The sequence below is a fragment of the Cricetulus griseus genome (genome assembly GCF_003668045.3).
Source record: "Cricetulus griseus strain 17A/GY chromosome 1 unlocalized genomic scaffold, alternate assembly CriGri-PICRH-1.0 chr1_0, whole genome shotgun sequence".
NCBI classification, from domain to species: Eukaryota; Metazoa; Chordata; class Mammalia; order Rodentia; family Cricetidae; genus Cricetulus; species Cricetulus griseus.
Window position 1 is genome coordinate 70,093,789 of NW_023276806.1, and position 262,832 is coordinate 70,356,620.

Below are 262,832 nucleotides of genomic sequence, written 5' to 3' on the forward strand. Positions count from 1 at the left end.
TTCTTGAGGAATCGCCATACTGATTTCCAAAGTGGCAATACAAGTTTGCACTCCCACCGGCAATGAAGAAGCGTTCTCCTTTCTCCACTTTCTCTCTAGCATAAACTGTCGGTGTTTTTGATTTTAGCCATTTTGACAGGTGTAAGATGTTATCTCAGAATTGTTGTTTTGATTTGCATTTCCCTGATGGCTAAGGATGTTGAGCAATTTCTTCAGTGTCTTTCAGCCATTTTAGATTCCTCTATTGAGAATTCTCTGTTTAGTTCTGTACCCCACTTTTTAATTGAATTATTTGGTGTTTTGGTGACTAGCTTCTTGAGTTCTTTGTATATTTTGGAAATCAGCCCTCTGTCAGATGTGGGGTTGGTGAATATCTTTTCCCATTCTGTGGGCTGCCATTTTGTTTTGTTGACTGTGTCATTTGCCTTACTGAAGCTTCTCAGTTTCAGGAGGTCCCAGTTATTAATTGTCAATCTCAGTGTCTGTGCTACTGGGATTATGTTCAGGAAGTGGTCTCCTGTGCCAATTCATTCTAGGGTTCCTCCCACTTTCTCTTCTAAGAGGTTCAGTGCGGCTAGATTTATGTTGAGGTCTTTGGTCCATTTGGACTTAAGTTTTGTGTATGGCAATAGATATGGATCTATCTGCAATCTTCTACATGTCCACATCCAGTTATGCCAGCACCATTTGTTGAAGATGCTTTCTTTTTTCAATTGTATAGTTTTAGCTTCTTTGTCAAAACTCAGGTGTTCATAGGTGTGTGGGTTAATATCAGGATCTTCAATTCAATTCCATTGGTCTACTTGTCTGTTTTTGTGCCAATACCAAGTTGTTTTCATTACTAAAGCTATATAGAGCTTGAAGTCAGGGATGGTGATGACTCCAGAAGTTCCTTTATTGTTCAGGGTTGTCTTGGCTATCCTGGGTCTTTTGCTTTTCCATATGAAGTTGAGTATTGTCCTTTCAAGGTCTGTGAAGAATTGTGCTGGGATTTTGATGGGGATTGCATTGAATCTTTAGATTGCTTTTGGTAAGACTGCCATTTTTACTATGTTGATCCTACCTATCCAAGAGCATGGGAGATCTTTCCATTTTCTGGTATCTTCTTTAATTTCCTTTTTTTAATGCCTCAAAGTTCTTGTCTTACAGGTCTTTTACCTGTTTGATTAGAGTTACCCCAAGATATTTTATGTTGTTTGTGGATATTGTAAAGGGTGATGTTTCTTTGATTTCTTTCTCAGCCCCTTTATTGTCTATATATAGTAAGGCTACTGATTTTTTAGTTAATCTTGTATCCTGCCACTTTGCTGAAGGTGTTTATCAGCTGTAGGAGTTCCCTGGTAGAATTCTTCCAGTCACTTATATAAGCTATTATATCATCTGAAAACAGTGAAAGTTTTACTTCTTCATTTCCAATTTGTATCCCCTTGATTTCCTTTTGTTGTCTTATTGCTCCAGCAAGAACTTCAAGTAAAATATTGAAGAGATATGGAGAGAGTGGACAACCTTGTCTTGTTCCTGATTTTAGAGGAATCACATTGAGTTTCTCTCCATTCAGTTTGATGTTGGCTGTTGGTTTGCTGTATATTACCTTTATTATGTTTAGGTATGTTCCTGTTATCCCTAATCTCTCCAAGACCTTTATTATGAAGGGATGTTGAATTTTGTCAGCATCTAGTGAGACGATTATGTGGTTTTTCTCTTTCAGTTTGTTTGTGTGGTGGATTACGTTGATGGATTTTCGTATGTTGAGCCATCCCTGCATCTCTGGGATGAAGCCTACTTGATCATGGTGGATGATTTTTTCTGATGTGTTCTTGGATTTGATTTGCCAGTATTTTATTGAGTATTTTTGCATCGATGTTCATGAGGGAGATTGGTCTGTAGTTCTCTATCTTAGCTGTGTCTTTGTGTGGTTTGGATACCAAGGTAATTGTAGCCTTCCTTGTAAAAAGAGTTTGGCAATGACCCTTCTGCTTCTATTGTGTGGAACAATTTGAGAAGAATTGGTATTTGCTCTTCTTTGAATTTCTGTTAGAATTCTGCACTAACACCATCTAGCCCTGGGCCTTTTTTGGTTGGGAGATTTTTGATGACTGCTTCTATTTGTTGTCTTAAGTAGCCAAAACTGCCAAATTACAGATTAAAACAAATGAACAAAATTAAGGAGGGTCTGGTAACTTGAGTCTTTCTAAATTGAATTCTACTTAGTATGTCCTAGGAGAGCTGTATAGCATTGTAAACCATTTCAACAGAGGAGCGAGAAGGAGAAACCTGGGATGCTTTCCTCCACAGTGTCACTGATTTTGAAAGGAGTTTTTTTCTCCAGGATAGATTCAATAGCATGGGAGAGATTAATGTCAAAATTTTTCAGTCCTAACCAGATGTAGCACTGTCACTACGGAAGACGGGCAGGAGAAATCATGAGCTCCAGTCTAGCCCAGGCTACATAGGAAGTTTGAGGTCAGTCTGAGATACCTGATGCAGACACTGTCTTAAAATCAATCACAGCTGTATCAAAAAATTCAGAGGGTGGGGAGTGAGTAAGCAAGGGTGGGGTTGTTGTTCTTTAGTCTGAGTTACTGGGTGGAGATGGACAGATGCTAGGTGGGAAAATGAAAATGACAATGAGACCTCAAATAAGCCATCCTACCAGGCTGTTCTCTTGCTGAAGCAGCTGGGATGTTCCTGAGGGAAGAGGCTGCTCAAGTTACCTGGGCCAGGCACTGAGTCACTGCACTGTGGGATAAGCCACCATCAATTCTAGCCGTAAGCCTCTGCAGATCAGGTATGGACTGAAAGGAAGAAGAGCCCTTAGGCTGGCATTTTTGTGCCCTGAGAACAGCTCTGGGTTTACTCTGTCTGGGCATTCGCAGTCTTCATCTGCATAGATACCTAGTCCTGCTGGTGGCTGAACTTATCTAAAGTGACAGCTGCTCAGTGCCTCAAGGACTTTAAGAAAAGCCACTGGTGGTGGAAGCTCTCCTTTCTCTCTTGCTTTATGCAGGGTGAGCTAAATACCTATTTCTTCCATATACTCATAAGTGCCATCCTGGGATGTAGTTTGAGCAATGAAGTGTGAAGTTTGCCACAAAGGGTCTTGGGCGAACACTAAAAGTATCTTTCACTCAAAGCCAACACTCAGCATGGAAGAACAAGGGGACAGGTGGAAGGACTTGGCTGGGAACGTGTGGGTTCTGATGGGAGAAGACAGTTTGAATGTGCAAAGAACTTTCCCAGCGCTATAGTTTCTGCTTCCCTCCTCTGTGCAGCCCCAGAGATGAGGAGGGGACACTCAGGGCATCAGTTCAGTTATTGAAGGAGCTTTGCATGGCACCCACTTGGATGGGGAAAAGGTAATGGGATGGATTCCTGGGTGATTTCAACAGAAGTGTAAGGAGAACATGGGAAGCTCTCTCAGAACACAGACTGCCGTCAGATCCAGCTCTGTCACACTGAGACTGGGTGACCTCTTGCCTCTCAGAGCTCCAGTCTCATCTTTCCAACGGAATTGCAAGTTCCTGCACTGCCTGAAGATGGAGTGAGGCAATGTATACCATAGTGCTGGTATACATAGAATAAGTATACATAGAATAAGTGCTCACAGCCCACACAGCATGTTCACTATGGTCATTTGAGACGCATCACATGCTGGGGTAGAGGGACCACTCACTTCCACTCATGAATGATGCTGGGTTTGTGTCAAAACCACTAGCTGAGCCGGGTGTTGGTGGTGGTGGCGGCGGCGGCGGCTGCGGCGCACGTCTTTAATTCCAGCACTCGGGAGGCAGAGGCAGGTGGATCTCTATGAGTTAGAAACCAGCCTGGTCTACAAGAGCTAGTTCCAGGACAGCCTCCAAAGCCACAAGGGAAACCCTGTCTTGAAACACCTCCCCCCCAAAAAATGTGATGAAATGTGCCTGAATGTGGGATTTGTCCTCGAGCCACTGGTGTGTAGGGTTTGAATATGAACTGTTCCCCCACAGGCTCCTTTGTTTGAACATTTGGTCCTCAGCTGGTGGCACTGTTTCAGGATTTTGTGGAATTTTTAGGAAATGGAGCCTAGGGCAGTCACAGGATCTTGAGGTGGGGCTAAGGGTGTTAAGCCCAGCCCTGGTTCCTGGTCAGCATCTCCCTTCTCTACTCTGCCTTATATGGAATTGGCCTTATCCTTGGGTTCCATCAAGCAGCCCCGATGCTTGCAGCCCAGGAGCTAGGATCTTCATGCATGACTAATAGAGGTGCAATTCTAGAACCTGCATCCCTATACACATTACTTAGGGTAGAAGCCTTGGTCTTGCTAGCACTGGCTGCTGTGAGATAAATAGGCTTGTTTTTCCCAAAGCCCCAGCATGTATCTCTTGGCTGCTGTCCTGATTTGATTAGTGCCAGTGTTTAAAGGATACTGTGGGAGTGACAGTTAGTTTAAAACTGTTAAGACCTCCTCTTGGGACTTGGGATAAATTCAATCCCACCCAAGTCAAATTGCCTCTGAAAACATCAGGTCTCATTGCTAGGAGGGTATAGATATAGGATTACAAACATCAGTCACATGTTGAAGTGGTCACCAGATGGCCCGGGGTTATATCCCAGTGACTGAGCATTTGCCAAGGATGCACACAGCTTTGGATTTTAAGCCCCAGTCTTGCTAAGATATTTTTAATAACAAATAAATGGTTTGTGGCTACGGATTTGTGTGCTGGACATGATAGGCAGAGAAATAACTTTCTCTCCTGTGATTTTTTTTCCCTTTTTTTTCCTGCTAAGTGATCATAATAAATGGGAAAGAGAGATCTGAGCACTTGCTCCTGACCTAGAAGGGGAATAGGTGTGGTGTTTGTAGATAAATAACTAAAAGCCAAGTTCAAATAAATGGTGAGTCTAATTAGTTTCTTGGGAGAAAAATGTCCAATGCCTTTGACCTCATGCCTCTCTGAATCCACCCACAGCCTGCCCCTCGGCATTCTTTGGCTTTAACATCCAGCCTGATCCCAAAGGGCTTTGCCCCTGATACTCACACTTTGTTTTTCCTCTACGTAGCACTGGCTGTCCTGGAAACTTGCTCTGTAGACCAGACTGGCCTCAAACTCACAGAGATCGGCCTACCTCTGCCTCCCAAGTGCTGGGATTAAAGGTGTGAGCCACCACTGCCTGGACACTCACACTCTTAAAATGGTTAATAAAGTCATGTATGCTTTAAAAGGACTACCTTGGATTTCAAGGATCAAGGATTACCCTGAATGGAGCAGTGTCCCGAGTCTGCAGGGCCACAGGAGATTAGAAATGGAAGGAAATGGGCCAGCCAGCAAGCAGCTCACAGCCCCAGCCCCAGCTTCCCTGTCTCCTCTTATTTGGTGGCCTTCTGAGTAATTACATTTGGGTAATAGAGAAGGCAAGGGAATTTCACGCTGTAAAGAGCCCATTGGCTGAATCATCTTATTTATGGCTCTTAAGTATGTTAATATTCAACATTTTTCAGATTTCTTTTTAATGACAAATATAGGAGAATTCCAAGGACTGGCTGATTCTTCACTATGTTGAGCATCTAGCTACTCCTTTATCAGCTGATCTAGTGCCTGTAATTTTTCTGATGTCAAAGGCCATTGTTCCACCCACACAGGTTTGTCAGTTAACCATTTTAAAGGTAGGGCTGTTGGTACCCTAGAAATACCACCAGCTGTTGTACCCTGCTTGTGTACAACTTGAATTGTCTGCGAATGTTCTTGATAATACCTTTTAATATTTCTCTCAAAAGCATTCTTTATTTTATGGTTTGTTTCTGAGATTGGGGGAATGTTAATCTGTGTTTTCCATTGCTGCAACCAATCACACCCCCATGAATTCATTGCTATGTTAGTCACATATGTTTATAATTTTCCTATCTGTCCTTCTGGCCCTATATACTTGAACCATCCTGTACTTTGTTTTACCTGAGATAAAGTTCCAATCCTTAGAAACTGAATATTTGCTTCCTGAAGAGGCTAATCTGGATGCCAAGATTTTGGTGAAATTATTTTTACATCTGTACCTATGCCTAACCAACCCTCAATTTTAATGCCATTTATAGGTATTTTTAACTTTGGCTTCTGATCACATATAGCAGTTTGCCAAAATACTTATTTTCTGGGCTCTACTGAATCTTCTGTTGTATGTATAGAAGTTGTTCTGTCCTTGGTCACACCCAGAGCAGTGTGGTTTTTAACAACAGGTATTGTCTTAAAAAACAAAAGCAAACAAAACAAAACAAAACAAACAAAAAAGCAAAAAAAACAACTTTTTTAAAAAAAGATTTATTTATTTATTATGCATAGTGGTCTGTCTGCATTAACCCTGACTGACAGAAGAGGGCACCAGATCTCATTATAGATGGTTGTGAGCCACCATGTGGTTGCTGGGAATTGAACTCAGCACCTCTGGAAGAGCAGCCAGTGCTCTTAACCTCTGACCCATCTCTCCAGCCCTAGGTATTGTCTTTTAATTGCTCTATAGATGAGTTTCTTCAATGCTGCTGACAGGAAATGACTGACTCAAATTTGATATTGGGGCCTGAGGGAGGCCCCTCAGGGTATTTTCTAATGGCAAAGTGTTTCCTTGCCTGTCCTGTGTTGATCTTCATTAATTAGTCTAGTGCTGGCCTTTCTGTATATTCCAGAAGGCCGAGGCCTTCTGTTTGGATTGTCTCTAGAATAAAACATTGTTTCTAGGAACATCTTGCCTACAATCCCTTTTCAAATGACCTTGTTTACCACAATTATAGCATCTGACATTTTGATTTTTTTTAATTTCTAGAAATTACTTCTATCAAAGTACCATCATAAGCATGAGATCCAATATCAGATGTATTTCTGATCCATTCATCTATCGGCACTGATCTTACCTTTAAAGGCTTAATCACCCCTTTGTATTCTGAATTAACATTTTCAAAAACCAAATAATACTTGCCTAACTTCCGAATCTGATATAATTTTATTTACAGCTAAAGTTAGCCTTTGTAAAAAAAAAAAATCATTGAAGGCTTCTTTTGGGCCTTGTATAATTTTGGTAAATGACTCAGTCCTCTTTCCTGATTCTTCAACCCTGTCCCAAGTGTTCAAAGTTGCTATATGACCTAGCACCAAGCTGTGCTCATCAAATCTAAACTGCCTTTGCAAAGAAACATACTGGCCTTCACTGAGAAGCTGGTCTTGGGAAATTTCCATACCTTTAGCCCCACCCCATCGTTCTATGGCCCTGGCTTCTTCTTTCCACTATGTTTTCCATTGTAACTGAGAGACCGCTTCCAATATTTCTGTAGCTAAATCTTTTCAATCTTGTAGGATAATTCGGTTCTGAGTTGCCCATGAATTTAACAACTGTTTCACATAGGGCGAGTGCATACCACATGAAATGACTGTTTCTTTAAATCTCTTCAAATCTAAAACATCTACAGGATTCCAGTCTTTGGAATGGGATGCGTGTCATCTGGTGGTTGTTCTTGTTTGGTAACTGGATAAACTTGTTGGTTTTCTTTTCTTTTCTTTTCTTTTTTTTTCCAAGACAGGGTTTCTCTGTAGCTTTGGAGCCTGTCCTGGAACTCACTCCATAGACCAGGCTGGCCTCAAACTCATAGAGATCCTCCTGCCTCTGCCTCCCGAGTACTGGGATTAAAGGCGGCGCCACCACTGCCCAGAAAATTTGGTTTTCTAATACACTTTGGATGTTCTTCTTCACTTTCATAATGCAATGGTGCAGTAGGTTCTGTTCTAAATTCCTCTGTGTCTGAGTATTTTTCTTATTTTCATTAGTAAGTCTTTCTAAAGCTTGTACCTTATCAATCACATTTTTATAGTTGACACAATTATCAAACCACTTCTTTTAAAGGTAAAATATGAATTACCAAAACTGATAGTAACTACAATTAGTATTATGTCAATCTCAGTTAAGTGGTTTATCCCCTCATTTATTTTTTCCGTTTGCAAGTCATCCATAGTAGCACCAAACAGGTCCTAACTCCCCGCATTGTGATATTTCCAATTCTAAACATTGGAAAGATCCCCTCCACCCCCTGCTTTTTTTTTTTAAACCTAATTTGCCTTTTAAGAATGTCCATGTATCTCACCATATCTGCTAATGATGACAGCAAAGGTAGAGTTGTGTGAGGGTAGCCAGCTATGTCAGTGGTGCTTGGCTGAGCAGGTGGGGCCTGGCCAGCTGTTGCTGCTCAGCATGGCTGGGCAGAGAACACAGGTGGTCTCTGCAGTTTGTGGTGGTATCAGCAGCAGCAAAAGCCCATGCCAGAGCAAGTGAGAGTGGGTGTCAAGGTGGCCAAGCTGGCCTGGGTTGGTAGCCCAGGGGGGAGTCCAAGGAAAGCCTTCATGGCAGGAAGTGAGGGCATGCGTCTGCAGTGGGCAACTAACCCATTCAGGGCTGGGGACAGCAGCTATAGAAAGACTGCAATGGAAAAACCTTGGACTCTCACAGAGGGCCTGTGGGGAAGGAGACAAAGGTGGCCCCACAGAGAGTTGGTGAGTTTACTACTTCTTTGGCATGTTTTAATAATGCCACTTGTTGGATGCCAGATGTAACGATTATCTAAATTATTCTATTATTAATAAAAACTTGGGAGTCAGATATACGTTTAAAACCTGAGTGATCAGAGAAATGGCAGAAAAGCAACCAGTGACCTCCTCTTTCTCCCCTTCCTTGATTCAAAGGCCTGCCAATCTTTCTAGCCCCTCTCTCTTACTTCCTGTGTCTCCCTACACGTCCTGGGTCCTCCAAAACCTCTATAGTCAATTTTGGTCAGCTAGTAGCTAGCTAAGCCCTCTGATTCAAGGTAAACATCATTTCCAGTCTTGGGAGTGTCTGAGTATGATCAAAATATTCCACAACAATTGTAGTTTAGAAAAGATTCTGAGAATGGAATTGAAGGTGACCACAGATAAGCTGGAGAGAAGATACAGGTCATATTTCCAGGATCCATGATTGCTTTGGGGTAGGTCTTGTTTATTCAGCAAATATTTATCAGGGCTGAATACATTCCCAGCCCTGAAATACAGCCATAATCACAGGCATGCATGGTGTATTGGTGAGGATGTGGCTTGAGGTGTTTAGAACAGAGGGGCTAGGCAGTTACCAAATGGCCACGTTAAGACCATTAAACATGCAGGCAGGACCTGGAGGTGCAACACAGTGCATAGCACTTGTCTAGCATTTGCTAGGCCCTAGCTTCCATCCAATAGCAGAGACATTTATTGAGAACTAGAAAGTAGGCGGTAGGAGAGAGGGAAGGAGGGAGAGAGGGAGGGAGGGAGAAAAGGACATACAGATAAATGTAGAAGCAGTTAGGGAAGTCTTAGCTGGTGCTACAATTGTAGCTGAGCAGCAGAGTTCCTGTCCACCATGTCTGGATTCTATATTTAGCTTGGGGTGGGCAGGAAAGGGAGTAAGAAAGACAGATTAATTTTGTGGATTGTGTGTGGAGAGAAACTCCTGCTATATGAATATAACAACTTAAATTGATGGATAAAGTATACAAAAAATTCATTGTGTCTATTTTGTTGAGATATGCTATGGGCTGAAGTTCCCCACTGTCTTAATAGCTTTTCTATTACTGTGATAAGACAACACAACCAAAGTAACCTATAGAAGAAAAGATTTATTGGGGGCTTACAGTTTCAGAGTGTTAAAGTCCATGCCCATCATGGTAGGAAGCATGAGAGCAGGCAAGAAGGCATGGTGCTAGAGTGGTAGCTGAGAGCTTATATCTTGATGCACAAACAGGAGGCAGAGAGAGCTAACTGGGAATGGCATGGACATTTGGAACCTCAAAGCCTGCCCCAGTGGAACACACCTCCTCCAACAAGGCCACACCCCCTAATCCTTCCCAAAGACTTCCACCAACTGAGGACCAAGTATTCAAATATATGAGCCTATGGGGGATATTCTCATTCAAACCAGCATAGCCACCAAAACAGCTGTAGAAATTCATGAGATGGTAATAGGCAGGACCTTGAAAGGGGTGATGAGGTCATGCCAGCAGACCTTCAGTTCATGGGTTAATGGATTAGTAAGGAAATGATTGTCTCAACCTTGGGTTAGTTACAAAGTTACTCTGACTCTGTCTCTCAATATGCCCCTCTCACAGTAGACTACCCTCCATCACCTTCCAAATCATCAAGAAACGTCTCATCAGATATATCCCTTCAATTTTGGTCTTTTCAGCCTTTGGAACCATAAGCTAAATAAACTTGCATTTTATATAGATTACCCTCTGATGGGGGAAGTACTTCTGTGTATGTTTATCTTATTGATTGTTGAATAAAGTTCTGTTTGGCCAATGAAACAGCAAGTTAGACAGGACTAGGAGTCAAAGAGGATTCTGGGATATGTAGTAGAGAAATGATGTTCCAGGCAGGAAGTAACATAGCAAGGAGACTCATATTTAAGAGAGGAGAAACAGAAAGTGTCCTTTTCCCCTTCCTCCTCCAGCGATGCCATATGAGCCACTGGCAAGAGAGGGTGCCAGCGAAAGGCATCCTCTATAAGATAAGTCTTATAAAAATATATAGATTTATGATAATTGAGATTGAGCTAACAGATGAGAAATCCTAGTCATTGGCCAAGCAGCTTTGAACCTAACATAAGTTTCTGTGTATTAATTTGGGCCCTAACTTGGGTGAGCAGCTGGCGTAAAGCGCACACGTGGCAGTGAGGCTTGGTGGCTTTTGGCGGGAAGATTTATCATAACAATCCTCTCTTTGGTATTTGGTCATAGCAACAGAAAATGGTCCAAGACTATTATGCTACATACAATGAAATTGATTGATTTTGACCATATAGTCAGGGAAGCATCTGCAATGTTCAGAAACATGTAACTGACACCACAACCCACACATACAGCATGCTTTCCCCTCTCTACCTCCTCCAGCCATCAGAAGCCTCTTGCCCTTTCTAAAGTTTCTTAGTCATTAAAGCACACATCCCATATATAGCCTTCCGTGTCAGGGTCCAGGCACTAGATACAATGCCTAGTGTCTCTCCATGTTTTGTGTATGTCAGGAACAAGGCTCTCTTTGTTGCTGAGTGTATTTGCACTTATGCCATGATGTGTTTGTTCATCACTGATGGGCATCTGAGCTCCCACTGGCTTTTAGTGATTGTGAACAAAGTTGATGTAAGTAACCGCCAACAAATCTTTGAGCTGATATGTATACCATTTTATTCACTCAGGATATCTAGAAGCAGAATGGCTGAGTCATGTGGTATGAGAAGCAGAATTCTGAGGATGCCTTTTTTAAAAGAGTCTTTTATTTTATGTACCTAGGTGTTTTGTCTGCATGTTTGTTTGTATGAGGCCATCAAATCCCCTGAAACAGGAGTTACAGACAGCTGAGCTGCCATGTGGTTGCTGGGAATTGAACATGGGTCCTTTGGAAGAGCAGCCAATGCTCTTAACCACTGAGCCATTTCTCCAGCCCATGAGAATGACACTTAAAGACCCCAGCTTTCGACTTACTCCTTCCCTTCATAGTGAGGGCAAACATGATGAGACACCCACCCCTTCCACAGTCATAATATCTCACAAGGCAAACGGAAAATGGTCTGAGTGGTTCTAAGCTTGTGGTGCCTTAAACACAAAAAGAAGCATGGGGTGTATTGATGTGTTTTCTGTTGCTCTATCAATATATTTGAGGCTGAGTGCTTTATAAGCGGAGACGTTTACTTGGCATAATTCATGTGGCATGTAGCTGTAGCCTCCCCAGTGTATAGACAATCATTATTGGACTACCTGACCCATGTTACATAAAGAAAGTCAATAAATAATCCCCTTTGTAATATAAACGCCCACTAATGTAATGGCTGCTTTCTGTCAGTACTTGGAAAATATTCTCCTGGCTCCTGCTTCACTGTTGTATGGATTAGGCACTTAACAAAAAACCAAAAAAGCCAGCTGTCACCCAGTTTTCTCATCTTTCTAGATGTCTAATCTGTGGTCTTTGAATGTTTTATTTCACATTATTCTTTATTGCACTGAATTACTTTAAGCAGAACACTGCAAACACTCACCTGCTCTTCTGCACGGGTCATTCCAGTACTCACAGTTTTTGTACCCTTAGCCCAAGGAAGTTGCTGCCCAGTTGACTCTTCCTTGTGCTGTCTTACTTCCTTAACATAAGTGCCTATTTGTCTGTTGATGAGTTGAAGCTTCTTACCCAAATCTCAAGATGGTAAATGCACATTCAGGTTTGTAACAAATTATCGTAAGCTTTTCTAGGCCCTAGCTTTCTCAAACAATGAGTAAAAATTTGTAGTCATTTGCTCATCACAGCCAGAGTTCTTGAATGTCTGCCCATGACATCATCCATAGTTAACTATTACCCCAGGAGGGATTCCCTCTGTTTCCATCATACTTAGGGGCTTTTACTTATTCCTGACTGGGACCAGTTCGTGCTGGGAAATCCCTTTTAAGCATCTTAAGCAGAATGAAGGAAATACACTAAAAGAGCTATGGAATTTGTTTTACAGTCAAGTGCAAACTTACTTGCTAAAGAGGGGTGGAGTGACAGTGTCCCAGTCTGTGATACCCATCGACTCTACCCACGCTCTTGAGGCTCAGCCTGCATCCCCCTAGTAGCGCTGTTTTCTTATCCCTGCCCTACCAAGCAGTCCCTAGCACAGCCCTGAATCCGTATTTAAAGCAGCATCCATTGACATTCTTCCTGGCACACACAGAGCTGGGTCGCTGTTGTCAGGGCAACAGCGTGTCTGCAGGGAGCACTAGCTCTCCAGGGTTTCCAAGGCAACCACCCTGCAGAGTGGAAGCAGGTGCGGTGCCCTGAGTAGAGCCCTGGGGGCGGAGCCAGCTGGGGTGAGGACCCTTGGGGAACTGAGAGGTGTGGCCGCTAGGCTGTGGTGTGCTCTGATCGGCCTTGTACTTGCTCTAAAATATTACCTTCGGTGGAGCATTCGGCTTTGATGGTGCACTTGCAAAACCGAACCGCTGATTCCTCCCGGCTTGGTGTATTCAGCTTGTCTCCAGGAGCCGCTTGCGCATTGGAAATGGTCCAAGTGGATGAACTGCAGCGGAGCGTCACCACACAGTAAGGTCCTGTTGAACAGAGTCCTAGAAACAGACAAGGGAGTTGATGTGCGCCACTAAAACGTGAGGCTCAGTTGCAGGGCTTGTTGCGCATCGCGTGGTGCCCAGGACAACCCATCACGGCCCAGAAGTCAAGTAGGAACCGGGCTGGAGGAAGCCGTGTAAGGTCCTTTTCATTTGAGATGCAGGTTAGCTCACCTGCACAGTACTCGCCTCTGGTTTGTTTATTCGCCATGTTTCCTGAAAGAAATGCTGCCAAGTGAATAGGAAAGAATCAAGGTTTCTGAAGGATTCTTTGGCATTTAACCTTGGCATGGTGGGTCCCTGTGCAATCTTTCCTATGGCTGAGGCTGGGAAACTGCGGTGCAAGACGCCAACTTGGTCCCCACCGCCTGTCATCTGCTGCTCGTGGGGAGTGTGGGTGGGGGAGGGGCGGGCTGTCTGACACAGTTATTAAACCTGGCAGCTGCTTTGGCGGCACTGAGGAGGAGCATTTTGGGGGAGCTCGCGGAAAAATAAGGGGCTGCCAGCTGGCGGTCTGCTGTCCCTTCTCGCTGCCTGAAAGGCAGAGCTTCCTCGCGGTTCCGCTGGGTGACCAGAGTTCAAGTCCTTTGGCAAACACTTGAAACGTGAGTATCTGCCCCCTCGGAGGTGGCAGGAGACTTGCTCGGAATACTTCTGGCTTCGCGATGCAGCCACAGGAGAGGGGGCCGGCTCGGCTCGGAGGGTGGGTGGGGTGGGGGTTACTCCCTATGCGTCCGCCAGGCCTCGTCTGGAGGTGGCGCGAGCTGACTGCAGTCCTGACAGCTCCTGGGAGGGACTTGAGTGCAGTGTTGGTAGCTCATTCCGTGAGGACCGCTCTTATGTGTGAACCCAACACAAAAGAAACTTGGGCCTAGGCAGCTGAGGTGCACAGTCCTGGCCAGCCACTTGGGAAAGGCGAGAAGCCACACTCACACTCACAGCAATGAGACATAGCTTATGCTTTCCCGTCCGTGGGGACCTTTGTGCACTGCGCAGAGACTGCCACGATTCTTCCCGAAGCCACCCACCTGGGCGGCAAGCTTACTGCCCCTGGGTCTGGGTAGGATTTCAGAGTTCTGAGACTTCAGGTCTCTGTCAGGCTCCAAGCTGGCTTCTTCCCTTCCCTGTACATGGTGTTTGTTCTTACCGGGCAGGCATTTTTTGGAGATTAGAGACGAACGAAAAGACCCTAGTCCCCTCCGTTCTCCTCAAACTATGAATGTTGTAAAAAGGGTTCGATGGGTTTTGTTTGATGTTGCCATTACGTGTTCGAGGAAATCTTGGCGTTCGGTTTGGTTTTTATATTTAATTGGGGGCAAGATTTTCAACTTCACAGTCTGTGTATGTCTTGAGGAATCTGGTTTTCCCCGTTATGAAAAGTGCCTCCTGAATGCCATGTCCAGAGACTGGGCTGCCCTTTTTGATGTCTGTCTGGCTTAGGAAGCCGCTCTCTTGTCTGGTCCAGTCTCCTGCTGTCTCCTGAAGTCTCTGTGCAAGGCTTGCTTGCTTCTCTGTGATTTCTTGAGTCCGGCTTTCAGCATCCCTGGCTGTGGGCCGTGGAAGACATGGCCTTCCCTAGAAGGTGCCACAGATCCGACTAGTACAGGTTGGGAATGCCAGCCATGAACAAGGGCTGAACTTTCCAGGTTTACATTCTCCTTAAGCATAATCAGGGCACAGAAAACAATTTCCAGCTCAACTTAAAATATAGGCTATGGTTTGGGCTGATCTTCCGATTCTATTTCCCCACTGAGCAGCTTTTGTCAGCCTGACCTTTAAGGATTGGTTTAATAAGTACAAGCAGGACAGGAGAGGAAAGCAAACAAAATGGGGGTGGGGTGGGGTGGGGGTGAGAGGGGTGGGGGTGAGTGGGGTGGTGGTGATTAACACTCAGAAAAACAGCCACCAAATATAGCTTAGAAACTCAACTGATTAGAAATTAGTCCATATTTATAAGGAACTAAAACTATTATGGACATACATGTGGGCCCTTTCATTTTACAAGTGGGATTATGGCTCTGACCCCAAAGTCAGAATTGGTATTTGGTACTTGAATTTGCACCAAATCTTGGTTTTCATCCTACAGTGTTGTTTCAGTTCCTTGTTAAGAAAAATCAGTAAAGAGGGAAATTAAAGTAAAATTAGTAAAGAGGGACTAAGTCCAAGTGTTACGAAAAACAACTGATGTAGTTCTGAGATTTTAGGTATGACATAGACTTCTGCAGTAGAAAAAAAAATGGTGCTATTCCCAGTGTCCCCTGATCTTTAAAGGAAATGTGGAAAAATTAGTGGAGTATGGAGAATGGGACAGTCAAAACCGTGAGGCAGAGAGCCCCAAGCCAACAAACCAAACAAACAAACAAAAAAACAAGGCTGTTTTAGGGAGAGAGAAAGAAAAGCAACTTAACTATAGTCGAATGGGATTAGGGAGAAGGGAATGAGGAAAACTGGATTTTGGTTAAATTTAACAAAGAGATTCTAAAATTCTGTTCACTGCCTAGGATCATCTAGATAAAAATTAGTTATCACCCACTTTTCATGGCCTAGCCATTCTTAGCCCTTTCAGGCCTAGCCACTCTTAGCCCTGGCTTCAGACCTTACACCTTTATGACTCTTCCAAAGCCCAGGTTATTTCCCAGACTCAGATTTTAATTCATCTGTCCTGAGCCTAGGGATCAATCTGTTCCCTGAGCTCTCTGGGCTTTAAAAAAAAGATGGATTGCAAGATGCCTGTCTATGCCTCAGATGGCCAGGTTTGATGCTACAGGGGCAAGCAGGGAGCAGAAGTGCTGAGAGAAGCCATGACCTGATGGGGTTAACTGTAGAGGACAGCGGAAGGCTACAGTTCAGGCTTGCCAGCTCTGCCAGAGCGAGCCAGGAGTCTAGCTTTCAATTTGTTAATATGAAACCACCAGATCTTTAAAGGTTGGCAACTAATTAAAACATCTAAAGTGCATTGTGCTTGCCAAACAAACACCCCTGATAGATTTGGGCAGATTGGGCAGCCTCACCAGACCTTGCCTTTCCAGAAAAAGGCGGCTGGGGCACTGGGATAGAGTGGGGTGGGTTAGCTGTTGTTCCGGGACCTCTAGCTTCAGTCCTTGAAGTTTATGCTTTGCTTTCTTTCTGTTTTTGAAACAAGGAATAAACTTTGAAACAAGAGACATAGGGCCTGACACATTCTGTCCTTGTTCTTTTTGAAGGCCCACAGTTTTCTAGCCTGTGATCTCTGGATTATTGAAATGAAGAAACATATCTCTAGTTTCTCAGAGGCTTCTCTGCATAAACTGACCACAGCTGTCTACTCTCAGACTTCCCTGGAAGCCTCCTGTGGAGGTAGAAATGGTCAGTGGGGACTGAGAAAACGAAGGGACAGTCTCAGCGCTGTCATCTGTGCTACCAACAGGGCACATGGGAAGGGGGTAAGAAAATATAGGTTGTCTTGTGTATAAGCAGTCCTGACAGTGACATAAGATCTATTCTCAGTTCACATGGTTCTTAACTTTCCCTTCGAGAAGCCTCAGAAGCAGTGAAAAGTGTGCCTTCATTAGTTAAGAGGGAGATCTGGTGTCGCTCTTCACAGGCTGAAATGTTTTTGTTGGGTACAGAAATAATTCAGGAGACCTATAAGATTGTCTCGTTTGCATTCTCCCTCCCTCTTCCTTGGGCCAAGGCTCTTGCATTTTGACTTGGTTCTGTATTGTTTTATTTCAGGTTGTTTTGACATACATTAACCATACATATTTATGGGAGTATAATTTAATGTTTTATACATATTTATCTTGTGTAATGATCTAGTCGGGGTAATTAGCATATTATAGTTTCAAGCACTAGTAATTTCTCTGTGGCAAGATCATTTGAAACCCTCTCTCCTAGTTATCTTAAAATGCAATACATCTTGTTAACTGTAGTCATCCTGCTGTGTGAACACCAGGATTTATTCCCCTCATCTACATGCAATTTTATGCCAGTGACAAAGCTTGTCCTATTCCCATCCCCCCTCCTTTGCCAGCCTCCGGTAACCAAAGCTTGCTCTCTACCTCTGTGACATCGGGTCTTAGGCTCCACATATGAGTGAGGTCATCCAGTGCTTTTTTCTGTGTTCCACTTATTTCCTCAGGGCAATGTCTTCCAGGTTCAATGTGCTGCAGATGGCAGGGTTTCATTCTTTTCATTGTACTCAAGTAGCACATTTTCTTTGTCCATCCATTCATTTGTGGACAAGCACTAGAGTTGATTCCATATTTTGGTGACTGCAAAGTTCTGTCATGAGCCTGGGGCACAGGCATCCTGGCCATGTCCATGTTGACTTCATTCTCTTTCACTATCTACTGGTGGTAAAACTTCTAGATCAAATGTAGTTTTGTTTTCAGTGTGTTGGGGAGCCCTGAACTATTTGCCATCATAGCTACACTCATTTATATTCCCACCAACCAGGTCCTCAGGTTTCTCATAGCCTCACCAGTGTTACGGCTTCTTGACTTTTTGATGTCAGACATGTGAGCTGGGGAGGGCTGTTATCTTCTAGTGGTTTGATTTAGATTCCCTGATGGTCAATGCGTCTGAGAAATTTTTTCCCATTACTCCTTGGCTACTTGTATGTCTCAGTGACCCAGCTTTAACTGGCTAGCCATCTTGGTTGTCATTACCATTCTGCCTGCCAGGTGGCCTTGGCACACATTCTAAACCTTGTAAGAAAAGCAAAGTCATCACAGTAAGTAGTCAACTAAGTGCTTTAGGCAATGCCTAGACTAGGTTTTTTGTTTTGTTTTTTACCAATGTTGATCATGCTGATTTTTTTTTTTTTAAGAAACCCATCTAGATCCAGCTACTCTGTCTAGTTTAGTGTAACAGACCGCCCCGCCCCCAACCCCACACACCTCAGGATCCCAGGACCTCCTCCTCTTGATGTACCTTAGACAACTCTGGGCAGTACCCACTCCTTTCTCACACTTCTTGGTGTTGTCTGCGAAGCTGGGTCTTATGCCGGAAATGTATGTCTTCTTCTGAGAAGTGATTTGTCTGGTCAGATTATTTGGTCCATTTTATTTTATTTTTTATTTATTTATTTTTCGAGACAGGGTTTCTCTGTATAGCTTTGGAGCCTATCCTGGCACTCGCTCTGGAGACCAGACTGGCCTCGAACTCACAGAGATCCGCCTGCCTCTGCCTCCCGAGTGCTGGGATTAAAGGCGTGCGCCACCAACACCCATCTATTTTGGTCCATTTTAAAAACAGATTCTTTGTTTCTTGTTGTTAAGATGTTGGAGTTTCGTCCATTTTTGGTGGCACATGCTGGTAGGATTTGCTGAAAGAGGCAGAAGCAGGAGGATCAAGAGTTCAAGGCCAGCCTGGGCTACACATTTTTTAAAAAGAAAAAAAAGATGTTAGAGTTTCCTTATACATTCTGGATTCTAACCCTGTGTAAGATGGAGAGTTGATAAATATTTTCTTCTCCTCTGCAGTTGGTATCATCACACTGGTGATACCTACAGATAATGTAGAGCCTTTTAGTTTGATGTAAACCCATTTGGTCTGTTTTTACTTTTGTTTCCTATGAGTGCTTCTGAGGTCTTATCCAAAAAGAATCCTCACCCTGGCCAATCACCTGAAGTGCATCTCTATTTTGTTCTAGTACCTTTACAGTTTTATGCATAACCATTAAGTCTAAAAAGACTAGTGGGTTTGTTCTTTTTATTCTGTGTTATGGATCAAATCCAGGGCTTTTGCATACTAGGCAAGTGTTTACCATTAAATGCCTCTTTCAGTCCCTTTTAAATCACTCTAAGTTGTTTTTTGTAACTTGTAAGATATGGGGAAAGTTCATTTCACTCACTCTTCTATACATAGATATTGAGTTTTCTCAGCACCATTGTCTTAGTTACTGTTCTATTTTGTAAAGAGACCATGACCAAGGCAACTTTTATAAAAGAAAGTATTTAATTGGAGGCTTGCTTACAGTTTCAGAGGCTTAGTTCATTATTATTATGCTGGGGAGCATGGTAGCACACAGGTATGTTGCTGGAGAAATAGCTGAGAGTTTAATTTACATCCTTATCTGCAGGCAGGTGGGGGGGGGGGAGTGCTAGGCCTGGTGTGAGCTTTTGAAATCTCAAAGCCCACATCCAATGACACACCAGCTGCAGCAAAGCCACACCTCCTAATCCATCCCAGACAATTCTGCTTCCTGGTGACTAAGCATTCAAATATATGACTCTCTGGGGGCCATTCTTATTCAAACCACCACAACAGTGTGCTAAAGAGACAGGCCTTTCCTCGTATGTTGGCACCTTTGGCGCAAGGGCTGTTGGATGTTGGGTGTCCGATGCTGAGCATGGTTTTGTTGATGGATAGCAGAACACGTGCTTCCCTCTAGTGATTGTCCCCACTGTGGTGCCAAGATAGGTCGTACTCCACTTCCTCCCCAGTGCTGATACCTTGAGAGACATCTGGGATGACCCTGGGACACATCTGTCATGATCCTCTGAGCTCATCAAAATAAAAAAATCAAGGCTGGCCACCCAGTGATTTCACTGTTGTTGGAGCAGGAGGGAGTTCTGGAGCTAGAAGCTGGAAACATCCCACAGAGAAGGGAAAGAAATTTCTTTTTGAGGAAACTCAGAAGCTTGTCTGGGAAGGACAGATTCCACAGCAGCCCTGACACAGAGCTACCAAAGTAGCAGCCATGGCCAGGATGCCCTGACCTGGCATGCCCATCCTCTCTTGTTGACTGCATCAAAAAATGCTCAACTCTTTTCCTGGAATTGTAGATTATCACATTCCACCCTGCCAGCCTCTGCCAACTTGGACCAGCTCCCAAGGATGAAGGATGTTTGCTGGAGTGCTGGCACTTGTTTGATGTCTGCCAGTGCCCACTTTTAACCACCAAGCAGCCGCAGGCTCTACCCAGAATTCCTTTCTTTATGTGTTCCTATCAAACATAAGACCATCCTACAGAGTACATGTGGGGACCAGCCTTTCCTGGCACCTGCCTTTCTTCCTTTGATGACCTAAGCTGCCTGTTAAGCACCACTAACTGCCCTGTCCCAGGTCCCAAGGCATCAGTTTCTGTTCTTCTCTGGCTTGACAAGTTTCCTGTCGAGAATCTATTTATATAATCACTATGTAATTTTCCTAAAGGCAGTCTATCTGGTTGTGATTCTATTCTAGACCATTCCTGTTGGCTCTTGTTGTATTAACATATTTGATACTACACAAAAGGTTTATGTGATGATGGGAGAGAGAGAGAGAGAGAGAGAGAGAGAGAGAGAGAGAGAGAGAGAGGGAAAGAAATAAAAGGAGGAGGAAATAATTAAAAGGAAATTTGACACTACTGTGTGATATGCAACTGTGCATCCATGATTAATATGGGTGGGGCCAGTATTATGAGCTATAATTGTTTTTTTAATGGTAAGCCCATCAGAATGTTATTTTATTAATTATTATAATTAGTAATTACATTATTTATTTATTTGCTGCTCTGGAGATAAAACCCAGGGCCTAGCAAGTACTAGGTAAGGGATCTCCCACTGAGCTACATTCCAGCACCATTTTTTTTTCTTTTGGAGACAGGGTTTCATTGTGTAGCCTTGGTTGGCCTAGAGTTTGCTATGTAGACCAGGCTGGTCTTGAACTCAGAGAGATCTGCTGCCTCAGTCTCCTGAGTGTTAGGCTTAAATGCCCAGACCCACTTTATTGTAAAGTGAATTATTCTCATTATTATATAGTGACAAGCTAGAAATGAAATTGCCTGTTAATATATAAATATATATAACAGTCAACAAGACTACAGAAAAGAATCTATTAAGTAATTACTCTGTTTCTCCTACAAGGAATTTTTTTTAAAGGAAGCATTTTGCAATTTTTAAAAATTAACTCTTACCATCATGTTGAATGGCTCATTCATAAAAGCCAGACATAGAATAAAACAAAGACTGTGCTATGAGTACTGCTAGGCTGCTAGTCAGGTGCCATGGATGGGAAACAAGGCATGGTACCTGCCCATACAGTCAAGTTACTGATTGGTGGTGTTTGGGCTCCAGGGACTTGTCTACAACCAGAGAGGGAAGCAGAGACAGTACACAGCTGTGGTCGTGGTGGTGGTGGGGTCAGGAGGCTGAAGGAGCTGGAGTTTGGACATTCAGAAAACAGGGAAGAATGTAGGTTGGGTTCTGAGTCAGGTGATGACGGGTTGTGGCAGGTGGATGGAGAGCAATTTTCTGAAGACTCTGAGCCTCTGTGTCATTCCGAAAATGAAGCTGTCACTGTAGGCTGTTTCAAGAACTAAGACAGTTGCTGTAAAGGGTTGGCTCACAGCTTGGCTCACAGGACACAGATGACTAAGCCATAATGAGTATTGTCATCAGAACAAAGACAAATGAGACTCTGCCAGATTTCAACACAGAAAACGAGGACTTGGAACTTTTTGTCACGATGGTGGGACACCAAGGGCCACCTGTGCTCGGTTGGAAGCCAGACTTTCTTACTTTCAAAGCACTCTGAATTTGACAAATTCCCATTAAGACCCTTTGAGTTCTGCCTGGGCTCATTTCCTCTCTCATCTCTAGAATTCAAATTTCAGTAATCTAGAAAGTTCATTAAAATGCAAAATCATTATAAAATGTTTTCTTCTGTAGAAATAAATGATAAAAGTTGGAGGAAATAAGCATGTTTAGCTTGATTTAAGTACTACATGCTTTATATACACATATCACAGCCTCGTGTAGTACCTCATTAATGTGCTTGATTGTGTGATTTTATGCACACAATTTAACTTTTAAAATAAGCTAGGGTTCCTTCCTTCTAATGTCGTCTGTTATTTAATTGCCTGTCTGTCAGCATTCTGCAGCCCACCTCCTGTTCTCCACATTTAAAGAACCCTCCACACCCCACCTTTTGTTCTTTTTGCTGGTGCACTGGCACATATGTTGAAGAATCCATCGTTATTGTAATACAGCTTGGGGATAGAGAAGCGAAGTTTAAGTTTTGAGTCAGAACCTGCTCTCGTGCTGCTGTTTGCTCTTTAGTTTTTGTGATGTCATAAGGCAATGGTTCTAACCCTTCCTAATGTTGCAACCCTTTAATACAGTTCCTCATGTTGTGGGGACCCCAGCTAAAAAATTATTTTCGTTGATACTTTATAACTGTAATTTTGCTACTGTCATGAATCTGTGTTTCCGGGGTTGGGGATTTAGCTCAGGGGTACAGTGCTTGCCTAGCAAGCACAAGGCCCAGGGTTCGGTCCTCAGCCCTGGAAAAAAAAGAAAAAGACAAAATAACAAAAAAGACCAAGAAAAAAAAAAACCAAGGTAACTGAATCTGTGTTTCCTATAGTCTTAGACAATCCCTGTAAAAGGGTCTGTCAACTTCCCCAAAGGGGTCTTAACCCACAGGATGAGAACCACTGTCATAAGGGACCCAAGAGCCTTTGCACATGCCAGGAAGCAATCTACCATTGACAAACACCCTAGTTATGCTTTCTGAATCATGACAAGTATTTGGGCCTGGGAGCTGGTTCTTCAGTAAAGTGCTTGGTTTGCAAACTCGAGGAACTAAATTCAGTCCCCAGAATGCAAATGAAAAAGCCAAGTATGGTGATGCTGGCTGGTAGTCCCTGGAGGAGGAAGTGGCAATCCTAGAGACTCACTGGCCAGCCAGCCAGGCCTGCTTGGCAAAGTCCAAGCCAGTAAGAGATGTAGTCTAAAAATAAAGGCAGACAGTGTTTCTGAAGATTATATCCAAGGTTGTTCTATTGTCTAGTCTCTGAACACACACACACACACACACACACACACACACACACACACACACACACAGAGCCATATGCACACCTGTATACATATGTGTATCTGGACACACATGTAACAAATATCCATTCAAAATGTTTGTCTCTATAAATCAGAGTCCATCAGAGGAGGGAGATTAGTTTGAAAGCATTTCTTTAAACCCATGGGACTGGCTCCCAAGACAGCTTGTGTGTGTCTATGGTTCACATCCCATTTCCATTTCTGGAAAGCTAATGGTGCTGTCAAGAGGAGAGACCTGATGCTGTCCACAAAGGGTCACATCTGTAGCTATTATTATGAGAGGTGCATTTTGTGAAAATTCAGAGCTTGAACCCAGAGGAGCATCTGTTTTCCTTGACTTTATTATTATTCCTGCATGTGTTCCCATATGCCACTGTTTTAGATATTTGGAGTAAGAAATACACTCTCACTGCACCTTTGGTGGCGCATTGTTTCTGTCCTCGCTCCCCTTTTCATACCTTCCCAGCACGGCCCAGCGATTCTTAAATGTGAGTGGGTCGCAGTCACTGCATGTGTGTGTGTGTGTGAGAGAGAGAGAGAGAGAGAGAGAGAGAGAGAGAGAGAGAGAGAGAGAGAGAGAGAAGAAAGAGAGAGAGAGAAGAAAGAGAGAGAGAGAAAAAGAGAGAGAAAGAAAGAAAGAAAGAGAGAGAGAGACCCTTTTAAGTATTTTTCTGAACAATTTTCCCCAGCTCTTTCCCTCACCTCTTCTATTCTTTGAGTTGGTGTTGATTGACATAAGGGAGTAAGCTGCGTCTGTATTATGATAGTTCATGGGGATTTGCCCCAATTTCACTGTTTATTTATTAACCATTTTGGCCATTTGGATCTTTTCAATATGCAAACACACTTTTCTGAACATTCGTGGGGAAACGTTCGTGGGGAAATACCCAGCTTCACACTGCATTCCCCTGTCCCCTCTACTGGAACTCTGGCCCCGAAAATCCCCTGGGTCCCTTCTGTGCTATGCCACAAGGTCGTTTGTTTTCGAGTTTTAATTTCTAAGGTGCTCTCCCTGAGAATACTGGGCCTCTGTTTCACAAATGCAATAGCTTTATGCTGTGGAGACTGCAGAGTGGCTTCAGTCTTTCCTTTTGCCCCCTGTATTGTTTCTGTGTCTCTGATTTTTCTCCATGTTTTGTTTCATTTAGACTCAGCCTTTTTCTTTTCTCAGTGACTGGAGATCTACACTGGCAGACTTTGGAGGGTGACCTGGAAATCCACCAGGTTTTCTGTTAGTGACCCCAAAAGGCCGTGTGGAAAGGATATTTCTTTACCGAGACCATTTGGTTTCTTCTAAGTGTAAAAAGGAACTTGATGCTGGAATGTGATTCTGTGGTGGAGGATTGCCCAGCAGCTGGAGGCCCTGGGTCCCTCCTTCTCACTTCAGGACAGGAACGGGTGCACCTGAGGAGCCTTCTAGTTCAGGTAAATACAACTGATTTTGGTCTTGTTCATTTGTTTATGGAGACAGGGTTTCTCTGTGTAGCCCTGGCTGTCCTGGAACTCCCTTTGTAGACTAGACTGGCCTCAAACTCACAAGGATCCGACTGCCTCTGCCTCCCAAGTGCTGGAATTAAAGCCCTATGCCATCATGCCTGGCTTGATTTAGGCCTTTAATCCTAGCACTTGGGAGGCAGAAGTAGACAGACGTCTATGAGTTTGAGGACAGCCTGGTCTATAGAGTTATTTCTAGGACAGCCAAGGTTACCCAAAGAAACCCTGTTTTAAGAAAACAAAAACAAACAGAACACAAAAGGGAACAGGTTCAGACACACACAGTGTGACCTTAATTTAAACCCAAGGCTTCCGGAGTGAAACTGTGCTGAGAACCTGTAGATTAAATTCTTCTTCTAAAGTGAAAACTGTTCATTTTCCTATTTTTTTTTCTGTTTGTACTCGGGTATTATGCATGTCTGCATTTGTGTGTGTGTGTGTGTGTGTGTGTGTGTGTGTGTGTGTGTGTGTGTGTGTGTGTGTCTGTATTTGTGTGGGCACGTGTGTATGTATTTGTGTGTGCACACATTTGCATGCATGTGCATGCAGGTGAATGCCCGTGAAGCTCAAAGCTGATGTCAGGAATCATTCTCGATGGCTCTTCCATTCCACCTTATCCATTGAGTCAGGGTCTCACAGTCAAATCCAGAGCTCACCTGTGTGGCTAGTCTGTCTGACTAGCTTGCTCTGGAGATCCCGTCTCTGCTTTTTGAGTTACAGCATTTACATCTGTTCTGAGGATCTGAGCTCCAGTCTTGACACTTCTATGGCAAGTGCTTTAACCACTGAGAAATCTCCAGCCTCATCTTTCATTGCACACACACACACACACACACACACACAGAGGGAGAGACAGACAGAGAGAGAGAGAGAGAGAGAGAGAGAGAGAGAGAGAGAGAGATACATATACACTAGATTGCTTTATTGTAGGTAATAATGATTGCTTTATTGTAGGCAATAATGTGGTGAAATTAAGCTATATAATGATATCAGGAACATAGACACTGAAGCAGAAGGTTTGGGTTCAAATCTTAGGTCTATTCATTACTACCCCTAAGATCTCTGTCAATTCCCTTTTAAAGTCCTGTGTTCGTGACTCAAGGAAAGCACTGTGTCTAGGAAGATGAAGAGTGTAACTGGAGCCTCCCACTTTTTATTCTGTGTTTTAAGAATATGTTCTTTTACCACATACAACCAGGCCAATGAAAGCACAAAGGCATACATACACATGACTGGCCTGCTGAAGAAATTCGTTGTTCTTGGACTTGGCAATCAGAAAGGAAAGGGCTCTCAACAAACAACTCATTGAGGAATATGTGGGGACTTAGCATGATGCAATGACAAACTGTGACATGGAAAAAAGTCCTGAATGAAAGTTTTCTGTCACAAAAAGATCAAAAGCTATCTATTCCAAAAGAAAAGAAATATTTTGTTAGAAGTCTTGCTTGCTTGGACAGTTGACTTTGCAGTGGGGTCTTTCCCAAGAGATGTACTTTCAGTTCAGTGTGGATTCTTAGAGTGAGCTGGGTACCGCTTGGCATTTCTTGCTTTTAGGCTGAGTACAGCCTGAATTCAATGGAAACTAGGAGAGAATCTAGGAGGGAGATCTTCAGAAAAAAACACTGAGGAAAAAGCAATGGAGAGAGAGGACAGACTTTGGCCAAACCTACACCAACAGTGATTCAGACAGTGAGAAACAGTCACTTGTGGGTTCCACCCCTCAAAGGGGCCAATCTGGCAAAGGCCACTGGAACAGATCTTTTGTTGTCTCTGTTGTTTCTTGAGACAGAACCTCACTATGTCATCTTGAATTTTATCAGTCCTCCTGCCTCTGTTCCCTGAATGTAGGGTTTGCAGGTGTGGGTCACCATGCACTTAAATCCTGCTATCTATAGTTGCTCTTCTGTGGACATTCCATCTCAGAAGCACAGACAATGACAGAAGATGTTAATGTTGGAACAATGTGGAGTATTGTGGACAAGTTTCATTTGCCATTTGTCTTGCCACTTAGTCATTTCTTCGTCTATATATAGTGGTTTATAGAATATGGTTACCTGTACATATATAAACATTTTATTTTTAATATTTTATTTATTTATTATGTATACAACATTCTGCTTCCACGTATATCTGCACACCAGAAGAGGGCACCAAATCTCATAACGGATGGTTGTGAGCCACATGTGGTTGCTGGGGATTGAACTCAGGACCTCTGGAAGAGCAGTCAGTTCTCTTAACCTCTGAACCAACTCTCCAGCCCCTATATAAACATTTTAAAAGGGAGAACATTGTGGATGTGTAGGTACTGGAAGTGTGTGTGTGTGTGTGTGTGTGTGTGTGTGTGTGTGTGTGTGTGTGTGCATGTTAATGAGATAGACCCAGGACTTCAACAATCCTAGGTGAATATCCTTCCACTGAGTTACACCACAGCTCTGTGCAAGGATTTTTTGCTAGCATTTATTTTTAATATTGACTTACCTGCATTTGCCTACATTCAGGGAACTAGCTAAATGAATTATACTATATTCACAAAAGAGCAGCTATGCAGCCATACAGATTGAAAATATAGTACCAAATATTTTCATAAGAGAAATTATCTACAATATGCTATTTATAAGGAGTCAAGACAAATCATCAATTGTGTGTATTATTTTATCTCAACAGAGACTGTTTCACAATGTATTTATCAAGAAAATGGCTGGTATGATAGTAATTTGCTATTATTTCTATGTAATGGCATGATAGATGATAATTTAATTTTTTCAAAGAGTGTTTGTTTCTTTCCAATTAAAAATGCATAAATGGCTATACATTAGTCTTAATAAAATACACATTAGGTAATCGTGATGTTTGCTTGCTTGTGACAGGGTCTCATTATGCAGTCTAGGCTGACCTTGAACTCCAGATCTTCTTTCTCAGTCTCCCCAGTGCTGAGATTACAGGCATGTGCCAACATTTCCATCTCAATATTCATAATTTATTGAGATTGTGCTATAGACTTTGAAATAACTGTGTTAATTCTTCCATTTTTTTCCGCAGCCAGTTTGAATGCACTGAAAAGTGCAAAATAGTCTTCTTTAGGACCTCTATATAATGATATATAACAGCTGATTGAACTGCATTATTACACTGTTTTTAAGGACTGGAGGGTTAGGGAGTTGGCTCAGCAGTTTAAAAGTACTTGCTGTGCAATCATGAGAACTGGAGTTTGCATGCCAGCATCCACGTAACAAGCTGAGTGTTCCACACATGCCTGGAACCCCAACTTTAAGTCAGGAAAAACAGAAGGGTTTCTGGGGCTTGCTGGCTTCCAGGCTAGCTAGTAAAATGTGTCCCTAAAGAGACCCTGCCTCAAAGGAATAAGGGGAGAGTGATAGAGAACATTTGATGCCCTCTCTGGTCTCCTTATACATGCACAGGTATGTACACTCATGCACACACATGCATATTTTCTTAAAGCATTGCTTTTTTCAGCTCAAATCTAGAACTAATTAAAAATACTTTAAGAGAGTTTCACTGATGCAAATCCTGCAGCCATGCAGACACCTCATTCTCCTTACAAAATAAATACTTATTGAAAAGAGGTTGTTATTGGACACAGTTCAGGCTGCTATGACCATGTTGGCTTCTTGAGAGAAATCAATCCCAGTGACCACCTGCCTCGAAGATGCACACTTGCACACCACACTTTAATGCACACCTAGCATATATGCTGTTGTGTATCTAATGAGCCTTGGAGACCACAGGATGTATTAGCAGGTTTTCCAATGAAAATTTACATTAGGTTCTGCTTACCATGATTGACCTGGCAAGTGAAGTTTGATTAAATTCCATGTGTCTATTTTTTTTTATGCAAACAGCAAGAGGCTTTATTGTAGTTGTTTAACGAGCTAACCCCATGTTAGCTTGGGCCACTCATCCATCCACCATGGCGGATGGCTAGAAAAGACACCAAGAAGCCAGTGCATAGAGATCTTATAGGGCAGCGTAAGGGGAGTGTCTAGGGGTACTCACAGGCTTAGGATTGGTGTGCCTCCAGGTTTGCCCTGTGTTGATTGGTCAATTGGTTGCTATGGCCCATAGGCCCTCCCAAGACGGTTGCTATGCTCTGCACATCATTGCTGTGCACTTGTCTGTAAAGCAAACCCAGAGCCATAAAGCATAGCACCACCAGCTAACTCCTGATTGGTTCCTTGCCACGAGACAGGCATCTGACCCCTAGTGACCAAGGCAAGGTCAGGCAAGCATGTGCTAGGCTGTTATGGCTGCTGAAATGGGAAGCTGGTCCCTTCATTCCCCCATTTTCTTTTTTGGAGATTACAATCATGGAATTGCCCATGTGCCTATTTCAGGTAGAATTTTGTTGATTGTCATTTGAGACTGCTCTTGTTTCCTGCCTCCACTTCCTAGTGTTAGCAATTTTTCAACCTATTATTTTCATTGTGTGATTTAAGTTTTATACAGCATAAGGTTATATTTCTCTGTGAATAATGTATATGTGAGTATATATGGATTTATGTGATGCTTTGTGTGATTTCTAGACCACAACATTTATTAAGATTTTTTTTTGTTTTGTTTTGCTTTGTTTTTCGAGACAGGGTTTCTCTGTGGCTTTGGAGGCTGTCCTGGAACTAGCTCTTGTAGACCAAGCTGGTCTCGAACTCACAGAGCTCCACCTGCCTCTGCCTCCCGAGTAATGGGATTAAAGGCGTGTGCCACCAACTCCTGGCCATTTATTAAGATTTTAAAAATGTATTCAGGTCCGTGTGTGTGTGTGTGTGTGTGTGTGTGTGTGTGTGTGTGTGTGTGTGTGATAAAGATTTTAATGTTGAGGAAAATCGGAAATCCCCTGTGATTCTTGATTGTCATTCTGTCCAGAACATCAATTTTGGAAGGTGTTTCTCCAGTTTCCAAATAGCTGTGCTCCTTATTTGCATTTTCAGTGATGTTCAAATATCTCTGCATGACACCCATCCTTGCCTGGATACAATAGTGTGAGCTGTGCACATTACACCCATCCATGCCTAGATACAGTGATTGAGCTGTGAGCATGACACCCATCCATGCCTGGATACAGTAGTGTGAGCTGTGCACATTTCCCACTATTGTACAGCACTTGCTGTGTACTAACCCCGTGGCCCTCCAGGATGGCCATCCACACAATCAAGGCCACCCTGACTTCATCTACATCTGCAGATCACAAGTGTGCTGTGAGGCTGTCCATCGAGGGACCAACAGTAGCTGCAGCTGACGAGTAGATGGCACACTTCCAGGCCCCAAGTAACAAAGTGAATGGCTTAATTGTTGGAGATAACAATGCTAGGTTTCTAACTGAAGAAGCAAAATGAGAAAGGGGATGGGGGTAAGGGAGGAGGAGGAGAAAGGTTGAAGAAGAGGATGGAAAGGAAGACAAAATAGGACAGGCTTAGCCCAGTGAGAAAGTAACTCATTCCTAGCGGAATAAACCATTTAAAACATATTTATGGAGAAATAAAAATACATTAGGAAAACCAGTAGGGTGATCCGGCCTTCTTTGAGCACTGTGCTGGATAGTTTAATGCCAACTCGACACAAGGTAAAGTCATCTGAGAGGAGGATACCTCAATTAAGAAAATGCCTCCTGGAGCCAGGCAGAGGGGCACACTTCTTTAATCCCAGCACTCAGGAGGCAGAGGCAGGCAGATCTCGGAGTTCGAGCCAGCCTGGTCTACAAAGAGGGTTCCAGGACAGCCAGGACTACAATGAGAAACTTTGTCTCAAGGCCACCCCCTACCCCAACCCAAAAAGAGCTTCCATAAGATTGGGTTGTAGACAAGCCTGTAAGGCATTTTCTTAATTAGTGATTGATGGGGGAGGGTCCAGGCTGTTGTTGGTGGCCTGGGTTCTGAAAAAAAAAAAACAAAGCAGGCTGAGCAAGCCATCAGGAGCAAGTCAGTAAGCAGCACTCCTCCATGGCCTCTGCATCAGCTCCTGCTTCTAGGTTCCTGCCCTGTTTGAGTTCCTGTCCTGATTTCCTTTGATGATGAACTGTGATGTAGAGGTATAAGCCAAATAAACCCTTTCCTCTCCAACTTGCTATTGGTCATGGGGTTCATCACAGTCATAAAAACCCTAACTAAGACAAGCACTAAATGATACAAATAAACAGGTCCCTCACGGTGAACCCCAGGCTGATGGAGGAACCACATGGGTCACAGGCTGTGTGAGGAGGAACTACTTCCAAGCATCTGCCACCCTGGTGCAGGTTTCTCATCCCACTAAACACAGGCTGGCAGGCACCAAGCAACTGCCTTTTGACAACTGAGCACATCTATCTACAGAGTAAACTTCCAGCAAGTTATGAGGCATTTTTTTCTCCTAGGAAATTTGGCTGGAACCAGGGAAGGCCTATGAACCCTATGTAGGGTCTGCACATGGTTGCACAGATTGACCCCACACAGGAGAATCTAGCCCAAGTCGCAGGGACATCTGTCCCTTATCTGTCCCTTGTTTCTGTTCAGAGTGATGAAACAAGAACACTTTTCTTTCTCTTTTAATTCCTCTCTCTCTCTCTCTCTCTCTCTCTCTCTCTCTCTCTCTCTCTCTGTGTGTGTGTGTGTGTGTGTGTGTGTGTGTGTGTGTGTTGTGTGAAGAGCAGAGGTCAGCAATGGGTGTCTTGTTCAATTGCTCTCCACATGATTTCTTGAAGACGGGGTCTCTCACTGACCCTGGAGATCATTGATTCTGCTAGACTAGCTGGCCAGGAAACCCTAGCTATCTTCCTGTCTCCTCCTTCCAGCTCTGGGATTAGAGGCACACACCTGTGTGCTGAGTGCTGGGGATCTGAACTCAGGCTCTCATGCTTGCATGGAAAGCACTCTACTAACTTTGGCATCTCCCAGCACCTTTATCTTTTGAGGTCCTGGGGACAACCTTGCACATGTCCAGAGCATGTTTACCGCTGAGTTAGATCACCAGTTGGGAACATCTTTCTCTAATGACACAAAGGGCTGCTGGTGAGCTGTCCAAATATGAGTGGCAATGTCAGCTATACTTATTGACTATCAGTAGCTAGGCAGGACTACATTAGGCCTATTTTGTCTTTTCTTTTGTATGTAACATTCATTATTTGCCTACAAAGTGAGTACCACTGCTGTGGCTTGAATAAGCATCTCCCTAAGTCCCTTGTGTTGGAAGCTTGGTCTTCAGCCCATGGCACTGCTGCAATATCCAGAAGCCCATGAGGAGGGTAACTTTGTTCTATCACGTGTTTCCTGCCACGGGGTGCTGCCTTACCATGGGCCAAAACATTCAGAGCTAAGAAACCATGGACTGAACCATCTCATCCTCTCCACCTTTCTCAGCAGGGGTGATTTCCTTGTGGTCCTGGGGGTTGAACCCAGAGCTTTGTGCATGCCTGGCACAGATGCATATGGAATCCTAGTCTGTGCTGGGAGACCCAAATGACTCTCAGAGTCCTGTCTGTAAGGGGGTGATGACCAGCCTTGAGATGGTGAGGGAGACTAGATGGATGGTGTTCTTTAGGTGGAGCAGTGAGGAAGAAGTTACAGTTAACATTCCAGATCTGGGTGATGAAGATCAGGAGAGAAGGGAGCCTGGGAGAGGGACAGTGAAGGTGCAGTGTAGAGACAGGGCATGCTGGTAGCCTAGAGCCAGAGGGGCCCAGCCATTGTACCATACCAAGGAATGAGGTCCGAGGGCTTGTGGGTTTGATATCCACAGGAGTGGGAGGAGGGTGGATTTTAACCTTGGGCACAGTGGTTACTGTCGTGCTGTGACCCTGTTGTAACCAGTGCTTGAAAGCACCATACCAGTTTGCCCCTCATCTCCCTCCCTGCTCTGTGCTGGTAGATAAGCAAGCCTTAGAGGTGCTGGAAGGATGAGGAAGGTGGGCCACTGAGGATTTTAATTCTCAGTACAAATTCAACGGAGAGAAACGCAGAGGGCTGGCACTCCACCACACCTATCCTCTGGCTTCTGGCCTGAGCAAACTGGAATGGAAGCTGGCTTCCATTCTGAGAGTCCCAGCAGTTTTTGGCCTAAGCCACCCAACTCTGCCTGAGCCCACCTGAGCCTCCCAACCTCCTGTTGCTCCCCAGCCACTCTCTGACTCCAGGTCTCAGAGAAAACCTGGAGCTGCTTGTAGTTTCCTTTCTCCCCTTATCCTTTTGGTGGCTAGTCCTGACCCTGGGTGTGAAGATGAAACATTTCACATAGAGGAAGAATGGCCAGTGCTCATCACTTACAAAGGAAACCTTGACCCTTCCCCTTGTTCTTTCCAGCTGATGTTGATGCCCAGAGGTGGGTCTTTAGGCTAAGGTGAACAGAGAGAGAAGGGTTGGATGTTACACATCTCCCAGATAGATGGGGGCTAGGCACAGACCACCCGTGTGTGAGAAGGAGCTGGTTTTGTTGGCTGTGGACCAGGAAGGTGGCTCTGACTATCCAGCCAACTCCAGGATTCCTCCAGAGCTGCTTACAGATGGCAGTTACTTTAGCAACAAACTCATGATGCCTCCCAATTTCATTAATTTAAAAAAGTCCATGTCTTTGCAGTACAGGGTGTGAGGAACTGCCTCTGCCTGTGGACTGAGCTCAGTGAGGCTGCACCTAAGGAGTAAGGTCAGTAAGGCTACAGGCACCATCAGCAGGCTGACTCCTGTGTAACCACGGAAAAGACAGATTCTCAAGAACAAATAAATCTTGTGTCCTAAGTCACCTTTATCAAGTGCATAGCAAGAAATGAATCACCACTGTGTCAGAACAAAGCACAAATAGCTGTTTGTGTTTAAGAAGCTTGCAAGGTGCAAGCCTCCAGCTTTCAGTCAATGGCTAGTGCATCTGCCCCCCCTCCCATTATATTGAGGAATTCGTTATAAGTGACAATGCCAAATGCAGTAGTGTCCACCAGCATTGTAGTCACAATGGCCTCCAAGTGCTTGGAATGGGGTACATGCTTGGAAGCAGACTTGGGGAGTTGCAGAAAAAGGGGCGTTTCAGGGAAGCCAGAAGGTGCTGAGCCGAAGAAGCCTCCATAGCCAGCGGCCTAGGATTGACTTGATAGCAGGAGAAAGATGGACTTAGAAGTGAGGAATACATTCAAACCATAAAGAAAGAAAGGTTAAGGTGATACACCTGCTAATCACTCCATGCTGATCACACCCAATGTAGACAAGAGTCAAAATGTCACAATGTATCTCGTAAGAAGGAAGAAATACACGGCAGTCAAAATACCTTTTAATTAAGAGTCATGGAGGTAGGAGTGACAAAGGCTACATGTGCAAATGAAGTATGTCTTTCAAAGTTTGGTTTCTTTCTTTCTCATTGAAGTTGAGAGTGTAACTCAATAATAGAACACTTGCCTAGCATGCATGAGGCCCTGGGTTCCAAGTGAACATAGCTATATTTGAGACATGATAAATACACGTATGGTCTGGATTAGATTCTGGATTGGCAAAGGCATTAATGGGGCAATTGGACTGTGAATTGTAGATTAGGTAACAGATTGTGCCATAAAATTCCAGGGCTCAATAACCAGTGTGTGGGAACTCTTATCCTTATTCTTAGAAAATGTACTCTAAAGGGATGTAGTATAGGAAGTTCCCTGTAAAATAGAGAGAGAGAGAGAGAGAGAGAGAGAGAGAGAGAGAGAGAGAGAGAGAGAGAGAGAGAGAGAAAAGGAGAAACTGTTGACAGAACCTAAAGGTGCTACACCTGACTACAAACAGCACAGTATTCTCTGGTTTTTGTTGTTGTTGTTTTGCTGTAATTTTAAACTTATTTATGCTCTCAGTTATATTAGTCGAGACTCAATGAAGCTGGGACAGAAAGTTTTCACTGGTTGCTTAGTCAGGAGTGAGATTTGTTTCCCTCCCAGACAAAAGGAATCCAAAGGTGGATGGGGAGTCTGCTCTGTCTCTTCAGCCACTGGCTTCCACCTTTCAGTCTACTGTGCTGCTTAGCACAGAACAACAGGAAAGGGAGGCCTGCAGAAAAGGGGTGGGGTGGAGCAAAATGGCTCCTGATGTTAGAAGATCTGTTTTCTCAAAATTGTCACTGTATAATTTCTCTAACACTTCTTGAGCCAAAATAGCCTCAGAGCCGAAGGTAGCTGCAAGGGAATGAGGAAATTGTGTCTTTGTTTTGCAGTCCTGACTGACATACTTGAACCTCAGCAGCTCCACAGTGCTGAGTGGGAAAAAAAGACCCTGGCTTCAAACCCCAGTGCCACAAAAAAGGAAAGGGGTTCTAGAAGAAGGGCACCAGTGGGAAGTTAGCAGTGTCTACCAGCCAAGCCCCACAGGAAGACAGCTTTTACCTGGCAGCCTCAATGAGGCCTGTGACCCAAGTGCTCTACTGGGCATCAGACTCACCCAACCTTGATCATGCTGTTCCATTATTGCCATGGGTGATGGGCACCCGAGGGGTGTGTTCTACAGCTCTGCCATTTCTACACTCCCACCCCACAGACCAGGCCAAACTCCATGGACCAGGCACTTCATTTGTTAAAGATTAATCTATTACCTGGCATTTATCCAAGAGGACGGGCTATTTTTAAAACCTGGGGTGAATATCTTGAGAAAAAAAAAAAAGGGCTCCAGGCCCTTCTGGCAGCTTCCAGGGAAGAGGAGAAGCAGTCTTTGTACAGTTGATAGTGGGCACAGAGGCCTATTTTGTAGAAAGATAGATATGCTAATAGACGTCTCTAGTCCCTTGAGATGCTAACTTCCAGGCAGGCAGTAATCTTTTTATTGAAAGGGTATCATTTCTGGAGCAGTGAAAAGAAAAGAAAAGATTCTTGGTCAAAGAAACTTGAGACTCTGGCACCATACAAACCCCTTTCTTGGCCGGTCCTGATACAAAGACATGTTAAAGGCCCTGAGAAGTCCTGCTGGAAAGAATTCTTTTTAGTTTCCCAGATTTATTCCACAACTCTTTCCTCTGTATTTGCTTCTGACCAAAGAGCTAACCTTGGGAAATCCATGTCTTAGAGCCCACACGGCAGTGCCTTCACTTGCATCCTCAAGCAATGATTCTGGCCTCTTCTCACTTTGAGTTTTATGGAAAATGGAGCTTAAGTCTCTTGTAGCACAGTGAAAACACTGGTTTCAGTCTCAATGAGAAAGGGTTTGACACTTGGGAAGTGGCTTTTGTTTTGTTTTGTTTTGTTTTTAAGATTTATTTTATGTGCTTGGGTGTTTTGCCTCCGTGTATGTAAGTGTAAGTACTCCACATTCATGCATGATGCCCTAGGTCCTCTACAAGAGCAGCCAGTGTTTTTAGCCATTGAGCCATCTCTCCAGCCTCCACCTGAGAGTTTTTAAAGGGATATTTACTTATGGCAGGACTTGGCAGCATTATCTTGACTCTTAGGTCACTGAAGCTCTCTGCAGCACTCAGAATGGGGACCTTGACCAAGCCACCCAGCAGTGCTGGGCCAGGGATGCTTCTTTAGGTCAATCTACTTGTGAGGTTTTTGTTGCTGGTTCCCTGTGGCTAACTGGGAGAGGACTGGAGCTCCTCTAACCCATGAGCAATTCTAAGGAAATCCCACAGTTGCTTGTAAGTGGGTAAGGAGATGACGATACCTTCAATTTCCATCTGAACCCATCTCTGAATAAGATGGATCTGCTCTGTCTTCAGAGAGCTACAAGATGACAGGGCAACCTGGCCTCTGTGGAGCTGCTTTAACAACTGCCATGATTTGTTCCCAAGAAATTAAGAGTCTCATTAACTCCAGCCATTTGGGGCACATTTTTAATAATTTTGCTTTAGGGTGGTGTGGGGTCTTTCATGCAGCACACGGCACAGTTCACATACTGCCTCATTAACTTTTACCTTCCCTAGGATAAGGGTTGTTATTCCCGTCAGGACCCGAGGCTCTAGGCAGCCTGGGGCTAGCAGTTAATTGGCACATAGCCAGGGGCACAGCCCAACTCCCTGATCCTGTATCTTAGTTGCCTGGGCTTAGAGCCTTCAAAAGCAAATTTTTGAAATTGTGGTCTCACCCAGAGATATTATAGAAGTGCCCCTTGGGAACCCCAAACTCCACCCCCCTGCCAGCAAGGTCTTACCCACTGAACCATCTCCCTAGCCCCTGAGTTATACTCTTAATGAAAGCACTGCCATGTAGTCCTTTTTGACTAATGTATCACTACGTGACTATGCATATTAAGTGTCTACTTGTCCAGACATTGTCCTGAATAGTAGGGAAGCCTTTGTGGGTTCTAGCCTCATAAATTGGGCTACTTTCTTTGCCTCTTTGAGTCTTTGACATTCTGGGTGGTGAAATGAAAACAACAGCTTTGCCTGCCTCATAAAGATTACAGGAGACGGGCTGGAGAGATGGTGCAGCAGTTAAGAGGACCCAGGCTCTCATACAGTGAGACCCAGGCAAGCATACGGTGGCTCACAACCACCTGTTACTACAGTTCCCCCAAATCTTGTGCCCTCTCCTGAACTCTGTGGGCCCCAGGCATGCAAGTGGCACACACACACACACACACACACACACAAACACACCTATACACTCATATACATAAAATACATTTTAAATTTTAGGTGTGTAGTGGATGTTTTGCCTGCATGTATGTGTGTGTACCACATTCATGCCTGGTGCCCAAAGAGGCCAGAAGAGGGCATTAGATTCCTTTCTATTGGCGTTATAGGCAATTATGAGCTGCCATTTTGGGTGCTAGGAATTGAAACTGGGTCCTCTGGAAAAGCAGTCAGTGCTCTTAACCCCCAAGCCATCTCTCCAGCCTCACAAACAAATCTTTAAAAGAGATAGAGATTATAGGAAAGCCAGGGTGTACATACCACTGGGCAAGAATTCGATGCCAGTGGGGGTAACCAGGGAGCCAAGAACCACTGGGTTAGATTTCAGGAGAGACTTGGGGGGCCAGGGACCTTCACCTTGGGAAGGATTCCAGCCCTAGAGATGGAGGCCTATCTGAGTCATCTAGAGCTGCCTTGGCCAAGCACCACAGGCAAGGTGACCTAAGAACAGATGTTTACTTTCTCAGAGTTCTGGCAGCTGAAGTCTGAGGTCCTGGTTCCTGCGTGATTCCTGGAGAGGATGCCCTTTCTGGCTTGCAGTGGCCACATTCTACCCTCTCACAGTGTGCTCACAGGTGTTTCCTGCTCATGGGGGGAGAAGGAAGGAAGAAGGAATGGAGGGCTAAAGGGAGGGAAGAGGGGAGACGGAGAAGGCCGATACCAAAGGAAAAGGGGCAAGCCTTCTGATGTCCCTTCTTAGGACAGTAATCCCACAGGACTGGAGTCTCATCCTTAAGATCTCATTTAACTTCTGACCTCTAAATGCAGCCTCAGCAGGGCTTAGGGCTTCAATGTACTTGTGATAGGAACAAAAGTGTTCAGTCCCTTAGCAAGGAGGATGAGGAGGGTGAAGAGCTGCAGACACTGACTTGGGAACCTCACATATTCATGATTGCTGCAGTGGCCTTTTGGCTCCATTCTCTCATTTCTGAGCTTAATTAAATATAACAAAAATAACCTTGGCTTTAGCTTTTAAAATCCCTGGCTTGACTGTACTCAGCATAGCCTCCTGCAGTCTCCATACAACCTGGAGGGTTCAGCATCGGAGAGGACAGTTGGGGATTGTGTGTGTGTGTGTGTGTGTGTGTGTGTGTGAGAGAGAGAGAGAGAGAGAGAGAGAGAGAGAGAGAGAGAGAGAGAGAGAGTGTCTGTGTGTGTGGAGGGGGGTGTTTCCCAGCATCAGCATCCTCCTTTTCTGTCTGCAATGATGTTTGCACCTGTGATCTGCACAGCTGTGTCTTCCTGTTTGAAAAGAGCCAAGCCAGGGTTAAGAATGTAGCTCAGTGGTAGAGCAACTGCCCCACTCACAAAAGACCCCGAGTCCCATCCTCAGAACTGCAGAAAAAGAGCCAAGGCGAAGCCTTATTGAAGAGTCAATTAGCCACAGCAGGTGTTGGAGTTCTGCTTCATTCCTAGCAGTGTACTTAGTAGCAGGGACCATCCTGGGATGAGTTATGTCAACGCCATAGGGAATACAACTCCACTCTCAAGAGATTCATAAGGACTTGGAGAAACAACACATATATGGATCCATGAGTACACACACACACACACACACACACACACACACACACACACACACACACACACACAAGCACATGCACACGCATACGCACACGCACACGCACATGCACAGTATACAGGAAACTTTACAGGAGAACTGCAGAACCAGAAGGTGATTTTATGACTCCTAGGAGCCAGTTAACCACAGCCAGGCTTGATTCCTCTCAGGATGAGTCCGATGATAAATGTTGGGTCTGGTTAGGTGTTTAGGAGGTGTGAATGTGCACAGATAGTTGTTATTGAACTTTATCTTTTTTGTGGGCAGAGGTACAGGAAACTGCCAGGCTAGTGGTTCTGAGAGAGCAGTGATTTTGTCATTTGTGGAAATCTGGTAACATCTGGAGGTATTTGGAATTATCAAAAATGATGGACCAAGTGGGAAGTGCTACAGGAATTGAGAGAATAGAAGCCAGGGACACCCCTTAACATCCTACAATGCCCACAGCAGCCTTAAACAAAGGACTATTCATCTTAGAATATCAATAGTGGGGAGAGTGAGAAACCCAGTCGCAGCTGGAGGGGGCATCTGGAAAATGGCAGTGTGTGGGAACTGGGTCTTTTCACGTCCTTGGGTCCCAGCTTATCTATCTGTGATATAATGATCTCTTAGGTTACATTTGTCTTTGAGATTATGTAATTGAGTAACTAGAGGGAGTGATGCAAAGGTGTGAACATCTCTAGATAGCATTTAAAAGAAAGCAGAGGGTTTTCAAGGGCTTTCAGGACACAGTTCTTAAACATCAGGCAAATCTGTGGAACTGAGCCACTTCACTCTCTGCACAGAGATGGAAGGAAAGACCTTATCCTAGGGTACTGTCACTCAGGGAGAAGTCTTACTGGAGCTCTAGGGACGGAATCTCCTTAAATTACCCGGGACCTCAGACTCCAGTGAGCATTCCTGGGAGCCTCTTGCCAAGTATTGTCTGGGCTGCCAAGGCCTCAAAGAAGCACAGCTTCCCCAAGCCCGAGTGGAGCCATTATTCCACATCTTCAAGCCACACCTTCTCTGTCTTAGTAGCCAAAGGACTGCTCTTCCAGATGGTAGTGAATGGCCCAACAGGAGAGGAGATGAAGTATGCTTTCTCTACACAGGGAAGATGTGCTAAAGAAAGCATGTAAAAACAGAAAGATGACACCATACACATTGATACTCTGCAGTAAAAAGTAGTTTCCAGTATAATTCCCTCACCACAAAACAGTAGAAGGTGCTTATGTACTATAAAAGAAAATCCAATGTTAAAAACGCAAATCAATCTTCATAGAACACATATTGAGGAAGAGAAAACTCTGTATGAAGAGAACACTGAAGGCCTGTCACTCTATCATATTATAAATACATGTGATGACTTTGCATATCAGTGTGTTGAACAATATTTTCATGAAGTGTCAGAAATTTACAGTTACAAAGCACATGTTCCTTGATTGCTATAGGCTGGATCTTAAAAGTCCTTACATTGGCCCAGGTATTCAAGCTTAGTCTCAGCAGTGGCACTGGAAGGTGGGACCCAGTGAGTGGTCTTAGGTTACTGGGGGTGTGCCTCTTAATGGAATTGTTCACCTCAAAATATCACCAGTGCTGTGGTGAGAAAGCAAGCACAGTCTGAGGGCATGCCTGGGACCCTAGACCCTTCCTCCCATCTCTGAGCTAAGAGTCTTTGCTCATCTCCCATTCTCACCATCATATGCTGCCTCACCACAGGCCCAAAAGGGACCAACTGACCATGAACCAAAACCTCCAGAACCATTAGTGAGAGTCCACCTCTTTGTAAGTTGATTGCCTCTGCTGTTTGGATATAGCAGTGGAAGTGAATGTAGGCACTTGGGAGGCTAAGGTAGGAGAATTGTTAGTTTGAGGCCAGTGAGCACTATATAGTGAGATCCCATCTCAAAAAAAGTGAGGGTCAGAAAAATGTCTTAGTAAAGTGTTTGCCATACAATCATGAAGGCCTCACTCCAATGTCTCAGAATCCACATCAAAAGCCAAGTGTGAGCCGGGCGTTGGTGGCGCATGCCTTTAATCCCAGCACTTGGGAGGCAGAGGCAGGCGGGTTTCTGTGAGTTTGAGGCCAGCCTGGTCTACAGAGCGAGTGCCAGGATAGGCTCCAAAGCTACACAGAGAAACCCTGTCTCGAAAAACCAAAAAAGAAAAAAAGCCAAGTGTGGTGACCTCACACTAGGGAGGTGGTGACAGGAAGGATCCATGGGACTCACTGGCCAGCCAGTCTAACCAATGCAATGAATGAGTCCCAGGTTCAGTGAGACACTGTGTCTCACAAACTAATGTGGAGAACAATTGAGGAAGATGCCCAACATTGACCTCTGGTCTTCATACACACACACAGGTGCACATGTACCTGTGCACACACATGCACATGCAAAGTACATACAAAGAGACTAGCACAATGTAAAATAATTTCCCCTGTACCGGGGGATCTAAGGTGGAGAAAAATAGGTGCCAACCCACCTCATCCTGTAAAGCAAAGTTAAATCCACCATGAAGGACTTAGTTGGGGAGTGGTCAGAATCTCTTTTATGACTCCAAATCTATTACCTATCTTGAGGGCTTCCTTGGATTTTTTGAAAAGGGTGTCTGTGTGTCTGTCTTAAGTCAGATGGAGGTGCTTTCTCCCCACCCAGTGACAAGAGAAAAACCAAGAGGGCTACCAAGAGAACTTGGTTATCATTCTGGAGATTGACATGTAGCTTTGTTGGAGGAGTTGTGGCCTTGTTGGATGAAGTATGTCACTGTGGAGATGGACTGTGAGGTTTCATATATGCTCAAGCCACGCCCAATGAGACAGATCACTTCTCATTGCCTGTGAATCAAGATATAAGAACTCTCAGCTCCTTCTCTAGCAGCACGTCTGCCTGCATGCTGCCATGCTCCCATGCCCCCACATCATGACAATAAATGACTACACCTCCAAACTGTAAGCGAGCCACCACAATTAATTGTTTCCCTTATTAGGAGTTGCCGTGGTCAGGGTGTCTCTTCACAGCAATAGAAACCCTAGCTAAGACACATGGTATGGAGTGATTGACATCCCTCCTTTGTGTCCAGAATCTATGACCAGCCTTGAAAGGTAGAGAGAATATTCCTTCAGTGCGTTTCTGTGTTCTGCATTCACAGAGGGAAGCTGGCTTCACTGTAAGAGCCCTTTACACACAGAAAAGACACACTTTCCTTTCTGAAACTCCAAATTTTATAACCAGGAAACCCAAACTTTTCCTGAGCTGGCCCTGCCCTCTAATCCCACCACCTGTCACCCCTCCACACTCGCTTTATTTATGGTTACTGCCTCATATGTGACTGTATTTGCACTGGCCATTTTCTCTAAGTAGAGTATTTCTTGCTTCTTGTGATACCTGGTAAGACCCCTGTATGGAAGCTGTTATGGCTTGATTCTGAAATTCCCCACAGGGTCATGTTGAGAATGCCTGTTCCCCAACCTGCTAGCATTTTGAAGGGAGCTATGGGACATTTGGGAGGTGCCACTTGGCTGGCAGGAATTCGTCACTGGTGGGTCTTTGAAGGTTATATCTGGCCCCTGCCTCTGTCCTGGCTTTCTGCTTCCCAGTCTATGGCTATTGTTTTAGTTAGGGTAACTATTGATGAAACACCAAGACCAAAAACAAATTGGACTGGAAAGGGTTTATTTAGTTCACAGTTCCATACAACAGTTCATCATCAACAGCCCTGCAGGCAGGAACTTAAGCAGGGCAGAGGCAGGAGTGGATTGATGCAGAGGCCATGGAGGAGTATTGCTTATTGGCTTGCTCCCCATGGCTTGCTCAGTCGGCTTTCTTATAAAACCTAGCCCACCAGCCCAACGGGCCCTCCCACAGTAATCACTAATAAAGAAAATGCCTACAGCCTGATATTACGGAGGCATTTTCTTAATTGAGGCTCCCTCCTCTCAAAAGACTTTAGCTTTTGTCAAGTTGACATAAAACTACCCAGTACTGTGATATGAACAGCTCTGAGACACACCCACTGTGGTAGATTGAGCAGTTCCTGCCAATCCCTCCCTGCTCAAGAGACCTTCGTAAGCAGGGAGCTATAGGGCTTTCTCCCTTAACTTGTTTGGTCAGATATTCTGTCACAACTATCCAAAAGTAACTAACACAGAAGCCAATACTATGGCCTTGGGTTTTTGAATAAAGTAAATAAGTAAAAACTATCTGGAAGTTCTGCAACAAGGAAACAGGAGGTGTGCTCAATCCATTTTCTCAATTAGAAAAGGAGTGTGTATGTGTCACAGAAAATATGTTGACTGGTTGTAACTGGCATCTTAGTGGATAGTGTGCATGGGATCATGGAGTGAGGAGACATTGTGAGCAATTCCAGGTGGCAAAGCTCTTGTCCAGCACAGGAGAGACCTTGGATCTAATCCTAGCATCACAAAAAAAAAAAAAAAAAAAAAAAAAAAAAATGTGATTTACTTTAAATCCATTCATAAAGTACCAAGTATAGTCATATGGTATACAAACCTATAATAGATAAAAGGCCCAGACTCAGCCATTAAGAGCATTTACTGCTCTTGCAGAGGACCTGACTTCAATTCCCAGCATTCATGTCAAGAAGGTCAGGATTGCTGGTTATTCCAGCTCCCACAGGATCTATGGCCTTTGGCTCTGAGGCATCTACTTAACCTCCCCACATAAACACAATTGAAAGCAATTTTTTCTTTAAAATTTCAGATTCATAGCAAGTTCCTTTCTGATTGCTGGTTGAATTTGGGAAAGTCTTGTAATGGGTGAGATTATGGTTAGTTTCTCAGAAGTATTTTTCAATAATAATTCAAGAGTGAAGGATTTGCCAGGCATGATGGCACATGCCTTCAATCCCACCTCTGGGGAGGCAGAGGCAGAGGCAGAGGCAGAGGCAGAGGCAGAGGCAGAGGCAGAGGCAGAGGCAGAGGCAGAGGCAGAGGCAGAGGCAGAGGCAGAAAGATCTCTGTATGTCTGAGGCCTGCCTGATCTACATACGAGTTCCAGAAAAGCCAGGGCCACATATAGTGGGAAATTACCAATTCGGAGTCAGGTAGAAATATAAGGGTATTTAATAGGGAAAAGCCTTACTTACAGAGCGACCTAGCCAGCCAGTGACAGCAGCCTGTACAGCAAGAAGCAAAAGAGAAACCGAAAGCACAAATGCAGTCACACTACGTCACTCTGACCACGCCCTCACACGCGTGGTCAGGCACACCTGTAGCCAGCCCCTAAGAAGGCGTGGCTACAGCTTCCCCTACAGCCACATAGAGAGACCTTGTCCAAAACTAGGAGGAGGAGAAGCTTAGAGAAGGTAAAGTCTACACTGAGAAAGGTAAGGAAGAGGTGGGGTGAGAACAAGGGGAACCAACCAACTTTGTGTTTAGCATGTGTTAAGTACATCCTATAGTTCACCCCACATTCCTCACAAGAAGCCTGTGGGTCAATGTCGATATTATCACCAAAATGCATATGAGAAAATGGAGGCATAGAAGTTTTTATAGGGAGATGGCTCAGTGGCTAAGAGTACTTACTGAGCAAGCATGAGGACCTGAGTTCAAATCCCCAGCTCTGTTGTAAAAAGCCAGGTGTGGCCATACACATACCTATAATGCCAGCTCTTTCAGGAGCAGAGATGGAGGGATCATTGGGGCTTGCTAACTGTCAACCTAGCTCCAGGTTCCTCGAGAGACTATGTCTCCAGGGAATACAGAGGAGGGTGATAGAACAGACATCCTCCTCTGGCCCCCAATCACCCCTGGCTAGACCCAGAGAAAAATTATCTTAGCTAGGGTAGACCATGAGCAGGTTCACACAGCAGAAGCATGGCTCTGGGGGGGGGGGTCATCCCAGACAAGAAGGAAATGCTAAATTCAACAGCCACCACCCACTGGATACTTAGAAACACAGCACAGATGCATGAGGTCCTAGGATTAATCTCAACACCAGGAAATAGCAAGAAAACAAACTCAAAGTCTACCATACTGAGAGGCATGGAAAGTTTTTGGATGGAAAACATTTCAATGAGAGATGCATGACTGCACAAGTGAGACTCGTGGGGCCTGCGTGGGATTCTATACTCTGTTCTTAGCTGGAACCTGCAGACTGCTGCTGTGTGCTCCAGCTGGAGGGGAACTCCCCTGACTGACTTCTGTCCCTTCTCCTCCCCATTCCCTCTGCCCCTTCCTGTCCCTTCCTCCTCTCCTTCCTGTAAGTTTTTGGTAATGCTTTTTAAATGTTTCCATCAGTTAGTTTGCATCTTGACAACACAGACGGGCAGACAGATGGAGGATTATTTCATTCATATGTTTCTTTGTTTCAGTCATTTCTGAGTCCCAGGGTCACACAGTCTGTCATGTGGAATATAGCAAGCCTGTCCAGGTGGACGATGTCTCTCACAAACACACCTGACATCATCATGCTGTAAATCAGGCCTAATTTCTTTCTTTGTCCTACAAGGAAATCAGAAGAGCATAGAACACCCCTCCCTTTTTATTGAGTAAGTGTTACTTAATATTTTAAATATAAACTTTGAATGTTCAAATTTTTTTCTTCTTATTCATCTCCTTTCCCTACAGTTTTCTGCCACCCCCTTCTGCTAGTCCCCTACTCCCCAGATAGTTCCCAATTCTGCTTTCGTGTCACATGGATTACTTTTCTTTCCCTTTCCTTCCCTTTAAACTCTCTTCCTCCCCTTTCATGGTTCTCCTTTTACCTCTCTCTCTCTCTCTCTCTGTCTCTCTCTCTGTCTCTCTCTCTGTCTCTCTCTCACTCTCTCTGTCTCTCTCTGTCTCTCTCTGTCTGTCTCTGTCTCTGTCTCTCTCTCTCTCTCTCTCTCTCTCTCTCTCTCTCTCTCTCTCTCTCTCTCTCACACACACACACACACACACACACACACACACACACACCACGGAGGAAGAGGGAAAGAAAACCAGAGACAGAGAGACACACACAGAGAGAAATTCATGTCTAGAGTCTAAGAATGAGAGAAAATACGTGGCATTCATATTTTTTCCTTTGGTTTGTTCTACTTAATATAACAATCTCTAGTTCCATCCTTTTCTTATAAATGTCATGACTTAATTTTCCATTGTGACTGAAGAAACTTCCACTGTAAATGTGCACCACATTTTCTTTATCCATCCATGTGTGGGTGGGCATCTAGACTACTTCCATCCTTTCAGTGAATAGTACAGCAATAAACAGAGATGCACGAATGCTTCTGTGATATGTTAATTTGGAGATCATTCTCAGGTGGACCATGGGGTAGTTCTATGTTTAGGTTTTTGAGGAACCTCTACATTGAGGACCACAGAAGTGGCATAATTTTGTATTCCCATCAGTACATCACAAGGTTGCTCTTTCCCTCATCCTTACCAGCATTTGTTGTTTTCTTGATGATAGTCATCCTGATTTAGTGAGATGGAATTTGCATTTTCCTAAGGATTTCACATCCTTTCCTGAATATTCATTGGTCATTTGTATCTTTTGAAAACTATTCTGTTCATTGGCTATTTATAGATTGGACAATGTTGGAAGTTTTTTGTGTTTAATTTCTACAGCTCTTTATGTATTATAGATACTAATCCCATCTACTATATAGTTAACAATTATTTTCAATCATATACTTAGTGTTGTCAAATGAACTTCTCTTAATCCTCATGATAGTCACATGAGGTAGAGCCATTATTGTCCTGAAATTATGGCCAAATAAATAGGCACAGAGTCAGATCAACAGCTGATCTCAAATTTCACCAGGCTGATTACTGTCAATTGCATAACTGAAATGTATTCAGCACAAACACGAGGCTGTACATATTTGGGTTCTAGCCAACCACAGAGAGCTTTCTGGGTGTTGAAAAAGAGGCAGAGGATTCCATCCAGTTGTAGGAGAAATGGAGTGGGAGACTTGAAAGTAGTCAAAGAAAGAAAAAGAGGAATGTGTGTGAGGCAGCAAGGACATGGGGGTCAGACACATAGAGAGAGGCTCAGGTACCAGGGAGGCTGACTGTGCAGGCTGAATGAGATAAATTTTAACCAGTGGCTCAAGAGGTCTCTTCTTCATGTCATTCAGGAACCAGCTTTGGACCAACAGCTTAAGCCAAACAAGGAATCAGGGATGGACCAACACATATGAGAGAAGTTGGAGGAGAGGAAGAGCAAAAGCAAAGAGAAAAAGCTGGTGAAAAACCCGGATTCCCCAGAAATTAGCATAATCTTGGGGTATCAAGTGACTTAACAATTAAAACTCCTTTGAGAAGTAAATAAACCAATCATGGTATAGTCATATACTGGAACACCACTTGGCCATAAAGACAAGGCTATTTATATACCTAACAATATGGATCAATCTCAGAATAATCATGTGGGATACAAAAAGCTACACATAAAATCATGTTCCTTTTAATTGGCTAAGGAAAGCTCTGATGATGGATAATTAAACTTCAGTCTGCCCAGCTTAGACAAGATAGGTTCCATTCACATACAACAAATAAGATTGGTGTCCCTATAAAAGACAGTAAAGGGAGCAGGAGAGATGGTTCAGAAAAAGCTCCTACAAGCTAAATTTTTAGCACCCATGCCAGATAGCACATAATTGCCTGTAACTCTAGCTCTAACACCATATTCTGGCCTCCTATAAGCACTGCATACATGTACACAGGACTCATACACACACACACACACACACACACACACACACACACACACACACAACACACATATACATACATAACTTTAAAAATACCCAAGATGCTCTTTGCCTCTTCTGCCAAGTAAAGTCACAACAAGAAGAAAGCTGTCAGTTAAAGCTGCTGCCAACAGTCATGGAATCTTCCAGAACCTTTATTTTTTGACTTCCCAGCTTCCTAAAGTATTAAGAAATTCATGTTGAGCTGGGCCTGGTGGCACATGCCTTAAATCTGAGCATTTGGGAGGCAGAGGCAAGAGGATCTCTAAGTTCGAGGCCAGTGTGGTCTACATAGTGAGTTCCAGGACAGCCAGGACTATACAAAGAAACTGTGTCTGAAAACAACAGCAGCAGTAGCAAAAAAAGAAAGAAATTCATGTTGTTTATTACCTCCTAAATTAATGTCATTGTGTTACTAGAATCCAAATAGACTAAGACAGCATCACTTAAATATATTATTTATTTTTATTTCTTTAAAAATAAGATATAATGTCTGTGTGGCAAAATGCACATTCAGCTGTGTGAGGCTCTGGATTCAATCCTCCGCTTATAAAAGGAAAATAAGGGAAAAAACAAAAACCATTTCAGTGGTAGAGTGCTGGCTTAGCAAGTTCCAGGCCTTGGGTTCAGTACCCAACCTGGTCCTTACTATGGGAGGCTGGGCTCTTGCTGCTGACTGGGCTTCAGCTGTGGGAGGGCTGGGAAGCTCCACCCACAAGCAGCTGAGACTCAGAGAAGCACTAGAAATAGAACCCAGCTTGGCAGCTACCAAGGCTGGGTGGAAGCAACTGAAGAGAAGCTTGGTGATAGTTAGCATGTAATGGATTTAGAGATTTGTGTTACAATTGTAATAATGTTCCAGAACCTGAAGTGATGGCTTTACAACACTGTCTATGTCCCATGTTCTCTGTCCATACTGCACTAGATGGCCCCTGTGAGGTCTGAGAACCCTACTGACTGCACCAGGTTTGATTTACTGGAAAAAGCATCCAGTGGTTGTCCCCTCACCCTGACACACACACTCAGAGACAGAGAGAGTTCAGAAAGAGTTGGAGCAAAAGGGCAGATTCTGCTGGGTGGATTAGGCCTTGGCCGTTTCAGCTCTAGAGTTCCCACCCACCACTCTTCTTGCTTCCCCCAGGCAACATAATGAGACAACAAAGGTTATGGCATGGGCCTGGCCTTTCAACGCCCTTGATCCGAGGCCTGATGGTGCTGCTTCACTGTTCTACTTTGGGGTGTTAAGCACCATGAGCAGAATCAACTTTGGGGAGGAAAGGGTTTCTTTCATCTGATGCTTCCAGGTCACAATCCATCACTGAAGGAAGTCAGAGCAGGAACTCAAGGCAGTAACCTGGAGAAGAAATAAGAAAGCTCACACAATTGACCTGATGTGGTGGTTGCCCAGAAGGCTTGCTCAGAAACTGCTGGGTTTATCAATGATTCACTAGAACTCCCTGATCCCTTGGTCTAGAACCAGGCAGGGCCTTCCTTGATCACCAAAGTCCACAAGTAAGGGCCAGACAGCAGAGGACTGTGCCAGGATGGGAGCCAACCATTACTTGAAAGTACTAGTAAATCTTTGTTTAAGTGAAGAAAGCCTGGGGCTACCTCTCCTGCCCTTGTCTTTGGGTCAAGCAGAGGAATGATGGGTAGGCACAGCTGTGCTGGAGATCACTAGAGATTCTCAGTGTCCATTTGAACATAAGGAAGGTCCAGAACATGGTGGACTTGCACTGTACAGTGAAAGATGAGGGGGGCTGCCTCTGGGAGCTGTCCACACTGATGGGGTCTGCTCCTTGACTGGAGAAGTCACCTCCACCAAACCCTTTTCTCTGCCATGCTCTGTCTACTACTGGTGTTCCCTCAGAGGAGTGCAGACTCCTCCAGGAGCCCAATGTGAGCTCTGGCTCCTTCCTTGAAAGAGATATGTGGGACTGGAGAGATGGCTCAAAGGTTAAGAGCACTGGCTGGCTGCTCTTCCAGAGGTCCTGAGTTCAATTCCCAGCACCCATATGGTGGCTCACAGTCATCTATAATGAGATCTGGTGCCTTCTTCTTATGTGGAAACACACATGAAGACAGAATACTGTATATACAATGAATAAATAAATCTTTTAAAAAAAATAAAGAAAAGAAAGAGATCTGTATTTGAAGCTGAGAGACCCAGACATCCCTGTGAGACCCTCTTAACAACCTACCCATACAGGATCAGGCATGAAGTGACATACATGGCCTTCCCTGTGGCCACTTGCGTGGCAGCTAAAGGTGAGACCAGTCTAAGTCCTGATTCCTCTGAGTTCCATCAGGTTTGACCTTAGGGGACTATGAGGTGAGAGACTCCTGGCAGAATGAGCTGCCAGCAGCCCTGAGCCACCACTCCCATCACAGGGACTTCAGCCTCTGTGGGAAGCACTTCTCTAGGGAACACACAAGAACCTTCTGCCACTGACAGTAAGGCTTTGCAGGCTTCGTGTCATCCAGAGCTTGATCCTGTCCCTCTGGAGAGTTAGGACTCCAAGATGTTCTCTACTGGGTCCAGCCCCCCACTGAGCTAATAGATAAGGGGCTGAGAACTAAGGGAGATCTTATTCGGTCCCATCCCCCTCCTTAAATGTGGAGGCAGCCTGGCCTTCCCTGCCATGGAGCCCAATCAGGGTGGATGTGGACTGCATGCCTAGGTAGTGCTTACAGCTAAAGCTTTCTTCTGGGTACTTGGAAATTGAGACCCAGCACACGAGTGTATCATGAAAAGGACACAGAGCTATCATTTTGGGCATCGAGAATGGGGAAAGCAGAAGGCAATGTAGCAGGTGAGCAGATTGAAGGGAGAAGCATGGACTTGGAGGGAGAAGCATGGACTTGGAGAGAGATGCATGGACTTGGAAGGAGAAGCATTGAATTGGGGTCCCTATGCAATGTGCATTCTGAGGTCAGGAATAGTCTGGGTTCCCAGAGTATGACTCAGGCTTGTGCCATACTTGACGGGATTACCCCTGTGAAGATAGTCGTTAAAGAAAAGGTCAGAGGCAAAGAGAACCTCAATTAAAAAAGAAAAAAAAAAAAAAGGCATTGCCCTTCCTGTTCAGTGTTCCTTACTCCTTGTCTCCCCTGCTTCAGGGTGAAACACAATATCTTAAGCAAACAGAGCTCAAAGAGGCTGATCATTGGCTCCCATTGTCCCCTGATACCACAGCCCCTCCCTCCCCTTGGCCTGTGCTGACAGGCTGTTTATATTTTTTTCTAAGGGCCACCCTTTAACTCACAGTCTGATGACTATAATGGGCTCATTTGTCTGAGGGCTAGAGGGAGCCGGAATCCCTAGTGCTGAGGAGTCTGGGCCGGTCTCTGATGCCCAGGAGTGGCCATTATGGAACCCAGGTAAGAACTTCCACATGAGTGATGAGACTTTCTCTGGGCTGGCTGGTTAATCTCGGGCAGGGAGGGAGACAAACTGTGATTGAGTTGCTAGCTTTGTCAGTGGCTTTCAGTTCTTGTCTGCAAAGACAGGAGGAAAAGACTAGACTTTCTGCTCAGAAAGCTTATATGAGCCTGGTCCACCCAGATGAGGATAGAGAAAGTTCAGAATTGGGGGAAAAGAAAAGCAGATCTGGCACCTAGGCAGCATCGCTGGGGCTGGGCTGGAGACGTTGTCCCCACATGCTTCGGGATACTCGGCCTTTCACTTGTCCAGTGCAGCTGTTCACAGCTTGTGGCTGCCACAGTGGGGTCTCTGTAGCCTGTGTACCTCGGTTGACCCCCTTTGAAAGAGCTAATATCTTTTAGTATTTTCAAAGGGAAAGGCATAGTGGACTTGTCATAAACAGATCCATTCAGATATGTGGGAATGGTTTTGAGCCGGCAGGCTGCTGTAAAGTTTAACTGCCCCATAAAAGTGCTCAAAGGGTACTTAGAATAAGGAATAGCCTCAGGCGAATAGAGAGTTTGTCTTTGATTATTGGAGTGAAAAGACTAGGGTAGGAGTGGGGCCCCCCGTTGCCCCACCCCCACTCCTATGATGGTTCAGAGGACACTTTGAGGTGGGGAATCTGACAGGGCTTGGGCAGCCATGCTACTATGCTTTCTGGTTCCTGATTCTGGTTCCCAGGGCTGTCAGTCTAGTTTCTTCATCTTAGCCCATTTGGCAGTAGACACCTGTCCCGGCACAGAGCTATGATCACATGAAAGTGACCCTAAGCACCACCACCCCCTGTAAGCAAGTCAGAAAGTGTGGCAAAAACTTGCCTCCTGCTGAGCAAAAGAACCACCCCATCCATGCAGCTTTGATGAGACATTGTGTCCTTGTGTCTTTGCCCTTCTGAGGTGCCTGGTGGTGTGCAGTCAGTAAGCTTATGGTATGATTGTTATGGACAGGAGTCTGATAAGCTGTTGAAGAGAGGCTAGGCTGGTGAGTTTCCCACCATCTTTGCTGTACTTTCAAAATCTCTGGCTTCTCAAATCCCCAGATTTGTATGTTACCCGGATACAGCACCTTTAAATGTGTAATGCTTTTGTGGCAACTGATGGAAAGATCAGAACGCAAAAGTCAGTTTTCAGGTAAATTGGACCCAAAGCAGCACAGTGTTTACACGATGAAAACACAAAGTAGTTTGCAAACAAGACCAGGACTCCTGAGTGCCCAGGAGAGAGGGAGGGCTAAATTGTTCCTTGGAATTGGCTAGTGAAGGAAAGAATTGAAAGAAAATAAACTTCAGACTGCCCAGTGTGGGGTGGGGCCAGGGCAAAACCGTCCAGCCCCACCCTGCAAACTCAATTTGTTGGGGGTACTATATTCCTACATTCCTACCTGGCTGAATATCTTTCGATTTCTGGAAGCACAATTGCCAAGATTTCCTCACCCCAGAGGCCAACTGTGAGCCCCAGGTTGTCTCTTGTGCTACTGACAATCAGCTGTAAATCAGAGGTCCCAGCAACCTGGGAGGTTTGGTGACTAGCGTGTGACTGTGTCTAACTTTGTGCTATTACTTGGAAGTTCTATGGCTTTGACCCTCAAGTTCAGGGAGGGTCAAAGGAAAATGCTTTTCCGCTGGCATATTATAAAGGATGTAATGGAGGACATAGATAGTCAGGTGAAGAGCTTCGAGGGGTAGAGGTAGGACAGGGAGGGCTCCTCCCAGCACCTCCACTTGTTTAGCAGATGTGCTGTGACTTTTGTTGTTATTGGTGGTCTTATTTTGTTTTATGGTGACTTCTTTATATAGGCCTAATTAGTTACATTAGCGCCACTGGTAATCTCCAGAGCCTTTGGGCCTCCTGGAGGTGGGTGTTGGTGCAGCAGCAGGAAAGTGGCTCGTTCCCCTGACAATCAGACCCTTTCCTGAGGCTTCTGGGAAGCCCTCAACCTTTCTATAACCCAGGAGCTAACAGAGATCCTTTTCATTTTGTACATCTTAGTGACTTCAAGAACTGCTTGCTAAGAAACAGGAACAAGACCACACACACACACACACACACACACACACACACACACACACACACATTTTATTCTAACCCTCAGTATCACACCTTTCTCAGGATTCACACTTCAGGTCATCTCTTACGTATATTTGAACAAGTTGCATACTGTTTCTGTGTCCCAGTTCCCAAATCTGTAGCATGTGCCTAGTCTTAAGAAGGGCCAGATGAGAAGAGGCCCAGCCCTGCCACACAGATGGAGATGACCCCAGAAGCTTGAGGCTGAGGCAGAAGCTCCAGAGCATGAGGCTAAGAGCAAGAGCTTTGATTTACACACATTCAGATCAACTGTTGTGTAATATGGGCAAATCATCTGCTTTTCTAAAGTCTGACTGGATCATGTGAGATTTAAAACCTGTATAAAGAGTTTGATCTACAGTGCTCAACACACAGAAAATCTCTGAGAAATCCATTCATTTCCCAGCTACCATAACTCAGAGATAGGCGTAACCATAGACCAAGTTTGCTGAGTGCCTCCCAGACTTGAAAACTTTTGGAAAGGAACTAGCCAGTCAACTGTGCAAGGTTGTGTTCTAGCTTCTACACCACTCTGGCCAGCAGGTGACTCCAGATTAAGTTTGTCCCATGGACCATTTTCATCTGATCTACTATTAGGCAATGTCTTCAAAGTCCTCTCTAACTGTTGGTCCATGGGTAGATATAATGGATCTAGCATATACCTTAAACAGAGATGAACTTAATCTCAGGTCTCCAGTTTCTAGTGATATCGAGGTGTCCCGGGAAAGTCCCTTATTCTTTCCAGTTCCCTCACTTTGGCCGTCACAGTGTCTCCCTTGTGGGATGATTTGGGGATTGGGAAGATAGGAAAAACAGACGCCTCCAGAATGCTTGACTTGGGGTTATTCCCTCACCTTCCTCCATGAAGCACACCCCCATTATGATGGGACTTTCTAGATATTGCTCCAGAGATTTCCCACAAAAAAATAGGTTGAAATAGTCCCTGAGTAGAGAAGCCTGATCCTGCAAGGCCAGGTTGGAAGCTAGGGGCTAATCTAGGACAGAGGATGAAAAGTGGAGGCCACACAGAAAATCGGCCCTTTAGGGAACCCAGCCTCAACTCCCTCCTAAGAGTGACAAGAGCAGTCATTTTTTCCCCCGGCCCTTTCTGTAGAAAACCTTAAGAAAGTGGAGGTCCCAAAGCCAAGGGTCTAATACAGTGGGATAAAGAAAACTGGTGGACAGTCCCTGGTAGCCATCTAAAGAACAGCCAGCTTGGTGACCTTTGTCCTCCTGGGGTGGCCTTCATGGAGCAATGGGAAGTCACAATTTGGTTTGTACTTCATAGTCTGTTTACTTTCACTTTCAAACAAGTATACATACCCCTTCACCTATACTCAGTAAACACCCTATTTTGCCATCCAGGGACATTAAAGAAATCCACTAAAAAAAAAGCTAGAAAGCAAATCAGATGCCTTCCCTGAGGAGCCCCTAAGTATCCTTTCACCTCAAACCACTCTCTGGGAACACACCTCTTACCTCACCTCCTGCCCTGGACAGTCTTTCTAGGGCTCTAACTGCCAGGAGGGGTTTCCCACTCCACTGCAATTCCCAGCACTGAGCTTGAAGGATTGACATGAGGGATTTGTACACCCCACAGCCTGCAGCCAACTCCTCAGACTATTGACTTGAGAAACGACAGGAACTCACACACATCGGCCTCCTGACGCCAGCACAGGGGCCCTCTCCAATGACATTATTCTTTGCAGGTGTGTGGAAGACCTTGGAGTCTATGGCACCACAGAGCCTGTCTGTAATGCTGTGACTCCCACGGGGGTAGTTGCCAGTGTTGACCTTTGATATGGCAGATATCCTGCCAAGGAATCTCCAAGGACAGATACTTACGGGAAGTCTTCCCTCTTAACTGCCCCCCTCTTCCCAGAAGAGTGAGATGGAGAGTTTTCTGCTTTGTTTTGTTGCATTGTGCTGGGGGCGTCACACAGGGTATCCTATGTGATAGGCCACCCTGTTCCACTAAGCCACATTCATATCCCTAAACCTAGAAGTAAACTAAATTTTGAAGCTGTTAATTAGCTCAGAACCACGTGTCATAAATGCCACACTCTTGTGCTTCCTGAAATAGTGTAGTTTTGCCAGCTACTCTTAGTTGTAACATCTGTCCATCACTGATTTAATGTTAAATACAGAAGTCTTGCTTGAGAGTGTCCCAAGATTGCAAACCCCCCCCCACACACACACACACATTGATTCTGGAGGTGGAGGACACCTGCAGCATAATTTTCCATTCAGAATGAGGCATAGCAAGCAATGACAATAGTGAATCCCAAAGACCACTTATATAACAAGCAGTAATGGCAGCTATTTCACTTTTAGGCTGCGAAGTTCTAAACTTTCCTGTTTTATGTCTTTAGACCATGGTCGACCACAAAGTCATTGAAACCAAGAGAAGTTTAAAACTGTGAATATGGTAATGGATAAGGGGCTTCAAGTCAAGTATGGAAGGGTGGCCCCTGCCTGCTCCTAAAGTCCTATGAAATCTGCAGTATTCTCTTCCACTGTGATCCCCGTGCTTTCCAGAGAGCTGGTCACTAATTGAATTTCCAGAGTGCCCCAGTGCAGCCCAGTCCTTTTGATGGATCACTGACCCCTAGGTTCTTCCCCTGGAGCCAAGGGAGCAGAGTGAGGGCTGTGAGCTTTATGGTTCTCCCTAAGTCTGAGAGCACAGGCTCTTCCTGGACACAGTTCTTTTCTTGTGACTGTTTTCTGAACAAGAAATAGAAGCCATTGATATTTTCTTAGGGGTGAGAGTCCTTTCAATCTGCCCTCAACTTGGATAGCTGTCATGTCTCTGGATGCTTTCTGTGTTCTGAGCACACTGGGGACATAACATAAATATTAATTACTGCTGGTACATTACCAACAGAAAATGGAAAGACCCCTATAAGGCAGCAGTGACCCTAGAAGTCCCAGAAGCTGTGTTGGATATGTGACAAGGACAGATAGTGACAAGACATTAAAAAGCAGCTGTCTTCCCACACTTAGCACTTGCAATAAACCAATGGTGCCATTGTCTGAGCTGTCAGTGGTGCTGGGAGAAAGCAGCGGGGTGGGGCAAGGGCAGGCATCCTGCCTCCCATATGGGTATTCTGAGAATACTGGCCGCTGGTGGGAGCCTCCTTTTCTACGGGTAGGCTGCATCAACCATGATCTCTGAGCTGCACACAGATCTAGTGTTGTCCCAAACTTCTGGGTGTGGTTTCTAAGGAAGGACGAGCTACTGATAGTGACAGGACCTGAAGTCAGTAGCACAGGGTAAGTAGAAGGGTTTAGTGACCAGCCACCCCCCATCCTCTAGGATGGGTCAGACAGATATCTCAATCACCTGTTGTCTCCAAGGCTACTTGTAACCCCATTTCTGTAGCAATCATATCCAGCTGTGTCCTTGGCCCTACCTAGTGTTAAGTTAGGAGTAAGAGGTAATGCAGGAGGTCACTGTTTCTTTCTTTGAAAGCTGTCATTGCATATCTTCCCCCTATATGGTTGTAAATGTATCTTCCCTATCCCCTTCCTTTTAATGTATAAAAAGTCCACAGTGAGTACGGGGAGGAGGGGGCTGGCAAGGAGAAGAGTGTGTGTGGCAACTGGAGATTAAAACTATTGCAGTTGCTTTCTATTTGTTGATGCATTGGGTGGGGGGCCCTCCCCCACTTTCTTTCAAACAGGGCTATTTGCTCTGATGCTGCCCAAGGAGCATCTCTCTGGTTCCCTCAGGTAGTGATTATGTTATCCAGGCCCAGGCCGTTGTCCATGTTCTTCTGTTAACCAAAAGGGAACTTGGGTTTTGTTCTTGCTTTCTCCTTCCAAGGGATGTACTTTCTCAGCCGCCAACTGGGAGGCCCTGTGCGAGGGATACAGCACCAGGCAGTCTGGCTGCGGACAGAGATACTAACACTGCTTAAGCTGAGAATGCTCCCAACTGTATTAGTCAGCTCTCCGTCAATGTAAGAAATATCCACATTAAACAGACTTTTAAGTAAGAAATGCTGATTTTGGCTCATAGTTTCAGAGGTTTTAGTCCCTGGTACCCTGGCGATCCTGTAGGCATGATGGAGAAAGACACCTGAGGTTAACCTATGGTTTCCATTCACACAATAACATACATATGAACATATATACAAGACATGCACAGACCTTTGAAGGAGCACATAAAATAATGAAGGAGATGGGTTGTTTGTGCAAATAATTAGGGTGGAGAACTGCTGTCAGGACATGCTGTGTGTGTGTGTGTGTGTGTGTGTGTGTGTGTGTGTTTCTAAGAAGTTGTCATCCAAGGCCAATCAAACTTTATAATCAGGGAAGGATAGAATTTAGACTCAGGAAAGAGAAGAAAGGCCACAACAGGTTCAGGAGGAACCAGCATCACAAAAGGTATGTGAGCTAGAACCAAAGGAGGTTTTAGAAAATATAGTTTAATTATGTGGCATGGGAGGAAGTCAGGGTCAAAAGGTCAGTAGTCTTCGACAACTTGAGCAAAATATGATGTCACAATCACCTAGCTTTTCCTCCAGTTTTCCAATAGGTGACTCCCTTGAGTGCTAGGACTCTTCTGCCCTCTCTCCACGAAGGCTTTTCTACTTCCCAGAAAATGGACAGGTTGGGAGTGTCATTCACTAGTAAAGCACTTGCTTCAAATGTGCAAGGCCGTGGGCTCAATTTCCAACACACATACACACTCACACACACGGAGAAAGAGAAAGAGAGAGAGAGAGAGGGAGAGAGAGAGAGAGAAAGCACACACACATGTACGCGCACACACGTTTCCCTTGAGCCCTCAGAACAATTCCAATGCCTCCTTTATGGAGAGGCTTATAGAAGTTTAACTGTGTGTTTTGACCCTTGCCCCCATAAGTCATCTGAGACCTTGTTACCGGAAACAGTTTTGGCTCCTTCTGTGCCGAGGTGTTGTACATAACCTGTGTGCTCAGCAAACACTGGCTACCCCTGTGGTGGAGGACCAGGCTTTTTGCAGCTGTTTCATGCATAAGTCTTTCAGTTAATCTGACACCTTAGAGCCTAGGCAGGTATAGACATATATAAGTGAAATTAATGCCGTCTATGAAGAAGCAGGTCCCAGTTACTGAGCAGTGGTGTCAGGAAGCTGATCTATCAAGGACATGGTTTCACCTTGAACTTGGCATGCCCCTCTAATGCCAGCCAGTTCATCCCAGGATCCCCAGCACTTCTCTCACCATTTCACAAACCTCATCACTGATTCTCAAAGGAATCCCACCCTTCTGGTCATACATTGAATACCAGAGAGTGCCCCTAAAGGCCTAATTAAGTCACTGATCCTCCAAGAGTGCCCTTGGGAGATGGACTACATAAGTATTCTTTTAGAGTAAGAAGAGGAACTGAAGAGCTGGGCACAGTAGCACACGTCTGAGTCCCAGCCACTCAGAAGGTAGAGAAAGGAGGATTGCTTGAGACCAGACAGGGCAATATAGTATGTCTTGCTTCCTTTCCCATCTCAAATGAAAAGGTGTGAGGAGAGCTGGGGCTTTAGCTCATGGTACAGCACCTGCCTAATGTGTTCAAGGCCCTGGCTTCACTCTTCAGCACAGCCAAATAAAATATAAAGTCTTCAAAGAAATCAAGGCCAGACTAAATTCCATCTCCTGTGTGTTTGTTTTGCTCTTTCTAGGATTTGTGCATAGTGTTGAAGATGATCCAAAGATTACACCTGGCATCCGTCTCACAGCAAGGGGCCAGGGGCTTTGGCACTGTGACTAAGGGAGGCACAGGAGGGAGGAGTCTAGAAGGAAAGGGGCAGGTGTTGACCATCAGAGCTTGACATCAGGACTAGATATGTGGAAGTAAACCGGAAGGTTGTCATAGCTGTACTTGTGGTTGTGTTCATGGCAGCCAGCCTGCACCAGGAGTAAGCCCCTCCCACTGTGTTGACCGTAGCCTACTAAGTTCCAGAGCTGTGAAACAACACATGTTTGTTGTCTAACCTCCTCAGTTCCTGGTACTTTGTTTCAGCAGCTGCAACAAACCAATACAGTGCGTTTCCCCTGCTCAGTATTTACATTCAATTTTAACTACACACCTGCCTAACCTGTCTTGCTTAGCCAGAAGATCCCAAATACCATAGAAATCTGTGTGGTTGGTTTACATCAGTAATCACGCTAAACTTCTGTGACATCATTCCATGAACCCACTCGTGGCTTCTTCAGGTCCTTTTTTTCCCCCATTGTCTTCTATCTACATTGCTGTTCAAGGCAAAATCTACTCCCTCCCCATACGGAGCATCAACTCCTAGTTTTTCTCGCTCGCTCTCTTTGGAGTCTTTCCCTCCATTCCAAACTCACCTCCACTCCCATCCTAGGGTGGACTGGCCTTGTGAAATTATCTTTCTGCCGTGGAAATCTTACTACATCACTTGCCAGCTTGAAATCTCTCAGAGGGTCCTTAGCTTCCAGCCAAATGTCAAGGCCCCGGTTTACAGACAAGAGCAGTGACCTAACTTCCTCGCCATCCCCACACAGCTACGTTAAGGATCAGTTCCCAGCCTCTTTGTTCCAGAAGCCTGCTGAAGCTCCAAAACCCACAGACTTGGTGGGGAGGCAGCGACAGGGGCTTTGGATTCCAGAGTGATTGAAAATCCCCCAACCGGCCCTGCATTTCTTTGACAGTAATTTTGTGGGACTGGGTAATGGCAAGTCTTTCCGGCATAACATGCACTAGTCTGTAGAGCACTGGAGAGTAGCGACTTTTTGCTTTCTCCTAAGCGAAGAAGGGGAGCGGTTTCGGAGAGTGAAAAGCCAGCCCACAGAGACAGCACTTCCTCATCGTTTTCAGCGCTGATTGTACCATTATTGATTCATGTAATGGAAATATAGCAAACGCCGAACCCCCCCCCCCCCCCGTCACGTTCAGCAGTGTTTGCTTTCAATACCGAATGCCCGGTGGTGGAGGCCGGCTGCGTTGGACTCGCTCAGCCTGGCGCAGCTGAAGTCACTTCCCCTGCGGGGACAGAACGTGCTTTAGTGGGGTGGGCGGGGGTAAGGGGGGAGGAGAGGATGAGTTTTCCGCAGTAGACCTGAAAACCCAGCCAGCCGCGGATTGGCGCATCCCGGCTGCGGCCGCCTTAGTCATCCGAGTGGTTCTGGAACTGGGCACCAACTTGCGTGTTTGTCCCCGGCTCTTTGTGCGCGGATCAGCTGTAGCGTGGGCTCTGGCATCTAATCCAGGATTTGCCTCTGCGCGAGGCTTATGGAAAACAGATGTCTCGCAGTTCTGGGACTGAGCACAGAATGGAAGTGACCCAGAGGGGAGCTGCCTGGTACCGACGACACGGAGGGAAGGCCCTGGCGCGGCCCGCGAGGCCAGCTCTGCTCCTCGCATCGGTTCTCTCTGCTGAGCCCGCGGCGTAGACGGCGTCCCGCGAGCGAGCGGTGTGACCTTGAGACGGCGTGGAGCGGGCGCGCGGGCCCGGGGGACTGCGGCCACCTGAGGTAGGGAAGCGAGCAGCAGCCGCGAGGGTCACGGTAAGTGTCCCTGAGGGCGGTGGCGAGAGTGGAGTCAGGCACCCTGGCTTGGGCTGGGGCTTTGCGGTGCTGTCAGCCCGCCAGCACTGTTCCCGACGTCCCGAGGACCCCCTGCCGACCCTGACTTGCAAGGAACGCTTGCAAAGTCATTTGGCCCTGGAGGAGAAAGCTGTTCTGCAATCTTAAAGCTTGGAAAAACAGACTCTCCCCCCCTTTTCTATTTTCATATATATATATATATATATATATATATATATATATATATATATATATATATATATATATATGGAAATAGAAATATATATATTTCTCTTAGAAGGGACTGCTCAGGTAGATTCCCTGCGGATCAGTTCTGCGCTTACCCTCTGGCCAAGCTCATGCTACACTTTTGTTTGTTAAAAGAGGGAGATGTTGCTTTTTGAGGCTTTTTGATAGCTGTGTGTTTGAAAACTAAATGCGGCTGTCAAGAGGTAAAGGGTTGGGGGTGGGGAGGAAGCGTGTCCTGAGAAAGGCCCAGCAGAGCATTCCATGAACCCTAGATCCTTCCCTACCTGTAATCCAGTCAATTCCACGGAGCAACTGACTCATTTTCTGCACCCCTTTACTCTATTTAGGGCACAGACAACATTAGGTTCAAATACTTTTTAGATTTGGGGGGTGTATCTGTTTATTTTGAGGGGCCGGAGATCAAATGAGCTACTGTTCCCAGCTCGCAAAAAAATTTTTAAACACTACATTTCAGAACATCTGGAGTTCTGGAAATCTAAAGATGAGGCTAGACCCTAGGACATACGTGAGGGGTGTTCTCGTGCTCATCTGTGCCCGCCCCCCTCAGTTTGGGGCCCTTTTTTCTTCTAAGAAGGAGCTTAACCTTCACATCTGTATTCTTAGAATATAGCTATAAGCTCAGCACAGCACAACAAGTATTTCCAGATTTCTTTATCAGGGCGGGAGTTGTTGTGCTGTACATGGCCTCTAGTCTCAAATTTCCACTTGATTTCACCCTTGGCAGAGCTAGCACCTGCCATTCCACTCCAAAGAACAAAAGAGCAGGAATGCTTCAGAATGCTTGGCACACCACATCCTTGACCAAAGACATAAAGTATTTTATAGACTTTTTTATGACACACATTACATTTCCATCCTGTTCAAACATAGACTCATATAATGATTAAAGATCAATCATAAAAAGAAAGACTCTGCCTCCCTTCTGCCTTGGGTAAATATGGAGTTTGGTGAGATGGGCAGGGCCTCCTACACTCAGGATCCAGTATAAAAGGTTCAAACTGTAGCTCACTGGCTTCATGTTAGCATTTTCTATTCCCAGCAGCCTCCCTCTTCTTCCCTCCCTCTGTAGAATTTCATTTCACTCACCGCCATGACCTCATTTTGGATCGTGGCATGCACAATGACATAACCTTTCATCATCAACATTTGTTTAGGTGAAGATGTTACTTATCAGTATTTTCTGAGAACATTTACCCAAATCCAGCCTTTATTTTCCTTGAAAATTCTCTCTATAATAATAGTACTGTATCTGTCAAAAAGAAGTGGCATCCATACCTTTAATTTTTCTTGTAGCATCGTGTTACTGTGGGCTTGTATGGATTACTAGTTGGTGAGATTGTAGTTTCTATTTCATACTGAAGTACAGTGGAAGGGATTTCTCATAGGACACTAAATATAAATGAGTTAGAAAGTAGAATCATTAACATATCATGCTCTGACCTTTTCTTTGGTCTATCCTTGGGTTGTATTTCATCCATTGACTCTTCAGGAAGAGGCTGATAGTACCATGCAGATCTGTTTATGTGCTCTTCAAGCTACAGTAATTTACTCCAAATTCTTCATCATGAAAATTTGGCCCATTCAGTGAAGATAACACAACTGGGTAATATTAGCAACTTCCAAGGAAGCTTTGGAAATTAAATCCCAGAGTCCTGGACTCCTGGGAAGATATCATAATATCCTCTTTTCCTCACCACTGCTGAAAACCAGTTTGCTGGTTTATCCAGTTTATCCCATATCTATCTTGGATAATAAAGATGAAAAGGCAGTGTTAGCTTGATCATTTTGCACACTGAAAGTTTATTCTAGCAGGTTCTTTTTTTTTAATGTACCCGCTAATGATGAAGGCTGGGACAGTGATGGTGTCCTTGAGAAAAATCACTCCAGAGTGTCTGCTTGAGTGGCCTGTCTGAGAGAGTTATCATAAAAGCCTTGAGGCAAAGATTGAGGCCTTATCAGACTGTCATCAAAGTCAAAGTTGGCTTCCTCCCTACATCAAAGCTAAGATTCAATCAAGTACAGATGGTACCTTATTGCTGACATACATTCATTATTCAGTGAGGTCTATCATGGTAGCAAGTCCTTACTGAACAAGGACCACCCCCACCCCTTTTGTCTGACCATTACTCCTTAAACAATACAGTAGAACAGTCATTCAAAACTGCATAGGTATTATAAGCAATTTAAGATGACTTAAAGTGGCACGGGTTATATGTAAATAGTGTGTGGTTTTATAGAAGAGACTTACCTATCTGCAAAGGTTAGTGTCCACAGGGGTAAGGATGCCCTTGAACCAACAACTCCTTCAGATGCCAAGGAATTGCTCCATTTCTTATATTCTTATATATCAGACTTTAAGACTGAATGGCTAGTTAGCAAATCATTTAAGAAAAAAAGATCCCCACAAGTTATCTGTGAGTTCAATGCATTATTTTCTCTGGAAAAGATACTAAGTCTCATCATATGGAGAGTGTTTGACCCTAGGGTCAAAAGGATTGACAACTCCAACTTTTGAAATAAATAAAAAATTAAGAGGGATAAATGTGACACCAAGTCAATGTTTACTTTCTGCTTGGCTTTTATGTCATTTGTGGGGTTTGGTAGAAGTTGAACCTCAGAATTAGTGCTTATGTTGGCACATATTAAAATTTTCTTTACAATCATTACTTCCTACATTAAACTATGATTTTTTCCCTATACATCCTACCATTGATTCTCAACTTAAAGATAGAACAGAAATATCCTCTCTCTAGAATTTTCACCCTTTCCATTTTGCCTAACACACCGTATGTGTACATGAAATTTATTTATACATAATGGCTGGCCCTGTGAAATTAGAATGCCCTTGGGTCTGGGTGTAGGTTGTAGGTGGCTTGCTTCCTGGCATGCACAAAGCCCTGAGTTTCATTGCTAGCACTACAAAAAAAAAAAAAATGCCTTTCTTGTGTCCTTGAATCAAACAAAATCAGAGTACCTACCAGCATTGCTATAAAGCTATGGTGGATTAGAAATGTGCAAATGGAAGCTGCTGATGCAAGCTTCCTTCTGCTTAACTGTAACATAGGAATCCACCGGAGACATCCCAGCTTCATGATCCAGCTTCCAGAGCAGTTTGCAGAGGATGCTAAAGACAGTTGGAGCTAGAGTGCTGGGAAGTAATTGGCTTTTTAAATCACTGTCTTCAGTGTGTAAACATCTTCCAGGTTTCAGAATGTCTGCTCTTCTAGGGTGCCCTTTTCATCCCTTTAAATGCACCTCTAAATTTAAGCTAAAGTATCAAGAGAGGCATAAAGTTATTCTTAACTGTTTATCTCCCTTTCAGACCTGAACCAACATTGTGCAATTCTGTGTTTTGTTTTGGTTTGTTTTTCAGAATGGTGACTTTGAGATCCAAAAATATGGCAAGTTTCAGATTTGGGTTTCTGCTGAGCAATCTAATATGAGACCAAGAGTGTTGGAAAAGTTAGAACAAAGTTTTGTTTTGTCTGTGGCTCAGGGCCTCACGCATGCTAATAATGAATTCTACTTTAAGCCCCTACAAGTGTTCTTTTAGATGGTTTTGCACTGTCTGGTAGAAGGAAGGAAAGATGCCTTTCAAAACCCTATTCTAGTCTGCCAGCCAAAGGGATTCATGGAGAAGATATCACATTCCAAGGCCCTGCTTTTTGACCTGGAAGTATAACCATAGTTACACAGGTGTAAGTGTTTATAAAGGAGAATCTAAGCCTGGGAGGTGTTTTCAAACATTGTTGGTGCCTTTTGAGTAGTCACTTGAGAGTTTCCTTCTTCCACCTATTCACATATTTCCTCCAAAGCCTTCCCTCCAGTTGGAAATGGTGATACACTTCTGTGTTGTGTGACACTATTCCTGTGGACACATTAACAAATGTCTACTCACCCCAGATGGGGAATCAACTACAGATCAAAGCTAAGGAACCACCACAGTCCAGTTTGGTGAACTAATGGATTTTATTGGGGTTACTTACAGGAGCAGAGATGACTCAAACACAGTTTCATCCCCAACCCCCAACTCCACCGCCAGCATGGCGACAGATCACCAAAGCTAGAAACCTGGAGTCTACACAGCTTACAGGTAGCTCAAGAGGTTGGAGAGTGTCTCTTTGAGACACAGGTGGTCTGAGCCTCTTCTAGATAGCTAGGCTGCCTTCTCCAGGTGGCTTGGCTAGTCCTTACTTCCTTTGGGCAGCTTGGGTGGTCTCTGTTTCTTCCAGGTGGTGCTGATCTGAGCCTCTTGTAAAGAGCTCTGCTTGTCTGAGAGTCTTCTAGGCAGGTCAGCTAGTCTGTGTCTTTTTCAGGTGGCTTGGCTGATCTAAGCATATCTCTCAGCAATCCGTACTGCTTATATATGCTTAGGGAGGGAAGTGCCTAGCGTATTTGTTCAGTTTCAGGGACTTCCTGAGGCATGAGTTATTTACTTCCTGAGTTTAAAGAGTTTCCTTGGAGGATGATATGTTTGACCTTTCCTTAGAGTATCCTGTGTCTTTACAAACATTCCTCTAAACTGGAGGTTTGTGGGAGGAAATTCCACCACCTCACCCTGTAATCCCACACAGCACATCTCTGGAGAAGCACTGGAGTTTTGAGTCCGGCCTAGAGTTATGTGGTGAGACCCTGTCTCAGAAGAGCATAACAGTGAGTGAGTCTTCCTGGAAGCTGGAGGCCTTTTTAGAGGTTCAGGTGTAAATACTACCTGGGAGAATCTAGAGGTCCCTGGCACTGAGATATGCTTCTTTTGGTGGAATTTTCTTGTATCTTTAAACATGACCAGTGTGTTCTGACATTTGTTGCTTATTCTCAAGACCTTTACTAGGTACAGCCTTCTCCTAGGGGTTACTTCCTCAGATCCTAGCCAGTTTTACAGTGGCTGTATGTGGGGTGGGTGGCTGCAAAATGACCCATAATGGGAGTGTTGCTGGAGGGTAAATGATAGACACTCCTGAGATTTGCAATAATTGAGAAGATGATATCAGGCCTCTGTAATCACGAAAATAGCCTCTCAGACTAAACACAGATGAAACTGTCTCATTCTCTTTGACGACATGCAATTTATTTAAATTAGTGTTGCACATTCCACAATGGTCTGAAAACATGTTATGAAGCCAACAAATTGAATAAGTTTTCTGGGGCTTTGCTTAGGGATGAAAAAGGTTTTAGCCACATTGAACAGGATTTGCATCTTGTTAGCTTCCCCGTGTGCCTTTGGCCACTGAACACAATAGAGAATGCGAGTATCTTTCCAGCCAGACAGTCTGCCTCGGTTATGATTCTGCTGCAAATTAAGGTGGTGAACTAGGAGCCTGGGTGAAGTGAAGGGGAGGGGGCACTCAACTTGCAGGACACTCAAAAGAAGAAAAGGCTGGGGTCAGCCTGATCCCTCTTTCTTACTGTTGGAGACTGGCAGTACAGATCGCCGTGGCTGCAATAGAGGCTTACATGTAATGGATCTCCTTGGTGTTACTATGTGAATTATTTCCCTCTAGAGCTGAGGCACTGACCCATTCTGGTGTGTAGTATATGTCCAGGGCACTTGCTTTCACCCAGTGCACTGAATTCTGCTTCAGGAAAACAAAATAATAACCATGTTAGTCAGTGTGCAATGTAAATGCATACTTTGGGTCCTCCTTTTTAACCAATACTTAAATGGCTAAGGAACAGTCTCCCAAAGAGAGTAGACCAAAGATCACTGACAGGGGACGAAAAAGCTGCAGGATTAGCCACTTGCTACCCATAAACACCCATGTGAATCTTAGATCTTCCATCTGATGCCCTTCCCTTCCACTCCTTGCAAGTTTGGGTCATCCCTACCGCTGCATTTGCAAACTCACATCCTAGCCTTATAGTTAGTAAACCACCCCCCAGACGGTAGGTCCCCCAGCCACTGTGCTCTGTGGAGACCTGTAATGGGTGAGGCAAGCAGTGCTGAATAGCTTTAGGACAGTTTTAGGTGCAGCATGAAGTGAGCACCAGGGAGAAAGACTAAGCACTGCAGGCTAGAAGTTCACACTCGGTTTATACCTCGCTGAAGAGGGTGATAGGGATGCCAGCATTTTGATTGCTGTAGAGAACAAATGGCAAAAACCGGACATCTTTTTCATCTAACTCTTTGCCAATAATGAACCCAGTGATCAAAACCAAATTTAATGAAATCAGGCTTGCAGAGTATGGGCTCCAGATCCCTGCCATTAAAATTCTTCTTTGCAAAGCTGTTTCCCTTTCATGAAAACAATACGTTAGCCATCTGCGTGGCACACACTCTGCAGCACAAATGAGCTGAGCTGATAAATGGCCGCTTTCACTCCAGTCATGTGGCTGGCATCCACTCTAGGTACAATGAAGTGACAGGGAGCCATTTGCCCGAGGGAGGGATGAATGGAGGCCAATGCAATCCTTTTCTGTTTTTCCTTATTCTCTGCTATAAAGTAGCAATTACCCTTGGAGTTTCCTTCATCTCCTGCCCTCTGCCCCCTCCAATTCTCAATGTAGAAGCCTGGAGTACAATGTAATCCATGCCTGAAGCCTAAAACCCACTCTGAGCTGCCAAACCAGGCACCAAAACAACTTAGAAAGATCTGCTAGATGTGGTTCAGGGTTCATCCCTGCACCGAAGAAAACACCCTACCAGCTACACGACCAACTCTGTCTCACTTGTAAATACAGTTTCATTAAATGATAAAATACCAAGTTTCTCAGGTATTTCCTTTATAACTTGTATATTTCTCTTGTAACTTACATAAACTGTTTTACTTAAGCAAAGATTCTGAATTTTCGATAAATGTTGATTACAGGTCAAAGTCATACAAATTCATATCGCCTGCCTGACTGCTTCCTTCCTTCCTTCCTTCCTTCCTTCCTTCCTTCCTTCCTTCCTTCCTTCTTTCTGTTCTGAGACAGGGTCTTGCCATGTGGCCCTGGCTGGCCTGAACCTCTCATGGTGGACCATGTAGGCTTGGAATGCTCAGAGATCCACCTGCTTCCTCTCCTGAGTGCCCACACCTGGCTTTTCCTTCCTTCCTTTCTTTCCTCACTCATTCTTTCTACTGGCATTGAAGCCAGAAGCTCGTCATGCTAATGTGAGCTCTACCACTGAGCTACACGCTAGCTCCTCACATCATGTCTCTTCCTAAAGAGCCTTTAAACACCAGAACAGGAAAAATTTAAAAGTTTGCTTTCAGTGGTTAGAGCAGTTTCTGTTATGGGGAAGACAGATTTATGGGGTTATAAAATTGGGAATTCCATCTGCATAGGAGCTGGTTTGCATTTACAATGTGGAACAAAATATTCTTGGCATGTTTGAGGCTTATCTCAAACAGGATGTTCCATGCTAAACCTCACTCAAGAAGGAACTAAGTAATGTGCTTTTCCTAGATGTCTCCTAAGCCATTTGCTCTTTCTCAAGCCTCCTGAATAAGTGCATTTCCTAGAGTGACTGTAACTCCTCTCTGAAGAACCAGTTAGCTTTAACCTTCCTTACACAGACATTCTGTTAGTACTTGTTGATGGCTGGTCTGAAGGGCCAAGAAGGTACAAAAGACCCCCACTCCTTCTGCCTGTACCCCTTGAGACCACCCAGGGCTCAGCCTGTGACTTTACACATAATGACTGCTGAAGTAGTTATCGTTCAAAGCCGCAATTTCAGAATTGTCACTTCTTAGTTCATTCACAGTCTTTGGCCAGGGTGTAAAATTTTCAGAACAAATACTGAAGGAGATCCTGGAACAAAGGGGACTTCCTCCTGGATCCCAGATTAAGTGCAAACTACATCCAAACATCTGTTTTCACAGAGACCCTTTATTAAGTGGGGAGGAAAAGTTAAAAGAGGTTGCTTTCTGACTCAGGCAGAAAACAGCAGCAAATGCCCTTGCAGATGTCATTCTTAAGAGGAGAAGGGCTAGTTAGAATGGGCTAGGATGTGGTGGTGAAGGAGATTGGTGACAAGGGAGAAGGGGAAGGGGACAAGAGAAAGGGGAAAGGGTATTTGTCCCAGAGGGATAAAGGACTTCCTCTGGGTAGAGAGGAGACAGACAGATGTGGCACAGGCAAATGGCAGTTTATAAGGGTAAATGAGGAAACCTCATGTTAGGATGAGGTGTTTAATTTTAATTGGGCATGTTAATTAGGTGAATCAATGGGACTTTTGATTGCTGGACCTTGGTAGTCAGCCTCAGGAGGAGGAAGTGGCCAAATAAGGAAAGAGACCTTGGTGGCTAGCTTTAGGGATGTAATCAAATGGTTTTTAGCAAGGCAGAGGGAGGGCAAGACCTGCCAGAGCTGTGCTCAAGCTGGCCAGAGTCCCTTCAAATACCAAAAGTGATACAGGAGAAAAAAGTTCAGCTGGGAGGAATTGGAGGTCAAATCCATAGTGAGTTTGGGGCTACCCTGAGCTAAGGGAGCACTTCCTCAAAATATCACCTCTCCACCAAAATGTGCATTTATTCACTTTAAAACAGAAACAGTTAACTTAAAATTAAAGTTATATGGAGGTTTTCATAAAGAAGTTTGTTGTCTGAGGCTGTAAACACCAAACATATGGACTGTGTGGTTTGTCTCATTTGAAACAGGCAGTGAGGCCAACATTTCTTCCTTGATCTGCAGTGCTCACGGGACAAACTATATTGAGACTCTTGGTGAATTTCCATTCTGTTTTCTCAGCATGATTAGCACCCTGTGGTTAGCTTTCAGTCTTAAAACCATTAGAATTCAATTAAGAAAGAAACAAAACCCACAAACAAGCAAACATTGAACTCTTGGCTTAGGATAATAATACATGACCTAGTGTGTGCATATACATATGTATGTACCCGAGTTGTTTATGGAGACTGTGGGTAATTTCTCCCTGGAGCCTGGGACACTGAAACTGCCAGCAAGAATGAACTGAAGTCCGATGCCTCTTTCTTATTCACAAAGGTCATCCGGTTGACCCACCAGGATGTACTTGGCCATTTTCTTCACTCTACCTACCATTCTTTATTAATCATGACATTTATTGGCCCCGGTGGCATGAATCTAGAAGAACCTGCTTCCTCAGTTCAAGCTCATAATTCCTTCAGTGTGGTGGTTAACTAGCTGGACTCCCTTGGCACTGAAATGGTAACAATGATTTACTCTCAGAGTTGAGAAAGAGATACCTTTAACAAGTCCCCTTCAGGGCTGGGGTGGAGCTCAGAGGAAGAATGCTGGCTTACCTGTGTGTGCCAGACCCTGGCTTCTATCCATAGCTTTGCAAGTAAAGAACAACACACACACACACACACACACACACACACACACACACACACACACACACAAATCATTCTCTGTGGCATTTTTGTGATGTAACATGTGAGAAGGAAAGCTCCATGAATTTGAGTGACAAAAGGAACATCAGTACTTCCAACTAAGACATCCTTCTCACTAGACCTGATTGATGCTCAGTAATTCCTGATAGAATGATATGTGGTTAAATAATACAAGGAACCAGGATGGTAACTTAGTGGTAGAGCACTTGCTTAATATGCCCTCGATCCTGGTTTCCATCTGTAGTGATAATAATAATAATAGAATCTTGGAAGACATTAAATGACAGTGTCTTTGAGTTTCTATTGCTTTGACAAAACACTGTGACCAAAAAGCAACTTGGGGAGGAAAGGGTATATTTAAGCTTACACTTTCATATCATCATTTATCATTGAAGGAGGCCAGGACAAGAACTCAAACAGGGCTGGAACCTGGAGGCAGGAGCTGATGCAGAGGCCATGGAGGTTCCCTCCTTTCATATAACTCTAGCTTGTGTCAAGTTGACATAAGACCAGCCAGCACAGAGAGGATAACTTACAGTGAGAACATATCTAAGAAGGCATTCCACAGAGTGCTTTCCGGTGATGATGGAGAAGAGAAGTGGAGAGAGCTTACTAGGCTGTTAAGAACATCCCAAGAGGGAATCAGCAAATAGGCACGTGTGAGGATGGCCTGTCAAAGTCTGTGTGGAGAGATCGTGGGAATGAAGATAGCTTCAAATCAAAGAGGCTCTTTATCATGATATTGATGGTCAGGCACAAAGAATGCATGGGAAGTGCAGACTTTGTCTGAGAGCTATGGCAGAAACTGGTCTATACTGCTCACCTAGATGTATGTAGGCATAGGCATTCCTTGGCTTCTAGATGGCATTCTCCCTATCTTTATATCTTCTCTCTGTATGTATGTATACCCTATCTTTATATCTTCTCTCTGTATGTATGTGTTCCCCTTTTCATAAGAACACTAGTCAGATTAGCGCCCACCCTGATGCCATCATTTAAACTTGGCAACCTCTGCAAAGACCTACACAGTGTTTCTGCCTTGTGATGGCTTCATTTACAACTTGCGGCTTTACCATGTTATGAAAATGATACATAGCCAGTAGACATTGTACTTTGAATTCAGAATTTTGAAATTTTATTTTTATTTTATGTGTATGAGTATTTGCCTGCACTTACACCTGTATACTATATATGTATGGAGTGCCAGAGAATGCCAGATGATGGAGTCTGATCCCCTGGAACTAGAGTTAAAAATGGTTGTTTGCCACCATGCGGGACTAAAACTGAGTCCGCTGGAAGAACAGCCAGTGCTCTTAACTTCTCAACCATCTCTTCAGCCCTGAATTATTCTTTTTCTTTTTTCTTTTTTCTTTTTTTTTTTTTTAACATTTTCTGAGGTAGCAAATAAGCAGTTTGATCGTCTTGAATGACACTGGACTGTCTTCAAGCCATAGCACCCCAGTCTACCTCCATCAGCTCATGAGCACAACAGGAAAGAACTAACGCTCTAGTAGGTGGTGCTATGTGTAGCCTAGATTTCTAGATGAGTTATTCAACACTTTCTTATTAATTCAGGTTTGCCCAGCTCTAGCTAAGTTGTTCATTAAGAAGAGCTATTAAGGCCAGGCATGGTGGCACATGCCTTTAATCCCAGCACTCGGGAGGCAGAGGCAGGAGGATCTCAGTGAGTTTGAGGACAGCCATGGCTACACAGAGAAGCCCTGTCTTGAGAGAGAGAAAAAAAGAGGTATTAATGCATTATCTGTTTATGACATTTTTGACTTCAGGAGGGTTTATGAGGATATAACCCAATGTGACTCAGAGAGCACCATATCTCTGAGTTCCTGCAGGAACACAGCAAGAGGGGAACCGAGTCACAGACTCTGACAGTGTTGAACAAAGGAGGAGTGAGTTTCTGAAGGCAGAAAGTTCTGCAAAGGTAGACGGGACACAGAATGGTGAATGTAGCAGAGGGAGGAGAGATCTGTTGGCTGGTGAGGAGAGTAGAGGAGGAGAAATGAGTAGAAGAATTCAAATGCCTTGAACAGTGGCAGGGATGGTGTGTTTTGGGTATGACACAGCACCCCCACATCTGCTGCTTCCTCTGAGGACTGGGAAGCCAATGTCTCTGTTTTCACCATTTGTGGCTGAGAAAGATTCAGGGAGCGGTCACCCACCAGGGTTTATGGCAGCCAGAGGCAGAAGGGTGAGACCCAGCACCACATGTGTTAGACCTGAGGCAGTGACATATGGAGATGGCTACTGGGCCAGCTGTCCTCCCTTCGGACATGGATTTGGAGTTTATACTCAGAGCAGCAGTCTTATAATCCCCAGAGTAGGTGGGCTCTCTGAGAGTGGGAATGTAGAAGCTGAGTCTGGGGACTGCTATTTTAGAGCTTTCCGGACTTGGGTGATTGCCAAGAACCAGCCCATGAAGCGTTTACAGAAGTCAGTTTACAGGGAGCAGTGGAGCTCTGCCGAGAAAGTTTTTATGCCCAGATGGGAAGGAGAGCACCGTCTGAGTGCTGGGGAAGACTGATTTGTTTCCACAGTGAGGACAGTGGGGAAAGGAAGAAAGGTGGTGACCACAGGATGGCAGCGGGATTAAGAAAAGGGACAGGAGTCTTTTCCTTGAAAGCTGTGAGTCTTCCTATCCAGGGGATTTAATGGATTGACTCATTGTATCAGAGGTTGACCCAAAATGACTTGGGTGGGCCAGAGAACTTAGGAAACCAGTAGACTCTGAGTGCAAGTCAGAGCTAGAGGGACCGATGAAGCATCCTCAGGCTGAAGGCCTGGGGGTCCCGTGTGGAGCTGAGAGCATGAGTCTGTGTTCAGAGGTTGAGGCTTATGGCAGAGATGGAGCAAACTGCCGGCATACGCTCAGGAAGAACTGATAATGCAAAGCGTGTGTGCCTCCTTCCTGCACATTTTCTTCATGGAGCCCCAGCCTAGAGAAGGCTTCAGCCTGCTTGGGTCTACTCCCCACAATTAGTTCACTCACAGACACAACCAGCAGTGGGCTTTGTTAGTTTCCTTGGAGCCTGCCCATCCAGCCAAGTCGACAGCCAACATTAACCATCAGAGACCATGGTGGTGATAAGGTGGCAGGTGGACCACTCGGAGTGAGTCATTTGGTGACAAGGAGCATGCTGCTTCTTTCTGTGAAACAGAAGGAAAAAAGGGAACGTTTGCAGCCAGGGTCCATAATGTATTTTGGGATTGATTCCCACAGTTCTGTCAGCAGAGCCATTTTCTACTGAACAAGATGTTACTGTCCTATTCCATAGCTTCTGCTTCAGAGGTAATAATTCTATTGCAGTTGCTGTCTGCAGGAATTATGTTAAAGAGAGTGCAAGCACAGGGCCACTTTGGGCTGTGTGCCCAAATCCTACTGCCATATAGCACTTTGACAACTTTAGAGCAAATAACTTCCAAATTCTCCAAAGCTATGTGTATCTGCCTCCCTTCCTGTACAATAGAGGGGGAGAACCTGTCAGCAGAAAGTTTAATCCCCACAAAGACTTGTGACAGCCACCAAAGACTTGGTGTTTAAGAACTAGCTTTCACAGACGAAGCTCCCAGGTGTGGTTTGGCAGAAGAGATCGGTGCTCAGCAGGTTATAGTGAAGACTGAAAACCAACAGAAGCCAAGTTTTCTCTTTGGAGTCTATGATGTCAGTTACACTTCCCCTCATCTTTGCAAAGCTGCCGCCAGCACCCAGACACAGAGGTGGGAGGCAGAAGGGCGTGAGACAGCCCTTCTCAAGCTGCTGCTTTCATGAGTGGGTTGTAGATCAAGTTCGTGAGCTGCAGCCAGTCTGTTTTAGAAATGGGATATGTGCCAGGCGTGGAGGCACATGCTTATAGCTCCAGCACTCTGGAGGCTGAGGCGGGAGGATCATATGAGCCAAGCCAGCTTCTGACACACAGCAAGATCTTATCATTAAAGATTAAAAATGAAATAGTAGAAGGTGTAGGGCTGAGTATGATCTCATACAATCTTCATTTTGGTGAGATATATGTCTATATTGTACCCAACATAAAATACTGGATTACAGTCGTTAAAGGGGAGGGAACTGAGTCATAGAAGTGCAGGGAGACTTTACAGTCCTAGGTGGGTTACTGAATGGCATACAGTCTATACTATAAACATTATTTATTCAGCTATTGGAAGGATTAAACATGGAAGGCGCTGTGTCCTTTGTGATTAATAGTGCTTATTATAATGGTTTCTTCTGCCTAGCTTTCTTTTCTGCCTCTAATCCTTGCTTACTACCCAGGCCTTTCTCCTGAGGTTAAAACGTGAACTCAACAGCTGCTGACATTTCTATGTTGTCCATAAGCATTGGAAGTGCAATATGCCTGTCTTAGTCAGTTTTCTGTTTCTAGAAACCAACTACCATGAAATGGACAATTTATAAGAATAAATGTTCACTCAGTGGTTCTAGAAGCTGGAAAGTTTGGGGCCAAGGGGCTGCATCTGGAGAGGGGCTTTAGGCAGATGTGGACACTGAAGTGTCCTGTGGTGGCAAAGGACATCACTTGGTGACTGAGGCACAGAAAAGAAACAAAAGCAAACTAGGTTCATTAGCAGATCCACCTTCAAGGTAATGCATTAATATGTGGACCAGTGATTCTACCCTGATGGCTCATTCACCATGTCCACAATCCTATCTGGTCTACCTCTTTAATACCTCACAATAAAGATTGAATTTCAACAAGAGTATCCATGGGTATATTCAAAACAAGTAATGTCCAAACAAACTCAAATCAATTGTCACTTTCTCTCTCTAGTTGTCACCTACCTGTCTTACCCCAAACACCCAGACCCTTCCATCACCTGTCACCCAGGCAACCTGAACAGCTTCCTGTTGTTGATTCTTTAGGAGCAGGACACTAAGCCTGGTCACCATTCCCACTCATTGGGTTACTGAGACTTTCTTGCCTGGTTGCTCTCCCTAGGACATCTGACCCTTTCATCCTCCACTATTTCTGATTCTTTAGAGTGCCCATGGCTTTCAAGTTAAAGTACACAGCCTTCTCCTGCCCGGCCTTGGACTCCATACTCTAGTATTCCCCATCTGCTCTGGTCAGCCACCCCATAGCACACATGCTGGTGGCCTGGTTCTAGAATATTTCTTCGTTGTGTTAGCTGGGTAATGCCTGTCTTTTAGGGATCTGTACAAATTGGTTTTTGAATAAGAAATACTTAGGTTTGAAGTCCCTAAAAAGTGTTTAGTGCTTTGTGACTCTGAAGGAGAAAGATTTGTAAAGAGAAAACAGCAATGCCTTTTGTCATATCTAAATAAGTTACTGTGTATAACAAACACTATCTGGACTGGGGAAGGGGCTTAGTTAGTAGATTACTTGGCTAGCATGTACAAAGCCCTAGGTTCCATTCCCAGTCCACCTAAACCAGGGGTGGAGATACATGCCTGTTATCCCAGTGTTTGGGAGGTAGAAGCAGGTAGACCAGACGTGCTGATTCGTCCTTGACTGCCTAGCAAGCTGAAGCCCAGCCTGAGATACATAAGACTCTGCCTCAAACAAATGAACAAACAAATTAATTAATAGAACATTGTCTGGGCTGGAGGGTATAAATCAGGACACAGCTCATGTCTAGAATACATAAGGCACCAAATTTATTATCCAGTACTGCAAACAAACAAATATGTAAGCAAAATCAGTCAGTGCCTGGAACACACCACACACTTGCTAAATGGCTGTGATCAGTTTTTAGCGTGCAATGATAGTTTCCCTCATCCTGCACCAGAGCTGCTGTGCATGTGAGCTGTTCTCTCTGACCAGCATACATTTCCTAGTCTTCTTTCTTTGGCCAATCCCTGCTCATCCCTCAAGACTCAATCCAAGTGTCTCTTGTCTTGGACCCTCCAAGACGACCCCGAGTTCACCTTCATCTGAGCTCTTACCCACAGGAATTATGATGCTCTTTTCCCCTCTGGACTCTGTGTCTCTTGATGGCTCCATATGCAGCTCACCACTGTAACAAATGCTCCCCCAAGTGTGCAGGTACCTGACACCCAGAATGCACCAAAAAATGAGTGTCTTGGTCTCTTTTCAATTGATGTAAGAAAATGCTACAAACTGGTGAATTCAAAGTAAAGAAATGTATATTCTATAGTTAGGAAAGCTGGGAAGTTCAAGGTCAGTGGACCCAGACTGCTGAGCACATTCTTGCTGGTGGAGACTCTGCTGAGTTCCAGGACAGTGCAAGGTGTCACATGCAAAGAAGAAGCATGGAAGCTCACATTATAACAAAGCAAGCCACTCCTGAGATAACCTATTAGCCCCTTAATTCATTAGCCCAGGAAGGATCAGTCACCACTTCAGAGCCACCTGGACTCATCTTACCTCACAATGGGAATTAAATTTCAACATGAGTGTTGGTGGAGACATTCAAACAATAGTGATGATGCATGAAAGAGCTGACTGGTGTAATAACTTCCTGATTGGTGTCCATGCCTGACTCCTTCAGGAAATTTATCCCATTGATTGCTGGACATTTATTGTCCCAGCCTTTTGTTCCTCTTGTCCCCATTGTGCACCTAGTATTATGGAAGAGTAGGCTGTTCCTCTGACAGTGCCCCCTACTTCATTCCCTGGTGCCTAGCCCTGCTGGGTCTTCCTGTTCAGAAACACCCGGCACCTTTAACTGTTAACTTTTCACTGACTGGTTTCTGTCTGTCTCACAACCCTTTGAAGGCCTCTAATGTGGCTACATGACAGTTCCAGACCTCTCTCACAACCACTGTGTAACTAACAAAGCAGGTACTTTTAGTTTTCCATTGCAACCTGTGCCTGCCATCTGTCTTACACAAGAGTTCCTTTTGTCCAGCAATGTCTTCATGTGTTTGTTCTCATTGGCAAGTTCTTCGAGTCCAAGGATTGTGTCTTCAGCATCGATGCAAACCCCAAATTCCTGGGACATCAGTTGTTGGCCATTTCTCATAGTGCTGGAGGAGCGAACTGACAACCAGCCCAACCTGGATCTCTCATTTCTGTTTACTGGTTTAACTTGGGAGACTAGCATATGAGAGTTTCACTCCTCCTTTGACTCTTCAAGACATCTCACTTAACTTTTCAGTGGTGCTGTGTTATAGACAGCCGTGCTAAGACCTTTGGTAAACAGTCTTGATTAGCTGATTAATTGGTTTCTCTCTTAACTAATAAGTGTGTGTCTTAAGTCTGAAGCTTAGTTAGTTTGGGGTGTGCACACAAATAAAACAAAATTAGGAGTAAAAGTATATGAAATGTCAAATTGGATATATAGACATGTTAATGGGCTTCTGTATACATATGTTGTCAAGCCATGCAAGCATAGTGTCCTGACAGTCAGCAGTGTTTAAGACACTGGGACCTAGCATTGTCTCTTCGGCAAAGAGCAACTTCCCCAGTGTGATTCAAAAGCTTCTCCCAGCATTCACACTGGATGACCTGTCAAAGTGGAGAGTGACAGAGGCCAGTGCTGGGTTCAGGTGGAACAAGGCTCAGTCTCTTTAATTCACATAAAATGGAACCACTTTCCTCCAAGAAACAGGGACCCCAGAAGTTGGACCTTCTTATTTATTTGCTATGTCCTCTCTCTCCATTGAATCCTCAAGGAAAGATTAGCCTAGAGCAGTGCTTTTCAACCTTCCTAATGCTGTGACCCTTTAATGCAGTTTCTCATGTTGTGATGACCCCCAACCATAAAATTATCTTCATTGCTACTTCATAACTGTAATTTTATACTGTTAGCATCCTAATGCAAATGTCTGTGTTCTCTAATGGTCTTAGATGATCCCTGTGAAAGTGTCATTTGATTCCTCCAGGGGTCATGACTGATGGGTTGAGAACCACTGGCCTAGAGGAACTGGTAGACATAGCATTTGTGTAAGTGTATGTGCCTAGCGACACTCAGAAACAAGTTGGCAAGCCACTCAGTTATCACAGTTTGGCAGAAGGCTTGACGGTTCCCAGTCACTCAGTGTTTCAATGGGTATTCCCCCTTGGAAACGAAAAAGGCACAACACATGGCCTGCAGGGCACATTTCCCAACGTGGACTCAAACAGAGTCCAATGAGGAAAAAGGTGATGGATTGTGAAAGATCACATATGCCCTTACTGGAGTCAGCAAGGACATGCAGAATACACTGGTGGTGACTGAAAGGTCACTTGCTAGTATCTTTTGTGGGTGATCACAAATCAGAACAAAAGGAGAGTGGAACTTGCATGTGGTCAATGGAATCATTTTTAAAGAAAATTTCACACCATTTAGAAAATATGCCCACACCACAGAGGGAGAACATTTGCAAGAAGGAACCATGTGAGGAGTGACATTCCAACACACCACCTGCAAAAGACCTTGCATCACAAGCCACTGACTACAGACAGGGTGGACCAAAGGGTAGAGTCCCAGCAGCTTGGGTCACTAAAAACAGACAGAGTGGACCTGCTGGTAGAACCCACACATCTCAAGCCAATGAATCTACTACTAACAACACTGAGGTGATCTTACTGTTAAAACCAAGTTGATGGATCCTTGGCTCTTCACATGTTTTGATCTGTGTGAACTGGGCTAAAAGGTTGAACTGCAACCAGTTATGCACTTATGCTGCTTAGTAAATCATTGGCCTCAAGTATCACACCCCTTTAGAGTTAAGATAACTAAGCCCTGAGCATACAGTTCACCCAAAGTATTTCTAGCATGTCCCTCAACAGTTTGCGTAGGTATTTTATTCTTTTATTTCTAATAAAGTGGTTTTTCAGCCTCAGTTTTATTCATACCTATACAATCATGTGCCACATAGTGAAACTTTGGTCAGCACTGGGCCACACATACAGTGGTGTCTTACAGGTTTATGATGGAGCTGAGCCTAGTGATGTTGAAGTCAGCATGATATACAATGTACTTTTCCTATGTGTGCAGAGATGCTGTGTAAACAAACCCACTGCCCTGACTATTACATAACCTTACAGCACACAGCCACACACAGTACAGAGTACTTGACGAGGATGAGAAGTTTGTGTTTTTAATATATTGTACTCTTACTGTTATTATTTTATGCAAGTGTAAGTGTGTATATGTATGTAAGTACCTATGCATGCAGAGGCCTGAGGTCAACATCAGGCATCTTCCTTGATACATCTCCTTCTTATTATTTTTTGTTATTGTTGTTTTTGGGGCATGATCTCATATTGAACCTGGAGCTCACTGAATCAGCCAGATTGACTGGCCAGAGAGCTCAATGGATCCTCCTGTCTCTGCCTTCCCAGAACCAGGGTGATAGTGTGCACTGCTGCACCTTGCTGATTTTGTTTTTGTTTTTTTTTTTAATAACATGTTTGCTAAGGCTCAAACTCAGATCCTCATGCTGGTATAGCAAGCATTTTAGTGACTCAGCTATCTCCCCATCCTCCATTCTTCCTACTTATATTAAAAAAAAAGATTACTATGAAACAACATGCCACAGCTTGTAAGCAGTGACCCGTGGACTTGTACTTTTCATGTTTCTTCATTGCATAATTTCCTCTCATGCCTGGTTTAGACTCATGCAGTTTTATTTATTGTGGCCCTGAGGAAAATAAGCAATGCCTTATTTGTATGTATGTCCAATATAGCCAAGGAGTAGTCACCTAAACCATTGGGGTACCTGCAAGTATACTCTGTAATGTTACAACCCACCATGAAGTCAACTGAGGACTCATCCCTCAGGACTGTCTCCCTTGTTAAGAGATGCATAATGGTATGGTGGCACACGCCTTTAATTCCAGCACTTGGAAGTAGAGGCAGGCAGATCTCTGTGAGTTCAAGGCCAGCCTGGTCTCTATATGGAATTCCAGGCCAGCCAGCACAACATAATGATATCCTGTGCAGAGACAGACAGACAGACAGACAGACAGACAGACAGACAGACACACACACACACACACACACACACACACACACAGAGAGAGAGAGAGAATTATTCCCATCTTACAAACTTGTCTTGAGAATATAATAAAGATATTTAGCATAGAACTAGGTGGTGACTTCTTCAGTCATCCTTGTCTTCATTAGGAGCACAATTTTATGGCCAGTGAGGTAACTTAGCAAGTTAAGGCATTTGCTGCCAAGCCTGATGATCTGAGTTCAATCCCCAGGACCCACAAAATGAGAGAACCAACTTGTCCTCTGACTTCCACATGTGTGCAGTGCCATACACACAAACACACACAATACTAAAATAGTGTTTCATCAGCAGAGCTCATATGAACTCCCAAAGACTAAAGCAGCATGCACAGCGCCTGCAAAGATCTGCGCCAGGTCCTCGGAGTACATATTATGGCTTCCTGTTTAGTGGGGGGGTTTGTTTTGGTTTGGTTTTTCAGAGTCCAGAGTTCTCTAACCATTATACCATGGAACCCCCTATTGTTTTGGTTTTTCGAGACAGGGTTTCTCTGTGTTGCAGCTCCAGAAGTCACTGGAAGTGACTGTCCTGGAAGTCATTCTGTAGACCAGACTGGCCTCTAACTCATAGAGATCCACCTGCCTCTGCCTCCCCAACTCTGGAATTAAAGTCATGTACCACCACTGCCTGGCCCAGTTCAGTGTTTTTTATGGAATTCCTGAGTGTGCGAGCAAATAATTATTTTTTTCTTGTGCCTTTTCTTGGATTCTTTTCTTTCTGTTTGTTTGTCTTGTCCAACTCTGATGTGACAGTTTTTGTTTTATCTTATATTTTATTTTGCTACATTTTATTATCATACCCTAGAAACCTATTTGTTTTCTAATGAGAGACAGAAAGCGGATGGATCTGATGGGAGGAAAAGTGGAGAGGAATAGGGAGGAGTAGAGGGAGGGGAAACTGTAATCAGAGTATATTATGTGAGAGGAAAAATCCAACTTTGATAAAGGAAAAAATAACCTTTTTAAAGCAAAATTTTAGAGCAATATAACACGGCCATGTATGGCTTACTTTCTGCTGTTGTACATAGGGTCCCTAAATAAAAGCTGAATATCATGCCTATGATATCTTGTTTGTGTCATATACAAAAGGTCACTGCTGCTGAACTCTGTGTAAAAACAGTTGGGCTATTTTTGAAAATATTTTCCTTTGGTAATACCGGAAATATTTAAGGGCGGGCAATTAAAAAAAACGAGATATATCTTATTTGGTAATATTTTCCTTTCAATATTGATCTTGAGCTCTAATTTGATACAGTTGTACATAGTTGTTTGAATTGTTCTTTGAAGGACTTTTGCAGGAGAATAAAAACTACAACTTTGCATAAATGGTAATCATCTCTTCAGAAATAAATCTCAAATAATGTTTGGTGGATCTACTATTTCTATTTGCTTGTTTTTACAGTGCTAGGGATGGAATTTAAAGCCTTTACTGGGCAAGCATTCAACCACTGAGCTACACCACAGCCCCTAGACTATCTTACGAGCTAGAGTGCCGTGAGATGTCTCTAGGAAGGGCTTGTGTCCGTCTTACATCCCCCCATCATCAGTCAGCTACTACCTATTCTTCTAAGACTCGACAGTTTCCAAGAGCTCACTAGTTCAGAACACATAAAAAGCAGGAGTCAAGTGCAGGACTCAGGATATGGCTGACATAGAACCCTGTTCTAACATGAGTCCCTGGGTTCTCTATCCAGCAATTAAAAAGAAAAAGTGAATTAGAAAATGTCTGAATGATGCTTATTTTTCATTACTTCCAGTATTTACTTGTTTCCTGTAATCACATAGACACATAAATGTATTATAAAGCACAATTTAGTGCCTGGGTATATTAGTTATTTTTCTTGTTGCTATGACAAAAAACACTTGACCAAAGCAACTTAATGGCTTAAGAGTCCATCATGGCGACTACCTTATATGCCATCCTAGAGCCTTCATCCAGTAGCTGATGGAAGCAGAAGCAAACACCCACAGCTAACCACTGAACTGAACTCCTGGAATCCAGTTGCAAAGAGGGAGGAGTGATGAGCAAAGGGGTCAGGACCAAGCTGGAGAAACCCACAGAAACAGCTGACCTGAACAAGGGGCCGCTCATGGACCCCAGACTGATATCTGGGAAACCAGAATAGGATTCATCCAGACCCCCTGAATGTGGGTGTCAGTGAGGAGGCCTTGACAATCTATGGGGCCTCTGGTAGTGGATCAGTATTTATCCATTGTATACAAATGGACTTTGGGAGCCCATTCCACATGGAAGGATACTCTCTCAGCCTAGACACTGGGTGGGAGGTAGGTGGGGGGGGAGCTAGGCCCTGCTCCAAATGATATGACAGACTCAGAATATCCCCCATGGAAGGCTTAAATATCCTCCCTGGGGAGCAGAAAGGGGATGGGATAGGAAGTTAGTGGGGGGTAGGGGAATATGGGAGTTGGGGGGGCTGGGATTTACATGTAAAACAAGCTCTTTCTAATTTAAATTTTTAAAAATCTGAAAAAAGAGTCTATCATGGCTGGGAAGGCTCAGAAGCAGGAGCAGGAGGCTCTGTTCACATTGTATCTGCAGTCAGGAAGCAGAGAGAGATTAATGCTGATGCCCTGCTCTATGTCATTTGTTTTTTTTACTCAGAGCAGGACCCAACCCTTGGGATTATACCATCAACATTCACAGTGGGTCCTCACTCTTCAGTTTAACTCTTCTGGAAGCATTCTCCTAGACCCATCCAAAGCTGTGTTTCCATAGTGATCCTAAACCCAGACAAGTTGACAGTGACTACCAACTGTCACACAGATGAGCATATTTTCTGTAAGCAGTGTGGAGATTGTTCCCACAGATTCTGTGTCACTCTTAGGGAAGTTGGGATGTCCTCATAGCTTGTTAATGCCACTTTCCAACAGAACACATCTACAGAGTCAGTGAAATGGATCTTTAGCGGACAGGCTCTGGGTCATCTGACTATCGATAAAGTGCCTCAAGTAAGAAGAACCTGGTCAGTGGGACTGTGTTCTTCCAGGAAGTGATGAGTGACATTATCCTGGACAATGTCCAGACAGGCAAGACACTCAATCATTCCTCATGATACAGTGTTTGGGACTGCAATATGTACTGAGTGCTGTGTCACCCATGGAGGTTGATCCTGGCCCTGTGAAGTTATAGGTTGGTGAGGGCAATAAACTGTGTTAGTGATTACAAACTGTGACAACTGTCATGAAGGAGCCAAATGGTATGGTGTGGCATACATAGGTGACACTTAGGATAGGTTGGTCAGTATGGCCTCAGAAAGGAGGCCTCGTGTAAGGTTGGGAGCCCTTACACCAGGAGCTGCTCCATCCCTCACAGAAACGGCTTAATTTTCTATGAACCAAAGAATGGTAACATCTTGTTCTAGACTTAAGACCTCAGAGGTTGGTCTCAAGGTCAATGGATCAATTTGCTTTTAAAAAGCCAGACACAGCTGAGAGGGTGTAAAAAGGAAAGTTAGAATCTGGAGGCCACTGGAAGGCTGGCTTAGGACTGGTGCTGGAGGAACACTGGCCATGAAATAGAAAACAGAACTAGACTCTCGTCCCATAATGACTAAGTAATAGGGAAATTAAATGAAGGCCAGACTGTCCTGTTTATTTGTGCAAGTAAATACATATTAATAGTTTTTTTTAAAAAAAAAGAATGAAGTGGGACTTAGGAAATAACTTAGTCAAATACTTGCCAGACCAGCAGAAAGACCTAAGTTCTGATCCCCGGCACCCATGTAAAAAGCCGGGTATGATGTGGTGGACCTGCATTCTAGTTTTGTGAAAATGGAGCTAGGAGGATCCCCGAAGGCCACACACAGGTCAGCTATTCTAGACAGCACCCTGTCTCACAAACTAAGGTAGAAGCCAAGTATAGAGGCACATGCCTTTAGTCCCAGCACTTGAGGCAGAGGCGATTGGATCTCCATAACTTAGAAGCCAGGGTTTCTCTGTGTGAAATAGTAAGTTCCAGATAGTAAGTTTCACTGTCAACCAGAGTGACAGTGAAAACCAGTCACAAAAGGGTGTGTGGAGGCACTGGACAGATGGCTTAGCAGTTAAGAGCACTTGCTGCTCTTGTAGAAGACCTTGATTTGGCTCCCAGCCACCACATGGTGGCTTACAACTATCTATAATTCCAGTTCCAGGGGATCTAATGCCCTCTTTCTAACCTGCAGGCACCAGGCACACATGTGGTATACACACATTCATCCACGCAGGACACTTACACACATAAAACAAATTTAAAAACAAATGATAGAGAGTGACAGAGGAAAGCACATGGCATTAGCTTTTAATCAACACATATATACACTTACACATATGAGCATGCACACACCACATACACATAGATTTAAAAAGAAAGAGAAAATTTAAAAATAAGCAAGTAGAGTCAGGAGGTGGTGGCGCATACCTTTAATCCCAGAACTTGGGAGGCAGAGGCAGGCGGATCTCTGTGAGTTTGAGGCCAGATTGGTCTACAAAGTGAGTTCCAGGACAGCCCAGGCTGTTACACAGAGAAACCCTGTCTTCAAAAACAAAACAAACCCAAGTAGAATGGAGGAATGGGTTGTATCTCAGTCATAAAGCTCATACCAAGGTCCTGAATTTAGCTACTAGCATCTCACCCCACCCTTGCCCAAAAGGGAAGAATACTGAAGCCCAATCAGAATGAGAAGGGGAGAACCAGATAGCCAATAAAATGATGCCAACCACCACATCTGTGTTTTTTATCACTTCAACCTATTCACTTTGCATTAAAAGGTTTCTACAGTCAGAACACCTGCTGACCTAAGCCCCTATACTCTCTCTCTCTCTCTCTCTCTCTCTCTCTCTCTCTCTCTCTCTCTCTCTCTCTGTCTTTCTCCCTCTCTCTCTCTCTCTCACATGTTTGTGTTAGTGCTGGGTTTTTACAGACAAGGCTATTTTGAGGACTAGGCTTCTTAATTATAACATCTTATGTCTTTTTGCTTCTTTGCTATTCCCAGTCTTCCTTCTCTGTGAATCCCCTTCTAACAGGATGCCATGGTTTATTTTTTTCTCTGCCCTTTGCCTGGTGGCTGGCCAAATCTTTGACCTTTGACTACTACAGTTCTTTGTGCAGGGTTCCGGTTTCTCTACTATCTTGGGAACTCCTGCTGTTTGGCTGCAGTGTCCATATTCATGAACCCTGAACCATTAATTCCTCTAGATGCCAGCTGTGGGGTGAGAGCCTTTTTCTATTCTACAGCATAGTTGTCTAGTCTCACTTAGCAAGACTTTTTGTTCCTTGTTTGCCAATCATCTCTATTGAGGAACATTCTCTGGGGGGCTAGTTATCTTGAGAGCGAGGAGCCCTCAAAGGCCTTACCAGGAGATGATGGTGGGACAAGTGCAGAGAGGCATGGACAGGAGACTAGCACGAGTTCTCTGAAGGACTTTCCTAGCTGTAAGTCGTGAGAGAGTCACAATGTCCCCACAGACCTGTCCCTTTGTCTGTACAGTGGCATTCAAACTGGCTTAATACCCAGACATCCTGCTGTTCTGAAGGGACGTGGGGTGGGGGAGAAGACAGTGATGGCTATGAGGTGTGAGGGAGCACTTTTTCCCCCACCCTTATCTCTGAGCTGGGATGGAACAGAGCTCACGATATGTAATTGAGCTATGGCACCATTGTTTGGAGAAGATATTTTGTGATGTAGAAATGGCTGGATGAACCTTCTCTAAGGTCCTTTCCACTTTTGAATATATGAATGACAAGTTTTGTGCTTCCTTTTGTGATTATTGGTAGAAAGATCTTGCCAGCCAAGGAGGGAAGTAGACTTTCTCTGAACTGTGCCTGGGACTTAGGAGGAGCCCTAGAGCAAAACTGGAACCAATGGTATGTCTGGGCTCAGGGCAGGGTGCTGAGGAGAGTGCACAGAGCTACTCACCTTTTTCTGGGACATGAAAAAGAGGAATAGGATGGACTTGTAGTGCCACATTTCCCTTGGAGAGCTCAACCCCTGTGACAGAAGACATTCCACTAGACTACGTCATTCATATATATAGGAAAATATATATATATATATTTATATATTAGATTTATTTATTATGTATATACTGTTATGTGTGCATGTCTGCCTGCAGACCAGAAGAGAACACTAGATCTTATTCCAGATGATTGTGAGCTATCATGTGGTTGCTGGGAATTGAACTCAGGACTTCTGGAACAGCAGCCAGTGCTCTTAACTGCAGAGTCATCTCTCCAGCCCTAGGACCACGTCTCTTAAAGGCTCCCTAGCTCATCTATAGTGCTGCAGACTGTGGACCAAGGCTTCGACCACATGAGCCTTCGAAGAATACATCTGCACTGAACAGATGGAGTTTATGCCCTTGATTCAGGGTGTGGCCCAAGACAAGATCTATAGGTCATAGAAGTAGACATCCTCCCTTTAGAAGGTGTGGATACCACTCTTTGTAGGAAGGCAAAGAGGAAAGAAACTGTCAATTTTCTGTGACCTGAGGCTTGTCTCTTTTTTTTGTCTTAAATTACTGGTCTGGAGAGATGATTCAGTCATTAAGAGTAGGTACTGCTCTTCCAGAGGATGGGGGTTTGGCTCCCAGATCCTCATGGCAGTTAACAACTGTTTATTCCAGCACTGCCTATATGTGGTGTACTGAAGTACATGTAGGCTAAGCACCCATACACATAAAACATGAATAAATACACATAAAATAAGAATAAATAAAATCTTTCAAAATTAAAAATTTAAAAATTAGTGAATACAACATTTTCTGTTGATTTTTCTCCTGACCCCCATGCCCACCCTCTACCCTTCCATGCCCATGGACTTCTCAATGGGTAGAGAGGGAGCACCGAGTGCTGTTGGGTATACCCTGACCTGGTTCCATTCCTTTCTCCTTTTCAAAGAGCCCAACTCCTGCTTTCTCTCTTCATCTGATACCAATTAAAACATAAAGGCAAGTTGGCAGGGAGCAAACTGGTCACCTGTGATTCCAAGTGTCCAGGATGGAAATGCCTGTTGTATGTTTTGAGTGAGAATGGCCCCCATAGGCTCATATATCTGAATGCTTAGTCACCCAGGAGTGGCACAATTTGAAGGCTTAGGAGGACCAGGAAGTGTGGCCTTGTTGGAGGAAGTGTGTCAGTAAGGATGGGCTCTGGGGTTTCAGAAGCACATACCAGGCCCAGCGTTTCTCTCTTCCTCTGCCTGAGGATCAGGATGTACTCTCAACTCCTGCTCTAGCCACGTGTGCCACTATGCTCCTGCCATGCTCCTCACCATGACGATAATAGACTAACCCTTTGAAACTGTAAGCAAGCCCTGAGTCAAATGCTTTCTTTCATAAGAGTTTCCTTGGTCATGGTGTCTCTTCACAGCTAAAGAACAGTGACCAAGACAACTGTGTTTTTCCTGGAAGAGAAGCTCTGAGGAGTCAGTAGGTACTGGCATGACATTGAGCACTGAGGGCTGTTAGAGGGGTCTGTTTGGCTGGATGAACTATTCTTTACCAAAAGATAATGGCTGGCTGCAGATGACTCCTCTAATGATGTACAAGAGCAGATTGGATTTAATTTTGAATTGTCGCGCCTCTGGATTAGGTAGGCATTTTATGTTATTGGAGAAGGAATTTGTGGCCTGCAAGAAACTTGATATAAACTTAAAACTGAGAATCTTCTCAGATTTCACAAGAAAGGAAAGCAAAATGTTCTATTTCTATCCACAACCATGTAAGAGGGTCATGGAGAAGGCAGGGCAAGTGGGAAATGTGCATTACTTGGGGTATCTGAGTGTTTCACAGTAAACTCATTTGTGATCTGATTTCCATATTAATCAACCTCGCCCCCTTGTAGTAGGTTCTTCCTGTCCTCCTTTGCACTCTCCAGCTCTCTTCACTAAGCATGCATTCCACCTTATTCTTTCCATGCTTGTAAAATCTAGTGAGCCGGGAAAATCTAGAAACACCTCAATCTGGTGTTTCTCACTCCAGCTTCTCAGCTCACAGCACCAAGAAACAAAGTGTGCACACAAGTGAATCCTTTTGCATCTGTCAAGAGCAGCATGCCTCCTTGCAAAGTCCAGATTGTCTTTTCCAGGCCTTATCTTGCTGACCAGTATTGTTATCTTTGCTTGTGCGCAAGCAAAGTGTAGGCATTACTTTTATGTGGTATGAGGTTTGTACAGTCTCTGGGTTGGGTTATAACTGCGCTAGTCAGTCTGGCTTTCATCTTAACATCTATACACTGACTAAGGAGAATTGAAGACCCCCCAGGTAGATTTTTCTGTGAAGCAAATTCCACAAAAGGAGATGTCAGTCATTCACTAGGCTTCAGTAGAGGTGAGCAAACCAGCCAGCATGCCATTGCTTCTGGCCTGTTTCTACACAGTCTGTGTGTGCTGGGGATGACTTTTATGTTGTCAAATGATTTGGAGAAAGCCAAGATAAGAAACCTTTTGTCACGTGAAAGTTAGATAAAATTTCAGCTTTCCATGCTCAGAAAAACAGTTTTGTTGGCACAGAGCTACAGTCCCTTGCTTACCCCTCTCTATGGCTGTTTCTCAATAGAGTAAGTGGGCAACTGCACTGTTGTTTTGTTGGCCCAAAGTCTGAAATCTGGCTATTTACAGAATGTGTGCCTGACTCCTAGGCTTGAGTAGGTAAAGCAGCATTGACATGTGACATTTTTGAGTCTTGTTATATGCCAGGCAGTGGCCTAACTGTCATTTAGACATCATCTTACTTAATTCTCACAGTACACAACCTCTCTGTGTGTCTCTCTTCTGTCTCTCTCTCTCTCTCTCTCTTTCTCTTCTAGGGAAGTAATCTGTCTACCCCAGCCTTAAAGTAGGTCTCTTTTGATTACCATTTTAAAGATAACAACTAGGGAGATGAAATAATTTGGCCCCATGTAACTGGTCAATACTAGACCTGAGGTACACACCCACATCTGTCTGGTTTTGGAACCCAAATCCTTACCCAACACAGAAACTATGCAGTCAGCTAGAGGAGCACTTACTTATCCCTACAGCTCTGAGGTAGAGAATTCAGATAAAAAATTGTTTGTGATTTATTACTTTTTATTTCTTTTATTGTTTAATGAGGATTTTTATTTTTTGTTTTTTTGTTGTTGTTTTTGTTTTTCTAGACAGGGTTTCTCTGTGCCTTTGGAGGCTGTCCTGGAACTAACTCTTAGACCAGGCTGGTCTCGAACTCACAGAGATCTGCATGCCTCTGCCTCCTGAGTGCTGGGATTAAAGACATGCGCCAGGAGGATTTTTATGCTGATCTCTCATGAACATATTCTTTAGTGGTAGTGACCCTTGTGTAACCCAGCACAGTACCCTGCACATTACAAACACTAAATAAGGTTTGTTAGATAAAGTTGGTTAAGAGTAGAGAAGAAGGCAGGATGTAGCACGAAAACAAACAAACAAACAAACAGGAAAACAAGACACAGAGAAAAAGTAGAAAGACATTGAGGTACCTCTGTTTTGGCCTTGCTCCCAGCGGCACGGCACCAGGACTCACAGTCCCAGGAAGACATCTACTGGCGGGTCCAAGCAGAATGTGGTATTCATTCCCTCTGCTGTGACCCAGCTGTTGCACCCTCCAGCCCCAGAGTCCTCCCCTCCAGTGGCACTGTGGCCTCCTGGCACTAGGTGCAGACACACTTCTGACCTTTGAGGGCACTAGGTAGGTCAGCCTTTTCTACAATGTGTCCATTCAGAAGAGGATATGGAAACTAATCACAAGAGCTCCATGTCCAAAAACTATGGCTGACATCAAAAGGCATAGTTTTGACTCTGGAAAGAGACCAAAGCAGCTCTGACTCCTCCAGTCTTTGCAGGAAGTCTGCTGGCTGGAAGGGACCAAGGCTGGTGCCAGGCTTTCTCTACAAAGTGAAGCAGTGGTGGTGAGCAGAAACTCTTCCCTTCTTCAGGCTAGTCTGGCACCAAGAGTCTGTATGAGGAGCCTCCAAGATCCACAAGGAAACCCCAGACCACCTGTGTCCAATCCACATGGAGACAGCTGTGCTGAGTGTGTGGAAAGAAGCAGAGGAGGCTGAGGCCAGCCTAGTCCCATGAAGTATGCAGAGAGGTCTGTCCACTCTCATATGTTGGTTTTATTGAAGTTAAAATGAAAAGGGAGTTACGTACTTTTCTTTGGATTGTTATTTGTTGTTTACCTTATTGTTTGACAAGATCTTCCTACATATCCCCGACTGCTCTAGAACTCACTGTGCTCACTGGTACTCGTGATCCCCCTGCCTCAGCCTTCTAAGTGCTGGGATTATAGGTATGTGCTATACAGCCAGCTTTCATCTGTTCTTACATCCAATAATCAAAAGCTTATTAAGTCTTACATAGTCCAAAAGTATGGGTTCCTAAATGGACTACTAAATCTCTTAGGGGCTTTAATAATAATAATAATAATAATAATAATAATAATAATAGCTTATATGTTGACTGATTAGTATTGGATTTCTGGTTTTCTCCCTCTAGCTTGCTCAGCTATCTTCTTTATAAAAAAATTTTAAATGATTTATTTTTGTTTTATATGCATTGGTGTTTTGCTTGTATGTCTGTGTAAGAGTGTTGGACTGGAGTTACAGACAGTTGTGAGCTGCCTTGTGGGTGCAGGGAATTGAACCCCGGTCCTCCGGAAGAGCAGCCTGTTGCTGGAGTTTTCTGCAGCCATTTGGCGGCTGGAGTTTTCTTGTCTCACTGCCCTTAAGCCCCACATAAACACACAAAGACTTATATTAATTATAAAACAGTTGGCTGATGGCTGGGGCTTCTTACTGGCTAACTCTGTCTTAATTTTTAATCCATTTCTATGTATTTCCACATGGTCTTGGCTTACTGGAGGAGTCTCTTCCAGGGCCTCTCTGTGCCTACCTTTCCCAGAATTCTCCTTGTCTCCTAGTCTCGCCTATCTTCCTGCCTCTATTGGCCAAACAGTGTTTTAATCATCAACCAATAAAAGAAACATATAGAAGGACATCCCCCATCAGCAGCCAGTGCTCTTAACTGCTGAGCCATCTCTCCAGCCCCTCAACTATCTTTCAAATACAGCCTAGACTTGCCTGCCTAGGGTTGGCACTGCGCACAGTGGACTAGGCTCTCCTTCATCAATTAGCAATCAATCCCTCCCCCCATGCATGCCTATAGGTCAATCTGATAGGGACAATTTCTACTCAAGACAGGAACGATCCCTTTGTTTAGCGAGTTTTTGTTGTATAGGCTATCCACCTGTTAGTTGACAGCCTGTTGGTTAGTAGACCTATTGGTTCTTGTGTTTAAGTACATTTTATTTAACTTGCTAAAGTCCCTAAGTTCAGAAGTTGTGCTGTTATTTTAGCTCTATCAAAGTGAAAATGTAAAGTACTTCCTTTAAGTAAAAAGGTAAAAACTTACTTGAAGAGACAACACATCCAACTTGATTAGTCTATTGTTACTGTTCCCTGTTTTTAATTAGTTGTCAACTTCTTACTGCTTCTAATTTCCAAGTAAATTTATCACCAAAGCAAAAGTTATCACACATATGCATGTACTTATGGGAAAATGTAACTCATCTACGGTTCAGTGCAATCCAGTTTCAGGCATCCACGGGGATCTTGAACACACAGGGGACCCACTGTAGAGCAAATCTGAGTCACACCTTAATCAGAGCCACTTTCGGACACTCATATTAAGATTCAGATGGATGGGGGTGGTAGTGCACGCCCTTCATCCCAGCACTCCAGAGGCAGAGGCAGGCATTATCTGTGAGTTTGAGGACAGCCTGGTGTACAGAAGGAGTTCCAGGACAGCCAGGGCTACACAGTGAAGCGCTATCTTGAAAAACCAAAAAACAAGCAAACAATAAAACAGACGGATGAAGCCCCATCCACTGCTTAGAAAGATACTGTCCTCTGATGACATGCTGGAAGAGGCAGGCAGTGAGGACGAGGGGCCAGTCCTCAACTTACTCTGCTCAAGGGGCCTATTTTACCACCTCCTTCGGCTTAAAGTACTGAGTTACTGGACGCTCAGTAAACTCAAGCCTGTTGGAAAGACACCTTAAGGTCCACAAGATCGGGAGAATGCACTAAGACTCTGGAACCCGAAGGGGTAGGAGACACCCGAGCCTTAGTCCCAGAAGACTGGAAAAGGGCGTCAGCTGAGAATATTGTGGGATGTCCGTCCAAGGCGATCCCAGTCACTCATAGTTTAGAATGCTGTCATCGCCGCCCTGTTTCCGCCGGCCAAGCCCATCTCCGTCACTTGCATCAGTTCCACAAAAAGGTTTTAGTTCCTTGTGAGGAATAGGGTAAGCCAACAAGACTCACTGAGGGAGAGAAAGGAAGAAATTCTACAAGCAAAGCCATCACTATCTGGGAGCAGGACAGCAACAGCGGGCTTTAACTGAAGTAGGGCTGGCTTCCTGGGGAGGGACCTATTGCCATAGAAACGGGAGGCGTGCCTATACAGAACCACGAAGTTCCTGGGGCTGTCTGGCTGTCAGCTGAGGTTGTCTCTGTGATTTTTGTTTTGTTTTGTTTTCCTGCGGCAGAGTCCAGGAGGTGGGATTGCTTGCTAATATAGAGGAACGTGTGCCAGCTCAGGGATCAGATCCCCACGCTGGTGTAAATGTATTGTATTGTGTGGACCGCAAGAAAAGAATGCCCTTAAGAGAAAGGCAGACGCGCAGCTTGTCACGAGTAGCCTCTCACCCAGACAGCCACCTACCGTCACCTGCGGGCAGTCTGGCCTCTGGGTGCGTTCAGCCGCACCCACGTGGTTGCTAGGTAGGTTCAGATCCTGGCCTCTGATGACTGGACCTCCTTGCTTGCAAGACATAAATGCCCCAGGCTCCCTCCCTGCACTAACAATTGGGGACTTGTGCTACCTTGAATTTAACCATTAAAATGAAATACCCCGTTTGTCTAGGAAAACAAGTGCCTCTGATATGCATGTTAATGTCACCATGGATAAACTGTGTTCATGTTTCCAAACACAAATGTCCCTGTTCACTTGGAAGTCAGAGGACTGTCCTTCAGATGACACCACCTTGTTTTTTAAGACAGAATCTCCTGCAGGCCTGAAACTCAGCCAAGTAGGCTAGGCTGGCTGGCAACGAGACTCGGGGATCCTCTTGAGTTTTCCCGTGCAGTGGGATAACAAACAAAGGCTGCTGTGACTGGATTTTTTAAAAGCAAAACAAACAAAAAACAAAAACCCATTGGTTCTAGGAACCAAAGTCAGGTCTGGAAAGTTTCTGCACCCCAATAAGCCTCTCCACCGATGCAGCAATCCATATCAGACCAAATCAAACAGAATTAGAAAAAGCCCTCATTTAATGGATACAATGCTCCCGGATGGCCTTCAGTCTCTAGAGAGGAGACGGGAAAGAAAGACCGGAAAACCACAAGTCTATTTTCTGGGAGGGAATGTACATATCCTATGGAAGTGGTCTTGAGCATCTCTGGGGAAGGTGACATCATTTGGTGGGCTTTCTGAAATGCAGCAGGGTTTGGAGGGAGATAGGGGATGGGGGCTTGGGTGGAACTTCCACCATTACATTCCAGACTCTTTGGGTATATGGATGCCAGCAGCTGGGGCAAAGCTTCCACCATAACAAGGTCCTTGTGCCCAGCACAGCACAGATACCCCCAGGAAACCAGGACTAGCACTTAGTACTCAGGGATTCCATTCCAACTGTGGAAAGAAGACATTCTGGAAAAAAAAAAAAAAAGACATTCTGCTTTGGATTATGCACAACAAACAATAGCAAAACCAAGGTGTGCTTTGTTTGCTTTTGCCTTTGGTATCAATGGAGCAATACAAAGAATCAGGTAGTTAGACACACTGTGAGGACAGCTGTATGCTCACTTACTTTGCTGTATACAGAGAGGAGAGTCAAGGAGGCTAAGAGTCACCTTGATGTACACAACTCACAGTCCCCTTTCCCACCCAGTCATCTGACTTTTTGCTGTGTGGCAAACTCACATGTCTACCACTACTCAGCACACATAAGACAAACAGAGTGCTTCCCGTTGAATATAAACTCGAGAATTGTAAGGTGAAAACCCAGGTGGCTCTCAGGCCTGCATCAGCCTGAGCTTCATGTTACCCCTTTACCCAGTGTAGATATTAGAGGTTGAATTGGGTCCCCTTCCCCAAAAATTCACTGAGGTCCTAACCCTTGATACCTCATTTGGAAACAGAATCTTTACGTGTGTGGTCAAGTTACAAGGAGGTCATATACATAATGGGTCTTCATCAGATATGATTATTCTCATACGAGAACAGAGACATGGAGAGAAAAATGCCATGTGAAGACAGAGACATACAAAAAGATAGTCGTGTTAGAATGGGTAACAAGACTGAAGTGATACTTCTGCTTATAGTCAGAGGAAACTAGTGGGTACCAGAAACTGGAAGAATGCTCCCCTGAAGGCTCACTGGGAACCTAGCCTTGCCAACCTTGGCTTTGGACATCCGGCCTCCAGAACTATGAATGAATACATTTCTCTTGTGCCATGGCAGCCTGTGGGGTTCTGGCACTGCAGTCCCAGGGAATGAATATTATAGGTAAAAGCAGTATAAGGGAAAACATACTTGATCTAAATGAACCTGCGCCCTAGCTTCCACAAATTACATTCCAAGTTCCTGGATGACATATATAGCCAAGACTGCCAAACCACAGACCCCAGTTTAGAGAAAGGGAAGGATTATGAAGACTGAGATAGGAGAATACACTTTTCAGTTAAGAAAATAAGATGATGAAACCCACAAATTATAGAGGAACTGGCTAACAGGCATAATGCTAGATGATTGCTAGTGGAGCAGCTTAGAAGCACCTATTGAGGAAGCAGCCTCAGTCCACTGTTCCAGGCCAACAGGAATTCCTTTCTGTGTAGGATTATTGGATTCAATATTGTTGTCTGCTCAGCATGAGTCACCATGGGAAAGATATCGCCAACTCCAAGGTCATTTACAGGAATACAGGGCTTGGAAGAAGAAAAGCAATGATTTTCTTGTATTTTGTGCTGGGCAGATGCCACCCAAACATGTCTTTAATTGGGGTGCTTCATCTGAGTCTCCCTTTTCTGCCATTATTGCTAGCTGGAAAGAGCTGTCTCCTTGGATCCAATCCATGTGACTATGAGCTAGAAGCAGGGTACCCTGTCCCCAGGGATGATTTCTAGAAGCTCTATATTTCTGTCATTTATTTTTCTGCGCCTAACACAGTATCTGTCACATAATCATTTGTAAGCTAGACATGTATCTGGTGGCAGTGCCAACACCAGGACAGTTCTGATGTGAGTTCTTGGATTGAAACAATTGTTCCTTATCATCGTCTTTCATGAGAGTCGGGCAAGGATTCTCCCAAGAATTCTTTGAAAACAAAAGGAAGTAATGGTTACGCCAGGCAGTTTCTAAGCTTTCTGGTTTCAGGTTGCCTGCTTTTCATTGGCTATATCCATTATGTTGCTGGCAGGAATAACTCTTGAACCAGCTGGCTTTGGTGTACTCTGGAATTGTCTGGTTATTCTCACTGCTATCAATTATCCACTAGGGGCACATGGCACAGTTCACCTCTGCTATATAGCAGCTACTCCTCCTTCAGCTGTGCACTTAACTTTTCTAAACTTTAGTCTCTACTAGAACAATCATAATACCTACTCCTACCTTTTGGGAGGTTTGCTTTGAAGTTCAAGGAGAAAAATCTATGATGAAAGCCCTTTCTACATCTTAAGTTCCTCTTAAGATTTGCCTCTCTCTAATGACCTCTGGTCCAATTATTTTCCGATTGTGAGATGAATGTTTACCTTAAATCAGATTCTGTCACTCATTGCTTTGTAGGAAGATCTCAGCATTCTGTGTCTATTACTGAGTATCTATTATGGGACAAGCCTTGCACTGGGGCCTGGGAGGTTAGGAATAGAAGATAGAACCTCTCACAGCTTTTAGTTAGGAATGTTACAGAACTTGCATGAGTGGCTCTTCCACTCAATTTAGGGGTGAGAGGGTCTAGTAGCTGGAGGGGGAGCCGGTGACTTTGAAGGGGTGAGAGGGAGGTAGAGAAGATATGTATTCTTGCCAGAACAAGCGGTATGCGAGCCTAGGGAACAAGATTCCCAAAGGAGATGCTGTTGACAGCTTGGGGTGTAAATGTACTTGTGTGAGACTCTCCCAAGCATTGAAAGGTGTTTGGTACCACTGTGCCCAGCGCTAAATGTCAGTAGGGCATCCACTCTCCTCCAGTATGGCAGTCATGTGTACCCTTCAGAGATGCATATCCCAGCAACCCATAGGGTTTGGTTATATTTCCTGGTTAAGGATCACTTCTTTAAAAACAAACAAACAAACAAGCAAAAAGATTTTACATGGTAGCATACCTTTAGAACTAGGATTATAGCTAAGGAAGAGAGAAAGTGCAGAAAAGGGAAGACAGCAATGGCCAGATCAGAAATAGCATTTTGTATTATCCCAAGTAGCTTACTTTCTAGGAGAATCTGCTTTGCTTGAGAATAGGTTGAATGCATTTCAAGTGCCTTAAATTGAATGAATCTTCATATTCAATAACATCAATAAATTTTGGGGTCATGGGATTCCACAGTCCCACTAACCTTATTAGGTCTTGGTCTTATGACTGTGTACTGTCTATACATTTGCAAAAGTGCATACTGTGGTCAAACTGACTGATGACTGTTAATTCTGATTCAGTTGAATAGAAACAAGTAGAGGGTGGAGGCAGCTCAGAGGGATTAGTAAGGTATGGTGTGCCTTAATTGTTTGTTTGTTATGGAGAGCAAACCCAGCACCTTATACAGGGTAGTTTCAAACCTTGGTTGCTTGGACCCAACACTGTGGGTGAGACAGTACAACATGGGAAAGGGCACAGTGGAGCAGAGCTGGTTACCTCAGGTAGGCCAGAAAGTGAGAGCGCAGGACAGAAGGACAAGGTTCATCTTTTCAGGACACGCTCACCTCCTAATTCCAGTACCTCTCTCTCAACAATGCCATCAAATTTATGAAGCCATCAGGGGGTTAATCCCTCAATAAAGTCAAAGTGCTCACAATTCAATTACTTCCCAGAAGCCCCACCTCCAAACTCTAGGACATTGGGAACCAAGCCTTTAATACACGGGCATTTGGGGGGGGGGGACATAATATCCACATTTGTGAGAGGACACTCCAGCAGTGCTTGTCTAGGACTCTCAATTCCAGTGATCTAGCTGACCTCCCAGCCTTTGCTTGTGCTGGGTCCTGTGTGCATCCCTCCATGGCTGCCCAGGGCATCCCCATTCCTCTTGCTGTCAGGACTTACTCTTACTAGATAACCGCCTGCATGCTAAAGTCCATCTTCTGTATTTGATTATGGCATAAAGGCTCAGAGTCTGTTAAGTTTTTTATGTCTTCAGGACCTACTCAGTGCCTGAAACACACTAGATAATCAGTGAGTGTCATGGAAGGATTGAATAAGTGCACTTTCTTTAACTACAAGCCCAGCAATAAGACTAAGGACCACCCCCACTTCCTGCCTCATTTCTTCGGCATCATTTCCCAACATACCAAGTCAGACACCTTTGTGATGGCCTGTCTTAGGGAAAGGACTTTGTAAACTGATGTGAGGGGTCCTGCTTGTAGTTTTAAGAATTGATCCCAACTGCATTATAAATTTCTGAGGCAGAATATATGTCCACCTAAAACCCTGTACACAAATGTTTATCAGTAGCATTATTCATAAGAGCCCCAAGTCAAAACATCCCTGATGTCCACTAACTGTTAAGAATGGGTAATTGCAGCTGGGCAGTGGTGGTCCATGCCTTTAATCCCAGCACTCAGAAGGCAGAGGTAGGCAGATATCTGAGTTCAAGGTCAGCCAGGTCTACAGAGCGAGTTCCAGGACAGTCAGGGAGACATAGAGAAACCCTGTCTAGATAGATAGATAGATAGATAGATAGATAGATAGATAGATAGATAATGATTACAAAGTTCTATCCTCATATAATGGGATACTGTCAATAAAGGGAATATAATACTGATATATGCTATCATGGATGAACTTTTAAAATGTGCTGAAAGGAAAAGGCCGGACATATATAACAATATTTTACATGACTTCATTGCCATGAGTCTAGAGCAGAAAAATCTTTTTGTATTTGAGTCCCCTACAAGTTGAAGTCTATACAGAAAGTAGATTAGAAAGGTAGGTGGTGGCAGCTTAAAGCTACAGGGTTTGATTTGGTTTTGAGGTAGTGAAAACCTTGAACAGTTGAGTATGGCAATAGTTATCCACATCTGTGAATATGCTAGCAGATTTTGAAATAATGTCTTCTTCTTATTGTCAATAGCACTTAGGCTACTACTTAGGTAGGCGGATCTCAGTGAGTTTGAGGCCAGCTTGGTCTACAAAGAGAGTCCCAGGACAGTCAGAACTTTTACACAGAGAAACACTGTCTTGGAAAACAAAACAAAAAAGACAAAACAAAACAAACAAAAAACCATAAAAAGCAGAGAAATGTCCTCTGTATTGTTTGACTTTGTGGAACTGTGTTGCACGGACCTTTTTCTCGGAGATACATTGGGTGGGGAGCAAGAAGAGGCTGTGGAGCCGAACTGATTTTGCATTTTAAACAATCCCCCTTCTTTCAATCTACTTGCAAAATCTACATCCAAAGAAACAAATTTTAGTTTAACTGATGAAAATGCATGCTGTCACACCCACCCAAAACACTCCTCTAAATCTGAACTTTTCATCAATTCTGGAATCTATTCTTCCTGCCTTAGCACTGGCTTATATGACCAGCATAGCTTCTTTCTGATTCGTAATACCCTTCAGTGGGTACCAGTCCTGTCCACAGGGCAAGGAGACTGGTGCTCCACGCCTCCTGGGGTTAATCCTGCAGTCGGGTTTGGGGATGGAGCCTGGCGGCCTTGCACTGGAGCATGCTAGCAGCTGACTGCTGACTCAGAGGGGAAAGCCAGCCACCCGCGAATCTCTTTGCAGCTCGCTGCTGCATCCCTATCCCACAATCCCTTGCTGCAGTGTGGCTTGCTGCAGTCCTTTCAACAGACGGCTGAGAAAAAGATGTCCTGTAAGATAAAGATTGATTGGTCTGAATACGGAAGGGGGTCTCCTACTTGTTAATGACCCAGAAACATTCCTGCCGACTTTCCTGAGCCTTCTCTCATTTCCTCCATTTTTTCTCTTCCTCTGTCCTGTTCATGAGCTGGCACATCTCTACTTAGAGCAGAAGATAATGCTGGGCTTCTGATGATGGCTGCATTGCATGGTAGGGAATTTTAACCAGCCTCTTTGCATGGTGCTTCCAAACTTGAGACGGTAGCAGAAATGTGCATTGTTCTTTGGGGTGGCCGCGGAGCTGCAGCGATAGCCTGGAGGGGTTGTCTTTCTTTACCTCGCTGACTTTTCTGTTTATCGGGAGAAATGGGAACCTCAGTGTTCCAATTGCTTGCTGTTATTTCTGGCGGATAACTGCTCCTACTGCTCTAGCTTCCCTTTCATGGTGATGCTGCATGCTCTTTAATTATAAAATAGGGGAAGACCCACACTGCCTAAACAAAAGCATCAAATCAGCAAGTATGGGGAAAAAGCTATTGTGAACGGATTAGATTTTTAACCTTATTCGTCGCTATTTTAGTGTTGTCTTGGTTTGTTTCAAGTAGAATTACATTTCCTGCATCTTGATGTTTGGATGAAGTATTGAATTTACAGGGTTGCTTCCTGGCTACTCCTAGGTGGAGGATGTGCGATTCTACCCTTCCCCCACCCGGCTCTCTGCCCTGGGTTGAGCTCCTGGCCTCCGAGTTACCATTGGAAACCATTCATTCATAATGCATGACTCGACCCCCTGGATTCTAGATGCATCAAACATTTCTTTCTGACAAATTTTCCTGCTATGGGAGTACAATCAAATCTGGGTGGAGCTCAATGGAAGGACTGTTAGAGGGAGAGAAATTCCTGGGTTGGCCCTTAGTTCTGCTTCCTCGAATCATGGGTAATTTTTGTGTCAGAGTTTTTTCTGCAAGAATGCCCCACCCTGACATTAATCTTCATTGTACAGCAATAGGAAAGCCAGTAGGAAGGCTATTTGTTTCCAACTAAAAATTGAATGTTGAATAAATGAATTCTGGAGCCAAAAGAAAATATTTGTGTCTGAATAAAAAATGGGTTCAGTGTCACAGCTTCCAAGATAGAGACTCTGAATGAGGCATTTAAAAAACTTATCAGTTGTTCAGCTTATATTACAGCTGCTTTATTCCATGGGTAAATTACTAGAGGTTTTTGAACACTGCAATATAGAAAGAGCCATTTGTTTGCTCGGATCCCTAAATTGGAGTCTGCTTCTCATAGTGTGAACTGATTTTCAGAGTACTTGCCTTGTTTTTAGGCAGGTGCTTTTGCCGGCACTGTTCGGACCCACTGTAGTGTTAAATAATTCAGGCCACTGGAGGGCCAGCCGGCAAGCACACAATGAGAAGTTTCATGTATGCTGTGGCACGAGGAAGCTCCTCTGGTGCCCGGCCCTCCAACCCTCGTTAACAGCCCTTCCTGGCCCTCTAAAGAGCTCTTCTAAAAAGACAAGTGATTTGCATTGCAAAGATTGCAAGACAATGTAAAAAATCCTCTGACAGAATGGGCTGTTTGAAGATTGATGAATGCACCATATTTAACCCACACATTTTTTAAAAAGATGGGCAAGTCTGTGTACCTTCTCACCTCTGAGGATGTCACAGTCCTAAAGCTAACTTAATGTTTTAAATGTATGGGACAACAAAAGATTAGTGGGGATCACGAAAACAAAGTAAAAACACTTATTCTTTGTCTCAAGAATGAAAATACCCTTCATTTGGGTAGCTTTTGACATTGGTTTCTATAAATTCAACACTCTTATCTGCCTGCACTGAATAGAAACCCTAATTGTGAAGCCATTTTTTTAAAAAAATTACCAAATCTTAAATTTTAAGAATCTCCTTGCCTCTTTTCATTATTTCTCTGATAATACTAATGCTCTGACAAATGTTTTTATATATTAAAACACACAGGAGGGAAAGAAATGTTTTAGGTTTTGAAAAATGATGCAAATTATCTTTGTTTGTCTGCCAGAAAGGAGGTGGGGCTATGTGAACATGAGTGAGCCCCTGCCTTGTTGAGGATCCAACAACAGGGCCATGTGCTTGCCAAACAAACACTCTTAGAGCAAGGCCCCCAACTGGATCACAGTTTATTTCTTCAAAATGTTGAGTCTATTACTTCTAAATTGTAGCAGCATGATTAACTTGAGCGCATCTGCAGTGGCTTTAAAAAAAATCCGTGGCCTCCCTCTGTTACTTGACTACTGCAGGAGTGCTTCAGGTCAGAGCATAGTTTGCTACACGGCCAGTGGCTATTAGGGTTTTCTGAGTATTCCTATTGTGCAGGTTGTCTGAATTCAATGGATCAGGTTTCCCCCTGAAACTTGGAGCCTTAGATTAGAACAGAGAATAAGGGGTGTGGGGAAGCCAAGTATTCAAATGGCATCACTTGAAGGAGCCACGCATTGCTACTTTTTGTATGCCAGTCTTTCTAGCCACTTCTCTGCCTTCTTCTGCCTTCAGTTTGGATATCTTCCCTTTCTCTGCTAAGCCCTTTTTATTCTTTTTCTTGAAACTTATCAGTGAAGGAAGCACTTATTCTAACTCACAGCAGAAACAGCATGCTTCCTATGTACCAGAGGCAAGGGGAGGGTTATTATCACACGGGCTTGTGTTTGGGGGAGTTCTGAGATGAAATACTTTTCTCCCTTTTTGTCAGCCCCTCCCAGCTCCCAGAAGGGATCCCCACCCCTCAGCAACATGGCTGCTCCCTGCCTTTCTTGTGCTTTGGTAGTCTCCAGAGGGAGCCTAGAGGAGCCATGGCACAGTGATGGATGTGGGGAGAAGAGACCCCACTCATCTTGATTGTTCCAGGGCATGACAAGGTAAATGTCAATTAGCTCCTCCATTTAACGCTGCTCACACAGACAGACTGGGCCCTTTGGAACATTGAAAGCCCAAATCAAAGCTGAAGAGAGTGAGGACTTGAGGAGCTCTGCTTAGAAATCAACATCTGAATGGAAATGCCAATGCATCAAAGGAAGTTGTCACACACATCCATCCCTGGCAGTGGAAGCAGAGCTTTCGGGAACTTGGGCACACCTTTGCCTGGAGACTGAAGTTAAAGGACAGGCTCTCACCCTTCAAATGTGCACATGTGCGCACCCATACACACACACACACACACAACACACACACACACACACACACACACACACACACAGGCTTCTAATTTACAAAGTGGCTCCCCTGGGATCAGGCTTGATTTAACTGAAAGTGGGTCACCCTGTTTTCATTTCATAGGAAGACTGCCCTCTTTCTTCTAGCTGAGTCATCAGTAACAGTTCGAATTCAAGTACAGATGAATGACAATAGGCTCCTAACTTAACCCAAAGATCCTGCTGGGAGAGGGGGGTGGGTACAGTGTGCAAGCATGTGTGTATGTGTGTGTCTGTGTGTGTAGAGACCAGAGGCCAGTGCCTTCTTTGGTTCCTGTCCACCTTATTTTTTGAGACATGGGGTCACCAACTTGGCTAGCCTGGTTGGTCAGTGAGTCAGGGCTCTGCTTGTCTCTGCCCACTAGATCTGGGATTACAGACATTGCTGCCACGCCCCGCTTTTTCTAGGGATCAGAACTACAGTCCCCAAGCTTGCATGGCAAACACTTTACGGACTGAACCATCCCCCCAGCTCCTAAAACACCTGTTCTTTAAACTTTGGTGCTTTATCTGTTCCTTGATCTCAGGTGTCACCTGCCCTGGCCTAGCATATTATCAATTATAATTATGAGTTCATTATTTCCTTTCTATAAACATATCAGAAGATTTGATCTACTAGAGAAGCTGATTTTCTTTTTGGCCTGTCCTCACCATCATTATTAGTTGAAGAACTTTTTAAAAATGTAAGCACATTATTAAATAAACCCAGCTGAGAAGCCCAAAGACTAATACTGAGTCAGGAGTGCAGCAAAGCTGTCTTTAGAGACGGAAGTGAAGTTATGCAAGAGAAAGCAACCTGTAGCATCAGCACTCAGGAGGCTGAGTCAGGAAGGTAATGGGTTTGAGGCCAACCTGGGCTACTTAGTAAGACCCTGTTTAAAAAAGAAAAGAAAAGAAAAGAAATGCAATTTTGTACGATCAGGATGGTGTTGAATAAAGTATACCACAACTTACAAATCACATGCTTCAATTTTATTTTCTAGCCATCTTCCCCAGACCAGCCTTGCTTATTTTTTTAATTCCATTCTCCCTTCCTCTTCTTCCTCATGCTGGTGTCAGCAACAAAACTGGACATTTTTCAAATCAGAACGTTATAATTTGGGGTGAGAAATATGGTCTGAATCTTGGAATTGCGGATGCAGAATTTTCCTCTCATTTCATCTCCTATCAATTTTCCCCCATTTGGTGGTAATTCCCCAACAAATTGGAGGAGATTTGAGCAAGTGAGCCAGGGGAAACATGAGAGCTGATGTGAGGGAAGAAATGCTGGGGCAGGATTTTTTTCTTTCTGTGCAAGGACTGTGTTTCCTGTTTGCGGAGTTGCTTTTCCCACAACATGCCATGTTTAGCTGGCAAAACCGCTCTTAATGAGGGCTGTCTGTGCCAACTCTTAGGCTGTTTACTGTCATGCATATGTGTCCTCAGTAGTTTTCCAGTTCTTCCTCTGAATTTGTGAACATGTTAAAATATGTTGCTAATATTTATCCTCTGGATGATAACATGTGTTGGTAAGCTTTAGACTGTCTCACCGGGGAGGCAGGCAAACGCTGATGTCAATGACATCATTCACAGCAAACATGCTTTGTCACAGAACCTAGCTTCTTTCCCCTACTGTCGTGCTTTAGTCTGCCAGTAGCATACTCTGTTTATCCAGAAATTGGTGACAGTGAAGTACCAGGCATGAGCAGTTCTAGATTCTGGGATGACAGTAGTGTGCAGACACACATCCCTGTCACTGCAAAACTTACACTGCAGGGGTGGGAAGATAATGTGATGTAAGTACATTACATATCATATCCAAAGAGGCTTTAGTCAGTTGTTTCCTGTAACAGAACGACCATAGACTAGAGGACTTTCAACAATTGTTTCTTCCAGTTCTGGAGGTTGGAAGTCTGAGTTCAGGGAACCAAGATAGCAGGGTTCTGGAGAGAGCTGCCCTCCAGCTTTGTCGACAGATGGCCTTCCTTTTATTCTATCCTCACATGGAGAGAGAGAGAGGTAAGGGAGAGCAGCATGCTTCACTCATGCCAGGAAGAACAGTGGGAAGCATGCCATCAGCCTGAATGGGCTGAGGAATATGCACAGAACGCAGCCTTTAACTAGAGTGCTGGGATGACCAGTTCCTGGTCTCCTTGATTAGAAAGGCAATATGGACTTGGATTCTTGCCTGGCCTCCTTTCTCCTCTGGGTCTCTGTATTGTCAAGACCTTTCCTACCCTACAAGCAGCAGAAATCTGCAGGATAATGGGGATGGAAAACTACAACTGCTCCTCCTCTCAGAGCCCGTCCTCATGGCCTACTGCTCTCCCACAAATGATCACAGTCTCCCAAATACATTAGGGGCTAGGGCTTCAACATATGAATGGGGGGTGTTGCTGTACAAACATGGGGTCCATACAGAAAATAGGGGTTTATGGAGCCAAAGACAGCAAAGACAAGGGATAAAGAGTACTAGAAACCTGGGGACAGTATGGGGGTTTTAAACCCTGTGATCGGATTGAGTAGGAGACCCACCCCCAACAAAGCAGTAGGGGTGGGATCCAGCATAGGTAGTGTTCCAGGGGCCTCTTGGTTTTATATAAAATCTCTTCTAGCTGGTGAATGTCAATATCTGTCTATGGTGACTGTGTCATATAAAAATGACTTTTCACCAGGTATGGTAGTTGGTGGCCTCTAATCCCAGTACTTGCAAAGTTGAGGTAGGAGGATTTTGAGAACCTGGGTTGCCGTAGCAAGACCCGATTTCAAGAAGAAAGGCTCTTCTGTCTTCACCTCCACTGGCCTTTTGCCAATGGGCGTGCCATCATCTCTGCCTGGGTTCCACAGATGGTTTCTGCCACTGAATTCTGCTTATCTCCAGCAAAAGAGCAGTTCTGTCTCTGATCTTTACTCTCCTGCACTGATTTCTGCCACATCTATGCATAGAAAGAGTTGCTGACAATTGGGAAGCCCAGCTAGGGAGGGACATCCCAAGAGAATGTAGCTAGGAATTCATCGCTGATAACCCTTTTAAAGACTGCTGCCTACTCGGAGGCCTGGAAGTGTCCCACCACGCTCATTGGGTCATGCTGTGCCTGAGTTCTTCCAAGCACATTGTCCCTTTAGGAGCCATAAAATGCTTTCCGGTAGTGCTCATCCAGAAATATTCCCTGAAGCGCTCTTATCCTGGCAAAGTTGGGGGTCTTTGGGGCTTGGAAGCCTTTTGGGTTGATTGTGGGAGTTCTAAAGAGCAAGATGCCTTCAACAGGTCACTTGTGACAGATCTGCGGCATTGTCATGATTTTAAATTAGTGTTAATGAGGAGGCATAAATTAATTTACCGTGTAAATGAACAATACTAACAAAGACATTATCACTCACCACAATAATTGCCATAGAATTAGAATCAAGCGGTTTTTTTTTAAGCTTTCAAGCATAAAAATGTTGACTTAAGGAATTCTGTTCAGTTAATATATATGATTTGATTAAAATAAGGTTCTTAAAATCTAAATTAAACCTCATGTGGTCTCTCCCCCTCCATCCCTCCTTTTTGCTATTGTTATCCAGCATGGCTGAGCTTATAATGGTCACATGAAAAACATAGTCAAGGACAGGTGAGATGGGTTAGTGGTAAACATGCTGCTGACAAGCCTCAGGTCTCAGTTCAATCCCGAAACCCACTCAGTGGAAAGAGAGCAGCCACTCCCAAAGTTATCCTCTGACCCTCTACATGCTTGCTGTGGCACAATGGCTCCCCTGCACCCCCCAAGCAAATAGATAAATAAATGCAACTTTAAACTGTAAAGCTATTCAAAATAAAATTTAATTGGTTTTTCAAAAAGATTTATTATTTTTATTTTATGTGCACGAGTGTTCTGCCTACATGTTCCCTGTGTATCACATGTGTGCCCTGGAAGCCAGAGGGGGCATCAGATCCTCTGGAAGTGAAGTTACTGTTGTGAGCCACCCTGTGGGTTCTGGGATCTGAACCCAGGTCTGTGCAAGAGCAGCAAGGGTTGGTAATTGTTGACTCATCCCTCCAGCCCCCCTATTCAATGATAAGCTTAACCGAACGTGTGGGATTAAGGGGATCAAACCTCAGATTGAATGCTGAGTATGCGTTCTCTCACTGAGCCACATCTCCAGCCATCACTGTTATTAAAATCACCATCATCATCATTGAACTCCTTGGTGAATTTTTGAAAATTGTGCTGATTTCTCACAGTCATGCAAATTTCACTGCCACGGAAGTCAGCATGCTGCTTTTTCTACGACCACACACAAGTAATTACCCTTGTTTAAGATTAGCTACCAAAGAGACCCATCAGAGGAGGTGGAAAACCTGAAACTTGAGTGTTCTGCTCCATTGGTTTCCCTGGATGACCTTGGGCAGGTCATTGAAACCCTCAGCCTTGGTTTCCTTATCTCTAAGACAGACAATGATTTCCTTCACTAAGTCTGATGTCATAGGGATGTGGTTGAGCCCCTGAGAGTTGAACCGCCTTCATCCCGTCAATGAACCTCTTTCTCTAGCTCTTAAGGGAGCAAGCTATGGAAAAATCTAGCTGCTGCGGGGGAGGGGCGGGGTGATTAGATATTCTTACCTACACACTGCTCAGCATGCAGGGAGCTCTGACCAAAGGTGATGCTCCTGCCTCACAGATGCTTCACAAGGCACCATTTGTTAGTCATATTCCTTTATAAACCCGTCATGTATGTAACTCTGCTAAAATGGATCTTGGCAGGGTTTTATTTTTAAATCTTATTTTTAATTACAATAAATTATACCATTTCCTCCGCTCCTTCCCACCCTTTCCATAACCCTCCTCCCAAATGCATGACCTCTTTTTCTCTAATTATTATCGTCATAGCTACATAAAAATATATTAGATAGTGAAAGTGTAAAACCCAGTGTGAAACTCCTCAGCTTCAGAATGCCTCTTCTAACTATGGAGAAGTTCATTGAAATGTGTAGATTTTGGATCTGGTTAATCTTGGTGTGTTGTATTTATTTTAGTTGCACATATTTAATAAGTATAACATTAAGATAAATATAAAATTACTAGCATATGTAAAATGATTAAATATATAATTACAACGTGCTGGGTCCATTAGTATTGCCTGAATGTATATGTTTTTAGGGCTGACCACTTGGATTGTAAGAGCCAGGGTTTTCTTAATAAAAGTTGAACTACTACTTGGGACTGGATTGCTTAAGAACACTGGCTTTCTTTCAGAAGACTGGGAGTTGGTTCCCAGCACCCACATGATTGCTCACAACCATCTGTAACTCCAGTTCCAGGGGATGTGACCCCCTCTTCTAGGTTCTTCAGACAATCATGCATTCTTGTAGTGCGCACACATGCATGCAGGCAAGACATTCATGTACACAATATAAAAAAATAAATAAATCCTTAAAGCAAAGAGCTGAAGTACATCTAAAAACATTGGCTATTTGGTGAGGCTTAAGAGCTATCATTCATGTTTGGGAGAGTGGTTCCCACAGAAGCATAAATACTCTACAGTTCCCAACTTCAGATATGGGTCATGGACCAAGTTCTAGTGCCAGCTGTGGACCAAGCTTCCAGAGCGAGCAAAGCCTTATCAAGACACAAGGTTAGCGTGGCGGGCAGTTTAGGAGGTGAAAAGGCTGTAAGTTCCAAGAGATACACAGACATTAAGCCTGTAGGGTGTGTGTGTGTGTGTGTGTGTGTGTGTGTGTGTGTGTGTGTGTGTGTGTACCTGTATGTCTGTTTAATACATAGAATGAGAACAAGTTATTCATTTCTATTATGTTGAAGATTAACTAGTTTTTGTCTGCCCTCCCTCTCTTCCTTCTTTGGTACAGTATTTCTCTTGAAAACAAGAGACCTGTCAGCACTTGCCAAGTGTTTAGAAAATTGAGAAGTGAATTTTGGCTCAATCCATGATAACTTTCTGAGGTAGAAGCCAGACACTTGAAGGTGGCGGTCCAAGCTGTATCTGTTATAACTTCCTGTCCAGTGGACTCCACTTTCCTCTCTGTGGTCTTTGTCACATGCACAATCCCTCACAATTTTGAAGTTTCCTCTGACTTCTCTTTTCCCTTCAAATGTACAAAGGTGAGGGAGATTTCTTTAAGATTACAGGACCTGTCTCTGCTTTATCTCTGCTCTGCCACTAGATAGTAGAGTTTAATAACTCCTGATCATTGTGAAGAACTGACAAAAGGGGAAAGGGTTGGGCTCTGAGGCTGGGCAGTGGGAAAGTGAGAGAGAAGCCGGGGTCTAGGAGCTTTGTCAAGCACCATTTGCTATGAAGACCCATCTCCTTGCAGTCACAGTACGAGAGAGCCTTCCCCACACTTCAGCTGGGAGGGAGAAATGTCCTTTACAAGAGGAAAATTTATGTCCACTTTAGAAAAAGAGGGAAAGACAGCTCCTTTGTGTTTACTATTGTTAAAATGCCCAAGTCTGGTCACCTGCTTGGCTTTGCACCTCTTTTCTATGGAACTTCCGAGCATGCAGAGTTAAGAATACTAACACATGAGAAGACAAACAAACAAATACTGACATCAGGACTGGAGACATGGATCAGTGGGTAAAGGCGCTTGCTGCCAATGCTGAGGACCTGGGTTCAAGCACTGGATCCACATGGCTGAAGGAGAACCAATTCACACAAGTTGTCCCCTGACCTCCACATGTGCAGTGACATGCCCACACACATGCACACAAATAAAACAAGTAAATGTTTAAAAAACTGACGTCAGTACAGTCTGTGTAACTTTGCCCCATTCGAGTGTCTTTCATCAGTTTACAGGTACATAACAAAAGAGGTGGTAAGTTTTTGCCAATGACTGCGTATTGTTTCTCAACAGCTTTCAGTTAAAATAACATACACCAATGTGACGAGTTGGCAGTGGCATCTTCTAGTCCCTTCAAAGTATGGCAATAAAAAAAAAACATACTGAATGTCATATGAACATAAAAGGCAAATGTATATCCAAATACAGTCATGAGTAAAGGCAAGTCCCTAGCTGTGTAACTATTTGCCCCCTCAGCCTCCACTCACTAAAACTCAACAAACATCTTCTTGGTAGGATATACCCTCTCCTGATCTGTTGTCTATGGGGGGGGAAGGAAGATGTCACCATTTTATTGTTATTTGCGGCACAAACAAGCTTGCTATTCCTTCCGTGGCAATGGGAGCTGGCTCTGGTTATTTTGAGATCATTGACATTGGCTTCTACCTGTGTTTAGAATAGAAGAGCCCAGGACTGGTGTGCGGGTACAGGGTGATCATGTGTTTTCCTTTTGGCTTTTCTCTCTGACTGCAGCAGCGTGCAGGGTCGAGGACAGCCGGCCCCCCATGTCAATGGTCTAGGATGGCCAGTGAGGGCGCCAGCATCCCAAGTCCCGTGGTGCGCCAGATCGACAAGCAGTTTCTGATCTGCAGTATATGCCTGGAACGGTACAAGAACCCCAAGGTCCTGCCCTGCCTGCACACTTTCTGCGAAAGGTAAGCCTCTTTTCTGCTCCCGCGCTCACCTGCCACCTGCCAGGCTCTTACCCAGGATTGTGCGGCTACCATCGGGAGATAATGCCTGACTTGTGCTCCTAACATGCAGCTAGGAACCCAGTCAGGAATCACCAGTGACTTACTTCATTTGATACAATTACAAGTCTGAGAAAGCATCCAGAAACAGACTGACTCACTTCTGAAAAAGAAAGCATACTTCTTATTTGTCTTCCTTCTTTTTTTTTTTTTTTTCCCCCCGAGACAGGGTTTTCTCTGTAGCTTTGGAGCCTGTCCTGCAACTCTCTCTTGTAGACCAGGCTGGCCTGGAACTCACAGAGATCTGCCTTCTGAGTGCTAAGATTAAAGGCGTTCACCACCGCCCGCCCAGCATGAGTCAGTAAGAGTTAAGCAAGAGAATTGAATGAGAGAAAAGAATGTCAGAGATATGCAAACATGCCATAGTAAGGGACTAGGAGATAGAGAGATATAGATCCCCTGCGGCTGATATGCTTCAAATGAAGAGACCAAGGACACTTCAGTGCTAGATCATAAATGTGAGAAACCCATGGTCTCACATGTGGAATCCTAACTTTCATGAAAGATCAGTGGTAGCCCTGGTGGGCTTTCATCTCAGATGGGAGGAGACAGAGCTTTACATGGTTTGTTTATCATTTTGGTAATGTCACTCTGACTGCAATATGGAGAAGGATTATAACAATTAGCATAGAAAACAGTATGCCTTGTGTTAGGGCCTTGCCCAAATCTAAAAAATATGTAGAATAGGCGTGAAGAGAACTGGAGAATTTGGGAAGGTTTTTTAGGGATTGACAGGCTCCATTAATGGTGTGGGTAAAAGAAATGAAGGACAGGAAGGCAGTTGCTATTTGACAAATGACTCCTAGTGTTTGTTTTGCTTGGATGAATGGATGGAGGTTCCATTCATCAATATAGGATGAAGACATGGTTTGTGGAAGAAGTTGGTTTGGTTTGTTACCTGTTGGGTTTTGTGGCCCTTGAGACATCTAAAAAATGTCAAGAGGTAGCATACATAGGACACAGAGAGGGTATCTGTATGAAGAAATAAGTCTTACACTAATGATGGTATGAGATTCCAGAAGAAGAGCTTTTAGGATGGAGCATAAGTAACACCAAGCTTTGGTAACTCAGAAAACAGAACAGACAGGAGGAATGGACTCAATAAACATGTAGGAAGACGACCCAGCAAAAAAGGAAAGTGGGGGCAAGGTCAAGTTTGATGAATGTCAGTTGTTTAGTAAAATACAATTAAAAATACATCTTGGCCTTAAGTATCCTTTTTTTTTTTTTTTTTTTTTTTTTTTTTTTTTTTTTTTTCTTTAGTAGATCTGTTTCATTTCTGGCAGAGACTTAGCCCCAGTTACCTCTGAGACACTCATCAGCTAACCCTACTTGGTGTCACTTTCTCCATCTGCAAAATAAAAGGCCACATTGGTGGTTCTCAAACTCTGGCTAAGCAACTGGAAAACAGAGTACAGTATAATTTTGGGTTTGTTTCTGCATTGCTTAAATGAGACCTATGCATGCTGGGTAAGCACTTAACCACCAAGTTGCAAGCCCAACTCCAACTCTAGTTATTTAGAGGTTAGATTATGATGTCAAACTGCCTGGGTTTGGATTCCCACTCTACCCCTGACCTCCTAAAGAACTCTAGGTGAGGTAATTAGCTCCTCTCTATACCCCTGTTTCCTCATTGTCCAAAGAGATCATAATGGTTCACCAGAATATTTCAAATGGAGTTTGTAAATATATCTCTTTCTTACCTAACTGGATGAAACTGGTGCTTCCTGAGTAGAAACAAGAGATGCTGTGATTGAGTCTGGGTGTCCCATCTTTGATTCAACCAAATATTTTCAATCAGATGCTTTTTTTATGATTATGGTTTTCTGTGTCAGATGAATTTCAATGTTAACAAACACATCTGACCCCCCCCCCCCATTGCAAAAGTCCACACATTTGTGAGCTCGATGCTTGCAAAACAAGACTTTCTAACCTTTACTATGTGTGTGAGTCACATGGGCATCTGACCTGGTAGGTCTATCAAGTTCCTTGGAAGGTCAAGGTTGCTTGGCCTTGAATCAGCCACAGTGTGGGTATCGGGGCTTTAGATACTACAGAAGTCTATGACATTTTCTTTTCTTCCTAAGCACAGTCATTTGCCTGGTCAGTGTACAGAGCTGATATGAGGACAGGTTAGCTCTTGGCCTCTGAAGCTTCATTTCCCTGGTACAGGACACCACAAAGAGTGGGTTTCTGCAAAGTGGCCCACGGTCAGCCATTGTTGATGAGAACATGGATGGTACCTGCAGAAGTGGCACTCTGTGCTGACTGCCCCCATGTGTGCTCTGCTACAGGTGCCTGCAGAACTACATTCCAGCCCACAGCTTAACCCTCTCCTGCCCGGTGTGTCGCCAGACCTCTATCCTGCCTGAGAAAGGGGTGGCTGCACTCCAGAACAACTTCTTCATCACAAACCTCATGGATGTGCTGCAGCGAACGCCAGGCAGCAATGGCGAGGACTCTTCCATCTTGGAGACGGTCACTGCTGTGGCTGCAGGAAAGCCTCTTTCGTGCCCAAACCACGATGGGAATGTAAGTGAGGCAGACAGAAGGCTGCCCGGGGGACATGGTGGCTATGGCCTTGGGAAAGCTTCAGATACATACCTCAGAGATTCTTCATTAAAGCAAATTAACTATCTTTTCTGAATTAAAATAAAAGTCTGAGAAATGTCTAATTAAAAACAAGATCTAAACAACACTCAGACTATTTGTCCTGCTCACTTTCTCTAACCATAGTTACTTACATCATAAAATCCATCTTCATCATCTCTACTTAGAATATACTGTTTCTGTCCTCAGGAGAGAGAGAGAAAGTAGCTGCTTGCAAACTAGGAGTACTCTAACATAATGTGCAAATCAAAAATCTTGGATACAGCCGGGTGTTTGTTGGTGGCACGCACCTTTAATCCCAGCATTTGGGAGGCAGAGGCAGGTGGATCTCTGTGAGTTTGAGGCCAGCCTGGTCTCCAGAGCGAGTGCCAGGATAGGCTCCAAAGCTACACAGAGAAACCCTGTCTTGAAAAACCAAAAAAAAAAAAAAAAAAAAAAAATCATGGATACAGATTTAATAGCAGATAAGCTCTACAAATTGAAAGTGATTACTAAAATGCTAATTCACTGAAGATTATTTTTCTTGGAGAAGGGTTTCTCTCATGGCTTAGATCCTTCTCCTTAAGAATGAAGAACTGAAGTTTTGTGAATCCCCGATAAAGACTACAGATTGTGAGTTGCAAACATACTTCCTGCTTCTAGCAAGCACAATAACTGTTATAAATGCAAATGGACCTATAAGACTCATCAAATAACTGACTCACAGTATCTCTGTGCCTGGAAGGGACAGGATAACGCCATGGCTAGGAGCACGGGTTTGTGAGTCAGCCTGGCTGATTCAAACCCTGTTTTTAAAGGTGTTCCCTGCCTTAGCTTTAGAAAGCTTCTTAAACTCTCACTTCCTTTTCTGTGTAAAGGAAGTAATAATAATATTTACCAAATAGGATTACTTGAAATTGGGAAATGAAATGATTAAATGATGTAAAGTGTATAGTAAGCTCTCAAGTAAAGGCTAACTGTTAAAATTATCTCTTGATCCAGGTGTGGTGTGTACATCTATAATCCCAGCACTCAGGAAACTAAGAGAGAAGATGATGAGTTTGAGATCAGCCTTGGCAATGCAGAGAGAATCTCTATAAAATTATACACATATTTCTGATAGGTTAGAAGTGTAGCTCAGTGGTAGAATGAATGCCTTAATTAATTTCCTATTGCTGTGATAAAACAATGACCAAGGCAACTTATAAAAGAATGCATTTAATTTGGGGCTTGGGTTTCAGATGGTTAGAGTTCATGACTGTCATGTCAGGCAGCACGGCAGCAGACAAGCAGGCATGATGCTGGAGCAGTAGCTGAGAGCTAGTATCTTGAGACACAACCACAACTGTAGGCAGATAGAGAGACTGGGAATCATCTGAGGGTTGTTTGTTTGTTTGCTTGCTTGCTTGTTTTGTTTTGTTTTAAGTCTTTTGAGACAGGGTTTCACTGTGTAGCCCTGGCTGTCCTGGAACAGGCTGACCTTGAACTGACAGGTCTACCTGCCTCTGCCTTCCGAGGCATATGCCACCACCACCTGGCTCACATGAGTCTTTTGAAGCCTCAGAGCCTGCTCCCAGTGTCATACCTTCTTCAACAAGGCCAAACCTCCTAATCCTGCCCAAGCAGTTCCACCAGCTGGGAACCAAGCTTTCAGTTATGTGAGCCTTTGGAGTCCATTCTCATTCAAATCATCACACTTAGCATGTGAAAGTCTTTGGATTCAATTCCTACCACGGTTCACTGAATTGGATGATGATAACGATGATGGTGATGATGATGATGATGGTGATAGTGATGATGGTGATGATGATTTGGTGTTAGGAATCAAACCCAGGGCCTTCTGAATGCGCATGCCCTGCCACTGAACTATACCTCCAGCCCTAATATTACATTAATTCTAATCAGTGACTTTATTCACTTTTTTCCTTATATTGGTCACTTAAGAAGCATTCGAAGCTACCTGTGAAGCTACCCCATGCCCAGCCTATTATAAACCACCAGGAAAGCAAGTGGTTGTTTTTTTTTTTCTTTAAAGATTTTATTTATTTATTATGTATACAGTCTTCTGCATACATGCCAACAGAGGGCACTAGATCTCATTCAGGGTGGTTGTGAGCCACCATGTGGTTGCTGGGAATTAAACTCAGGACCTCTGGAAGAACAGTCAGTGCTCTTAACTGTTGAGCCATCTCTCCAGCCTAGCAAGTGGTTGTTAGAGCCAAGCAGTCTCTTTCAGCCATTGAGTGCACATTACACTGCACTCTGCCTGCTTGACTTCAGCTGGCCTGGCCTTCTTAAACTCTCAGTGGGGTTTCTGCCTTCAAGTGGCTGTCCCATTCCTTCTTCCTACAATGCTCCATGCCTTCTCTCCTGTGTCTTGTTTGTCCTTAACCTTCCTTCTCCATTTCCTTCCCAGAACAGCTTTCTCTATCTATGCTCTCTGAGGCAAGCCACCCCTGTATTGGGGGGACAGGGTCTCTCTATGTACTCCTTACTGGTCTAGAACTGTCTATGTAGACCAGACTGGCCTTGAACTCATGGAGATATGCCTGCCTCTGCCTTCTGAGTACTGGAAATAAAAGCATGTGCCATCATGCCCAGCCACCTCTTAATAATAACATTTTCCCCTCCATCATGTCACTTCCTATCCTGCCCCATGGCATTAATAATGTCATCTATGGGCTGTTTGATCATTGGTCTTCTAGCTCTCCCTCTAGAAGGAGCTCAAGTGGGCAGAGACCTTAGCACTGAGAATTGCATCTTCAGCAGATTGTTGCACAGATTTGCCAGATGCCCACACTCAGCTTCTCAACACAGCCTGCAAGGCAGGTGGAAGTGACCCTTATCCATAGACGGATATTCTCAGGCTTAAACAGGTTAAGCACCAGTTTGACACATCACTAAAGCTAGACCTAGAATCAATAGCGTCCTGAGCTTTATGATGGCTTCATACACAAGAAGACACGGTGCCTTGCACATCAGGAACTGTTTAAGTGAAAGTACACCAAGCTAGTAATAACACCAAAATATAGCATATACAATATAACCCAAGGGACACTATGGTGCCAGTTTTACTGAAACAGCTGAAAAGTTTCCTCCCAAAGCAGATTGGTTGTTATGTTTCTGACCCCTTTTCTTATTGGCTTAGAGTGAACCCTGAGGCTCTCTGCCTGGACTCCATCCTAAGTGCTACGTCTAAGAGAACATTTCTGTCAGGAACAAGTTCCCATAAAGTTTAGTTCAGCCATGGGGCTCCCTGCAGACCCTGTTTGATAGGGAAGTCTCAGAAACACGAGGCATCCATCCCACTGTAGTCACCAGCCTATGTTTGAACCAGTGGTTGTGTAGAATGTGAATAAATGGCACTTGCGGAGATAACATGGTAATCAATATAAAGGTGTGGTGGTGTTCAGGAGTGCTAGGCACCTAGAACATGAAGTTTGGAGGTGGGGCCAGAATACAGGTGGGCAGGAGACTTGTAGGAAGAACCAGAAAAGTAGCTCTGGAGAGATTGTGACACGTGATATCATCGAGAAAGTACTTGACCTAAATTCCAAAAGCAACATGGAACATTAAACCTTCAAAATAAGAGGTGAACAGTTTACTGTCTGAATGGTGGATAGAGTAGTGAGACTAAGACTGGGAACCGGGTTTGCATTTACTAAGATGTCCAACTGATGTTGATAAATGGCCAGACTAGAGGGTATCACCATTGAAGAAGATGTGTTTCAGAGGAAAGAGGACGCTCATGGGAGAATCTGCCTCCCTCACATAAAAATCTGCATGTTTTAAGAAGGCAATCTGTTAAGAGAAGCTAAGGTTGGGAGAGCTTGAGCCACTGAAATTGACCGTACAACTGGACACAACAAAATGTCAGTGTATTTAGCTCCTGCACAATGCACTAAAATTAAATTGGCAATTGTTCATGGAAAAGAAGCACAAAATGTCTTTTTGAGACTCACAACTATTTAATACATGAAGTAAGGACAAAATGGGACTATATAAAACACAGAAATGGGGGCTCAGTGGTTAAGAGCACTGGCTGTCCTTCGAGAGGACCCAGGTTTAATTCCCAACACCCACATGACAGCTCACAGATGTCTGTAATTCCAGTTCCAGGGTACCTGGCATGCTCATGCAGGCAAAACACCAATGCACATAAATAAAAAACCACAGCAAAAAACCCCCACAGAAATAAATACTTTACTATCTCATGTTTGAGGTAAATAACTCCATGTATTTTTTTAAAAGAGATTTTTATAGGTAAATATTTTCTTTTATTTGAAAAGAATGCAACTCAGGAAGTTGGAAGCCAGGTACTCGGCATAGGCTGAGGCAGGAAAATTAGTGTGAGTTCAAAGCCAGCCTGGCCTACATAATGAGATAGAGAGCAGCATAGCTAATTTGTGGCAAATTTATATTCCTGATACCAAAACCTAGTGTAAGACCCCGGAAGCTCAGGCCTCCAGGATCTCAGGCCAGCACAGAGGTCACCCCAATCACCAGGTGGAGTCGAAAGCTTGATGCAAACAGCACGAGGCTTTATTGTTGTTTAATGAGCTAACCCATGTTAGCTCGGGTCCTTCATCCACCCGCCATGGCGGATGGCTAGGAAAGACAGCTCGAAGCATCTGCATAGAGATCTTATAGGGCAGCATAAGGGGAGTGTCTAGGGGTACGCACAGGCTCAGGATTGGTGTGTCTCCAGGCTTGGAGGGCTTGCCCTGTGTTGCTTGGTCAACTGGTTGTTATGGCCAATAGGCCCTCCCAAGGTGGTTGCTATGCTCTGTGTGCCATTGCTCTGTGTGCATTGTCCGTAAAGCACACCCAGAGCTGTAAAGCATAGCACCACCAGCCTACTTCTGATTGGTTCCTTGCAGGCGCCTAACCTCCTGGTGACCAAGGCAAGGTCAGACAAGCACGTGTTTGGCTGTTATGGCTTCTGAAAGGGGCAGGCATCTGACCTTAGTGACCAAGACAAGGTCAGGCAAGCAAGTGTTCAGCTGTTATGGCTGCCGAAATAGGGAGCTGGTCCCTTCACTAGGGGAGACAAAAAATGAACTCTATTAATAATTTAACTTATAATACCAGCCATAAAAATTCTCAATTAAAATGACTCAGAGTTCTTTATATGAAAGAACACTGACAAGGAAAATATGATTATCTCAAAAGAAATTGAGCAAAGAACTTTGAAAATCCAGAGGATAGGTATAAATGACCAAAAAAAGAAAAAGAAAAAAAAAATCACATTATGGATGTTAGGCTTCACAAAAGAAAAATTATCTCTATTCTTTTTTTTTTTTTTTTTTTTAAGATAATAACCAAGGGCTGGTGAGATGGTTCATCAGGTGAAGGTGCTTGCTTCACAGGCCTACTCTGTAACCACATAAGGTGGAAGAAGCGAACAGCTCCACGGGTTTGTTCTCTGACCTCAGGTCTTGTGGAGAAAAGAGTAAATTGCTCTTCAGAAAAGTGAAGGCAGTTGGTCAGAGACTGTAGGAGCTGATGGCTATGCTTCTTTGAAACGGGAATGCTCATTGCCTATGCAACCAAACTCAATATCACAGATAAACTGCTGCAGTTAACTGCCGTGGGTAAATCTCTAAAAACCAGTAGAGCATATGAAGGTTAATAAAATCAGGTGATTAACTGCAAAGCAGGGTGCTGCTACACTGATGAGCACCAGTGGATGAAAGCCTGTCACGTGCTGAAATGCTGTGTGTGCTCTGCTCATTAAGCTTCTGGGACAGCACTGCCAAGTGCTAAAGAAAAACAGAATGACGGCCAGTGATCTAAGAGACTCTTTGCTCTTAGAGCCAACACTTGAGCTCATGCCTTGTGATCCTAGGTAGACAAATGGCCGGGGAACCCTGTCAGTGTTCAGTGGGGATCCATCCAACAGCTAACAAGGATGTTGACAGGAAGGGGATGTTCAGGGTGAGAATGCCCTGTCACTAACAAAGGCATCTCCCCTCCCCCATCAACTGTCAGGATTCCCCACAAAGACCTCCAGATTGGCCACAGGCCTGGAGCATCCTTTTCCCCCTAGGAATGCATGTGGTCCTGCCAGCTCCTCTGCTGACGGACATAGTCGGTGACCACCTGTCAACAGCAATAAGCTCACCCTAGCTCTGGCTGCCCTCCCACCCCTGGGGACAGTGGCATCATCTCTCTGGAGATGAATGAGCTTAGCTGAGGGGCACATAGTCACGCCACAATTAGTGCCGAGCTCAACAAGCCTCGGCTTTAAAAGCCTAGAAAGAGCATTTGAGAGCCACTAGCTTTCGGCACTTCAAAATGATTCCAAGTTCTTTCTCCCAGGACGCACTTGGGATATTGAACTGCAGACAATGGATACTTGCTGCTGTCCACTCAAAGGTGCAGTCAGGGCTGTTTTGTTTTTTTGTTTGTTTGTTTGTTTGTTTTCTTTTCTCTTCTTTTTAAGGTTAAAAAAATTACATAACATCAAATTCAATATTTTTTTTTTTTTTTTTTTTTTTTTTTTTCGAGACAGGGTTTCTCTGTGGCTTTGGAGCCTATCCTGGCACTCACTCTGGAGACCAGGCTGGCCTTGAACTCACAGAGATCCGCCTGCCTCTGCCTCCCGAGTGCTGGGATTAAAGGTGTGCACCACCAACACCTGGCCAAATTCAATACTTCAACAGTGTACAGTTTAAAAGTGTACAGTTAGTGGCTTTTATATTCATAAATTGTGCAAATATCACTACTATCTGGTTCCAGAATGTTTTCATCATCCCCCAAAAGCAACTCCACACCTGTAAACAGCCATTTCAGCCTGGTAATGTCACGTGCCCAGGTTGTGATTTTCATATATGACCCTCCCTACAATCTTGGTATAAATCCTACCATCCCCTGAAATACGGCGGGGTTAATTTTGTTAGTTTATTGTGACTCCCTGCAGTCTTGGTAGAAATCGTACCAACCTTTTCATGAGTTTTGCTAGTTTATTACACGGGGTTTTTCCACCCAAATTTACAAGGAACATCAATCAGTCTGTCATTGTTTTGCAATGCCCTTGGCCCAGTGAATTAGGAAATCACACACACACACACACACACACACACACACACACACACACACCATGCACACACACTTATTACACTTATTTTTTTTTATTTTTATTTTTTGAAGGCAGGGTCTCACTATGTTGGTTGCCCTAGAATTGTACAACTCACTGTTTAAACCAGGTGTACAGTCACAATGATCCACCTGCCTCTGCCTCCCGTGTGTTGGGATTAAAGGTGTGTGCCACCAAAATGTGCTCCTCTTATACTTTTTAGAAATATTTGGGAAGGATCGGAATAATTTTTTTCTAATAATTTGTTATTTTTATTTTATGTGCATTGGTGTTTTGCCTGCATGTATGTCTGTGTAAGGGTGTTAGTCCCCTGGGACTGGAGTTACAGACACTTGTGAGCTTACATATGGGTGCTGGCAATTGAACTCAGGTCTTCTGGAAGAACAGCCAGTACTCTTAACCATGGAGTCATCTAAAATGCTTGGTAGATCCTACCAGTGAAGCATTGGGTCCTAGGCCTTTCCTTGCTGGCAGTTTTCTGACTATAACTCTATTCAGACTTGCATTTCTTCTCTGCATCTGTTTTGGTAGTTTCAGTGTTTCTAGGAATCCATTCACCCCAGCTAGGCTATCCAACCTGCTGACATACAACTATCCACAGTGTTGTTATAATTCATTATAATTCTTTATGTTTCCAAGATGTCAGTAACAAAATCTACCTACTTTTGCTCCTGCTTTTAGTAATTTGGCCAATCTAAATAAAGTTTTTTCCTTCAAATTTATATAATTTCCTTTTTGTTACAGTGGCATTTACCTCAGTCTGTCATGTCTGACGCTAAATTAGCTACCCAGATCTTTTTTTGGTTGTAATTTACAGAATATTTCTTTTTCTGCTCCTTTATGTTAAACATTCAAACTTGTTCCTTTTTATGTTTATTTATTTATTTGGTATGGGGTTGAATCCAGCACCTTGTGCATTTTGGGTAAGTGCTCTATCATTGAGCTATGTCCCCAAACCTTTTCATTGTTGTTTTTTGCTTTTTAAAGATTTATTCTTAACATTTTCAGTGTGTTTCTGTGTCTGTATGTGCATATGTGCAGTGCCTTTGAGGCCAGAGATATCAGATCCTCTTGAGCTAGAGTTACAGGCAGTTGTGCACAGTCCTGAGACTTTGGTTGTTGGAGGCATAATCTCCTTATTTAGCCAAAGCTGGCCTTGAACTTGCAACCCTCCCACCTTTACCTCCCAAGTTTTGGGACTACAGGCTTGTGACATTGTGCTAGGCCTAAAATGCCCCAAGATAGGAAGTGCATCATTAATCTTACTGACCATTACTTGTCAGTTTTGTGTACTTTTCTGTCCATAAGTGATAGCATGGCTATGAGGTGTTTTGGTTCAGTTCTCTTTGAGTTGGCTACTTAGAGTTTTCGTAGCTTTTTGGCTGTGTCAATTTGTTTCTTTCATCAAAATTTGAGGAGTTTCCATCTCTAATTTCTTCAAATATTATTTCTTTAAAATAATTATTTTATATATATATATGTACATATATATACATACACACACACACTCTGTGTGTGTGTGTGTGTGTGTGTGTGTGTGTGTGTGTGTGTATGTGTGTGTGTGTGTGTCAGAGCTTGGGAGTGGAGGTTAGAGGACAGCATTGTAGAGTTGGTTCTCTACTTTTACCATGTAAGTTCTAGGCATGAAACTCAGGTCATGAGGCTTGGCTGTAAGTGCAGCCACTGAAACCATCTTGCTGGCCCTCAAATATTTTCTGTTCCTCTTTTTTCCTTTCTTCTGATACTTCTAGGTTGTTACCTTTTCTTTGTTCTTTTTTTAAATTTCTGCCCCTTGAGCTGGAATAATCTAATTTCATCTTTACTGATTTTTCTTTTCCTGCCTGCTGCTCATGCTGTCTGGCAAACTCCTCTAGTGAATTTTATATTTTAATTGATATACTTTCCAGTGTTGGGATATTTCTGTTAAGTTCCTTCTTAAAATTTCTGGTTCAAAAGCTCTTTTGAAGTCTTCAGTACTTTATAAAGAGCTTAAAGAGGTTCTAAGACCAAAGTGTTTGAGAGCCCCAGCAGTGAGTGGCTTTGGAGTCGGATGCAGTTCTGTTTGGAGCCCGTCAAAGCTTGGGCTCTGTAATGCCAACAGCTTTAGTGACTGAGAATGAAGTGGAAGAATGTGGATATGCTTCCTGCAGGGTAAACTCTCTGTGTTACCCACAGGTGATGGAATTTTACTGCCAGTCCTGTGAGACGGCCATGTGTCGGGAGTGCACCGAGGGCGAGCACGCGGAGCACCCCACCGTACCCCTGAAGGATGTGGTGGAACAGCACAAGGCCTCCCTCCAGGTCCAGCTGGATGCAGTCAACAAAAGGTGCCATGCCCCTCCAGACTCCCCAACCCATGTGAGGCCTGGCCTCGACGTCTAGTATCTGAGATGGTAGGGTCATGCTAGCCCCTATATGTCACTCTGTGTGTCCTACATTCTTCTTGATCATGAGAGCTCTGAATTTCCTGCCTGGAACCAGAACTGAGATTTTCCTTAGATCTGTTACTCTTCTTCCAGCAGTGGTGGTGGCTGGGATGGCTCTGCTCTGCTGAGCCCTGTATAACGGTGCTGAGCAGTGATCGCTCAGTTTTCCTAGTGTGTTTGTTTTCAGGTTTTTTCATTGGCATGGATACAAATGAAAGTAGTGCCTGTGTCCTGTGTGAGAGAGACAGACCGAAGACATTAACAACCAGTTGAAAAATAGTCAATAGTTCTACTGATAGTCAACAGTCCTAGTGAGAAAAGTGTAGTCATTCAATGTTACTTAAAGGAACCTGGGAACTTAGAAGAAGTTCGCTGGATACTGAGTTCATCAAGTTTATGTGACTGGGGTGGGTGTGGGGATGATAAACCTAGACATTTAGACTATAGCGGTTCTCTACCCACCCCCCAGAGCACTTGACAATAACTAAAGGCATTTGGTGTCCTGGCAGTGGTGGGATGGAAATATGCTATTGGCATTGGGTAGAGGAGAGAACACTGCTAAACATCCTTATGCACAAGGCAGTCTTCTACTACAAGGGATATCACACCATCAATAACTAACATAGATGGTTGAAGATAGATTGAAAGTGGTGTGATCCTCAAAATATCATTTCTTCTATTGCTTTTTAAAGATGGCGAGATGTAAATGGAAACTTTTATGCATTCTGCCTGGTCCCAGAGCTGTTTATAAAATAATCACTCTGAGGCTTCATATTAATTATAATTGTTTGGCCAATGGCTCAGGCATATTAATGACTAGCTCTCATAATTAGATTAATCCATTTCTATTATTGTATAATTTACCATTCTGCAATTTACCAGATGTGGCTACATGGTGTCTCCCTGACTCTGCCTTCTTTCTCTCCGTATCTTTGTTTGGATTTCTTGCCTGGCTCCATCCTGCCTGGCCATTGGTCAAAACAGCTTTACTCATCAACCAATAGAAGCAACACATATTGACAGTATACAAAAGTACATCCTGCATCAGTGAGAAGTGGCATAGAAAGGGCATTTTGCTTTTAGAGAAACAGAAAAGTGTAGGTAGACTTTGGAATATTTCTGCGTGGATGTTAATGATCGTTAACGACTCTTCTGCCTCTCAGACTCCCAGAAATAGATTCTGCTCTTCAGTTCATCTCAGAAATCATCCATCAGTTAACCAACCAAAAGGCCAGCATCGTAGATGACATCCACTCCACCTTTGATGAGCTGCAGAAGACTTTAAATGTTCGAAAGAGTGTGTTGCTCATGGAGCTTGAGGTCAACTATGGACTGAAACACAAAGTAAGACTCTGCAGTCCTACAGGTTTCCTGTAAGAGATGTGACACCAGGGACCCTCCATTCATAGCACTGGCTTACTGTGTTCTAACAGCAGCAGTGGCTGCAGGAACCTACATAGGTCCTTAAATGTCCATTGTACACTGAACTCCTGTTTTCATTTAATAGAACACCCCCCCTCCATTTTTCTCTGGGCAAAATTAGGATTCTGTGACCTTCTGTAGCAATTTATAGTTTGAAACAAGGAGAGGTTGCAAATCATAATGTTTTCAGGGTTTAGAGTTGCCTGGAATGCTTTCCTCCCTTAATTATAACGTGGGAGAGCCTCTTAACTGCTCTCACCCACACTAACCTGTTCCTCAACTTCAAAGTGCATCCTGACTGTAGCCTTTGTTTGGCTCTGCAAGTCTGTTCCCCAAGCCAGGGAGGGGAGCTTCTGGTATTCAGATGTGGAGACTTCTCAAATCGCTGGGTTTTGTTTCTTGAGGTGGTGACCAGGCAGCTCCGAATGTAAGGGAAAGCCGCGGAGTAATGACTTATTTCACCTCAAGCAGACAAATGTGTGTTGCCACAACTGTTGGTAGTGCTCGTTCTGCTTTGCCCCATGTAAACAGATGACCCTAGAAATGCGCGTGTGGGTGATGGAGCAGGGTGAGGCGGAAGGGAAAATCTCCAGAAGGTGCTGGTAATGCAACTTAGCATTTTGCATGGGTTCACTGGGTTAAATGGAATGCAGCTGGTTTGGAGCCACCTGAGTGGGCGGGTATAGAAGCTGATTCTTTGGGGCGGAAGGCTCTGCCCCAGCTCCTGGCAAGTGTCCCGGAGGCTGCACAGTGTCCTGTAGGAAGTGCTCACTGCTTCTTTGTACCTGGCAGGTGCTGCAGTCGCAGCTGGATACCCTGCTCCAAGGCCAGGAAAGCATCAAGAGCTGCAGCAACTTCACCGCTCAGGCTCTCAACCATGGCACGGAGACGGAGGTGCTGCTGGTGAAGAAGCAGATGAGCGAGAAGCTGAACGAACTGGCGGACCAAGACTTCCCACTTCACCCGCGCGAGAATGATCAGCTGGATTTCATCGTGGAGACAGAGGGACTGAAGAAGTCCATCCACAACCTGGGGACCATCCTCACCACTAACGCTGTCGCCTCAGAGACGGTGGCCACGGGCGAGGGGCTTCGGCAGACCATCATCGGCCAGCCCATGTCCGTTACCATAACCACCAAGGACAAAGACGGAGAGCTGTGCAAGACAGGCAACGCATACCTCACCGCCGAGCTCAGCACCCCCGACGGCAGCGTGGCGGACGGAGAGATCCTGGACAACAAGAACGGCACCTACGAGTTCCTGTACACCGTGCAGAAGGAGGGGGACTTCACCTTGTCCCTCAGGCTCTACGACCAGCACATCCGAGGCAGCCCGTTTAAACTCAAGGTCATCCGCTCTGCTGATGTGTCCCCCACCACGGAGGGGGTGAAGCGACGAGTCAAGTCCCCCGGGAGCGGTCACGTCAAGCAGAAGGCTGTGAAGAGACCCGCCAGCATGTACAGCACCGGCAAGCGAAAAGAGAACCCCATCGAGGACGACCTGATCTTCCGAGTGGGTAAGGAGTGGGGGGTGCTGTGCCTGGACTGGGTGGCTAGGGGGACACCTGGCAAGCGTTCCTGCCAATGGGAACCCTTCATTTCGGAGCAGGTGGGGAGTTTCTTTTCGTTTTATTAGGCTAATTTATGTAGGCTCTTTGCAAATGTTTCTTCTTTTTCCATCTCCTCTCCTTCCTCTTCTCTTCTCGTTTTCCTCTCCTCTCCTCCTCTTCAGCCTTCTTTTCTTTTTTTAAGAGGCAAGTACTGCCAGTGGGAAAGTGAAAATACACAAAAGGAGAAATAGAAAATCTCCAACAGTAACCTGGAAATTTTAAAGGCAGTTCAGTATCATTCTCACTGTGGTGGGAGTGTCTTTGGAAGACTCCTGCCTAACCCAAAGGCAGAAGGAGCCTTGCCTCAGGCAAATACTTGTATTTCTGTGAAATCTGTGGGCTTGGGCAGTGGCAGTCCCACAAACGGAGTTCTAATACCTGTGTCTCCACTTCTGCAAGGAGTGGGAGACCCGTGGGGGCCAGCTGTGTGTGGCATGCTGTATGACCAGCCATTCGGAGCTGGAGAACAGCCCCTAAGACCGCAGGGTGGAGAAGGAAATGCTGTTGGGGAATGAAGTCAGAAGGTGTAGCCGGAGCTCAGAGATGGGAATGCAGAGTTGCCCCTCCCTCTGATTTATTGCCTGTTGCTTTTGACTTATGTTTGTTTTAACTCCTTATTTTCCCAAGAGAAAGCAACCTAAACATGAACAAAACAAAAAAAGGAGGGGCTCAGAAGTTCTTAAGAAAAACAAAAGCTTGCATTTTGTTTCAAAAAGAACCTGCAGCCTGCCTCATTCCCGTGTCTTTACCTGCAGCCTGCCTCATTCCCCCATGAGGCTACATCCTAGTGCCTCAGAGTGCTGCACAGTTTGCTAGTTGACACCCCCAGAAGGGAGACAGATTTTTTTGCCACACAACTTCCCTGGATGGGAATCTGCTGATATGCACTGTGCGCCATGGGAGGGAAGGATTAAAAGTGCTGGCCAATTTTCCATTTTTTCTCATCATCTGTTTTCCACCGATGGGAAACTAAGGCTTCTTGGAACATTTGTGGGCGGAGTTGCACAGTTAATGCGCAGTTAGTACTCTGAATCCTGGTAAGGACTGTGAAATGACATGTAACTTGCCTGTTCAGAGCATTCCTTTCTTGGCTACCTGTGGGTATAGGGGACAAGCTGGGACAGACACAGGACTGGATCCTGCCACTCCAGTTCCTCCACTTACACCTTGAGCATATCTTTCTGCTTTCCCCAACTGCAGCTTCCAAGCCTATAAAATGCAAAACTATCCTCTAGATTCTTCCACGTTGGCACAATGATAGGGGAGAGAAAGGAGAGAGAGAGAGAGAGAGGCGCCTCGGAGTGTTCCCTTTGACATACTGGTTTCGTTTGCTTTGGGGAATTCCTTGTGGTAGTCCTGGACTAAGTTGGTTCCATTTTAATTGTATGAGGAACCTTCATACTGTTTACATAATGGCTACAAGTGCACATTCTCCTCAGCAGTGGTAAGGGTTCCCTTTATCCACATCCTCACCAACATTTATCTCTTTTTGATGGTAGCAGTTGGTTTTAATTTGCATTTTCTTGGTGGTTAGTAATGCTGACCACTTTTATATACTTTTTAGCTACCTGAATGCCTTTTAAGGAATTTATATTTAGACATTTAGATCCTTTGCTCATATTTAAATCACATTGTCTTTTAAAAAATATTATTATTATTTATTGTGTGTGTGCGTGTGTGTGTGTGTGTGTGTGTGAGAGTGAGAGAGAGAGAGAGAGATCTGGGGAGGAGGCACAAGTGTCTCAGCATGCATGTGTGCATAGAACAACCCATGGTTGGTTCTCTCCTTCCTCTATATGAGTTCCATCCATCCAACTCAGACCACTAGATCTATGTGATAAATCTTTACTTGCTGAGCCATCTCACTGGCCCCAGTTTGTCTTCTCACCATTGAATTGTTTGGAGCCAGATGTACCGGTGTACCGCTGTAATTCCAGCATTTCAGAGTCTGAGACAGAAAGATTGAGAGTTCAAGACCAGCCTGGGTTACATAAGCAGACATTCTCTTAATTTCTTTTTATATGAGTCTAACAAAATTGATAACAAAGCAAACACATTAAACTAAAAAGCTTCTGTTCAACAAACAAAACAATCAATCACCAGAGTATAGAGATTAAAAAAAAAGATTATGAAATTATTTGAGTTCCTTGTATATTTTGGATATTAATGCATTAGTAAATGCATGGCTGGCATGGATTTTTTTTTCCATTCTATTTGGCTTTGTTGCTGCTGCTGTTAGGCTCTAGAAGCACCTAGAAGCACCATTGCTCAAACCAGTGTCTTGAGCATTCCCCTGGGCTTGGTGGGACAAGGTCCTAGGCTTAAAGTCTTTACCCCAGTTTCAGTTGCTCTTTGTATTTGGTATGAGGTCAGCATCTAATCATCTGTGTATCAATCTCTGGATCTCCCAGCACCATTAGTTGAAGGGACTCTCCTGCCCCATTGTCTGTTCTTTGTCACAGACCAATTAGCCAAAAGCACTCTCTGTATTCTTTTGGTCTGTTGAGCTTTTGTTTGTTTCTAAGACAGGGTCTCACTATGTATACTATGAAGCCCAGGCTTGCCTTAAACTCTAGATTTTTCTGCCTTGGACTGCCAAGTCCTGGGATTACAGGTATGTGCCACGATGCCCTCTGGGCCTTGTATTCCAGCAATATATGTGTCTTTTTTTTTTTTATCTTAGTATTATTCTGGTTTTGTCTGGATAGCTTTGAAGTAGATGTTGAAATCAGATGATGTAATGCTACTGTTGGCTTTGCTCTTTTTCCTCAAAATTGCTTTAGCTTTTTGGAGGTTTCTATAGCTACATATGAATTTTAGCATTGCTTTTTCTACTTATGTGAAAATGTTATTGGAATTTTGGTAAGGATTATATTGAATGTGTAGATTACTTGGGGGTGGTATGCACATTTTATCAATATGTATTCTAGTCCAGGAACACAGAATATCTTCCCACTTATTAGTGGCTTCTGGAGTTCTTTCATAAATGTTTTTTTGGTGTTTAGTGTTCAGACCTTTTACATTATTGGTTAAAAATATTCCTAGAGTTTTTTGTTGTTGTTCTTTTAATTCTTTAACTAATCCAGACTCTAGTAAAAGTCAGCACTCATGATGCAGTAATGAAGCTTAAAAAAAAAAAAAAATAGGGTACTTTGCACCTGGCAGGCATTATCCTAAGTAATGGCTGTATTTATAGAGATGACAGAAATGTGATCTCCTTCCTGGAGGAGCTTACAATTTTGTGTGACAGATACATGATCAACTCACCCAACTACTGAGAGCTAGTGATGGAAAGCTACAATAAGAAGGAGTTTAAGCCAGAACTTACTAGGACTTACTCAAGTCAACAGGTGGAAATAGCATACCAGGCAGAGGGACCAATTTAAAGAGCAAAGGAAAGGTGAAGAAGAGAGAGAATATGGTGGATGGATACATATCTTTCACCTTGTACTGAGAGAGTAAATAAAGATCAGAAGAATAAACAGTGAATGTGATTGGACAGATCTGTGTGGGAGCCCACTGCTCCTTAAATACACCATGTCCTTACACGTGGTCACCCCCAAGCCTGCATTCTACTACTTTCTCTTTAAATCCACAGCGATTGCTATCATTATTTATGCCTTGGTCTCATTACCTGAAAGACTGCAAATTCCTTGAGGTGAAGGATGAGGCCATTATATCATTTGTCACCCCCAGCAATACTCAGAAGTCCACTGGAGTCGCATCAAGACTTGACCTACATGATTTAAATAACCTCTCATTGGGCCAGTGAGATGACTCAGTCAGTAAAGGCACTTTACCCCTGAACCCGATGGCCTGAGTTTGATCCCTGGAACCTTAATCCAGAGCTTCAAGGAGCCGGGTGGTGGTGGCACATGCCTTTAATCCCAGCACTCGGGAGGCAGAGGCAGACAGATCTCTGTGAGTTCAAGGCCAGCCTGGACTACATAGTGAGACCCTGTCTTGACCCCCACCCCCTAAACAAACACACACACACACACACACACACACACACACACACACACACACACACAAACTAAATAAAAACCAAGATAAACCAAGTTAAGGAAAGGAACTCTAGATGGTGATTAGAAGCAGGAGAAGGGAGCAGGCTTTTTTTTTGCTTTTTTTTTTTTTTTTTTTTTTTTTTTTTGAGGCAGGTACTGTGCTGTATGTCATCTTTTTTGTTGTTGTTGTTTTTCGAGACAGGGTTCTCTGTGGCTTTGGAGACTGTTCTGGAACTAGTTCTTGTAGACCAGGATGGTCTTGAACTCACAGAGATCCGCCTGCCTCTGCCTCCCAAGTGCTGGGATTAAAGGCGTGCACCACCACTGCCCTGCTGCTGTATGTCATCTTACTGACAGTAGTGTTTCAGTTCTGATAACTCTGCAGTACTGTGTGTGTGTGTAATATTAGGTATGCTGAGGCTGCTAGTGCTAGCTTATTCAATAGTTCCATGATAGTAACCTGATATCACCAAGGATCATTTATACTTTGGAAATGGACAAATGCCACAGATCAGAGCTCTCCCCCGCCCCCAGTCCCTCAGTCCTACTCCTTAAAAGTCATATTATCAGGACAAAATATAGTTTTCCTTACCACAGAAGGAACATATACTTAAAGAAGTGAAAGCTATTCCTTTTAAACACCCCTTACCTTCTGTGGTTTTCCAAAGTTGAGTGCTGTGGCACCTCCCATGCCTGACAACTTAATTGAATGCCCAAATGAATATAATGCAAGTAAATTATAGTGTCTCTCAAATATTTTATTGGAAAATAATTCTGAGTGAGTTGAGAGAAGTAGCTCAGAGCTCCTGCTGACAACAGTTCCTGGAAATGCAGAAATCACTTTCTGGGTTTACTGACTGGGTGTTGTGAGACACTGTAGTCAGCCATAAAGAGTACCATTGAACAAAGGGGAAGTGGAAGGTGTGGGAGGGAGGGAAAGAATCACACCTGACTTGTTTCAAGGAGTTGCTAGGAGGCTGAATGAAGCACCCAGTTGCACTCTAGAGCATGCCATTTTAAATGGAAAGGAGGTCTATCTCAGAGCATTCCTCAGGCTCTGGGATTGGTCCACCTGCATACAGAATAGAAAATGTGTATAGAATAGTTTTCAGGTAGCATATTCTCAAGGCATATACTACATTATCTCATGTCCTGCTTCTAGCCTCACCTTTGTAAGCCACCACTTTCTTCCTTAAAGTCTGTGATGAGGGAGGTCGTGTTAATGAGCTCATTGTTTAATTCCCCACTCAGTCCCTTGAGAATCTCATCCTCAGGAGCTCTCCCTTTATTTCCAATGGAAACAGATGCAGTTTATAGTTACTGTATTTGTTCAGTACCAGGCACTGTGCTGTGTATTAATCCTTTTTGTTTGTTTGTTTGTTTGTTTTTGTTCCTACAATAAACGCCTAGAGATGTTAAATAAAAAGAGAAGAGGTTTGTTTTGGCTCACAGTTTTGAAGGTTCCAGTAAATTATTGGTTGGTTCCATTGCTTTGGGGCTTTTGATGAGGCAATGCCTCGTGTTGTGGAGTACATGATGAAGTGACAGGTTTACCTCATGGTGACTGGGAAGCAAAGTCAAGAAGACCAGGAGTTGAAGACCCCAAATCTTCCTCAAGCTACACCACCAATGACGTAATTTCCTTCCGAGCCCCATATCTTAAAGGTTCAACCGCCTCCCGCTAGTGCTGTAGGCTGAGGGCCAAGCCTTCAATAATGAGCCTATGGGTGACATTCCACCTCCCATCTTGAGCACTGTGTCATAAACTGCAGCAGGGAACAGGACAGATCTTACTCCTTCACTAGGAGCTCATGGTGTAGAGATATGGTCAACCAGGTGAAAAGATTTTAAGAGAAAATATTGCTGCTCTAAGGACCAGCCTCCAGCACGGAGCCACAGAGTCAGCAAACTAATCACTCAATTGATTGACTTTTCTATCTGAGGGAGTAAAACTTAATTCTCTGGGGCTGACGAAAAGGGAGACACACACACACACACCCCTTCCTTCAGGATCTTTCTATCATCCCTCTGTCATCTCTTTATTTCTTTTTTGTTTTGTTTGGATTTTTTGTTTTTCAAGACAGGATTTCTCTGTAGCTTTGGAGCCTGTCATGGAACTAGCTCTTGTAGACCAGGCTGGTCTCGAACTCATAGAGATCCGCCTGCCTCTGCCTCTCAAGTGCTGGGATTAAAGACGTGTGCCACCACCACCCTGCTCTTTATTGCTTTGATTACCTCTACCCAGATGTATTGTATCTGTGTATTGTAATTTTTCCCTTATAGTTTATATACTGCAGCAAAATCTTTCAAGCAGTATAAAAATTACAATGTGGTTACAATCTATTTTTCAAGTGAATAATTCAGTGAATACAAGTTAAAAACATGTTTCTCATTTCCCTTCATGACTAAACATTTTACGTATCATGGGTGAAAAACAAATTATTCCCAAGAACCCCTGTACATTCACGTCCAAGAAACTTGTTATAGATTAACAGAGTATAAGCAAGCAAGGTATTTTTCTCAGCCAGTTCTTTTACTGACAGGCTGCATTTTATAGATACAAGGAAAAGTCAACTACTTTATTATTTAATCTTAAAAGGTAACCTTATAAAAATCTTTTAAAAATTAACAATCTAGGGCTGTCGAGATGGCTCAGAGGTTAAGAGCACTGACTGCTCTTCCAGAGGTCCTGAGTTCAATTCCCAGCAACCACATGGTGGCTCACAACCATCCGTTATGAGATCTGGTGCCCTCTTCTGGTGTGCAGATATACATGGAAGCAGAATGTTGTATATATAATAAATAAATAAAATCTTTAAAAAAATTAACAATCTAAACTTTATATATGAAAACCAGTCAACTTGAGCCAGGAGAGGGTGGCTCACGCCTTTAATCCCAGCACTCAGGAGGCAGAGGCAGGCGGGTCTCTGTGAGTTCAAGGCCAGCCTGGTCTCCTCCAGAGCAAGTGCCAGGATAGGCTCCAAAGCTACACAGAGAAACCCTGTCTCGAAAAACCAAAAAAAACCCAACCAACCAACCAACCAAACAAACAACAACAAAAAAACCCCTCAGGGTTCATACCCATTCATCAGCAGTTTTCTAGATCAGGAAGCTGAGAGCAGAATTAATCACTACTTTTAATCACCAACCCATCCTAGCAATAAAGGCACATCAGCTAATAATAACCATGTTGTCTTTGTTCTTGTTTCTTGACCTCAACAAGTCCCTCATGCAACTATGTGTCTTTCTACACTTTAAATTGTTCCCCAAGATTTTCTACCTCAAAGCCATTAACAAAAACAGCTTAACCTAACCTTAAGTCATTATTTAAAGCTTAGTTTCAGCTATATTGCACACCAGAACCTGTGAACACATCTCCCAACATTAAGATAAAAAAGAATTTAGCCTGGCAGTAGTGGTTTATACCTTTAATCTCAGCACTTAGGAGGCAGAGACAAGCAGATCTCAGTGAGTTCGAGGGCAACCTAGTCTACAAAGCAAGTTCTAGGACAGCAAGGTTCATCCCACAGAGAAACCTTGTCTCAAAAAAAACAAAACCAAAACAACAATGAAAGAACTTGAGCTAACTTAGCTTTGGGGACTTAACTGGTTTTCTTAGTCATTAACCTAAGCCACAGTCTGTACTGCTCTTCAAGATAAACTCATATGTCCTAGCTTCGTGACACTTCCTTGTTCTTATTTTTTTCTCCTCTGCGTCTCCAGTTTTCTCAGGGGTGGGGGCAACACCATATCCTGCTTTTACCTATATTAACTTTCCCACTAAACTAAGTTCTATCACAATCCCTTATTATATTTATTTAAAACCCTCAATCATCAATATTCTATTTATTTATATTTTTGTATTTTTTTTCTTTCCAAGATAGGGTTTCTTTGTGAAACAATACTGGCTGTCCTAGAATTCACTCTGTAGACCAAGCTGCCGTTGAATTCACAGAGATCTGCCTGCCTCTGTCACCTGAGTGCTGGGATTTAAGGTGTGTGCCACTATTGCCCAGTCCTCAAAATTCTATTTAAACTAACACTATTATTGTATAAAATATTGCTTAAGTTAAACAGTACAGCTTAAGAAGAAATCATCTTCATAATAATACATAGGTAAAAATGCCCAGTAGAACGGGAAATTTCCATGAGATAATCATACTACATTAAAGACAGTGGGAATCTCCCCACACCCATTCATACCAAGCCAGATACAAGAGAAAGATGGCAGTGGCAAACATAAAGGCATAGCAGTAGCAAGAGACATTCTGGAGCCCAAGCCCTCCATGCCTTGGCTAGCCAAGAATCATCCATCAATGCTTTGCTTCTTGGTAGGGGGACCTCCTAAAGCTCAATTGCCATCTGCTGCTCTTGTAGCATTGACACAGGCAAACTATGATCCATGTGAGCTCAAAAAACAACAACAAACAAACAAACAAACAAACAAAACCAAAATAAAAACTGGCATGCTAAAGTCTAAAAAGAAACAACATGGGGCCAGAGAGATGACTGTTGTTGTCAAGAACTAGAGTTCAGTTCCCAGTACCCATATAGGATGGTTCAGAATAGCCAGTAACTTCAGCTTCAGGGGCTTCTTTTGCCTCTGTGGGCACCTGCATACACACACACACACACACACACACACACACACACACACACACACACACAAATACACTCATTCACATGTACATTATTATTATTATTATTATTTAGGCAGGGTCTCAGTATGTAATGACTATCCTTGAACTCACTATGTAGACCAGACTCACATGCGACTCACAGATGCAGCAGATCTGTCTGTCTCTACCTCCTGGGTGCTGGGATTAAGGCATGCACCGCTACAGCTGGAAAAAAAAAAAAAAAGTGTGTGCATTGGAAAAATGCAGTTTTGTTCTTTCTTCTGTCTCTGATTACCGTTGTGATGTGTCTGGTTCCAACTTCCTTTATCTGAACAATGGAAATGACATTTGTCCTGATGACTCATGAGAGAGAATTTATAAGAACGTGTTGTGCATATTGCTGCCCATCTTATTTTCCTATGATGCAACATGGGTTATAATGTGCTGCCAGTCATTAATAACTTGCTTGTGTGTTGACTTACTTAGCAAGCATTCATCAAGCACCTGCCTCGTTGAAGGCCCTGGTTAGACATTATACTCACCTCAGCAATGTCTTGGTAGATTCTTCCATTCAAAGCATCTTGCATACTAATTTGGGATGGGTGGTGAGAGGAGATACATATTATTGGTACCCAGGATTCAGTTTAGGGGTTCATCTCCTGAGTATTTGGAAGTGATTGAGGGACACTGGGTTCAGAAGCTGTTGGCTTGAAAATTCTTCTGTGATTCATAGGCTAGTTTAGCATCCAGAAAAACAATAGTTTAATTATCTTAAGAGCTTATTCCTAAATTATTTACAGCCTCCTTAACATTCTGTTGACGATTTAGTATCCAGTAATTGTGAGATGAATTTCTTATTTACATTAAATTAGACAGGAAAAGATTTGATAAGTACTGTCTATATATGTGGTGATATTTTGTTTATAATCTAACAAGTGAAGCTTGCCTGGAGATCAGAGTGCAGAGCTAGCCACACTAAGTTAACCATAGAGGCCAGGCAGTGGTGGCACACACCTTTAATCCCAGCAGTCACAAGAGCAGATGGATCTCTGTTAGTTCAAGGCCACCAAGGGCCACGTGAAAATGATCCAGTCTAAAAGAGTCAAGTAGTGGTGGCTCATACCTTTAATCTCAGTACCTGGGAGTCACATGCCTTTAATCCCAGTACTAAGGAGATGGAGACAGAAAGGGATACGGCTAGATGGAGAGAGGAATATAAGGCGGTCTGAGGACAGGATTGCCTCTTTGGTCTGAGCATTGGTAGAGGTAAGAGCTAGTGGCTGACCCCTCTGCTTCTCGGATCCTTCAGCTTTCACCCCCTGATAGCTGACTCCAAGTTTTTATTGTTAAGGCCAAAGAGACTTTGTGCTACACATATGTGTATTGTTTTACATATCTGTGTTATGGAAGAATTCGTTTTCAATGTTTCCTCTGTGTGTGTGTGTGTGTGTGTGTGTGTGTGTGTGTGTGTGTGTGTGTGTGTTTATGCCTGTCTGTGTATGCATGTGCATGCATGTGCATGTGTATATCTGTGTGGCCAAGGATTGAGCCTTCGGTCTTGAACACATTAGGAAAGTGCTCTATGACTGGGCAGCATCACCAGACCTCTTCACTCAAGTAGAATACTGTAGAAAGGAGAGGCTTGCCTGTAGACCTAATAGAATTTCCCAAGGAGCTGGAAATGTAGAGCTTGATACCAAATAATTCTAACTTCTTTAATTTCTATTTGCTTCATTTTCTTGATAAGCCACTTTATAAACACTTGTACATTCCATCCTCACGATACCCCAGCATTGTTCAGCATCTACTGTTCAGTTGCCAATGAGAAGTAATCAGCCTCAATTGTCTTTCAAGAGGATGCTGATGCCATCCTCTAAGCCTCAGGAAAACACTCATCCTGCCATGCTTTCAAACACTGTTCAAGAAAAAGAACCGATGGTGGGAATATCTGACAAGACAAAAGGTGCTCATAAGAATGAGGACAGGCGCACACCTTTAATCCTAGCACTCGGGAGGCAGAGGCAGGCCGATCTTTGTGAGTTTAAGGCCAGCCTGGTGTGCAAAGTGAGTTCCAGGACAGCCTGGAACTGTACAGCCAAAGCTGTAACTGTTAAAAAAAAAAAAAACAATAAATAAATAAATACATAAAAATGAGTGTAACATAATGAGAGGTTCTTTTTCTCTTGTCCTGGCTGGTCCCGTGGCCCTTGAGCCCCAAATAAACACACGGACACTATATTAATTATAAATCTGTTGGCTGGTGGCTTGGGCTTCTTTCTATTAATCTAAGTATTTCCACCTATCCACGTGGTCTTATCTTACTGGAGAAGGGTCCAGACCTCCAAATCCTTTGGCGGCTCACATGGCTACTGTTCGGGTGTGTGTGTGTGGGGGGGGGGGCTTTCTGCCTACCTTTCCCAGAATTCTCCTCGTCCTAGTCCCGCCTATCTTCCTGCCTCATTGGCCAGACAGTGTTTTATTCATCAACCAATAAGAGAAATATGTACACAGAAGGACAAGCCCCATCAAATGAGGGCAGGATACTGCTCAGGCATATGCAAGGCTGGGGGTGGGGATGGTCCTCAGCACCTGAAAAGAAGGAAGGCAGGAGGAGATGGATAGAGATGGAGGTTTTACCATTATGAAATTTAAATAATAGCTTCTTTCTGTTTTGGTAGTGGTGGTGTGTTTCTGTGTGAGTGTAGACATGCCTGTGTATATCAGAGGACAACTTTTGGGAGGCGGTTTTCTCTTTTATGTGGGATGTGGGACAGGAACTCAGGCTTTCACGTACATTGAGTGGTAATGGCTTTACCTGCTGGGTGGCCTTGCTGAGCCTGCCTAACCTCTTTTCAGCAGTGTGCTTTGTTCCAGTGCTCCAGTGACCCAAAATTGGTGGCTTCTGAGCTTCTCTCCTTCATTGCAGAAAGACAGAATCTTCCTGCCCCAGGGCTCTGACTGGATTAACATGGAGTTTAACTAAATGTCTTCCTGTCCCCAGTGCAGTTATTTCCTATTTCTACCGAAGCTCAGAAAAGTGGCCTTATTTTTGTACAGCACAAAAATATGTTGGTGTTTAGGGCACCTATATTTTCCTTATTCCAGCATCACCTGTGTGTTCTAGTAACAGAGCAGAATCTTTTTAACAGGACAGTGTTGGCTTTCACTAACACTGTCTTCTCCATTTCCTACTATCCACCGAGTCTTCTGGAAACACAATGGCCTTTGTCCTTAGCAGAACAGACTAACAATTAAATGAAGGAGATCCACAAGTGGTGTTTGTCCCTGCCTGGACCTGAAGGAAAGCCATCATGTTCATCTATTCTGCTCAGGTGTCTCTCAGTCATTCTCCCCTTGTATTTCTCATCACTCACACGGGCACCGCTCTACAACACTGGGGTTTCTTTAAGGTCATTATTTCTTCTGTTTCTGTTCCATTTCCAGTTATAAGGCTCTGGCTCTTTAAAACATTGCATTTATTATTATTGTTATTATTATCATTATTTTTGTTTGTTTTTTGAGACAGGGTTTGTGTAGCTTTGGCTTTCTTGGTACTCACTCTGTAGACCAGGCTGGCCTCGAACTCAGAGATCCACCTGCTCTGCCTCCTGAGTGCTGGGATTAAAGGTGTGCGCCACCACCACCTGGTTATTATTATTACTATTAGTGTGCAATATGCCATTGCATGTGTGGAGGTCAGAGGACAACAAGTGTGTCTGTTCTCTCTTCCACCTTTACATGGCTCCAGGGGTTGAATCCTGATTGCCAGGCTTCTGGGACTGACCTGAGACATCTCACCCATGGGCCCCAAGACTCTTGCTTTCAAATTGGTCCTGAAGCCTCCTTCTGATAACTTCATGCTTTTGTTTATGAATTTTTAATTTTATTTATTTTGGGACAGGGACTATCTGTCTCAAGTCATTCTCCTTCTTTACATCACCTTGGGTGTGCCGGGATTATAAGTGTATTTTTGAAAAAAAAAAAAAAAACAGAGGTTTGGGTTCTTATTTTTCTTAGAAGCACTCACCTTATCACATTTAAAAAGATGTTTGTAACTCTGACAGCTTATGCTGGAGAGGATGTGGAGAAAGGATAACAATACTTTCTTGCTGGTGGGAGTGCAAACTTGTCCAGCTGCTTTGGAAATCAATACGTCGGTTTCTCAGAAAATTGGCAATCCATGTACCTTAAGACCATACAATACCACTCTTGGGCATATACCCAAAGGATGAACACTCACACCACAAGAACATTTGCTCAAATATGTTCATAGCAGCTTTATTAGTAATAGCCAGAAACTGGAAACAACCTAGATGCCCCTCAACCAAAGAGTGAATAAGGATAATGTGGTACGTTTACACAATGGAGTTCCACTCAGCAGTAAAAAGACATTGACATCTTGAAACTCTTAGACAAATGGATGGCACCCAAACCCAGAAAGACAAATATAATATGTACTCACTCATAAGTGGATATTAGACATAGAGCAAAGGGCAACCAGCCTACAAGCCACAACCCCAGAGAAACTAGGTAACAAGGAGGACCCTAGGAGAGACATACATGGATCTGCCTAGAAAGGCAATATAGACAAAACCTCCTGAGTGAATTGGGAGCATTTGGGGGGGGGGTGAGGGAGGTGGAAGGGCAGAGGGGAGGAGGGGAGGAGGGAAAAATGTATGGCTCAATAAAGAGAAAGGGGGGGGGGCTTTTAAAGTGAACATTGTAGAGTTCTTTCTTTTCCTGGCCCTCAGTTTGCTATTCCTGTGTCCAGTTATTCTGACATCAGCAGGGAGCCCACGCAAACCACATCAGCACCTCAGCACCTCTTTACAGGGCCAACTGCAGCTTTCTCATCTGTATGATCAGATACCTACTCAAGTTATCTTCTTATTTATCTTTTATTTGTCTGTTTATTTGTTGTGAGCCTGGTTCTCACAATCGTTGTCCAGGCTGGCTTTGAATTCCCCAGCTCAAGCAGTTGCCCTGCTGGGGCTCCATTTGTGTCCCTCAATGCCTTGCTCTCACACACCATTTTAAAAATGTGTTCACTCATTCTGCATTCAGGCTTAGTACAAAGATTCTTGTGGATCAAGTGATATAGCTGATGAAATAGTAGTTTCCTTCATGATGCAGGACTTTATCTTTGGGGATTTGATTTTTTTTTTTCCTCTCATGCTTGTAGACATTAGATACAGCAGACACAAGTAAACTTAAGAGGGCCCCTGACTTTGATACAATGATGGCCATTCGGGTCTGGTAAAAACCAGGGGATCCCAAGTTGTCCCGCCCAGCAATTCTATTGTTGATTTGTTCTGGAGTTTTAGCCATCACCAGTTCCAATCTTAAACCCAGGTCTGTTTCTAAAGAGTCAGTTCACAACCCACACTTCAGCCTGAGCTAGATACCAGCCCTCTTCAGCTTGCCCTCCTCCACTTTCTTCAAGCACCGTACTGATGGCTAAAAAATATTAAACCGCACTTTTAATATAAATTATAATTTATTTTTCTCACTAGGAATTAAAAATTAAGCTCTCTCTTTCTCTTTTTTTTTGGGGGGGGGTTTCAAGACTGAGTTTCACTGTGTAGCTTTGGAGACTATCCTGGCACTCGCTCTGGAGACCAGTCTAGCCTCGAACTCACAGAGATCTCCTGCCTCTGCCTCCCGAGTGCTGGGATTAAAGGTGTGCGCCACCAAGGCCCGGGAAAAGTTAAGCTTTCTAACTTAGTTTTGATTGTTTGTTTCCACCCATTAGTATTCAGCATTCTCTTGAAATAAAAAGGGATAACTGTTGACAGGTTTGACCTTAAGCCCAGGCCTATAGAGACTAAGGGAAGGGGCAAACTCCAGGCTAGCCTAGGCCACACATAGTAAGACCCTGTCAGAAAAAAAAAAAAAAAAAAAGACCAACAACAAAAGAAGTCAAGTAAGACATGAGGAATATACATAGTCACCAAAGTCCAGAGTCTTAGAGAAGAAAGCAGAAGTGGATCCATCGTGTGACAACCACATCGCACTTTCACAACATCGGTGGCTTTAGAGTACATTACATACTCAGAAAGTCCCGGCTTCCCCTGAGAGCTACTGAGTAAGAGAGTGAGATTTTGACAAAACTCTAAAACACACCCCTCTCTCATTGTAGCTCCATGGTTGGAATATTTTTTATTATTTTTTGTGAAAGTTGAATATATTTTAACCACATTAATATTTAGCTACAGATTGATTAGAGAAAATTAGCATTTGATTAAAAATGGTTTTTCCAAGATTTTATTGGTCTAAAAGAGAAGGTGAGTAGTTCATGGATTAAGTCATAGGGGAAGAGCTCCCCTCACATCCTCCCCCCACCTGTCCCCCATGTGTTTCAAAGGCCATGCAGAGGCTGTGGATATAGCTGCTACACATGCTCAGCATACACTTGGCTGTGGCTTCCATCCCTACCATGGAAATGAAAAAAGACAATGTATGCTCAGGCTACGTATGGAAACTTGGATTATTCTTTTGCTAATCTAATTCTCTACAACTTAATTTCTATGCTTTTTCTTATTTATTCTTAGGTACTAAAGGAAGAAATAAAGGAGAATTCACAAACCTTCAGGGTGTAGCTGCATCTACGAGTGGAAAGATATTAATTGCAGATAGTAACAACCAGTGCGTGCAGGTATGGCCTTACGTGTATGTTCCTTTGCTTGTGTTGGCTAGAGATGGATGTATACTTCTATATTTTAGATTCAAGATAAATGGTATGGAGAAGAATCAAAGGAATATGTAGACTTTTAATTTTATTTGTTGTAATTTTGTTTTCATGTGTGTGTGTGTGGGGGGGGTTCTTAAGCAGCATTGGTATGTTCTGTTCTGTAGTGTATTTGATAAATGCCTTTTCCTGTCCCAGTGATGTTTGGGCTAATTCAGATTCTAATGAATGCAAACTCATTGTACAGATATTTTCCAATGATGGACAATTCAAAAGTCGCTTTGGCATCCGAGGACGATCACCCGGACAGCTACAGCGGCCCACAGGGGTGGCAGTGCATCCCAGTGGGGACATCATCATCGCAGATTATGATAACAAGTGGGTTAGCATTTTCTCCAATGATGGGAAATTTAAGGTAAGAGTGACCACCACTTGGCCACTAAATAGAAAGAACAAACAATATAGCATTATGGTTTTCTTTGTTTAAATCCAACCCAGTATTCTATAATTCTTCATATGGGGTCATCAATCTCAGTTTTATTAAATGAGAGTAACTGTGATAATTTTATAAACTTGCCTTCTTTCTCTTTCTCTTACATACACACAAACATATGCTCACATTTATACAAATACACACATACATATACATATATACGCATATAGATGCACATAGTGCATACAAACACCCATGTATATTCTAAATGTGATTTATTTTATAAAGCAATAGTTTTCTTGTTTGCTTTAAGAAATCATGTTTATTGGAAAACTATATTGGCTACCTCAATTTGATTTAAAAAATAAAAATAAAAAAGCCTCCGGCAAAGGGTTATAAAGAGACAGTTTGCGATTCTCAAATTAATTTCCAGACTGTCACAAAATAGAAAGTGCCTTCTACTTTCTCAGGCCTGTGTTGGAAGACATGGGAGAAACAACATTATAATGTATATTTTTCACTTTAAAAATGTATACACAACCGGGCATTGGTGGCACACGCCTTTAATCCAGCACTTGGGAGGCAGAGGCAGGCGGATCTCCATGAGTTCTAGGCCAGCCTGGTCTCCAGAGCGAGTGCCAGGACAGGCTCCAAAGCTACACAGAGAAACCCTGTCTCGAAAAACCAAAAAAAAAAAAAAAAAAAAAAAAAAAAAAAAAAAAAAAAAAATGTATACAGATACATTGAGGGAAAAAAGCTTAACGCACCTGGAATGTCATTGTACATTATTTGTTATGACCTGGAAACACAGCATTAAAGACTGTCATAGAACTAGGAAGCAAAAGAAAATGTAGGCTGTATAGAGATGAAGCCAGTTCCCCTACATCCTGGGATCCCAACATGTAAAAATGTAAAAATAGTGTCTCTGTTAGTCACCCCATTTTGCCGAGACAAAATGTCTAAGAAAATCAACTTAAAAAATATTTAGTTTGCTCCACAACTTTGAAGGCTTCAGTCTGCTATCACTTGGCTCTTGTGCTTTGATTCTGTGGCAAAGTGAAATACATGATGGAGGGAATTGCTGACCTTGTGGTAGCAGGAAAGTAGGGCAAAGAGGAAGTGATCAGAGCTCCACAGCCTCCTTCGAGGATATGCCCCAGTGACCTCCCTTCCTTCCATTGAATCCTACCACCTCTCAATAGCACCAGTAGGGACTAGGCTTTGACATCTGGGTCCTTGGGGGAATAGTCAAGATCCAACCGTAACAGCTCCAGTTGCCTCACAAGTCACCAAAGAATAGGGGAACTCAGTGGTGACAAATAGGATTCTCCTCTTTAGGTGTCACCAAAGAATTGCTATCAATCAGCCCATTTGTACCTATAGTCACAAGATTATAAGACACTGGGTCAGAGGTCTTTTGGAAGGCCATGCTTTGTGTAGTCCTTCAACCATGGGGAGGCTTTTCGTTTATTTGACAACCTGAACTTTTACCCAGATCAACCGCTGGAATCCCATTTATGTGCTTTATTAGCTTCTGGTCTTTGGAAAATTATATCATTACTCTGAGTACTTAAAATTCAGAGTTTAAAAACAACTATCTCATTGGATTTGAGTACAAATTAAATGAGATTTTATTTTTTTATTATGTGTCTTATGTAAGAAATGATCTTTTTCATGTCCCTTGTAATCCTTTCCAAAACGTAAAGTTTGTTTGACCAGCTGTGACTTGGGCCTCATGGCCTCAGGCAAGTTTTTTGGTGCCACCACACCCCTTCCTTCTCAGAAGGTTTGGAGCATGTTTTCCTAACCCATTCTGGAGTCTTGAAGGTGGATCTCACTCAGTCTGATTGAAGGCATTTGACATCTTTGGATTGTTCTGGTCATCTCATGTTATTTATGAGATGAGTTCCATATGTTTTTACTCTCAGACTTGAGCCCTTGTTTTATGTGAGGAAATAAAGCAGAGGAAATAAAAGGCTGTCACATTTAACCCTGCATTATTGCTCATGGGGACTCAGTAGACTGAACTTTTGTTCCACTAGAAACAACTCCATATAATGATCATGTGTCCAGAAAGCTCTCTCGCCTTTCTGTGTCTTCCAACACCCAAATGTGACAACTTTGGTAGAAATGCAAAGAAAACTGGTAGCTGCCCTCTCAAAAGTCCTCCAATTTGGAGAAAATCTACTTTTATCTTGCTTCATACTCTAACAAAATGATTATCGATTGTTGCATCTGGGAGCTAATGCTACAGCAGCTTTTGCATATTGAGCAAGAATTTGCTAGCTGAGAGAATGGCTCCCTGATGGAGACATTTCAAACTCATGACTTGATACTTCTGTATCTACAATACATACTTGGAATAGCTGCTCTTAAAATTGGGCGCTGTTGGCAGTCAGTGCAGTCAACTCTGTGGAGCACTCGTGCCCCCTAGAGGACAGGGGAAAGGTGCTGCCTATTGCAGCAAGAACCTGTAGGACAGATGTTCATTAGAACCATTTAAGATAAAAGGACAGTTCATGAAAACACTTGAGTACTGTAGAAAAAGTTCACCCAGATGTGCAAGCCACAACTTAGTTTCCACAGATTATTATTTTTGCTTTTTTAATGGGACACAGATAGTATATTCCTAATTATCTCAGATGTGTAACATCTTACTACTGTTTTTATAGACATCTGTCTTGTAGTCTAATATTTATCCTTCCCTTCCCTCTTAATGTTTTCTCTTTTATCTTCCCTCATTGCTTATACCTTCCAGCCCATCTGGGAGTCTTTTATAATAAGAAAAAATTCAAATATAAATATATGTCTAAATATACATATCTATGAATGAACACAAATATGGTGACCTTTATGGCCTGTATTCTAAAATGTCTCAGCTTTTCCTTCTTAAACTTGCTAGCCATTCATTGGGTTAAATGCTCTCATCTGTCTAATGCCAAACTCTGAGCTATGTTTCTTACTATTCTAAGATGGCAAGGAAACACAGTGAGGCCAAAGGCATGGCTTCTTATTTAACTCTGTAGAATTCAGTGCAGCTGAACTGAATAGTGGGAGGTGGAGGAAAGGGACATTTGGTTTCAGCTTTGAGTTGTGCTTGAAGATCTGCCCAGTCGGCATCCTCTGGTAGAACTAAGATAATCCTTTGGCTTCTGTTTTCATTCTAGATAATTATCCACTTGGTATTATATGGTTGAGTCATTCTAAGTAACTACTGTTGTTTATAATGTTAAATAGTAGTGGCATTAGGCAGTAATGAGCAGAGTGCCAGCTCTCCTTTTGATCTCGCATGGTACCTTCCTTTCAGACTTGAAAGAACGTGAGCTATTTCCTTACATGCCATTATGTTGGAGCCTCTTTGATCCTCAGTCTTCATTGCATTATCGGAATCAAACTTACACAAGAGAGTCCCTGGCCTAGGACTAGATGTTTTCTTTCAAAGTACTCGTTTCTCTCTGCTCTAAGGAGGGCACACCTGAATCTCCATCATTTGTAAACTTGGAAGGATAAAGGCTCATGTGAGAAGTCTTACTCGGAGAAAGTTCCATCACAGTATTAGGAAATTAAGAATACATACGTGGGCTGAGCTGTGGTGGCACACGCCTCTAATCCCAGCACTCGCTTGCTCACTCACTCAGAGAGGCAGAGCCAGGTGTATCTCAGAGAGTCCGAGTCTAGCCTGGTCAAACACAGCTGAGTTGTTCCAGGACAGCCAAAGCTACACAGAGAAACAGAGCCTAAAAAACAAAACAAATAATAATAATAATAAACAGACAAACAAAAAAAGCATAACAAACAACAACAACAAACACAGAAGCCTGTGATGACTGATGTCTATTGTTAGATTTCTGACCGCAAGCCACCCGCACAGTTCATAGTCCCCTCCCATTTAAGCCTAGGTGCAACTATAATGTAAGGTGGGATCATTTCTCAATGAAATGCTTGTTATTGGCAGAATCTTGATTCACCCTCAGACTCTACACAGCCTCTTAGGACCTGTATCCCCCCAGGTGAAGCAGGAGTCTTCTTTTTAGGTTGGGGTGATGAAGTTTCTTCTTCTTTTCCATGTTGCTGACAGGCTGATGTATAGTCCCAGAGGCAGGCGGATCTCTTTTAGCCCCAGCACGAGTGATTTGGAGGCCAGCCTGTTCTTCTCAGCCAGATATGTTTCCAGGATAGCCAGGCAGGGCTTCTATATTGTCTTGGAAGTTATCCTTGGTGACGGTGTTGCATGATTGCCATGTGCTCCCTGAGAGACCTGCACACTCCATTCATGAGCCTTAAGTTTTCATGAAGCTCTGGGTAGAATCAGCCACTGCTGAACATGTCTGCCAAACATTACTGACTGGTGGTGACATTCTTCAATGACATCTGTTGATGACATTGACCTGAAAGGCAAAGGAGGTCTCTGACAAATGCGTCTTAAAAATAAGATTTTATATAAATACCAGTAGCAGATGTTGAATATGACAGAGCCAATTTTCTAGGACAGAGATACCATTGTCCTATGCCATACTAAGAACATTCAAACAAATTGTTTTCTAAGACAACTAACTAGCTTCAGGTTGGTTCTGTAATGCTTTGAACTTCAGTGTCTATACTCAGTTTCTGTGCTTTGTTTCTAAACAGACAAAAATTGGATCAGGAAAACTGATGGGGCCCAAAGGAGTTTCTGTGGACCGAAATGGGCACATTATTGTGGTGGACAACAAGGCATGCTGTGTGTTCATCTTCCAGCCGAATGGGAAAATAGTCACCAGGTTTGGTAGCCGAGGAAATGGGGACAGGCAGTTTGCAGGTACACTCGATGGTAATATGTAAACCCCCTTTTTTATGCTTCTTCTGCTCACATTTGCATGATGTTTGAGCATGTTGAAGTGCCCCATCCCCAGTGTGTGTGTTGGCTTGGGGCAGGGGGGAATGCTGGGCGTGGGACCAAAGCAGAAGTCATGTAGACACTTCTCAGTTGTCCTGAGGAGGCTCAGTCAAAAGTACAGCCTTTGTGTAGTTTTTTCTGATGGCGGTTCACACAGCAGACGCTAGATTTTCAAATATGTGTATTAAGTAAAATAGTACATCTTAAAATATGGTATTTTTAAAAACTACAAGTGTTTGAAGAACAACGAGTTGCTGTTTCCCATGGATGCAGTTTAACGAGCCTCGGGATGGGGTTTATTTCACCTTTGTAGGTTACTGTAAGAGAACAGGAGTGTAGAGTATTTGCTTAGAGCAGTGAAGGCAGTCTTTTTTACTTTGCTCTGTGCAACTTTGCAATCACAAGCTTGCTGGGATGTGCACATCTGCAAGAAAAGGCTGAGCGCAGTCCATTGATTTTCCTTTTCAAAGGATGCTTGCGGTGGGGGGGTGGGGGGATGAGGGGGTGGGGAGTGGGGGGGGTGGGCGGATTTAGCCTTAGCTGACATCTTCTTTCTTTGTGCTTATTCTCTCCTTTGTCTGGCCCAGATTCTCAACCGTCACTCAGTATCATAAAATGTAGATTTTCTGCTTAGTGTTTTCAGTAGAAAAATTATAGTTGGCAGCCTCCTCTTGAAGCTGAGACTGGCCACATTTTTCTTTGTCGGACTCTCTCACCTCCCTACTTAGCAAAAAGCAAGAGGTAGTGGGTGTGGCTTACAGAAGGTGATACAGAGAAAGGTTACTGATACTTCCTGTGCATCCTACTGCCTTAGGACTGCCACTCTTCTGTGCTTGCTGGGGAAGAGGCCAGAGCAGACAGTCCCAAGTTTAAAAATGTGCAGAACCCAGCTCCCCTAGAGCTAGATGTCTGGCTGAGTGATTTTCTGTGGACTGGGACCCTGGTTCTTTGCCCTTTCTTAATTAATTAAGTCAATGTGTTAACCTTGTGCTGTGTTGCAGCGACTGCTGTATTGAAATCATCTGTGCTGTTGGGACCCTCATGTGTTTCCCCCCATTTTATTGCAGGTCCCCATTTTGCAGCTGTAAATAGCAATAATGAGATCATCGTTACAGATTTCCATAATCATTCTGTCAAGGTACTGTCAGCACGCCAATTATTAACTCCAAACTGCTTTTACAGAGAATTTGGTCTAGTTGGAAATAATACACAGCACTTGTATAGACACTTAGAACTTAGTGGATCTGACTTCACCTTAAACATGAAGGTTTTAATATGGACTTCCATACTTGTGGGTGTCGAATGTGAATAAAATACGATGGCTGTATTTCTTACTTGGAAACTGGGGTGAATGAGAATGATTAAAAATTTTGTAAAACATTTGCTTGGACATAGGGACAGAACTTTCTGGAGCTGTCTTGCTACTTTAATTTGTTGGCCAACAAACTAAAAATTCACTGTTTAGATCATCTGCACCACAAGGTCTTTAAAAGTGAGGTGTTAGAAGATTGCTACCGTGACAGTCTCTGGAGCAGGTCAGGAATCAGCCAGCATCTGTCCACACAGTATATCACATGTTTATTTCTTCCATATTGACTTGGTGCAATATAGAACACAGTGTAACAGAAAATAACGACCTTGCTAATGATGTGGTAGCACATGCCTTTAACTTATTAACTTCAAAGTTAATAGGTAGTCTTCTGTAGCTTTTTTTTTTAAAGTTACCTGCTCTACAGTGTTATTGGAGGATATGTTCTAAGACCCCTAATGGATACCAAAGTCACAAATAGCCACAAATAGTCTGGGATTCTATATATACTATGTCTTTTTTCCTGTGCATACAAACTTATGATAAAGTTTAATTCAGAAATATGAGACAAAAAGCAACTGTGTCAGTTTTTAGTTGCTGTGGTAAAACACCAGAGAATGGTATGGTTCATGGTCTCAGAGTTTCGGCCATAATCATTTGCAGAAACAAAGAGAAAGAGAGGTAGAGCCTAGGGATAAGTTATACCCTTCAAGAGCACACCTCAATGACCTACTTCCTCCAGATTGGCTTAGACTGCCTTCAGTTTCTGCAGCCTCCTTCTAGTCCACCAGTAATGAACCCATCAATGAATTTATCCATTGATGAGGTCAGAGTGTTAGGATCCATCCACTTCCTAGAAAGCCCACCTGTGAGCATTTCTGCATTTGGGGGCTGGACCTTCAACACATGAGCCTATGAAAACACATTGCAGATCCAATAGCAACAATTAACAGTGATAACTAATTATAAAATAGAATAATTGTCACAGCATCCTGCTACAGGCGTTACTTGAAACTGTGACTTGAGTTTGGAATTTCCCTCTCACTTTCCTGTCACAGTTGCAGGTAGCTAAGACAGAGGAAAGTAAAATGCAGATGAGCAGAAATACTACAAGGACTTTTCTTTTAACTATGAGACAACTAAGCCAGGTAGGCAGGGTGTGCATGCCTGAAATTCCCAGCACTCACAAGGCGAAGGAAAAGGTGTTGGCAGGCGCAGAAAGGATCAGAAACTTGAAGCTAGCCTGGGCTACATATTGAGACCCTGTCTTCAATGAACATAAAAAAAAATGTCAAACAAACAACAGAAATAAAGCATTCTTTTTCCCAATATGAAGTAGATGCACCTACGCCAAGAAAAATATACTGGGCCAAAAAAAAAAAAAAATAAGCAAGGACCACCAAGATCATGCATAGGAATTAATGAAGTTAGGAGCATAGAATAACAGTGTCTCCACCAACACAAACAAATGTCCATTGATATTTAAAGCTACAGTGCTGTGTAAAAATGGCGTTGTGACTAAGAATTAAGGGAGCCTTTTAAATACTTCCTCTTTTTTCCTATCCCATCTCCCTCCACGCCCTCCATTTCTCTTTTCCTTCCTTTCCTCTTTTTTTTTTAATTGCTGAAAATAAAATTCAGGTTTTTATACATACTAGGCAAGTTCTGTGCCACTTAGCTGTACCTGCTGAACACCCAGATTTTACTGGCATTTGTAACCTAATTTATTAGCAAGAGCTGGCTGTGCGTATTTCTAAGGAGCCAAAGAGGACTCAAAGCTCATCTCAAATCAGATCTGTGCTCAGAGCTGTGAACCCTCTGAGGTTTACATGTGAGCAACATTTACTTACTTTAAAGGTGCCTTGACCGTAACATTTCTGGATTTGTAAGTTAATGCTTCTATACATATAAGAATCACCATAATGGATATATAAGATAACATCTCAGGAATATTTCAGAGCCATTAAGTCTCATCTGAAACATCAAGATAAAATCTTTCACTATAGTGTTGTCATTAAAAGCATTAAATGTATTCAATATTGTCATTAAAATTTTCATTCCAGAACCTGTAACCTATATTTGATATGTATAGTGTATCACTAGTAATAAAAACAGTAAAGTCAGGTGTGGTGGTGCATGCCTTTAATCCCAGCACTCAGGAGGCAGAGGTAGGAGGATTTCTGTGAATTTGAGGCCAGCTTGGTCTACAGAGTGAGTGGTCTACAGTACAGCTAAGGATGTTATACAGAGAAACTGTGTCTTGAAAACACACACACACACACACACACACACACACACAATGAACATTCAGTAAACCACAGTGACCAATTGATCAATCACACCAGGCATGAGAGACCATTTCCTTAAGAGTTCTGTTTGCCCTGCTCTTGGAATAGCCTCTGTTGGTTCTTATCATGGTGGCCTTAGAATTTATAAACCTTCTATTTTAACTCAAATGCCATCTGAAGTAACTAAAACAGCCCTTGTTTATTCTTCACCCATAGCCATTGTATAGTCATGCACAAGTTGACACACATAAATGCCCTGCATTCTAAGTATGAATTTCAGCCCTCTTGTTCTTATTATGTTGATATAGTAAAATGATAATAAACCATGAATATTTGGCCTAATAAAAACCTGATCCAAACTGAATGACAATCTATCCCATAGAGATGTAGTACCTATTCTTGAATTTTTATTTATTCAGCAAATAAAGCTAGTTATGTGAAAATAGACTAATATTTAGTATTTAAAAAATAAATATTCTCAGTCCTATTCATAACATCTATTTTAATAGTATCTTGTAATTTATAAAAAAATTAATACAGGTATTTAGTAACCAGTTATAAATGGCAGAAAAAAAGGAAAGTAATTTTATAAATAATAAATGAGATTGCAAATAATTTGGGAATCACAAGTGACAGAGGTCTAGTCCATAGACTACTTTTTACAAGTCACAGGACTTGTTATAAATAACTTTCTCAGACAACTTTTTTTTTAAACAGTATGGTTGGGTCAGCTATTTTAAATAAAAGAGTCTTTCAATATTTCATACAGGTGTTTAATCAGGAAGGAGAATTCATGTTGAAGTTCGGCTCAAATGGAGAAGGAAATGGGCAGTTTAATGCGCCAACAGGTGTAGCAGTGGATTCGAATGGAAACATCATTGTGGCCGACTGGGGCAACAGCAGGATCCAGGTACATTAGATGCTAAGGATGCTAAGGACAGCTGATATTGTTAACAGTGAAAAGTTGCCTGAACTAGGACTAGGAAGTTTTTCCTTCTTGGTTAAGTCGTAACACCATAGCTAATCTCGTGTGATGGACCAAACACTATAAATGGAAAGGTAGACAGAAAGTAACATCATTAGCATAGAATTCTCTAATTCAAAGGTTACTATTATTCTTTTTTTGGTTTGAATATTGTTCTCCTCAGACCCCTAAAGAGCTCATAGATAGTGTTCAAGAGAGCTATTGAACAAAGAAGTACTACTTGGATGTTTTACTAATCTGAAAGTGAAGACTCATTTTTCCTAATTGTGAACAAGGCAACAAGCAGTACTTTTAGTACAACCTCTGATTGTCACTAAGAAAAACCAAACACACATACACACACACACACACACACACACACACACACACACACAAAATGTTCATGTCTCATTACAGTTGTGCCAGATACTATGATTTGCATTCATTGCTATCATCATTTCTTCTCATTCAATGTGCCAGTTAAGAAGCAAACATCAAAGCTGGATGTGGTGACACTTGCCCATAACCCTAGCACATGGGGAAGTAGAGGAAGAAAGATGAGCAGTTCAGATTGTCTTCATCTGTGTAGAGAGTTCAAGCCCAGCTTGACTGACTTCAAACGAAATACATATATGGCTATACTATACATATAATTACTATGTTATAATTTTGCATTTTTTTCTTTTCTTTGAGACATAGTCTTACTATGTAGCAAAAGCTGACTATGAACTCTCTGTTTAATACAGTTAAAAGAAAATAATGCAGACTATCAGTGTGATGCAATATATACACATATATATTGCTTGATTACCCCCAACAGAATTCTATATTAAAAGAGACATTCAGGAATAGAGATGTATATAGCTCAGTTGGTAGAGTGCTTGTCTGGTGTGCACGAGGCCCTGAGTTCAATCCCCTCTACTGAGTAAGCTGATCGTGGTGGCATTGACTTGTAGTCTCAGCACACGGGAGATGGAGCCAGAAAGGTCAGCAGCTTAGGGTCATCCTTGAATACATAGCAAGTTTGGGGCTAGCCTGGACTACATGAGACCCTGTCTCAAAAGAGATCTCTACCAGTGGCCTCATTGTAGTGGGTAAGAGAGTCCAATATTTTAGAAGCCAGGAGCTGGACAAGTTACAAAGGCCCACAGATGCTGTTTGTATTTTGTGGTCCCATGATATCTACCTACTTACATTGCTTCTTAAAATGCCAAGTGGGCCAAGCAAAATGGTCCAAAGAAACCAACCTGGGCATTTGTAAAAGAGGAAATGTTATGAGTTGATTTGTACCTATTATTTCATCACAACAAAATCAGATAAACTTTTATAGTTAGGCAACTTTAAGCTGTTGCCTATCCAGATAGGCACATTGAACTATAGACTCCAACAAGGAAAAATGAAATCTCAATTTGTCAGTGCACATGTGACAGCCATTGTAATATAAGATGTACAACCAACAAGTTCTACATCAGTGCCTCCAGTCATGGAGGGAGCAGGGGAGAAAGCAAGTGTAAGTGGAGACAGAGTTGTGTGTTTGGGTCCTCAATAGGACACAGCAGATGGATTGAATGCACGTCACAAAGGGAGTTACTACATTGGCTTACATGCCTCAGATGGATGAGTCCAGCCATAGTCGTCTATATGTTGGAGAGACCAAGAAACTGGTAGCCTTCTCAGTCTACTAGGCTGCTGCCTCGGTGGTCCCAATCTGGCGTAGACTCTAGGCCCTAGAGCAGTGGTTCTCAATCTATGGGTTGAGACCCCTTAGGGGGAGACATATATCAAATATCCTGCATATCAGATATTTACATCATGACTCATAACAGTAGCAAAATTACAGTTATGAAGTAGCAATGAAATCATTTTATGGTTGAGGGTCACCGCAACATGAGGATCTGTAGTAAAGGGTTGCAGCATTAGGAAGGTTGAGAACCACTGGCCTAGAGGATTCTAAGAGAGCTTTGGGTCTTCTTCAGCCTGTGTTGAAAAGCTAAAGAATCTGGGTTCCAGCCGGGCAGTGGTGGTACAGGCCTTTAATCCCAGCACTTGAGAAGCAGAGGCAGGAGGATCTCTTGAGTTTGAGGCCAGCCTGATCTACAGAGCAAGTTCCAGGAAGAAGAAGAAGAAGAAGAAGAAGAGGAAGAGGAAGAAGAAGAAGAAGAAGAAGAAGAAGAAGAAGAAGAAGAAGAAGAAGAAGAAGAAGGAGAAGGAGAAGAAGAAGAAGAAGAAGAAGAAGAAGAAGAAGAAGAAGAAGAAGAAGAAGAAGAAGAAGAAGCTGGGTTCCTGTGAGCAAAGGTAGTGGCAGTAGCAACAACAAGGTGGATGCATTTACCAGCCACGACTGAAGGCAGTGGACCAAAAGCAATAACTTCTCTCTCAGACCTCCTTATGCCTGCACCACCACCAGGAGGTGCTGCCCATGCTGAGCAAGAATTACACCCCCTCCCCTCAGCTAATCTTTTCAGGAAATATACTTACGGATGTTCCTAGAAGCTATGTCATAGCTGTTTCCGGATCCAACCAAATCAACAACCAAGGTTAATCATCAAATTAATCATGAATCATGTGTGTACAGGGGCCTGCACAAACCTAGAAAGTTTATTTATTTATTTATTTATTTATTTATTTATTTATTTATTTATTTATTTATTTATTGAGACAGGGTTTCTCTGTGTAACAGCCCTGGCTGTTCTGGAATTCACTTTGTAGACCAGACTGGCCCTGAACTCACAGAGATCCACTTGCCTCTGCCTCCCGAGTGCTGGGATTAAAGGCTTACTCCACCACGGTCCAGCACCCAGAGGGCTCTTTACATACTTTTTAAAATTCATGTCCGTCAGCATATGTAACTTTGATGATGCTCTGATTTTATGTCTGTGCAGGTCTTCGATGGGAGTGGCTCATTTTTGTCCTATATCAACACATCGGCTGACCCTCTTTATGGCCCCCAAGGCCTGGCCCTAACTTCAGATGGCCATGTTGTGGTTGCAGACTCTGGAAACCACTGTTTCAAGGTCTATCGGTACTTACAGTAACAGCGGACACCCCTGCACTGAGGTCTTGCACTAGAAACTGGAACGGAGTTTTCAATGTGGGACCAGATTACAATAGGACTTTTCATACTAGGAAGAACCTTTGGTGAACTTTCCAAGGTTATTTCTGAATGTAACGATTTCCTTAAAAACTGCTTATCCAATTCCGTAATTCACTTTTAGGATTTAAAGAGAACCTCTTCTATTGAATCTATACAAGCTTCGAAGTTTTACACCTGTGAACTATGGCTTATAGGACAGGGATTTATGCAGTTAAACTAATTTTGCAAATCAGACATTAAAAGAATTAGCATATCTGTTGACCGGTGAATGAATGGTAGCCTTTGCATCGAGCTTCCAAGAACAAAACTTGTAGTTACCTATTTTATTTAACTTTGGTCACAAGACCCAAGGGACCTTCTAACCTCACTTTTACAGTAGATGTTATTACTGGTGACTTTTTGGGGGGTGGTTATCAACAACCATATATAAATTACTTTAGAAAAATCTAAGGCTGTCTTGCAAGATCCTCCCAGCTCTGACTCAGGGCCCTCTTGAGTTGAGCCCATCAGAATCAATGCAAATTTCCCAACCTTTCTGGGTTCGATCAAAGATCTTTTTCGTGTGTTCTCTTCACCTTCTCTTTCTACTCACCTTGCATCAGAAAATGAAATATAGCTTCAGGAAAACCTGAATTCCCGATGCTTTGAAAGGCATATGGCAAAAGCAAGGGGGACCTCTTGGTTGTTAGCTTCAGATCAACACACTGGGATGTAACCAAAAGAAGTCATGTTCATGCCATGTGTTCACATGTCTTTCCTCTTCCACATCATGAAAGCGAAAGCTTTACCTCCTGTAAAATGTCAGCACATGTAGTCAGACACCAGTGTCCTAGGACAGAGAGCCATAAGCAGCCCTTTGGAGGACAGATGGTGTCAACCAAAGGCATGTGATTGATTAATGACTTCCCCTTAGAGAACAAGTGTTACCAAAGTTCTGTTGAGCATTACAGGTACGGGCATGTTATGGTTATTTATCATTGTCTAATGAATAGTAGAGGCATTAAGGGACACGTATACATGGTTAGGGTAAGATAGAATGTATTATACATTTTATATATATATATATATATAGCTGAATCCATGGTGTGTGGAAATAGGAAGCACTCTGAAAGACAGCAGCATTGCCCAGCCTCCTTCAGCACATAACCTTGCTGCTGCAGTCTGAAGCCGTCCTGGTGGAGTGAGCCCTACAGCAGTTTTGAGTGTTGCCATTTTCCAGCACGATGCTGATGCCTGACTTCCAGGCAGCAAATGACCTTTTACTTTCAAGAAAAAAAAAAAAAAAAGAAGAAAGAAAAAAAAGAAAAAAATGTCTCTAAAAATTGAGTTTGAGTTACCTTTCATTTAAGTATAAATGCATTTTGGGAAACATTACCTGTCATGGATACTGTAAAATAAGACATGATCTGTTTCCACTGTTGGATTTTCTACTCAGTTCTACCAAATGGGAAAATTGTGTTTGACATGTTTGATAAGACTTTGGGATTTCTTTCATGGAAAGCACCTTAGATAACTGTAAGAAAAACTCTTCCTTTACATACATATGATGATGTTTATGGCTTATTATCTTAAAATTCCGATGTTCTCGATGCAGGAGTGTTAAAATTTAGATGGGAAATCTGGCTACTTTCATTGGTCTATTTGATTTATTATGCCTAAGTCAACATCTGGGGGGGGGGGGCTTTATTTTCAGAAGATTTACACTTGGGTTTAGGTTATTATTATTTTAGTTTGGTGCAATCTAAAAATATTCAAGCCTGACTTTGATAGACTTAAAATACAATACCAGTTTTAGAGTGGTAAAATAAGACTGCTTCTGAATCCCATGGAATAAGCCTTTGACCTTATGTTTTGATTTTTAATTTTTTTTCTTGGTGCTGGGGATGGAACCCATGGCCTCAGACATGCTAAGCAATAGTCCTATAGCTGGGCTATTCCTGCAGCCCAGGCAATCAGTATGAATTTCATTCAACATTTGTATCTACAGACTTCCTACCAGGGGCTAGGAATGCTTCTAGGTACTGGACCTGAGGGATACATGAGAGAGACTGGCATCTCTGTCCTCTTACAGCTTATATTTTGGTGAGGGGATTTTGTTGTGCTGTTTATTAATACTCTACATGCAGGATTATTTCTGAGCTATTTAAAGGAAAGTTTTTTATCATTTTTTTTATTTGAATTAGAAACAAGATTGTTTTACATGACAATCCCAGTTCCCTTCTCCCTCGGGAAGTTTTTTTTTTTTTTTTTTTTAATGAGTAAATTAAGTTAATTTTAACAAACCAAAAACTTTTTTTAAAGAGTTCAACACAAACTGGTCTTTTGTTTTGTTTTGTTTTGTTTTGTTTTGTTTGTTTTTGTTTTTCTTGGAATGGAATACAGGGCCTCAGACATGCTTGACACATGCTCTACAGCTGGCATGTGCCTTCAGATTGTAACTATGAATTTGAAAGTGAACTTACTGAATGAGTTCTTTTTGTACAACATTTAGATACTTGTGAACTGAGAAATTAACTCATAAACCAATTGGCCTCACATATAAAATATTGTATCAGGCTTGGTATCTCAATAGGAAATAATACAAATGAAGATTTTTCTTTTAAACACATGAATATTAGTACAAACTGGAATGAAAGAATAATTTAATTAAGATCTGTCCCACCATTGGCTACTAAAGCAACTGCTGTGAGCACTCCAGGAAACACTACATTCTACACTTGGGTATGTGCGTGCACTTAAATGTATTTCTTCGTGGTAAGCATATTGGGGAGGGGTGGAAAGTGCTGCTGCTAAGATACAAATAGACAAGATCCAAATGAAATCTTGTCTCATTTGATGGGAATGGTTTCTGGTAAACTAGGAAGGATTATTAAAAATAAGTGGCTTTTTTGTTGTTGTTGTTCTAGGCTACTGTTATTATTTATCTTTGTCAACTGTATAGAACCAGTTACACTCATGATGTATAGCACTGAGAAAGTAAGCATTCAAATTTCCCTTGGGCACTAAGGACAAAATACCTTCAGTTAGTTTTTATAGGTAAATGACAGTGTGTCTTCTACATAAACCTCCCCTGCTGGACACGGGGTGGTAGGGAATCACTTGACCATCTGGAAACACACTACTAGAAAGACTTTATGACTGTTAGCCAGTGTTTTAATGATGTGTAAAATTTTAATGAAACTTTAGTCTCCATAACTAAACAAGCCCCTGAGTTTCCTAAACTTGACAAAATTTAAGGTAATGAGTCCGCCTGGTCCATGCAGCTGTTACACACCTGCTCCCACTATATGTACAGGGTATATATGTCCTCACAGGGAATGAACTGGAATAGCAGTACGTTACCAGGTATATGGAGCCTCATTCTGAAGGGTTAGCATGAATGCTTTGATGATTGATGCCTACGGAGGAAACTGGAGAGAGCAGATCAGCACCAGGCCATCCGTAGATCACTTCAAATGGGGACAGTCTCTGTGTGCTTTTGGACTCTATAGCATTCTCTCTGTTCACCAGCTTCTGAAAAGGGAAGAGGAAAGTCTGTGGTGAGTGTTTTTAAAACAAGACCTTTCCAAGTAGGATAAAATAGAAGCTTTCTGATGCAAACCTTATCTAATTTCCCTTAAAATCGAAAGTCCTAATACTGTTACTTTCTGTAAATGTTGCAGGGTTTTAAAATTTACAATTATTTTAATATTTTTGATAACTAGGAATCTAGTATTGCCATAAAGGAAACTAAGTGCCCATTAAAATTTGTTTGGTATAAATAAATGCTTTTTTTTTTTGGTTTTGTTTTAAATGACAGTAAGCTACAAATCACAATGCTAATCTTCAAAACACTTTCTAATGATGAACTGTGTGGTAGTTGATTGTGTGGTCTGTTTGTGGAGAGTGTATGGATGCTATTCATTAATATTCTAGAAGAGATTAATAATCAGCTATTTTGTTCCAATGAATGTACAGCACTTCCATTAACTTTTGAAAGCAACACAGCCTTAACCTCAATGCTTTTGCTTTACAACATGGGATGTTGTGTCATCAACAAAGTGTGCTCTCCTAACATTCTTTACATCATTCCCAGCCATGCAGCCTTCTGAGCCTGCCCATGAGCATGAAGGTTGTTTGTTTCCTTTTGTTTCTTTTGAAGATTTTGTACATTCCACCTTTACAGATCTGTTTCATACATTTTGTGTATAGAACTCTGGTCTTGTGCTCTCTGCCATCAGTTAATGATATAGCCTCCTCCTATGTTCTTTTATGAATCAAAATGCTGACTGCCTATTTAAAAAGAAGAATGGACGCTGTGCATCAATGTGTTTGTATGTTCGTAGCTACATACGTACCACAGTATTTTGGATGCTTTAGTCTATAATAAAACTTTAAATTAATTCTGTCTTGAAACACAGGAGAAACAAGATTTGTGTGTATATTGTTACCATGCACAAAAATCTCAAATCATTATAATAAAGCTTGTTTTCTCCATTTTCAGACTGAATATTCATTTAACAGATTGTTCCCTGAGTGGAGGGGAATGGGGATTGTTCTAGACCATGTAGAAGACAGCATTACCTTCACTAAACTGTTTGGATTAGAGAAAAAAAAAAACCTGACTACTATTTTTGTTGGTGTGTTGCTGACTACCTGATAGCAGCCAGGATGTGTATGAAATAGGAGTTGGGACCAGACAGTATTGGCACAAGCCTTTAATTCTGGCACTTGGGAGGCAAGGCAGGTGGATCTCAGTGAGTTTGAGGCCAGCCTGGTCTACAAAGTGAGTTTCAGGACAGCCAGGACTGTAACACAGAGAAATCCTGTCTGGGGGGTGGGAGAAAAAGAAAAAAAAGAAAAGAAATAGGAGTTGGGGAATTCCTGACAGTAAGTTTATTTAGATTTGCTGGCCTTATAATCCTCAGAGAATTTCAAAATAAGATGGCCGTCTCCTGGTCATGGCAGTCAGTGACTCAAGAGGGACCTCACAACAAGCATTACTTCTCGGATGGACCAAGAACTTATTTACACAGAGTTCATCACAATAAAAATGTCTGCATTATATCAAAGTACTGGATATGTACTTCAAACCATAGAACCATCTAGAATACATTGAACAGTTCTCAGGGAGTTCAGTGTCAGGGAGCTTGATGGGAAGTGCACATAATCTCTAAGAACCTTTTTATTCCAGTCCTCAAATTCAAGAAAATACACCTCAAATGGTGTCTCCGTGTGCAATATCCAAGTTGTCATGTTCAAATATTTTCTATTTCAGAGCCTATTGGAACTCTGAAAGAGGTAGCCAAAGTTAGCCTTACAAGGAGAGATAAAACAACAGAAATTAGAATAAAGACCCAAATTGACATCCCTGGCTGCTGATTATATACTAATGTTTATATTATTAATTCCTATCTCTGTTCTTCACTTTTTATTATTGTTGTTTTGGTTATTTTGAGGCAAGGTCTTGCTATTTTGCTCTGACTGGTCTGGAATTCACCATGTAGATCAGGCTGGCCTCCAACTTGCATTGGGGTTCTTGCATTCCACCTGTTCCTTTTCCTCTCCTCCAAGCAGCTACTATGGCCACCAGAGCAGCAGGGTTTAGTTAAAGCTATAGTTTGTCCTTGGGGAAGTGAGGAGACAGACATTCAGTCTTAGACCACCCTACTACTGTCGTTATGCCTCACTGTAGTCTAAACACGCATGGCACACTAGAGTTTCCACTTAGCGAAGTGGAAAGGCTACAAAGATGAACAATGGAACAGGTACCTCTCAGGAACTTACAGTCCAGTTGATGAAACAGACTTAGACTTACCAGTGTTACACTTACACACTAGTAAGTGCTGTTACACTTAAACACTAACAAGTATCCTGTGACCAACAGAATGCCCAGTATGGTTCTAGTCACTAGGTGATAGCAAAAGCCCTGGATTCACTTCAGCACTTAAAACAACACTCGCTATTCTATGGGCTTGAGACAAAGGAATATAATGTCAGCTACATTATTTATGGGACCTGGTGTGAGATGAAAACATAGGGCCCATTGTTCATGGAAAAGGGGTCTGGAGAGACAGCTGAGAAAAGTGCTTGCTTTCCAGGTGTGAATAACCAAGTCCTATCCCCAGAACCTACATTTATAATCCCAGCACTGGGGAGGCAGAGACAAGCGGACTCTGGGACTTGCTGCCCAGCCATCCTAGCCTACTTGTCAAAGTGTTAGAAGCTAGAGAGCTGGGAGAAGTCTAGCAGACTTCTAGTGTCACTGGATTCCAACTACCCCAAACCCCTGTTCCACTAGCATGGTCATTTCCTCCCAATACCACTAGCTGCTAATGGTTATGGGTCATCATTGCCAGGGAACACCAGGTACACTAGAGTAAATCTGTGGACATGCTAGCCATCATACAATAACTGGGGAAAAGGGAAAAGAGACAAGAGCACCACTGAGAAACGAAAGGAGCCATCACCTGACTGGAGGACTGTTTGGGGCCTGTTTGGCTGAAACAGAATGGGGTGCCAGATTCTAGCCTGCTAGTTAGTTCAGAAGGTTTCCATCTTTGAGGAGACAGTGCCTCTCATCTTCTTGTGTAGATGAAACACTTGTTTTCAAATTAGTTAATTCTTCAGCTTTACCCTCCATGGCTTACCAGACTCAGAACCTACAATCCCAAAGGTTGGGGAAAGATTTTGCAGTTTGTTTATAAGGATTTGTATTTTAAGTACTCAGGAATGACTTGGGTTCTTTTAAAGCATGGATTTAAAAGGTACGCATGAAGTGATAATAAAGCAAACTGTCTTCCAGAGACAAGGATTCCCTACTTACCTGCCCTGTTGAGCACTCAGATGGTCTTGTTTCTTTCCATGGGCACACACAACTTTGGGGACTTTAACGAAACCCATTTTACTTATTTGCTGGTCTGTTTGCCATACAGCATAAGTTCTAATTAGTTGACTTTTTGCTCAAGTATTTGAATAACTCTGTGTTTTGAAGTCAGTCTTTAAAAATGCATAAATGTGTATAGAAGAGCAATCCACCAAACCCCAAAAGCACCTGGAAAACTTTCATACTAAGACTGTACATAGATTTCAGTTTTACTCTAAGTTGCTCAAAAGGAAAATGACTAAAACTGCTTGTGTCTTTGTAATTGTTACTTAATCTAATAAAGCTTATTTTCACTAAAATAACAGCAACAACGATAATAATAGCATAGGGTGACAGAAAGTGCTTTCTGTCAGGAAGCCCTGACCTGGAATCCCAGGGTTGAAAAGAAAATGAAATAATTGTAATACCAAGGGAATTAAGAGCCTTAGGGAAGTGTTATTCACATTTATGTGATGGATGCTCCATGCCACATGACTGACAGGATCACCTCTTCCTTATGCCTGCTGTCATGGTGTGAATATGACAAGCAGGTTTGTATGATACATACTTAGCTATGCCCCCATCCCTCATTATTCTCCTTTGTAGGAGCTTTGGACATTTTTTTTTTTACTCATCTTTACCCCATCTTATGAAATTAAGATTTTTTTGTTTGTTTTTTGAGACATGGTTTCTCTGTAACAGTCCAAAGCTGCCCTGTGATGGAACTTGCTTTGTAGATCAAGCTGTCCTCGAGCTCACAGACATCCGCCTGCCTGCCTCTGCCTCCCGAGTGCTGGGACTAAAAGTGTGTGCCATCAACGCCTGGGGAAATTAAGATTTTAATGAAACTCTGAGAGACAGATTCTCTAGTAGTTGTTAGAAATAATTCAGAAAGCTCCCATTTACTCTCTGCTAAGTTCTTACAATCAGTGGAACCAGAGAACTTAGGATTCACTCACAATACACAACACCTGCACCACTATCAATAAGGATTGCTTTTAAGGCTAGGAGCAGTGGCGCACGCCTTTCATTTGAATCCAGCTTTGTCTGCAAAGCAAGTTTCATGGCAGCCAGGGTTACACAGAGAAACCCTGTCTCGAAAAGTGAAAAAAAAAAAAAAAAAGAATTTCTTTAATAAACGTACTCATTCCCTGCAGCCAAATCCCCATTTTTTAAAACCCCCTCCCCCCCAAAAAAAACCGCACTTAAAAGCGAAGACTCAAAGTTGCCTTTTTAAAAAGAAAAACAAAAGCCACATTGAAGACTTAAGCAGCAAGCAGTGCTGCAACCCCAGAGGCGCGGGAAGGGCACCGTAGCCTACCCTGCCCTAGCCCCCACCCGAAGCCCCGCAGGTCCTTTGGGTATCAGTCTGGTCCTACACTTTCCAGGCTCCTTTCCCCGCCCTGCTCATCATCTCAGGTCTCGTCTCTCCCTGTCCATCACCTCAGTCTCCGCCCCCTTCCTGCCCATCATTTCTCAGGTCCCGCCCCTCTTCGCCCTGCCTATCATCTCAGGCCCCTCCCCGGCCCGGTTCCTGCCTCGGGTTCCGCAGCCCTCGGAGGGCCGCCAGGGGTCGTTGCGACTTTCCGTGCACTTCCTCCCGTCCTTCCCACCCCGCGCGGCTGTTGGCGCCAGAGTCAAACAGGGAGACCTCCGCGCGCACCATGGTAAGAGCGAGCCCGCCACGAGCGCACCTCCGGGCTTCGGGGCGGCGGGGTGTGCGTCTGGCCAGGCCCCGCGCGCACCTCCTGCGTGCCCGAGCCCTGGCGGCGGCGGAGCGTTCTGAAGCGGAGCGTTCCAGAACCGAAGCCCGGCAAGTGGAGCCGGCCCGCGGCCCATGTCCAAGAGCCCCCAAGGCGCACGTGAGGCCGAGTTAACGCTGAAGTTTTCAGTGTCCTTCGGCTCTGCTGGGATTAGAACGCAGGACCTGGTACAGGCCGGGCACGGCGCTCTCCTTCACCCCAGCCGCAGCCCGGCGCAGCCTAGCGACGATCACCTCAGTGAAAGCCCCCTGCCTTTAAGTCAAGGGCAGGCAGCACTCAGCCCGCTCTGCTTCAGTGTGGGACTTAGGTGTGCGGGCCAACCCTGGCTTAAAGTCACCATTGTCTTTGCTAACTTAATGACTTTCTGCCCATTAGATCATTTTCATATACTTTCAAAGTTTCGTGCCAGTCTTTCCGCTTCTGGCGACAGTATAAATGTGCCATTAAAGTGACCCGAGATTTTAATATCTTAATTTGGTTAACTAGCCGTTACAAAGCGTGGACAAGGATTATAGGGCGTTTATTTGAAGAAACTTGCCCAGCTGTAATTATAACTGATAACGGCTTCTTTGTGGTTCAACTAACAACCGGGCCACCTGGGCATAAAATGGCCCAAGGAGCTAGGACCAGACTCAAAACAACTGTATTACCAGTGCTTCCTGTTATCATGTTTCTCTTTGGAGAATTAAAGTACCCGACTACAAGGAACTGTTCACTATTGATGTGCCGGCCAACCCTCTTTATAGGGCCATTGCCTATTGCCAAGGGATTTAATGGCTGTTAACTCTTCACATACGTACTTGCTATTATTTTTATATATGATCAAGAAGAAAGTTCTGGTCAAAGTTAAACTTTTGACCTCTTTGCTAATCCTGCATTAATAACTATTTTGATTTGACTGGGCTTATTATGTAAACAATTATAAGCATAGCCTACAGTTTGAAACTGGAGAAAGTCAACTTTGAGAATGACATGACATCTTTTTAGCTTTTCAGAATGTTATTACAATTGACCGACAGGGCTGATATTAGGAGTTCTGTAATTATTGGAGACGATACAGGGCTGTAAGAACATAAATACTTCACTCAAATAGGAAGTGTCATAGACCTCAGGTGACTTTGAGTCCTCTTACTAATAGCAAGACATCCCTGTTTTACCACGAGGAGACACCCTAACCCAGTTTTAAGTACTGAGTCCTTGTTATTTTTCTTGTCTCTAGTGTCAGTAGGATGCCCTTTTTTACATTAAGTATTTTAAATCTGACCTTGGTGGTTTCCAAATGTGACTAGTAATAGCTGCTATAAAAGGGAAAGGAATAAATCAGCCTGAAGGTAATATAAACGTATGGAGCAATTCCTCTGCATTCCTAGAATGACTTTTATATTTGCTGAATAGTAAGAGCTTTCCTAGCACATGCCATTAGATTCTCCTTACTGTTTGCCTCTGGGAATTGCAAAGGACTTTCCAGGAACTCTTTATAAACCAAAGTATTAGGAGATTTGCCCCCAGATTTGGGTCCTCTTTTCTCCTGATTTAGCCACATGATAAAACCCTTGAATGAGTGAAGTCCTGAGTGGATGTGTGCTGATATGCGTAGCCACACCCATAGCCTTAAGCCTAGAGGGATGGCAAAGTCTTTCCAGGGAGACCCCATTCAAGTTTTGACAGTGTGTGGGGAAAATGTGCACTGTAGCTTTATTCCTGAAGACTGCTCAACTACAGAGGCTGCTCTTTGATTACCAAGATTAGCTAAACCTGCCTCCTTGTTCAGATGTATATGAGAACCCTGCCTCCTTGTTTATTTATATGTAATAACCACTGTATTACATATAAAGTCATCTGCCTCTCTGTTCAACTCTGTAATGAATGCACTGGGCTTCTGGATTGCTACAGTTTTTCTATCAAAGAGCCTAGAGTACCCAATCCCAGCTTTCTGTTTAAACATCCTTTGTCTGTCTTTTCTTCATTATCTTGCTGTCCCAGTCAGGCCCAAGTCCCTAGAGCCTTGCAAGTGTACAACATGCTAAAGAGATTTCCACTTTTCCCGCAGAGCCCCTGCCATCCTTGGAAGTCTAGTGAGAAAAGCAAGTCAAAACAATTGATTTTTTGTTTGTTTGTTTTTTTGTTTTGTTTTGTTTTTGTTTTTCAAGACAGAGTTTCTCTGTAGCTTTGGAGCTGTCCTGGAACTAGCTCTTGTAGACCAGGCTGGTCTGGAACTCACAGAAATCTGCCTGCCTCTGCCTCCTGAGTGCTGGGATTAAAGGCGTGCGCCACCAACGCCTGGCCAATTGAATATTTTTTAAGTGCACATGCCCAGGCACGTTATCAACGTTGCAGTTGCAGTTCATGCAGGGTAACTTGGGGTCTAGCCCTTTTAAGGTCCCTATGTATGTATGGTAGTTTGATGCCTCCTGGCATGGCAAATTTAGCTGTATGTGAACTTCATGATTGGCTCAGATACTTCACGAAAGCAGTATGGAGGGGTTATAAAATATTCCTGGATTCTAGCTCTGCAACATAAATTTAACAACAGTTCTACATAACTTCCTGGAGCTTGTCTACCTCACTGGAGAGTGCTCTGTTTTCTCTCAGCAGGCAAGGTGGTGCCCACGGGGCTTTCCCACTACTTAATTCACCCTAAATTGTGTGTTTAAGAGTGTTGTAGGCTTTGGAGTTTGAGCAGCATGGAGTTGGAGAGTTGGCACTTTTGCTGGTAGTGGTCCTGATGTTCATGGCTGGCCTGTCTGTCTGCTCTGTTTAACTTAACTGGCTTGCTAAACTCAGAGAGGGCCAAGGACAGTAGATATTCTGAGTTTTCTCAGTCTGCTGAGACAAAAATCTTTTCCCTTCAGTGCAGTCAATGATATGGTGCAAATGTGTCCTGGGAACACATGCTCAGCCTGTGAGTGCAACGCAGCAGAGGGAAGTCTTCCAGGAGAGCATGCCCCAACTAGATTTGGGAGACCTTTTGGAGTACTGAGGTGCCAGAGGAGAGATGCTTTAGGTAGAGGAACATTTTTACAAGGCACAGAAATGTTAGAATGCTTCCAGCAGAGAATTCTGGAAATAATTTTATTGTTATTATTACAATCCAAATTACATAGTATCTCATCTTGTTATGGTAAATTTGGGGTGGGGTAGGAAGTTACTCAAAGTTAGGGTTAGGTTAGGGTCAGGTGATAGAGGGCCTCGTATATCCTATTAGGGTACTTAGGTACATAGGAGGATTGGAACCATCAAAAGGTTTTGAACAAGGGGCTGCATAGTCAGATTTGTTTCTTCTGTGGAGTGAAAGCTGAATTTAGAGGATGAGACAAAAGTATGTTTAGGCCGTTGAAGACAGGTTGCAGGAGATAGCCAATGAAGACTTGAATCCAGGCAGAGGCAATAGGGTCGGCCAGCCAGGACATAATAGAGCAGTGATTCTCAACCTGTGGGCCTTGACCCCTTTATGGGTCAAATGACCTTTCACAGGGGGCACCTTAGACCATTGGAAAACAAAGATTTTTACATTGCTATTCATAACAGTAGCAAAATTGTAGTTACAAAGTAGCAAGGAAAATAATTTAGTGGTTGAGGGTCACCACAAAATGAGAATCTGTATTAAAGGTTGAGAACCACTGTATTAGAAATTGTTTAAGAACCAGTGTTGACAGAACTTAGTAAAGAGATGAAGGCACTTAGGATGCCTGCCAGGCCTTTGGCATGGGTAGAAATTGTGTCTGAGGATCTAAGTGTAGAATAGCAGGTTTGTAGTGTGTAGGAGAGGAAGGACTCAGTTCGGACCACTTGGGTTTGAAGTCTGTCCAGCAGGCAGGTAGATACATGAGATGGGAGTTCAGGAGCATATTCAGGGCCAGACATAAAGATCTGTGTCTCATCACAACATTAATTAAAATGAAAGAAGATGGGATCAAAGAAGAGATTTGAGGAGAGGAAGGGCTCAATAGTGGATCCCTGGGGACTGCTGTGTTCCAGAGAAGAAAAATGTGAACTTGGAGGCTTCTTACTTACACAAACATGCTTATCGAGAAACACAACATAATCTTGTTGCTGTGGAAATGAGTGGGTTTCTAGTTTTAGCTAAAAGAAATACAGAATGGCGTTCCCAGGCCCTTTTCTCAAGTGTTGGAGAGTGATGCTTTCTGATGGGGGCAGAATCAGTCTTCATCTCATTATATCTTAACAAGCAGTATATTTTCCTATGATCTGTTGTGTAGTAATTTCCTCCAGAATTAAAACTTGCCATTTTGGAGAAACTTTAAGATACCAGCTGTGGAAAGGGAGGTAAAAGAGCAGATTTTAGGACAGGATATTCACATGGAAGTGAAGCAGAAGTATGGTCTAAGGCAGCGGTTCTCAACTAGTGGGTGGAAACCCTTTGGGGGGTCAAGAAACCCTTTCCTAGGGGTTGCATCTCAGATATCCTGCATATCATTTGCATTATAATTCATAACAGTAGCAAAATCACAGTTATGAAGTGACAATGAAATAATTTTATGGTTGGGGGATCACCACAACTGAGGAACTGTATTAAAGGGTCACAGCATTAGAAACATTGAGAACCACAGCTCTAAGGGGAGGTGAAGCACTCAATCCTGAGGGCTTATTAAATTAAGACAGGAAGTAAACAGCTCAAAATAGCTTCAGGAAGTACCTGAAATTGACCTGGGGCACTCCACTAGAATATATAAGCAGTAAAGACTGCTGAGAGTCTCCCTCAGACAAGCCCAGCAGCCTTAAGGAGAGCAGGGACCAGGGCAGTAGCCTGGAAGAAAGGAAGATTTACTGAGTGGCCTGGAAGAGCCAGGCTCGCACTGAGACAGATTCTCTGCCACTTGTTGAGGTGCTCCAGGGTGTCCATTGTGCTCCAGGTTCCCAGCTTTTTGGACTGTCATTCATGCTGTGTGGGCTTTGGTGGTATAGTTGTCTTTGAGGTATTTCTGTTCTTGTAAGTCCTTATCCGTGTTGCAGTAAGTAACCCCAACAAAATTTACAGGTTCATCAAGCTGGACTTTGGTGGTGTTTATATTTGATCTGTCGTCTGTTCTCTATTTCTTGCGAATAGACATGTTTACCCAGGAAACATAACGTGATTCTGTGCAGTTTTTGAGAAAGATGCAGAACACTTAAATTTTAGGGCCAGTGAGGTGGCTCAGTGGGTAACAGTGCTTGTCACCAAGTCTGACTACCTGAGTTCAATCCCTGGAACCCCATAGGGGAAGGAGAAAACTTTTGGTCCATAGCATCCTTCTCCCCAAAATTAAATAATAAATAAATCCCAAACCCCAGATAAGTGATTCTCACATTGTTTTTATTTTTCTTGCAGTTTTTGCATTAAAGAAATTTGGCTCCTCTTTTTGTTTAATTTGAATGCAAGTTGATATGTACTATATATAAATATAGAATTTATATTTCAGTTACATATTGATTATCTTATTTTCAAATTTGATAAAGATTTACAGTATCACAGGCTTCCATTTTCTATTTGGATAGCTTTTTTTCTTACTTGAGCCTACACACTGCTGCCATCATTCATTTTTCTCTCAATTAAAATATTTAAAAATTTATGTATATGGATGTTTTGCCTGTATGTATGTCTGTACACCACGTGTATGCCTAAGGTCCAGGGAGGCCAGAAGAGGGGGCAGATGTTCTGGGACTAGAGTTACAGACAAAGCCACCATGTGAGTGCTAGGAATTGAACCCTGTCCTCTGGCTTTTAACCGCTAAACTCTCTCTAGCCCCTGCTACTGCCATTCTTACATGCCACCTTAACTCTAATCTTGTTACTCCTCAGCTTTAAAAGTTCCTCAACACTTGTCCATTGTCTTGGTAGGGTCCACTCTCTTCCTGGTTAGCCTCTGGTAATTGACTCCAGACGACTTTTTGAACTGTATCTTCCATTCTCTCCCACCTCACAGTCCATACAGGGCTTGACCATCTCAGGGCTTGACTTGTGCGTCCCTAACACTGCCTGTGCATGGGGTTTGCACAAGATGCCCCTCCCCACTTCCAGCTTGACCAAATCCTTTTCATCTCTAGCATTCTAGATTAACACAGCTCCCTTTCCGGGTGGGACTAATCAGTTCCGTCCTGGGTATTATGCAACAATTTGTGAATGTAGCTGTTAATTGGCTATAAGTGACTGGCTGTTTTCTTTCCAAAGGTAAGCCTTTTGAAAGTTAATACAGTGGCTTCTCACTGGTTCATTTTATAAATACTGAATTTCTACAAAGGGTAGACAGAGTAGGTGGCTTGAATTCACAGTCTACGCCAGGACAGCCAGGGCTATTCAGAGAAACCCTGCCTCAAAATAAATAAACAAACAAATATAAAATAAAATAAATTTCCACAAAATGTTATTGCTCTCACTGTTTGTGTAGGGAAATTGGCAGTCACTACTTCAAGGGTTGGTATATAGTAATTGCAGTCTTTAGGCCAGGCTTTAAAAGTGACAAACCTTTTGATATTAGACAAAATCAATAGTTTTTAAAATAATGGTTAAAGCCAAATTGTTGTAAAATGCTGGTTTTAAAACTGTGGCTTTTGTTGTTTTTGTTTTATGCTTTAGTCAAAGAAAAAAGGACTGAGTGCAGAAGAAAAGAGAACCCGTATGATGGAAATATTTTTTGAGACAGTAAGTTATTTTCCTAATGTTGTTAGTATTTTGTATAGTTCCATATTAGTTTCACAGTATGTTGTATATTTTTCTATGATGTAATTAGATGTTAATGGCTCTTGAGGGGTAGATAAAATTCTCCAATGCTTTTGGCTCCTCTGAGCTGTGGAATAGGAAAGAGCCATAACACATCACTCATAGTCTTTGTATTCAGACTGTCCTGTAGACTGATACTGCAATTCTCTTTTTGGGTCATATATTTGATTATGACCTGTTTTTCTGAAATAATTATAATAGTTTGCTGAGTGCTGCGTGGGTGCTGACCGTCTCCAGGCATTTCGTGTAGGTTTTATGATTTCATCAGCACACAGTCCTGGGGGTAAGCTTTGCTTTACAGCTGAGGACTCCTGAGACAAAGGGTCTGAACTGCCTACCAGGGGCTCTGAAAACAAGAGTGAACATTATCAGGTTTAAGCCAAGGAAGATAGCCTGGTTTCATAGGGAGCACAGAAATCCTTCTGCTTTGTGTTTACAGTCTGCCTACGGCATTATGATGGTACCCAGACTTCTCAACTTATTCCAGAGGTCTGTGCCGGACACTAAGGAAATAAAGTTTCAGCCTCACTAAGTGACAGTCAGAGTTCAAAAGCAGGCTCTAGGTCCTACTTTCTTTACCATGTTTCTGTACATGGGTCTTTTGTAAAGAAACAAGTCCGAACAGGCTTTTCACCCGACAAGAAATTCTTCTTAGGCCTTTATTTCACTGGCTATTTCCATCCTATGCAGATGGGGGAAAATGGTAAAATAAAATATTATGCTGGTAAAATTCCTTGTCATCTTGATAATGCAGATTTTCAATACAGTTGAAATAGTCTTGAGGACTTAAGTCTAGGTACATACGTATGTTTTTAAAACCAGTGCAAGACTGTCACTGAGAAGATGAAGTTGTTTCAGTTTTTTTCTGTGCCCTTGGAGCAAGAACAGACTTAATTTCTTCCAGGCAGTGGAGACCCAAGGAAAGTAGTCAGTGGAATGACTTTATCCTTTTTGTATTGATCTTCTCAAAGCTGGCCATTTCTGATTTAAAAATGTTCAACATCAACCTTCAATGGCACTGAAGACTAGCAGCTTAAAATGTTCAATAATGAGTTTTTTCTTCTGAGATAATAATTAGGTCTGTTAGTTGGGTTCATTCAGTTAATGTATTCCTATTCTATCTTCACATTATGATACAGTATGTCGCTGCATAGTTATTTCATGTCAGCTTTTGGGATGGAATTGAAAATGTAACAGTGAACTTTGGCAACAACGGAAAACTTTGCATCTGGTCTCCTGAATGAGACACCATATTTCTGGGATCCAGACCGATGTCAAATGTTGGTAAATATTAGACATCAGCCCTTCAGCAATTCCAAACAAATCAATATTAGGGTCTAAGCTTGAAAAGCATGGATTCTGGAATTTAGTTTCTGAATTTGGATTCTAATACCATTGTTGATAAGTAAAATTCCAATAAAGTCAAACATGGCTACTGTGCCATCAGTTATAGAATTTGACATTTGATACGGATAGTGGCCCTTCTCAAATATGGCCAAAAATTCACTATGTGGTATTAGCTTTGAAAATGCAAAATCTGAAAGATCATTGCTGTATGGTTTATACATGTTAATGGTAGGGTTGTGTTTTATAGTCCGTTTTCCCAGTTACCTCTGGTGAATTAATCAGAAAACTTACTAGCTAAGCACTGATCACGAATGCTGGCTAAGTGTCATGTGCCATGCTGCCTCTAATGACTGCTAAGTATTGTGTACCAAACTTTTTAATCATGAGGGATTCATCAACAATGTTTTAGAAATATTTTTAAAACATTTACAATAGCTCATGAAGAGATCGCAAATGTCTCCATCATCTTACTCCATTATCCGTTCATCAATTCTTTTTGTTTTGGACATACTCTATGTATATTCTATGTTCCAGGCCTCTTTTTATTTTTTTTAGAAGTTAGGGGTTTTTTTATGTTTATTTATGTTTTTATTATGTATACAGTGTTCTACCTGTATGTTTGCCTTCCCACCACCAAGAGGCATCGGATCTCATTACAGATGACTGTGAGCCACCTTGTGGTTGCTGGGAATTGAACTCAGGACCTCTGGAAGAGCAGTCAGTGCTCTTAACCTCTAAGCCATCTATCCAGCCCCCCAGACTTCTTTGTAAAGTAGATATTTTTGCAAATATTTTCTTTTAGGCAGTACCTGTCTCCTCGGTCTTGTAAAATGTCCGTTTGGATAAGCAGAGGTTTTGAACTTGGTTCTGTCCAGTTGAACTTGCTTTTCAGTTAATTTAGAAAGCAGTGGATCTCCATCCCATCCACACAGTTGCAGTGCTTCTCTCTAATTACCAAATGCGTTAGTCTTCCCAAACAATTTCACCTTCACTGTTCTAGTGCTTTCCAACACTTAAGAAAGGAATGGTCAGCAGTGTCCCCCGACTGCCAGATTCAATACTCTGTATGTATATTTTCCTCATAATGTTTTGTTCTGCATGTATTGAATGTACCTATGTGTGCATGAGTGATTGAGACACAGCATGAGCTGGGAAGTTTTCTGTCCTGTAGAGTTAACTTTTCATAAAACCTTAAATGAAAGTGAACTTTGACAGTTGTCTGTGACTTTTAGCTACAGCTACTAAATCTGTGGAGCATGAGACATACCAAGTAAAGCACTTCTCCATTTTTTTTCTATGTTTTTTTCTCTCCCTCATCTCTCTCCCTTCCTTCCTTTCTTTTTAAGGTGTGACCTTTTTGTATTGCCCAGGCTAACCTCAAAATTCTGGTCCAAAGGAATCTTCCTGTCACTGAGCCTGTTTTTATCCTTCCTTCCTTCCTTTCCTTTCCTTTCCTTTCCTTTCCTTCTCTACCCCCCTCCAGCTTTATACTTCTGTTGGCAGGTTTTTTTAACATATGAATCCCAATTCCCCCTCTCTCCCCTCCTCCCCTCAACTCCCCCCCACACCCACACACACACATTTGCTCCTCAGAGAGGGTAAGGCCTCCCATGGGGAGTCAATAGGTCTGTCATATTAGCATGCCAAGGCAGGACCAAGGCCCTCCTCTGCTGTAGGCTGAGCAAGTTACCTCTCTTTAGGAAATGGGCTCCAAAAAATCCAGTTCATGCACTAGGGAAAGATCTTGGTTCCACTGCCAGTGGCCCCACAACTGCCCAAGCCATCCATTGTCACCTGCATTCAGGGGCCTAGTTTGGTTCTATACAGGTTCCCCTGCTGTCAGTCTGGAGTCAGTGAGCTCCCACTAACTCAGGCCAGCTGTTTCTGTGGGTTTCCCCATTGTAGTCTTTGACACCTTTGCTTATATTATTGCTCCTCCCTCTCTTTGATTGGACTCTGGAAGCTCAGCCCAGTGGTTAGTTGTGGATCTCTGCATCTGCTTCTGTCAGTTATTGATGAAAGTTCTATGATGATGATTATGGTAGTTGTCAATCTAATTACAGGGGGATGCCAGTTTATGCACCCTCTCCACTATTGCTTAGAGTTGTATCTGGGGTCATCCTTGTATATTCCTGGGAATGTCCCTAATGCCAGATTTCTCACTAATCCATAATCCCTCTATCAAGATTTCTTTCCTTGCTCTCCCTCTCTGTCCTTCCCCCAACTTGACCATCCCATACCCTTTCATGTTCTCCTCTCCACTCCCCTTCCTTCCTCCTCTTTCTCTTCCACCCTACACCCTTCCTCCCACACTCCCAATTTACTCACACAGGATAGCCAAAACAACCCTGTACAATAAAGGAACTTCTGGAGGCATCACCATCCCTGACTTCAAGCTCTATTACAGAGCTATAGTCCTGAAAACAGCTTGGTATTGGCACAAAAATAAATAGACAGGTAGACCAATGGAATTGAGTTGAAAACCTTAATATTAACTCACACACCTACGAACACCTCAACATAAATCCAGCCACACTGAACCTATTAAAAGAGAAAATGCAAAATACCCTTGAACGAATTGGTACAGGAGACTGCTTCTTGAATAATACACCAGTAGCACCGACACTGAGATCGACAATTAATAAATGGGACCTCCTGAAACTGAGAAGCTTCTGTAAGGCAAAAGATGCAGTCTTTTTTTTTTTTTTTTTTTTTTTTTTTAAGGTCATTTTCTTCTGCTTCATCTGCATTGGGATATTCGGGTCTTATTGCTGTAGAGCCACTGGTTTCTGGCAGTGCTGTATTGCTCTTTGTGTTGTTGAGTTATTCTTATACTGTTGTCTACCCATCTCTTCCTCCAGTTGGTACAGGTGGAGCCTGTGCTTCAGGCGGGGGGGGGGGGGAGTCCCTCTTCTCCATTGATACAATTGGTGGCTCTGGCTCCATTGATCGCTACCCCAGGTGGAGGTAGGGCAGTGCCTCTGGTGATTGCTCCTTCAGGTGCAGGCAGGCCAAGGCTCAGGTGGTTGCTGATGTGACAGGATATCTAGTACAGAGAATTGCACTGGATGCTGACTAGGACACAGGTGCTCTTTTCCACAGGGACTTCTCAAGATAGTTTCTGGAAGTCGCTGCTGTGGATGCTTCTGCTGCTCTCTATAGGCCACTTGGCTCTCTGATGTTCCTGGGTTTTGTTTGTTTGTTTGTTTGTTTGTTTTAAAGATTTGTTATTTAAATTTTTTATATGCATGAGTGTTGGCTTGCCAGTATGTTTGTGTACCATATGCATGCCTGGTGCCTACAGAGACTCTGAACTACCATGGGGGTATTGGGAACTGAATTAGGGTCCTCTTCAAGAGAAGCTAATGCTTTTAACCACAGAGGCATCTCCAGCCCTTTGTTTTTTGCTTTTTCTTAACATGAGAGTGTCAGAGCAGCTCATTATCTGATGGTACAGATTACCTTCCAGAGTTAGTTTTCCTGCTTCTATGAGAAGATGGCTTTTGTTGTTGTTGTCCAGTCATGAATAAATAACTGTACTTATGTGGAAGTTATGTCCATCTTAAGTTCTATGGGTGACATTGAACAAGATACACATTTCTTTTAGTTCTAGAATACTCAATTATAGTACATTACTCATTTGTAGACATAGTTTCTCGATGCTATGCTTTTCGAACATGGTTATGGTAAATATAAATAAACAGTAGAAAGTAATTATGTGTTTTTCACCTTTTTAAACCCTTTTAACCAGAAAGATGTATTTCAACTAAAAGATCTGGAGAAGCTTGCTCCCAAAGAGAAAGGCATCAGTAAGTACTAAAGAGATGGTGGTGGATGTTTGGGACTTGGGGACCCAGGACTCAGTCATTTCTGCATCTAGAAGTGAGTATATCTGTAAATGACCCACTTCTTGGCCATTAGTCAGTTCCTATGTTTGGACCCTCTGCCCTAGAACAATTAAAAGGGAATAAATTTATCTTTGCCCATATACATACTTACTTTGTAGTTTATTTCAAAAGAAGCAAAAATTGTTTCATTTTGTACCATTTGTCAAATGTGATTTGGTATCTTTACATAGTGTATTAGTTTCATGAGGCCATATCAACAATTTACTATGAATTTGGTAGCTTAAATAAACAAAATTATTTTCTCTCAGCCCTAGAGGCAGAAGGTTGACATGAAAGTATAGGTAGGGTTGGTTCCCTCAGAGACTGAAGTACAGGTGGTTTTCAACTTGAGGTTCTTAATTTTCAGTAGCGGGGCATTTGTTTGCTATTAAGACTTTCCATTGCTATGGCTGAATGCCTGAGAGACAGCTTCAAAGAAGGTTTTGGTTTTGCTCACTGTTTCAGAGAGTCCATGTGTGTCGTCTTTCCCCCACCCCCAGAAAGACAGGTAGAGCAAGCAGAGCAGCTCCCATTACTGAGCTAAGAAAGAAAACATTGTAATTTTCTGTTCTAAAGTCACAACTGTAAACATTTTGGTATATTTTGAAGTTTTGTATGTAAAGATCTGTCATTCTGAGAGGGAACCATCCTGCATATGCAATTTGTGTCTCTGGTTATCTGAGTGTGGATGGAGTGGGGGATGGGTGTGCTGAGGATTGACCCCGGGCCTCACACATGTTTAGGCTAGAACTCCACCACTGCACCACTGGACTTCATCTTAGCTATGCTTCTGCATGTCTATATCACTTGCTTTGGAAAATGAATTCCAAAATTCCATCCCGTGACCACCCATCCAACTAGATTGTTTAGAGATACTTGCTACTAAAAATATTGTACAATTATCATGTTCTCTGCTCTGGACTGAACTGCGTTATTCCCAATTCTTATGTTGAATCTCCAACCCTTCTGCAAATAGGACTTTCATCAGGGCATTAAGTTAAAGGGTGAGTGTAGTAATACACTATGTAGTCTCAGCACTTGTAAATCATGAGTTTGAGTTAGCTTGAGCTCCATGGTGAGAGACTGTCACTCAAGTACAGAAACAAATGATTATGTGAGGTTTTAAGAGTAGGGCTCTAATTTTAAGATAGGGCAGGAGGGGTTGATTTGTGTATGTCTCCTTAGGAAAGGCCAGCCATAACAAGAACACAGGCTGTCCACACAACAGACAAGGCATCCTTACCAGTAACTGAATTGGGCGCTATCTTGTCCTGATTGCTGGAACTGTGGGAACAGGGTCTGAACATGTCCTCAGCCTTCTTAAGCCAGTGCTCCCTGGCTGCATCTTAACTGCTGTTTAAGCACCTGGTCTATGGGGTTTGGTTATGGGGCCCACGCAAACCAAAGCTCTGTTCATACATTTTTCTTCACTTCTTATGTTACTTTAATAGACTATATCTGTAGAAGTAAAACAGAAAATAAAGGCTTGTGTAGTTCTTAAAATTTGAAGCATGTATTCTTAAATTGCTTTTAGGAAAGGATTGGCCAATTTATGTTTACACTGACTTTGCATTTCTTTGTCAGTATTGGGGGTTGTGCCCAGGGCTCTGTGCATGCTAGTCAAGTGCTCTGTCATGGAGTCTCACTACCGACTTTACTTTTAGAATCCTTTGACTTTCATTTCAGTTTGTATGAGTAAAGTTGAATGTTTTCCACATTTGATGTCAATTTTATTTATTAGATCTTTAAATTTTAAATAAGTTTTATAGCTAGAGATCTGTTCTAGGGAAAATTTAAATGGATATTAAAATAGGGATATAGTTTTTGGTACCTAAAAAGTAAACATTATTAATAGATTCTGATTTTAAATCTTAGCTCTAACTATTGGAACTAGTTTGTTTCTTTATTGATTAATCTTTCACAACTTTTCGTTTTCTTTGCGGAAGGTAATATGTTTATTTTTTGGGAAAAAATAAGAAAGTAAAAGTTGCCTGCTATCTGCCATCTGAACTACTGTCACATTAATACATAATCTCTTGTCATTCTTCTGTATTATAAATTCTATATAGTGCAACATGTATTTATCCCACATCACTAAAATTGTTGTCTAACATTACATTTTTTTTAAAAAAAATCCAATTATTGGGCTAATTTCCAATTTCTTTTGCTGTTGATAAAAATGTACATCCATCTTTATGCTCTGTGGTTGAGTTTATAAAAGTGAAATTTATTCCAGAAGAAAAGACATACATCCAAAGTTTTAGATACGTACTTCATATTTTACACCCATGTGGGGAATACCAGTTTCGTTGAATCCCTTCTTCTGTCTTTGAATGCTTTTAATTTGGTAGTCCAGGAGGCATGCTGTTTAGTTTAGTTTGTCTTCAGTTTAGAGTGGAGTTGAAAAGGCGAGGGTGGAATTTAGCAATAGAGCATGTTCAAAATCCTGGTTTCAAACCCTAGTACTAAAAATAAAGTGTAGGTGTAATTGAAATATATTGACCGTGCTTATTTATAGACCACTTTTATTTTTAAATTAGCATACAGTGTGACAGGTTTCCTTATAGCATTGTGATGTGTACACCAGTTTGGTTAGCTCTTCCTTCCCTTCCCCCATCACATGGTCCCCCTCCAAGTACTAGGACTATCTACCTCCATCGTTCACCTTTCCGCTGCATGCCTCTTGTGTCCTAATACTGTTTGCACCTTCTTTTTTACTGTTTGTTTTTTCTTCTCTCATGGGGCCCATTCTAAGTTCTGCATGTAAGAAAGGACATTCCATGTTTGCCTTTGAGAGCTCAGGCTACCTCACTTGTCACACAAATATAGATGCCCGGTGATGTACTGCTGTCTTTCTTTTCTAGCTCTTAACTGTGATATGCTTTGCAAGTGTTTCTCCAGTTTTTACCTGCTTTTGAATTTTACTTATGATGCTGCTTAACATGGAGTCTGAAACATTTCCTCCCTAGCGGCTATGTCCGTCAAAGAGGTCCTTCAGAGCTTGGTAGATGATGGTATGGTTGACTGCGAGAGGATTGGAACTTCCAATTACTACTGGGCTTTTCCAAGCAAAGCTCTTCATGCCAGGAAACGAAAGCTGGAGGCTCTGACTTCTCAGGTACTGCACCATGGTTTTGAGGAGGTATGCTTGGTAACGTGGATGTGTTTTCCCTAATAATTTTCTCATTCAGTGCTTTCTCTCTTTTTTTTTCCAAACTTGGTACATTCTTTTATCTTTTTAATTCATTTTTTTTCAACCATAGTTCCCTCTCCCTCTCCTTCTCCCTCTTCCCCCACCTCCCTCCTACCCACCCTCATCTACTCCTCAGAAAGGATAAGGCCTCCCATAGGGAGTCAGCAAAGCTTGGCACATTCAATTGAGACAGGACCAAACTGCCTCCCCCCCCCACCTGCATCAAGGCTGAGCAAGGAATCCCACCATATGGAATGGGCTTCAAAAAGCCAGCTCATGTCAGTGCTTTCTCTTAAGCTTTAAAAATACATTATTACAAAGTCTAAAGAAAGTTACCGCATCTTTCTCATAAAGAGTGCTACTAGGGTTATAGCTCAGTGATAGATTGCTTCCTTGGCTTTTACAAGGCCTTGGGTTTCACTCCCAAACACCTCAAACATAAGATAAAACCATAAAATGGCCTTAGAATATTTCATGTTTTATTTTCCTACATATTATATTATTTTCTAGTATTTTAGTTCTTTTTAAAAAATCTGTGGATTCTGGGAGGACAGTTTTATGTTTAGGTTTATAGGAAACTTGATAGGAAAGTGGAGAGTACTTCCTCACATCTTTAGCTTTTGGCAAGAGCTTTCCCTCAGTTCCCTATTCATAAGTCTTTCCAGAATGCACTTACCACATGTAAATTCTATGTAGACAATTATGTTTACAGAATAATGACAAAAATGTAAAATTCTGTGCATTTTCAGTACATGTGAATTTTTCCCCTGAATATTTTCAGTTCCTAACTGATTGAATCAGTGTGTGTGAAACCCATGCATATACAAGGGCCAAGTATAGCTGGGTGGTGGTGGCCCACTCCTTTGATCCCAGCACTCCGGAGGCAGAGAGAGGTGGATCTCTGTGAGTTTGAGGCCAGCCTGGTCTACAGATCACGTTCCAGGACAGTCTGCAAAGCTATACAGAGAAACCCTATCTCAAAAAAACAAAAACCAAAACAAACCAAAATAAAAAGACAAGGGCCAAGTACAAAGAATTTTTCTTTTGGTTAAGATTTGCTTAGTACATTCCATTTCCTTGTATTTATTTTTGTGTTTTCTATTTCAGTGTGTTTCTTATAAGATTATATAATTAGATTTTGCATTTTTATGTAAACATAATTTCTGCCCTGTAAGTTAGTGTGTTAGACCACATTCTAGTGTTAGAATCAGTGTTATTAAATTTGCTGTGATAATTGATTTTTGTTGCTTGAGAATAAGGATTGTTTTCTTCATTCAACAAATACTGTATTGAGCATTTAAGAACATATCTTGTGGGTGGTCAGTCTTGTCTAAATTGTGTACAATGGTGCTTATTACACATTTCTTGACCAATACGTAATGTAGAAATTAATTACTTTAAATGAACATAGTAATTAAGTGTAAGTACTTGGATAATCTTAGTAGAAGCAAGCAAGAATGTCTTTTTAGTACCATGAACACAACTATTTCAAAATTGAGGGTAATTGATGTTTATACTGAATGATTATAGAATAGGGTGTTCTTATTCCCACTGCTCTGATTTTCTTGGAATACCATGTGAATAAAAGGTTAACAACATAAGCTGAATTTACCAAATCATCAAATAGATTAGCTGCTGTCAATATACTCCTGTCCAACTGGTCTGAGAGTTGACATCAAGTGTAGTTTTGAGTACACCCCTCCCTGTAGTTCCTTTTAGAAGCCAGAGGTCAGAACTTAGTGTGACACACCTCTCTAAATCGAAAGTTAAGGCACGCTAACATGTGTGTAGTAGGTTCTGTGCCTCCTGCTCTCAGCACTGTTGTAAGTCACAAGGTTTTGTTTTTGTTTTTCTTAAGCAGCTGGGGAAGTTTGCAAGCTTTTTAGACTTGCTTTCCCAATTTGTAAAAGAGGTTACTCTACTTTTATGGGTTGTGGTGAAGATGAAGTGTAATGTTCATGGTATTCTAGGGTTTCTGCATATGGGGGCGACACATTCAGATAAATTATGGCTTACCCAGGAGTGTAGACTGTAAACTTGTTTGTTCACTCAGAGCAAGTAAATGGGGACTTGCATTTTACTGAAGATGATTCAAAAAGTAGAGGTTGGTGTTGATGCTTTGTAAGAAAAATGCTTGTGACCTGTGCTGTAAGTGTGAATTCTGTGCAGCAAAGGGAAATGCTCTAGAAGTGCTGCATGGCTAGCAGCATGCATGAGTGCTGCTAGTGATGTGGGTGGCCATCAGACACAGGGCACTCTGTCACTGCTGATTGACCACGTTCACGGTTGCAGCAGTGAAGGAGCGCCCCTGCCACAGATTGCCGAAGTATAATGCTAACTTCCTTTGAGTTTCTTGTTAATTATTTCCAGATTGGCTTGGGGTGGGGGTGGGGTAACTGCATTTCCTTTCTTTTAATGTCGTTCCTTCTCTGCTGGTGACTGCAATTTCATGCAGGAATGTGCTTGTCTCTCGGGGATAGACATTCTTATAGTAAATTTGAAAATTAAATGAGAAAATACATTTTTTATCCTTTGCCTTTTGGTTGTATGGGTTGGTCATCATTGAAGACAGTCTGAAGGACTCATGGTTATAATTTGTTTTAACTTCACCATTTTCTGAGCCGATAAACCGTCAGCCCTGGGTGCCATATAGCAACCTCCCCCGAGATTTACCATGTGCTGCTTCAGCCACACACGGTTGAAAATTCTCTGAATATAAAGAATAAGTGGTCTACACCTAGAGAATTTGCATTTTCCTTGATAAAGTGTGTTATCTAACTTACTTGGAAATAATTAACAAGAAACTATAAAAAGTTACCTGTATAGTGTTTAATATGGTCGTGGCAAATGCTAAGCTTTGCTGTGAATTTAGTTATACAGTTTAAGACAAAGGCAAGGCTCTTAAATTTTTCTTTAAGTTACATTTATTTGTTTGTATGTGTAGGGGTGTACATATATGTGCAAATGCCACAGTGCATGTATGGAAATCAGAAAACAACTCTAAGGGTTCAGTTCTTTCCTTTCACCATGTGGAAGGTGGTCAGGTTTGATGGCAAGTGCCTTTACCCACTGAGCAATCTCATGCCCAAAGACAAGGCTTTTATAAATATGTGTAGTTAACAGAATTTTTAGGAACTGTTCTTTTGAGCTGAAAGTGGGGTAGGTTTAGAATTGGTTGGTTTTCAACCTTCCTCATGCTGCAACCCTGTAATGCAGCTACTCAGGTTGTGATTGTAATGACTCAACGGTAGGCTCCACAAAGTCACACCATGCAACAGATCCCACATGAGAGGTTTATGGTTGTGTATGTACAGAGGTGGCCTCTGAGTGGAAGGAAAAGAGAGCGTGAGAGAAGGCACATGCTTTTTGTGCATTGGGCGAGTTCGTGACTCATGGTAGCAGTAGCAACAGTCGTTTAGTGGCTTGGTGGCTGACGATGATCAGTCCTGATGTGGATGGTCCCTGAGGGCAGGCCAGTGGAAATGCCTAAATGCTAACAGGTATTTATTGTAAGCTTAAAAGACAGTGTTGGGCTGGAAAGATGGCTCAGAGGTTAAGATCACTGGCTACTCTTTCAGAAGACCCTGGTTCAATTCCCAGCAACCACATGGCAGTTCACTGCTGTTTGTAACTCCAGTTCAAGGGGATCGACACTCTCATACAGACATACATGCAGGCAAAAACACCAATGCACAAGGAATAAAAATAAATAAAATATGTTTTTAAAAAGACAGTGTTGTTATTTTCCCTCCCTCTACTTAATGTGGTTAAGATATTATTAATTTTGCTGAGAATAATTTGAGGTATAGTAATGACTGGTTCCTTCTCACAAGTCATTGTTGTAATGACTTTGTATGTAGCTTGAATAAACTGCTAAGTGAAGGGACATTTTTCTGTCTCCTAAAAGATGGAAAGAAATGGTTAGGGGGCTGGAGTGAGATGACTTACCAGTTAAGAATTTATTCTGTTTTACAAAAGACCTGAGTTGTGTTCCAGCACCCACACCTGTGGCTCACAACCACCTGTAACAGCAGCTCCAGAGTGATCCGACACCTCTGACCTCCAAGGGCACCTGGTGGCATGTGCAAATAGCCTCTCACCCAATATAATTAAAAATGAAATTTGAAAAATTGTTAAAAATCAAGAATAAACTTGAAGTTAATCCTTATAATAATCATCCCTGTCATAGTCTTACAAATGAAGGTATTTCTGACATGGCAAGGCATGGAGGAGCTCAAGGCGGGCACACAGGACCAGCAAGCAGGTTCTTGCCCGAGTTTCTATTCCTCCGACTTAGTTTCTAAGAGATTCTATGCCCAAGTGAGGACTGTGGCAGTATTGTGCTTCTATTCTATACAAGTACAGTGTGTGTGTGTCTGTCAGGATGCACTGCAGTAATTCTCCTTGTTTGGAATATGAAGTGTAGCCAGGCTCAAATGGAAAGTGGAACTCTGGGCCAGCGGTGGGGAGGAAGGTCTTGCTGAACAGATGTATGTATGTGCAGATGAACTATTTTGGAGATGGTTACAGCAGTGCTGAGTGGGACACTTAGAAATGGTTAAGGTGGGAAATGTTGAATACACTTTATTGATCTTTTAAAAACCAAAGCAATATTTTATATATGTAATTAAAATGTGACTTCTTAAAAGTAAGAATTAGCATGGGAGCAGCTACATAGCAAGTTTGAATGGATTTTTTTAAAAAAATTAACAAGTAAGAATTAGGAATCCCGTCCTCCAGAACTTTTGTAGTTCTTTATTCAGGTTTTGGTTTGGAGGATAGTTCAGGCCAGACTTCTTGGAATTGGTGTATAATAAAGCATTTCATTCTTAAAAAGAAGAGAAGATGAAGCTGGATTTTGTTGTGTTAGTTTTGGGGAACACTGAGAGGTGTTCTTAGTTTGAAGGTTTTTTTCTCCCTAACCAGTGTTTAAAAATAGGCTTTTAGATGCTTACAGCTAAAATTGAGTCTGTAAAGAGTAGGTCTACTTTGGGGCTGTGTACATAACTAGAGATATTTTAATAAAAACAGGCACTATCTTTGTTGAAATTCATTTAGTTCATAATGCTATGGCAAGCATTATGACTGATGACTGGACATAAAAGTAAGACACATGGCAACACATCTTTGTGATATGTTGTGGTCCCTACATTATTCTTAATATTTATTTATGAAGAATGATGTTGTGTTACTCACTTTCAAATAACAAAATGCCTGAAATAAATAACGTAAGGGAAAAGGGATTTACAGAAGGTCTTCCCACATCAATGGGTCCAATCTAGAAACTCTGTCAGCAGCATTAAGCATCACAGCTATTGTATACACACTTCCTCTGTAGCATGAATAAGTCTTTGTCAGTTAGAGCCATGACAGACATTTAGGGAAGGGACCATAGGTTGCTCATATTTTGTTGGTAGCATGTAGTGTAGTAACTGAGATACATAGAGATATGCTATGTGTTGAACAGATATGTTAATTAATACATCACTGCCTGAGTTCAGTCCCCAATATTATTTTCTTGGTCTAGGAGCCTTCTCCCTGGCCCTAGGTTTTTCTTTCCTTCCACTCTGTAACAGACAGCAGTAATAAATGATTTCCATTATGTAAAACATGATTGTTGTAACCCTATTGTAATTTTGACTTTTAAAAAAACTTAGCTTTGGGAATGAATATTATGTGGGAACAATTAAATGTGTATTTTTAACTTCATTATTTCATTTTTCTGCCATTTTGCCTGAATTATACTTGACAGGATCCCATGTAACAGATGTAATGTGTTACTGAAAAGGAGGTTTTGTAATCAGAGGAATCTGGGAACCATTGCTTCCCAAAAGTAACTAATTTGAGGTCTCTGAGCCTTTAATCTGACAGTATGCATTGCAAGTCTGTCTTGGTGTATTTCCTTGAGATATTAGTGTTCTGTGAAATAACTCTTTAGTAAATTCTGTCCAAGTTTATGGAGTCACTTCAGCAAGTAAAACTGCATTACGTTCATATAATACCCTCTCCTCGGAGCTGTTATGCATTCCAGGTTGATGCCTGATTATTTCAGCCTGCAGATTACATTTAGACTTGTGTAGACATCTGCTGGTGTCAGTGTACATATACCTGCATTGAGTCTCCCAAAGACCCCAGCTCACATTCTGTCCTTAACAACCCCTTTAGTCAGCACTTAGGAGGAGCCAATTGGCTAGTGTCTTTGCAGTGTTTACTGAACAAGTTATGCATCTGTTTATCTACCTAGTTTGCTTACTTCAAGCAAGAACTTTCCAAGCTACAAAAGTTTGTATTGCTCTGATATTTTAAAATAGTCATGTTGGTATTTTCCTAAAATAAATTTGTATATTACTCACTTAAAGCTAAATACTATTAACTTCTTTTATCTATGTATCTATCTATCTATCTATCTATTTATTTATTTTTATTTTTGGAGACAGGGTTTCTCTGTGAAACAATCCTGGCTGTCCTGGAACTCACTCTTTAGACCAGGCTGGCCTGGAACTCACAGAGATCTGCCTGCCTCTGCCTCCAGAGTGCTGGGATTAAAGATGTGTGCCACCACTGCTCCGCTCACTATTAACATTCTTAAAGCATCTTAAAAGTTTAGTTTTAATTATTTGTGTGGGTATGTCAGAACTCCTGGAGCTGGAGTTACAGGCAGTTGTGATCTGTCTGCTGTGAGTACTAGGAATCAAACTGGTGTCTTCCAGAAAAGCAGTGTACCTTCCTAATATCTGAGCCATCTCTCTCTCCTGCCCCTATTGTTGACATTCTTATAAGTGTCCTTTTTGTTGTGTGAACAAATAAGAGAAAAATAAATTCAAATTGGCTTGCATAATAGGATAATAAGAATTCATTATCTGATGTTAAGAAGTTGGGGGTATCTTCTCAAGGTTGGCTACTTGCACCACATATTGTCTCAAGTCTAGACTGTCTTTGACATTGGCTTTCCGTTTTTGTTGTAAGCACTAATTGAGACTCCTATGTCCTCTCTCAACAGTGTCCAGAAAATAGGTTGCTCTCTCTTCTTCCCTCCCTCCAACCCACCCTCCCTCTCTCCCTCTTGTTCCCTCCCCCTTTCCTCTCCTCCTTTTTTCCTTTTCTCTCCCTCTATCTCCCTCTCTCTTCCTCCCTCCCTCTCCCTTTCTCCATCACCCTCCTTTTATAGAAGAGGAAAGTGTCAGCATGCCCCTTCCCCAAGCAGGCTTCTGTTTGTCTCATTGGCTAAGTCTGAGTTAACAGACTTATGCTGAAGAGATATTCTGAGAGCATCCATTTTTTTTGAGCACATTACCACTCCAGAATGAGCAGGAGCTTTGTTAAGAAGGAAAGGCTTTGGAGGAGCAACTAAGAGGGCCTGCCAAATGATATCCATATGCATTTAAAAGTAAAGCCTTTTAATCTGGGCATCCCAGCTGCTCTGGAGGTTGAGGCAGGAGGATCCTTAGATGCCAGCCTGGACGACAACGTAGCAAACCTCTGTTTTCCTCTACCTCAAGTGAAGCTGAGCCTTTTAAGTTGAATGGTATCTCTCTAGTGTCCCAGATAATTAAGAATTAAATATTGTTTGCAGAGATGGGAAAAAGGAGTATGCAAGTATTTTATTGGTAAACAATTTAAAATAGTTTAAAAGTAGTCAATAATTAAGGTTGTTGAAATGCATGAATTTTTACTTTTACTTTTAAGGTATCAAGGGATTAAAAACATGTTTCCTATGTGCTTTGTTCTTGTGGTAGATAGGTAACTTCAGGCTAGGCTTCCAGACTTCTTTGAAAATTACTTTCCTTTGCTGTAAGAGCTTCATGATGAGGCTAAAAAGGATGATCCTGAACTAGCTATGAAATTCTATAGCCCATTCCCAAAACAGGCTTGTGAGAGCCATTCTCCAAAGCTGTATTCCTCCCTGTAAATCATGGAGTTGGGAAAAGATCCGCTCCACAAGAACTGGACCCTTGATGCTATGCCACCAGGTGGTGGCAGAGTTTCAAAATCATGCATGCCATTAATTTTCTCACATAACCTTCATTTCAATTTGTTTGGCCTATTTTGCCCCCAGAAGATTATCAGTATTTTACAAATTTTAGTATTCCCATCCTAATAACATGTCTACCTGTTCTGTGTTTTATAGACCTTTCATAAAAAAAGTTTGTTGTGTGTGTTTAAATTGAGCTCCTTTTTAACCCAAAGTCATGATTCAGACTTATATGATTGCACCAAATCAAATTCTGATATGGGATCCTATCATTTTCCCAGTATTTATATATACTTATAACCATGATTGTCCTACATGATAATTATATTTTGAATCCACTTAACTTTAGATTAGGTAAAAAAACAATTTTAACTTTGAAATTTGTTGATTTTCTTATTTTCAAGGCTACATATTTACATTTTGAATAACCTGTAACACCTCAATTCACCACAGATGTTAGTTTGATTGGGGTCATTGCCTATTTCTTAGTAGTGCCAAAACCAAATTTAAATCTTAACAAGAAACAAAGAAAAGTACAGTGCACTTCCTAGGGCACAGACCTCAGTCAATGGGGCAGCATACACTTGAGTGAGGAAAGTCCTATGTAAAAAGTCAGTGCCTGTCTGACTAGCTAATTAGTGATGACCAACATCCACTAGATTTTTATAGATAATTTTTAATTCACTCAATAAGCAACTCATAAAGGACCAAGAGTGTATTTGAGAGGAGGAACCACCAATAGGCAGTGCTCAACTTATTGCCCAGCCCACTGTTGCAGCATAATCATTAAGCTTTTCCTTCTTAAAAAAGAGGATCAGTGAGGTGAGATTTGTGCCTGTCAGAAAACTAAACAAATACAATGTTGCTATAGTCCAACACTGGTGTTGCTAGGACTAGACAAGAGAGTCAGGCTCTGTGGGGAAGCTTAAATGAACCCATGTGAAGGTTGGGTGTGAAAATTAATGCCACAGAATTATTGGCTGCCTTCATGCACAGCTGTGACATGCATGACCACTCATACACAGCATGAGCAATGTAATAGTTTTTTTGATAATGAAAAGAAATAGTATGGGACTGAGGGCATAGCTTAGCTGTAAAGTGCATACTTAGCATATCCAACAGTCTAGGTTGAATTCTCAGTGCTATAAGAAGAGAGGCTTGATCCATAAAAATGTAAAGATTTACTAAATATCAATAATTGAAATCCCTGGAAGCTCATGAGCATCTAGCCTGGCAGATGCAAAAATAAACAAAGAGACCCTGTCTCAAGGTAGAAAGTGAGGACCAGCCCATGGTTGCTATGTGACCTCCACAGGAGAACCAAGGCAAGTGTGTGCCCCTGGCATGGATGCACACACGTGTACAATACACACATCATACATACACAAAGATTAAAAATATTAAAGAAATAAAATGAAAACAATAATATTGTCACTTTTCAACCATAAGATTAGCAACCTTTTAAATGTTTGCTAGTATCCACTTTGGGGGAACTTGCAAGGAATTGGCCTTTTCTATACTGGTAAATGGCAAAATTCCAAAAATACATCAACATGTTACAACCAGTGGGATAGACATTATCACAATAAAAGAAAATAAGTGTAAGTAAGGTGTGGATACCCTGGGTTCTGTCCTTGCTGTACTCCTTATCCCCCCAAAAGCAAAGAATATGAAGTATGGACAGCATTTGTACACCAGTGTTCGTAACAGTGTTCTTTACAATGGAGGAGATGATACAAGTGGCCATCAGTGAGGATATAAAGTGTGGTGAACACATAAAATACAATTTTGTTCAGTCTTAAAAAGGAATGGGATTCTGGTATGTACTAGCACAGGTGATCCTTGAAATGTGCTAAGTAAAAAAAGACAGATATAAAAAGATATATACTGTGCGATTCCATTTATGTCAGGTATTTAGATTAGACAGAAGCAGACAGGTAGTAAAACAGTGATAACCACAGGTAGAAGAGTAGGGAGAATGGAAAGCTGTTCTTTGTTGATGGATCATTTCTGATGAAAATGTTCTGCAGATGGATAGTGGCAAAGGTTGTGCAGCAGCCTGAATGTATTTAATGTCATTGAATAAAATATGTTAAATGATGCATTTTGTGTATATTTTCCATAATTAAAAATTTTTAAAATAAGTTGGAGGGATGGCTTAGAAATTTAAGAACATTCGCTGCTCTTGCAGAAGACCCATGTTTCCCAGCACCCACCTGGTGGTTCACAACTGCCTATTACTACTTTTCCAAGGGATCCAAAGCCCTCTTCTAGCCTCCGTGGGCACCAGGCATATGACATGGTACACATACATACATGCAGGCACTTACACATACACATGGCTACTAGTGACTCAGATGCTGTTAGGGTGCAGAGCAAAGGAACTGTCTATTTGTGGCTGTTAGGAATAGAAATTGTGCAGCCACTGTTCGAAGACAGTTTGGCAGTTCCTTATTAAAGTAAACATACTTTTCACCCTGTGACCCAACAGTTGTTCTCCTTAGTATTTACCCAAGTGAGTTTTGTACAAAATCTGCACAGATGTTTATAATAGATTTGTCCATAATTACTCACACTCCGAACAAATAGAGTGTTCACTAGCTTAATGGTAGAACAAACTGAAAGTTACCCAGATAGTAGAATGTTATTCACTGCTGAAAAGACATTGGTTATCGTAAACTGTAGGATTATTAGGAATTCAGTGGAAATTCAGTGCATATTGCTGAGTGCAAAAAGCCATTCTAGGGGAGGAAGGATAACTATATGGAGCATAGAGAATTGTGACCAGATAAACTTTTCGGTATGAGACTTTAATACTGGGTGCATTTCCTAAAACCCCCAGAGGGCATAATACAGTAGTGGGCCCTAATGTTCCATGGACTTCAATGATGTCAGTATAGGCTCTTAAATTGTGACAAATATACTATTTGGGGTAAGATTTGTTAGCGAGGAGGCTGTGTATATGTAGGGTTGGGGTACATGAAAAAATCTGTATCTTTTGCTCATCTCTCTGTGAACCTAAACCACTCTGAGAAAACAAAGTTGTTTTTAAAATAATGTAGACCTGTTGGACTTGGTTGTGCCTGCCTTTAATCCGAACATCCAGGAGGCAGAGGCAAGTGCATCTGAGTTTGAGACCAGCCTGATCTACATAGTGAGTTCTAGGACAGCCAGAACTACATAGTGAAACTTTGTCTAACATAAATAAAGAGCAGGTATATATACATACATACATACGTACATACATACATACATACATACATACATACATACATACATACACTTGAAATTTATCTGAAAATAGTGAATTGTAAAGCATTATACAAAGGGTAATCTGGTTTACATTTTAAAATGTTACCTATATTAATCTGTATCTAGGTGTAAAGCAATGGTTAGCACTTCTAAAAAGGTGTGTGCGCAGTGGGGCCACTGTATTTTTCTACCCCATGTCTTTACTATGTGGCCTCCAATGTACAGAGAGGAGTATTGTATTAGAGCCTCAAATTTAAAGATGAAGCTTATTTTTTCTAGTTATAGGTAGTTTTTACTGTTCCAGCTACTGCAGTTTGCTCTGGCAAACTAGGTTTTAAAAATGGTTGCCATTGGGGGCTGGAGAGATAGCTCAGAGGTTAAGAGCACTGTGCAGTTCCAGAGGTCCTGAGTTCAATTCCCAGCAACCAGATGGTGGCTCACAGCCATCAGTTATGAGATCTGGTGCCCTCTTCTGGTATGCAGATATACATGGAAGCAGAATGTTGTATACAAAATAATTAAAATCTTTAAAAAAAAAATGGTTGTCACTATGGCTCTGGACACATGGGGAAGGGCCCAGGCCCAGCACAGGAAGATTTGGTGGGTGGATGGGGTCGGGGGTAGGTTGGGGGTCGGGGAGGAGGGATGGGGGTGAGAGGAGGGAGAGGGAGAAGGGACTTGCATGGGAAACAAGCTTGTTCCCTAACTTGAACTAATAAAAAAAAAAAATTTAAAAATGGTTGTCATTAGCCTTAGTAAAATATGGGAATGGATTTAGTATCGTATATAATTGATTCTAGTTTCAGTGTCTGGAAATATGGCGGAATAGTTTGGTCTTTAAAGAAATCTTGTGAATACCCTTTGAAAGTACAAAACACCATCTTTTTAATTTTTTTAATTTCTAAATACAGAGATAATGAGATATTTTTCTAGTTCAAACTACAATATATTGTAGTAATTTGCTTTCTCTTAGAAGATAGGTGTTTTTCCATATATTAATATCTTATTGCTTCAGTTGGACTTATTATTTGGAGAAAACAAAATTTTATGTAGAACAGTATTTCACAAAACTGTGGATCCATAACCAGTGGGATCAGCATCACCTGCGAATTTATAAATACAAATTCTTTGGACTATAGCTCAGTGGCAGAGTGCTTGCCTAGTGCTCAAGCATTTGGGGGTTAGAACCCCATCTCTGTTTTGTTTAGAAGCTCAGGAGGTGGGGCCAGCAGCCTACTAAACATTCAGTATCTTATTCTGATGCATGCCACTGCTTGAGAACTTCTGGCTCATGTGACCCATATGCAGTGGAGGTTTTTAAAAAGTAAATAAAATAAATTGTAATCTTTGTTATGAAAAACTTCTTGTTTTTGTTGCTATATTTAAAGTCTTGAAGTTTGTTTTGGCTCAGAAACCTGCTGCATATGTTTTGTTTTAACTTAGGAAAATTGTGTCTCTAGAAGAGGCACAACTGTCCACGTGATGACGTCTGTTTGGCCTGACTTGCTTGTCCTCTCTCAAGCTGGTGCTGGAGAAGTAGTAAAAAGAAGTAGATGGGGCTTCTGCTTGCATATTGAACAGTAGAGACTTCCCAATAGTAAAGCTGCCAACTTCCTAAAGATACGCTTTCTGAATTTTAGGCAAGACTGGTATTTAAACATGATTCTGCCTCTCTATAGTTAGATTTATATTGTGAAAAGTCAGTTTCTTCTCAGCTAACAAGTTCAATTAATCCAGTCCTCAATTACTTTCTACATGTTTATGACTCCAGAGTGACAGAGGCATGGAAGATACTTTAAGAAGGCTTATCTTCGATCAAATGAGTGTGAAATGTCTTAATTTATAGTAAAAGATGTGATAGAAACTGGGTGTTGGGAGTTGTCCGTGATTATTTACTCACAGACTCAGGTGAGAGTAATAATTGTGAGGGATCAGGTGTGCTCTGAAATTTCTCGGTCTTTTCTAGTGGTATGCTCCCATACTTACTGTTTGGATGACTTCCTCATGGAGTTGATCTGTTTTCTAAGCTGCATAAGATGAATACATTAGTTAATTGACTAATTAAACATTTCTAGAATTGGCAGCAGGTAACAGATTTCTTGTGGAGTGTGCACTTCTTAGATGCTTTACTGGGGACAAGTGAGATAGTCCTGACTTACAGAGTGGCACAGTACAAGTCTACACAAACAGCTTAAGGTATTCTGGAGAGATCTTAGTCAAAAAAGGGAAATGAAATTTGAATACAGATTTTTAAAGGACATATTTTTGAATTTTCAAATCTAATTTCTAACTAAAGTAACTTGAGGTAGAGGTTATTAAGGGGTAGAGATGGAATAGCAGATAAAGATTGAATAAAAATGTTGAAGAAATATTACTCATGACTGGGTATGTTACCACAGGCCTTTAATCCCATCACCTGGAGAGGCAGAGGCAGGTTATTCTCTTTGAGTTTCAGGCTAGTGAGGGCTATGTAATGAGACCTTGTCTCAAAACAACAAAATTTTAAAAAAATAAAAAAGACTTTATTTTTTTTTCTGGATGAAATAAAACATTTACTTTTTATGCAGGCTAATTTTATGTCAACTTGACACAGACTTTTTTTTTTTTCGGTTTTTTGTTGTTTTGTTTTTCAAGACGGAGTTTCTCTGTGTAACAGCCTTGACTGTTCTGGAACTCTGTAGACCATGCTGGCCTCAAACTCACAGAGATCTTCCTGCCTCTGCTTCCCAAGTACTGAGATAAAAGGTATGTGCCACCATGCCAAGCCCATTTTCTTATTTAGTGATTGATGGAGGCTGGCCCTGCCCACAGTAGGTAGGATCATCCATGCACTGATGGTCCTGATGGTCCTGGGTTCTATAAGAAGCAGGCTGAACAACCACAAGGAGCAAGCCTTTAAGCAGCACCCCTCCATGACCTTTGCATCAGCTTCCTGCCTTGTTTGAGTTCCTCTCCTGAGTTCCTTCAGTAGTGCATTATGGATGTGAAAGTGTAAGCTGAAAAGAGCCTTCCCTCCCCAGATTCCTTTTGGTCATGGTTGTTTCATAATAGCAATCAATAGCAACCCTAAGACACTTTTTCATTCTGCTCTAATGATTAATAATTTTCTTCAAATTGGAAAAATCAGTTTTCAGTGTGGCCTTTAATGTTTCTTCTAACATAGAGATGAACCAACAGTCTATTTCATTTTGTCTTCTAAAGTATCTGCCAGACAGTTTCTTAGCAAATCATTTTATCTGTTTGATTCTCTCTCTAGCTGTCGGAGGGAAACCAGAGGCATGCAAACCTACAGAAGAGCATTGAGAAAGCTAGAATTGGGAGGCAAGAGACAGTAAGTTTGTGTCTATAAGTTCTTTAATAATATAAACATATATTATATATGCAGCATAAACCCTGGAGCTAAGCTGCCTGAGTTTGAAAATCTCCTGAATTTTGTTCTTAACTTTCTCAGTTATAACATGGGGAAAAATAAAATATGTTTCATTAGGTTATTGTGTGGATTAAACTAGTTAATATTTACAAAGGTTTAAAAGAACATCTGGTACATAGAAAGCCCTATTAAATGCTTATATGCATATTTTAAGAGTTGTAAAAACTTTTGGCACATAATAGAAAATGATCAATATAATATCCTTGTGATGGCTATTCTTGGTTGTCAACTTGACTACATCTGGAATTAACAAAAAAACAAATGCTTAGGTATACCTGTGAGGGATTATTTCTTTAATTAAGTCACTTGAAGTGAGAAGATCCACTTTTCATCCAGCTCTTCTGAGGTGGGAAGATCCACCTTCATCTGGGCCACACCTTCTGCTGGCTGCCTGTGTAAAAGATGGAGAAGAGGGAAGCTTGCTCTCTTTGCCTGCTTGAACTCATTCTAGTTGACATATCCATTCTTTCACTGGCATTAGAGCCTACTTCTTTGGAATTCCAGTGTATACTGAAGACCAGCTGAGACAACCAGCCTCATGGACTGAACAACTGTTGGATTCTTGGACTTTCCCTTGGTAGACAAACATCATTGGAATAGCTGGACCATAGCTTGTAAGCCACTCTAAACAAATTTCCCCTTCCTTCCTTCCTTCCTTCCTTCCTTCCTTCCTTCCTTCCTTCCTTCCTTCCTTCCCCTTCCTCCCACTCTCCCTCCTTCTGCCTGTCTGTCTATCTAGATATAGAGCTATATATATATACACATACATACATACACACACACACACACACACACACACACACACCACACACACACACATATATATATATATAATATATATATATATATATATATCCAGAAGTGTTTCCAATGTTAGCATGAATTTTTTAAGTATCTATCTAGAATAGGATTTCCAATTTGCTGACACCTATAGTTACTCTGAAGCTGTCCAGTTTTGAAGCCTCTCCTAGATACTGGGACAGTATTGAAAGCCCGTGGCATGATCAACTTACAACTTAAGGAAAGAAATGCGTCTGATTATCCTGATTCATCCATCAGTTTTGAGAGGCAATAGATTTGGTGACTATATATACAAATTTTGACAGTTTCTAGGAAAATGATGATGCTGGTGGTTGCTCCGAGCATCTCCTAATAAATTGACAATGGAAAAAAATGTGCCCAGTAATAAAACTAACTTCTAGCATCTCAGAACACAGTGAAGGACAAAGAGCTTAAGCTGAAGAAAATTAAACCGAAGCCTTCTTTGTAAGACTGACTGAAGTTCACAGAAAATTCAAGTCCCAGTCTCTGAGGGTGTTAAAGTAAGGACATTAATTGGTAAAGAATGGGATCCTGTAACTTGGGATGGGGTTGTGTGGGAGGACCCTGTTGAGACTGAGAACTGTGAACCCTCAAATTCTCGAGGGTTTATCTCACCTGAGGAGGAAGTTGCTCCATCCTCAATAGAAGATGTACTCCCACCCCCACTCCCTGAAATACTGCCTTTTCTGCCCTTGACTGAGGAAATGAATCCTTAAGGAGATGAGATGCTAGGCAAGATAATACTGATGTCCCCCAGGGCCCACCAGTGGTTGCTTGTATACCTACCTATAACCAGACTTGAGGCTAAGCAGGCTCCTAGAGGGGAGGTAGAAAGGATAGTCCATGGTGTGGTGCACTACAGTACTGAAGAGCTTAGTAAGTTTGGCAATTCATTCATGCAGAAGTCTGGAGAATATGGATGGAAATAGGTTTTAAGGGTGTGGGATAATGGTGGAAGGAGCATAAAACTGGATCGGGCTGAGTTTTTTGCTATGGGCTTACTGAGTGGAGATTCTACGTGTAGTATAGAAGCTTGCTCACTTTTTAAAAAAAGTGTCAAAAGTTTGTCTGAATGGTTGACTGACGCATTTGTCAAAAGACAGCCTACTGAAAAGGAGGTTGGAGATGCCTGATATGCCTTGGCTTAGGGTTGATGAAGGGATTTTAAGACTCAGGGAAATTGCAATGCAAGAGTGGGTACACTGTGAGAAACCTATCCTCCACTAGGGGAACACCAAGAAGACATGCCCTTCACAAATCCTGTAAGATGCAAAATGATGAGAGGGGTACCAACACATTTGAAGAGCTTTGTTGTTGCCCTTTTCTTTGTGCCAGATTTTAGGGTTGGAAACACTGTTTCACAGTTGGATGAATTAAACGCAGTGCTTTTAGTTGGGCCCAGAAGTAGCAGGGCCAGGTAGCAGCACTGAATTGCCAAAGGCAAGGTGATTATAGTTATAATGGGCAGCCCAGGCAAAGCAATGTTCGTAATGGCCTGACCCATAATTGGCAACATTGGCAATGTGAGTTTTATGGTGGTATGACTCAAATGGAGCTTTAGTACTAGCTAATCAATCATAGTGTTTTCAGGCATGAAATAGATAAAAAGTATATTGCATTTTTGTTTGATCTATATAAGCAGGAAAATTCTCCAACAAATGAAAACAAAACCAAAAACAAGGGTCCATTGGATATGGCAAAAGGAAATCTCAGTCTGTGAGTCAATTTCCAGATGTGAGTCAGTTTGCAGACCCAGAACCCCTTGGATGAAGGAAGGCGTGACCAGGTTCCCCTGGGGAAGGACCTTGATAAAATACCAGAGTTTTACTGTTGGCCTTTCTCCAGTCCTTCCCCAGGGGGGCCTATGGCCTTTTACTAGGGTAACTGTACTCTGGGGGAAATGAAACAATCAGGCTTTCCAGGATCTATTGGATACTCCTTCTAAATTGACACTGATTTTGAGGGGAAGAGCCCAAGAATCATTGTTGCTTTCTGGTTAACATTGGGGCTTATGGAGGTCAAGTAATTAATGGAGTTTTTGTGAAGACCAACTCACAGGTCTATTGGGTCCCTGAACTCATCCTGTAGTTATTTCCCCAGTCCCAGAATGTATAATTGGGAAAGATACACTCAGAAGTTGGCAGAATTCCTACAGTGGTTCCCTGTCCTATGGAGTGAAGGCTGTTGTGGTTGGAAAGGCCAAATGGAAGGAAGCCTTTAGAGTTGCTTCTGCCAAAAAAGAAAAAAAAAAAAAAAGAAGGAAAGAAAAGAAATAGTGAATAAAAGATAATATCAAATCCCATTGGGAATTGCAGAAATTAGTGCCACCATCAAGAACTTGAAAGATTCAGGGGTGGTGGTTCCCACGACATCTCTGTTTAGCCCCCCTATTTGGCCAGGACAGAAGACAGATAGATCATGGATAATGACTGCTGACTATCAAATGACTATCTAAAACTTAATAAAGTAGTGACTCCAGTTACAGCTGCTATAACAGAAATGGTGTCCTTTCTTGAGCAGACTAGCACATCTCCTTATATTTGGTATATATTTATTGATCTAGCAAATGCCTTTTCCTTGGTACCTGTGGACCATAAGGACCACCAGAAGAAATTTGTTTTTAGTTGGCAAGGCCAAGAGTATACCTTTACAGTTTTACCTCAAGGATGTATTAAAATCCCCAACCCCATGTCATAACTTGTAGGGAGCCGTCCCTGCATTCTCCATTACAAGATGGCGCCTGCATCCGGCAGGCACCGAATGTAAACAAGATTATTGCGCAGGCGCTGGGTAATTTTCCATTCCTTGATCTCTGCCTATTCCGTGGCGTCATATGGCCGGATGAGCTGCAGCCAATCATGGGGTGACACGTCCGAGGCGGCGGTTGCCAGCCTTTATTAGGGGACGGGATTCTTGGCTCAGGGTCTCCGCTCTGGTAAGCTTATGCTCTCCTCTCAAGACGCATTAAAGCTTTCCTGCAGAAGGATCCGAGTGTCCTGCGTGTATTTCTTGCTGGCGAGGAATACAGAGCGGGCGCGGGACAATAACTTAGAAGGGATCTTGATCATCTGTCTCTTCCACGAAATATCACAACTGGTGTACTATATTGACAACATTATGCTGATTGGACCAAGTGAGCTGGAAGTAGCAACCATTTGAACTTATTGGTGACACATAATGTGTATCAGAGAATCAAAAATAAATCCAATCAAAAATCCAAGGAGTCTGGTGGTGTGGGGCATAATGATACCATACTACCAAGAAAGAAGCACAATGTTTAGTGGTCCTATTTGGATTCTGGGGGTGGTACAGTCCTCACTTGGGTGTGTTACTCTGGTCCATATACTAAGTGACTGAAAGCTGCTAGCATTGAGGAGAGCCTGGAACAGGAGAAGACTTTTCAACAGGTCCAGGCTGCTGTGAAGGCTGCTCTACCACTTGGACCATATGATCCAGCAGACCTGATGGTACTTGAGGTATCATTAGTAGACAGGGATGCTGTTGTGAGCCTTTAGCAGGCCCCTATAGGTGAATCACAGAAGAGACCTTTGGGATTTTGGAGCAAGGCTCTACTATTGTCTATAGACAACTATTCTCCCTTGGAGAGACAGTTGTTGGCCTGCTATCGGGCTTTGGTGGAAACTGAATGTATGACAATGGGCCGCCAAGTTACCATGAGACCTGAGCTGCTCATCCTGAGCAAGCCATAAAGTAGGATGTGCACAGCAGCAATCCATTATCGAGTAGAAATGGCATATATGTGATCAGGCCCAAGCAGGTCCTGAAAGCACAAGCAAGCTACATGAAGAAGTTGCCTAAATGCCTATGGTCTCTGTTCCCATTACAATACCATCAACTGCCAAGCATGTACCTACAGCTTCATGGGATATGCCCTATAACTGAGGAGGAGAAGATGACTAGGGCCTAGTTTACTGATGTTTCTGCACATTATGCTGGCATTACCCAGAAGTGGACAGCTATAACATTGCAACTCCTTTCTGAGACAACCCTAAAAGACATTGGCAAAGGAAAATCATCATAGTGGGCAGAATTTCGGGCAGGACATGGTCATCCATTTGTTTAGAAGGAGAAATGGCCAGATGTGCAGTTGTTCACTGATTCATGGGCTGTTGCCGGTGGACTGGCTGGATGGTCAGGGACTTGGACAGAGAATGATTGGAAAATTGGCGAGAAAGACATCTGGGAAAGAAGCACATGGATAGATCTCTTCAAATGGATGAAGGATGTGAAGATACTTGTGGCCCATGTCGATGTTCATCAAAAGGCGACTTCAGCAGAGGATGAATTTGGTAAGCAAGTAGACAGCACCTTGTCCCCAGCATCCCAGTCATTGCTGAATGGGCCCATGAACAAAGTGGCCGTGGTGGCAGAGATAGAGGTTATACATTGGCTCCACAGTGTGAACTTCACTCTTCCAGGCTGACATGGCTACAGCTGCTGCTGAGTGCCAGATAGGCCAACAGCAGAGACCAACATTGAGCCCCGGGTGCCACTATTTCCTGGTGTGGTTAGCCTGTTACCTGGTGGCAGATTGACTACATTGGATCACTTTCTTTGTGGAAAGGAAACAGTTTGTTCTTACTGGAGTAGATACTTACTCTGGTTATGGATTTGCCTTTCCTACATGTAATGCTTCTGCCAAAACTACCATCTGTGGACTTAAAGAATGCCTGATCCACCAACATGGTATTTCACACAGTATTGCTTCCTACCAGGGAACTCATTTCATAGCCAGAGAAGTGCAATAGTGGGCCCACAGTCATGGAATCCATTGGTCTTAACATGTTTTTCACCATGCAGCTGGCCTTACAGAAAGATGGAATGTCCTTTTAAAGACACAGTTACAGCCCCAGTTAGGTGACAGCAGCCTGGAGGGCTGGGGCAGGTTCTCCAGAAGGCAGCATATGCTTTCAGTCGCTGCCCAGTATATGTTACTGTTTCTCCCAGAGCCAGGATCTGTGGGCCCAAGAATCAAGAGGTGGAAAGGGAATAGTTCCACTCACTATCACCCTTAGTGACCCACTAGGAAAACTTTTGCGTCCTTTCCCACGACCTTAAGTTCTGCTGGCCTAGAAGTTTTGGTTCCAGAGCGAGGAGTACTCCTGCAGGAGCCACAACAAACATTCCATTGAAGTGGAAACTCAGACTTCTTCCTGGCCACTTTGGGCTTCTGATGGCCTTAAGCCAACAGGCTAAGAAAGGAATGACAGTGTTAAAAGAGGAAACTGGATTGGTTCACAATAGAGGTAAAAAAGATTATGTCTGGAGTGCAGGAAATTCCTTAGATCATCTCTTGTTGTTAATCATGTCAGGTGTTTCTTGGATGCAGCCAATGCGTGAATCCTGTTTTTGGACCCATTTTGTTAAGTCTTTTTACTGGGGAATTGAGACCATTGATGTTGGGAATTATCAATGAGCAGTGTTCGTTGATTCATGTTATTTTATTGTACCCTGTTTTTTCTTTCCTTTCTTTTGATTTGCTGGTCTGATATTATTTATTCCTTGTGTTTTCATGGGTGTCATTATCTTCTTCAGGTTTAAGTTTTCCTATTAGCACAGTGGTTCTTAATCTGTGTGTTGTGACCCATTTTGGGGGGTTGAACAACCCTCTCACAGGGGTCACCTAAGACCATCAGAAAGTATAGACATTTACATTGCAATTCATAACAGCAGCAAAATTATCATTATGAAGTAGGAACAAAAATACTTTTATGGTTGGGGCTCATCACAACATGAACTATTTTAAAGGAACAAAGCGTTAGGAAGGTTGAATACCACTGCTCTAGTGCCCTTTGTAGGGCTAGGTTTGTGGATATACAACTGCTTAAATTTGGTTTTATCATGGAATCTCTTTCTTTCTCCACCTATTGTGATGGGAAGTTTTTCTGGGTATAGTAGTTTGGGGTGGCATCTGAGAGTCTCAGAGTCTCTCTAGGTCTTTCAGACTTTTAGAGTTTCCATTGAGGAGTGGGGTATTATTCTAATAGGTCTGCCCTTGTATGCTGTTTGGTCTTTTATATTCCTTCTTTGTTCTGTATATTTAGTGTTTTGTTTATTATGTGACATGGGGAGTTTCTTTTCTGGTCCAGTCTGTTTGGAGTTTTGTATGCTTCTTGCACCTTGATTGGTACCAACTTCTTTGGATTGGGGAAATTTTCTTCTATAATTTTGTTGAAAATATTTGCTGTACCATTGCTTTGGGCTTCTTCTTTTTCCTGTATTCCTATTATTCATAGATTTGGTCTTTTCACAGTGTCCCAGATGTCCTGGATCTTTTGTGCCTGGATATTTTTATATTTAACATTTTTTGACTGGGGTGTTCATTTCTTCTACCTTGTCTTCAATGCCTGAGGTTCTCTCTTCCATCTCTTGTGTTCTGTTGGTGAGGCTTGCCTCTGAGGATCCTGTCTGAATTTCTAAATGTTTCATTTCCAGTTTCCCTTTAGTTTGGATTTCCTATATTGTTTCTATTTCCACCTGCAGTTCTTAAGCTGTTTTCTTCATTTCATCCCACTCTTTCTGTTTTCGTAGATGTCTTTAATGGATTATTAATTTCCTCTTTTAGGACCTCTAACATATTCATAAAGGCTATTTTGAAGTCCTTATATTGTGATTCAGCTATATTGCATTTCTCAGGGCCTGTTATGGTAGTGTTGCTAGGCTCTAATGGAGACATGTTGTCCTGGCTGTTATTGATTGTGTTTTTATACTGGCATCTCAGCATCTGGGACTGGGAAAATAATAATTCTAGGTGCTGATATCTGGTCTTGTCTTTGTTTGGTGAATGCTTTGTTTCTTTGTTTCTGTTACTCTCTCTGGTTCTTAGGAGAGTGTGGTGGCTGTGTGTTGCCTAGTCAGGAATGCTTCTGAGATCCTGACAGGTATGGCCACTGGCAATTTTCCTTAGAATGTGTTTCTTGGTATTAGAAGCTGACACTTAAGGATGGAGCTGGGCTAGAAGTGTGGGTGGGGGCTGGGAGGTCACTGATGGAGTCCACTGAGGGAGGAATAAAGGGTGTGCTTCCAGGATCTGCTTAGTCCCCTGGGAATGGATGCAGAGAGGGAGGAGAGGCCAGAGTGGGTAGTTGGTTGGGTTCCCAGAGATTGCCTGCTAGAATTGGAGACTCAGACAAAAGGATGTGGGGGAGAGGGACAGTATGGCAGCCTGTAGGAGAAGATCTGTGTGATATGCTAGAAATGGGGGCAGAGAGGAAAAGGAGGCTACAGCAGGTGGTCTGCTCCAGAACTGGAGATGAGACTGGGGGGTTGGATTTGGGGAGAGAGTGAGAGTGGGAGAGGAAGAAAGGGAGAGAGGAGAAAGACATAGATGAGATAGATGTTACCTACCTGCTTTCCTGGCTGGTGTAGCCATCAGGTTCCCAGGAAGTGCCTGCAGAGTTGGTGGCTATGACAGAGAGATGGGGTTGGGGAGGCTATAGGAGAACTGCTGAAGATGGGGGCAGAGAGGCAGGGTCTAGTTTGTTTGTTTGTTTGTTTGTTTGTTGTGATACTAGAGTTAGAAGCCAAGGCTTTGTGCATACTAGGCAAGCACTCTACCATTGGGAAGAAAAGAACAACAAACAACTGAGCAAAGTCTCTATATTTTTGAAAGGACCGAGAAGACACTGTAACAGACTGCTTAGTCTTCTCTCAGTGATCAGGCCTCAGTTTCAGTTGCCTGAGATTGAACAAGCAGTTTCTGAGGAAGAGCCATGAACACAGTACAGTCAAACTCCAACACCCCTGTCAGCAGGGATGGAGAGAACTGCCCGTACCCAGGCCTAAGCCAGTCTGAAATAATGACCAAATAAAGACAAGGCCTGGGACTTGTCCAGGCCTGCCCCAAAATGAAAAACTTAGGCCTGATCAGCACCTAACTAACCCTAGTCAATTAAAAAGTTACTAACATGATTGCCACTGACATAGCCGATGAGCGAACTTCTTGGACACTCCCCTTAGGCTTAAAAAGTCCTCACACACCTCTCTCGGGGTCCTCACCATCTTGTCTTTGTGTAGGATGGTTGGCCCCAGCATGCTGGAATCTTTCTTGAGATAATAAACGCTCTTGCTATTTGCATGCGTGGATGGTGGTCTTTTGTGGAACTTCTCTGGGACCCTAACAATTTTAGCAATAAAGATCATCACAAACTACTAGACATTCCCTTGGCCTAGATTCCTGTCACTTGATTGTGAAAGGAAGCAATCTGAAAATGTGTTCCATTGCAGAGAGGACCATATCACAGGTTTACAGGGAGTTTGTGTTAACATATTTACGTTGGTATTTTGTCTGCATGTATGTCTGTGTAAGGGTGTCAGATCTTGGAGTTACAGACAGTTGTTCGATGCCATGTGGGTGCTAGGAATTGAACCAGGGTCCTCTGGAAGAGCAGTCAGTGTGCTCTTAACCACTAAGCCATCTTTCTAGCCCTGTGTTAACACATTTACTTCAGATTTATTCTCTTATGTTAGTTTTCATCACAGTCACAAATAAGAATCAGATGATGGTAATTTCTATAAAGTATTTAAGGGAAGGTAAGCTCTAGGTATCACCCACACCTGTTCGTTTTCTGTAGTTGATAGAAGTACCTTCAGTGATTAGTGGCATAAGACTGTCAGCCAGTCTACTGAGGATAAGTCAGTCCACTTAGCCAGTATAGCTGAGGGTGGTGAGGAGCCTACTGTCAAGCCACAGTGGAGCTTTTAGCCAGCAGAAGGGTATTATAATCAGAAAGTCTCCTAACAAAGCCTTATCAACAGTTTTCAGAAGTGTCTACCCTTTGTCTGTTAGGGATCAGCCACAAAAATGCTGCTGAAGAAGTTAATGCTGGGTACATTGTCTGGAACTTTCTAAGTGCATTTTGATGCCAGCAGTATAAGAAGTAACTGCTGTTACTATCTCCAGTTTTGTATTTGAAGAACTAGAAGCATGAAGACATTAAATACCATTGCAGAGATTTCATATCCCAGTGCCTAAAGTGTTACCACTGTGCTCACACAGACCTTCACCCCTTTGCTTATCCTGGTTCACTAGCTTTTTCTCCTCCTCTTTCTTCCTCCAAACCATGTATAATCTGCTTGTAGACGGCAAGTAATCACTATTCTGGTGAGCTTCAAATTTCTCTGAGCAGTGTCAATATGGCATTTACTAATTATATTTACCCATTTACATTTAAATCATATATAGTTCAGTTTTTCAGCCATAGCTACCATATTGCATATGCATGTGATTGATGAACCTGTACTGGAATGTGCACAGCTAGGTTGTTTCCATCATGCAATTCTCTACTGGGTTTGTATGCTCTAGAGCATGATACACTCTAGACAACAGCAAAACCAAAACCAGAGTACAAATAGAAAGTACAGGATGGCAGGGAAGCCTTAGGCCAGCCCCATTCAGGCCACTTGAACTTTGATTTTTGCCTTGAGTTTGTCTGAGAATCTTTGCCATTATTTGATTTTGTATGAAATTATTTTTCAGGTTTCACAAATGTCATCCACACAGTCATAGCAATGTGACATCTTTGTGTTGATGTGGGCTCTGCCTAAAATGTCAAAGGGTGCCTATTGGCTTATGCTATTAAAAAGCCTTATTTGGTTCACCTTGAAAGAAAAATGGCAGGAGGCCATTTCTGATCCCTTTAAATATTTATAAAGGTTAATCTTTAAAGTTGAAAAAAACTAGAACATTTTTAAAAAACAACTTTTGAAAGATAATTGTTTAATGATTAATGTTGCCAGAAACTGTGACTTACACGCATAAACACAAGCCATGAAATTACCCAAAAAGCAGTGCAAGCTTTTCCTGGATGTATGCTAACATCATCTTTGAGTTCATCCATGTGTAACCATCTGTTCTTGCCTGCTTATGATTGTTGCATTCTACATATTTATTCCTATTATTCAGTATATATGAAATGCTTGAGATTTCAGAGAAGGATGGGTATTAGGCTTGTTCTTACACTGCACATATTGGTGTGTATACTGAGGTATGTCCACTGAGGGATTGGCTCCAAGACCTTGTGAGATACTAAAATCTGGTTGCTCAAGTCTCTTCTTTAAGTTGGACCCATGGAGACTCACCAGGTAAAGGTGCTTATTGCCAAGGTTGACAGCCTGAGTTCAATCCCTAGGACCCTCAGGATGGAAGCTCCACACATACAATCCATGAATTAAAATGTCAATTATATATGTCTATATATAATATATCTATGTAAAATATATATTTACATATAAATGTAATATGTCTATAAAATGGCATAATAGTTGCATATAGCTTGTATAATCCTCATAAACTTTAAATAATCTCTGATTACCTATAATTCATACTACAACAGAAATGCTCTGTAAACATTTTTCCGTTGTATCATTCAGAGAGTGACACTGTACAGGTGTATGTTTTTCTTTTTAGTGTTTTTGATATGTGGATGATTGAATATGCAGATGCAGAGCCCATGGATACTGGGAGTTGACTATATAAAATATCATGTCAAATAATTGTTTACAGAATTTATTCATTACATGTGAGATTTATTTTGTTGTGGAATAGAATATTTGTTTAACTATGTAAAGATATGTTGTATTTGTTTAACTTTGTAAAGATGTGTTACATTTGTTTATGCTGTGTTTGTTTAACTACATAAAAGATGGATTGCTGTTTTACCTTGCCTGTCTAAGGTACCTGATTGGTCTAATAAAAATCTGAATGGCCAGTAGCTAGGCAGAGGAGGGATAGGTGGGGCTGGTGGGCAGAGAGGAAAAGGGAGCTTGCCAGCTGGGGGCCAGCCGGCCAGACACAGGGAAAGCAGGAAAGCAGAATGGACAGTGCATAGATGAAGTAAATGAGCCTCAGGACAGTACATACAGTAATAGAAATGGGGTGAGTTAAAAAAGCTAGCTAGAAGGAAGCCTAAGCTAAGGCTGAGCATTAATAATTAATAAGTTTCTGTGTCATGATTTGGGGGTTGGTAGTCCAAGAAAGCCTGCTACATTATTTGGCCTAACTGTTCATAAAATCCTTTATATCCAGGAAGAACGAGCCATGCTTACAAAAGAACTTTCTTCATTTCGGGACCAAAGGGAACAACTTAAGGCAGAAGTGGAAAAATACAGAGAATGTGACCCTCAAGTTGTGGAAGAGATACGTAAGTTTATCTCACATCTTTAATTTTGGTAAAAAGAGACTTGACATGGCTAGTTGCATAGAAAGATTCCTTTCTCTGTGTGTGTGTGTGTGTGTGTGAGAGAGAGAGAGAGAGAGAGAGAGAGAGAGAGAGAGGACAATCTCCCCTAAGACTGCTTCAGTGCTGCGTGCTCACTTGGTGGTCTAACAGAAATACACTGCCTCACGATTGCTACTGAGGAGAATCCCAGTCCAGCCTTGAGTGCTCACAGCTTTGATACTGAGAGCAATTCAGAAGTAAGGCAGTAAATAGGGTAGGACAGGACAGGCAGAAGACCGTCAGGAAACTGAGAGGTCAGAGCTGCCTTCAGTCTGTGAAGAAATCTACCTTTCCTTCTTTAAAAAGGATATTATAAACACAAGAACTTGCCTTCTGAGTATCCCAATTGTTTTTTTCCTTGTGTGGAGGTCAGAGGACAACTTATAGCAGTTGGTTCTTTCCTTTTACCATATGGATTCCAGGAATCTGACTCAGGTCATCAAACACCTTTTACCCCCTGAGCCATTTTGCTTACCTTCTTTCAATTTTAAAACAGAATCTTCAAAACTTGGTATTATTTATGAATTTATAGAAACATAAAATTAGAACACTTACAGAATTTTAAAAAGCATATTATAAAAATACAGCATTTAACTGTTTAGGAAAATATGTATAACTTTTCCCATATTTTTTCTATTTTAACTTACTTTTGTTTAGGGGAAACTTTGCCAAGTGTATATTTTTAAATAGCTGACATAGCACATGTGAGACTTTGAAAAACCTGGGACTACTTGGTACTTTAGAAGTAGCCTGAACATAGTTGAATTACAATTAAGGTGGCCTAGCACGCTCATGCACATGTGTGTTGTCTTTTGAGAACAAGATCTCTCTGGTTAACACAGGCTGGCTTTAAGCTATCAATCCCCTTGCCTCAGCTCCAGAATGCTGGGGTTTCATCATAGTCCTGGTCATCTGTCCAAGGAAACACTATGAACATAGAGTAGGGACCACAAAGCAGAAGATGTTTATTGACTGTGACTAAGAGGTATAGATTGTAAATACAAAAGGAAATAGTCATCTAAGCAAGAAAGCTGTTAGGATCATGAAACTGCAGTCAGAAAGGAGCAGACTTGGTCAAAGGAAGTGAGGATCACGTTTTCTTTATGGGAAAACAAAAGCTTTTCAGGAACTGCTGGAAGGAGTAGCCATGATGGTCCTGCAAACCAGTCACCCGAGGGTGTTGAGCCTGGGGAAGAAGCCTGTCTGTAATGCTCTCAGGACCTTTAGGCACACCACACAGCTGACATCTTCAGCCAGCCACCTTTCCCTCTTGAGACTGGATGATAAGGAGGCCTAGCCTGCTGATAGATATTGCCTCCTTTTTCTCCTGCTCCTCTGATCTTACAACTTTCAGTTGAAGTAGCTAATTTTGTAGTGCCAGATTTAGCTTAGCACTTTGTTCCACAGGATGGCGATTAAAAAAATTAAAAAAAATCTGTGGGCAAACATGTCTCCCAAGCACTGAATTCACAGAGAATGACAGTCTACAAGAATTCTACTTCCATCTCTTTGTGAAAATCTTTGTCTCTAAATAAAGTTTATAATTTTTAGATTCTAGAGAACAGCACCAGCCAGCTGGTGTGCAATAATTCTACCACTTTTCCTTGGAGCAGCACTTCTTTGCTTCTGCTCCATTCTTTCTCTGTTTAGCAGCTGTAAGTGTTAGCCCTTCTCAGTGAGGAGTTCCGATTTTCCACTTTGTGATTCTCATGGTACTGCCCAGGTGTGTCCTTAGCTAGGTGACCTCCACTGACATTACTTCTAGATATCACTTACACACCAGGAGACTCAGGAGTGAAAACATGAATTATTTCCAGGTAATTTAGCATGTCCCAGAACAAGCTTAGGGATATTTATAAAAATCCAAAATCACCTAGCAAAAAAAATGTACATTTTACTTTCAAAGAGGTATTTGTGGATGACACCCCAGGAATGATAAGTTAACATGCTTCCTTCAACTGTTTAATTTTGAACTAATAAAGTCTGTGAACCCCAAGTGTGTGTGTGTGTGTGTGTGTGTGTGTGTGTGTGTGTATGTTTTGAATGAAGGCTAATATGACAGTTGTGCAGAGACTAGGAAATGTCACAGAGCAAACAGAATCATTTGTCAGTCAGCACTGGACCAGAAGCAAAACCAGCAGGTAGAGCATTTAAAATACTCACAGTTGTCTATAACTTGGAAACTTAAGAGGCAATATTAAAGATATCAAAGAGACCTAAGTCAGAAAAGCTGTATTTGACATGAGAATTACACTGAATAAATAGCAGATTTCTTTTTGCCGAAGAACAGGTTAGTATATTTGAAGACATGGAAACGAGGTTAAATATTAAACTGGCAGCTGTGAGTTGAGAACAACCTAGCCTAATATATGTGTAATTGGACTCAGAAAAGAGTGGGGTGATTGCTGGACCAGTAAAACAATTGTTTTTACATTTTTATGAAGCACATTGTACTCTGGCTACTGCCCAGTCCCCTGCCCCCATGCAGTAAATGCAGCAAATTGTTCATGATAGTTTCAATGAAAACTGCAAATTTTACAGATCTAAGAACTTAAAATTGTTAGTAGCAGATGTCAGAAATCTCCTTATCATTAAATTTAAATAACTTTACTAGGTCCTAACTTCTAACCCCAAATGCTAATGTGCTGTTTTATAATGAAGATTTTTCATAGCATTTCAGTTATCAAGTTAGTGTAGGAAGAATTGGATTAAAGGATTATGTGTTTTATAAATTGATATTTAATAGGATTTAACTCTTAACAGCAAGCTTCCATAGCCACATTACAGCACTCAGGCTTATCCAGGCATCCATGATTCATGTGGGACACAGTTTCCTGATACTAGTTCACATAGACATGCTTGTATATTATCTTTCTTAAAATAGTGCCTTTGGGAAATATTTGTAGTTCATTCCATTGAGATAACTGATTTCATTAACAAGTTTAATTGTAAATAGCCAGGGAAGCAAGAGGTCAAAGCATTAGTTTTATATAATAGTATTTTTAGCCACTTTAACCATTATTTGAATAAGTCTAGATAAAACTAGTGGCGGAAAGTAAATTCCCATAAAAATACTTGAAAGTAAGTCAAGTGTAGTGGTTTGTTTGGGAGGCTAAGGCATAAAGATTTAAAGTTCAAGACCAGCCTGGACAACTTTTTTTTTTTTTTTTGGTTTTCCAGACAGGGTTTCTTTGTGAAGCCCTTGGCTATACTGGAACTAGCACTGAAGATCAGCCTGGCCTTGAACTAAGATATCCACCTACTCTGCCTTTTGAGTGTTGGAATTAAAGGCATGTGCTACTACATTCCTGGCTGCCACTTTGTATTATAAATATGCTGTTTTGTATTTAAAAGATTATAAAGATGGTGGCACACATTTTTAATCCCAGGACTCGGGAGACAGAGGCAGGCGGATCTCCATGAGTTCCAGGTCACCTAGGGCTACACAGATAAATCTTGTCTCAAATTCCCCCCCCCCCAAAAAAATTATAAGACATGTAAAGAAACAAGAAAATGCACCTACAAGCCACAATTAAAGTGATCAGTAGAAACTGTTCTGAGGAAGCACTGTTAAGCTTTACTAGATAAAAATTTTAGTGAGCTGTTTTAAACATGTTCACTAAAGGAGGCCTGTCTAAAAAACACTGACACTGGATGAAGTCAGAGCGGTTAAACAAAGGTTTGGGCCGGTTGAACAGAGAACCAACAGGATGGAAGGCAGTTCAATAGAAATTTCCTGATTGTAAAAAGAGGAAGAACCAGCAACCAGGAGACATTTCCAGGTTTTGAGACTTGTAGAACACCATGATCAAATTGTCCTAATTGAGGACAATTTTGAAAGTAGCAAGAAAGAAACAAATCATCACAATCAGTGATCTTCACAAAAATTAACCCAGGAGGAGGACACATTCAAAATACTGAAGGAAAACTGTCAGTTAAGATTTCTATATCCAGGGGCTGGAGAGATGCCTCAGTGGTTGAGAGCACTTGACTCTCCTTCCAAAGGTTCTGAGTTCAATTCCTAGCACCCATATGGTGGCTTGCAACCATCTATAATAGGATCTGCTGTCTTCTTGTGTGCATGAAGACAGAGCACACAGACATATGAGTAAATAAATCTTTTAAAAAAAAGACAAGTTTCCAAGATTTCTATTTCCAGAGACAATTCCTTCAGAGAAATAGGCAAAACAAAAATCCTCAAGTGAACAGTGTCAGCTTATACCTGACACGGGAATAATATGGTCAATATGAAAAAATAAATCACCAGTGGTTGATTAACTATTGGTTAAGTAAATAGACAATATACATATTATTTTGCAATATTTACTTTTCTGATTTAGGAGACAGCTGTGTAAAGCAGCAATGTCTGTTAAAAATACCACACAGTATATAAAATGCAGTCTCTGGCAATACTAGCATACTAGACCTTGGAGGGTGGAAATGGTATATACAGCAGGGAAAACTTTGTATGGAAGTGAACTTGATGTTTATCTGAATTTTCTGTATTTATCTGAATAGAATGTTACTAATTCAGGCCGTAGTGGCAGTCCTCGGGATAGTCACATACACCAAAAAAATTACAAAACCACCCCCAAAATACAAGTTATAAGAAATAGCAGGGGGAAGGTAGAACTACATTTCTTTTGTACAGTATTTTCCTGGCCTGCAAAATCCCTGAGTTTTATTCTCAGTTTTCCTTGTTATTTTAGAGTGCAGAAATTTGGAGGAGGGAGGGAGAAAAGCAGAGAAACTTAAAATAATTCCACTTAACACAAACATTAGGTTTGAAAAAACAGGAGGACAAAAGAGGCATTTAAGTGTGTTAGTTACTTTCTATTGCTACGATAAACACTATGACCAAAAACAGTGTATGAATGAGTTTACTTTGGCTTATGGTTCCAGAGGTCGAGTCCATAATGGTCAGAGGTAGGCTTGACAGCGAACTGACCAAGCACTTATGTAACTATGTACAGAAAACAAAGCATTGGACTGGAAGTGGGGTGAGGATGTAAACTCCTGTAGTCCACCTCCAGTGATGCACTTCCTCCAGTAAGGCTCCACCTTCTAAAGGCTCCATAACCCCAGTGCTGCCAGCTGGGGACCAAGTGTTCAAATAGGAGGGATCACGAGGGGTATTTCTCACTCAACCACCACACATGGGGAATGACAGAATGCCATGTAAATCATACCATAATTATACTAAGTGAAAATGGCTTGTTTTCCAATTAAAAAGCTAGGAAGGTCAAAATTGAAGGAAACAAGTAAACTAATTATATACCCCTACAAGAGACTCATATTTAAAGACTAAAATATGTCGAAAGTGAAAGGCTGGAGGAAGACTTGCAAACAGTAATTGAAGGGGGTCATAGCAGCTAAACTAAGAGCAAAGAAAAATAGACTCTGAGATGAGTTGTTACTGGTGATGGAAAGTGCAGGTTATCCAGTCAGAAGATACAAGTTATGGACATATGTAACTGGAGATTTGAATGAGAAATGTCTGCCACAGGCCCCTGCATTAGAACACCGCTTCCCAGCTGATGCCACTGTTTGGGAGGTTTAGGAGCTGCAGCCTAGCTGGAGGAGGTTTGCATGGGAGGCAGGTTTTGAGAGGTTAAGCTTTTCATCCTTTCTGTTTGATCTTTGCTTCCTGCTTATGTATGAAGCTTTGAGTTCTCAGCTCCCTACTGCTGCCATCGTGCCTCTCCCCTGCCTGCTGCTTGCTGCCATGCCTCCCACCGTGATGGTTCTTCTGGAAATGTAAACCAAAATACTTTCCTCCTGAGGATGTCTTTGGTCATGGTGTTAGTAACTAATAAACACAACTAATACAAGAATGATAAAATACATGGAGCAAAAGCTTAAAGAATTAAAGAAGCAAATAGATAATTCAACAGTAATTATTTGAAAACTAAAAACTAGTATTTGAACAAACAGTTGAAGGAGAAATGGGGGTAGTTGGCTCCGTGGCTCACTTGCGTAGCATGTGATGGCCCTAGGTTAAATTCCAAACACCCCATCTCCAAAAGTCAAATGAACCAGAACATAGAGATGTAGAAGATTTAACATTTTTTCAAGAAAAATAACAAAAGAAGGCTGGGTGCTGGTGTCATACACCGCTAGTCCCAGCACACAGGAAGCAGAGGCAGGCAGATGTCTGCGTTAAAGGTCAACCTGATCTACAGTGAGTGTCAGGACATCCAGTGCTATATAGTGAAACCCTATCTCAAAAAGCAAACAAACAAACAAAAAACACAAAAAAATGAAGTAAAGGCAGTTGTTTTTAGATTATCTATTTTTATATTTATATAGAAAATCTTCAGCAATATTTATATACGTGGAAATAAATACCCCACCCCAAACTGAAAATCTTCAACAATAATTATATTCACGGATGTAAACATCCTCCCCCAAATTATTATGACTAATAGTGTTAGAGGGTTTACATACCAGAATGTCAATATTTTTAAAATTGTGTTTTCTCTTTGTTTGGAGCATTGGTTCTGCTATGTAGTTCAGGCTGACCTTGAAGTATTGCTCCTCTGGCCTCAGCCTCTCCAAATGCTGGGATTACATCATCATGTCCAAATTCATTCATGTTTTTGTATTGCTAATAATGAACAAATTGAAATTTAAGGAAAGAAAATACATGTTTTTCCATAGCGTCAAATCAGATCAAATGACTTATAAATAAAGCTATCAAACAAAGGAGGATTAAGATGTGTCCTGAAAATTGAAACATTGTTGAAAAAAAATAAAGATTTCCAATAAATGGAAAGACATACCAGGCTAGTGGGTGAAAGACTTAATATTGTGAAGGTAGAAATACTCTAGGCATTAATCTACTTATTAAGTGAAGAATCCGTCATTGTTCTACCTGCTTATTTTTCAGAAATTGATAGACTAATCTTTAAGTTCATATAGAAATAGACGAAACCCAAAATAAACAAGGATTTTTTAAATATTGAAGGCGAATTTTCTTAATTCCAAAATTTAGTTTAAATATTCAGCTGTTGGGTCAGTGGTGTGATGCTGGCTCAGGAGAGACAGAGGTTAATGAAATAGACCTGAGAGTATAGAAGTCAGCATGATTGATTGTAATCAGGATTCAGGATTCTCAGATCATTCAGATGACAAAGAAATCTTTTAATGCTGTTGGGCATAATTAGATCTACATGTGCAATAAACTAACATGCACCCCACTGCTTACCATAGCAGAAATTGAATGGTCCAAAGACCTAAATGTAAGGGCTCAAGCTACATCTCTCAAAAGGAAACACAGGTGTATATTTTTCTCTCCTTGCATTAGGCTTCATTTTTGTCTAGACCCACCGACTAATCCAGTTTCATACCCAAGAAATAGAGTGTGAATTGAGAAAAGTAACAGGCAAGAAACAAGAGATAGAATTGGGAGGGCATCCAGTGAATACTGAATCATCCAAGTTTATTGTTCCAAGTTTTTTGTACCCCCATCAAAAGAAGGGAAGACGGCAAAAGACTTCCTTTCCAATGATACAAGGAACAAACAATAATTACCTCTTCAGTACCTGAAATATAAGTAACCATATCCTGAGCTAAGTTTTCTGTTGTTTAGGCAGGACATGCAGCGACCACACCTTAGGCCAAACATCCTGTTGCATCCACATCTTAGGCCAGACATCTTTGTTGTTTCACCTTAAAAGAGCAAGGGCAGGTAAAAACTCTCTGACCTTAAGTTAAAATGGAGTGGAGTCAATTCTGTGGGCTTCCACATATATGCTTAAGTGTGACATTAAAACATAACTTGGGTTTATCAAAATTGAAAACTTCAGATATCAAGATTGTAAAATGATACACACAAAGAGAAAAGTGTTTGTAAACCTATTTGACAGATAGGCTATATCCAAAATATAAAAAGAACTCTTATAATTCAGTAATAAAATGATCAAAATTTTAACTTAAAATGGTCAACAGATTAAACATTTTTTCCAAGGAAAATAAACAAATAGCCAATAAGAAAAAAACAAAACAACATTTCCTCATTAGCAGATTAGAACTGCAGTTAGATGTCTTTTCATATTCCTTAGGATGGGATTTTCCCCCCTATTTTTAATTTTATGTGTATGGGTGCTCTGTCTGTGTGTATGCCTGTGAATCGCATAAATGCAGTGCCTTCTTTCAAGAGACAGCACCCAGATTGGATTCCCTGGATTAGAGTTATAATCAGTTGTGAGATGCCATGCAAGTGCTGGGAGTTGAACCCAGGTCTTCTGAGAAAGCAGCCAATGCTCTTAAACCTTAAGCCATCTCTCCAGCCCCAGATGATTACAGTTTTGTTTGTTTGTTTTAAGACAAGTGTTGCTGAGGATGTGGAGAAACTGGAACACTTGTGTAACTGGTAGGATTGCAAAATGTACAGCCACTTTAAAAAGTAAAGGCCAAGTGTGGTGACATACAATCCTATCACTTACGAGGCAAAGGCAGGAAGATTGGTAGGTTTGAGGCTATATACAGTAAGTTCCAGGCACTTAAGATAAGACCCTGTCTAGAAAAAAACAAAGAAATCAACCACCAACACCCCCCCCCAAATTATCCATTCCTCAAAATAGGAGACACCATAAGAGTCATCAGTTCTATTTCTAGACTTACACTCAAAAGAATTGAAAATATGTTCAATACAATTATCGTTTGGATTAGTGGAAATGGCCCAATGTCTGTCAGCAGATAAATGGGTAAGCAAATTGTGAAATGTAGTTTATGTGAAATAATAGGTATTGAGTTTTGATGAACCCTGGAAACATGGGTGTGTAGAAATAAGCCATACACGAGAGAACATGTCTCCTTCATATGAAGTATCCCCACAGGGTAGAGCCACAAGATAGAAAGCAAATAAATAGTGGTTGTTTGGGGCTAGAGAATGGGGATTGTTGATGTCTGTTTGGTGTATATTATTGCCTATTGTTGATAAGAATTTCTAGAATTAAGATAGTGGTGATGATTGTACAACAGTATAATGAAATCTACTGAGTTGATAGGGTGAAGTCTGTCATATGTAACTTATGTTTTCATAACAAAAAAAATGTTATCAGGGCTGTAAAGATGGCTCAGTGGTTAAAAGCACTGGCTGCTCTTCTAGAGGACCCAGGGTTCAATTCTCAGCACCGACATAGCTGCTCACAGCTGTCTGTCACTCCAGTTGCAGGGGATCTGATACCCTGACACAGACATACATGTAGATAGAACTCCAACACACAATATGTAAATAACATAACTGTCAGCTGGACATGGTGGTATATACCTTTAATCCCAGGATTCAGGAGGCAGAGATAGGCAGATCTCTGTGACTTTGAGGCCAACCTGGTCTACAAAGTGAGTTCCAGGACAGCCAGGGCTACAGAGAGACCCTGTCTCTATATGAAACCAAACAAAAATGTCATCATTAAAAGTGATATTTATGTCGAGTTGGTCATGGCATTGCTATGAACATTCTATCTAGAATGATATGAAAAGTATTTGTACGGATACATTTGGTAGCAAAATGGGTATCCATTATTTTAAATTTTTTGGTTTGGCTTTGATATAAATTCTCACTGTGTAGTTCATGCTGGTCTCAAACTTGAGAGATCCTCTGCTTCAGCCTCTAGTGTGCTAAAGTACAGCTATGCACTGGCACACTTGTATCAGATTATATGTTTAAAATATAAAGTAAAATCAGTATTTTCTCCTATGGGGTTACTTTCTTCCCTCTAAATTTTTATTTATTTGTTTGTTTGTTTGTTTGTTTATTTTGAGACAGGGTCTTATTATGTAGCTCTGGCTGCTCTAGAACATATTCTGTAGACCAGTCTGGCCTGAACTTAACAGAGATCCTCCTGCCTCTGCCTTTCAAGTGCTGGGAATAAAGATGGAAACCACCTTGCCTGGTTTTGTTCCTAAAATGTTTAAAAGTCTGATTTATCATTGCCTAAGAATACATAGAAAAAAGCTCATAGCAGTAGATTGTTTTATCATTTTGATATGGTAAATTGATTGAGAAACATCTCATTTAAACTTATACTACAGGCGATGGCAAAGAATCTCAGAGGTTAAACATGCTTATCATCAGGCCTGACAGCCCGCTGCAAGGTGTTCTCTGACCTCCACACCTGTGCTGTGGCATCCCCCTTCCCCCCACAAATAAATAAATAAATAAATTAAAGTATAAAATAAACCTGTACTTTAAAGAAGAAGTACGGTGGTGATGGACATTTAGAAAGGGAAGTTTTTCACACTGGCTTTCTATTCTTTACCTAATGTAATTAAAAATACCTAAAATTGTCTTGAGTGTTTGGGCAGGTTTTTAAGATACAGTGTTATACTACTATTTGAGGTTTTCATGGTAATTTCCAATATATGTATAATTTATTATACGTTGGTTTATATATCTGTACAGGGTTGGAGATAGTTTTATATGCGTAAATTACTGCATATCATTTTATCTATTTTTTTCCAGGTAAAGCAAATATCGTAGCCAAAGAAGCCGCCAACCGATGGACTGGTAGGTACTTCAGAGTCACTGGTAGACAGTAGCAGAGGCTGCACAATGATGCCTTTCAGTGCCTTTACACAAATTCTGAATCATCTTGATAAAAGTGTATTTCTGTGAAACCAGTAGTAGCTCCAAGTTTAATTTTGTATGATTTTCCCTAAGCCAAGTTCCTTATCACATTTCTAAGGGTGAAGGTTGGAGTTCATATACTTTTGCTTTTCCTTGTTACTGGGGATTGAACAAGGCTTCACACATCCCTCCCATTGATCTGTATCTGTAGCCTGCAGTTTCATGTATTCGAATTTATAAACCCTTTGGGATTTCGTGGACTCCTGAAGGTCTATCTTCAAAAGCAAGAATAGCTAACTTGTTTTGAGGGCTCTTGGCTGCTCTCCTGTAATGAGTGTGGTGTATTCTCACCTTATCACTGTGGGAAGTGTCAAGGTAGATGTGATTGTTGTTCCTCAGTTTGAAGCAGGGTCACATGTGTTGTGCTACAGGAATTAGGCCAGGCTTTATGATTTCTTTTTCTGATCTATGCCAAAGCTTAGCATTTGGGAGACTGAGTCAGGAAGATCATGAGTAAGTGTAGCATGAATAATAAAAAAACCAGATACAGGTACTGGGGTTAAAGCTGAAGATCAGAGAAGCAAGCCAGCCAGCCATGTGAGAGTTCTCACCTCTACCAATGCGATCCACCGAACCTCAGACTGCACTGCTCTCCACCAAACCCCAGACTACTCAGAATGTTATCAGCTCCTGTCTCCTCCCACCTCTAGTGCTGGGATAAAAGGTGTGGGGTCCCAAGTGCTTAGATTTCCTTTGTGTGAGCTCTGTTTCTCTTTTAGACTGGATCAATTTTGTGTAGCTTAGAGTAGCCTTGTACTAACAGAGATTCATCTGCTTCTGTCTCCTGAGTGCTGGTATTATAAAGGTGTGTGCCACCACCGCCTGGCCTTTATGGCTAACTGGTGTGGCTAGCTTTGCACTCTGATCTTCAGGCAAGCTTTTATTTGTTAGATCGTAAACAAAATATCACCACAAATAGGGTCAGCTTGGGCTACTTAGTGAGATTCCATCCTGTGTCAAGCCTGCTCTCCCACAAATGCATTATGTATGTCCTAAAGTTTAGGAGAAAGTAATGTTGTTGTGATTTATATACAAGTATGATTAGTAATATTAAACCTGCCAGAAAATAGCACTGATGTTTTCTAATATTTAATAATGAAATGGTGGTGCTTGAGTTTCTCCACCTAGTGAGTCTAATACCTCCCATGTGTTATTCATTATCATTATGCTTCCATGGGGGGAGGGAGGGTATGTACAGGGCTGAAGCAGAGAGGGGAAGAATTTGTGGGGACTGTTGAGTCTCAGGGTTAGCCTCTGGGAGAGCAGGCATGTGTGCCAAGCTTCCTACTGCTGGTCCAGACCTGCATTTCACAGAAAATTTAACCCTCATTTCTCCCTAGTCTATTTTACAATAAAATAAATAGGAAATATTAATGAAATTCTCCTTGTGCTCCTAGAAAACTATTATTTATTTATTGTAAATTGTTTCCTAAACAAAATACTGCTTTAGTAAAGAAAACAGGAGAAAAAGAGCAGACATTGTGTCAGGAAAGTATGAATGAGAAAGACATTATGAGGCATGGTGACACATGTCTACATTCCCATCACTTAGGAGTTGGAGGCAGGAAAATCAGGAGTTCTAGGTCAGTCTTGGCTAGGTAGTGAGTTTAAGACTAACCTAGGCCACATAAGACCTTATCTCCCCCAAATGCTAACAATAACAATGATAACAAATATGATAGTACATAGGAATGAGAAATGCAAAATTTTGAGTGTGAAAATGACGAAAGTGTCCTTATGGATTGAAGATAAGATGGTCAGGGGGCCCGAGATGGGTGAGGGGAGTAATGCCACCAAACCTGAGGACGTAAATTAGATGCACATGGTGGAAGGTGAGCACTGACTCTGGCCTCCACACGTGTGCCACAACACATGTGTGCTCAGCCTCCCCCTACTGCAACACAGCAGAAATAAAAATTCATGATTTTCCTCCAGTAGTTTGCAGGGAAACAACACATCAAACAGCAGGACCAGCAGAATGTGTGTGTGGCAGAAGGAAGCCACTCTGAGTGCCTTGTTTGCTCTGTGTACATTTGGACTTCTCAGAACTTGTTCCTCATCTGTTCTCTGTGAATAATGCCTGCCTCACATTTTTCAGGGACTAAATAAGAGTTTGTAAGCTTTTCAGCTGGTATTTTAGAAATATACTCCCCTTTCTCTGGTTTCCCAATTCACTGTAAATTCTGGTTGTTAAGTAAATAAGTATAAATTGTTTTCCAATTCATCATAAACTTCCAAAATTAGATCAGAAAAATTGTTGTAAGAACTTTTTCTCCCTTTGTGGTTAACTGCAAAACACAAACAAACAAACAAAAACAAAAATGCAGAGAGTTTGAAAAGCCTGTGGAAGGGATGTTTTTATGATAACAGAATTAGCTCTTCAGAACTGTCTTTCCTGGGCTTGGGATGTAGCTCAGTTGGCAGGCTGCCTAGCTTGTACAAAGTGGGGTTGGATCTCAGCACCAAGTAAAACTGTGCAGGTAGAGAACACTCCAAACTCAGCACTCTGAGGAAGGAGCAGGAAGGTCAGAGTTCATGGTTGTCTTACACTATAGAACTCTTCCCACATCAGCCTGTGCTAATGAGACTATTTTGAAAATATTTCCATTTAAGCTCTTTTCACATAAGCACGTGTTAGAAAAAGAAGAAGATAAAAGATAAAGTGAGTTACACCTCAGAAAACCTCCCTGATTTCAAAACAATAGAAAAGATCAGTGTTATTTACAGAAAAAAATAACATACTTGATATCAATTAAATTCTGGTTTATTTCTACCTACCAGTGTCCTTGAAGTGTTTCTAGAACTGTGAGTTTCCAGACTAAGGAGATGATGGCTCAGTAATTCAAGTACTGCTCTTGTAGAGGACCCAGGTTGAGTTCCCACCACCTGCATGGAGGCTTAATCCCTGAAGTGCCTGTTCCAAAGTATCCAACATACTTTCCTGACCTCCCAAGACTCCTGCACGCATGTAGTTTAAATGAATTCATGCAGGCATATGCACATACACATAAAATAATAAGTAGATTTTGTTTTTTGGGAATAGGGTTTCTCTGTCTAGCACTGGAACTCACTCAGTAGACCAGCCTGGCCTTGACTTCACAAAGATCCACCTGCCTCTGCCTCCCAAGTGCTGGGATTAAAGGCATATGGTACCACCTGACTGAAAATAGACTTTTAAAAATATAATATCTGATTATGCTCCCCCCAACAACTCCTCCCAGATCCTTCCTGCCCCGTCCCCCAAATCCATACCCTTTCTTTCTTTCATTAGGATACATAGAGGTATCTAGAAAATAATAATAAAATTAGATAAAATAAAAAACAAACTAATCAGAATAGGACAAAACAGACAAACAGAAGAAAAAGAGCCAAAGAAAAACTTCAAACACATAGTCATAGAGACACATATGCACACACAGAAATCTCATAGCAACAAAAGCAGAAACCATAATATGTAATATTTTAAAAAGAATATCTATTGTTTAATAATTCAACATTTTATAGGGTGGGTAGTGTACACCTTTGATTCCACTGACTCAGTAGGCAGAGACAGAGGCAGGAGGATCTCTGAATTCGAGTCCAGCTTGGTCTACAAAGCAAGTTCCAAGACAGCCAGAGCTACACAGAGAAACCCTATCTTGAAAACAACAAAGAGGGAGTTTTAAATATAGATAAACTGTATCTTATTAATGTTTTGTGATACTTTACATCTGATAACAAATTACATCTTAATAAATTAAGTAGAGAGTGATTTGGTTTTCTGTGTTAGGAATCAAAGGCATCTTAGTGCATGAGGTGGACAGACTTCACTGCAAAAAATCTTACATTGATATTGAGTATAACACCATATGCACTAATGGGAATTAAGACTTACAGAGAAGTCTCAAGGTTGTTTCCTTTTAAAAAGAATTGTCTCTGTCCACTTATAAAAGTAGGTGCAATAGGAAAATTGTCAGGCACTGTCTTAACAAGGCAGACCTCCAATGACCTGAAGAAGGCTTGACCAGCATTTTAGAATTGACTCTTTGGCACCACGGGGTGGCTTTTGTTGGTTCTTTTGGTTTTAGTCTTTGCATGTTTTCTTGTCCTTAAAGTGAACTAAAGGCTTCTTTCTTGAGAGCTGCTGAAAGCTTCTTTGGGTGCTCACTTTCTCCTTTCTGACCTAGGTTCACAGTATCTTCCCACAAGCCATCTCTGTTGTTCTGTTTGTGTCTTTCTTTCCTGGAAGTCTCTGCATTCATGGAGCCTGTCCTGGAAGGCACATGATATTTGGTCTTTTTTCTCTGATATACACATGACTTTAGAATTGTTTGGAAGTGCATTAATGATGTTTCTTCTTGTGTCATCTTGAAGACACATATTTTGCACATTCTGCAGTATCTGTAGTACACTATTACTTGTCTTGTGTCTCACCTCTGTATAGTTGGCCAGGCTTACCCGACTAAACACACTGGTAAAATTAACACAACTCCAGCAGATCCCAAACTACCTCATGCTTGTATTTTAGTATTCTCATGTTATGAAATGTTAAGATTCATTTTAGATTGTTATGAAGATTAGATTTATTTAAATATCTGTTGGCTTTCTATAACACATTCATAGAAAAACATTTTTTGTTAGCACTATTGATTCTTTAAAAATATACTTTATATTTTTATATACTTTAACCAACTTGTAAAATTTATGCCATTGTTCCTGTGTTTGTGGAAAGCATTTTAATTATAAATTATATAGTGGATGAGAAATAAGTAGAATTAAGGGGTTGGGGAAACCATCATTCTTACTCCAGCAGCAGCTCTGCCTTTGCACATTGGTCCTGCCTCCCTTGTTGCCAAGCATTGATGCTTGAGGAGTAGGTGTTGACCTCGCTGTTATTTACTGCAATGGTGTGAAGACCCTTGTTTGGAAATCTTTGTATATGATTTGGGGTTCCCCCTTTGGGATAAATTCCTTTGAGTAGGTGCAACACCCTTCTCAGTGGTAGAATACAAATTCCCTGTAGGTATATCAAAGACACATCTGTGTTAGTTTAAGAGGAGAACCTTTTTCCACCCTCCTGCCCAGGCCCTCCGGCTGGCCAAATTGTCTGGAAGCCATTACTCAGAGGGTGAGGACAGAGGTCTGGAGAGAGAGGACTCATTTTGGGTGCAAGAGCAGCTGAAATTGCTGAGGGAGTGGATGGAGCCTGGCCTCTGGTAGATGTGGGAAACTGCCCTGTCTGTACTATTCCCGTTTGGCATTCTTAAGTGGCCAACCACTTCTTACTTTACTCTATCTGAGAGTAATGGAAGCACAGTAACAGCACAGATAACTAGATTAAGGTATTTTATGATTGTGTTTTTAATTCTCAAAAATATTTTTAAATTTTTTTTTATAGATAACATATTTGCAATAAAATCCTGGGCCAAAAGAAAATTTGGGTTTGAAGAAAGTAAAATTGATAAAAACTTTGGAATTCCAGAAGACTTTGACTACATAGACTAAAATGTTTGGCGATTAAGGATTTGTGAGCTTATGAATTGTCAAGTTTTAAACAGTATCTAACTAATGGTACTGAATTTTCATCTCTGTGTTAACTGTTTATCATTTTGCAATTTTAAATAAAGTATAAAACAAGGATGTTCTTTGTCCCTTTTTGATAACTGTATTCCACATTGTGCTCATTAAAGTGCTCACTAAAGCAGGGTGCTACAAGCAAAGCCACCCACCCAGTCAAGTCAGTTGTGCCCAGGATTCTTAATGAGCAAAGCCACAACATGATGGAGTTTTAGATTTCATTCAAATATTAAATAATGAATTTGAATGCTCTGTTAGACAGACAGACACACATAATTTGAAGTAACTTTTAAAACCAAAAGGCTGTTTCACTGTATCTCAGTACTTGGTGGAAATGTGTGTGATTTACATTCAGTCGGCTGCATCATCTTTGTAAATTACAAACAAGAAAGTACAGCAAATTATTGTTCCTTCAATTTAGGATTATATTGCAGTTACTCAGACTACTTTGTTCTAATATTTGATACCTTTATACAGGAAAGAACAAGGCCATGGCCCACTGTCTTAATTTACATCCTTTCAGAAGATGAAATGTGTATGTTCCTTAGAGCCCACACATCATCATGTGAGTGCCTGTCCCACCCCAGCTATAAGAAAGAAAAGGAAGGAAGGAAGGAAGGAAGGAAGGAAGGAAGGAAGGAAGGAAGGAAGGAAGAAGAAAGGAAGGAAGGAATAAAAAGACAGTTCAGCTTAGCCATTTAGAGTATTTGGAAATACTACAAAATTAAAGACAAAAGCCAGTATGGCAAGACCCACTACACATGCCTTAATATCTTCACACTATCCAACTTTGGTATTCTTTTAAGTAACTTGAGTAAAGTGTCCCATATGTCTGAAATGACCCAAATGGCATCCAGACCATTTGCTTGTGAATCAGGCCTTTGTATTTTCAGGAGTTGCTCAGGGCCAGGTTAATCCCTTCCTGGCTGTGGGCAGTGCAAATTGGTCCATCTGTGTTTGTTCCTGGGGCCAGTTTATGTTGCTAGGGCAACAGATCTTCTCACTGGATAAAGAATTTGATGTATGAAATAGAATCACAGAACTTAGCACGGTCCCTCATGCTTTTAGTCACAGCACTTGGGACACTGAGGCAGGTTTGCTGTGAGTTTGAAACCAGCCTGGGCTGCAAAGGAAAAGGAAAAAAAGATAAACACCTGACAACACAAATGTGGAAATTCTTAAGTGTTTTCAGACCTAACTTAACTATTCATTGCTTCTTTGTTTAGAAAAAGTGTATATGTTCAAAGAAGATGCCTTTTTTCATAATCCCTGAGGTGCTGTTCTGTAAGCAGGTAACTTTCTTGATTTGGATCTTTAGGAGGATAGTAAAGAATGACTGAAGTATGATCGTGACCTAACCTGGGATTATAGCACCCTCCTTAGCCAATAATGTGCTGGTAAATGTTTAGTAGATGACTCTTCAAGGAGAGCAGGCTGGGGACACATAGTGTTCATGTGTTATAAATACGTCTGGTGTAGGTAAGTTAATACTGCCAGTGTGATGATAATACAGGGAAGGGTAAGGTCCCTACCTGGTGACAGATTTTCTGTCCCACCAGGTCCTGCAGCCATTTAGTCCCAAATAAACACACAGAGGCTTATATTAATTATAAACTGTTTGGTCAATGGCTCAGGCTTCTAATTGGCTATCTCTCTTTTAAGTATTAACCTATTTCTATTAATCTGTGTATCTCCATATGATCTTGGCTTACTGGTGATGCCCTGGCCTGTTGCTTCTTTGACAGCTACATGGCATCTCTCTGTGACTCACTCTCTGCCTCCTCTCCAAGAATTCTTCTAGTCTGGTATCCCTACCTATACTTCCTGCCTTCCATTGGCCGAAATAGCTTTACCAGTAACTAACCAGTTTATCACTAACCAGTAAGAGAAACATATGCACAGCATACAGAAGGACATCCTCCGTCACCTACCTAAGAGTGGTATGCTCTCATGGAGTATTCTTTTCATTTTTGGAAATTTTTAAAAACTTCCAAAAACTCCAGGAAACTCTTCTGGGTCTTTCTCCCATCTTGTCACAAGACTTCTGGGTTATAGCTCTACATGACCACCATAGCCAACTTTTTTGTTTGTTTTAAATGTGAGTTTGGGGCATTGAACTCAGATTTGTGCAGCAAGCAGCAAGTGCTTCTACCTGCTAAGCCATCCCACCAGCCATTTTGGAGGGTTTTTTGTTTGTTTGCTTGTTTGAGAAAGGTTCTTATATAACCCAGCTGGCCTCAATTTATGTAGCTGGGTCTGACTTTCTACTGTTGTTCCTTTTGTCTTAGTCTCATAAATGTAGAGATTACATACATGTGCCTTGTTTCTGACTCATGTGACATTTCCACCCTTCAGATGTAATAGATACACATAATCTAAAAAGCAAAAGAAGTAATAAAATGTAGGAAAATAATTAGGAAGTATTTGATTTTTTAGCTTTGGTTACTCTTTCATAAACACAATAAAGTCTGTTACAGATTTTGTACTTGCTCTTCACAATGGCTGTTTAAGAGCTGGAACTCTATGAGAAAAGCTGGCTTATCTGCAACAGTTCACTCTCTTGTTAAACTGGAAGAATAATCTTGACTTCACTATTGTGTAGAACTGGAAATACTGATAAGAAGATGGGAGCATTGGTCCAGGCAATCTCTAGGTTATTTGATAGTCTCAGGGTGCTTTTCTTGTCAAACTGAAGATTATGAGGCACAAGTTGAGTTGACCTGGAATAATATTACAAGTGATGTAGGACCTAGCCCAACTGACTAAATCATGCAGCAGTTGGGAATCTTGGTATCTTCAATGATACCTGAAGTTTTAAGGAACTGAGTAGCTGATAGCCGCCTGACCATTCTTCTTCATGTGTTGTCTTTTACATCTCTCAAATAATATTTGTTTCAATTTTAAGAATTCTAAAAGGAAAATAGTTCATTATCCTGACCAGTTTCATTGTCACCTCTCAGATCACATCACTGAAGTGGCCTTCTGAGGCTGGACCAGGGTCAAGGCACTCTGTGCTAAATGAAATATATATGAGTTCTCCTCTGATGCTTGCCATGCCATTGGTCTGATAGGAGTATAAGTTCTTAGTCTGCCTCAGGTAGATGTTCCCTTAACTCTTGCCAAATAAATCTTTAAGAAACTAGAAAATGAATACAAGTGGCAGCTCCAGCAAGCAGCACTTGCTTTGTTGTGGCACAGTGGCTGAGCTAAGTGTCTAATGTGAGCTAATACAGTATCATTTATGAAAGCTGTAGGTATGTCGAACGGTGACACACAACGTTGACACACTACTTGGGAGATCTGCTTCCTAGACATTTCTGTGCCAGGAGGAGATGGCCCGCTGGGTGGACTGATGCACTTACCCAAGAATGGCTTCTAAAAAATGAGAAAGGTGTGAGTGGCAGAGGTCAGGGGAGGTTCTGTGTTCTCCTGAGGTACTAGAGGTTGAATTTCAGGGTTAACTCACTTGGTGAGCTGTCACCCTGAAAGGTAAATTCAAAGTCCTTTTTTTAACTGTCTTTTGTAATTTTTTTTTTTTTTTTAGTTATGAGTAAGAATGTGAAATGGAGACTTTGAGCAGCTTATAAAGCCAAAATATTTGACCCCTAAAAGAAAAGTTTGCTTATTTCCAAAACAGTCAAAACCTGGCAGCATGTAGCTCTAGAAGTCAATACCGGGTATCTTTCTCTATCCCCGATTCCCTGTTGGCCTTGTTTTTTGAGACAGGGTTTTTTTTTTTTTTTTTTTTTCACTGAACTTAGAGCTTACTGTTTCAACTATTGGCTGGCCAATGACACCTGCCCCCTGTTTCTGCCGCACAGTGTTGAGGTTTCCAGATGCATACTGGGGATCTAAACTCGGGTCCTTAGGCATGCAGAGCAAGTACTCTAACCACTGAGTCGTGTCCTCAGTCCTATTATAAGTTTAAATTAGTCACCAACGTATTCAGGCTGTGTAGTGTCTCATCAAAATTGAGATTTTCAGCTTCTTTTGGAAATTGAATGATTTGAAAAGTCTGTTGGCAACAAATCAGGAGACAAGAGTGGAACAAGTCCCTTCTCTAGAGGAACACCGGCATGCAGTACCCTCCCTGACCACAGTTCATCCTTCCTTAAGTCCAAAGTTGACAAACTGACTTGAAATTGAATGTTAGTTTCAAGGCCAGAAAGAAGTCTTGTTGGTATTCTGCATTAAATTTGTAAATTAACTCAGAAGGAGAACAACTTATCCAAGAAAAAGGGGATGTTTTTCTCTTTCTTCAAATATCCTTCCAGTGATTTTTGTCATTTTCCCCATGTATTTTTATGTTCCTTAAGTGTATTTGGGGCATTTTAATTTTTTGTTTCATTCTACAAGGAGTTTTCTCTTACATTTTATCTTTTAGCTGGTTGTTTTGCATATTAATCTAATTTTATTAATTTTTATGGTGGTAAGGATTGAACCTGAGGGCTAGGCAAGTGCTTTGACACTAACTCTCAAGCCCCTGTGTGTAAGTTTATGCCTGCTGTGCTAGTCTGTCATCTAGTGCTGTAAATAAACACAACACTCTGGGTAGTTTAGAAAGCAGAGAGTTTTATGTAGTTTATGGATCTAGAGGCTGGGAAGAGGCATAGGGCCAGCATCTTCTGGGCATCTGATGAGGCCTTTTTCTTCTTTTTTGTTTGCTGTTTTGAGATAGAATCTCACGACATAGCTCCAGCTGTCTTGAAACTCACCATGTAGACCAGGCTGGCTTTGAATTCACAGAGATCTACTGCCTCCACCTCCCAAGTGCTGGAATTAAAAGTGTGCTCTACTATGCCCATCTTCAGGGTGAGGCCTCCTTGCTCCATATACAGGTATGAATTCAGATAAGAGTTTGATGCTATGTCCATTGAGCTACATGCAATAAGCTCCCAACAACGGGTTCTTGGCCAGTTTTATAGTACCAGGACATACATTTCTTCCTGTGGCATGGGCCTTAAATCAAAATGGAAAGTGGTCAGTTACTCCCATAACATCTGTGCCATTGTTGCATCTGTGGGCATATTTTACTGGAGTAGTCAACTCACAGGGTTCCCAGCTGGATAAGACTGGATTGTTTTCCTAAGCAGCCTGCATAGCACCTTCTGTCCAGTATTCTGAAGACTAGCCAGCAGGGAAAAGCTTCCTGATCAGTATCAACTTGATTTCTTCATGTCCTATAACCACAGAAGAACAGTTTTCAAACGTTTTTGTTTATTTATGTTTTGAGTATTTTTAGACAGAATGGCTATTGAATTTCTCAAAGTTTTTTTTCTGCATCTCTGGAAAATATGATGATCTTAAGTCCACTGAAGTAAAATGATATTAATATGTTTCTTACTGTGCAACCATATCTGTACTTCCCTGGCATAAAGTCTTCTTGGTTGCAGAGAGTTGTTTTCTTAATATGATGCTGGGTATATTTACAATGTTCTTATGAAGTATCTTTTATACATTTAGTACCCATGTTATACTCCCTTCCTAAAAGATATTTGGACATTTTATCATTTTATGTGGTCCCAGACAGTTTATACAATATCAGGAACATTTTGTCTCTGAAATACTCAACTATAATTCTAAAGAAACAAAAACAAAATTTATGTCATTCCATGTGTGTTGCTAATATTGTTTGTCTTCCATTTAAAACGTGCTAGACATCTTCAAATGTGAGCCCACAGTTTAATTTACTTATTTACTTGCTCTCTAGTGTGTCTTTATGAAGATGTACTGTAATTTGTTGAGACAAGGTTGTGGACATTTGGTTTTCATGTTATTTCAGACTACATTGAGAGAACATTTCTAAACATATCTCTTGGCACATTTGTGGGAGTTCTGAGGATAAATTCCTTGACCAAAAAAAAGTTCCTATTCATGAAGAATTAATCTTCTAAAAAGAGCATGAGAAAGACAAGACAGAAGTGAATTTTATAGAAAAGAAGTAGAAGGGCTGTGACTTTGAGGCCTTGAACATTTCCACAGAAAAAACATCTCCAAGTGGTTTATCTCTAAGTATTTTTGTTGTTGTTGTTTAAAAGATTTGTTTAAAATTAGCTGGGAATCTTTTATCAAAACAGACTTGCGAACAATATTGCATTTTGGTTAGGTACCCTTAGTGGAGAAGTCAATTTATAATGTTCCTTGGTCATTAGGCTGAAGATAGGCACTCAGGTCAAGCCCATGTCCTTTCAGAAAGTACTCTAAAACACACCTCTTCCTGCTGTGGAGACTGTGTCTGATGCAGAGAGGCTGAGTTATTTTGTACACCTGGACTTGGAAGGCATCATGTTTCTCATAACATTTTGAAAAGTAACTGTGGGAACTTTGAAGTCATTTAAATTGAACCGAGGTACAGTTTTCAGTGTATTTGTGGTTGATAGCATGTTCAGGTAACCTGCCTTTTGCTTGTGTTTGTTTCTGATGCTGGGTGAACTCTGGAGACCCACATCTTCCTGTTTCCCCCTTGCTCAGTGAGTTTCCTTTAAAGCTATTTGCTTTAATTCTTAGGTTGGCAGGAACACATGTTTTGCCTTTACAAATATTCCAATAAAGTCATCTACATGGAGTGAAATGGCCCGTGTTCATTTGTTTCTTTTTAACAGACTAAAAAAATAAAAAAAAAAACACCATATTTTATAGCAGTGTTTTCTTTAATGGATCCAGAAAAGTAGCTTCCCTTTTTGGAACTGTGTCAAGATTTCATGTGGTGTGACTTCAGGGAATGTAGTATCTAGTTATCACAGTTTTATTGCTTAACCATGATCGAGTGTCCAAAGAGGTACTTGAGCTTTTCCTGCAGATGGACATCAATAGTGACAGCTACAGTACACTGCAGCATTAACTGTATTATAAGATCATTTTAGGAATCAGGCTGGAGCGTCAGAACTAAATATACTCTGAAGAGAAAGATGGCTTTCTCAGTACTTGGCAGAAGCTCCCCGAGGGCATGTTCATTTTCACCCCTTTCATCCTTGTAGGCTCAGAACAACTCCCCCAGTATTTGACATGAAAGAATTACATGATAATCTCCAGCCTCAAATGGCCTCTCACCACTGCTTATCAGCACGTTTATTGTAAATTATAATTAGCCTGATTCCAGGAGACTATCAGGCAGCTGTTACTTTTCAGGCAGCTTTTCCCTCAGTCCCTACAACTATGTCAAATGTTTGCCACTTAGACCCCCCTCCTTACTCAACCACACTTCCCTTGATTTTCTCTATTAGTATTTTTTGTTGTTGCTTTAGTTTGAGCCCTTCCTGCACAACTGAACTTCCTACTCTCCTCACCACAGTCATTCTCACTGCACTTTCCTGTTTAGGGCAAACTCCACTGTTGCCGACGACACTTCCACATGGGGCTGGGGGTGTTACTTCATGTCTCCTCGTCCTAGTGTCTGACTCCTGTGTTGCCTGATTTTTCTTGACACATCTCCACAGTGTTTCATTCAATTGTATTTTCCAGATATGAAAAATGCCATCCCTTCCCTTGTGCCCCGTTACCCTGATGATCAGGGACATTTTTTCGGGACATTCCCTGAACATGTTATGTACATACATTTGTTGCTTTTTCTCTACTATTCAAAATGCTTGGCATGCCTTCAAGGGCTCATCTTGGTTAAGCATTCCATTAAATGTGGATGACATGAAGGTAATGTGAAGTATAAAGAGGGCTGCTGAGATGCTCAGTGGGCAAAGGCACCTCCTACCACCAGGCCTAGTGACCTGAGTTTGATCCCTAGGACCCACATGGCAGACGGAAGAAGAGAACCAACTCCTCAAAGCTGTCCTCTGACTTCTATATGTGTACTGTGGAATGAATATGCCACATATGTATATACACAACAAATAAATGTTGTTTTTTTTTTTAAGTTCAACGTATGAAAGAAGCCAGGGAGAGCTTGTTATGGCATTGTTGAATGAGCAAAACTCACAAAGCGAGGCCCATTTTTAAGGGTTTAGGTTTCTAGATGCAGCATTGACCCTGAGTAAGTCCACCTTTGGAAGTTACTGCCTGTTCTGGCCCCAGTACTTGATACTTAATTAGAAAAAAAATGTAATCTTTATTTTTATAACATTTATTTTTAAATTTTATATGTATACTGTGTATCATTTCCCCCTTTCTTCACCCTCTCCCATGTCCCCTCTCCTTCCTCTCAATTGTATGCCCTATCTGTAAAAGTTTTACAGTATACATTCACACATCCATGCACTTTCATATGTTATATGTAACTTTAGGCAAATATAAAACAATATGATTCCCTATGGGTTTTTCAAGCACCCTTAATTATTTCTTCTTCTTCCCTCCCTCTTCCTCTGTATTGTCCTAATTCACCCCCTTCCCTGCCTAAATCACCCTCCATTTTTTTCATTTTCCCCTTTAGTCTTTGCTGGTTTCTGTGGTTATTCTATGCTGTATACTCATATCTGAGGATTTGGATCAAGGAGACACAAATGGGAAAACATAGGATGTTTGTCTTTCTGGGTCTGGGTTTCCTCATCCAGAATATTTACTGTGTCCATCATGATTTCATTTTTTCTTCACAGCTTAATAGTCCTCATAGTGCATATGTGCCACGTTTTCATTACCAACTGAAGGACATTCAGGTTGTTTCTTTTTCCGAGCTATTGTGAATGGAGCAGCAGTGGACACAGCTGAGCAAATATCTGTGGAGTTGGGTGTTGAGTCCTTTGGGCATATGCCAAGGAATGGTATAGCTGGGTCATATGATAGACTTAATTTTGGCTTCTTGAGATTTCTCCACACTGATTTTCAGAGTGGCTCCACTAGTTTGCAGTCCCATCGTGAATGAGAGTTCCCTTTTCCCCACATCCTCAGTAGAGTTTATTGTAGAAGCCACGCCTTTTAAACAAGTGTAACAACTTTGAATAGCAAAACAGATACACAGAAAGTAAGTTATTATTACTCAAAATTTATCCAGGCCATATGTTATATTTTTAATAAAGGAAAAACAAATATATGTGTGGTTATAGATACTAATCTACTGACAAGAAGTAACTAGAAGGTTGCACAAGAAAATTACCATCAGGGTGGGTGGATCTTTTTGGACACTGATTATTTGTTTGAAAGTTAAATTATAGTAGAGAAATTCTAGGGATACTTGTATCTTCTGACCCCAGCTTTCCCATGTCCCCATCCTTTGCAGTGCTGAACAGTTAGGTTAGCTCCATCTCTTCGTAGGAAAACATTAGTGTGCCAGCATCATTTTCTGTGCCCTTTGCAGGCAGTCCTTCTGTTGAAACTCACCCCTTTCAGGTTCGCTCTAGTCCAGTATCGTCTGAGGTGCCCCCTGCAGTAGTGCCCCCTCACAGTGACCTGCCTGAGACTGTCATCTGGCAGTAGTCAAACTTAAATTCTCTCTGCATGTTCCTGTTGGGATGTTGTGTGTCTGTCAGACTTCCAGAACCTATATCCTTGTGCTGTCTGTATAGAAGGCCTTCGTGGTCGAGTCAGCAGCTTTAGGAGTGTGATCACAGATATGATGAGAGCTGTCATGGAAAACTACAGGGTGAGCTGTCGGAAATGCTCCCCACTTCCTGGGAAATGTCCTCAAGTCTGTGAAATAAGTGAAGTTGGAATAAAAGTAGTGTTGGGCTAAGTCCTGGCTCCAAATGCGAGTTTAGATAAATTACTTAACACCCCAAGCCTTCGTGTTCCCCCCTTTAAGTGCATGCAAAAATGGTTTCACAGATGTTGAGAGTGTTTGGAGAGTTAGGCAAAAAAACATGCACCCAACAAGTGGCACTGTTCTCTGACACAGAGGCTGTGCTCAGCAGTGAGCTGTCATGTGCTTGCCAGAAGAAAAGAAATCCCTGAGTGAAAAGTACCACAACAGATGCTCCTGTCCTGGCTGCGCTGCCCCTGGGGTGGAACTCAAGGTCTCCCTCCCTTCTCTCCTGTCTCCCTCAGCACTCCTTCACTCAGAAATCAGGACAAGGGAAGAAGGGTCCCAGAAATTGTAGCTTGGAAGGTAAAAACCATTTTCTTACAGAAAAGCGTTGTTCTACATGCTAGTTACCTTCATAAAATTACTTATGGGCTCTTTAGCCATATCAGGCAAATGAAACCACATGTCTAAAATTGTTTCTATGGGAAACTATGTTCCCAGCTCCTAACAACAGACTTAGAAATGAACTATTGGAATGCATCTTGTTTGGGGACAGTCTGTAGGTCAGCATTTGTGACTCACTTTCAGTGAAAGAGAAATGGCATTTATTCCACCATTTCTGAAACCTGGGCACTTACATTTCTCTGAAGTCATCAAGGATTTAAAGTTATTTAAAATAGTAACCATGTAAGCTATCACATTATGTTGATATCTGGAATCTTATATTCCAGCTATTAATCCACCAACTAAGATGCACTTATGTGCTCTTGAGACATCTTGGGGACTTACTATTTTTAAGGGAGGCAGTACTGTGTGCTTTTGCAGGCTCCTCTGTGGTTATATAACTGCTGAAACCCTGTCCTCCCTCCCCTTTCCCTGCTCGGAGGCTGCTCTGCCCATGTTTGGTAACTGTTCCACAGCAGATTCTGATACTGAAGCAAGCCAGCAGAACCCTTATTCGGATGGGTTGAAAGCTGAACAGCTCAAGACCTAAGATATAAGAATCTCCTGGGCATGGGGCAGGGGAATGTAGCTCAGTAGTGATGCTTCCAGCATGTGCAGGGGCCTGGGCTTGATCCCCAGGCTGGCAAGAAGAGAAACAAATTTCTCCAGTGCAATGAGTATGTGGATGCTACCTACATCAACACAAGTGGCTTTGGAACAAGTTATTGAGGTAGAATTTGTGTTCTAGATGTCCCTTGTTTTAAATTTCTCTGCCATAAGTCCCAGGAACACATTTTTCTAACTCTTCTGTTTTTATTTTGTGTGATTAGTAATGAAAAGCATCAGGCACACCTTCCTTTTTTTCCCCTCCTTCTTCCCTTCTTAAATCTTCACAATTATGACTAGAGTGACTTCCAGGTCCTCTTTGCTGTTTATTCTAGGTATGTATTCAGCGGAGCTATGCTTTAAATTAATGTCTCTACGATGGAGAAGATAAACTGCAGAAGTAGGTAGCATGAGTTCCTTTTCCACCACCGTGGCTGGGTCCAAGCTCACTTTGGACCCAGTATTTTGGGTCAAAGCTCACTTTGACAGTATTATTTAATACCTTACAATCAAACATAAGAAGAGACCACCTAACCCAGAACATTTGCTTTACTTGAAGGGACAGCTATAAGTTTCTGAGAACTGTGGAAACTGAGCAAGCAGAAACTTTTCTACAAAAGAAGTTCACACACACACATATACACACACCCTCTAGTTGTTTATGAAATGCCTACTTTACACCATTCACAAAATGAGCCACAGAGTCCTAAAGATGGTCTTTGTACAGAGACAGAAACTGGAATGGCATGTGCTGTAAGAAAGATGTGTAGCTAATGTGGGGGGAGGGGGGTCCAGGAGAAAGGCAGTCACCGACTAGGGCATTTCAGACTGCCTCACAGAACCAAATGAAATCAAGGTTGATTCTTGATTCTTAAAAAGCAAGATACTCACAAAATACCATGCTATTCTTTGTAATTCCAAGCTATTGTTCATTAGCTTCAAATAAAGTTGAGAGTAAAGGCTGAGGTGGTTCCTTGGAACAGGGCTGACAGCACTGGAAAAGCCAGAGATCAAGATAAGGTGGTAGTCTGAGAACCTCTCAGGGTTCCTAATTTAGGATGCAGGTGTGGAGAGAAAGCTAGCCCTTCCATTCCTTTTTTCATTCCCTGAGTAGGTACTGACAATCAAGGTCTCATAAAGAATATTGCTTACTTAGGAAGACATTGAACAAATGCCTTAAGTAGCAGGTACCATGGCAGCGAATACAGGGTACTGGGAAGATTTAGTTGAAGACTGGATTGGAGTGGTAGTTGGAAGTAGTTTCTTGTGGGGGGTGGGGGGGGTTGATGGTGGTGGTGCCCGGTGGCATTTTGCTTGAAATCTAATACAGTGAGATGGGCATGTGTGAAGGTAAAAAACCTGTTCATGAAAGGATGAAAAAGTCAGAGCCCCATGTCCATGGAAGGAAATAGGTTGTAGGTAGGACTAGAGTGGTAGATCTCTCAAAATTTGTAGGAGCTTTAATAGTTCAAGATCATCTTTAGCTGCATAGCTACTTGGGGAGATCAGCCTGTGCTACATGAAACCTGTATGAGACTGAAGGGTAGGGGAAGAGACAAACACTTGGGGGGGGTATTTAAGTAAAAGAATTGACATTTTCAGATCTGTATTTTTATAAGTTACTTTCAGATAGAATAGTGGCCACTAAGCTTTTAAACATGTAACAAGATATTTTAGGTGATAGGCATGTAGCTCAGTGTTCTTCTACCATCCACAGTGCTCTGGATTTGATCTCAAGCACCCCAGAAACCAGGTGTGGTGCCATACACCTGTAATGCCAGAACTTAGGAGGGTGACAGAGGACGTTCGGAAGCTCAAGGTCATCCTCAAAGCCAGCTCATGCGTGTTGGAGGTCTAAGTCTCTCATTGCTTCACCCTGCTGCCTTTGTGTCTGTGGGAGGGCAGTACATCATGGTAGGAGCACATGACAGCAACATCAGTCACCCCATTACCAAGATGAAGTGAGAGGATAAGGGTGGGCCAGAGTCCCACAGTCCCCTTTAGGAGTGCCATCTGATGATCTATGAAAGCTCCTACCAGCTCCCATCCCTTCCAAGTTGCTCCATTTACCAGAAGTATCTGGCTGGGGACCAGCCCTTTACATGTGGACTTTTGATGGGCACTTAAGATAAAAAGTGTAGTAGGTTTCTTGTATGGAGTTTGGTGGGGACACAAGTGGAGAGCATAGTAGTTACAGTTATTGTAATAATCTGAGTCAGAGGTGGTGAGAGCCTTGAGCAGGGGAAGGAGGAGGAGAGGCAGAAAGACCAAGCATTTCTATACCCAATGGCAAAGACTTTTTGTGGGATGAAGGGTGGGTTAGTGATGAGCTAGCTGACAGCTGAAGAGCACACAGCTCTAGTTTTGGAGTAATTTCGGTAATGGTGTTAACTTTTTTTTTTTTTTATGTATTATGTATACAACATTCTGCTTCCATATATATCTGCACACCAGAAGAGGGCACCAGATCTCATTACAGATGGTTGGGAGCCACCATGTGGTTGTTGGGAATTAAACTCAGGACCTCTGGAAGAGCAGTTGGCCCTCTTAACCTCTGAGCCATCTCTCCAGCCCCTGTGTTAACTTTTATTTAGTACAGTTGAATAAAAGTTTCATTTAAATTTTGCAAGGAAAGTAAAGGAAAAATTCACTTTTCGCAGTGTTTTATGATTGTTTTGTGGGAGCCATTATCTTTAGTGGGCTTCTGTTTTGTTTGTCCTTGGTGATGCTGGAGATCACCAGAGCCTAGCACCTGCCCGGGAAGGTGTTCCACTACTGATGTGTGTACCCCAACCATGTTTGTCTTTTCTCTTTTCCCTGAGAATTGTAGCTGAAAGCCACTATCTCCAAGGCCCCACTTTCTCTCTCCAGGACAGAGCAGCCTCTGGGTTCTAAAGGTTACAGTACAACTTTTATCACTTGCAATTTGATTGTGATCCATGTACAATACTTGAGGCTCCTCCCCTTTCCCACTGATCTGTTTAATGGTCCTTTCTTTAGTGGATTTGTGCAATCATTTGAGTCTGTTTTTCAGCAGGCAGCACCGTAAGTTATGTCAGATTCAGTTGTACACGAATGCACTTGCAAAAAGGGAGGTGTTACCCTAACACACCTGTCACAGGTATCTTTTGCACATTTTCAGAGAACTACTGGGGACTTCCTCATGAAATAAGGCTTTGGCTCGGTGCTTATCACTAAGTAAATGTCAGCTGTTACTACTATTTTTAAAATCCTTCTTATTTATTTATTTTTTAAACCTACCACTTTTGGTGCTGTGATGGGTCCAAACATAGTGGATGCAAAGCTTCCATGAACTAAGTTCACATATAACTGTATATTGATATCTTCAAAGCACATTCCTTCGGAGCTGCTGGAGTAACAGCTTATAAGAGAACTGGGACTCAGTCAGCTAATGAGATACCAAGAGCTGTCACAGTCACAGTCTATTAAAAGTTGGCTCGAGAGACAGAGTCTGGAATAATAGTCAGAATGGAAACAAGTTATTATAGCCTCAGTCAGCAAAAAACAAGAAGTTTTGTGTACCCTGTTAGTGTTGGCAATAACTTCTGCCTCACCTTCTTACTTATAAAAATTGGAAAGCAAGCCCCACATTAGAGCCTGGTTGGTGTTCCAAGACCATGAGGATTTTTTTCTCTTTCTTTTTTCTCTTCCTTCCTTCCTTTTTTGTTTTTTTGAGACAGGGTCACTATGTTGACCAGGCTGACCATGAACATCCATCTGCCTCTGCCACCGTGCCCAGCTGGAGGACTAAAATCCATAAAGTTAAATGCTATTTTTCTAGAAAATAGTTTTTGTAAACCCTTGAGCTAGTTTTAGAGGACTATGGTTGTTTATAGATACATATTTCTATAAAGACTTTGGTGAGAAATGGGTTTTCTTAGATGTCTAAAGATCATTTGTAATATCATATTCGTTGTTTGTGTTCAGACTGCTGCTGACTGTGACCTGCAGTTGGGAACGCTCTGCCTCACTGTTCATGTGCGGCCTTGTACTCAACACTGGAGGAAAGCAGAGGCCCCTGCACATTTCTAAAGTCTGGGCTCCAGAGATGCTCATCAGAGCCAGCTAAGATGCTCACTTAAAGCCAGTGGGGAGGGGTTAAAGTAATGCTCAGGGGTTAAGAGCTCTTGCTGCTCTTTCGAGGACCTGGGTTTGGTTTTGAGCACCCAAATGGCAACTCAAACCACCTGTAACCCCTGTTCCAGAGGATTCATCTCTCTCTTCTGACCTGTGTGGTTACTGCATGCAAATGGTACACATGCAGATATGAATGTCAACACTTACACACATGAAATAAAAACAAATGAATCTTTAAAAAAATTAAGACAAGTAGAGAGTTTAGTCAGTGTAGTTTTCTTAGTTAGGTTTCTGCTGCTGGGGTAAATGCCATGACTAAAAACAAATTTACAGTCTACTAAGGGAAGCCGAGGCAGGAACTAAAGTAGAAACCACAGAAGGAGGAAGGCTGTTTATTGGCTTACTTACTGCTTGTGCTCAGCCAGTTTTCTTACACAACCCAGGACCACCTGTCTAGGGGTGGTACCACTCGTAGTGGGTTGGGCCCTCCCACATTAATTATTAATTAAGACAGTGCCCTCAGACATGCCCATGGGCCAATCTGATGGAGGCAGTGCTTCAACAGAGGTTCCTTCTTACCAAGTGGGTCCAGTTGGCAACCAAGATCATACTAGTCAAAACATGAGTCCCTGACCAGAAGAGACTATTTCCTTGCTCTTTGAAACCCTGGGGCTACCTGAAGAAAGAGGGAATTGGGGGTCCTAAGGCTTTAAAGTGACATGCTGTACACTGTTCAAGGCAAGAAACTTTCCCATCCCCTGGCAGGAATGCCTGGACAGGGGACTCTAGAGTGTGTTAATGGCAAGGATTGCCTTGTACCAGAATTGACCCTAAAGCTTCCAAGAACTCCTAGACCTGAGTGGGCATCTGTGAGCAGAGGATTGTACACAAAATTCCTTGGTATTGTCTATGTCCCCAGAGCTGCACCATTGGGAAAATGGGAGAGGGAGACCAACAAAAATAGTTGAAGGGAGGAGGAGGAGGAGAAACAGCAGCAGCAGGGGTGAAGTCTCCCAACCTGGGACTTGAAACAGAAAATAAATTGATGTAGAAAATGAGGTTATATTCTTTGACAAAAGTATCTCTGAAAACTGAAGATTACAAGCTGACTTTTTTGTATGAACCATGGAAATACATGTACTATGGCTAAGCCGTTGTACATACTTTGGAATGTGGATGTGTATGACAAGGGCTTGCCATACCAGAGCTCCAGAATGGAAAGCTGAAGGAAGGAATAAATAATCTTCACTGCCAAAGCCAGAGTTACCTGAACAGTCGCCCGAGATGGGATTTGAAGCTGGTAGAGATAGGATTTGCTTTTGGTTTTTAAAGATTGTTTTGTTTTAGGTTCTAGATATGCAACTCAGGGCCTGGTGAATGTTAAGCAGAATCTCCACCCCTAGCCATGGACTGGATTTGTTGTCATTTTTTAAAAAAATATTTATGTATTTATTATGTATACAGTGTTCTGCCCGGGCCAGAAGAGGGCACCAGGCTGCATTATAGATGGTTGTGAGCCACCATGTGGTTGCTGGGAATTGAACTCAGGACCTCTGGAAGAGCAGCCAGTGCTCTTAACCTCTGAGCCATCTCTCCAGTCCCTTGTTGTCATTTTTAAAATTATTTTGTTTCTTTTTAATTATGTGTATGGGGGGGGTACATGAACACGAAGGAGGGCTGTGATGCCAGAAGAGGACATTAGATGTGCTGGAGGTTACCGTGGTTGTGAGTCACCCAGCATGGGTTCCCAGCTGGGAGCCAAACTTTGGCCCTCTGCACGAGCAGAAGCTCTCTTAAAGGATTGCTGGATTCTCTGGTAGGTAGAGCTGTGGAGGAGCCGGTCTGCTGGTCCCTCCTTGGAGCTGAGCTGGATGGAGAGTGTCGACGACCCAGACTCCCGTTCCTAGTCACCAGAGAGATCCACACTGAGTCGGTTATTGCATCAGGCAGGTACTTACATAGGGCTGAGGGAGGGGGCGGGAGACTAAGGATGGGATGAGGTGGTGTGGGGTGTAGGGGGCCACTGATATTTCGCTACGTAGCAGTAGCTAGGCAGAAGCATTTAGTTCTGGGTCAGATCGTGCCAAGTCACTCATGCGGAAGTTACAGGCCAGAGACAGGTGGTCAAACTCAAATCAGGCTCAGGAAGTTACACTGGGCCCCTTTTGTTTTTGTAAGCACGGCAGAAAACATGGCCCTTGTCTTAGGTTGTCCCCCCACTGGGTACCATGTATCCAGCTAGTTGAGAATCTACTCCAGGACCTGTCTTAGGTTGTCTGAGATCTTAACCGTCACTGGTCAGATGGAGGGCGGGGGAGGGACACTCATAGGAGGATGGCCAATCATAGGAGGAGCTAGATTCCTGAGTGGCAAACCTGTGATAGTGGACTTCCACCTGATGGAGTTTTACTGCCTCTAACCATATTGAAAAGGCAGGCACCAACAGTGAGGAGAAGAAGGAGAAGAAGGAGGGATCCAAACGGGGAGGAGGTAAGGGAGGAAGCCATGTAGGCCTATCCACAGTGGGTTATCCTGGAGGTCTTGCTGTCTCCTCTCCAAGTCCTTTTGAATTCTCTTAATCCTGTCTCGAACAATCCCTGATTTAACTGGCGTAAAGCGGCACTTTTCCTGATGGATTACTCTTTCACTCACGGGAGGTCCCGAATACATTCCACACTGGCAGTCACAGGGTTTCCCCATCTGATTAGCCAGGATATCTCTGGCGTCCTGTGGGTTTCCAAACCCTCTGTCACTGGGTGAGATGAGCGTCGCCTGTACCAGGAAAGGCAGAAGCACCTATATCTCCAATCGTTCCAGGGGGAAAAACAGAGGCACAGTCCTCAGGGGTGAAACATTCCCTGAAGAAGTGATTGTCATTGTCCCCTTGTTGGGGTAAATATTTTAAGTCTCTTGCTGGTGCCCAGATGGGTCATTTTTCCTGCTGTGAGGAGGGGCTCTGGTAAATGGGTCCCTCCATCTGACCCAGATAGAACTGTAGGTAATGGATGAGAACCAATGTTTTTGAAAGGAGAGAAATCCCGATAAATTCTGATGATCCCTGAGATGTTGAAGAAAAATGGGGTTGATAACAAAAACTGGGGAATATCAAGGACCTGTCAAAGGCCGCACATGTCCCAAGGATAGCTGTTGTTCAACTAGTATATGAAGTTGTTGTAGTTTAGGGGTAGGTATAGGCCACTGCTCAACCCATAGGGGGTCCCCAGGCACCCATTGAATTTTTGGTAGGGGGGGAGGGGCAGTGGCCCTTAGGATTGGGGGTAGACCCGAGAATGTTTGTCTAATTTTCTCAAAATAAGGATCATCTCTGTAGTTAGGATGGCTGGCCCATCCTTGTTCAAATTGTTGTTCATACTCTTCTTGGTCTAGTATCCCCTCATAGAAGCCCTAGTGATCAGTGGTATAATAGGCCTCAGCTTCTCCAAGTATATCCTGACCCAGGAGGTCAGCTGTTAGGCCCAATACCACTAGAGGGTGCACCTCCCATGATTACCATCAGGATCAGTCCAGGGATACCAGTTAGTTGTTTCCCATCTTGTTGACTGTCCTCCTACACCAAGCAAGGGTGGACTTGGGACCAACAGCCATGAGGGAGGGACTTCCTCCTTTCTTATCACAGTGTGGCCGGCCCCAGTATCATTGGGGAACTTGAAAGTTTTCTCACCAACTCTTAAGGTCATTTTGGTTTCAGTCCAGGAATCAGAGGCACGGTCCATTGTGTCCTGACCACTTTCCTGACCACTTTCTTCCCCTTGTTTAATGGGGCTGGGGACCACCCCTGGGGGAATTTAAAAGCTCACTTTGAAGGTTGAACTTGGATTTGTAATCCTTGGCCCAGTGAAACCCCTTCTTGCACTGGGGACAAGGTGTGCGAAGCATATTAGGGGCTGTGGGGACTGTCTGGGTATTCTTAACTCGATTGGGGCACTCTCATTTATTTATTTATTTATTTACTTATTTATTTTTATTTATTATGTATGCAGTCTTCTGCCTGCATGTGTCCCTACAGGCCAGAAGAGGGCACCAGACTACATTATAGATGGTTGTGAACCACCATGTGGTTGCTGGGAATTGAACTCAGGACCTCTGGAAGAACAGTCAGTGCTCTTAACCCCTGAGCCATCTCTCCAGCCCAGGGCACTCTCTTTTAAAATGATCTTCTTTGCCACACCCAAAGCAAGATCGTCCCTACCCCTGAGGTCTGTTGAAGGGCACAAACTGGGGCATCCATGTCCTCATGGCGAGCAGTCTGTAAGGCTGATGCCATGGCCCTAGCCTGATGGGAGGTGGATCCCACAACTTTGGTGACTACAATCCATTTACTCATAGAGAGATCCTTTAGAGAAGCGAAGGCTAGCTTATTACCCACCATGCCTTCCCAGACCAGCATTTTAATGAACTGGGGAGATGGACATTCAGAGAGCTTCCAAAAGGGTCTGGGGACAGGTACAAGGGCTCAGGCTGGCATAAGGGACTGGGGTTTGGTTTGGATGAGAACTGCCCCATAATTTATGAGGGTACACTCACCCGTGGACCGATTGGCCCATAAGTGCTCTTCTGTTAAAGAAGCGCCTTACACAGGGTACCAGTCTGCCGGATTCTTGAGCAAATAGGGCTGTGGAGGAGCCAGTTCCACTGATCCCTCCTTGGGGCTGAGCAGGATAGAGTGTGTCTACGACTCAGACCCTCCTCCTAGTCACTGGAGAGAACCACACTGAGTTGGGAGACTTGTCAAAGCAGGATCTCATTTTGTTGCATTAGGCAGGTACTTATATAGGGCTGAGGGAGGGGGCGGGAGACTAAGGAGGGGATGAGGAGGTGTGAGGTGTAGAGGCCACTGATATTTTCCTACATGGCAGTAGCTAGGCAGAGGCAGTTAGTTCTGGGTCAGGTCGTGCTGTGTCACCCATGTGTGTGGTAGTTACAGGCCAAAGACAGGTGGTCAAACTCAAGTTAAGCTCAGGAAGTTACACTGGGCCTCTTGTCTGGGCCTCTTGAGGCCCAACAAAGGACGAGCCATTTCTCCAGCATGTTTGTTTCTTTGGTTTTGCATATCGGGTCTTGTTATGTATCCCTAGCTGAACACTTGCTCTGTAGCCCAGGCTGGCCTGGAACCTACACCCGTCCAGCTTCCTTTCAGCTTTGGGGTAGAGAGATTAGGAGTCTGCAGCGCCATGAGCTATGTGATTGCAGTTTTTAAGCCCCCCACCCCACCCCTGAGATTTTAGAATTTAGAGGCAGTTTACCCAATAAAGCTCTGCTTCATTTCTACTTTCCCAAACTACGGTTGAGTGAATGGGGTGCATGGGCTGTGGCCCCCAGCATCAGTATGAGCTAAAGTTGTCCCTATGAACTCCTCCTTGAAGCCTGAGGTGGCAGTGAACAAGTGACACAAGCCAGAAGGTAGACCTGAGCCCCTGGCTCAAAACCTGCCATGTGCAGCTGTACCAGGGCAAGCCATTCAGGGCTGTGAGGGTAAAACACAATCCTGGGAGCCAAGTTGTTCAGGATAGAGGCAGCCTGCCTGTACCCGTGGGAAAAGGGACTCACAGAGAAACCAGCTTGAGCAGAGGATGGGGAAGAACACAGAAGTGTCAGGGAGAAATGAAAGGGGCCGAGGACAGCAAGAGGAGAAAGCATTAGCAGCTCTTTGGGGATTTCTGATGCCAGCGGAAGTAAAAGCCACAGAAGCAGAAAGAGGAACTGGGCCTTCAGAAGGCTGTATTTCCCAGTGTCCTCTTCAAGTCCGCTCCTCCAAGAAGCAACCATATTAGGAGAAAGAATGGAAGGCAATGTCCTGTTTGTCCCTTAGACCTGACTTTAAGGCTTCTGAGCCTTCCGCCCAAATAAAAAGTGTGGGCGGGGATGAGGTGGGGTGGGGTGTTGTAAACCTTTCATGCCATGTTGATGAGGAAGGGGAGGAGAGTGGTAAAGGAGGAAAGCAACATCAAAACTGAGTCTTCTAGGAAGTTATTTTATCAAGAACTTAATTCATGCTCAAGGCGAGTCATAAAAACAAATGGTGCATCCATGCCTGTAGTGGGCAGCTTGCAAACTGAAGGTAGAATATGAGAAAGTCACTCTCAGGTTCCCAGCTACTATTTAAAGGTATTTCCTGAGAACCAATGCAAGTGTATGAGTTGTGTTCCATGTGGAGAACCAGGCATAGATGACCACCACATTAAAACATCTAGACTGAGCCATAATGAGAACTGTCACCCGTCAAGAGTGCCAATTCTTTTAAAACGTCAAGTCGTAGGGAAATATTTGTTACATAAAATGTATCACCTTGATTGTTCTACAGGGTTTAGATCAATGGCATCAAGTACATTCATATTGTTGTGCAACCACTAACATCATCCAGTCTTCAGAAATGTTTTCATCTTCTCCAGCTGAAACTTTGTGCTCATTAAAAATAGCTCCCAGGACTTGGGTGGTGGCTTAGCGGTTAAGAGCACTTGTTGCTTTTTCAGAGGACAGGGGTTCAGTTCCAAGTACCCACATGGTACTTCATAACTATTCTTAACTCCAGTTCCATGGGATCCAGTGACCTCTTGTGACCTGTGTGCACCCTGCACCAGGTGTGTGTGTGTGTGAGCAAAACATTCACACACATAAGATAAAATAAAAATAAATAAACATTAGAATTAAGAAAAGCTGGTCATTCCCTTTCCCTAGCTGTTGGCAATGACCTTTCTACTTTCTGTATCTATGAATTAGCTCAGTTTTTTCCATAAGTGGAATCACATGATATTTGTTCTTTGGAACTGGTTAATTTAGCATACGAGTTACCTATCTTGTAGCATGTGTCAGCATTTCCTTTTTAAGGCAGAACGAGACTGTACCTCTTGAGGGAAATGTGTGATATAAATATAAAAATCTTTCTCTTAAAAATTATCTCACACTCAATCCTCTCAAGGCTTAGGGATCACTGTGGAAGAGGGGGTGGAAAGATTAAAGAGACAGAGACAGTGGGATTACAAGGAGGCAGTGTTTTCCAGGCATAACAGAGCAGCTGCACATATGTCCTCACAGTGGCTGTGGCAGCATGCACCAGACTGCCACAAACTCAAGCCAGACAAAATTCCAATACAGAGAGGGGAGGTGGACACAAGTCACTCCTATTGAGGAGCTGTTGGCAATTGGTAGCTGCTGGGAGAGAGTCATTTTTTTCTTTAAAGCTGTGGCCCTTGGAAGGTCACGTTCCAGTGGATGCATGCTCCAGTGGATGTTTACAGGCCTAGTAGTATATGAACAGCACAAATTGGAGTTGATGAATTTAAAAAAAAAAAAGGAGGAGGAAGAAACAGAGTTGAGGGGCTAGGATTGGAGGTGGAGCTGCAAGTGAATATGGTCTAAATACGTTGTACAAACGTTTCAAAGGGTTAATTAAAAATGTTTGTTTCTGTGTGCTGGTTCATGCCTGTATCCAAGCTCAGGTGATTACTGTGAGTTCAAGGACAGCCTGATCTGTAGTGTGAGACTTTATCTCAATTAAAAAAAAAAACCCTCAAAACATATATATCCACGTTATGTTTGAAATTGTCGGAGTAGTGAGCAGGTCTATTGGGATTCATTAGGTTGCAAAATGAGGTGGGGGTGGGGGTGGGGAGCTAGGTTTCAGGTTATCATTGTCCAGGCACTCTTCACTTTCTCCTTGTCTTGGTTTTCATCTTCATTTTTGTCTTATTGTTGAGATGAAGCTTCAAGCTAGTTTTGAGCTTCCTTGCCTAAGCTGCCTGCCTGAGTCAGTCTTCTGAGTCCCTGGAACTACAGGCGGGTATGATTGTACCTGGCTCAGGATGGGGTCTTTTCATCTCAGAGACAAGACACTAAATCCAGGCACTTTTCTTTTCTGATAAATGAGATGGGGTACTTTTGTCTTGCCTGTCCAGCCTTGAATGAAATTCCATGTATATGTCATCAAGAGATAGTTATTGATATGGGTCTGTGGTTCTGCCCCTGACTTCCAGTCTAAAACCTGCTTTCTGGGGCTCAGTGTATCACTCAGTTGTAGAATGGCTGCCTAGCACATCCAAGGCTCTGGGTTCCATCTCCAGAAGTTAGTCCTGGGAGATGGGGGCCAATTTCTACAGTTTCTATTTATCCTTTTAGTAGCCCTTTGCTTTTCAAACTAAGAATATTACCAGAGACTTAGAAAAGCAGGTGCTGTGAAATAAGAACTTTTCTACAAATGATGTTATATAACATTTGGGAATGTGTTAACTGTGGCTTGTGTGCCTCTGTGTGTGTGTGTGTGTGTGTGTGTGTGTGTGTGTGTGTGTGTGTGTGTATACCAGTCTCTGCTCTTCCATGATTTCTGACCTTCTCAGGGTCGTGATTAGGTTGATCCTGCACTTCTATCCAGCCAAGTGATTTCAGTTCTGCTGTGAACAGCCACCTTCACCCACACAGTTGCCACAGTAGTTCTCCTAGGGTTTCTCTCAACCCACCCAAAGTTATTTATATCACTTTAGCTTTGAAATCTAATAGTTGTGTCTGTAAACTACTTAAAACAAAACTCACCCAGGGTTTCCCAGAAAAGACTCTAGATTAGAGTCATCAGTGTGAGAAGAACAGAGGTTGTGGTGGGGCTGCCAGCCTCACCCTTGCCCTCCCTGATTTCCTACTCTTAGCATCTGTGCCTCTGTCACCTTAGCTATAGCTAGTCTCATCTTAAATCTGTCCAGATGAAGGCAAACAGCTCTTCCCCTGGTTCTTCATGGCTCAGACAGTATGGCGCTATGGTTAAGCTACATTTTCCAGAGCAAATTCAGTTTCACATTCCTGAGTGATTGTTGCATATCCTGTTAGGTGGTTGGTTTGCCTGTTGTTCAGAAATGTTGCCCAAAATATGAATGAAAACTAGATGGAAGCAAGGGCACCAAAGCATCTCAAGTAACATCAGGACCATCACACTACCTCCTGATGCTCATGCCCTCTCCCTATGTGATCCCTTACATGGGAGTCCTCACAGTTCAGTGGGAGCACATTTGCCTAGGGTAAGCAAAGCCCTGCATTCCTCTCCCAGCACTGAAAAATAAAAACTAAAGGAGGCCAAGAAGAGAAAGGGAAGGAAGTAAAAGAAAGCAAGTAAGTCTACTTGGAGGACACATAGGTGAGAGACGGTGAATAGAGACAATGAACAATCACATTGACTGAGGAGAGTACTCACTACTGTGAGGGCTACAGAAGGCTTTACCAGGAAAGAAGGCTGGGGCTCACAGCACTCACCACTGTGTCATTTTGAAATCCACACTTACATACCTCGCTTTATCACTGTGCTGTTCTTGGCTATGCCGTTTCGGAAAGTGTAATGTAGCACATGGCTGTGTTTATCTTCATTATGATTGTTTTGTGTTATGAGTAATAGTATATTGGAAAGAAACGGGCAAGTTACTGCTTGTAGACAGATCAGCACAGCAAAAACATGGAGTTGGCAGGTTTCATGGGTTTTCAGGGAAGACAGTTCATTCCTGGTGTTTGAGATGACTGGGAAGAGGGCTAAGAATAGAGCAAAGCTAGAACTGTGGCCAACAATCAGTGTAGAAAGCCTTACAGGCTCTGTTGGGAATTTGGCCTTTCTTCTAGGATGCCAGGGATGTATCCAAAAGCAGGGAGGAGCAATCTATATTTTAGAGGGATCTGTGGTACCAGCACCAGGGAAGACTGCAGACAGGGACATTAGAGGTTCCCATCAGATGTTTTGTGAGTAGAAAGAGAAAGACCAGATACTGAAGAGAAACCCCAGACTTGTTATTAGGGTTAAGATGATGGAAAGAGTTGAACATCATCACATTTGTACTTTGGGCTTGAACATTGTACAAGAAACCGAGACAGGAGAAATAAGAAGAGAAGCAGGGAGTGGGAACAGTTAAAACATTAAAACAGTTCTTAGCATTGTGAGGTCAAAGAGCCCACCCTTCCCAGGGACAGCCCTTGTGTTCCCTGTAAGACCAAGCCCAGGAGGGAACCTGGAGCCAGAGAAGAGTTTGAAGTAAGATCCTCAGAGCTATTTGGTCAGCTAAGAGACAGAGAGATGGCATAACACAGAAGAGAAGCAAAGATGGAAGTTGGGTTCTCTAGTGGTTTGAATGAGAATGGCCTCCAGTGAGTGGGACTGTTTGGGAAGGCTTTGGAATTGTTGCCTCATTGGAGGAAGTGTGTCACTGGGGGTGGACTTTAAGGTTTCAAAAGCCCACACCAGGCCCAGTCTCTCCATTTCTATCTCTCTCTACCGGAAACTTGTAGATTAGACGTAAGCTCTCAACTTCTTCTCCAACACCATCCCTGTTTGCCTGCTGCCATGCTCCCACCATGCTGGTTATAAACTCATCCTCTGTACATAAGCCCCCAATTATATGTTCCCTTTTATAAGTTGCTTTGGTCGTGGGTCTCTTCAATATAGTAGTAACCAAGACAGGTTTCGTCCTTCTCACCCCCAACTCTCTTTTAAATGTTCAAAGCTTTTTCCCCCTCTTACAAAAATAGCTGAACCCAGTTGTCCTAAGTGGAGATGACACAATTTGAGAAGGTCTGTAGCTTCTAACACTGTAAGAGGTAAGCTGGCATTTTTGAGTTCAGGAGTGTTTCTCTGGGAGTTGGCAGATTTGTAGCTGTAGCTAACACTAACACTTGTGTGGAATCTGCTCACCTGGGCATTCATCAGCAGGCTTCAGAATGTCTGCAGGAATCCCAGGCACAGCAGTCAGAACAACATACAACAAAAGAAATGCTTGCCTCAGCATCCAACAATGACAACTGCAGAATCCTGTCATTGTTAATCAAGGATGCTGTGATGCCTGAGATCTAGGTAGTTTCTAGTGGTGACAGGAGGGGAACCACGGGCAGGAAGAGTGAAACAAGGCTTGAAAAAGGTACAGCCTGGAGTGTGACCCTGGTGAAGTCTGTGTTAATTCAGGTTGGAGTAGCCACCTGTGAAGTTCTTGGTAAAGAGGAAGAGGTGAAGAGTTAGGAGCTGGGAGTTGGCAAGTTGGCTTAGTCAGTAGAGTACTTGTTATGTAAAAGAAGAATCTGAGTTTGGCTTCCCAGCACCCATGTGAAAGCTAGGAATATCTGCATACATCTGTAACCTTAGCCCTAGGGAGGCAGAAACAGGAGTTTGCTGGCCTGGAGTTTGCTGGCCAGTCAACCTGGCTGAATCAATGAGCTCTAGGGTCAATGAAAGTCCATGTCTCAGAATAAAGAAAAAAATAAGGTGCACAGTAATAGAAGAAGACATCCAATGTCAACCTCTGGCCTCCACATGTGTGCACTCTCATAGCCCCTACAGGTATTTGCATGCATAAGTAAGTACACACACACACACACACACACACACACACCTCTGAAGGTACCCCTATATGGACAAGTACACACGTACATGAATACATACCCCTGCAGGTACACTCACATGCACAAGCACACACATAGACACACCTGCAATTATATTTGCATGTACAAGCACACACACACATGAACATATAACAAACTTATACCCCTCTTCCTCCCCCTTCCCCTCTGTCAAGAACTGAAAGTTGAAGAATAAGCCAAGCAATGGTGGCACATGCCTTTAATTACGGCATGTGGGAGGCAGAGACTGTTGGATCTCTGAGTTCAAGGTCTAACCTGGTCTACAGAGTAAATTCCAAGACAGCTAAGGTTATATAGAGAAACCCTGTCTCAAATAAACAAACAAAAAAGTTGAGGAATATAAAACCCTAATGGAAAAATGGTGATTGAGAAAACAAACTTAACACTGAGTAGCATTTTATTAAAATAAACAAATCACTGGGCAGTGAATAAATAAATCACTATAGACAATTCCTTAAAGATAATATCAAGATTATTGTCCTATGGATATGGTCAGGATGGGCTTTCTGGAAGAGGCAGAACACCAGCAACTTCAGATGGGCAGAAGAGGAAGGAAAGATGGGTGACTAAAGGCAGGGAGACTAGGGGACTATAGGCAACCACAAACGAGCAAGCTTGTCTGTAAAGTGGAAAGATCATTGGAATGGCAGTGAGCATTTTACCAAATAGGCTGTTTCTTTAAAAAACTATAGTTGCATATTTAATTTTATTACCATTTTAGTTGATGATGACTCCATCCTTTTGACTGCTCAGGCCACACAGTCTTGGCGCCCCCATCTTTCATATGCCATATCTTTTTGTTCTGTTGTCAGTTTAAAAATTTTTTTGATGTTTACTGTTGTGTGTATTCCTGTGTATACTATGTATTTGGGTGTGGGTGTAGGTGTGCCATAGCACTCAGTAGGGGTCAGAACACAACTATGAATCCATTCTCTGTTTTCACCTTAACCTAAGTCCCAGTATCAAACTCAGTGTCAAGCTTTTTCGGCAAGCATCTTTATCCTCCTAGCCATCTCACTGGGCATATATATTGGGAAATCTTTTTTTTTTAAATTTGAATTAGAAACAAGATTGTTTTACATGACAATCCCAGTTCCCTTCTCCCTCCCATCCTCCCCTACCCCCCCCCCCAACTAAAACTCTACCTATCACATATCCTTTCTGCTCTCCCTGGATGGTGAGGCCTTCCATAGGATGTCATCAGAGTCTATCGTATCCTTTGGGATAGGGCTTAGGCCCACTCCCGTGTGTTATTGGGAAATCTTTTATTGCTCCTTTTAGAACATATTTGGAACTGACCGCCTCTGGGCCCTTCCACTGTTAATGCCTGGTACAAGTCTTTACCACTTCAGGCCTGAATTGCTACTGTGTTGCTATTTCCTCCTTGCTGTTGCCATCTGCCTTCAATAGCATCACAACAGCCCCATGGATCCTCCTAGAGGGTGCATTGGATCGTGTCACTCTGTTAAAACCCTGTTGTGACTCCTTCAATTATTGCAGAGTAAAGGTCAGAGCATCCGCTGTGGCCTCTGTGGTGCTGACATCCCTCCACCTGTCCCTCTCTGACCTCATCGTCAGTATTCCCCCCTTACACCACTCCAGTCACCCTGGCCTCACATTGCATCCTCCTGTTTCAAAGCCTCAGCTGTGCTCTGCCAAGAATGCTCTTTCCCCAAAGAGTTGTGCGATAAATTTTGCTCACATGCCATCTTTTTAATGAAGCCTGCCTTTGCCTTCCTGCCTAAGCTTGTGTCTGTCCCTACTTACCGCTTACACCACGCCAATCTTTCTCTCTCTCCTATTAGGAAGATCATCTCTACTCTCTGAGGACAACTGTTCAAAGGCGCTCTTCTCACAGCTTCCCCTTCTTTTCAGAGAGCTCAGTATCCTGGCTTGGAACTCACTCGGGTCCAGAAACATACCTGCTTCCCATCGGTGGTTTCCATGGCACATGCTGTGTATAATATCTGTTGTGGTCTGACACGAGAACGTTTCTCAAGGGACACTTTCTTCAGGTAGACTTACATTTCCACATTTAAGAAGAATCCACTTAAGTGTTACACAAAGTTGGCTTCATTTAGGAAATGAAGGCATCTACTAAACAGAATTAATTGTTCGGTCCTATTTTATAATCTTATGTATTGCCTTCCCCATTTCAATATAATGACACCTTTTGAAAACTACATAATGGCTGCATTTCCTTTCTTATGATCATATATATTCTTCCTTCCTTCCTTAGGGTTTTCATTCCCTAAAGGATTGAAATTAGCAAAATTCAAATGTATATTAAAATCTTAGCTTTTTTTTTTTTTTGTGGCTGAGCATCTTGAAGCTTTGGATCTGTCTGGTCATTATGTTGGTGGACCATGAGCCAGTCCTGGTAGCCAGGCCTCCTGAAGACTAGTAGATCAATGGTCTGTTATTTAAGATCACCTTCAAAATGGGTTTGGGTCAGACTGCAGTTAGCCAGGCAGTATTTACTTAATAGCTGGCACTAGCTAATAAAGTTGGGGCAAACAAGACCAAGCCACCATCACTCTAGCTTTCTTACATATGGAATGAGATTTAATTTGAAAATATGCAGAACTTGTTTCTATAAAACTTTGGCCATTCACCCTCTGGCATTAGCCAATTTATTGAAAATGATTAACTACCACTCTTGTTCCATGTGTGCATATGCAGCTTTCTTAGGCTCTAATGAGGAAGTGCTGGATCAAATGTCAAGAATAGATTTTAAAATGTTCTAACCACAAGAAATGAGTATGGGAATATGTTAATTAGCTTGATGTAGCCATTCCATCATGTCTACATATTTTGAATCATATTGTGTGCCATAAATACATGTAGCTTTTATTTGGCTATTTAAAATGTTGTTTTTTAAAGAATGAAGGGGCTAAATGTTCAACATATGAAGGAACAATATAGACCTTGTCAGGTGGAACTGCTTTTATTTTTTTGGGGGGGGGTGAGATGCAGAATTGTAACCACAGCAGCCAAGTCAGGGCTGTGAGGCCAGGAACTTCTGAAGAGACTCCACCCACCTCCCTGTTATCCCCAAGATACTTCCAACACCATCGACTAATGACACTTTTTTCCCCACTTCCAGTTCTCAATAGTCACAAGAAGGAAGTCAGCTTTCCCTGTGTTTGTTGACCTACAGACTTGCTTTAGACAAGGAATAAATTAACCATAAACTCAGGTTGAGAATCTGCACTAGCACAGAACTGAGACCACATGACTCTTTTATCTGTCATCTGTGCTAGGAATTCATTTGTAGAGTAATTGCAGAGATTTTGCAACTGTTTATACAGCATTTGAAATCCTAGACTTCTACTCCCAGGAGGTCACAGTCAGACTTTTTATGTCTCTCATCAGTTGAATGAGCGTCACTTTATTATTTTAAATGGTCCCTCCATCTTGCCCCATTTCCTGATAACCAAACCTCACCAAGAGACTGGAACAGACACCAGCAATTAGACATTAGCAAAAGACTGAGATTTTTAAGCTAGTTCCTTATCTTTCAAGGTAGAGAGATTTTAGAGCCTGTTTTATATTTGTAGGAGAAAAATGTAGGATGAACATATCCAGGCTTATATCAAATTAAAGGGGAGGCATGCTATATTTCTATTTTACAATTCACTGTCCCAGAGCTTTGGATGTTTGGAATGCAGCCTATGCCCTGTTGGCAGGGATTTGGAATCAATTTACAGTGTGTGAGATGATAACACATGTTCTGGATCAGGAGCAGGGAATGTTCAGAGCTGTAACTCAGTCTGTCTCCCCATTAGCACAAAGTCTTTCGAACTTGATGCTGGAGAAGTGCCTAAAAACTCTAGGCTCAGTGTGTATGTATGTGTTTATAAATGCAACACAAAACAATAGGCCCTGGGATAAATGCTATAGATTGAGGTCATCAAAAAAGAGAATAAAAAAGAATAGCCACCTTTATTGAACAGATCACCTGATATCTAGTATAGTTGCTACTTTTTATAAACTAGAAATATAGCTGTATGCCCATTTTCATTTGTGTCTGGTGTTGCAGTGATGTTTAACAACAGCTGGAGAATGCATCTGAGACTCAGTGGTGGCAAGAAGAAACTCAGTGGAAAGGTACATTTTAATAAGGAACAAAAGTATGTGTACAAGATTCAGACAATGTAAATTGAAACTTGATATCCCTGAGGCATGAGGTAGAAGCTGACTCTGGGCTCTAGAAGCTAAACATTCAAGCAACGTGTAAGTGCTTGTAAGTACAAGCATGAAGCTAAGCGTCATTCGGCAGCCTTTGTGAAACCAAATGCCAAGGCTCAGCAAAAAAGATGAAATGCTGTTCTTTGAAAGATGTGATTTTTCACATCTTAGAATATTTTTCACATATTAAAGTAATCTGAAAGAATTATTTAAATCTTAAAAACCTGTACTGTTCTGGCCCCTATAATGAATGCCTTACTGCTTTTACTTTACCTGTATACACATAGGCTTCTCTGAAGGTTGTCCTGAGTGAATGAATGAATCAGTGGTCATATGATTTTAAATATCTAGACTACAAAATCATTGCACCAACCATAGTTGACTTGGTGTTTTTAGAATATTTTACTAATTGACAACATGATTTATTAAGGTGTGTCTGAATTCTTAGCACTAAAGTTTTCCAAAAGAAATCAGTCTGATAATAAATTGTCAAGAGCCGGGCAGTGGAGGCAGAAGCAGGCAGATCTCTGTGAGTTCGAGACCAGCCTGGTCTACAAGAGCTAGTTCCAGGACAGCCTCCAAAGCCACAGAGAAACCCTGTCTCGAAAAATCAAAAAAAATTTAAAAATAAATATAAAAATAAATTGTCAAGGAAAAAAAAGCATGGTTTCAGTTAGAAGAAAGATTATTTTATCATTGCTTATTTGAATTTAGAATAAGAATTTGTGAAATGAGTCAGGTTTGGGCTGAGGCAAGAAGATTACTTGAACCTAGGAATTTGAGGTCAGCATGGGCAGCATAGCAAACTGAGTCTCAAAAAAAAAAAAAAAAAAAGAACAAAAGAGCTGGGTCTGCAGCACTGTGGAAAACCTAGGAAGAAGGCTTGCCTAACATGTTGAAGGTCCTGGGTTTGGTCCCCAGCACCATATCAGCAGGTGTATCTCTGAAGGTTGAGGCTGAAAGTCGGGAATTCAAGGTTATCCTTGGCTACATAGTGAGTTTGGAGAAAACCTGGAGTGCATGAGAACTTGTCTCCCCAGCCCCCCAATACTCTTCATTTAAGAGTATTGTTAAAGAGCACTTCAGCTGAACTTTGCAGCCTTGTGTAGAGTGACGCTGTAGTGTGTTAGTCAGTCTTTCATGCTGTGTCAAAATGCCTGAGAAAATGACTTAGAGGAAGTCATAATTATTTTGGTGAATGGTTTTGGAGGTTTAGATCCATTGCCCCTGGGCTCTGTTGTTTGTCATGAGGCCAAGCATGATGGAGAGGGCATGGCAGAGCAGAACTGGTCACCTCACCACAATCTGGAGAGCAGAGAGAGAGAGTGAGGGACTGAGGGCAATGTGTAGTCCCCAAGGACCTAATGCTTTCAACTAGGTCCCCTCTCCTAAGTTTCCATCATAGTCTATTAAATAATGAACCGTCAATAAATTAATCCATGTATGAGGTCAGAGCCATCATGATCCAACCATTTCCCAAGAGCCTAAGCTCTAGATACTGCTACACTGGGGACCAAGCCTTGAACTTTTGGGGGAACATTTCAGACCATACCACAATGGCAAGCATTATAAAGCATTTGCCAATCATCAAAGTGCTTTCACACACCATATTCTTTCAGACTCTACCTACCTATTCCCCCTTTGCTCTGAGATAACACATGGGCTGATTCTTCAGAGGTGTCAGAGATACCTGGTTTTAATATATGAGCATAATTTTTCCAGAGACCTGACTTCATCAACTTCCCCTGACAACTAGGACCGTTCTTGCCATTCCATGTCCAGAACCTGCTCCATTTGAGCTGCTGTGTGCACCAATTTCCTGCTATAGAGATTCCTGTTGCCTTAGAAGAGCAGAGAAATCCAATCATTCTCCTCCTTATATAAGTCTCTCAGGCCTTGCTCACTTTCTTCCTGAGGACCCCATTCTCCAGCCTTCCAGTTTATCTCCCTCAAGCAAGCAAAGGGAAAAAATTATATGGTGTGTGTGTGTGTGTGTGTGTGTGTGTGTGTGTGTGTGTGTGTGTTTGTGTGTGTGTGTGTGTGAGTGTATGTGTACCTGTACACAGTGCATTTGTGTCACACCACATGTGCACAGTGCATTTGTTCCACACCGGTGGAAGTCAGAGGACAATTTACGGAGGTCCTTTCTCTTCTTGTACTCTGTGAGTCCTAGGATTTAACTCAGGCCTTCAGGCTTGGCAGCAAGTGCCTGTACCTTGAGATTACTCACTGGATCCTCCTGCAAAGGAAAAGCCTTACATCACTGCATAGAAAAATGAATGCAAAATTTCTTAGGCTTCCCCAGTTGTTTGAGTAGTAGTTTGTGTTTAAATAACACCCTCACCCATGTTGATCCTGTCACTCAACACCCTCCCAGATGGAGCCCAGTCTCCTTTCCTTCATCACACACTCCACACTCTGCCCAAAGTCAGACCTCTTCCTCCTCCACATTTTCCCAGGTTCATTGCTTACAAGTTCCTTTTATTAGCACTTCCTTCTGCTTCTTCCTGCGTACAGTATTAAAATATATACTCATGGGTCATATATTTTTGTCATTGGATACTTTCTCACGGATATGTATCTCACGGATACTTTCCCTGCTTAGTGGCTTTATTTATTTATTTTTTATAGATTTGTTTATTTATTTATGTATACAGTGTTCTATCTGCATGTATGCCTGCAGGCTAGTAGAGGGAACCAGATCTCATTACAGATGGTTGAGAACCACAATGTAGTTGCTGGGAATTGAACTCAGGTCCTCTGGAAGAGCAGCCAGTGCTCTTAACCTCTGAGCCATCTCTCCAGCCCTCTGCTTAGTGGCTTTACCTGGGTGTTTCCAGTTTGAGCTCTTACAAATAACATTACCACTAAATATCTTGTGAAATATAGAAGGAGCAGAGTAAAAACACCACTTTTGGGTAAAGTGGCCACATGTTGTGCTGTTCACTTCAATCGGTATTGTGACAAGATACATCGGAAAAATATACATTTAAATGATTTTTTCTAAATTTCTAATAACTACTACTGAGTCAAAGGCATGGCTATTTTTCGGGCTCTTATTCTGCTTATCTTAAAAGAAAGGTACCATCTCAAACTATGGTACTCTAGGAGCAGAGCCCTTCAAATGTTTCCCAATACTGAATTTTGCAATAACTGCTGTTGTGAACTGTTTTCTGCTGTTGTGAACTTAATCACTATAAAGTGACACTACAGGGTCTGAAGCTATAGAGGGTTGGCATGAGTAAAGCTTTGGGGTTGTTCAATCCCCAGTAGCAAAACTAATTAAAATAAAATGTTACCACAGCTGTTTAGATTTGCACTTCTGAGTCAGGCAGCCTATCGATATAGAAATATTCACAGGTGGGGAACATGGTCAGTGGATAAAAGTGCTTGCCATTCCCCTGTGATGACCTGAGTTCCTAGAATCCTTGTAAAAAGCTGGATTTGGGTGGCACATATCTGTAATCTCAGCACTCCTGTGATGGAGACGGGAGATTCAGCCCGAAGCTGGCCAATGTAGCACAGAGGCAGAAACAAAGAAAGACTCTCCCTCAAAATAGTAATAATAATGATAATAATAATGGTAATAATGTAGGAGAGAACTGACTCCCCCAAAGCTGCCCTTGACCTCCACATGAGCACCTGCACACACACACACACACACACACACACACACACACACACACAGACTCATACACACACACACATACTGTCACACACATACACTCTCTTACACATCTCTCTCTCTCTCTCTCTCTCTCTCTCTCTCTCTCTCTCTCACACACACACACACACACACACACAGACTCATACACACACACACACACACACACACACAGACTCATACACACACACATACTCTGTCACACACGCATGCACTCTCTTACACATACTCTCTCACACACATACACACATACACATATACACACACACTCTGTCTCAACACACACAGAGAAACACACATACAAACTCTCTCTTACACACACACATAAACTCTCTTACACACACTCACACACATACATTCTCTCTCTCACACACACACACGAGCACACACACACACACACACATATACAGAAACACACAACAGTAAATCTTTAAAAAGAACTCAGGGCTCAGATAATATTTAATATATACTTGAAATTTCAGTATGGGTGAAGTAAGCCATTCCATCATATCCATTGGGAGGACTCAGAGGACAGGCACAAAAGAATTGATTCGGGGGAAGGGGGCAAGTTGTACATATAACTACTATTTGGCAATATTGTTACTGCTGTAGTCTGACTGCATGTTTCCTCATCCACTGATAATTGCCAATGTTTCCTGGCTAATTAACCACCCGTAAGCTTCAATCCCAACACACTACTTCCAGTTTAAAGTGCTCACACAAAATGAGGGCCCTAGGGTGGAGAAGGGGGCACGAAGCCAGCTAGAGTGGGAACCAAAGTTTCCTGAGCCCTAGTCAGTGTTCTTTCTCCCACATCCTGTATTTCCCGCTGCTCTCTGGAATGCAGCTGTGTAATGCTAGAGGCCTCCCTCGCTCACAGCCTTCCTTCAGCTGCCCAGCAGCCTTGGGCTGAGGTTCCCACACCTGCTGTGTGTGAGTCTGCCCCTTGGCTCTGATACACTGTCCTGAGGACTCCCTTCAAGATCTGCCTTCAGTTTGTGTTGCTTCCTGCTGTTCCTCCAAGCTACTGTTGGCAGTGGAGTTGCCTCAGGTTATGTCTCTGCATGTCCTATTTGGCTGCTGTGTTCTCCCTAAGCTGACAGACTGTTTCTCTATGCATTGGCAGTGGCCAGCCAGAGTGTGAGGATGGAGTCAAGTGGAATTAGTTTTCTGTGCAGGCCAAGGCCCTCACTAATCTGAAGCTTCTATTCTGATGGTAGCATGGAGTGGGTGTGTTTAAAAGGGTGTGGGGTTATGATGTCATATTCTGCCATCCTGTGAGGGTGTTCTCAGTAACCCGGTGGACAATCCATAGGGCATACTTTTATTTTATTTTTTTTACACACAAATGGGGGGAGGTGACTGAGCAGACGAGGGGGTGGAGAGGGGCAGGAGAGAGGGGGAGAAGAGTGGGGGTGAGAGAAAAGAGAGAGGGAGAGAAAGATAGAGGAATGTATACACTGAATTTAGCTTGTTGTAGCTATGTCCTGCCATATTAGAAGAGTCAGGGGCTAGATTGCCTTGGTTTGACTCTTGACTCTGCTGTTTAGTTCCATGACAGAGGGAGGTTCTCTTAATCTTTGCCTAGGTGAGTGTTTGCTCCTTTCACTGACAGGACATTCTGTTGTTTTATTTTGTTCAGGCATATGTTACATATCCAAGCTGTTATCTATTTATTATTTATGTATGTATTTATTTATTTAGAGATGGGGAACTGCTCTGATATCTAGGTTGATCTCAAACCTCTGGGCTGAAATGACCCCCCACAGCCTGCTGCAGCTGGAACTGTAGGCCCTGGACACTGTGCCTGGCTCTTCCTGCTCTTGTTAGTTTCTGAAAAGAGACTGTGATCACAGGAAGATGAGCAGATCAAAGCTTACCTGATGCATTCCTTTTTCAGTTGGTGGTCAATTGTAGATAGCTTTTGGAGGCAGAGTAAGGAAGCCTTATCCTGGCTAGGATGACTGTGACTTCCACCTCTGTCTAATGCGACTGAAGTGGAGCATCTGTGAAGGCCATGGTTTCTGTTGGCCTGGCATTGACCTGGTGCCAGCCTTTTATGACCCCCCCTTCTCCTGCAGTGCCTGTCTAAACGCACTTTGCCTTCTTCAGCCCCCCCCCCTCCTGCTTTAGCTTTATTCTTATAAACTTTGCCAAGTAACTTGGCTGGCCAGGTGTACTACGGAACTAAAAAAAAAAAAAAAAAAGGTTCCATTTATCGCTTCTCCTTCGTAATATCTGACTCCCCAATGCTGAGCCAGCAGGTTGTTATTTGAACTTTATGTGCCAAACCTAACATGACTGTAATTTGAAAGCACGCAGATCCAGGAAGCTGTGAAGTTCTCTACAGGGTAGATTTTGAAGCAGTAAAAATTGATGAATTTTAAATGCAGGTTTCTGCTTTCAAGCTATCGGGTTAGGACAGAAAACCACTTAGGGATAGAAGTGGAAAAGACCTTAAAGGTTGTAGCATTTTATGACTCGTAAAGTGCCATAAAGCCCGTAAAGCATGTTACAGGGAGATTATTCAGATGGCTAAGTCTGATAAGTGGTCACTTAGCTCTGGGGGCTGGTGTACAGTGAGTCTGGAGAGCTCCTGGTACAGCTGCAGTTAGAGGAATTAATTTATACAGCACAACATGGTTACTTAATTAAAGGGCAAGAAGAAACCCCCCATCTCTGTTGCTCAGCATAATATTGCTTCTGGGACCATAGAACTTTCAGTAATCAGAAACTGTTTCTGTGGTTCTGATATTCTCTTTAGAAGTGTGCTACATTTCTGGTGCCATGGTGTCTTTTTGTTTAATATTTCCAATTACAATTGGAAAAAATTTCCAATTTTTTTTTATTATTCCTAAATTTGAACCCAGAGTCTTAAGGATGCCAAGGCAAGTGCTCAACCAATGGGCTATACACCCAGCTCCATCTGGTTACATATATTCAAATGATCACTGTTACAACAGTGGTCAGCATTAACCATTTGTCCACTTGAGAATGTTAAAGATTAGAGCCCTAAGTCCAAAGTATAGATTAAGAACTTTATCTGAATTCTAGTTTTGCTTTTACTGACTTATGACATCTTTCTTAACTGTGTGCTATGAACCAAATGTTAGTGCCTCCTCCAACTCAGTAGTGGTAGTGTTCAGAGGTGGCACCTTTGAGAAGTGATTAGGTTATGAGGGTTGTTATGATTAGAATATGAAATGTCCCACATGCTCCTGAGTAGGTCTCCAGTGCTACTGTTTAGGGGAGGTTGTGGAACCTTTAGGAGCTGGAACCTAGCATCTCAAGTTGTTTCTGACAGATATCATGTCACAGTGGTGAGAAAAATCACTAACATAAAGGAGGAACCCTAATGAATGGAATTAGTACCTTGTAAAAGAGATCTTAGAGAATGTCCTTGCTGCTTCTATGATGAGAAGACTATTGATTGAGAAATAAAAGGAGCTTGGGATAAAAATAACCTTTATTAGAAAAACACCAGCCAAATGCAAGCCAGAGTGTGCCAGCGGCAGCAAGGCAGGCAGGCCAGAGAGAAGGGGCTCCCATGTGCCTTGCAGCCCCTTAAGACCCTATTACGTCATCCTGATCTCACCTTGACCATACCCTGACAGGCGTGGTCAGGCACACCTCTAGCCAGCTTCTAGCAGGCATGGCTTACACTGTCCCCTACAGAAGACATCAAACAGAAAACATATATGAACTAGGAACTGGGCCTTCACCAGACACTGGATCTATGTTGACTCCTCCCTCCAGAATCATGGTGAAGCAATCAATGTCATTTTAAAATTACCTAGCTGAGTATTTTTATATAGCAGCCTGAACAGACGAAGACAACATGTCTGTATTTCTCCATGTGTAAAATGTTAATAATACGAGAACCTATGTCCTATGCAGGTTATTGGAAGGATGGAATGACTTACATGCAAGTGCTTAGGACAGGACTTGGCACATCATAAATGCTAAATGAGCATCTCTAACATCATTTCTCAGAGCAGCAGCTGAGTTACTGTACTTGAAGATTTAAATGGTGATAGAGTTGAAAAAGTAGGTAGCATATCTGCTTCTGAGAGTAGGGCTAGGTCTCACATTGTAGTTTATGTAGGATCTTGAGTGATAGTTTCCCCATGACCATCTTACCAAGATATTGCCTCCATTTTTTTGCTGCTCTTGGACAGTTTATCTTTTCCAAGAATAAGGGGGAGAAACAAGCAGGAATGGCAGTGTGGGGATCTATTCATTTTGATTTCTCCGAGTAGATAATTTCAATCACAATGTAAAACTAATTAAGTTAATGTAGTTTCTACCTTAGTGGTTTATATTGATAACTATCTCAGTAGACCATGAGCCAGCACTCACAAAGGTCCATAGAGGGACAAGGTCTGTATGTTCAGATATATGGAGATTCGAAAGAAATATGTGACAGATTTTTACTGAGTTTTACCTTGCTGTAATTTATCACTGGAATAGCAGTAGCTAGTTGCAGCTCCTTCCATAAGCTTATCAACTATAGCTGGGTCTTCATAGGGTTTTCTAAATTTACTACAAATATCCTATATCTAGTAGAATTGAAATCTTATTTTTAAAAAAAAATGTTTCTAATCTATGTTCTTGTCTCTTTGTTCTCGAGACAAAATGGTGAGATGAGTAAGAGGTAGGGTTTGAAGAAGTCTGTTTCCCCTCTCATCCTTAGTTTCTAAATAAAATAAGGATCACCAGTGCTAGTTCCATCAGGTTCTTATAAAGTCTCCAAGACATGTAGGTACCACAAGTTTCCAACAACAGATTAGAAAGAGGCATTCCACTTACAGGACATAGTTCCTGGCCACATGGTTTGGCCACTGGTCATTGAGTCTGTAGAATGAGATGCTCTCCTTGCTTCAGGCATCCTTGAACTAGGGCTCAGAGTGCTTACCTTTAGCCCCTCTTACTTGGTCACTCCCTGTACAAGCAAACATAGCAGCAATTCATAAGTGATGGATTGCAAGAGTCAGATGTGACAAAGGGATTTCAGTAGAGAATAAGGAAAGTGAGTGCTATTGAGATGGCTCCTCAGGTAAAGGCACTTGCTTCCTAGACTGATAGCCTGCCTTTGTTCCCACATGATGGAAAGAAATGACTCCTGCAGCTCTGTGAGTTTGAGTTCAGGTTGGTCCAAACAGTGAGTACCAGGCTAGCCAGAGATAAAATAAAGCATAATAAAAAGTTTAAAAGAAGACAGAAGATACAAGGGCTCAAAGATGGACTCAGTACTGGTGGGCTTCGGAACATGAAGACCACTGAACTGAAGAGTGCTGGTTACTGGAAAAGCCAGAAGTAGTCAGAAGGTAGGCAGGGATAGATCTCTCAAACTTCTTACAGGACAATTGCACTCTAACAAATTCTGTTTCTACTACAGCAAACTACTAGAGATCTTTATGCAGAACTTGAGCTCTATTTTTAATTGGCCATTCTGGATCTGGTACAACTGAGATGTGAGGAGCATGGATAGAAGCAGAGAGAACAGTAAAAGGACTTATAGGCACCTGCAGGAGAGAGTGGGGAGCATGTACTGGAGTAACAGGGATGGTGGAAAGGCAAGGTATGGGAAATATTCTGGAAGTGGACACATTATGATTTTTTTTGTTAAATTTAAGGATATAAATGAAAGGAATTAAATATGACTCCTGGCTTTTGGCTCAAGGAACTAGGTAGATGGTGGTACCATTAACCTGAACTTAAGAAGACTTGGGAATAATACATTTGGGTAGATGGAATTAAGAATTTGAGACATTAGGTTTGGGATGCTTGCAATATGGTGAGCTATAGATGACAAGCAAGTGATTGCATTAAGAGTGCGAAACTCCCAGTTAGCCTAAATTTTTGAGACTCCTCTCCTTAGACAATAGTGATAAAGGGCTGTATCCATTCAGAGAGGGTGTGAAGGATATAAAAGTTTTAAATGTTGGGTATGGGAGGAAGAAGCTGCCAAGAAAATTGCATAATGGACTTTTTTGTTTTTCATTATTACCACACAATACTACAGACTGGGCAATTTATAAAGAAAGAAACTCTTTCTTTCTGTTTTTTGAGACAGGGCTTCCTCCCTCCCTCCCTCCCTCTCTCCCTCCCTCCCTCCTCCTCCCTCCCTCCCTCCCTCCCTCCCTCCCTCCCTCTCTCCCTCCCTTCCTTTCTTCCTTCCTTCCCTGAGATCCACTTGCCTCTGCCTCCCAAGTGCTGGGATTAAAGGCAGTCACCATCACTGCCCCACTGAAAGACACTTATTTCTAACAATTTAGAATCCTGAGAAATCTTAATATACCCAGTTTGTGCATCCAATGAGGACCTCCTTGCAGGGCAGCCTGGAGGCTTCAGGAGGTATGATGGGGTAAAGTTATAGCTAAGGATGTGGCTCAGCAGGTAAAGAATTGCCTCTAAGCCTGATGGCTGTAGTTCAAGTCCTAGAACCCACATTATGGCCAGAAAGAATGACTCCATGGGTTGGCCTTTAACCTCCATGTGTGCATCATGCACACATACACTCACACATACACACACAAAGACATGTAAAAATAATTCTAGCTGGGTGTGGTGACAAATGCCTTTCTTTAATCCCAGGACTTGGGAGGCATAGGCAAGCAGATCTCTGTGAGTTCTGAGGCCAGCTTGATCTACAGAGTGAGTTCCAGAACGGCCAGGACTACATAGAGACCCTATCTCCAAAAAGCCCAAATAATACTAATACTAATACTAATACTAATGCTAATACTAATACTAATAATTCTAAAGAAAGTCATAGCAAGAAGAATACATATGAGTCAAGGGGGAAGTTTGCATCTCAGGAATATAGGATCATAAGTTCCCACTGTGGACATTTCTTTCTGGTCAGAGAAGGACTTAGATCCCAGTGCTGGTGGTGGCTTAGTGAAACTCTTGGTTTTGTTTCATTGGAGTGAGGCCTAAAACTGATGGACAGATGGGTCAGCAGAAGGCTGCTGTGTGTACATGAATTATCCCAATATTTGAGTGATAAATGGTATGATAATAAATAGGTAATTCATGCATTTGAAGCATTAATGTCAAATTTAACACTTTGTAGGTGTGACATGCCTCCCCAAAGGGAATAAATAGTAACAGATTTCTAGCATTTATTGAGCACTTGATGCTAGATGTTTATCATGCCTTATCTCCTTTTGTCTTCACAGTCCCTCTCTGACTTTGCATGTCTAATATTCTCTGGATTAGAGGTTAGGGTGTTTGGGGCTTACCAACTGAGTCAATTTTACGTAGGATATGTTGAGATATAATTTGTATATAGATTTACTTTTTGTCTGCACTCAATTTTTAAAGAGGTTTAAAAACATTGTTAACATCATGGGTATTTTAAAATAAGAATGGATTATTTTGTTATTGTAGTTTCATTTGTTAGGGATTAAAGCCACAGTCTTGTGGGTGGGGCCGGGGCCCTTCCACTGAGCTGAATGTCTAGCCTACTTTTCTTTTTCAGTTTTGAGACAAAGCCTTACCCAATTGCCGAGGTGGTCTTTGCACAAACTCTGTTGCCGCCAGGATGGCCCTGAGAGTTCTCTATCCTCCTGCCTCAGCATTTCTACTAGCCAGAATTTTATTGTTATGTTCTTTGCTTTGTTTTGCTTGTAGATTTAACTGAAAAAAAATTCATAGTTAAATAAAAAGAATAAAGATTGTTCTCAAATTTTCAGCTCTAATAGTCTGCGACTCACTACAGTTGACAAGGGGGACAGCAGAAATTAAACACAAATACACAGTTGTCATCTGTGACAAGAGGGACAGCAGAAACACAGCACAAATACACAGGTGTCATCTTTTAATAACTTTACTTTAAAGCTTGGAAGCTGCTCAAGGGCCATAACTTTCCTGTTGTTCATGAGTCAGCATGAACCATACCTCTAGAGAAGGCTAAGTGGGTCAGATTTATCTAAGAAGACAGCTGTGTGATCCTGTAACCTTCTCCAGCCTTATGGCACTGCAGATACATGCTTCTGGCTTGGTGAACAACGGTCAACTAGCATTACCCACTTTGTGGCCTACAGCAATATTCTTCAGTCTTAATTCTCCTTTTTAGTGTGGGGCTTAGTAAAAGGTAAAATTAGTAAAACGGTAAAATAATTTAAAAGCCAGTGGAGTTTTCATTGTGACTTTTAAATTAAACCAGCTGTCAATGTTTGCTTGCTTTCTTTAGTATAGATTTAAAATTAACATACAGTAAATAAACAGACCTGTGAGGGAAATTTTCATTAGAAACAAACTGAAAACACCTAATGTGAACTATGTAAGTGTTGATTTTGTAGTGCTGTGAATTGAACCCAGAGCCCACATGCTAGCCAGGCTACACCCTCAGCCCAGTGTTTCTTTTTCTGAGGCCCTTTACACAGTGAGGGAATTTCAGTGTTCAAGGGGCAAATATAAACCCAGTGAAATGAAGAAGAAAAAAAAAGGTCACAATGGGATTCGACAGGAGACCCTTGCTAGGGATGATCCCAGGCAATCTAGGAAAAAAAGTATAGTTGGAGTTGCTCAAGTTGGGCCAAACAAAGTGACTTTTTCATGTGGACATTTGCTTTTATCAAATTTTAAGCCTGGCAAAGAAATCAGATGGTTTAACCTCATTTAAAGTTAAATCCAGACATCGAGATTAGGTTCACAGTCTGGTGTTATGAAGAGAGTGTCCATCGTTCATTTTGTCCTTCTCCAGCATCTGAACTGCTATGTGACCACGTTTTCCCGTAGTCTAGACTGTTAGGCACCAGAAGCAATTAAACATTGGATCAATGTAAGCAGACAGGTGTGCGCCATCACGTCCCTTCTTTATCCTTCACAGCTCACACTCTGAATTTCATACAAGCTAAGTTTGCTGCACACAGCAAGTCAGCTTAAAAACAGAGGCAGGAAATGTATTTCCAAGTATGACTTACACGGCTTATTAACGTTGGGAATGGGCAAGCGACCATACACTTCATCTAGGTTTAGTTGGCTCGCTCACTTTTGCAGTCTCATTCCGAAGGTGGGTACATTTGCAGGGTCTCTGAAGGTCTAAGCTACCACGAAGCTCTCCCACCTGTCTCGACTTGGACGGCCTCCACAGAGGGTGCCGAGCG

At 42.5% G+C, this 262,832-nt stretch overlaps 2 protein-coding genes across 4 annotated transcripts; both read left to right on the forward strand.

Moving 5' to 3' along the window:
* The first annotated feature begins 59,744 nt into the window (after positions 1–59,744).
* On the forward strand, positions 59,745–157,522 carry Trim2 (tripartite motif containing 2). 3 transcript variants are annotated; one of them, XM_027392955.2, is made up of 13 exons: positions 98,774–98,826; positions 101,547–101,712; positions 109,340–109,521; positions 111,912–112,149; positions 121,481–121,632; positions 122,895–123,075; positions 123,946–124,669; positions 139,940–140,043; positions 140,324–140,491; positions 145,139–145,307; positions 146,453–146,523; positions 149,752–149,892; positions 152,829–157,522. In XM_027392955.2, the coding sequence occupies exons 2-13, from the start codon at positions 101,662–101,664 to the stop codon at positions 152,979–152,981; spliced, it is 2,334 nt and encodes a 777-aa protein (XP_027248756.1). In that variant the 5' UTR covers positions 98,774–98,826; positions 101,547–101,661; the 3' UTR covers positions 152,982–157,522. The 3 variants fall into 3 exon arrangements, with proteins under 3 accessions (XP_027248760.1, XP_027248762.1, XP_027248756.1); XM_027392959.2 differs by lacking the exons at positions 98,774–98,826; positions 101,547–101,712 and adding an exon at positions 59,745–60,210; XM_027392961.2 differs by lacking the exon at positions 101,547–101,712 and having other exon boundaries at positions 98,765–98,826.
* Positions 157,523–161,405: 3,883 nt separating this feature from the next.
* On the forward strand, positions 161,406–219,760 carry Mnd1 (meiotic nuclear divisions 1). Its single transcript, XM_027392954.2, has 8 exons — positions 161,406–161,551; positions 168,222–168,287; positions 173,464–173,521; positions 176,569–176,717; positions 191,273–191,347; positions 203,316–203,430; positions 213,977–214,021; positions 219,519–219,760. The coding sequence occupies exons 1-8, from the start codon at positions 161,549–161,551 to the stop codon at positions 219,623–219,625; spliced, it is 618 nt and encodes a 205-aa protein (XP_027248755.1). The 5' UTR covers positions 161,406–161,548; the 3' UTR covers positions 219,626–219,760.
* The last annotated feature ends 43,072 nt before the right edge of the window (positions 219,761–262,832 follow it).

Excerpts from the sequence above, each read along its gene's own strand:
- Trim2 (XM_027392955.2), top strand. The coding sequence starts at position 101,662 with ATGTGGGGAGAAGAGACCCCACTCATCTTGATTGTTCCAGGGCATGAC. Across the intron at positions 140,492-145,138 it reads CCAATGATGGGAAATTTAAG|ACAAAAATTGGATCAGGAAA; the intron begins GTAAGAGTGACC and ends GTTTCTAAACAG. Across the intron at positions 149,893-152,828 it reads GGGGCAACAGCAGGATCCAG|GTCTTCGATGGGAGTGGCTC; the intron begins GTACATTAGATG and ends ATGTCTGTGCAG.
- Mnd1 (XM_027392954.2), top strand. Across the intron at positions 168,288-173,463 it reads TGGAAATATTTTTTGAGACA|AAAGATGTATTTCAACTAAA; the intron begins GTAAGTTATTTT and ends CCTTTTAACCAG. Across the intron at positions 173,522-176,568 it reads TCCCAAAGAGAAAGGCATCA|CGGCTATGTCCGTCAAAGAG; the intron begins GTAAGTACTAAA and ends TTTCCTCCCTAG.